This window comes from Bubalus bubalis, chromosome 3 (genome assembly GCF_019923935.1).
Source record: "Bubalus bubalis isolate 160015118507 breed Murrah chromosome 3, NDDB_SH_1, whole genome shotgun sequence".
Taxonomy (NCBI): domain Eukaryota; kingdom Metazoa; phylum Chordata; class Mammalia; order Artiodactyla; family Bovidae; genus Bubalus; species Bubalus bubalis.
Genome location: NC_059159.1, coordinates 165,867,001 through 166,155,358, shown reverse-complemented (window position 1 = coordinate 166,155,358; position 288,358 = coordinate 165,867,001). Strand labels below are relative to the sequence as shown.

The 288,358-nt window shown below is 44.5% G+C and overlaps 2 protein-coding genes and 3 long non-coding RNA genes across 17 annotated transcripts; 2 read left to right on the top strand and 3 right to left on the bottom strand.

The window, feature by feature from the left end:
• Positions 1 to 21,349: 21,349 nt before the first annotated feature.
• On the bottom strand, positions 21,350 to 43,647 carry LOC123332963. Its single transcript, XR_006550179.2, has 3 exons — positions 43,350 to 43,647; positions 25,059 to 25,462; positions 21,350 to 24,136 (listed from the first exon to the last, which is right to left on the bottom strand). It is a non-coding gene; the product is annotated as an uncharacterized LOC123332963 (long non-coding RNA).
• Positions 43,648 to 59,888: 16,241 nt separating this feature from the next.
• Positions 59,889 to 161,890, top strand: TNC (tenascin C). 13 transcript variants are annotated; one of them, XM_044940512.2, is made up of 31 exons: positions 59,889 to 60,134; positions 83,433 to 83,546; positions 89,674 to 90,267; positions 93,683 to 95,092; positions 96,308 to 96,571; positions 97,672 to 97,787; positions 98,858 to 99,014; positions 102,741 to 103,010; positions 103,754 to 103,939; positions 104,183 to 104,272; positions 105,823 to 106,086; positions 114,333 to 114,605; positions 115,168 to 115,440; positions 116,029 to 116,301; positions 119,169 to 119,441; positions 121,714 to 121,986; positions 123,260 to 123,532; positions 126,152 to 126,427; positions 129,908 to 130,180; positions 131,699 to 131,971; positions 137,742 to 137,864; positions 138,974 to 139,117; positions 141,243 to 141,362; positions 143,339 to 143,482; positions 144,488 to 144,618; positions 149,085 to 149,217; positions 150,817 to 150,968; positions 151,938 to 152,034; positions 152,892 to 153,053; positions 156,799 to 156,962; positions 161,168 to 161,890. In XM_044940512.2, exons 3-31 carry the CDS (start codon positions 89,811 to 89,813, stop codon positions 161,276 to 161,278), a joined length of 7,155 nt encoding a protein of 2,384 aa, XP_044796447.2. In that variant the 5' UTR covers positions 59,889 to 60,134; positions 83,433 to 83,546; positions 89,674 to 89,810; the 3' UTR covers positions 161,279 to 161,890. The 13 variants fall into 13 exon arrangements, with proteins under 13 accessions (XP_044796447.2, XP_044796448.2, XP_044796446.2 ...); XM_044940513.2 differs by lacking the exon at positions 83,433 to 83,546 and having other exon boundaries at positions 59,889 to 60,075; XM_044940511.2 differs by lacking the exon at positions 83,433 to 83,546.
• Positions 153,441 to 189,010, bottom strand: LOC123465613. The gene is made up of 3 exons (XR_006640891.1): positions 188,383 to 189,010; positions 167,172 to 167,302; positions 153,441 to 153,547 (listed from the first exon to the last, which is right to left on the bottom strand). It is a non-coding gene; the product is annotated as an uncharacterized LOC123465613 (long non-coding RNA).
• Positions 189,011 to 196,441: 7,431 nt separating this feature from the next.
• Positions 196,442 to 198,339, bottom strand: LOC102414993. The gene is made up of 3 exons (XR_003107588.3): positions 198,220 to 198,339; positions 197,109 to 197,208; positions 196,442 to 196,729 (listed from the first exon to the last, which is right to left on the bottom strand). It is a non-coding gene; the product is annotated as an uncharacterized LOC102414993 (long non-coding RNA).
• A 55,591-nt stretch (positions 198,340 to 253,930) lies between these two features.
• Positions 253,931 to 287,319, top strand: TNFSF8 (TNF superfamily member 8). Its single transcript, XM_006074175.4, has 5 exons — positions 253,931 to 254,069; positions 256,126 to 256,564; positions 269,597 to 269,639; positions 281,860 to 281,931; positions 283,408 to 287,319. The coding sequence occupies exons 2-5, from the start codon at positions 256,370 to 256,372 to the stop codon at positions 283,800 to 283,802; spliced, it is 705 nt and encodes a 234-aa protein (XP_006074237.2). The 5' UTR covers positions 253,931 to 254,069; positions 256,126 to 256,369; the 3' UTR covers positions 283,803 to 287,319.
• Positions 287,320 to 288,358: the final 1,039 nt, after the last annotated feature.

Here is a 288,358-nt window from a genome sequence, read left to right as displayed (position 1 = left end):
GTCAACAGTGTGGCCTACAAGCCCTGCCAAAGACTGAGCTCTGAAACCAGAGGGAGGAGAGATCTTTTGAGCAAATTGCCAAATTTGGTGCCTGTTCCCGAAGCTGCACTGCTTCTTCCGGGCATCTCGCAGTTTTCCATAAATAGGTCTTTTGCTCTAGACATCATTCCCCTCCCCATATTCTATCATGCAGCCAGACTGATTAGAAACAAATCATGACACCTCCCCTCTCACCTTTGCTCATCTTTCTCTGCCCACCCACCAACCTCCTCCTCCCATCAGAATGTGTCTCTCTTCCTCCAGTTAAGAACTGAAGCACCATCCATAGATAACAGCTGATACAAAGAGGTCACGGATAAAAGCTGATACAAAGAGGTGCTTGGTAGGAAAGGGTATCACTGATTCCACTTGCCAGAAACATATGAATCCCAGGCCTGGCCTCTGCAAAACACCCTGTTGAGTAAGGATAGGTGTGTTCCCCTCACAGGACCCTCTGAATGCCATATGTACTGGTAAAAATGAGTGTGAATAGTCAGGTTTCAGGATTTTCCCTGAGGGTCTGCTCTGCATGAAAAAGGATACTGTTCACTTCAGATGTCCCCCATGGCCATTTCCTACAGTGTTCTGATTTCTCTTTTTTTTAATTAATTTTTATTGGAGTACAGTTGCTTTACAATGTTACATGAGCTTCTACTGTACAGCCAAGTGGATCAGCTGTACATATACATACATATGCATATATGTATAAAAATCCTTTTCTCTTTTTTTGGATTTTCTTCTCATTTAGGTCACCACAGAGTGCTCTGATTTCTGATTATACAGGAACCAGGTGGCCCAGCATGAACAGTCTTTTAAATTTTTATTATATTAATTATTTATTTATTTGCCCACTCTGGGTCTTAGCTGTGGCATGTGGGATCTAGTTCCCTGACCAGGGATAGAACCCTGAGCCCCCTGCACTGAGAGCACAGAGTCTTAGCCACTGGACCAGCAGGGAAGTCCTGAACAGAGTCTTTGGTAGCTGATCCTGGGGCAGGAAGCAGCGTGTTTAGACACTGTGTTTGAGAATCGGTCTTCCTTTCCCACTGGCCAAGTCCGTTAAGTGAAACGATACTCGCAGTAGCAACATCGGAACCTCTCTGTGTTGGGGTAAACATCATTTTCAGAACTTGGTATTTCTGCAAACTCAGGTACTAAGGCACTGGAAGGGTCTCAGAAAATCACACCTTCTTCCTCATCCAAGCTCCAAACAAGTTGAGAAATGGGACAGAGGACTAAAGAGAAGGAAACATCTCCTTATTCATCACCTTTGTTATGATATCGGAGAATGTGGCTTCTACCAATGATAAACGGGACTTCAGGATTAGACAGAACCTACCAAGTCACAGGAACCCTGGACTAGAATGTCTCTCCCTCCACCCCTAAAAGGGCTAAGTAGAAACACAATCCCTATGGGCAACCCATGCTGGATTAGAAAGGATGGGCCAGATGCAGAACTCTGTGGGCCCAGTTCCAGGCTCCAAATACACCAAGTGGATGAGTGCCTCCCCTATCCCACCAGGGTCAGAGTGAGTGTGGGAGCACAGAGAGCCAGAGCATTACGCCAGTAACTCTGGGGTACTACCCCACTTTGAAGCATTGCCCCACTGGAGCTGGTTGTGTTTTCAAAGTACCCACCGCCCCTCTCTACTGGGCCCAACCCTCTGAGAGTATTCTCTTTCCTAGAACCCTAAAACTTGCTTCAGTCAACAAGATGTGAGTTGAAATGATCTGAGCCATTTCTCCCCAGAGCCACTGCATGCCTCTGCCATCTGTCCTTTTCTTTTGCCATAGACCGTCATGTCTCTGACCGACATCAGCCTTGGCCCCAGAATGAAGACAGAACAGAGCAGAATTGTTACTGCTCACAACGGACACAAGTCTGAATAAGAAACAAATATGTGTTGTTTGGCGTCAATAAGATTTGAGAGGCAATTGTTATTTCAGCCTAACTTATCTTAGAGATACACGCAAGACGCTCCTTCCACACACCCTCACAGTAGCCAGCAATTTCCCCTTCTCTCTGGATCTCTGTCCTTTCATCTATTCATCCACTTCCTGAGTGCTAACTGAGCACCAAGCCCTGGGAGAGGCATCGGAGCTGCAATAATGAATAAGACGTGCCTAGTGGGGAAGCCAGTCGTGTCAAGAAATAACTCAAATGGAAAGTGGTGAGTGCTATGCTAGAGGGATGTGCAAAGTGCCAAGAGGGCCAGAGGAGGACGGATGATTCAGACCAGCTGAGGGGACCAGGACAAGCCCCAAGCAAGCTTTGCAGGAGTCTGCACTCCAGGGGCCTCCCCTAAAGAATGGCTGATGCAACAGGCGTATCACCTAATTCTCTCTATTCTCTGAAACACAGACCCAGCTGAAAATGCAATTAAGACCTTGGGTGAATTACCTAATAACTTCAAGATGAAGGTTAAATTCCAAGAAACACTATAGAATTCAGAGACAAGAGGGAGTCGTTCCATCCTGCCCAGGAGATCTTTGGGGAGGAGGCTGAGCTTCACAGGAGCAGCGAAAGGTGGGTTGAAATCTTCCCAGGGAGAGCTGAGGGCAGATCACTTCAGCCAAAGGAAGAGAGTGTGTGAAGAACCAAAGGCCGGAGAATAAACTCTATTCCAGAGATGGTTCATGGAGCAGGCAGGCAGGGCTCAGGAAGGGAGCAGAGGAAGAGCAGAATAGAGGGGCCATGGAGCCAATGACTGAGAGACCAAGGCCTACAGGTAACAGGAGCCACTGAAGCTTTCTACCTATGGAAGTGGCACCCTAGAAAAGTCATTTGAGAATAATGGGAAAATGACCCTGGCATGGTGGAGGATAGAATGGAAGGGCCAGCTAGACATGGGACTACTAATTAGGAGGCTGCTTAAATGTTCCAGGCAAGAAGTGAGGAGTCCTGAGCTGGGGTGGAGGGAGTCAGATGGAGAGGATGGAATTAAAGTGATAGGATCATGAAGGAAGGACCCATGATGATGCTGCAGGGGTGCTGAGAAGTCATGGAAGATGGCCCCCAAGGAGAAACTAGAGTGATTTCTTGAGTAATGAACAAAACTCAGATAAGCAGAAGGGAGAGAAGAAGGCAATATAAGGAAGTACAGCACTTCAGGGTGACCAGGCACGTTTAATTAAGTAGAGGTTTTCCGTGGAGGTACCACTGAAGATGAGACCAGCAAGCTGAAAACAGTAGCTCGTATATACGAACCCTCGGCCATTCTTCTTTTAATCCTTTTAAGAGTTTTATCAAGAGCACCCATTTTACAGATGAAAAAAGTGGAGACTCGACGACATTGTATGCAGACTGGCTACATAATTTGTGGGGCCTGGTGCAAAATTAAAGCAAGGGGCTTCTTCAAAAAGTATTAATAAGTCAAGACAGTGGCGCAGAGCAGTGAGCCTAGCACAAGACCCCATGACTGCACAGGTCACACGCCTGGAAAACCAGGCCTGGGGCCGCGACTGTCCCAGGCTCATGGCTGGGAAGTCAGATTGCTCTCCAAGCCATTAGAGGAGAGATTAACACAGAGACTCCAGCCACCTGGGTCCCTGAGTTACTACAGTGCATAGAGCCCCTAATGTCAATGACAGACAAGTATCTTATTGTTTTGAGACCTCTAAGACTCCACGGTCTTTCCTCCACATGTATATTTTCCAACTGGAGGCCATGACCTGTTAGGAAGTCCTGGAACCAACTCACAAGCTGAGTTTTATAGATGAAGTAAATGAACAAATAAAATATAACAGAAACTATTCTCGGGTATTATGCATTGCAGCGGCATTTTCCATGAAAACTTTTTCAGTACATTTGTATGTTCAGAGTCACAATATAAAATGTACTTCTCTTTATGGATCATTGTCAAAAAATTTTAAAAGCTACTGCTCCACATCATGCTTTTCAGCACAGGAAAGGAAAATAAGTCTACTCACGTCACCCCAATGACTTGGAGACTCATCATTCCTTTCAAAATTAGCTAAATGGGAGGAAACTTGGGTTCTTTTATGGCCAACAGGGTTAATGCTTTGGACTTTACAGTTTCCCAGATAAGAAGCATTCTAGATTTTATCTAACATGAAACTCAAACATTGCAATGTGCCCCTTTGACTCCACAAATCCCCCACCTCCCCCATCCTAACTGTTATTCTCCCTTAAACGAACCATGAAGTCATCGTTTCAGATGCAGGCAACAAAACTTCATTGTCTTTTGACACAAGTCGACAAATTCCGGGCACAGATGTGCCCACTGGGGCAATTCTAAAAGGCAGGCAAGAAGCCAGGATGTCGCCAGCACTGGGCCTGGCTCCAGCCCTCTTCCTTTCTTCAGACCCTGATGGGGCTGAGGCCCTCAGAAGTGAGTCATCAAGAAGTGCCAGCATCTGTCCTCAGAGAAAGACCCATTTACCCAGGGAAAAGAGCCTGCCTGCGGTACTTCTACTGGGCTGCGCCAGAAGCTGTCAATCTAGTTTCTCACCGCTGCAACTGTGGGACCAAACTACCCACTTAGGACCTAAACAGCATAAGGAAAGACCCGAAAATAGTTTCTTTTCACTTGCTTGCTGAAAACTTCCCCAGATGAGAGCTACAATGGCTGTGTGGGGTGCACATCTGGGTTTTGAGTGTGGAAAGAATCTGCCTGCAATGCAGGAGACCTGCGTTCGATCCTTGGGTCAGGAAGATCCCCTGGAGAAGGAAATGGCAACCCACTCCAGTATTCCTGCCTAGAGAATCCCGTGGACAGAGAAGCCTGGCAGGCTACAGTCCATGGGGTTGCAAATGAGTCAGACACGACTGAGTGAGTAACACACACATTCTCCCTAGATGGCTCCTGCTGGGCAAACTGAGGTAAGAAAGACACTGTTAATCGTTGACTAATCGTCACAGGGACAAGGACAGTATTTGTTCATCCTCTGTGTCCATGTCTTAGCACAGTGCCTGGTACACAGTAACTAGTAAGTAAGTATTTGTTAAATAAATGCTAAAGCCCCTTGAAAAGAATTTTCTGATGCCTAAAGGCTTACAAATGATTCCTTTGGCTCAGAAACTATTGCTTTCCTAAGTACAAAGGATTAAATATGATTTTCTTTTTTATCTTGGCTGCTAAGAAGTCAAAGCCCTTGGTGAGGCTCAAATAGTCGAATCTTGGGGATACATGGAGTTTGCATATGTGCATCTTCTCTTCCCTTGGTCTTGATTTCCTACATTTTTAACCATTTTTTAAAACTGAAGTATAGTTGATTTACAGTATTATGTTAGTTTCAGGAGCACAGAAAAGCGATTCAGTTATACCTATATGTGTGTATATGTATATATGTTTTTTTTTTTAATTATTTTCTATTATAGATTATTATAAGATATTGAATATATTAATAGTTCCTTGTACTCTACAGTGACAGAGAAGGCAATGGCACCCCACTCCAGTACTCCTGCCTGGAAAATCCCATGGAAGGATGAGCCTGGTAGGCTCCAGTCCATGGGGTTGCTAAGAGTCGGACACGACTGAGCGACTTCCCTTTCACTTTTCACTTTCATGCATTGGAGAAGGAAATGGCAACCCACTCCAGTGTTCTTGCCTGGAGAATCCCAGGGATAGGGGAGCCTGGTGGGCTGCCATCTATGGGGTCGCACAGAGTCGGACACGACTGAAGTGACTTAGCAACAGCAGCAGTACTCTACAGTAGGTTTTTGTGGTTTATCTATTCTATATATTGTAATGGGTATCTGTTTATCTAAAACTCCTAGTTTGTCTCTCCTCTCACCCTCCACTATCCTCTTAGGTAACCATAAATTTGTCTGTGAGTCTATTTCATAAATAAGTTCATTTGTATTTTATTTTAGATGTCATATATAAGTGATACCATATATTTGTCTTTCTCTGTCTGACTTCACTTAGCATGATAATGTGTAGGTCCATCCATGTTGCTGCAAATGACATTATTTAGTTCTTTTTTATGACTGAGTAGTATTCCATTGTATATATGAACCACATCTTCTTTATCCATTCATCTGTTGATGGACAGTTAGGCTTTCTCCACGTCTTAGCTATTGCAGATAGTGTTATTATGAAAATAGGGGTGTCTGCACCCTTTCTAATAAGAATTTTCTCCAGATATGTGCTCAGGAATGGGATTGAATATGGTCATTTCAGTGGAACTGAATAATACGGTAACTCTGGTTTAGTTTTTTTAAAGAACCTCCATATTGTTCTCCATAGTGGTTGAACCAATTTACATTCCCATCAACAGTGTAGAAGGATTTCCTTTCCTCCACACCCCTCTCCAGTATTTATAGAGAGACTTTATTCTAGACTTTTATTTATTCTTTTATTTATTTATTTTATGTAAATTTATTGTAGACTTTTAAAGTTAACAATGGTCATTCTGACTGGTCTGAGTGGCCAGTACTCACTGTAGTTTTGATTTGCATTTCTCTAATAATTATTAATATTGAGCATCCTTTCATGTGCCTGATGACCATCTGTATGACTTCTTTGAAAAATGTGTATCCGGGTCTTCTCAGTTTTGATTCACTTGTTTTTCTTGTTTTGTCTTTTTTTGTGTTAGACTGTAAGAGCTGTTTGTATATTTTGGAAATTAATCCTTTGTCAATAGCATCACTTGCAAAGTATTTCCCCCAGTCCATAGGTTGTCTCTCCATTTGTTTATTAATATCTTGCATTTACTCATTCTTTGTCAGGATGGGTTTTTGCCATCTTCTTCCACAGTCAAGAATACCATATGATACTACTATGGAATATCATTGTAAACTGTCTTGCTAACATTCAATACAATAAGGTGCATTGAATTCTTTGACAAACAAGATGAAGGCAAATACCTACCTCTTAGGTGTCTAAAGACCTTTCAACTTCAAGGCATGAAAATGGAATAGACTAGCTGCCATGGGGGTTAGAAGTCCAGCAGTGTATGTCCACGCTGCAGGGCTTGGGCAGGTCACTCCTTAAACCCTAGACTCCTCCTCACTAACAAATGAGAGGAACTCTACTGTGCTTAATACACAAGGCTGCTGAAACACTGTGTGACAGCCCTTTGCTGTCTGAGAAGCACACACACATGCATTCACACACACACATGCATTAATATATGACTATGATCAAGGGGGAAAGCTTTGATGAGATCATATTTGACTTCAGGACTGGCTCATGGACGAATTTTCAAGTGAGTCAAGTTTTCCATTGTTATATTCCTTCTTTCCAGCCTCTCCTCGTGGGACTCACTCAGAAAGTTGCTCAATGCTATGAGGCTCCGAGACCCCCACTGAGGCCCATATTGCTTTTGCTTCCAATTCCCCTTCATCAAAAACTATCAGTTCTGTGAAAAATTTATCTTAAGTCTCCAAAGTTCTGCAGATGATAAACTCACTTAATAAACTAATCAAAGCTAAAGATAACTGACACTGTGGAAAAGTAATTCAATAATTAATCTGTCGCGTGGCCAAGATGAGAAAGACCCTAAGAGGTGGTACCTAAGGGTACAAAGGCTTCCAATGGAAGATTTAAGCTGAGCTCAAAAGGGCAGTAGGAGTTACTGAAGTGAAAGAGAAGAAGGAAAACATATCTGTGAGCAAAAGAAAACACTATATCTTGAAAGCTGAAGGATGGAAGCTAACTCTGGCTTATATGTACCCAGCTGGTCCTGATCCACCCTAAAGTGGGTATTTCTGAGAGCCCCAGACATACTGCTGGATGAGACTATCGCAAGGAGCTGTCTGGTTGCACAGGGAAACTTCGCATAGGAAGCATGACAAGGAGGGGGCAATGCTCATGGCACATACCATGACCCATGGCTGCAGGAAAGGCAGAACTTACCACCACAAAAAGCTGGAGGGAAAGCTCAGGACTCGGGCAGTGCCTCTTTCCTCTGAAATCCAGCACTTGCTAACCCTCTGCCAGAAAGCCGACAGGGAAACAGCTCCCCACATCATCAGCCTACATCAGGGCAATCCAGCCAGCAAGGCAGATGCTCATTCCTCCCTACGAGTCTGTGAGAATGAGACTTGCATTTATTATGTACCAAGGGGTGTGCTGTGGATGTGTGTGCATGCTCACTCTGTCGTGTCTGACTCTTTGTGACCCTATGGATGTAGCCCGCCAGGCTCCTCTGTCCACGGGATTCTCCAGGCAAGCATATTGGAGTGGGTTGCTGTTTCCTCCTCCAGGGGATCTTACCTGGGCATCAGGGAAGACCTCTTAGAGAAGGACTAACTGAGCTGTCTCCTGAGTGCTTATAGAAACTCCACACCACCAAGGATTGGGTGACCTTCCTTCCTCCCACGGCAGCTCCCATGACTCTGCCAGAATCTACAAGTTCTTCAACCCTTCTTGGAAGATATCTTGACCACATGACCCAGGAATCACTGTCTGCTGTGTTTGTGTTCCCCTCAAAATTCATAAGGCTTCCCAGTTGGCACCATGGTAAAGAATCTGCCTGTCAATGCAGGAGATGTGGGTTCTATCCCTGGGTCAGAAAGGTCCTCTGGAGAAGGAAATGACAACCCACCCTGATATTCTTGCCTGGGGAAATCCCATAAACAGAGGAGCTTGGAGGGCTATATAGTCCATAGCATCACAAATAGTCAAACACAGCTGAGCACACACCACACACACACAATTCATAGGTTGAAATCTTAACCTCCAATGTGATGGTCTTGGGAGGTGAGGGCCCTCGGAAGTGGAGCCCTCATGAATCAGATGTGTGTCCTTATCAAAGAAATCCCAAAGTGTTCTCCTGTCCCTTCCACAGTATAAGGACACAGAGAGAAGATAGCCATGTACGAACAGGGAAGCGGGTTCCCAGCAGACACGAAATCTGCCAGCTCTCCCGTCCTGGGCTGCTGAGACTCCAGAGCCACGGGAAATAAAAGTTTGCTGTTTAAGCCATCCAGTCTCTGGTATTCTGGTTATAGATATTAAGACACTGTCTGTGATCCTGGCATCCTCGGGGCTCCAGAGCAGTCCCATCAATCTTCCTGTCTTACAACCTCAAATAAACAATAAGCTGTGGCCAAGGATCAGGACGTCCACTTTTCTTCATCTCTCACACCACTAGGCACGTACAAAGTGCTCTAAGCATGTTTGTTTGTCTGAAAAGAATTGGTTCCCTCTGATTAGTCATTCCCTGTCTGTGTTTGTCAGGAAAAGTGAAGTGTCAAAGGTCAACGTCTGTCTCTCAGTGGAAAGATCCTCATAGGTGTTGGCATCAAAGTGGCCCCAGGTTAAATTCCAGCCCTGCCCCTTGCCCTCGGGTGGCTCTGGGTGAGTTACCTGAAGTCTCTAAGTTTCTCTTTTCTTGTGTTCAGTGTTATGAAAATGGCCCGTTTGCAGTGCTGTTCTAAGGACTGAATGTGGTAATAACCACTCAGAGGTTACTGAACATGGTAGGTTCTCAATGAGTATCTAATAATAATGGAAGCAGAAGCGGACAGATTTCTTGGTACCAGGCAGTTGACTAAAGCATTTACATAAAATGATCTCACTTAATCCTCCCTAGAAAGCCCAGCGTGCCCATTTAATAGGAGGGAAAACTGAGGAGATCTCTTGCCACCAGTGGCACACGCTGGTCTGTGGGGAGCTGTCCCGCGTCAGAACCTGAGCTCTAATCATGGGCTTGAGCCTCACATACGGCCTCCACTTCTCCTAGATCGGTGACTATCCGGGTCATGCAGTTATAGATTTATGCCAGGTCACACTGCAGAACACTGGTCACCGTGCCGTGTTGAGAAATGCATTCTGGTAAAAGGGCATTCTGAACACCGTGGTTGGGAAACAGGGCCCAGTACCTCTGCTTTTTTTTTTTTTTTTTTTGGTAACTGGAAATGATGTGTAGTTGGAATTCATGGAAAGTCTCAACAATGCTGACACCACTCTTTTTCTGTTGCCGGTGACAGAGCTTTTCCATTAAGACCCACGAGAGAGGGAGAAAAACAAAATCCCCACATGTCCCAGCACCCGGCCCAGAAAGTCCATCCCCAGGAAGGTTCAGAGGTGTCAGAAAACACATCTGGGCCCTGCGGTTGGCTTGAGAATAAAGCGACGTGTGGTCTGGTTCTTGTCTCACCACATTCCTTCAGAGTATAGAATCTGTGGGTCACGCTCTGGAGGGGATCTGGACTCTGTCACTGCCCCCAGGATCTATGCCAGTCTGGACCAGCAGTCAGAGTTAAAGAATCTCAGAATTAAAGCGCAGCTTAGCCATCCAAACCGATGGAATGAAGAGGGACAATACAATATTATTGTCAGCAAAATTGATGAAGGCTTCCCTCTGTGACAGAGCCTTGGGGAAGGACCTTGCTTTCATTCTCTCATTGAGTAATCGTGACATCCTCCTAGAAAGCAGAATATCTCAATTTTAGATGTGAGAATAATGAGGCGTAATGATTTGCCCAACAATTCTAGGAGTGATGTGACACTTCTCCTTAGCCACTGCTTCTAACTCCCCACCTTCTCAGTAGATAATGTCCATTAACTGGTATGTTTTAATCCCCCTCTGTCTCTTTAGTGTCTTCCTCTGGCAGCATGCGTTTTGGGTGAAAGACACAGGCAGACACATTTTGGGAGAATCCATTCCTTACCAAGCCCTGGGTCAATTACTTATAAACATGAGCCGTTAGTCAGAGTCATGTCTGACTCTTTGTGACTCTTTAGATGATAGCCTGCCAGGTTCCTCAGTCTATGGGATTTTCCAGGCAAGAATACTGGAACGGGTTGCCATTTCCTTCTCCAGGGCATCTTCCCGACCCAGGGATCGAACCCATTTCTCCTGAGTCTCCTGCATTGCAGGTGGATTCTTTACCCACTGAGACTTAGGGGAAGCCCATCTTCCAAATTATTCCTCACAGGACCACATATGAGCATTTTCTTTTTATAAATATGGACACTGAGGCTCATTAAGGGTAAATGACTGGTCCAGAGGACACATGTGTAAGCAGGAGCACCTGAACCCCTTGCACTCCACGCCTGTGCCTTTCCTATTAGACAGGAGAGCAAGCTCACAAGACCATAAAGCAAAATAATAAGCTAGATCAAGGGCCTGGGTGATTCACTAATTAGATGATATATCCTAGAAAAGTGTGGCAGTCTATTTTTGTCTGTCAGAAGCGAAAACCAGAAAATGAATAACAATGTGGGAAAAAGCAAAGGTCAGAAAACCTGCTGATCTTCCTGAACGTTCGCATAGCTTTAGATGGGAGAAAGGGCTGAGCCTGTTTGAACTGAACCTTTGATTAATCTGTGGCTTCATTCCATCACTCATCTTTATTGCTGGCTTGCTTTATGTCTGGCACCATATTAGACCTAAAGATGTAAGAATCTTCAGAACACAGTGTCTGGCCCAAAGTAGGAACTCATGCACTACTTAAGGAAGGAAAGAAGTGAAGGAAAGAGAAAATTAATGAGATTTCATCCCTGTCTTCAAAGAACTCAGAGTCTAATAACACTGTGTTTCTGGAAAAGAAACACAGCCATAACAGTGACTCCAATCAGTAGATGTCAGTTGCGATGCAGGCTGTGAAGGCAGAAGAAAAAGACAGATGTCATGCAGGGCTCCCAGGAGTGACTTTCAAGCTGAGCTCTGGAAGACACATTTTAGTTGAACCTAAGTCATAATTTACAAGCATAAAGACGGTCTAGACAGAAGTATGCAAAGGCTCAAGGCACTGGGACCTCTTCAAGGGTTTGAGGATCCCAGAGAAAATACATACACAATTGTGAGTCTATATGTGGAAGGGTCAGGACAGCCTTGTTGGAGTCAGGAAGAGATGTGTCAAGAGATGATGCTGGAGAGATGGACAGAGTCTAGGTTTTTAAAAATATGGAAAATATAAACAATGTGAAGTTCTTGGAAGAGCTGAAAGTCATGAAAATATTCTCAGCAGGAGCAAAATGTCTTTAGATTCACCTGTTGCTTATACAAAGGATTGGAGCAGTTGGGAGCAGAGAGACAAGAGTCTACCATCATAAGCCAAGTGGGAAATGCTGACAACCTAAGTTAAGCAATTTCTGTGTCAGAAGCTTCATGTTCTCAATTGGACAACTGGAGATTGTTTAGAATATTCTGAAGCCTTAAGTATAGATTCTGATGCCAGAATTAATCATTTACTTGCCATAATTGTTCCTTTGTGGAAGAAACTATAATTTTCTCAAATATAATTTAAAAAAAAAAACAAAAATTTCTTGCATACATGCATTCTCAGTTGCTAAATTGTGTCCAACTCTTTGTGACCCTATGGACTGTAGCCAGCCAGGCTCTTCTGTCCATAGGATTTCCCAGGCAAGAATAACTGGAGCAGGTTGCCACTTCCTACTCCAAGGGATCTTCCTGACCCAGGGATCGAACCTACATCTCCTACATTACACTTACATAAATATTTTAAGTGGTAATGTGTCCCCACTTATGTCCAGATAAGTCTTCTATTCAGTAGGTGTTTAATAAATAAAGGCTTTCACTAGATTTCCCAAATAGTTCTTTGAGATAAGCAGGAGAGTTGTAATCTGCATCTTCCTTTTACAAATGGGAAAACTGAGGCTTGGAGAAGTTAATGAGAATCTGAGGGCCCAAGAAAATTCCAGAGCTAGGAATGAAATTAAACTTCATGTGGTTTTAGCTAGGTGTTCTATGTACCTCCATGCTGGAGTCCAAGGGGATAATTTTGGCACCCACAGACAGGACCCTGAGTTTGTGAGTACCTTAGTCAGTCTTAAAACTGGCTGTGTAGAGAGGATTTTAAAGGAGGATTTGAATCCCAGGTGAGAAGCAGGAGAAAGGCAAGGGAGTTTAAGACACCTTAAGAAGGCGAAAAACCTAAGATGGTCTCTCCTCCAAAGCTCAATCTTAATCTGGCTCTTCGTGTGCTAAATCCATATTTGTGCATGTTTACTTCCACTGACAACAATAAAATGTCTGGCTTGTCCCTGTGCCTGGCTAACTTCCCCTGGCCTCCGAAGACTCCAAGCCCCATGCATGCCACCAGGTCCATCCTCACAACTGGCACTTGCTGAGCTGGTGCTGGCAGCCAAAAAAAAAAAAAAAATATCTCAGGAGTCTGGGCCACCAGCTTCTATATGCTGGGAGAAGAGCAATAGGAAAGACACAGATGGTGAAATCTCTCTTTCTACCTCCTGAAAAGCCACATCCTGCCGGGATCTTCTTAGCTCTGGATATAGTCTTCTCTCAGTCTCCCTTTCTGGACCAGGTAGTGATGAAGTCAGTGTCCTGGCTCCTTCAGCTCATCTCTGGCCACTCAGCCCATCCCACGGCTCTCCCACACCAAGAGAATTTGACAACTGGCTTCTAGGGAAAGGAGAAGTTGGGAGGGGTAGACCAGAAGCCCAGAGAGCATGGCTAGACCCTGCCCTTAGACAACATTACACTATATCCCCTTTGTGCTTCTCAGTGGAGGATCATACACCCTTACAGTGTTAATTTTGTTAGAAAAATGTGACTTAGTTTGGCATGAGCAAACAGACATGTGCCACTTCTAAGAAGAAGCTTCTAAGGGCCAGTGTGTGGTCGCCTCATTCTGTCTGCTGTCCATTCTCCAGAGAGACGCTGCTCATTTGGCTTGAGTCCCAGGCTGTGGTTGAAGTGGACCAAAACCACAGCTGAGGACAATGTCCACCTACCATCATGGAGAAATAAACTCTGTGGTTTCCCACTGAGATTTAGGGGCCATTTGTTACCTAACACAACCTACACTATCCTGTCTCTGACTCCCTTGTTGCCTTTTTTCTCCAGCTCACTAAAGTGGGCCATGTGCTTCCTCTCTGGATTCCCTGAAAGAGTCCCATATGTGCCCCTATTTCCTAACCTGCACCATAGCATATGTTGACTATCCATCCACCAGCCCCCAGAGACTCAGTCTCGAACTGTACTTAAACAGTTACTAACATATGGACCCCATTTAATAAATGCTTATTGGAATAAACTGAATTTTTTTACCTGAATTTATTTTGCAACTAATGTTTTCTGCTATCCCTTCTTTGGTCATAGCATTGTGCTCTATATTTGGGAGAAACAAAGCAATAATATAAATACCAATGGTGCCTTCATAAGGCTTCCAGGAGAGCAGGGGTGGTGTGAGCTGTCAAACACTGTCAGTGAGTTAACATACACCCACTCCTGCTGGCATTCTTCCTGACTCATCTCCTCTGTGAAAGCTGGAAAATCTCCCAAGAATGGTCACGTAACTTGGTTCCAGACAATGAAAAATACGTGGAAATTTTCTGACTATTCCAGGAAAACTGTCTTTCTCCTGATAAAAGGATTGAGTGTCGATAATGTCACTCACCCCTCTTCTTCCTGATCTGAAGGTGAGTAAGATGCCTAGAGCTCTGAAGACTACTTAACATGGTTATGGGGTGAGGGAAAACAAAGCAAAAAACAACAACAAAAAAAGCAGAAACCTGCCTTGACATTGTTAAGGCTGGACTTCCTGATAGGTGAAAAATAAATAAATTCAGAGTTGTTTTTTCCCATTTTTAGGTTTCTGTCACCAGCAACCAATTACATCCTAAACAATACAGGAAATAATTTGGTTATTTTTGGACCACCAACCTTTGTCATATGCCTTCATCGTCTAGCTTCTACTGACTGTTTTAGACCCAGCTTGATTATTTAATCCTCCTAAGGTCTATTTGGAGAAGACTCCTGAGAGTCCCTTGGACTGCAAGGAGATCCAACCAGTTCATTCTAAAGGAGATCAGTCCTGGGTGTTCTTTGGAAGGAATGATGCTAAAGCTGAAACTCCAGTACTTTGGCCACCTCATGCAAAGAGTTGACTCATTGGAAAAGACTCTGATGCTGGGAGGGATTGGGGGCAGGAGGAGAAGAGGACGACAGAGGATGAGATGGCTGGATGGCATCACTGACTCGATGGATGTGAGCCTGGGTGAACTCCGGGAGTTGGTGATGGACAGGAAGGCCTGGTGTGCTGCGATTCATGGAGTCGCAAAGAGTCAGACACAACTGAATGACTGAACTAAACTGAACTGAACTGAAGGTCTATTTACAAAACCCTAGATCTGGCTTGCCTGGATCAGGCAAACAAGCTCATTTATAAGTGAATATGCCAAGTGAAGTTCCTATGAAAAAGTAGTTGCTTTATCCCTACACTTCTTCCTAATGATAAATGCTGCTCAGATCTTTGAGGTCTGCTAGGTGTCCCTGGAGAAGGCGATGGCACCCCACTCCAGTACTCTTGCCTGGAAAATCCCATGGACAGAGAAGCCTGGTAGGCTGCAGTCCATGGGGTCACTAAGAGTCAGACACGACTGAGCGCCTTCACCTTCACTTTTCACTTTTATGCATTGGAGAAGGAAATGGCAACCCACTCCAGTGTTCTTGCCTGGAGAATCCGAGGGATGGGGGAGCCTGGTGGGCTGCCATCTATGAGGTCGTACAGAGTCGGACACGACTGAAGCAACTTAGCAGCAGCAGCAGCAGCAGGTGTCCCTAACTAATTCATTCTTCTTGGATTGCAAATTTTAACCTTCCTCTCCCCATATTTTTTTTCAGATTGAAAGACAGAAGTTTATTTTTAATTAGCAAAACACGAAGAATTTGAAAACACAAAAGAGTTTGTTCCCTTGATTGCTTTTTCCCTTAACTGAAACTTGGATACATAAAATTGAATTTATCACCATCTTCAGTTCATGACATCATCATCGTGGATATACTTACAATTTTTCTTAAAGGTCAATTTTATGCAATTGCACTCATAAACTTCATAATATATTAAATCATCATACATACCGTCGCTGCTGCTGCTAAGTCGCTTCAGTCGTGTCCGACTCTGTGCGACCCCATAGACGGCAGCCCACGAGGCTCCCCCGTCCCTGGGATTCTCCAGGCAAGAACACTGGAGTGGGGTGCCATTTCCTTCTCCAAGGCATGGAAGTGAAAATTATCCAACCTCAAAACTAGTTACACTCTCTGCTGTGTGCATGTGCTTAATCATGTCTGACTCTTTGCGACCCCATGGGCTGTAGCCTGCCAGGCTCTGTCCATGGAATTTTCCAAGCAAGAGTACTGTATGAGGATTTTCAGAGGATTTTTTGGACCCAGGGATCGAACCCGCATCTCTGGTGTCTCCTGCATTGGCAGGCATATTCTTGACCACTTGCACCACCTGGGAATGGAAAGCCTTACATTCTTTATTGGGCTTCCCTGGTGGCTCAGACGGTAAAGCATAGTTAATTCTATAAGCCTTTCCTGATTCATTCCTAAGTCTTCCCTTCAGATGTAGCTACTATTACTGTTACTTCTTCATTGTTTTCACATATATAATTAATGCATAAACAATTTATGGTTAATTTTTATTTGTTTTCAGTCTATATAAAAAATATATGGCACATATTGTCTATTAGAAATTTCTCCTCCAACACAAACTTCATGCTTTTCTGTTTGTTTGTTTTATTGTTGTAAGTTTCTTTGTTTGTTTGTTTTAGGGACTTGAGGGTCCCTTCTGTAAAATCCCAGGGGCTGGCTGTCACCTGGGGACAACATGGGACAGCAGGCCAGCAGCAAGATCTCCAGGATCTATTATACACTCAGGTTCCTGGGTATTTTCAGACCCAAAAACGTCCATGAGGATGGGCCTTGGTCATTGTACACCACTGACAAATTCCTGAATATTTCCCTAAGAATGTCACTTTCAAGTTCTTCTTGGCACAGGATTTGAATTAAATGTGCCCCCTCTTTGGCTTTTTCAAAGGCTGTCAATTACACTGCTCTTTAACTCAGCAAATCCTCCCCCTACCCTGCCCAGTTGGGTCATTCCCAGAAAATCATCACATCTCATGGTGTAGAACTGTCTGGGAAGCTCAAGCCCTAGATTCAAACCTCTATCACAGCAGAACAAAGAAAAGAGTAGCATCTCAAAAAGGGGATTTGCAGTGTAAAGAATATCTTCCAGACCCTTGTGTATAGAGATCATGGTATAACCAGGGCTAAAGCGCAGCTTATGGATTTGGATAACCAGACTCAAATGTTGGGTCTACCACTTAATGGCTGTGTGACCTTGAAAAAGTTAAATAATGTCACAGTGAAGTGGTTTCTCATCTAAAAAGTGGGGATTATAACACTACCTACCTCACAGATTACAGTGAGAGTAAACTAAGCTAACATACGTAAAATGTTTACCACATTGTCTGGCACATAATAATTGCTCAATAAATTTTAGCTAGTACACTAGCAAGCTAGGAAGATAAAGGTAAATTGGTTTGTCTCTATCACCAAAGCTGGGCGCTTCTGTGAACCTTTTGAACATGAAAATTGCATGAGAGTAGATGACCAAGGAAAGGAATCAGAAAAGCATAAGGCCAATAAAAATTTGATTGGCCAAAACACATTTCTGAAAGCCAGATTTGGTAATTCATAGGAAATGTCTCTGGCAGTGGATGAAGTAACCCAATATGGAGAAATAATTCAACTGCAGACTGGAAACAACAATGACTAAAAGGAATAGAGGGTAGCGGAGTGTCATAGCTGAGAGCACTTCCTCCTTGCACTATGTTTTCCTGGGAATGAGCTCAGTTCAGGATTAAAAATTTGGTCTCCATGGAGATGCTGAACAGCTGCAATTCATTTTCAATTCCTGTCAAGACAGTTGGTTGCGAGAAGCAAGAGCAAGAATGCAAGGACGTGACATCCAGAGAGGCCATATTCACCAGGGGGGCCACAGAAATGAGGTAGATACAGAGGCATCCGTAATTCCCAGGCTGAAATGTAAATTAGGAAATCCTCAACGTGGTGAGATCAGTTTCTCTGAATATGAATTTCTTCTGTTTGAACTTGGAACTGGTTAAGGTACATGGTGGTTATGTTAACTAGACATGTATGGCTGGGAGCTTCTTACTCAAGCTCACTTGCTACATTTTCTGGGTTTCAGTTATCTTAAGTGTGAAGTGAGTGGACCGCTCCAAATCGCCTTCAGTTTTAGATGGACATGACATGTGACCATAAAGAAACATAAATAACTGACTCGTCATTTTAAGGGGCCAATCAGTTCAGCTCACTCAGTTGTGTCTGACTCTTTGTGACCCTTTGGACTTGCAGCACACCAGGCTTCCCTGTCCACCACAAACTCCCGGAGCTTGCTCAGATTCATGTCCATCGAGTCAGTGATGCCATACAAATGTCTCATCCTCTGTCCTCCCCTTCTCCTCCTGCCCTCAATCTTTCCCAGTATCAAGGTCTTTTCCAATGAGTCAGTTCTTTGCATCAGGTGGCTGAGACATTGGAGCTTCAGCTTCAACATCAGCCCTTCCAATGAAAATTCAGAACTGATTTCCTCTAGGATTGACTGGTTTGATCTCCTTGCTGTCAAAGGGACTCTCAAGAGTCTTCTCCAACACCACAGTTCAAAAACATCAATCCTTCAGCCCAATAAATGACCATAAAGAAGGCTGAGGCACCAAAGAATTGATGCTTCAAACTGTGGTGCTGGAGAAGACTCTTGAGAGTCCCTTTGACAGCAAGGAGATCAAACCAGTCAATCCTAAATGAAATAAATCCTGAATATTCATTGGAAGGCCTGATGCTGAAGCTGCAATACTTTGGTCACTTGATACAAAGAACTGACTCATTTGAACAGACCCTGATGCTGGGGAAGATTGAAGGCAGGAGGAAAAGGGGGTGACAGAGGAAGAGATGGTTGGATGGCATCAACTCAATGGACATGTGTTTAAGCAAACTCTGGAAGATAGTGAAGAACAGGGAAGGCTGGTATGCTACAGTTCAAGAGGCTGCAAAGAGTTGGACACAATTTAGCAGCTAAAGAACAACAACAAATAAACAGCACCCCATTCCTCTCCCCAAATTCAGAACCAACTGCACAACTGAATTAGAGTCATATTTAAACAAGAGAATCCAAATGTCAGATTCATCAGATAAAAGTTTGCTTTGAGCATGTAGGTCTGTGAAATCATGGGCTTCCTAACACTTCACCTGAAACTAGCATCTGAAAGTCCCCAGTCAGGGGCAGTTCCACATAACTGTGTACCCTTCTCAGCCCCATGAGGCCAGATGGTTTTCTTAACCACATGGCAGAAAACAGACCGGAACATTGCCCCTCTGCAGCCAGGCAGATCCAAAGAGAAAAAGGAGAAATTGCCTAACCAGTGGCTCTCAAACTTGAGTGGGCATGACAACTACCCAGTGGCCTTCACACACAGATGCGTGGGCCCATCCTAAGGAGCTTCTGATTCAACAGGCTGGACTGTGGCCTGATAATTTGCATATCTAACATCTTTCCTAATGATATTGATGCTGCAGGTCTTGGGACCTCTAATCTAAGCTGTACTGTGCTGAGTCACTTAGCCGTGTCCAACCTTTGTGACCCCATGGACTGTAGCCCACCAGGCTCCTCTGTCCATAGGGCTTCTCCAGGGCAAGAATGCTGGAGAAGGTTGCCATACCCTCCTTCAGAGGATCTTCTCAACCCAGGGATCAAACCCAGTTCTCCCACATTGCAGGCAGATTATTAAGCATCTGAGCCACCAGGGAAGTCCAAGAATGCTGGAGTGGGCAGCTTATCCATTCTCCAGAGGAACTTTCTGACCCAGGACTCAAACCAGGGACTCCCGCATTGCAGGCGATTTCTTTACCAGCTGTACTACCCAGGAAGCCTCTAATCTGAGTATTTTCAGTTGAGAGCTGCTGATCTAAGCTAGGTATCCCAACAATTTCTCTTAAACTCAGCAACCTGATCAAGTCGCTGCTCCCCTGCTGAGGGGCAGCAGGGAGGAGAAAGGAAATACAGAGTCTCCAGAGACCCAGGCAGATAGCTTTCTGCATGGAGTGAGGTATGGGTGCCCCCCACAACCCCAGCCTGTTGCATCTTTTGTGATTCTTGTTCATGGAGTACTTATTGATTTACTGACAAAAATAAAAGCAATGCTATTATAATTGTACTTTATTGTATTAACTACAAGATCCTTTGTTACAATACCAGTATAATTCCTAAGAATAGTTATATTACTCTTCTAGTTAAAAATAAAGTTTCATAATTTTCAATGTGTTGACCTAAAATGAAACAGCATAACAGATGGGATAAGGGGAGAATTCTTATAATTCTTCTCCTTGAAGTTATAAGTAATGTTGAATTAGAAGTTGCTCTAGACTTTACACTTGTAGTACTGATTTAAACAGTTGGCAACCTTCATTAAAGGAAACATTGAGGGGATTAGTATCTTCTGCTACACTGTGTGCTGGCAAAAGTCATACTAGGAGCTTACGGGATCAGGATTGTTGTACACCTTGGCAGTTTTTTAAGTTCATTGACCTTGGGGATGTCACATCCTCTTTCTGACCCACTTTCCTTATCTGTAAAACACAACAGAAAGGTCTTTACCCTCTTATCTTCCTCTGTTCAGCCTTGAGTACTTTCTTTTTCTGCAGGATACAAGTTCATCTGGTTCTTGCTGATTGAGAGCCCTTGAAATCAAGTAACTCATCTAATTCAGTAAAGCAGAAAAACAAACAACAACAAAAAAAGTGGCTACTAGGGAGGTATAAGGCTGGTGAAATGCTGACTGTCAACTTGGCCTTCTTTTCAGCCTGAACTGATTTGATTAAAGGAGAAGATAAGAGTGACTCCCACCCCTGGGTCTAGAGAAGAGATCTTTATGCTAAACAAGCAGCCAGAAGGAGTTTAAACATTCCTCCAGCCTTAGAATATCTCCCAAGCTTGACAAAGCTAAATCAAATCAAAATGAGTCATCATCAAGCATTCGAGAGGAATAATTTTCATCATGCTAGGAGAGTATGGCTTCTCTGCCTACTTGGGGAAATATCTGCTAGGAGGATTTGGAGACAGGTAAAATCACTGCAGATGGTGATTGCAGCCATGAAATTAAAAGACGCTTACTCCTTGAAAGGAAAGTTATGACCAACCTAAATAGCATATTCAAAAGCAGAGATATTACTTTGCTAACAAAGGTCCATCTAGTCAAGGCTATGGTTTTTCCAGTGGTCATGTATGGATGTGAAAGTTGGACTGTGAAGAAAGCTGAGCGCCGAAGAATTGATGCTTTTGAACTGTGGTGTTGGAGAAGACTCTTGAGAGTCCCTTGGACTTCAAGGAGATCCTACCAGTCCATTCTAAAGGAGATCAGTCCTGGGTGTTCTTTGGAAGGACTGATGCTAAAGCTGAAACTCCAATACTTTGGCCACCTCATGCGAAGAGTTGAATCACTGGAAAAGACTCTGATGCTGGGAGGGATTGGAGGCAGGAGGAAAAGGGGACAACAGAGGATGAGATGGCTGGATGGCATCACCGACTCAATGGACATGAGTTTGACTGAACTCTGGGAGTTGGTGATGGACAGGAAGGCCCGGCATGCTGCAATTCATGTGGTCGCAAAAAGTCGGACATGACTGAGCAACTGAACTGAACTGAAAGAGGACCCAGTAGATGGGTCTCCTTGTATCTGATGAAGCTGACATTTGAATTCTCTTGTTTAAATATGGCTTTAATTTCTGTTATGCTGTTGGTCCTGAATTTGGGGAGAAGGGTGGAGTATCATTTATTGGGTCCCTTATAACCACAACAGTTATTTCTGTTTCCTTATGGCCAGATGCCATGCCCATGTAGAGCTGAAGGAGATTTGAAGGGGTTCAGCTCACTCATTCTACACTTAAGGCCACTGAAGCCTAGAGAGGGGAAGGCACTTACTCAAGTTCATTCAGGAAACTAGCTGGAGCTGGAAGAGTCCCAGCCCTGGAACAGAACAAGGCAGATTCATCGGGGTCACGTTACAGCCCGTTTACCAGCTGCGAGTGTTAGTCGGCTAGGCTCAGCATTCCAAGCCCACAGATGGTAACCAGCTCTCAAGTCTGGGCAGGGGTGCATAGAGGGTTGGAAGCCCTTAGAGCTGAAGCCATGGTTGAGAGCCTGGTGGCAAAGATGGATGGAGCGAGAGAAAGAAGTCTGCCAAAGACACAACCACCAGGAGCCAAAAATTTGAGAGGCAGAGAAGGACCAGTCAGAGGGGTCCAAGCAAAAGAGTGGCACAAACAGACACAAAAAGAGATGTGAGCCTCAGCAAGGACCAGTTAACACTATGTTCATCACCATGTAAGTGATGAGTTCTAGCAAAATAAGAACAAGAAAGAAGGCCGCTGGGTTTAGTAACATGGAGACTGAACTGACCTCAGTGGGAACAGACAGGGAAGTGGGGGCAGAGGGAGAAGCCTGAACAAAATGAACTGACAAGTGACTCTGAGAAGAGGGGAGGGGCTGAATAAGATAAGATGGTTGGATGGCATCACCGACTCAATGGACATGGGTTTGGGTGGACTCCGGGAGTTGGTGACGGACAGGGAGGCCTGGTGTGCTGCGGTTCATGGGGTTGCAGGGTCGGACACAACTGAGTGACTGAATTGAACTGAATATAGACTCTGCAACGATACGTTTAACAGAGCCCAACACACACTATGTGATCAGAAACATGGGAGTAGAGAAGAAAGTGATAAAGGTAAACCAGAGGAATGTATATTCCAGGATGAGAAGAAACTGCTATGCAGTACACAGCAGAAGGATGAGAAGCTAAGGTTTCTGTGGAACTCTTCATGGTAAATTGATGCTTATGTATTATTCAAAGACACGTATCCATGGATTAAATTACAAGACTGAAGAGACAACAAAGAGAAAGGTCTCTTCTCCCTCCAGACAGATTCTTTGCATCTCTGGCACATCTTCTATTCAGTCTAAATATTTATGGAGAGAGCTTTACTTGGAGTTGGACCATCTCCTTCAAGGAATCTTAGCCACATGACAAAGAACAAGAGCGAGATGATGAATGCAGGATGCATGGTGAGGTGGGTGGGAATGCCCGGGGCAGGGGTTTCTGAGCGCTGCATTTTCCAGAGAGATGTTTGGATGGAATTTGACCTTATGGGCAGGGACACATTAATCCCTGTAGGAACATCTCAAGATGGGCCATCAGAATGATTTATTTGCTGTTAGCTCTGTCTTTCTGTGTGTTAATGTTGAGATATTGTCAGTGATGACCCCTGGGAAGGAAAAGATGGAAAAGCCCTTCTCCATCTGACTGCCATTCACTTAGCTCTGACCCACACAGCCCCTGACCTGGTTCTGGCCTACATCTCCATCTCCTTCACTTTCAACAGTAACCCTCACTAACCCAGCTCTACCCACACTGGCTTTCACTATTGTTTAAATAAGTCAAACTGGACCGGGCTCAAAACATCAGTCTTGTTTTTCCTCTGTCTAGAAGGTATTTTCAAGACTTTTCTCCATCTCTTCTTTGATAGAAAGATATGCTCCTGAAAAGGCCTTCTCTGACTACTCTTTTTAAAATAAACCCTACTGGGAACCTACTGGATAGCACAGGGAGCTCAGCTCAATGCTCTGTGATGACCTAGATGAGTGGGATGAAGGGGTGGGAGGGAGGTCTAAGAGGGAGGGGATGTCTGTATACATATAATTCACATATGCATGCATAAAATTCAGAACATAATTCACATTGTCGTACAGCAGAAACTAACTCAACGTTGTAAAGTAACTCTACTCCAATAAAAGGCATATATACATAAAAAAATCAATCCTCACCCCATATCATTCTTTAGACCTTTGCCTTGTTATATTCTTTACAGTACTGCTACTTGAATAACTATTTATGTGTTTCATCTCTCCCACTAGATAGAGAAGTATTTTGCCTTAGTACTGTATCCGCTAATATGAGTACCTGGCACAGAAGAGGTGCCCAATAAATATTTGGTGAATGGGTGAAATTGTGAATTGATTTAATCCATTAATCCTCCAGGAAGGCACTTCTGTTCTCCCAGGCTTGGGTAGGTGCCTCTCATCTCTGCTTCCACACCTTCCAGGTGTCTATGTCTCGTGATTATATGATGTATTAGAATAAAATGTTCTCATGTCTGGCTCTCCCAGGTGTTGGTAAGTTCCTGAAGCTCAGGAATCATGGACGATTTATCTTTGTCTCTCTGGCATCTCACATGGTGTCATTGTTCACTGGACTGAAGGGGAAAGGTTTTACACACTAAATACCAATAATCAAGCAGTGGACAAAAGGTGGACTTGTGGGATTTAGCAATGATTCACCTAGAAGAAGGAGAAATGGTGCTGCCATAAGTGACATTTAAATCAATCAACGAAATATATTAAATAACTATTCAGAGTGATATCCTTGGTCAGAAAGCAGCATTTTGAATTGAGGGACAGTCAGTCTCTATTCTAGCCATGGCCTTTATGTCATGGGCCATTCCCATCCAAACAGTGAGGAGATTAAGCCGTGCGATGTCTAAAAGTGCCCATGTTCTTTCAGGATTCGATATACCTAGGACAGTGAGCACTGAAATGGAGTAAAAAAAATATATATATAGAATCCATACATCCTGCCCTCAGAAAAGGCAACCATGCAAGGATTTAAAGCCAAAGCCAACTGGATTTGAACCCAAATGCTGGAATTTACAAACTCTGTGAATTTAGGAAAATGCATTAATTAGTCTAGGGGCTTCCCTGTGTGGCACAGTGGTAGAGAATTCATCTGCTAATGCAGGAGGCACTAGTTCAGTCCCTGGGTCAGGAAGATCCCCTGGAGAAGGAAATGGCAACCCGCTTCAGTCTTCTTGCCTGGAAAATTTCATGGATGAGCACCATGGTGGGCTATAGTCCATGGTGTCACAGAGTCAGACTCGACTGAGCGACTAAGCAGAGCACAGCTCAATAAAGGGTACCATGTTTTGCCCTTCCTCATATATCCCATGATGAGCCTTTAAGGTCAAGTTGCCTTAAGAACTAGAAAATTCTTCTATAAACACCACTCAGCAGTATGAAGATCTCAAATGCTGCTTCTGAGTCAGCCGACCCCAAAACAGGAATAGACAGCCCCCCTCACAAGACTAAAGTTTTCCAGATCTCCCCCTTGGGGCCCCTGAGCAGACTCCATCTGTGTTACCCGGGAAGTTTCTGGAGCCGTTTCTTTGCTAGAATTCCACAGTAAACATTCTTACAGATGACTTACCGCCTGTCACAACAGTCCGCAGCTCCCTTTCCAGAAAGGATTCCTACAGAATGAGGTCAGTCGCTTACCATCCGAGACTCCCATTTTTTTCACCCCTTTTGGTCTTGCTGTTAAGATGCTGAGCAACTGTCTCTGGCTACATCAAGGGGTTGTTTCCAACAGCTGTGGCAGCAAAACGTTCCAGCAGCCTAAGACAGAGCCGAGGGGATCCAGGGAGATAACGCACAGGCTCCAAATCCATTAGGGGAAATTCCAAGTCAGCAGATGGCATAGCCTTGAAGTACAGTTAATGAGAAGTTCTGGGAGGGACGTTCAGGAGGGAAGAGACATATGTATACCTATGACTGATTCATGTTGATATATGGCAGAAACTGACACAGTATCGTAAAGCAAGTATCTTCCAACTAAAAAAAAAAAAATTTAATAAAAAAATGAGAAGATCCTAGATACACTTCTAGAGGATTTGGAAATGGGTCAAATGTGAAAGTATTAACACCTGTCCTCTCATAGACACTTTCATTCATCAGCAGCCCCCTGACGCCACGAATGATGTTCCTTCTCACTAGACTTCCCAAATGTTGGGGACCCTTAAAAGGACTACAGCTAAGCACACTGCAGAGTGCATATAACTCCTTCCTTGACAGCCTGCCAGCAGTCCCCTCCACACAGGCATGAGGGCTTTCGTGTAAATCTCCCCCTCTTCTTTCTTCAAGGGGACCACAAACTCTCAGGGAATGTCAGGCATGCACATGTTCTCATATTGCTGAATCAAGAATAAATTTGATAAATCACTTCATCCTCCATTTCACATAGCTAGCTAATGCTTGATTCATGATGAATGCAGAGGTGAGTGTGGAATAGATTATTAAAGACTCTTGGCCAACCTGACTTAGGAAATGGCTATTTCTTTCTCTTTCGATGCATGTGCTCAGTTGCTTCAGTCCTGTCTGACACTTTGTGACTATAACCTGCCAGGCTCCTGTGTCCATAGGATTTCCCAGGCAAGAATACTAGAGTGGGTTGCCACTCCTTACTCCAGGGGATCCTCCTGGAGCTTCTTGGACCCTGAAGCTGAACTTCAGCCCCAGCCTTCTGAGCAAGTTTCCTAATGTCTCTGAACCTAGAGAGACTTTTCTCTTAGAAAAGTCATAAAATGGCAATAATGAAAGAATCTGTCTCCTAGGCTTATTGGGGGAGTAAGGGTCAACACGTGGAAAGTACTGCTGGACATCGAGTAGGCTCTCAATAGATGTTAGCCGCTATTTCTGAGACTAGCGGTAGCAGTATAGAAATAGAGGCTCTGCAACAGGAATGATAGTACTCGTAGTTATAATAGTACAGTGATGTGCTGCGCTCAGTCACTTCAGTCGTGTGTGATTCTTTGTGACCTATGGACTGAAGCCCGCCAGGTTCCTCTGTCCATGGGATTCTCCAGGCAAAATACTGGAGTGGCTTGCCATGTCCTTCTCCAGGAGATCTTCCTGACCCGGGAATCAAAGTCTTATCTCCGGTGTCTCCTGCATTGCAGGCAGGTTCTTTTACCACTGAATTACCTGGGAAGCCCAGTGCAGTAACAGAGGAGCCTAACAGCACTAGTAGTATAATATTCATAGTAGCATGACATAATAGCAGTAGGAGTCACGTCATAGTAATGGTGTAGTAGTATATTAATATATATATACACTACACCATTACAATGGCACCCCACTCCAGTACTCTTGACTGGAAAATCCCACGGATGGCGGAGCCTGGAAGGCTGCAGTCCATGGGGTCACTAAGAGTCGGACACGACTGAGCGACTTCCCTTTCACTTTTCACTTTCATGCATCAGAGAAGGAAATGGCAACCCACTCCAGTACTCTTGCCTGGAGAATCCCAGGGACGGGGCAGCCTGGTGGGCTTTCATCTATGGGGTCGCACAGAGTCGGACACGACTGAAACGACTTAGCAGTAGTATATTAATAGCACTATACTAGAGTGGTGTCGTTTTCATAGTAGTAGGAAAGGTAGGTATAGTTATATAGCAGTAGTGGTAGCAGTATCAAGCTAGTAAAACATTAGAAATGCAATTTTAAAGTAGTACTAGCAGAAGTAATAGTATTGAAGCATGGCAGTATTAGTAGTAGTAATTGACAGGCACCAGACATGCGCCTTTGAACTCAAGGAGCTCCTACCCACCCCACCCCACCCAGATTCTCTGAACGTCCAAGATGAAAGGGGGCTTTGGGGATCATCTAGTGCATGGCCCACATTATAGCTGTGAGAATACTAAGGTCAAGAAAGCAAAGTGGCCCACGTGAGGTCTCCTGAAGTCAATGTCACAGTGTGGGCTCAAACTCTAGTCCCCTCATTCTCTCTCCAGTACTTTAGCCACTGAAACACAGTCAGCCATTTACTAATCTCCTCTTACCATCTACCTACTCACACCTACCCAAATCCACTTTCCTCCCACCAAAAAAGCTACATCTCCCCAAGCAAGTCAGGCTCCCTGCTACCTCTGTGGTTTTACATATGCCATTTCTTCTACCTTAGAGACCCTACCTCTCTGCCCATCTCAGTAAGGCCTACTCATCCTTTGACATTCATCTCCTTATTTTTTAATTAATCAATTTATTTTAATTGGAGACTAATTACAATATTGTAGTAGTATTTTGAGACTTTTATAACATTAAAATGCATGTAGACAATGACAGGGAACATAGTAGGTGCCACGTAAATGTAAAGAAAATTCCTTTAGGACTTGAGTTCAGTCAGATAACACACATAAAAATATTTATAAATAGTTCCAAGTTGATCATTTTGGTGAAAATAAATTCTAGTGTCTTCTTATGGAGAAGGCAATGGCAACCCACACCAGCACTCTTGCCTGGAAAATCCCATGGCCGGAGGAGACTGGTAGGCTTCAGTCCATGGGGTCACGAAGACTCAGACATGACTGAGCAACTTCACTTTCACTTTTCACTTTCATGCATTGGAGAAGGAAATGGCAACCCACTCCAGTGTTCTTGCCTGGAGAATCCCAGGGATGGCGGAGCCTGGTGGGCTGCCGTCTATGGGGTCGCACAGAGTCAGAAACGACTGAAGCGACTTAGCAGCAGCAGTGGTTTTTACCATACACTGACATGAATCAGCCATGGGTGGACATGTGTTCCCCATCCTGAATCCCCCTCCCCCCTCCCTCCCCATCCCATCCCTCAGGGTCATCCCCTCATCTCCTTTTTAAATTGTTTCTTAAGTCTTCTCTCCATCCTGATTCATGGGCTGCATTAGAGCAGCTTTTTTTGTTTTGTTTTTTTTGTTTCTTCTAACATGGTTTATCCTAGCATTTATTGTACAGAGTTGAAATTCCATTTTGTAAGAACAGGCATTATTGAAGTTTACACATATTAATTCATTTAATCCTCATAAGAATCCCTATGAAGTTCTTTACATGTATTTTCTTTATCTGTTTTCTAGGCCACTTGTTTGTTCAGAAACAGTTGTGGAGCACCTACTTATGGCCATGCGTTAGGCCCATTTCTGTCATTTCTGTGAACAAGAAATGCTCCCAGTGTTGAGCTCAGTGTTGCCGCTGTCCTCAAGAGGCGTACAATCTAACGGGAGAGACAGGCAAGGAAGCAGCTGATTTCAATACAATAGACCAAGTTTCATAATAGGAGAGGCCCTGAGAGCCAATGGAAGGGGCACAAACCCAACCTGGGAGGGGGCGAAGAGAAGCCTTCTTGGGGGATGTGGCATCTAGGTTTGGACTTGAAGAATGGGTTATTTGGATGGAGAAAAGTTGTAAAAATCTTCTAGAGTGGAGAGAAGTGCGTGATCAAAAGACAGAATGAGAATGTAGGCCGGAAAAGTTGGGGAATGAGATGAGGAGGACAGTAGAGTCGGGAAGGAAGGGCTGCCAAAGAGGGACAGTCAGGAGGGAGGGCTCCACTGGCCTCATCACTCAGGTGACTCAGGACTCCTGAGAAAGGGATGCTGTCGTCTCATTTACTTCCATTCCTCATCACCCAGCACAACATCTAGCACAGACTAAGTACCTAATGTGTGTGCGTGTGTGTGTGTGAGTCACTCAGTCATGTCTGACTCTTTGAGACCCCATAGTCTGTCCATGGAATTCTCCAGGCAAGAATACTGGAGTGGGTTGTCATTCCTTTCTCCAGGGGATCTTCCCATCTTAGGGATCGAACTGGGGTCTCCTGTATCGCAGGCAGGTTCTTTATCATCTCAGCTACTAGAAAAGCCCCATGAGTATTCTTCAAATGATTACTTGAATGAACAAGCTATGGATACAGAGCAGAATGCTCTTAGGACTTTGTAGAAACTCCTCTTGTTTATTTTTAAGGATTTCTAATATTTGAGAGGAACAATTCTATCCCCAAACTCTCCAGGTACAGACTATCCAGGGCTCACTGTGTCCAGAACACAATTGATAAGACTTTTTCTAAAGAAATCCCCAAAGATTTCCAGTTTCAGGGAGCCAGAATGGGGACATGTGTTTGTCATTTTACAAATGGGAGAAAAAAAGGGAAGATTCTGAGTAAGCATCACTCTGAGCCCAAGTGATAAGAGAGTTGAGTAGAGAAGGAACAACATTAAAAGAAACTTTTTGAAAATACGCAGAAGTACATAAATCATCCAGAATCATGTTGTCCTGATTAGAATCCCAAAATAGAAAAAAGTGATTTTCTTTTGTGCTATTATTTCATCACAGCTGGCAGTTGAGATGGCCTGGAGCTTGTAGATCATTAAGTTGGGAGCTGGAAGGACTGACCTCAGAGCACTACCTTGCAGCCAGTTCTCAGAAAAAAACCACAGTGCTGAGTGTGGGCTTCTGGTATCCTATGGAGACCGCTCATTCCAGACCAGGGTTTCAAGGAGATAAGGCTCCCTTTGGGGGTTGGCTGGCAGAAGAAAGAAACAGTTAAAGGATAGAGTCATACCAGGCATGGTGCCAAACACCAAGTAGCCCTAAGGGTCACTGGCTAAGAATCAGGCCAACAGGGGTCTGCCAATCAATTATTTACACAGCACCCTCTGTGTCTATGACTGTACCAAGACAACAGTCCTTGCCCAACACTCATGGCATAGTGGGTAGAAAGAGAAGAGTCCTTATAGACAATAAGATGTACCTTCAATTCCTAGTCCTACCATTATTCATTGCTTACCCAAGCTAAATCTTCCAAATTTCGTCTGGAAATTAAAAAAAAAGAAAGAAAGTTATAAAGGAGAGAATGAAGGAGAGAAGGAAGGAAGAGAAAGAAAAGAACATCAAACAGAACTATGGGGCTGTGAGAATGAAATGAAATCACATATTGAAAGCGGAATTCCTTGCCCACAACATGGCCAGTGTCCTTCCTTACATTTGCTCACTGTTAACAGAAGGACCTTTTAAAGTCCCCTTGTAACTCAGACTCATTGGAAAAGACCCTGATACTGATACTGGGAAAGATTGAAAGCAGGAGGAGAAGGGGAAGAGAGAGGATGAAATGGTTGGATGGCATCACTGACTCAACGGACATGAGTTTAAACAAGCTCCAAGAGTTGGTGATGGACAGGGAAGCCTGGCATGCTGCAGTCCATGGGGTAACAAAGAGTTGGACATGACTGAGCAACTGAACTGAACTGTTTCTCAGTTCAGATGTTCCAAAATTTGAGCAAATGAACATAAATGAGCTCTACTATTGTCCTCAAGGGAACAAGGATTTAATAAGCACAGCCTTCAGGAATAGCCCATGTTCTTGAAGGCAAGGAGGAACATCTGCTCATGGTGAATGCATCATGCCCACCCGGAAGTGTCTTGACGGCTGTACCCCACACTGCTTACAAAATCATTAATACTTTGTAGTTTAAAATTTGAAAATTCAGAATTAAGTCTAGATGACAGTTTTGGGGTCAGTCATGCCTAGGACAAAAATCTCAGTTCTACCAATTACCCGTGTGTAGTTCTGAAAGTGTTAATCTCTGAAACCCCATGTCCTTTGCCATAAATGAAAATAATATCTATACCTCCTAAAGTTTAAACATTGAAGTTATCAAATATATGAAATTGCCCAGGAGGTGCTCATCAACTTCAATCTTTCATTCGCTCATTCAACTTCCTTCCACCATTCACTCATTCATGCGGCAAATGGGCATCAAGCACTTCCAGAGTGACCAGAGTTTACCCTAGGGACCTGTGATGCAGTCGTGAGCCAAGCCCTGCCTTTGTCCTCAGGAACCGTAGAGAAGACAGGCAATTAAAAGATAAACAAATTGATTTCTCCCAGCCGTAAAAAAGGAACAGAAGCAGGATGTACAGTGGTAAGAGCAATGGTGCCAAAGATAAACACGAGATTTTTTTCCCCTTTGTTCACACATTTCTTCTCCTTTAGAATTCCAAACTCTCCCACCCTCTGTTCTCAGCCTCCAAGAAGCATGAGTAAAAAGTTATCGTCTGCTAAACTGAGTCATCTGACATCTTTGAAATAAAGTGGTAGACACCAATAGACAAGTCCATGGTCAACAGGCTGGACAGCCCGGGTGTCTCTTTGGAGACCCTTGGAGACTTGCAGCTATGCTGTCTCCGGACTTGTCATAGCTGACATGACAGAGACAACTCTTGGGGCATGAGACTTCCCCACAAAGAAGGCAGTCCTCAATAATGCCATCTTTGTTGCTGGAGAACATCAGCGACCTTGTTCTGAGCTGGGTCTGAGTCGAAGGGAAAGAAGGGAACGGCCAGCTGTGAAAAGTTCAATTTGTTTCCAATCCACTTTTTCTTACCGTCAGAGAGACTGGCTCCCCGACACTGGCTGGCTCTGTCAGGGACAGACGCCAAGTAGGGCACAGACTGAAGAAACACCCCCTGTTCCCACTGAAGCAGGAGCATTCAGCCTTCTGAGCAGAGTCTGTGGCATCAGCCACCAGCCAGCTGTATTGGTGAGACACAGGTTGGAATAGCCAAGAGGGATGTCTCCTTTCTGATTCAAAACCGTAACTATTCAAATCCTCCTCCTCTTCTCATGAGAAAATACGTGTTAGCTGGATGTGGGAGAGCTAGTGCTCCCATATACTATGATTAGGAGTAACCTCTAAACTGATGCAGCCTCTTCAGAGACCCATGTGACAGTATTCATGGAAACTGAAAGTCTGTTACAGCAGTCTGTTTCTAGGAATTTATCCTTCAGATAAATTCTCAGAAGTGCACCAAGATAAATGCAGGGGAGATCTTTATTGCAGCATCATTTGAACTAGCCAACATCTGGAATCAACTGAATATTATGTTGTAGATAAAAAAAAAAAAAATGAGGTACTTGTAGATTTGGGATTCCCAGATAGTGCTAGTGGTAAAGAACTCACCTGCCAATGCAAGAAGACCTCAAAGACATAGGTTCAATCCCTGGGTTGGGGAGATCTCCTGGGGGAGGGTATGGCAACCCACTCCAGTATTCTTGCCTGGAGAAGCCTATGGACAGAGGAGCCTGGCGGGCTACAGACCACAGGGTCACAAAGAGTCGGACACGACTGAAGTGACCTAGCACACACACACACATATAGATTTAAGTGGAAGGAGATCCAAAAGAAAAAGGAGTCAAGCACAATGTAACTTTCTATGTATGGGAAAGTCAATCTGTTATAAAGTTAACTCCTCTATCAGTGTAGACATCCTGCCATACTTTTGTTTATAGTTCTATCTAGATCCCAAGATGTGATCATCTCAAATGGCAAAAGGACCCATGTAGGGTCCTGTTGCTGCTGCTGCTGCTAAGTCGCTTCAGTCGTGTCCAACTCTGTGCGACCCCATAGATTGCAGCCCACCAGGCTCCCCCATCCCAGGGATTCTCCAGGCATGAACACTGGAGTGGGGTGCCATTGCCTTCTTCGACGTAGGGTCCCACAGGGGTGCAAAATGCTAGGGATTAACACGTATCATAGGTATATGGCAGAATAAAAGGTCCTGCAAGCCTCTGTTCAGCCCGCTCTGCATATAGACCTGTTTTTTTGCACCAGGATGATTAAGACTCAGCAGCCAGATAGGTGGTAATTTGCTTAGACAGTTGATGACTTTTTCTGAGCTTCATTTGAATGGATGACTAAAACTCAACTCTCAGTATTTTCAGATTTTCAGTCTCTTCATAATGGATGACCTATTTCCTTCTTTCAACAAACAGCACAGAGAACAAACATAAAGGAGCCTAATAACTCCCTAAATGAAAACACCAGTTCCCACTGGCAAAATCAGAATTTTCTCCCTTTGAGCCCTAAAACATTCAGATTTTTTCTAGTCACCAATGTTATCAAGTTCATGGTGAGCACCAAATATTAAAGAAAAAATATGTAATTCTGTTCATCCTGCCACTAGATCAGTTCAGTCCAGTCACTCAGTCATGTAAGACTCTTTGTGACCCCATGGACTGGAGCACGCCAGGCATCTCTGTCCATCACCAACTGCTGGAGTTTACTCAAACTCATGTCCATTGAGTCGATGATGCCATCCAACCATCTCATCCTCTGTCATCCCCTTCTCCTCCTGCCTTCAATCTTTCCCAGCATCAGGGTCTTTTCAAATGAGTCAGTTCTTCGCATCAGGTGGCCAAAGTGTTGGAGTTTCAGCTTCAGCATCAGTCCTTCCAATGAATATTCAGGACTGATCTCCTTTAGGATGGACTGGTTGGATTTCCTTGGTATCCAAGGGACTCTCAAGAGTCTTCTCCAAGACCACAGTTCAAAAGCATCAATTCTTCAACACTCAGCTCTCTTTATAGTCCAACTCCCACATCCATACATGACTACTAGAAAAACCATAGCTTTGACTAGACAGACCTTTGTTGGTAAGGAAATGTCTCTGCTTTTTAACATGCTGTCTAGGTTGGTCATAGCTTTTCTTCCAAGGGGCAAGTGTCTTTTAATTTCATGGCTTCAGTCACCATCTGCCGTGATTTTGGAGCCCCCAAAAATAAGTCCGTCACTGTTTCCAATGTTTCCCCATCTATTTCCCATGAAGTGATGGGACCAGATGCCATGATCTTACTTTTCTGAATGTTAAGCTTTAAGCCAACTTTTTCACTCTTCTCTTTAACTTTCATCAAGAGGCTCTTTAGTTCTTTTCTTTTGCCGTAAGTGTGGTGTCATCTGCATATCTGATGTTACTGATATTTCTCCCAGAAACCATGATTCCAGCTTGTGCTTCATCCAGCCCAGCATTTCTCATGATGTACTCTGCATAGAAGTTAAATAAGCAGGGTGACAATATACAGCCTTGACGTACTTCTTTCCCAATTTGGAGCCAGTCTGTTATTCCATGTCCAGTTCTAACTGTTGCTTCCTGACCTGCATACAGATTTCTCAGGAGGCAGGTAAGGTGGTCTGGTATTCCCACCTCTTGAAGAATTTTCCACAGTTTGTTGTGATCCACACAATCAAAGGCTTTGGCATAGTCAATAAAGCAGAAGTAGATGTTTTTCTGGAACTCTATTACTTTTTTGATGATCCAACAGATGTTGGCAATTTGATCTCTGGTTCCTCTGTCTTTTCTAAATCCATCTTGAACATCTGGAAGCTCACAGTTCACATACTGTTGAAGCCTGGCTTGGAGAATTTTGAGCGTTACTTTGCTAGCATGTGAGATGAGTGCAATTGTGTGGTAGTTTGAGCATTCTTTGGCATTGCCTTTCTTAGGGATTAGAATGAAAACTGAGCTTTTCCAGCCCTGTGGCCACTGCTGAGTTTTCCAAATTTGCTGGCATGTTGAGTGCAGCACTTTCACAGCATCATTTTTTAGGATTTGAAAGAGCTCAACTGGAATTCCATCACCTCCACTAGCTTTATTTGTAGTGATGCTTCTTAAGGCCCACTCGTCTTTGCACTCCAGGATGTCTGGCTCTAGGTTAGTGATTACATCATCGTAATGATCTGGGTCATGAAGATTTTTCTGCCACTAGTTAGCTATAGAATTTTGATCAACCTTCCTGCTCTTACTCGGCTTCAGCTTTCCCTGAGGTCTATATGATAGGGACCATGTGTACTCAGATCAGCTCAAGGATGGCAGATACCGAGCATCAGTACATTTCTCTTCTTGCTTCCTCCAACAGATACAACCAATCACTCATGCCATTCTTTCCTACAGATGCTCTGAATCCTTCCTGATACAGAAGGGTTATATGATCAGTTCACTCACAATTAATACAAGTTGATATAAAAGGCAAGGCTTAATCACCTTCTCCAGACTAGACGATCTCTGAAGTTTATTCCAGATTTGATATTCTGTTTCCATAATTCACAGATTTATTTGAATCCTAGCTCATTCGTGACATCAACCTAGATTGTTAAAACTCAGTTTAGTTTTCCCCACTTCTGAGTTAAAGAAACTAGTTCATATTAGTCAATGTGAACTTGACCTCTGGCTGCTCTGCACTCCTGTCTTATTGTTGACATCTCTACAACCATGCTGCTTCTCTGGGGAGACTGAATATAATTATAGAAAACATATCTTACATAGAAATTTTCAAACTGCTATGCACTATACTGTCAGAGGTACCCAAGGATTTTCCAAGGGCTCTAGTTGGGTTTAAGGACATTTTCAGATTATCAACTTCCATTTTCACTCCCTGTCAAGAATCTGAGGATAAGGATTTTCCTTCTCATAAATGCCTTTTTCCCACTATACAAAAGGAAGTCATAAGTTTCACTCATCTTGAGTTGTCTTGGGGTTTCAAAAACCCAGGGGACCAAACAAAGGTACAATTCAAAATCCTGTTGTAACTATTGAAAGTGAATGACTCATGATCCAGTAATATTTTGCAAATCAGATGACTTCCAATGCTTTCGTTAAAATGAAACTGAATGAAAATCTAATTAAAATATCAGTTGAGAAATCATTTAAAAATGCTTTTTTGATGATTATCCTTATTCAGTTTGGGCACATAACCTGCTTGGTGGTTATAACTCTGCTCTAACAAAAATCCTCCTTTCTCTTTTATTTATTTTGGTGAATAGGTTTCTTAGTGGTTACCACCAAAAAATGAAAACTAGGAGTAGAATTTGTATAATACCATCTCGTGCTAGCAAAAGTATTTAACAGATAAATGATCTAATTGAAAAAATTTATCTCTTGGAAAAGCATATCCAATAAAATTTTGTTTCATGTCTAAGCATTTATCAAAATTTCGATAAATATAGCAAATTGATCAACTAAGTACTACTAATAATTGTTAAGACAATTCAATCCAAGAGAAATAATTTTTTGCTAGGACCTTTTATAGAACATTAAATAAATTTTAATATTGATCTATATGCATTTTATTTCATAGAAATATAATAAAATGGTCAGCAAAAGACTTTCAAGTATAAAAATATACTACATTAGGATCAATTCCTGTGGAGGAAATGGAATTGAAATACATATTTATGGAGAAAAAGGAAATACATAAATGTTTAATTGTTAAAGAAGATCTTACTCATATATTTTTAACGGGTAAATGATAGCATCAAATCACCATGGAATTTAGATTTCATTAAGTCTATTTAAAACAGTGATATGACAGTTTTATTTTTAAATGACCATATTTTTAATATATTTGAAGCTCTATCCTTTGCAACTATTTAAATGTACAATAAAAACATCTGTCAACTTTAAAAGGTACATAGTTTTCACAAACTCCTAAAGACCATTGTATTTTACCAGAGTGAATTCTCTTCATTAATTATAATAGGGTCAAATCAAATGTTAGGTGTTCAAGGGGATATGATTTGCTAGTGAACTAGCCTGTGTAAAGAGGGTGAGGATGTCACATTTTCTAAGTATAATTGTTATTTGTCAAGTTGGGCTGAGATTGGACTCAGTCTGAGCCTATTTGTCCATCCCAGTGCAGTGCTCCTAACTCTGGACGTACGTCACCCTTTGTAACTGGGTGCACTGGAAAAGGTCAGTTTTCATTCCAACCCCAAAGAAGGGCAATGCCAAAGAATGTTCAAACTACTGCAAAATTGCATTCATTTTACATGCTAGCAAACTAACGCTCAAAATTCTCCAAGCCAGGACTCAACAGTACATGAACTGAGAAATTCCAGATGTTCAAGATGAATTTAGAAACGGCAGACAAATCAGTGATCAAATTGCCAACATCCACTGGATAATAGAAAAAGCAAGAGAATTCCAGAAACACATCTACTTCTGCTTCATTGACTAAGTGAAAGCCTTTGACTGTGTGGATCAAAACAAACTGGAAAATTCTTCAAGAGATGGGAATACCAGACCACCTTACCTGCTTCCTGAGAAACCTATATGCAGGTCAAGAAGCAACAATTAGAACTGGACATGGAACAATGGACTGGTTCCAAATTGGGAAAGGAGTATGTCAAGGCCTTATACTGTCACCCTGCTTATTTAACTTATACTCAGAGTATATCATGCAAAATGCCAGGCTGGATGAAGCACAAGCTGGAATCAAGATTGCTGGGAGAAATATCAATTACCTCAGATACACAGATGACACCACCCTTATGGCAGAAAGCTAAGAAAAACTAAAGAGCCTCTTGATGAAAGTGAAAGAGGAGCGTGAAAAAGCTGGCTTAAAACTCAACATTCAGAAAACTAAGATCATGGCATCTGGTCCCATCACTTCATGGCAAATAGATGGGGAAACAATGGAAACAGTGAGAGACTATTTTCTTGGGCTCCAAAATCACTGTAGTTAGTGATTGCAGCCCTGAAATTAAAAGATGATTGCTCCTTGGAAGAAAAGCTATAACAAACTCAGACAGTGTATTAAAAAGCAGAGACATTACTTTGCCAACAAAGGTCTGTATAGTCAAAACTATGGTTTTCCCAGCAGTCATGTATGAATGTGAGAGTTGAACCATTAAGAAGGCTGAACACAGAAGAATTGATGCTTTTGAACTGTGGTGTTGGAGAAGACTCTTGAGAGTCCCTTGGACTGCAAGGAGATCCAACCAGTCCATTCTAAAGAAAATCAGTCCTGAATATTCATTAGAATGACTGATGCTGAAGCTGAAGCTCCAAAGCCAAAAACTTTGGCCACCTGATGCGAAGAACTGACTAGTTAGAAAAGATGCTGATGCTGGGAAATATTGAAGGCGGGAGGAGAAGGGGACGACAGAGGACGAGATGGCTGGATGGCATCACCGACTCAATGGACAAGAGGCTCCAGGAGTTGATAATGGACAGGGAAGCCCGGCGTGCTGCAGTCCATGGGGTCGCAGAGTCATACATGACTGAGCGACTGAATAACAACAACAAGTCGCATTAGAAAAATTAGGATTTTTAAGCCCTGGGTCTTTGTTGAGAGGTTAAAAAGTATCTCTTCAGTTACAGTAAATAATGTCAGTGTCTTAGATTCAATGCCTTATCTGGAAACACAAGTAAAGCAGTAAATATCTGTACTATATCTTAGGATCTCCTTTCCTTCTTAGGTCAATTCCAGATACTCTCCTTTTCTTGGCAGATTGTAGAGCTGGGGTAAAGGCAAAGTAAGTTGCTTCTATTTTAAAATGGGGTTTATTTATCCTTTGCTCATATTCAGTAAGCTTACCCCGACAGTCACTTTGTACCGAGTTTTAGGTTAGGATATGGGACTTCAAGGCCAAGCAGACTTAGGTTCTGCCCTTGAAGTGCTAATGTTTACTTAGGGGAAGACAAACCCGTGAACAAATTAAGATATTCTGTATGTGCATGCTTAGTTGCTAAGTCATGTCTGACTCTTTGCGACCCGGTGGACTGTAGCCCGCCAGGCTCCTCTCTCCATGCGATTGTCCAGGCAAGAATACTGGAGTGGGTTGCCATACCCTCCTCCAAGGGGATCTTCATGACCTAGGAATTGCAGCCAGGTCTCCTTCATTGCAGGCAGGTTCTTTACCATCTGAGCAACCAGGGAAGCCCCAAGATATTCTTAGTAAACATTATATTAGAAGAATCATCAAAATGCTGGGGGTCAGAGGAGATGGGTGATTAATTCAACAAGAGGTGGTTGATATCTGAGCAGGATCGTAATTAAGAAGTGAGAAGTAAGGGCGGTCCTGGCATACAGCGCGGAACACATTTTGACATGAAAGCCTGTAGGGTCGTGACATTTGAAGAATGGAGATTATATCATGGCTAAAGTAGACAGTAGAATACACATGTAGGAGGCAAGAACAGGAGATGAAGAACGAGAATCACACTGACAATAGGTCACCAATAGCGTTGAAAGCCCTGCTAAGGCATCTGGAGTTTGGATTTGATCTTTCGAGCCCGGGCAGGAAGCATGACTAGCTCAGAATTTCTGTGTGATAATTCTAGGTGACCATGGGTTGGAAGATGTGAACAATGGCCTAACCCAGCACTGCATACAAGCAGATTCTCCGGAAAAAAAAAAAAAAAAAAAAAAACCTTAGTTGACCTCTCAATTCCTTTCCTTCTCTTAAAAAAAAGCAGAACTCTGAATACATGAAATGCCATGCATCCAGTATAAAATAAAATATTCATGTTTTATACTGAGAAGAAGAGAAAATAAGCCAAGAATAGTTTAGAACTATTTATCTGTTTCATCAATGTTTATCAGGTACCTACTCCCTTATATGTGCTTCTAAATATTTTTTTTTCCTCTACAATTAATCTGCCAAGTAGAAACTAGATCCCCACATTAATGATGTGGACCCTGAGTTACAGATGGGTTGAGTAACTTGCCTGAGGTCACATAGCAATAAGAACTAGATAAGAATTAGACTGTTTACAAACCCAAGCAGTCTGGCTTACATGCACTTAACCACCGAAGTGTCTCTCTGTGACTATCAGGATGCCTGTTACACACTGTGAGAAGAAAAACACACCAAACTAGGGGGGAGAGTGAGTGTCTCTAGAGATCAATGTGGTTTATCGTTGGCTCCAGGTCAAGTGAAGCAGTCCTATGCGTCTGTTCTCACAGGCCTCTTCTGGAGAAGAATGGAGCGTGGGCACGTGTCTGGCTCACTGAGAAGCCCTTTGCCACCACTGACCTGAAATGACCAGACCCACACAGAGGTCATCCTTGCTCTTCCCCTGATCCCATCTTGGTGAATGGCATCACCATCCGCTGGGACCCCAATCCAGGATGCTGCTTCTCTCTACTCCATCCCCCATCCGTTCAGTCACCAAGTCCTGATAAGCATGTCTTTAGCATAAATAATAGCTGACTTGGTAAAGAATCTGCCTGCAGTGCAGGAGACCCGGGTTCAATCCCTGGGTCAGGAGGATCCCCTGGAGAAGGGAACGGCTACCTACTCCAGCATTCTGGCCTGGAGAATTCCATAGACTGTATAGTCCACGGAGCCGCAAAGAGATGGATATGATTGAGTGAATTACACTTTCACTTTCAACTCATTAGGGCCACCCCAGCCTCCCTCTCCCAGGGATGGTAAAAGCAGCTTCATCTCCTCTATGGGAACACATTCCCTTAGCAGGGGAACTAGCTCATCTAATTGAAAACAGGGGCTAACAAACACTCCCTCTGCAGTTTTAAAGGTCTGAACAGGCCTTCTGACTGTGAATGAGAACATGATGGATTTTTCACACCCGCTTTTCCAAATCCCGATAGGAATCTACTCCAAACTCCGCAAAAGAAGAGTTCTTGCAATCTTTTTTTGTTTTTTTTTTTTTTTTTTGGCGGTAGGGTTAAGTTTTCCAATACATTGGACCCCATACTACTGAGTGGAAATCATTTCCTCACTCTTCCCTCCCTTTCCCGAAAATACACATACGCATGCAGACACTCACGCACTTAGAAGCAGATGTTTGAGGATTTTCCGAAATTGGGAGGCCTTGTGTTTCATGAGCCATTTCATCAAGAGAAAGACACACTGGGCTCGCTAAAGGTCAGGAAAGATGAAAAGGGGCAGAGCACAAGGTGGTCCAGATGTCCAGGCCCTTCCTACACTGTGACACACAGCTGTTTGGAAGAAGTTTTGCAAATCTGATTCTAAAATACATCATGATGTCACTGAAGGTTCTTTCTATCATGATGAAGCACAGAACAATGCACCTCCTGTGGGAAAGGCCCTGGCAGAGGTCCAAGATGCTGAGTGTTCTGACTCCTTGATTACCCCACTATTGAGCTTCCCTAGTACCATTTTCTAAATATAAAATGAGCCTTGATGGATGTTGTAAGACTAGGGAGTAAAGAAAGGAAGAACTCCAAGGATTTCAGGAAAACATATTTTGTTCCTACCATTTTGAGGACCTAAGTTATGCCATACTGATAGAGTATGCAGATCTAGATGAAGACATACTTTTTTAAGTCTTCGTGGAGTTTAACACCTAGGAACTTCCATTTACTTATTTTTAATATGGATCTAGTAACATCTGTGGTGGTGGGTTAGTCTCTAAGTCGTGTCTGACTCTTGCAACCCCATGGACTGTAGACCACCAGGCTCCTCTGTCCATGGGATTTCCATGGGCAAAAATACTGGAGTGGGTTGCCATTTCCTTCTCCAGGGGATCTTCCCCAACCAGGGATCGAACCCAAGTCTCCTGTGTTACAGGCAGATTCTTTACCACGGAGCCACCATGGAAGCTTCTACTGTTTATCCACAATCAATTTGAGAAGATTCCATGAAACAGAATGTGTAGAACAATTATCTCAATGCCTGACACCTGTGGGCTCATAATAAATGTTATCTTATTTTATAATCTCATGAGAGACACACATCTGGAAATAATCACTGAGGATCCAGGTGTATTCTTGGGCTTCTCTGGTGGCTCAGACAGTAAAGAATCTGCCTGCAATGCAGGAGAGCTGGGTTCAATCCCTGGATTGGAAAGATCCCCTGGAGGAGGGCATGGCAACTTACTCCAGTGTTCTTGCTTGAAGAAACCTCATCAAGGAATAGAGACAAGTTAAATAGGGAGAGATGTTCTGAACTGAATACTGAGGAATAATTTACAGAGCAGGTGGCCTTTGCCCTGAGCATCAGAAGATGAAATGACGTTTTAGATACGGTGAGTAAGCCGTTTTCCCTGAAGTCTGTGTAACCGAAGCACATCACTTGAGCATGGAAAGAAACACTTGCTGGCTCATCTAGTTGCTATTGTGTCATTTGTTAACATTATCAAATCTTTTCCATGTGGCTCTGCTTCCTGTCCAAAAATAGACTACAAACGAGAACCTGAGATTCTAGTTCCCAACACATTTTCATATTCAGTCTCTTCCGTGAATGCTGAAAGCTAGAGGGAGGTAAGTCAGGAAGGGCCGCTATGGGGACTCAGTCTCCTTCTGTGAAGAGTGGAAACAGCCCATCGATAGGTTCTCCTCGGATGGAGGGAGGCAAGAAGGACATCCTTGTATCAGAGAGCCTGTGGGAAACAGAGAGTGGTCCTCACGAGGCTAGAGCTCAGAGCCCTCTGTGGCTCCCATTTTTCTGTGAGAACAGGTGGCAGAGATCATATGCAGACTGCAGCCAGGAGGGCACGTGACTAGGGGAAGTGCCTAGTGACACGCACACAGGGGTGCCGGTGGCGCTCCAGTCACCATGGACAAACAGCGTGTTCTCACCAAGGCCAGTCATGGGTGGTGCCATGACGTGCCATGAAACTCCCAGCTCCCAAGTGGACAATGCCATTTTTGGAAGGTCAGAAGCTCTGAATAAATGCAGGCTCCATAGTTGAGCACACAGTTGTCACTGTTGTGTAGTTGCTGGGTCTTGTCCGACTCTTTGGAGGCCCCATTGACTGTAGCCCGCCAGGCTCCTCTATCCAGGGTCAGGCTCTTCTGTCCATGGGGTTTTTCAGGCAAGGATACTGGAGCAGGTTGCCATTTCCTTCTTTAGGGGATCTCCCCAACCCAGGGATCGAGCCCACGTCTCATGCTTCTCCTGCATTAGTAGGCAGGTTCCTTACCACTGGTGCCACTTGGGAAGCCCCTGGATTAGCCATGTGTTTTCTTCCAGAGATCAGCTCTCCCCTCATTAAACAGCAGCATCTAGCTAAGTGGTTAAGACCCAGGCCTCGAAGGAAGTGAGATTGGAATCCAGGCTTTGCCTCTTGGTAGCTCCTGGATTTCTGCCTATTTTATCAGCTCTCAAGTGCAGATGCTAATCTACACAGCACTGTATTAGAATTACAGGAGATGGTATTTTTTAAACACATAACACAGCTCTTGGAATATTATAAATGCTCATAACTAGTACCCATTCATACTCTTTCCTACGAAATACAAATATCTTCAAGATTTCTATCTTTTATATACTTCTTTTTTAAATGTTACTGAATACTTCTCTGTCATGACAAACACAAAAAAATACACAGACAGAAATATCCTGCCCTTCAAAAGAGTATAACGATACCTTTTGACTTGCTTCTATTTCTCAGCTTTCTTCCTTTCAATAGATGGAGTTGCAAAGGAACTCATCTCCTAGCCTGTCTTGGGATGAGTTCGGACCTTGGAAGGTGAAAGGCCAGCCTGGAGAGCATCAGGCAACTGTGGGTGTCTGAGCCAGAGCTGCTGTTGATGTAATTGGATCTGGCCACAGAGAATGTGACTAAGCGAAACCCCATCTGCTGTGAGGTTTCCCTCTGGTCCCACACGGGAACAGAGCAGGATATGAGGCGGCGGCGATGGCGAGCTGAAGGGTCTGCACGGAAATGGTGAGGATCCCCATGTGCACTGTGTCTCACCACAGGCTCGCGTGGGTCTCCCCAGCATGACATCATCCTGGAGCTCCCAAGCAGGGACGTGGGTGTGTGTAAGCGTGCATATGGTGGGGCATGTGTATGTGTGTGTATGCTGCTGGAGAGCATAAACCAGGATTTCTTAGTCTCGCCAGTACTGACATATTTGCATTGGATAATTTGTGTTGGGTAATCCTTTGCTGGAGAAGGCAATGGCAACCTACTCCAGTGCTCTTGCCTGGAAAATCCCATGGACGGAGGAGCCTGGTAGGCTGCAGTCCATGGGGTCTGTCCTGTACCTTGCAAGATATTCACTAACAGCTCCAGTTTCTGCCCATTGTTTCCAGTAGCACTTTCCCCCCAAGGTGTGACAGCGAAATGTGTCTCCTGTCATTTCCAAATGCCCCCGGGTGCAAGATCACCCCCCTACAGAAAACCACTGGCATAAGCTGAAGAATGAAACAAATCGGACCTCTTCTTATTAAAGGCAGGGGTAAGAATTCAGGGAAAAAATGAAATACAGTAAGTCTCCAACTCTTTATCTAGTTTTAGAAGTGAAGTAAAAAGCTGGGAGTTAGCTTTGTTTGTCCGTTCAGATGATACTTGTTCAATAAATAGGCAAATACAAGCGTAATGATCATTGCCAACTCTTCAGCAGTTCTATATCCTAACGTGTCCAAGCAGTGCACCTCATGTACTCCTAATGACAGACCTGAGCATGGGTGTTCTTATCTCTGCTTTACACATGAAGACGCTGGGACCTGGGGAGGTGAAAAGTCTTTCCCAGGAGCATACAGCTTACAAGTAACTGAGCTGGGATTTGAACCCAGGTCTGCATGATTTAAAGTCCAAACTCAGAGCCATTGTGTTATCTCAGTCCATTATGGTAGAGTCTGTAATGCAACCTTATAAAAACTCCAAAGCCTGTGATTTAAACTGATGAGTATTTAATGAGACTGTCTACATTCAACATCAGCCTAGACAGAAGGTGGGTGGATTTGAGTGAAAGAATCAGAGTTTCCATGCTCTTACTTAAACAAGTCCCACTTATAAATCAACATGAGAAAAGTACATAATTAACCCCTTAATTGGTGGCACATGTTAAAGGCATATAACAGCATGCTGAAGAAAAAGAATACACTTTAATGACTCTGTTTCCAATTATCTGTCCCCGAGTGAGGTGGCCCATATACCATGAGGCTCCTCAGTGAAGACTTGGAGTTAAAAGCATGTACTTGACATTGGACAGTCGTGGGTTCTAATCCCTGCTCTGACACTTGCCAGTTGTGTGGTTTGGGGCAAGGCAATTTACAGCTGGGATCCTCAGCTAACTCCTCAGCAGGACAGAGGTTAAGACACTCACCTCTCAACAGTGAGCTGAGACCAGGTAATGGGAACCAACTTAGAGTGTCCTCCAGCCATCTGACTTTTCTTTCATCACAATCACAACTGCTGGAAGTTTGTGCTTATTTGTATATTTACGTGTTTAATGGAGCTCTTACCCACGATTTTGAAAGCCCTGTAAGAGTGGGAGCTGTATCTCTCTTATTCACCGCCTCGCCAGCACTTGACATAGTACTTGGCACATAGTAGTACGTGTGTGCTAAGTCACTTCAGTCATGCCCCGCTCTTAGTGACCCCATGGACTGTAGTCCACCATGCTCCTCTGTCCAGGGGATTCTCCAGGCAAGAATACTGATGCGGTTGCCATGCCCTCCTCCAGGGATCTTCCTGACCCAAGGATTGCACCCATGTCTCTTACACCTCTTGTACTGGCAAGCCGCCTCTTTACCACTAGCACTACCTGGGAAGCCCAGCACACAGTAGACACTCATTGTAAAAATGTTGAGTGAATCATAGACATCAATGCATTCTTTCTACTTTCTTCTAAGATAATGAGTTTCCTGACACTGGAGATATTCAGGCAATGGAACGATTAGATTCTCTATTCTGTGTCCCTATTATCGTCTCTTAGGGGGCCTTTCACCCTAACCATACATCACAATGTTTTGCAGCTACCCATTTCTGTACCTGTCTTCCCTGTGAGTCTATAAACTATTTCAGAGCTGAATGGATCACCTTTTAATCCCCATGAATGGTCCCAAAGTGGGATACATGCCCAAGTCTGATAAATAAAATGTGTAAAATAAAGATATCGAGGCCCTAGAGGGCATCCATTGGCCAAATTAGAACTCAGACAAAGTCGCCACTCAGTTATCTTCCATGTCACAAGTTCTAAGCCTCAGAAACCCTAGTGGTTGCCAACTCTGCTCACAACATCCAACCATCAGAAACAGAAGATTCAAGTTGTTACTTCTGCTGTTTCAGACAAATGCAGGCAATCAATAACTGTATTAAATTAAATTGGCCGCATTTACAAAGAAAAATTGTGAGCCAGATTTTCCATTTCTAACTTTGCACTTCAAAGATAATTAAATCCAACCTTTCATAAAATAAATATCTATGGAGTTCCAGCCACTGTTCAAGTTCAGTTCAGTTCAGTCCCTCAATCGTGTCCAACTCCTTGTGACCCCATGGACTACAGCATGCTAAGCCTCTCTGTCCATCACCAGCTTCCAGAGTTTACTCAAACTCATGTCCATTGAGTCGGTGATGCCATCCAACCATCTCATCCTCTGTCATCCCCTTCTCCTCCTGCCCTCAATCTTTCCCAACATCAGGGTCTTTTCAGATGAGTCAGCTCTTCACATCAGATGGCCAAAGTATTGGAGTCTGAGCTTCAACATCAGTCCTTCCAGTAAATATTCAGGACCAATTTCCTTTCTGGTTAAACACGATGGTTAAATCCTGTTGGGTCATTTAAGACTGAGAGAATGATTTTGACACTGGGCATTCTTCTCAGTTTCCCAAAGGAAGCCAGATGTTCCTATTGGATTCTTTGGGTTAGAGAGACAAAAAAGAGGGGCTCAGAAATCTTGGAGATAAACTCTTCATCCTCTGGTCTCAGCACCTGTGAAGAAGGGAACTGGTGCTTAAAGGAAATAGTTAATTAAGCAACAAATACTTGCTAGCCAAAGAGAAAGATCCTTCAAAGCAGAATTTTCAGGCATTGGAAAGGATGGCATACCTGTAGGTTTTCTCTCTCTAATTATCATGCGACCTCCCTGAAAACTGGAAGAGTCTATTACATCATCTGTGATTATTCTCCATGGGAAGAAACTAGAAAACTAGCATTTCTGTGGCTGGCTATAAGTTGATAGGTTTACGTATATAACCCAGTAGCAGGTGTGATATAGTACTGGAGCATGATAAACTTTTCTCTATTTGTCTTCACGTCTCTCAAGCATGCCTTTCTGTGCTAAGTTCTCACCAAAGTAACTGACAAAATATAAAACCCAAATAACTGGCAAAACTTAATTTCAGCTGTGTTGGACATCGCTTCTCTTACCTCCTGGCTTATTCAAGAGTTAAGGGGCTCTTACATGGCCCAGAACATCTGGGAACCAGTTACATGCCTCGTTCCTCTCTGGCCATGACAGGTATCCTTACTGTGCAAGCCCACAGCCCTAGAAGTGAGTGGCTCTGCTCTTTCCATACCCCATCATGGTGCAGAGATCTTAGCAAGGTCTGAGCTCATTAGTTGAACGAATATGTAAGGGCCATTTTTGTAGGTAAAACGTCATCAAATACCAGTAATTTTATATGAATCACCTACTGATGAAGTGTGCAGACAAGATTGCAACTTGCCAGAGAGCCAAAGCACTTCTACTTCTTTGGAAAACAATCGTGTACTACTAATTTCTGCTCACTACACCAGGCTCCCAGAAGAATCTGCACTGGCAGTACTATACTACATTAGAGGAGCTACTGGCAGAACAGACTTCAGGGTAAGCACCCCTCAGCTGGTCTGCTACAATGCAGCTGTCTCACTGATTCATCCCAGCCCCCGTTCCCTCCTGTCCATGGGGATTATCAAGTCTTCACAGTAATTTCCTTATAAAGTATTTTCATGGAGGAAATCGTCTATCATCTGCCTCAAGCTATGAGTCATGTATCTATACTCTCAGAAGAACACTCCTGTATACCACTCATCTGCAAGCCAAGTCAATCCTAGCCTGGGCAGGTGTTCCAAGTCCTTTAGAAAGCCTTTGAACTTCCCCTACAGAGGCCACTCTTTGAGGCAGTGTTGGGAAGACTCGCTTGACATCTCACTACAGGGAGCCTCTGGTCCCAACACACCAAAACTCCCTTGGATGAGATCACTGAGCCAAATGAAAACCAGAGGGAAACAGGACAGAGAGAGATACAGAACTTGTAGATCATGTGTCTGCTTGCCCCTCCCAAGCACCTTTCTGAGTCTTTCCTAAGGAGAAAACTCTCGATCTATGTGAAGAATTTTTTAAGCTATAAACTTCTTTGATGTTTGTGGGTCTTACAGAAATCTCAACAAGTTGCTACCACTATGAGACACAGTACAGAATGAGCAGACCTGGAATTTAGCCTCAGCTAACCACAATTCATAGTGTGTGGGCAGAGAAGGCAGCACTCTGGGCCTCCGTTTCTTATCTCTGATTTGAGCAGGATGATCTCTTAGCTCTTGTCAACTTGACAAAGTGTGCTGTGGATGAATCCTGAGTTATAGACGAGCAGTTACTCAGATAAGCTTGACATTTATTAGAGTCAGGCTGACTGTGGAATGATAAGGATGCAGTGTTTTAAGTCCAGTTTCACTCTTCTCCCTGGGCTAAATCACTCAACACTGCAGAGCTTCCATATCAAGAGGCCACTTCAAAACTGTCAGGCTGATGGTGGAGGTTGCAGCTCCCTCTGACTTCCCTTTCCCTGCCTATCTTCCAGCGAACACCTAAAAGTCGTATTAAAGGAGATAAAACCAGAAGGCATTTTTGATATCTTTGTCTGGCTTTGGTATCAGGTGATGGTGGCCTCATGGAATGTGACTGGGAGTGTTCCTTCCTCTGCAGTTTTTTGGAATAGTTTCAGAAGGATAGGTGTTAACTCCTCTCTAAATGTTTGATAGGATTCACCTATGAAACCATCAGGTCCTGGACTTTTAGTTTATTAATAACAGTTTCAATTTCATTACTTAAGTGATTGGTCTGTTGATATTTTCTATTTCTTTTTGTTCAGTCTTAGAAGACGGTACTTTTCTAAGAACTAATCCATTTCTTCTAGGTTCTCCATTTTATAAGCAAAGAATTGCTTGTAATAATTTCTTATGACTCTTTGTATTTCTGTGGTATCTCTTGTAACTTCCCCTTTTCGTTTCTGATTTTATTGATTTGGGCCCTCTCCATTTTTTTTCTGGTGTATCTGGCTAAAGGTTTATCAAGAGTCTTCTCCAACACCACAGTTCGAAAGCATCAATTCTTCAGCACTCAGCTTTGTTTATATTCCAACTCTCATATCTATACATGACTACTGGAAAAACCATTGCTTTGACTAGATGGACATTTGTTGGCAAAGTAATGCCTCTGCTTTTTAATATGCTGTCTAGTTTGGTCACAACTTTCTTCCAAGGAGCAAGCATCTTTTAATTTCATGGCTGAAGTCAACATCTGCAATGATTTGGGAGCCCCAAAAAATAAAGTCTCTCACTGTTTCCAGTGTTTCCCCATCTATTTGCCATAAAGTGATGGGACCAGATGCCACGATCTTCGTTTCTGAATGTTGAGTTTTAAGCCAACTTTTTTACTCTCCTCTTTCACTTTCATGAAGAGGTTCTTCAGTTCCTCTTCACTTTCTGCCATAAGGGTGGTGTCATCTGCATATTTGAGGTCATTTATATTTCTCCCAGCAATCTTGATTCCAGCTTGTGTTTCATCCAGTCCAGCATTTCACATGATGTACTCTGCATATAAGTTAAATAAGCAGGGTGACAATATACAGCCTTTATGTACTCCTTTCCCACTTTGGAGCCAGTCTGTTATTCCATGTCCAGTTCTAACTGTTGCTTCCTGACCTGCATACAGACTTCTCAGGAGGCAGGTAAGGTGGTCTGGTATTCCCACCTCTTGAAGAATTTTCCACAGTTTGTTGTGATCCACACAGTCAAAGGCTTTGGCATAGTCAATAAAGCAGAAGTAGATGTTTTTCTGGAACTCTCTTACTTTTTTGATGATCCAACAGATGTTGGCAATTTGATCTCTGGTTCCTCTGCCTTTTCTAAAACCAGCTTGAACATCTGGAAGTTCATGGTTCACATGTTGCTGAAGCCTGGCTTGGAGAATTTTGAGCATTACTTTGCTAGCGTGTGAGATGAGTGCAATTGTGCGGTAGTATGAGCATTCTTTGGCATTGCCTTTCTTTGGGATTGGATTGAAAACTGACTTTTTCCAGTCCTGTGGCCACCGCTGAGTTTTCCAAATTTGCTGGCATAATGAGTGCAGCACTTTCACAGCATTATCTTTTAAGATTTGAAATAGCTCAACTGGAATTCCATCACCTCTACTAGCTTTGTTCATAGTGATGCTTCCTAAGGCCCACTTGACTTCTCATTCCAGGATGTCTGGCTCTAGATGAGTGAACACACCATGGTGGTTATCAGGCCATGAAGATCTTTTCTGTATAGTTCTTCTGTGTATTCTTACCACCTCTTCTTAATATCTGCTTTTGTTAAGTCCATACCATTTCTGTCCTTTATTGAGCCCATCTTTGCATGAAATGTTCCCTTGGTATCTCCAGTTTTCTTGAAGAGATCGCTAGTCTTTCCCATTCTGTTCTTTTCTTCTATTTCTTTGCACTGATCACTAATATGTTTCCTCTTAGCACTGCTTTTACTGCATCCCATAAGTTTTGGATCGTTGTACTTTCATTTCCATTTGTTGCTAGGATTTTTTAAATTTCCTCTTTGATTTTTTTGGTGGTCCATTGGTTGTTTAGTGGCATATTGTTTAGCCTCCAAGAGTTTTGTGTTTTTTATAGCTTTTTTGTTTCTTCTACTTATAAGAAATTACAGATCAACAGCTCTGATTAACATGGGTGCAAAAATCCTCAACAAAATGCTAGCTAACTGAATCCAACAATGCATTTTAAATCATCATACACCACAATCAAGTGGGATTTATCACAGGGATGCAAATTTTTTAATATCTGCAAATTAAACATTATGATGCACCATATTAACAAACTAAAAACCATATGATAATCTCAATAGATGCTGAAAAAGTTTTTGAAAAAATTCAACACCCATTTATGATAAAAAAAACTTTTCAGAAAGTGGGCATAGAGGGAAGCTACCTCAACATAAAATAGACCATAGGTGACAAACCGGTAGCTAACATGCTCAATGGTGAGATGCTGAAAGCATTTCCTCTAAGATCAGGAACAAGACAAGGATGTCTACTCTCACCACTTTTATTCAACACAGTTTTGGAAGTCTAACCATGGCATTCAGAGAAGAAAAAGAAATAAAAGGAATCCAAATAGGAAAACAAGTAAAACAGTGACTGTTTGCAGATAACATGATACTATACATAGAATTTCTTAAAGATGCTACCAAAAGCTACTGCTGCTGCTGCTGCTAAGTCGCTTCAGTCATGTTTGACTCTGCGCGACCCCATGGATGGCAGCCCACCAGGCTCCCCCATCCCTGGGGTTCTCCAGGCAAGAACACTGGAGTGGGTTGCCATTTCCTTCTCCAATGCATGAAAGTGAAAAGTCAAAGTGAAGTCGCTCAGTCATGTCTGACTCTTAGCGACCCCGTGGACTGCAGCCCACCAGGCTCCTCTGTCCATGGGATTTTCCAGGCAAGAGTACTGGAGTGGGGTGCCATTGCCTTCTCCGACCAAAAGCTACTAGAGCTTTTCAATGAATTTGGTAAAGTTTCACAATACAACATTAATATACAGAAATCTCTTGCATTTCTATACACTAACAACACAAGATCAGAAAGAGAAATTAAGGAAATAATACCATTTATCATTGCATCAAAAAGAATGAAATACCTAAGAATAAACCTACTGAAGGAGGCAAAAGACCTGTGCTCTGAAAACTATAAGATGCTGATGAAAAGCACCAAAGATGACAGAGACAGATGGAAAGATATGCCGTGCTCTTGGACTAGAAGTATCAGTATTGTCAAAATGACTGTGCTACTCAAAGCAATCTATAGGTTTAGTGTGTACGTGCTCAGTCGTGTCTGGCTCTTTGTGACCCCAGTCACTCTATGGAATTTTTCCAGGCAAGAATACTGGAGTGGGTTACCATTTCCTACTTCAAGGGATCTTCCAGACCCAGGGATCAAACCCACATATCCTGCGCCTCCCAAGTCTCCTGCATTGGCAGGCGGATTCTTCACCACTGAATCCCTCAGTTTCAATGCAATCCCTATTAAGTTACCAATGGCATTTTTCAGGAACTGTAACAAAAAAGTTTTTTTTTTTTTATTTATAGAGAAATACAACAGACTCTGAATAGTCAAAGCTATTCTGAGAAAGAAAAACAGAGCTGGATGTATCAGGCTGCTTGACTTCAAAGGACACTACAAAGCTACAGTAAGCAAGACTATATCATACTGGCACTGGCACACAAATGGAAATATAGGTCAATGGAACAGGATACAAAATCCAGAGGTAAACCCATGCACCTATGTTCAATTAATCTGTGACAAAGGAGGCAAGAATATACAATGGAGAAAAGACAGTCTTGTCAATAATTGGTGCCTGGAAAACTGCAGCTGCTGTGTGGGGTAGGAAAGGAGTAGAGGTGAGACTGCTTCTCAGGACCAAGGCCAGCCCAGGGGAACTCCCCAGGGAGGAAAGTGATTCCCACACCTCTATGATAGCTGCACACCAGCCTCCAGGCCCTGCTGGGAAAGCCTGTAGCTGTGAGGCAAGCAATACCATCCATCTGATTCTGAATGGTGAGAATTTTCCAGCATCACCCGAAGACATAGAATGCATGGTGACTGGGAAAACAACAGAAGAACAGGACCCAGAAAGCCTGCTATTGATTCCAGGTGCACAGCAAGATGGAGGCAAATCAATGAAAGATATTTGATTAAACAGAGTAACAAGTACCCTCAGTTTGGTCAGCCTAGAATCCCAAGGCCTGTAACAAAAGGTGCTAGTATTTTTTATATGCTTACATATTTTTTTCCTTAACCGTTTTCATTTTAGTGAGCACATTTCTGGAACATAGCTTGAGGGTAACTTTTCCATCATTTAAAAAATGAGAAAATAAAGGCCTAGAATAGCCAATAGCCATCATTTTGAGATTACTTAAGAGTGAGGCAAGCATAAACAATTGATTAAGTGTATCTTATTTAATGTTGAGAATAACTTTCAGAAGTACTGGTTATTAATGTACCCATCTTACAAACGAGGGACCAATAACAAAGAAGTTAAATAATTTGTCTAAGACTCTAAGCCTTTTCCTAACCAGTTAGTGGTTAACTACAATGGAACCAGATCCATGCCAGAAACTTCCACAATTCCTGCATTAGCACTGAAAATGCAGACTTCTCACTGTTTCCTGCGGCCACAGGGCCTGAAGAAATACAAGCAAAGCTCTTCTTGCCTCATCAGACTGTTATGCACAAACTCTGTAATCATTCAGGGTGGTCCAACTGAGTCCAAGAATGACATCTTTGCCTTTAGGTAACTGTTAAATACGTAAGGAAGCACCCCCAATCACAGGAGGTTGGGGATCGAGTCCACTGCTTGGATTTAGATCTTCCTGCTGCCATTTATTCCCCATGTGCCTTGGACAATTTACTTAAGCTCTCTATTCCTCACCCCTCCCTCCATCTGTAAAACAGGAATAATGATAATATCTACTCAGTGCACTCACTGTAAAGGTCACTGTACTTCTTACGTGCCTAGTGGGAACCACTCAGTCAACATAAGCCTTTGCTATCCATCGTTGTCCACAAAAGAAATCTAAGAGAAGCCAAGAACAGAAAAAGGAAAGGGACAAATTAAACGTCCTTGCTAGTATCTAACTCAGTTGTGACAAATCAGTCAAAAAAAAAAATCAATCTTCGTTGACTCAGAGCTGTGCATTCCCTCTGAAATTTGCATTAAGTCTTGAGATGGTCTGACTCACTTGTATTCATCACAGTTGCCTGCACACACACCAGTAAACATGACCCAAACCAGTCCCCCAGCCCTTCCAAAACGCCAGACCCTCCAACTTAGCACTGGCCAATGCTGGTCTTTAACTCCTCCCCTCTCCCCTCTTCTTCAGTTCCAGCCAAGAGGTCATCCTCAGAAAGTAGTAACAGTTATACTAAGTGAAGCAGGTCAGACAGAGAAAGACAAATATTACATGATATGGCTTATATGTAGCATCTTACAAAAGACTACAAGTGAACTTACCTGTGAGAAACAGAGTTACAGATGTAGAACACAAGCTTATGGTTCCCAAGGGGTAAGGCAGAGTGGGGGGATAAAATGGAAGATTTGGATTGACACGTACATACAACCATGTACAAAACAGATAACTAATAAAGACCTACTGTATAGCACAAGGAAAGTGAAGTGAAAGTGAAAGTAAAGTCGCTCAGTCCTGTCCGACTCTTTGGACCCCATGGACTGTAGCCTATCAGGCTCCTCCGTCCATGGGATTTTCTAGGCAAGAGAGCTGGAGTGGATTGCCATTTCCTTCTCCAGGAGATCTTCCCAACCCAGGAATCGAACCCGGGTCTCCGGCATTACAGGCAGACGCTTTACCGTCTGAGCCACCAGGGAAGCCCTAGCCCAATACTCTGCAATAGCCGATACAGGGAAAGAATCTGAAACAGAGTGGCTGTATGCATATGTACAGCTGATTCACTTTGTTGGACACTTGAAACTAACACAGTGTTGTAAATCAACTATTGGAGGAAGTCAACTCCAATAAAATGTTTTAAAATAAACAAATAAAAGAAAATTCAGTTTAAAAAAAAATACACGAAAAAAGGAAGGAAGGGAGAATTGGCAGACAAGACAGCACTTGGTCTCACTAATGAGGATTCTGAGTTTCAGGGAAGAGACATGATTTTCTCAAGATAATTCACCTTGAAAATGGTTAAGATGGCTGGAATCCAAAACTGCTGTGCCAGTCCTATGCCTTTTCCACCTTTTCCATCGTTCAACTCATCATTCAGTCTTTTCACAGGAACATTAATTGACTTCTCAGTGCTTCAAGATGGAAGGCACAATTCTTGACCACGGGGAACACTCAGTGCCTTTGAGGAAATGGACGAGTAAGTCAGTGATAACAATAAAGGCAAAGGCTCTCATCACCTAGGAAATCATTTCAAGAAAGCTTTATGGTTTACCTAAAAATTCTGCCACAGATCAGAAGCCATTCTGAAAACCATGATATGCAGGAGCAATATTCAAAATAATTAACTAGTGGTATGGCATAGGTCGGATGGCACCCCACTCCAGTACTCTTGTCTAGAAAATCCCATGGACGGAGGAGCCTGGGGGGCTGCAGTCCATGGGGTCACGAAGAGTCGGACACGACTGAGCAACTTCACTTTCACTTTTCACTTTCCTACACTGGAGAAGGAAATGGCAACCCACTCCAGTGTTCTTGCCTGGAGAATCCCAGGGATGGCGGAGCCTGGTGGGCTGCGGTCTATGTGGTCGCACAGAGTCGGACACGACTGAAGTGACTTAGCAGCATGGCATAGGTGCCAACAATAAACAGATGCTGGCTACAGACAGATCTGTTACTAAGCATGTGAAAAGGTATGGTGCCTACCCTCAAAGTGTTTATGACCTAATGAGCTAAAAAAGGCCAGTATACAATGTGCTAAAAATAAAAAAATATAAGCCTAGATGAGCATGGATGAGGCATCCTTCTCTCTGAAGGTAAGGTCATGGAAACTGTCTTACAAGTAAATCTTGAAAAATAATATAGGAACTTGCCATGAAGCTAAAGTCCAGGGCAGGTTATTTAAGGGACTGGGAATGTACAAAGGCTTAGAGGCCTCTAAATTATTTTTTGAATTTTTTACTTAACATTTTTAAGTTGCTAATATCCTCAGGGATCTCTCATTTGGTAACCCATACCCTGAGAGCTATAAAAGAGAGGAGATTTGCTCAGAGTCACACATTAAGGTCTGCAGCTTCAGGACTCAAACTTACTCTACACCAAAGCTCTTTCCACTTTGCTCTGCTGACCAGACAACCTACTTTTGGTTGATTCACCATATTCCAGCAGGCAGGGAAGCTCTCCTCTGTCCGTGTGCTCACTCACTGATCAATGATGTCTTTGAGCTCTTCTTCTTTAGTTGTCTAAGAAGTGAGAAGAGATGCGGAGGAAGAACACTGAACAAAACCTCGCAGACAGCAAGTCAGGGAACCCTGACCCTGAACAGGCGCATCTAACTGAATGACTAGCCCACTGTGCGGGACCCGAGCTCCTTCACTGCTTCGGGAGAGATTTCTGGCAGATACAGAGTCATGTGGGACTTTTGGAAGGAGTTAACGCATTAGATGAATCCCCAGAAGGAGGAGGAGGAGGTTGGGAGCAGTAGAGGAGTCAAGGGGTCCTATGGGAAGTGAATGCTAGACTTCTCAAAGAAATGGACACTCAGCTTCCTCAGACAGTACTGGTCCTGGCCTATATTCCACTCACTGGATGTTTTATCTCGGGGGGAAAAAATGTATTGCATCTAACAGACCTTCAAATAAGTGAGAATGATTTCACCTGAGGTGAACCCCTACAACCCTCAGCCTCCAAACCACATCCTCCACTGGTAACCTGTGAAAGAACGCAGCAGACAAACAACAACAAAACCAGGCTTGGGCTGAGGACTCCGTGCAGAGGTGATGTGTACACACATTCACCCTACCCTCTCACGTGGGAAAAAGCGCTTAGTGTAGGGAGAAGAATGCAGCTATAAGAGGTGGGATGCCAAGAGGTGCTGCCTCTGCCAAACAGGAGGCTGAATGGTTATGAATTCCATTAACATCTTCTGCTGTAAGGTCTAACACAGTTTGGTTGCTCAATTCTGACCTTGATGACCATCTACATGGAACGCAGCCCAGATGGGTAAGTCATTTAGCCTCCCTAGGTCCCCTCTCCTCATCTGTGAAATGGACGTGTTGGGCAATCTAGTTTCCCTCTTCTGTTCTAAAAGTGAAACAAGAAGAATTCAATTATAAGACACAGCGTGTCAAACGTTCACTTGTTCCTCCATTGCTTCTTTCATTCAATAAACATTTACCGAGCTTCCACAATCCCCAAGGTTCTCTGCTAGGCAAGGAAGAGCAGGTGTCAATACTGTCCTCTGGAAGCCTAGTGAGTAGGAGAAGAAACTAGATGTATACACATATAGTTATACCATGTACAGGCAATGAATGCCCTAACAGAGTTGTAACAGGCAATGGTGCATGGAAGCATTTCTTGTGGAAGACATCTAGAAAGCTGGTGAAGTTGGGCTTCTCCATTGGCTCAGATGGTAAAGAATCTGCCTGGAATGTGGAAGACCTGGGTTTCATCCCTGGGTCAGGAAGATCCCCTGGAGAAGGAAATGGCAACCCACTCCAGTATTCTTGCCTGGAGAATTCCATGGACAGAGGAGCCTGGAGGGCTAGAGTCCAAGGGGTCACAAAGTCAAACATGACCTAGCAATAAACACTTTCTTACACTTTCATGGTGAAGTTAGATCCAAACTGGATGCCAAGTGGATGTGCGAAGGTAGAGGTGAAGACTCCAGGCAGAGACCATTAGCAACGGTACCAGTAGTATACCATCTCCAGGTATCGGAGAGCATATGGTGTATGCAGACCCATTTCCCTGGAAGGGAGGCTGCAAAAGCCCCAGAGAAAGATGAAAACAAGTGTCTTATCTGGGTTTCTCTTACTTAAAAGCCAAGGTATGGCTTAAGATACCACAAAGGTTTTGGAGAAAACTCCTTTTATAAGTAGCCTCTTCTAAAAATACACAAATAAAGCTAAACATCTCATTTTTATGTTACGGAATATACTTCTATGACAGCTAACTATTATATTATTTTATAAAGCTATGCTTTATAATGTTCTTATTTGTTTTTCCACCGGCCTGTTTCCTGCCTTGAGGACCAGCCTGATTACATTTGGCTTTGTTTTTTTTTTCTCCCTGCAATTGCAGGAGCCACTTGTAATGCATGCCAAGTCGCTTCAGTTGAGTCAGACTCTTTGCGACCCCATGGAGCCTGCCAGGCTCCATGGAATTCTCCAGGCAAGAATACTGAAGCGGGTTGCCACTTCCTTCTCCAGGGGATCTTCCCAACCCAGGGATCAAATGCACATCTCCTGTATTGGCAGGTGGGATTCTTTACTGCTGAGCCACCGGGAAAGTGATTACAAGGATGGGGGCCAGGCTTGGGAGTTTCCCAGAAGAAGCCATAGGTATCACCCAGCTTTACAGCACACACTCTTATCCCATTTAAATATACACACGGTGACAAATATGTATTGATTATGTATTACATGTAAATACAGTCTTTATGCCATATAACGTGTATAATATTCTATTCTAATATTGTATTCCTTACCCCAGGAGATAAAGTGAGCAGACATTGGAAAGCTAAGAGAAACGGAAGCACTCACTAATGGTAAGAAGACATGGCCTCATGCTACAACAATATGCTTTGGCTAAAACGCAGAATTAAAAACTTCCAAAAAAACCAACATTTGAATCAGCCAAAATGGTTCAAAAGTTCAAATGAACTGTTTAATGGCATGACTATTTATGGGCTTTCTTGCCGTCTGGGAAGGTCACTAAAGCAAAAAATCCTAGAATACCAGGGCCAGAGAGACCATAGGAATGACCTTAATCTTGTCCCACTTTGTTCAGATGGGGAAACTGAGGCCCACAGCAATAATGATAGGTGTAGGGTGATATCTTCAGTACTGAAAACAGCTGAATTATTGAAATCTGTTATTAGTGCTTAATTCTAAAAAAATTAAGGATCTCTGTATTAGCCCTGCGCAACAAAGACACATAGCTTCCATATACAAATACAGCATGATTTTTACACAAGCAGTGTTACGATCTAACAGGGCATAAAGCATTGTCTACATGTCGTCTGAACAATGTTCTGGGCTGTGACGTGCACTAGAACTGTGGATCCCAGGGCTGTCATTTAAATGCTCCCAGGGTGTATTCCAGTACTTCTCTGAACCTCAGTTTCTTTGTCTGTAAAAAGGGGACAGCAGTTATGCCTATTACACTTTCTGGTTAGAGGATGTAATGAAACAATGTCCATAAAGCACTTTGCGTGACACCTAATAGGGACTTCATAAAGGAGGGTCTGGCAGTAGCTGCAGGTTAAGTGATGCTTCATTTCCCTCAAGGATCCCCCAAAGTACTAAGAGCTGTGACAAGCTCAAGCCTAGGTGCCCTGGCCCGCTTCCCCGCTCCCTCCCATGCCTGTGTGTGCCCTGAGCATTCCCACTGCATGCTAACCACCAAACTCACCGATGACTCAGAGCTTGGAAAGAATCCACAGCAGGCTGGAGAGCAAAGGCACAGCTTATGTTTCAAAGATTAACTAGCTTTTTTTTTTTTTTTTTTCCTTATGATGGATACCTTTCAGCAATTGAGAAGAAACCTCAGGGAACTCTCTTAGAAGACGCAGCTTAGAAGACAGGATCACTGCACAGGGCATGAATGGTGTCAAGCTACTCCCCTGTGGGATACCAGGGCTGGGACAATACTGCCTGTAAGCCGCTGGGCAAGGCTGCCTCCCCCCACAAAAGACACTGGGAACTGATCCGTGCGCCCAGCGCTGTTCCCACCTGCTGACAACTAATCCCTTATCTCTCTGCTGGCCCCAGAAACCCCGAACACCCCAGGCTTTTGAAAGGCTTTATTTATCTCCTCTTTCCAGGAATTCGGCTCAGGCCTTCCGCTCTCTCCAAGGTGCCACTGAGCAGCTGCTGCCCAGTGAGCACCCGGGGCTGGCTAGCCCGGGTCTCGGGTCTCGTTTCCAGCCTGCCTAGGGAGAGAGCCAGAGTTCCCCTCGCTCCCTGCGCTGCTGTCTCACAATTAGAAAATCCTTTTGGGGAGCAAAGCAAAAGTCACACTTTACTAACAGCTGCTCCCGGTCGGGGGCAGGAGAAGAGGGAAGAGGGAATTCCTACTTTTGCAATAAATTGTATGCAAATAGGTTCTTTCCCTGGCAGAGAGCAGGGAGCGAGCGTGTCTTTCATGAGCTAACGCTGTTCCGCTGGGAGGGCTGTTCCTTTAATTCACCAACTGAAAAAGTGGGAAAGGATGTCTGGAGGCGAGGCGTCCCATTTCAGAGGAAGGAGCTCGCTATATAAGCCAGCCAAAGCTGGCTGCACCGGCCACAGTCTGCCTACTGTCACAAGCTCTCCCGCGCGCAGGCACACACTCCGCGCCGCCGGTCCGCGCCGCCGGTCCTCTGCACAAAGACAGCGGGCTCTCGGTGACACTGGGGGGCCGCGCACAGGGAGCCCCGCTGCTCACATCCAGGTACTTGTTCCATGGAACTGGTTCACTCAAGAATCTAGGGCTTTCCCAACTCCAGAAAGGTAAGTCTGTTTCACCCCATTACCAAAGATCACTATGATAGACTGCTTGCATTTCCGATACAAAGTGGGTTGTGGTTTCCTAAATGATAAAACTTTGGCTTTATTTTGGTTGCTGGCAGAAGTATTTGCTATGATCGGATGCACCTTGACTTGTTTTCTACTTGCCCCCTTCCAGTCTTGGAGATTTCTGTCTGCTTGTTTTAGTTCTATGAAGAGTTCCACGTGCAGGAAACTTTTTAGGAAGTTGTTATCGCTGCCATTCTTCAGAGGGAGAGTGAGAATTCACTCTTAACTTACCACCTGGCTGACTCACCTGTGAATATTTCTGTTTAAGGGTTAAGGTAGCAGAGTTTTACAGTGGAGTTTCCTCGTGGCCTTTCCATGGAGTAGGTTAGGAGGAGATTCGTAGAAGATGGTAGAAGAACAATAAGATTTTACATCTCAGCAACCCTTACTTTACAGTTTACAAAGAGTTGTGTACTATCCGCTTGTCCCTATGACATCCACCCTGTGGTCAGACTTGGCAAGGGATGCGGGCTGGGTGAACAGAGAAGGTAATTCCTAGGGTCAGGTGGACAAGTACAGACTACAGGATGGGAGTGGTAGACACGGGCTTCTGTTCTGAAGGGCGGTGGGGCAGGGGGTACTCCCCAAGGATGCCTCCTGATTCATTGATCCTTGGGCTGGGCACCTGGGTATATTTGAGGTGCTCAGAGTCAGCAGCATCCCATATCTTTCTAAAATCACCTCTCCCTTCTCACCTCTCATTGCAGAAAGCCCTGAGAAACAACTGCCCCTGGGGATGAGAAGCACAGCTGCACTGGCAGACTGCAAAGAACATAGGGGGATTTCTTGGTCCCAGTAGCATTGTAAGGGGATTAGGAACTTGGGTTTTGAAGCCAAGGATCCCTTTAGTATCCCCATAACCACCACACCACACACAGGACCCTGGTAAAAATATGTAACCTCTCCAAGCCTCAGTTTTCACTTCTTTAAAATGGGAACAATACCTTCTGTTGTCATTATGAGGAAATGAAATATAAAGAGATTGGAGGAGCAAGGGCTCCAGAACTGGAAGTCTGGGTAATCACTGTCATTGCCCCCAACTGCTACCACCTTGCGGGTAGAGAGAGGCACTAAGTCAATCTTGGAGTTTTCTTGTGCATTCCTCACCGCACCCTGACTTCTACTCCCTGACTTTCTGTCCCACCAGGTCTGAAGGCACCTCTCTAGCTGGCAGGTCAGACTCTTGGCTGTATTTTACAAGCTGGAGGTTATGTTGGCACAGCTTGGGAGAAAAGGGAGCAGCCTAGGTTGGATGTAAAATGTCGAGCACTGATGCCAGAAGGCACAGGTTTTGAGCTTGGGCCTTTGTGGATTCTGAAGCTGTCGGTTATGAAGTACCATGCTGCCGCCAAGGGAGTCCTTGGAATGTGTTCCGTCCAGAGGGAGAGCAGGACAGGGAGCCTCCCTTGAAGAATGAATGCCTCTTTTTCATGTTTTTGTGAACTTCCCCCCTTTTGATGGTGTTTTCCCATCTGTGCTTTAGAAATAAAACCTGCTGCCTCCCCCGGCTGGCTTCCTGCCTTGCCCTGAGATGTAGTGAGGCTAACTTAGGAGTGGGGGAAAGCTTTGCTGGGTGCTGTTGAAACCTGTGGGAAGTCTTTTGGCATTGTGGGCATCCAGCCCTTTGCAGCAGACACAAGTGAGTGCGCGTTGAAACTGTGTCTCTGGGAGGTGATGGCGTTTGGGGGAAGAAAACGAATATGCCTATTCTCTGATTTGCACAAGCAGTGTGAACTGGATAAGGATTGAGAAGGGTGTTGCCAAGCTCTTCAGGTGTTAACATTTTTTTTTCTATGCTTTGAAAAACCTAGCTCCCCTTCTCCTTTCACCAACTCCCTCCCTCACCCAAAGGAACCAGCCTTGCAAACACTGGCTTTATCATCCATAGAGAGAAGGACCATCTGTATCGCACAGGGCTCTTGTGACCCTAGGTGAGATCATATATATCAAACTTGGCACAGAACCTGACATGTAGTAAGAGCTCAATAAATGGAGGTTTTCCTTGGTTTTCCTGTTTATGAGTTTGCAAGGACTTGGCCAAGATTAGTGTTCTGAGACAGTAGTTATCAAAAGGCAGTGGAAATATTCATCAAGTGAAACGGAAATGAACCAGGCAAAATCCTGCTATATGGCAGGTAAATGTGGGCCAATTTGATTGCAGTAGGGTTGGAGGTTCCAAAACTCACCCCAGGGCCCTCGGCCTCTGGGACATATCCACAAAATCATGAACATGCAGAATATAGTTGAAAATTAGGAAGCTGGGTAGTGTGTGTTGAGGCTGCAGTTTTGCACTTTGACAAGGGTGTGTGCCCCTAACCCTAACCCCTAACCCTAACCCTAACCCTAATCCAGTGGAATTCCAGGAAGTTTCCCAGGTAACACAGTAGGTAGACATACATGCCGGGCAGGGCTGGGGTGGGGGCAGGGGGAGCGTGTTAAATGTTTAGTAAAGTACGAGTGTTTAATTAACAGTCATGACAGCAACAGCCAAAACACAAGGAAAGCCCACTCTCTAAATCTTTGTATACCTCATCTCACTGAAGAGCCGCATGTGTCAGAAAGGGACCATCCCTACTGGACAAAGCTCGAAAAGCAGAGAGAATGAGTAACAGAGCTCAGAGGGATGGAGCCTTGTTTCAGACCCAGGTCCCCACGATCCTCAAATCAGGACCCGTTCTGCCACATTCCTGCGGAATGCTGCTGCTTCTTGAACTGCCTTTAGAAGGAAAAAAAAAAAATTCTTTCTGACTAAATCTGCCCCTCCAGCCAGACTGTGGCCACCCATAAATACAGCGGTAGCCTGATCATATAACCAGAATGGAATTTGGAAAGGGAATTCAAGCTGACAGAATGAAAAACATATCCCCCTTAATCCTACCCTTTCTAATGCTCACAATGGACTGCGAACACCTATTCTCACCTCCCCCTGGATTTCTACAAACAGCCGTGCTTTCTTAGAGGAAAAAGTATCCAGCTGGCTTAATACACAAGTCACGCTGAAGTCACGGTGGTTTGGAATGCAGAGTAGGAAACAGACGTTTAAGTTAACTCCATATACAAGCCCTCTGTGATGATAACATACACACACACACACACACTCAAAAGAGTTAATGCAGAACTACATATTACATATGTGATAGGATGGTTTGCCTCTGGTGTTCCTCATCAATATTTCACTCCAACACTGCACGTTGTGAATTACTGGCCCCATTTCATGGCCAGAGAAATTGAGACCTAAGGAAGTTGAAATGATGCATCTGAGGGTTTCCATAAGTGAGGGCAGAGCTGGCTTTGAACCCAAACTTTTGGACCAACACCCTACTATTCTTTCCACTAGGCTGTATCACCTCCAGCAGTCAGGCTGGGCAGACTTCCATGAAACCCTGAAGGATGTCTCTTAGTGGTTGGCCAAGGTGGCAGAGAAGCCCTCAGCTGGCTTTGGTGTCTATTGATTTTGCAGAATAGCCCTAGGTATATCATTTTTCATGGTGCTCAGAAAAGGTCAGCTCCTGGTGTTGAAATGCTCTGCCTAGAGACAGAAACGTTCAAATTTCATGCCTGGGAGAGAGAAGGATGACCCTAGAGGCAGCGGTCAGGTCATTATTGCTGAGTTTCATTCTAGAAAAGTAGGCACGCCCTTTGCCTTGTTGGACAGGTGGGAGCTCTGACGGGGAAAGCAGGGCTGTACCTGTGCCTGGATCCTCTCCGAGAGCCAGGTATTTGAGAGCATGTTTTTAAAAGGGCTGATTGGAAAATGAAGTGAAGTCAGTGTGGCCAGCCTTGGGGCAGTGAATCCCGGGAGATCAGGAGATAGTTGTAAGCTCTAAGCCACACATTCCCCTGGGTTATGGTTCAGCTCAGACTCCCTGCTGTCTCACGTGGAGCAGCTGCTCCAAGCCTTCATCCAGAAGACCAGTGTGTGTGATGATGTCCTGGACCATAACCCCTCAGGTGTGCTCCTGCCCGACCTCTCTTCCCCGGGCATTTCCATCACTACCTATGTTGGTCTATGTCCTCAGGATCTCCTCAGCTGCACCAAGCCTTCTCTGTTTCTTCCTGACTTTTAGAACCCCTCTAAAAGCCCTCCAGGCTTCCCTGGTTGCTCAGTGGTAAGGGATCCACCTGCAATGCAGGACACGCAGGTTTGATCCCCAGGTTGGGAAGATCCCCTGGAAAAGGAAATGGCAACCCACTTCAGTTTTCTTGTCTAAGAAATCCCATGGACAGAGGAGCCTGGCAGGCTATAGTCCATGGGGTCAAAAAAGAATAGAATGCAATTTAGGGACTAAAAAACAGCATGGTTCAATCACATCTCACTTTGAGAAGATCACAGGGAATCCCCTTGAATCTAATCCCAGGCTAGTATACACACCTTTGACATGTGGAAAACATTAGATGAAGGTTCGTTTCCAAGAAGGAAAGCCCCTCTAAACTCCCATAAATTCTAGGCAACAATTCCATCCAAAACAAAGAGCGATGGCCTTACTATCAAAAGGGACTATACATGCCTACCTGATTCTCACCCTGGTGACCAGACTGCTTATTTTAGTTATGCCCTGAAGCCTAGAAATCCTTTTTGTGTTCCCTCCTCTGTTGTCTCATTTTTCTGGTATCTCCTTAACTTTAGCAGCCACATAAGTTCAACACCTCATCACTCCCTTTGACCCTCCATCACGGAAAAAAAGTCAGATGCCCACACTGAAAGCAGATTGGGAATGGAAAATCCCTTTCATGTGTATTTTTAGTCTATTTGTGAGTGAAAATGAAAAAAAATATATCATTTCATGCCAAGTTGTTTCAGATTTTTTAAATATCCTGAAATTCACAGGCCCTTAATTATGCAGCCATGGTAACTCGAATAGCTTTGGATGGTCCTTTAACCTCCCCTCTGTCAAGAGCCAGAAATATTTCATAAGCTCTGAAAGTAGACGGCTTGTTTCAGAATTAACCATTGATCAACTGTTACCCTGGAGAAGGTGAGTTGGCAGCTATGAATTTCTACATGAACGTGTCCAAAAAGTTCTTCTAGGAGGGACTGACAATGGCAATAACTAATATTTACTGAGGACGCTACAGGCACTGTGCCATTTAATCTGCAACAATTGCTTCCAGCAAGTAGAAATGCCTCTCAGTTCAAACATAGGGGACCCGAGGCTGGAAAAGTTTAAGTGGCTTCCCCAAGGCCACGCAGATAGTGATTGCCGAAGTCAGAACTCGAAGGCAGTTCCAAGTCCTGAGCACGTGGTTATAACCGTCACACTCCACACTGAAATTCTATTCATCTCTGACAACAGACGGGGCTGGACAGGGAGCAGGGCCCAGAAAGAGTCAGAGATGTGTCTTTCAGACCTTAGTGTTCTCTTCAGCAGGTGGCTGCGGCTGCTCTCTCCAGCTTATTCCTTCAGGGCCCACTCCCTGCAGAAACTGTAATGAAATAAGTAGTGTGTGATTTCTAACATAATATGTAAACCCTAGGGGCTTCCCAGGTGGCGCTAGTGGTAAAGAACCAGCCTGCCAATGCAGGAAACAAGAGACTTGGGTTTGATCCCTGGGTCAGGAAGATCCCCTGGAGAGGGAAATGGCAACCCACTCCAGTATTCTTGCCTGGAGAATTCCATGGACAGGGGAGCCTGGTGGGCTACAGTGCATGGGGTCACAGGAGTCAGATACGATGGAACAACTACACCACCACCACCTTCCTTGTAATCTACAGTCATTTCTTAGGGCCTATTACTAGTGGCTTGGGGCTTTCCCGGTGGCTCAGTGGTAAAGAATACACCTGCCAATGCAGGAGCCTCAGGAGACACGGGTTTGATCCATGGATTGGAAAGATTCCCTGGAGGAGGGCATGGCAACCCACCCCAGTATTTCTGGCCTGGAGAATCCCATGGATAGAGGAGCCTGGCGGGCTACAGTCCACCAGGTCTCAAAGAGTCGGACACAACTGGAGTGACTTGGTAAGCATGCACACGCATGTTTCCCCTACCAGGCTGGAAACTGCAGGAGGTGAAGCCTGACCCAGGCCTCGCCCCTGATGCCAGTCTGAGACATGACACAGGGTCACGCACAGGTAAGCAAATGCTCACCCTGCTGGCGGGCTCACACACCACTCTGACAGTTCCCGCAGAGCTCTGCACTTTCCCCACACACCTCTGTGCATCATAACTGCCCTGATGATCTCCTCCCCCCACCACCTGACTGCACAGCATTGAGTACAAAATCATCAGAGGCGGGAACCCTGTCTGCTGGAAGCTCATTCTCCCCAGAGCTTAGCCACATGCTGGCAGGTGGCAGGCCCTCAGTAAAGTATTGCTGAAGAAACTCTGCTGTCCTAATGGAAATGAACAAAAAGCACAACAGCGCTTGGCTTCCAAACTGGGTCCTACGGTGACAGAAGCATTTTCACATGCCAGACACAGTTTCAATAAAACAGAATTCTCAAACGTTTACAAAGGTATAAAATAAGTTTTCTCTGTGTCACTCTCAGATTTTCCCAGCAACCAAATATTATTTCATAGTTAGGTAAACTGAGGCCACAAAAGGTTATCACCTGCACAGAGTAGAAAGTGGTGGCATTGGGATTCTCCTCCAGGAACTCCCAAAACTGCGCTTCTCTCACTGTGTTGTTGGACATTCAGGTATTATTTCCATTTTCCAGATGAGAAAAGAGGCTAGAGGTAACAGGATACTTGCTAGAGAAACAGTCACATTTTACAAGAGTATTCAATAGAGAGAGTAATGCTTAATACAAATACAAGAATTTCCAATGGTAGGCTTTAGATAAAGAGATATATCAGACAACTTAAATTTAATCTCCCAGGGGTGTGTTCAGGATAAAACCGCACTTGGAGGTAGGCAGGAAAAAATGAGGCTTCTCATGCTGGCCAATGCAGGAGATGTGGGATTGATCCCTGGATCGGGAAGATCCCCTGGAGGAGGAAATGGCAACCCCTCCAGTATTCTTGCCTAGGAAATCCCATGGATGGAGAAACATTCAGTCCCCCAAGGCTGAAGCAGGCTACAGTCCATGGGGTTGCAAAGAGTCGGTCACGACTGAGCATGCCACACACACAAGGAAAAAAAGAGATGGAACATTGAATATTGAGTGCAAGTCAGTATATTCTGGTTCAAAGCAGATTGAATATTGAGTGCAAGTCAGTATATTTTGGATCTAGCTCTATGCCTATGGATGCCACGTACGGAAAGCCTGGCTAATAGCAGTGCCCTGGGGAATTCTGCTAAGCCTGCCATGCAATAAGCATATGCATAACCTTGCTGCAGAAAGCGACACACAACAGCCAGCACAAGAGACCTTAGAGCAACACTGGACTCCCTGCCAGCCAGAGACCCTCAGCAGAGACCCTCAGGAAGAGGACCAGAAGCCCTCAGGAATATTGCATCCAGGGTAGGCTGGCACCAAGAAAACAACCAACCAACAACAACAACAATAGCAATAAAGCTTGTGAGGACTTCTAGCCAAGGACGCCATGACTGTCCACCAGGGGAAGAGACAGCTGCAGGGAGCACATACATAATGAGCTCTGATGGAACAGGAGAAATGCACCTGCGGGGGAGGTGGCTCGCAGTAGGCAGAGATACCTGCAATGCCGCCCCCAAGGAAGTGGTCTACTCTCTGAGGTCCTTATGTCCTGGGTCCTATGGTGGATGCACAGAGGTAGCTCTATGCAGAGATGTCACAGAAGGATGTTCCAATTGATAGGTGGGGGCGGGGGCTGGGGGTAAAAAGAATTTCCCTTGAGCCCATAGAATGTTGAAACTCAAAGGGCTTGTTGGTAGCCTCCAAGCCAGGGTCCTGGACAATAGACTTGAGAGGCTCCTCCGAGGTGTTCTGGGGGCTGCTGGGTAGAGGTGGAAAGGCCAAGCACTCAGCCTTGTTTCAACCAAAGCCTTTCCACTCTTTTTTTAAAAAAATTATTTTATATTAGAGTGTAGCTGATTAACAGTGTTGTGATAGGTTCAGGTGAACAGCAAAGGGATTCAGCCATACATACACATGTATCCATTCTCCTCTAAACACCCCTCCCATCCAGGCTGGCACATAACGTTGAATAGAGTGCCCTGTGCTATACAGTAGGTCTTTGTTGGTTATCCATTTTAAATAAGCAGTGTGTACATGTCCCTCCCAAACTCCCTATCTCTTTCCCCAATTCGTCTCCCTGGCAACCATAAGTTTTTCTCTAAGTCTGTGAGTCTGTTTCTGTCTTGTAAATAAGTTCATTTGTAACATTTCCTTTTATATTCCGCATATAAGGATATCACATGATATTTCTCATTCTCTGTCTGACTTACCTTCCCTCAGTAAGACAATCTCTAGGTTCATCCATGTTGCTGCAAATGGCATTATTTCATTCTAAAACCCTTCCACTTATCTCTTTGGGGCACTAGCTTCCTCATGAAATGTCATTTGATGAAATAGTTCCATGGCCAAGGAAAAGCAAAAGGTTTTGGAAATTGCTGGCATAATTTATCTTCCCTCATTTTAAAGATGCTGAAACGGAGACATGGAAAAGGAAAAAGTCCTTCTAAGACCTCATGCCAGTTGGCAACAGGGTCAGCACTGAATCTGAGGTCTTCTAACTCATGCTCTTGGAAGACGGGGGCAATATAAAAAGTGTCAGAGCTAATACATTCTTTAGAAAGGAAAAATCAGCAGGGTTTTATTTCCTGAACAGCTTTAGCGCACATGGGCTGAGCCAAGGAGTCCTCTGTATTAGAGATCTATCGTTACATAACAAATTCCCACAAAATTTGATCATTTAGAACAACACACATTAATTATCCTGCAAGTTGTTGTAGGTCAGGATTTCAAGAACAGCTTAGATGGACGTCCTGCATCATGGTCTCTCATGAGGCTGCAATCACAGGGTTGGCCAGGATCGGGGTCTCCTCTGAAGGGTCAACTGGGGAATGATTAAAGCTCACTTTTGTGGTTGTTGGCTAGATTCAGTTCCTTTCTAGCTGTTGGTCTGAGGCCACCCTGACTTTATTGCCACGTGGGCCTCTCCAGCATAGCCTCCAGCATAGCCTCCAGCATAGCTGCTTCATCAAAGCCAGCAAGAGAGAGAGAGAACTTGCAAACAAGATAAATATCACAATCTTGAGTAGCCTAATGGTGGATGTGATATCACTTTATCTTAGCCATGTTCTATTGGTTCAAAGGAAGCCTCTAGCCACCCCACACGCAGCAAGGAATTACACAAGAATGTAAACAGCAGGAGGTAGAAACTGGAGCCAATCCTTTACCTGCTATTCACCTGCTACTGCCTCCATCACGCCAATGTCACCAATGTCTAACGACTTCTAATCAGTAAGTTCATCCAACCCACTTGCTGTCATATGGATGAGCAGTCAGTAGTGTGGACTTTGTCTTATTTAAACTTCTTATCCATTCAGTACCAGATAGAGCCTGGTATGTTGCATCAGATGTCATAGGAGAGCCATGAGTCCTCTTGAATATAACCCCAGGGTAGGATCTTCCAAGGAATGACTTCAAAATGCGTTTTACTAAAGGGCAAGACAATTCAAAGTGACCCAAATTGAAACTCACCCCTCGTCGCCCTTCCCTGACTTGTTTCTCTCTTAGCAGATATTATAATGAAAACTTAACTCTAGGATTAACTCCTTCTCTTTTCCACATTTTTGTTACTATCCCATCATACACCAATTCTGTGAACTCTACTGCCTTGACCTGTAAATCAGTTCACTGCCTCCCACCCTCCCTATCATCATGCTAGCTCAGACTGTGATGTCTCACAGATGGATGACTGCAGCGTTTCCCTATTACTTCCCAGCCTTCCCTTCAATCTGTCCCTCAGTATTGGATTATAGAAATCAAGATTCCCAGGCATAAGGCTTTTGCCAAATGATTCTCTTTTGGCCACAAAAGAATCCCTAGGAAGGCATCAGTTTTCCCCATGATCTGGCCCAGGTCTCCAAATGAACCTTGTAACTTCAACTGTGATCTGTGCTTTCCACACCAACCATTTTGTGCTTTTTATGTTTTTCCAAAAGCCATTCCTTCTTTCCCAGGATGTCCTTCCCTCTGTTTGTCACCTACTCATATTCTTTTGTCAAAATTCAGTTCAGGACCCACCTCCTCTAGGCAGAGTGAATGTCTCTTTGCTGTCATCCCATTCCATGGCATCTTTCTATCATCACTTTATCATTATGGAATTCTCGTCTGCTCATAGGTCAGCTCTTCCTTTAAAGTTTTAAAAATAAGGATCTGTCTATCTAGTTTTTCTAAAATCAAATACAACTGGAATAAAATCCATTGTGTTCCAGATTTGGATTTTCCTTCCTCACCAGAGCGTGTTCAGAAAGCCTACAACCTGAACTTGTTTTCATGGTTAGCCCTCTAGGCTCTCAACTGTGCAAAGTGATGTCATAATACAGGACAGGGGGAAGTCAGCCCAGCCCTGAGACAGGAAACCATCTCAGGATGCAGACTTTAGGGAATGTCCTTGCTTTCAGAGGTGGCCCTCAGGATCAAAGTTTGCATTGCCTGGGATTTTGAAAAACCAGTACCAAGGACAGAGGAGGCCCGTCTAGGGATCTGAGGCTGAGTCACTAGAGACAGCAGAAAATCTGGCAGCTATAGCAAGGACCTGTCCACAGCTAGTGGGAGGAAGGAGAGGGCAGAGAATGAAGATAAGGAGTTTCTCTGTCTTAGGGCATGGAGCAATTCACAGCCCAGGGAAAGGGCTGGGTTAGGGTGAAGAGTAAGGTTCTGACATCAGAAAGCTCCAGGTCTGAGAGTTTGCTATTTGCTCTAAGCCTCATTTTTTTTCATCTGTATTAAAGGCAAAACATTAGTAACACCTACTCCATAAAGTTATTGTGATGATTAAATGATATAGTACAACTGCATTGCTTAGCCCAGAAATGCTCTCAGTATCAACACCCTATTGTTATTGCTGCTCTTGTTATCTATCACTGAAGTAGTTCTTGGCAATAAAACTGCACTAGAGGAGCAGTTCCCCAAAGTGCATCCTGTGGGACAGTCTCCCCATGAGGTGCACCTCAAAAAAGTGTTCCATACAGACTCAGGCTGAAAGAATGAACTTATGCCAGGGGGAAGGCAGGGGCGGGAAAGGGGTAGTTAGGGAGTTTGGGGTGGACGTGTATACACTGCTACATTTAAGATGGATAACCAGCAAGGACCTACTCACAGGGAACTCAGCTCAATATTATGCGGTAGCCTGGATGGAAGGGGAATCTGGGGGAGAAAGGATACATGTATAGTCCCTTTGCTCTCCAACTGAAACTATCACAACACTGTTAATAGTCTATACTCCAGGATTTAAAAAAAAAAAAAGTTAAAAAAATAAGTTTAAAAAGTGTCTGTGGCCAAGAGTGGAGAACACTTGACACTGTCCTGTTCTTGGAAATTCATAGCTCATGTATTCATTCAATACGTAATTCCAAGGGCTAGAAATACAACAGAAGACAAGACACAGAGGTGCTTTTTATTCGTGGAACTTATGGTGAAAGAGGTAGGCGAAAAAAAGGAAATCAAACTTACAGGATGGTCTCCAGAAGATACTTGCTGCTGCTGCTAAGTCGCTTCAGTCGTGTCCGACTCTGTGCGACCCCATAGACGGCAGCCCACCAGGCTCCCCCATCCCTGGGATTCTCCAGGCAAGAACACTGGAGTGGGTTGCCATTTCCTTCTCCAGTGCATGAAAGTGAAAAGTGAAAGTGAAGACAGTAGTGTCTGACTCTTAGCGACCCCATGGACTGCAGCCTACCAGGCTCCTCCATCCATGGGATTTTCCAGGCAAGAGCACTGGAGTGGGGTGCCATTGCCTTCTCTGAGATACTTGCTAAGAAGTCTAAAACAGTGCAAGGGATCAGACAACAGCTGGTGGTGAGGGGCTTGTTCTTTTAACTAGGATGAGACATGGAGGTAATCTTTGAGCAGAGATCTGAATGCACTGAGGAAATGAGCTCTGTAGGCAGTGGTGACGAGTTAGGATTTTCTTCATTGTGACAGGAAGCCAGTGGGAGATTAGAGGTAGAAGAGTGCATGAGGTGAGACATTTTGTAGCAGTTATTGTTCAGCTTCATTTAACCCAGTACCTTCAGACATATATGAACACAAACACCCTTTCCCACTCTCAGACCTGGAACTTTCTGATGCCAAAGCCATACTCTTAACCCTTACCGAGCCCTTAAACCTTAGCCCAGCTACCTAAAAATGTCTTGGAACATAGTCTGGTAAACACTGCATTGGCGTACCAGGCTTCATAGGTTTTAAAAGGACTGTAAATTTAGATCTATAGTAAAAAGCCAAACAAACTCAGGCTGAAACAGGCAAGCTCAGAGTGGGAAAACCTAGCTCCAGAGGTAGAGAGAGACAAGCAGAGCGTCACTCTAATTAGCAGCTCTTCTTGGCTAAGATGGTCAGTGAGCACAGCCAGGCTTCAGCAGACTCTGGAACTCCATCTCAGGCCAAATAAAACTTGCCAACATCTGTCTAGCATCTAATAAGCATTTGCAAACAATACACCTTGGCTTAAGCATTCTCCAAGGCGGGTGGGGAGGGGGGTTATGAAACTTGAGGTCCAGCCAGACGCTCTGAAAGACAGGTCAAATATTTCTGCGCTTACACATGGACAGCCACCAGCTTGCTGTTGAAGCTCTGGGAAATGGAAGCTGACGGTGTCTGCTCCCCTTATCAAGAAGTGCTAATTTCAGTTTTCACCTTATATGAACTGCAGGACGTTTCTTAGTGCGTCACCCCAGTGTAGTGGTTGGAAACACGTATTTCAGACTTGCAAACCAGGGTCCAAAAGTGCCTTTGCCTCTTTTGTCAGTCGCTGAGCCTCCCTGAGTCTATTTAATTTCTAAATAGGTCTATTAATACCTGTCTCACCAGGTTGTCATGACAAATGACAAGATAAATGATTACATGTTTTTTAAAAGCAGCTGGGATAAGGCTTGGAACAAAATAGGTATATAGTTGGCTTCCCCAGTGGCTCAGTGGTAAAGAATCTGCCAAGGAAATGGCAACCCACTCAGGTATTCTTGCCTGGAGAGTCCCATGGACGGAGGAGCCTGGAGGGAAGCAGTCCATGGGGTCGCACAGAGTCGGACACGACTGAAGTGGCTAAGCAGCAGCAGCAGCAGGCTTCCCCAATGGCTCAGCGGTAAAGAATCCGCCTGCTAATGCAGGAGATGCAGGTTTGATCCCTAGGTCGGGAAGACCCCCTGGAGGTGAGCATGGCAACCACTCCAGTATTCTTGCTGGGAAAATCCCATGGACAGAGGAGCCTGGCAGGTTAGGTTACAGTCCATCGTGTCGCAAAGAGTTGGACACAGCTGAAGCTATTGAACATGCACGCATGCAAGCTTTCAACAAAATGTTAGTTTCCTTCCTGCCCATTCCAATCTGTATTTGCTTTTATAATAAGGTCATCACTTATTAACTAATTACTATATTCCAGCAAGCATCAGGAAAGTATGGGGTGACAGCCTATTTTGTAAATAAAGTTTTACTCGAACACATCCATGCTCACTCATTTATGTCATGATTAGGGCTACTTTACTCCTGTAGAGTTGAATAATTGTAACAGACCATCTGCCTGCAAAGCCAAACATATTTACTGTCTACTCAAACATATTTACTTAAGAAAAAGTTTATTGACTAGTCAGTGTGTTAAATTTATACATGGAATTTCCAATCACTACAATGCTGAAAATTGGATATATTATATTTATATGAATGAAGAAATTGAAGCACAAATAAAGGTTCATCTAGTAAGTCTTCCTCCAAGAACATGAACCCAAATTCTATACCTAAAGGACACTTAGAAAAATGATAGAAAAGTTATTCATTTGTATGATCCAGCCTTGATTTTCTCCTGACTACCTCTGACTTTTATGTCTCTCAGGCTAAATTTCTTGACCTTTTGGCTACTGTTGTTGCTCAGCTGCTAAGTCGTCTCCGACTCTTTGGAACCCCATGGACTGCAGCACGCCAGGCTTCCCTGTCCTTCACTGTTGCCTGGAGTTTGTTCAAACTCATGTTCATTGAGTTGGTGATGCCATCCCACCATCTCATCCTCTGTCGCCCCCTTCTCCTTCTGCCCTCAATGTCTCTAGCATCAGGGTCTTTTTCCAATGAGCTGGCTCTTCACATCAAGTGGCCAAAGTATATGCTGACCTAAATGATCCTGTATGGAAAGGTCCCCACCCCATCTGTTTCCTTATTTATCTATCGGTCCGTTTGTTCATATAAGTCCATTCTTTCAAAAATGAAAGCTGCAATTTCTAGACCCTCTAAAATGCTCTCGTGTCTTAACTAATATCTTAGAAGTCATACTTTTTTTTTTTTTTTTTGGAAAGCGCATAGCATGAGGCCCAAGCTTCCATCCAGGAGAGATTTTTAAGCTCCCCTGTCTGCTACTTCTCACTTTATCTCCCTCTCACTTACTCACTTTCTCTCCAGGCCAGACACATGGAGAATAGGCTGTTTCCAGGGACTTTAGAGATTTGCCTGAGATATAGATACTACAGCGCATTTGGCTTTGTGCCTCCCCTTCAAGTTCAAAACTGTGTAAGGGTTATGTGCGCCCCACAGCCCCAGTATCACCTTCCCAAGTGGTCCCATTTTAGAATTTCAGTAACTCTGTATCAACGATGGTGGATATCCTGCTGATATTTATTGCAAGAATACTAAATCATTAAACTGAACAATGAATCTTGTTGTGAAAGATAACACAGTATGGCAGAAAAAGCCTAGGCTTTGGAATTATAAGATTCAGCTCTTTATTCCGAGTCAACTGATTACTGACCGGGCAACTTATTTAACCTTCTCAAATATTCAGTTCTCTCTCTTGTTTTTTAAAGTTGATTTAATATTTATTCATGGCTTCAGTGTCGCATGTGGGCTTCTCTCTAGGTGTGGTGCTCAGGCTCCAGAGTGTGTGGGCTCATTATGTGGTGCACGGGCTTAGATGCTCTACAGCATGTGGGATCTTAGTTCTCTGACCAGGAATCAAACATGTATACCCTGCATTGGAAAGCCAGTTCTTAACCACTGGATCACTAGGGAAGTCCTTAAACCTTCAATTCTCTTCACAGTAAAATACAAACAGTGCTTCCTAAGTCATAAGGTTGGTGTCAAAGTTAAATGGCCTCACTAATGTTCCTGGCACAGGACAAATGTTCAGTTGCTAGAGAGGCTCCATCCTGGAGCTACACACTTATCCTGGACAAGCCATTATTGGGTATGTCACTACTCTCATCTAACATGCAAGGAAATGAAAGAGGAGAAGGTTTAGGATTGCTTCCAAATCTGCACTTTCCCCACTCTGTGCCATCAAACTTACGACACACTTCAAACAGAATAATCAAGTAAGTTTGGGCAACATATGGATGTTCCCTTTCTTGGAGATTTCAGATAAACACGAACATATGAAAGACCCTAGAAGATCCTGAAGTAAAGAAGCCGGGGGTAATTTGTTTGGTTTAAAATAACATTTTCCAAGTAGGTTGAATTAGGAATCTCTTCTCTTTGCGTTAATAACTGTCAACATGTTGTAAACAGCACTCTAGAAAAGGCTGCTTAAAGTTGCCCGGCTAGACTGAACTCAAGGCAAGGGTTGGAAATAATCTCTATTTTTCGGGCTATGTGAAGCCTCTCCTATTCTCTGTGTAAGTCATAAAGCTCTTTCATTGCCAGTAATTATTCTGGACCTTTTATCACTGAGTCCTTTTGCAATTCGTCCTTTTAACTCAGTCATGCAAACCACTCCTGGACATCATTAAAGGAAGGCTGCAGAGCCAAGGGTTAGGAATGGAGCCTCGGACTCATGAGTCAGTCTACCCAAATTAAACTCCTGTTTCCTTTTTTTTGCTTTGTGACCTTGAGCTGTGCAAGCCTATGTTTCCTCATCTATAAACTGAGGAAAATAAAGTCAGTCACCTCAAAGGTCTTGGATTCAATAAGATTCAATAAGATTCAATAAGATAATCCACATAAGACACCTTATGCAGTTCCTGGCTCAAATGTGTTCAATCAATCTTAGTTATTATTGCAGCATTTAAATCACCCCTTTTTTGAGAAAGAAAAAGTAGACAATGAAGGTATGTCTGCCTTGCCTGGGATCATACTCATTAATTACTACAGTAGTTTGAGTTTTTTTCTGAGAATCTAGTTTCCTGCTTCTAGTCTTAGAGGCATATTTCCATTTTAGGAGTCAACTTTCATCAAAATGTATCAAACATTATTGAAGTTGATTCATACAGGCTTTTATAATCGTCAGTGACTCCATCTGGCTCCTTCTGACACAGGCATCAGTCAAGCTGCATTCCATCCATTTAAATATCAGCACATAGAGTCAGAAAAGATTGCCAAAGCTAGGTAGTCTAGCTATGCCAAATATTTGCACACATACTAACACCATGGAAGTATTTGCACACATACTAACACCATGGAAGTATTTGCACACATACTCCCACCATGGAAGACATTGCTAATCCATCACAATACCTTTTTCCCTTGAGTTCAAACATGGCCATAGAATCTTTCTCAAAGTGGCTCCAGGCAGCCATCATCAGCTGATTGAAATTGACACATAAACTGAAACTTGTCACCTCAAACCGGATTCAGCCTCTTAACCAATACTTGAGTGACCTCTACAATATTATTATTTATTTAAAAATATATATATGTTCAGTGTTGTAGAGCTTCCTAATAGGGGAGGACAAGAAGGAAAAGGAGAGACAAGGAGAATAAATACTAACATCTAGGTAGCACTTATTATTAATACACCAGGCATTTATAACTCCTTATCACACTCTGTCTCCAAAAACCCTGGGAAAATCTTTATGTTACACTGAATAAGCCACAATTCAGAAAAGTTATAGGACTTTGTCAAGGGCTCCCAGCAGGTAAACAATTTGATTTCAGATCTTCCTAACTGAGAAGACAATTTCCTTCTCTCTCCCAACATAATTCCCCTTAAGAGTTTCCATATCCCCTCCCAAGACTCCATCTCTGGCCTTGGGTGGCTGATAATGAGTTGACAAAGGCCACCGTGTTATGCAGCTCTTTTTAGAAAAGTCTCTTTTTTTTAGGGTTGAGTTATGAGTCCATCTATAACCTGCCCTTCCTAAATAAATCTCTTTATTTTTGTACCTTGCTCAAGAGTTCAGGAACCCACTTTCCAATACTTGTGCAAGAGTCAACAAGATTTCTTAAAATTCTGGATGAGAGCTGAAACAGAGGAGGTCATTGTTCCACTGGGAAATGAATTCAAATCTATTTTTGAAACAGTTTTCCAGAATTTTATAGGAACCTATATTGTTGCCACGTGGTCAGACCCACTTTTTTTTTTTTATTTTCTTTTCTGTCTAGGTAAAGAAATAAGACAGAGAAAGCAAGTGCTCTGCAGAATTTTTATTTCAAAAATTGAAACCAGACCATACCAGGGCAGTTTGTGGTCTGAATGTATCAATGGATCTAGTCATATTTCATCTGAGCTTTTCTTAGGTACACTAAACCACAAGTATGAATCTCATTATTGTGTCTGGGTGGAACTACTTTATGGATTAAGATTTGTGGGCTTAACTTGGTTGGTAATGAAACGTATGTTCAAGGGATAGGAGGGAGGAAGCCACGAAGCACTTCCAGTGCTTAGGCCAAACTCTAAAAAAAGAAACACTCAGGATTGGGCAGGGATAGGGGGTGGGAGGTATTCTTAATATTGGCCATGTGACTTGGGTCTAAAAAAATGAAATCCAAAATTAGGTTCAGCAGAAATATTGCCGAATCAGCAGCGGACCACACATCACTAGAACAAAAGAGACTCTAGAATTGAAACCATACACGACTCCTTATTTCCCAGGAGAGTCTGCAGCCCCAAGAGTGGCTGTGACTTGCCTACAGTGATTGGCAGAAGCGTGGCTCTCAGCTCATTGTGTAGCTTTTCAGTCTATGGCATGTGCTACTATGTGGCCCCATGAGAGCCTCCGATCTCCAGGAGCTTAAAAATAAATAATGAAAATTCAAAATACAAAAGGAGAGAGAGTGTGACCTAAATTTAACAAATAACACTACAATGAAACTGGAAGGATTCCTAGTAACCCAGGATGCTGCCTTTGCATTGAAATCCGAGTTTTACGCTATCTTACGTGCCTGGTGAAGTCCACCTCCTGCTCAAAGGTCCAGCTGAGTATACTTCAGTCAGACAGAAAGCAGGCAGTACTGGGGCCTCCAGAACTCGAGGTATTGATTAGAATCTCATAGGAAGGAGTTAGGTCTGTCTTGGATATGTTTTGTAACACTTGTGCTTATGGCCTCTGGCCCATAGAACGGATACAAACTCAGTGAATAGCCAAATGAGCAAAATGAACTAATTCAAGGAGTGGAACTATGATGAATTCCTTGATACGTCATGCCTTAAAAGAGATCACAGGAGAGCCAATTACATTAAGGCCATTATGAAACAAAGATTATTTGTTCATCAATTCCACGAAAATAAGCATCAGCTAACTGTAGGTAAGCTCAAATCAAGAAATATATTTAGCTACATTTTATTCAAATATACTGTGTGCATTTATGATATTCAGAACACAATACTTGGTGTTGGGTATTAAGAGATGAATGACACAGATGTGGTTCCTGCCCTCGTGGGGCTTGCAGTATACATACAGTCTAGCTGTATGGAGATGAACTGCTTGGTTGAATGTAAGTACAAGACAGAATTTGCTTATTGCTCTAAGAGAGGAAGATATACATATATATGATAAAGCTACCCAAATCATTTTTAGAATGACATGTGACGAAAATAATATCAGATCAATACTCAGAGAATTCAGAAGAGGAAAAAAAGTTACCTGAGAAAGCTTCTAATAATAGATGATTTTTTTTGGAGCTGGATGTTGAAGGATAGAGAAATGTGCCTGCTCAGATGGGAACAGGACTACTAAGGAGACTTCAAGGCATCTGAATTCCTTCCTCGGTGACAACTGAGCTCAACAGCGTCTCCAACGTGTCTGTCAGCATGCTTAGTTTCTACAGAACTGGCAGGTCATGTGGCATCTTAAGGCCCCAATCCCAGGATACTGAGAGTATTCCCCCCTTGAGCCAGGCGTTTGGCAGTTATATAGACAGAGATTGGGTTTGGTGTTGAATCATAACTCCTTTCCTTGGCCCAGCACAAAAGACTTGATAAGACGGTGGCTCAGAGCACTTACTTTGGACTTGGATGGACCCATGTTCAAGTCCTAACTCTACTACTTAATGAATATCTGAACTGGCAGAGCCACTTACTTGTCCTCTGACTCAGTTTCCTCACCTGCAAAGTGAGGACAAAGATACCACCTCATATCACTTTGTAAGAGTTTAAACTGGAGATTTAAAATGCTTGGCACAAGCTCTGGCAATTAAGCACTCAGTGAATGATAGTTTATTACATTTTATTATCATTGTAATCATTTCAATTTTGTCTTGATCATACAAGGCCTCTTCAATTGGTATTTGGGGATCCTAAGCACTTCCTCCTCCAGGAAGTCCTCTGTGAACTTCCAAGCTCAGAGTGACACCTTTTCTCTCAATGCCTGCATCCACACTATCGCTGCTCCTGGACCTTGTGTGTGTTCTAACTTCTGAGATTTCTGGAAACAGAGAAGAGGTCCTTACACTGCTTAGTTTTCCCAGCACCCAACATCAGGAGGCACATTATAAGTAAACTGCAGGTAGCTCCTGAAAGAGGCTTAACATTTCTACTCCTGCTCCTGGCTTAGAGGGTGCTGGAACACTTAAGAATATCACATATATTCAATCCACAGTACAAGAATTTAAAGTCAATTCTTCCAATGAAATGTGACTATCGATAAATAATCATTGTAAATGCATAAAAAATAAAGTTGATTCTATTTCATGACCTTTCCAGAGGAAACTATAAGCTCTTTGATAATAGAGACTATGCTTATCTTCTGCACTTTTATATCCCTCATGCTTAACTCAGGGCTTGGCGTATGGTAGGCACTTAAAAAAGGCATACTAAAAAGATATATAATTGGATGGATGAATGGATGGATGGCAATTAAAGAAATCCTATAGGACCAAGAAATCTAAACATCTCAACACAGATGCTCTCTAAGATCCCATTGCAGATCTTTCTTTCTGGGACCATTATAGTGACCTCAGACTAAGAATTACTAGAAGTCTTTGTTGATGCCCTCCCAAGGGTCTCAGGAAATAGGTAAACCTTAATCAAATTCATTGAAAAAATAGGTAGGATATCCATGATTTAATGTTTGCCTTATACTAATAGCCAGTGAAATTCCCAATACTTTGGCCACCTCATGCGAAGAGCTGACTCATTGGAAAAGACTCTGATGCTGGGAGGGATTGTGGGCAGGAGTAGAAGGGGACGACAGAGGATGAGATGGCTGGATGGCATCACCGACTCTATGGACATGAGTTTGGGTGAACTCCGGGAGTTGGTGATGGACAGGGAGGCCTGGCATGCTGCAATTTATGGGGTCAAAAAGAGTTGGACAGGACTGAGTGACTGAACTGAACTGAACTGAACTGAAGAGCCAGTGATCCTCTTTGGGTGTTTAGGTCCAGGCATTCTCTTTCATGGCATGTGTTACTTTTACTCAATTCCTTCTGGCTGCCTGAAGTGTCTAGTCCCCTAACTGTGAAGTGGAGCCCCAAGGAATTGTGCAGGCACCGATTAGCAATGTCTGCCACGTACACGCTAAGGATGCATGTGGGTGCCTCAGATTTGCCACCAAGGACGCGGTGATCTTCTCAGTTGCCTCTAAGCCTTCTGAAGTCTGATTTAGATTCTCTAATCCAATGTCTGTTTGTGTCTATGGAAAGTACTGAAAATCTGAGCCAAACGTTTCCCGTCAGAAGCAGTGTCTTGAAAAACTAAACCACAGGCAGTCTGTTGGGGAGAAAGCCCTGGCTGAGCAGCATGGACAGCCATCCCAGTAGCAGCACCGCCTCTTGGCCAAGACCTGCCAGAAAAGAGCCCCACCCTGGGGTCATGGGCTTGCTTTTCTTGCTACTGAATGAGAATACGTAGGTGAGGAGGAAAACCAGAACTATAGACCCAGCCTCCTCTTCTCCTAAGGATTTCAGCGTGTCTCTATCACTTGACAACTGAAATATTACAAATTATGCATCTCCATGGAAAAAGCAAACAGTGGGCATGAGGTGGATCCCCAAAATTCTCTCAGGAATCCCTCATCCTTCAGAAACTAGCCTTCCACAAACTGCCTTCTCCAAACAAAAGACGCAAGTCACCACACAATAACAATACACCAGCTACTAAGACCTTCTTCCTGTCACCCACTGTCCTAAATATTTCCAAGTGTGATCCCATTTGATCTCACTTTTTTCTCACTTTCAGTTGAAAGAACTTTATTGTGGGGTTCTTATGAGTATTGCCATCTTACAGGAAAGAAAGTTGAGGCTCGTGTGTGTGTGTGTGTGTGTGTGTGTGTGTTCAGTCATGTCCAACTCTTTGCCATCCCATGGACTGGCATCCCACCAGGTGCCTCTGTCTATGGAATTCTCCAGGCAAGAATACTGGAGTGGTTTGCTGTTTCCTACTTCAGGGGATCTTCCTGACCCAGGGATCGAACCTGTGTCTCTTGCCTCTCCTCCATTGGCATTCTCTACCACTGCGCCACTTGGGAAGCCCCAAGTTGAGGCTCACAGAGGCAGTGCTACACATCTAAGGTCAAAGCCACTAGATGGAGTCATATGCGGTTGCCTCTATCCAACCATATTTGACCTTGAAACTGACAGTTCCATTAGATTCAAATTAATAGCCAGTGGCAGGACCAGAATCCATAGTACTTGGCTGATTCTAGAGCAGATACTCTGGAAAGCTGCACAGGCTCTCCTTGGAGATTTGTCAGTTTTAGCATCTATCATTCTTCCCTGTGAGTATCTGTTTTCCTGCCTGTTTACTTTCCTGAGCTGTGAGCTCTCTGAGAACAGGAACTATCCATCACTAGCCTCTGAAACACCTGACTACCTCTTGAGCTGTCCCACAGCCTGGTCTTAATCATCATTCAACTCCTCTCTGTTGAATGCAAGAATGAATGATTTTAAGAGCAATTTAATTCCCAGGGCTGTGAAATGACGGCTAGCTCCACAAGCCTCCTAACTGGGTACCAGCTACGTGCCACTGTACTACCCAAATGGATAAGTGCTTCTCAGTGCTGGAACTCCTACACCTAGGGCTTGGAGGGCTTTTGGTTTTGGCAGGCAGTGTCTGCTCAATTCCTTTAAGACACAGGTTGTACTGGACTCCCTCAAGTGGAAGGATCAGATGTCCTAGGAAAAAATCCACACTTCAGGCTGTTTCTTGGCTCTTCTCTCTTCCTGACACAGTCCAATAAGGAATTTATGGATGTTGGGAAGGACAAGGGGTGAGGAATTTCTAGAACCTTTAAGAACACCCATGTAAGCAGCTCCATGCTTTACTGGCTGTGCACAATAAAATTCTCTTTCCTGTAAGCAGGAAGAAAAATGTGATCTGCCTCAGGTGTTGCCAAAATGATGTGGAAAGAAATTCATCTGGATTTTTAAACCATCAGGAATCTTCCTGGTTCCCCCAAGCCCAGACTATTTGACGTAAATGCCTAAGTCAACAAGATAAATATATTCTGTGAGTTACTAAGAGTGAAGTCATAAGTATTCTGAAATATGATTCTAGCCAGTTGGAAGTTTTATCTTTATCTAGAAATGAAACTGTTTATTCTCCAGCTGTGACCCGGAAAAAATTCAGAGATTGTTGACTCCTTCATCTAAGCAGTGGTCTTTGTCCTGTGGTGAAGTGCCTAAAAATAACCATTAGTTTATTTCATGCTGCTTCCAAAAGGTTAGCTATCAAACAGCTCTGCTGAGGCACCTCAGAATATACGATTATAAACCAAAAAGCTCTTGGGACGTGGCTGCCATGACCACACCGTGGTTTCCGCATCTACTGGATGAAGTGGTACCTCAGAGTAATGCTCCAGATAAAAACCTATAATGCCAAAACTTGGAAATATCATCCTATACTGGCAACATCTAATAATGAAGAGACTGAAACAAGAACTAATTTTTATCTTCCATCAATGATAAAATCCTGACATATTAACACTCATCCCCTCAAAAAAAAAGAAAAAAAAAAAAAAGAGCCTTCAAGACCATTGTTTTCATCTTTTTTTTCTTTTTTTCTTTAATAGCAGGCACCATATGTGTGCCAGGAATTTGCAGACCAAGGGACCAAATACAGAAGCCTATGTTTTGCCTAATCCACATAGATGACACTGAGCAGTTAGGCACCTGGCCTTAAAAAGGTACGGCAGTGCTCATCCAGCTCAGTACCAGCCCTTCACATTGACCATTACTGCTCTCCGTACTGGTTCTGTCAACTCCACGTGCCCTCGCCTTTCCACTCCTGGGCACATCTTACACACGCCCATGGAACCAGAATGTCGGGATTCCGTACGTGAGATCGCACGTAGGCCCACATCAGGGAGTCACGGAGGGAAGCTGCTGCTACCGCTGCCATCTCCCCTGGTCTCCTCCTCACCCACGCGTTCCTTGCCTTCTCTCATGCTTCTCCCGCTTTCTAGACACCTAAGCAAGAAAGGTAGCTGGGTGAGGAGCAAATTCAATCCACCTACTCCATTGCATCCAACCACGTTTTAGAATCCCACCCAACCTTCAGGCTCATCTCAGGTGCTACCCCTTTTAAGGTGTCTTTTTTCAGCCCCTCAAAAAAATGTAGTCACCCTCCACTTTGAAATTTAACAGACTTAGGTTAGCAATCTCCTTTATTACCATTATATCGCAATCATAGCCATGCTGTAACTCCCTGATTCCCCCCCGCCTTCTGAATCCAAGCTTTCTAATCTACTATCTACTTGACCAGTGTCATTATTGTTGTTTCTGTTACCATTAGGTACCATATTAAGTACCTACTATGTGCCAGGCACATGCTAGTAGCTTTAAGTACACCTTCTCATCTTACCCCATCTTCTCATAACTCTATGAAATAGGCACATATATGGGGGCTTCCCTGGTGGCTCAGAGGGGAAAGCATCTGCCTGCAATGCAGGAGACCCAGGTTCGATTCCTGTGTCAGGAAGATCCCCTGGAGAAGGAAATGGCAACCCACTCCAGTACCCTTGCCTGGAAAATCCATGGCCTTGTAGAAGATGAGGCAAGTGATACTTAGAGGGGGAAGTGAATGGCCACAGGTATCAGCTACTAAGTGGAAGACTTGGATTCTAACATAGGCCTATTTCTCTGCAAAGACCAAACTCTTTCTCCCATACTAGCTGCTTCATTGATAGAACTCTCCAGACGGCTGAAGGAAATGGACTGAGTCCCCTCAAAAAGTCTGGAGCAAAGCATTGCAGAGTCAACAGAAGCAGGAGAGCCATGAGTTGATCTTGACCAGCTCTACCAGCTCCCAAGAGAAGGGTGAGGCTGGGCAGGACAAGATGTTAGACATAGTCAGAGTGGTTCCTGGGCAAGTTATCTTTGGTTTGATTTTAGAAGAATCTCATGGAGCACTTGGGGCTGTAATGTATGCAGAAAGAAAAAGAAAAAAACAGCTTGTATTGCAAGTGTAGGAGGGGGATAGGATGATAACCTGGGGCAAGGTCTATGTCCTTTCAGATTTAAGGAGGACAATAGCCATAAAGACCACATATGTATCCAGGTACATATACTTGTACCTGGATATGTTTGAATATAGAAGGTATGAAATTAGTGCACATACGTACTTGTTTATGTTACTGAAAAGGAGTCATCTTCTCTAGTCTCCTGGCACCTGCATGCGAGGTACACACAACTGTATTATAATAATATAGGAGACTTAACAGCTCTCCTAACTTTCTTTTTAGACTTTCTTTGACCTCTCTAAGCTCCAGTTTCCTCATTTGTACTATGGGCTTGATATTACCAAGCAGACTTCTAAACTAGTACTGGTGAATAGAACTTCCTACAATGATGGAATTGTTCCTTAGCCACATTGTCTGATATCATGGCCACTCATCACATTGCTATTAAGCACTTGAAATGTGAGTAGAACCACTGAGGATGGAATCTTCAGTTGTATTTGATTTTAATAACCCTTGTGGCTAGTGACCTCCATACTGCACAGTGCAGCTCTAGACCAATGAATTCAAAGAGTCTTCTTCCTCGTAACCCTTTTCTCTCATGAGGAAATCTTTAGGGTACTTTTGTTGTTGTTGTCATTATTCTCCAGATGAATCATGCTTCAGAAGTTAACAGGAAAGAAGGCATCTAAAGAATCACCAGCACAATCACAAGAGTTAATCTGGCTCTAACATTTTCTTTTGATAAAAATAGAAAGCAGAGTATGATCCACGTGTGTGTTTTTCTGCATTTAGCATATATGCCAAGACAGGTTACAGAGCATGGCAACCTGCATGGCTTGGATAGAGCACTTTGTCCTGGATGTGTGACCCCAAGAATCTATGTATTGAGCCAATACAAAGGCTGTGTGTCTTCCTGCAGCCCTCCTTGGCAAACATTGACAAACAGCTCCTTTAGTCTTTAGGCCATAGAAGACAGAACATAGATGACTTGGTAGATGGGAGATAGATAAGAGTTTTAGGTATAGGCATAGAGATATAGACTTAGGTATAGGTGTAGGTGTGGGTATAGATGTAGACATAAAGATGAAGATGTAGATGTATGGATATAAAGGTAGAGAGACAATCTCCCAGGACATATTCGCCTGGGAGTTCTGAGAAAGAGAGAGCTTCACTTCACTGCAGAACCCATCCTTGCTTAAAAAACAAAAACAACACAAAGACAGACTTACATATGCCAAGATAGGATTTTCAAGAGTTGGAAAAAGAAAATCCTGGAAAAAAATGCTCACTGAAGTCCATATTGTTCACTACAAAAGCTCTCACTGCTGCCAAAGACTGTCCTGTTCCTTCTACACACAGCATCTCACGCAGACTTCACAGCAGTCCTACAAGAACACTCATAGCATGTTTTATTGATGACATGACTCTGACTTGCATTATAGCTAATAGTTTGTCCAAGGAAGTGGTTGAAGAATGACTCAATCTCAAGACAGTTTGTCTATATATCTGTGCTCTTCAACACTCTTCATTTTATATACCAGTGACTTGGAGTTTGCTATATTATCCAAAGCCCTTCTATTGGGTAATTCCAATTAGAAATGTATCTCTCAAGTCCTTTCTCTACATCTGCATCTCTATTCCTGCTGGACTTGTGGACACAGTGGGAGAAGGAAAGGATGGGATGAACTGAGAAAGTAGCATTGATGTATATACACTATCATGTATAAAACAGAGAGCTAATGGGAAGCTGCTATATAACACAGGGAGCCCAGCCTGGTGCTCTACGACGACCTAGAGTGGTGGGAGTCAGGCTCAAGAGGGAGTGGACACACACACACACACATATAGTTATGATTATTACTGATTTGTGTTGTGTATGCAGAAACCAATGCAACATTGTATATAGTTATGATTATTACTGATTTGTGTTGCTGTTTGCAGAAACCAGCGCAACATTGTAAAACAGTTATCCTCCAATTTTAAAAATTTAGCAAAAGAAATGTATTTCTCCTATTGTGCTGAAGTTTGCCTTCTTATAACCAATCCTCCTCTCCTCCTGCAACGCACACACATACTGGCTTGTTCTGTCCTTTGAGACCACAGGAGACAAGCCAGCTCCTGGTTCCCCAGGGTTTATACAGAGTGATCCTGTTCCTCTCCACCTTGGCTTTCTCAACTACCGAATAAATATGCACAGGTCTGCATTCTTTCCTCCTGCGAGATCTTTTCCAGACCTTCCATCACCTGATCCCTTCCTAGGAAGATAAGAAGGGCTTCTGCTTGCGCTTTCTAAAGACTCATGCTCTGATTTTAAAAGCCGTACTATCAGAACATGATCCTTCATGTCTATATGTAACAAACTGCAACCTAAAATAATTTTCCCCAGATCTGTCCTCAGAGGAGACAGGAATCAGTCAGCTATCTGTATGAGAATATTTTACATTTTTAAAGGTTGTTATTTGCTTTGTATGTTTGCTTCTCTGGTGTAAATATTTCCAGTTCTAGTAAATTTATCTTCATAAGGTTTACCCCCTTACACATCAGTGATTTTGCAGCTCCTCTTTGATCTAGATCCAAGTTGCTGCTGGGCTTAGGACTGGATTCAATGAGGAGGTTAAACTGAAGCAAAAATAGGCTATTAGCTTGGACTCGTGCTACGTTTTGTTCCTCACAGTACAAAAAAATAGCAGCTATTTTTTAATGTGTGCCTACTATGGCCTCGATACCATCTTGGGTGTTTTCTGTGCAGATCTTTAATTCATAATTCCCTCTGGAAGGATTTTGATCCCTCATTGTACAAGTGAGGTCATGGTTTAGAGAGGATTAATAGCTTGCCCGGGTTTCCCAGGTGGCGCTAGTGGTAAAGAACCCGCCTACCAGTGCAGGAGACCTGAGAGATGCAGGTTCAATCCCTGAGTTGGGAAGATCCCCTGGAGAAGGAAATGGCAACCCACTACAGTATTCCTGCCTGGAGAACTCCATGGACAGAGGAGCCTGGTGGGCTATGATCCACAGGGTCTCAAAGAGTAGGACACAACTGAAGTGACTTAGGATGGACAGACAAGTAGTTTGCCCAAGTCATAGAGTTAGTGACTGGCATTTGTACTCTGGTATGTCTAGTTCCAAAGTCTAGACATTTTCCTCCATGTTGAAGGTATAATGAGTCTTTCCTGAAGTGCAAAAATATCCCCCTGCCCTCAGACCACCAGGAGCCAATATGGGAAATACACAACCCTCAAGAATCACATTTCCTTCCTCCAAACAACAGAGCATTTGGCTGTGCCAGTGCACGTCTCTTACATACAGAGTGAGAAATCCTCACTCAACCCATACTCTGGTCAGTATTTCCCTAGACTTGTTGCCTTTAAGTCTCAACCAATGATTCTAACAGCCTTTTAGATGGAAATTTAAGTCATTTAGCAACACACACAAAAGTCTTGGGTAAAAGTCCAAAAGCATTTCAAACTTGGCCCGTGGCCCTTCCTCCTAAAAAAAAAAAAAAAAAAAGGCAAAGAATTGATGGAAAGAGGGTGAGAAAGAAGGACTCTGTGGAAGGCTAAGAGAGTTCAAACAATTGCAATAGAATACCCAATCAATAAATATTTGTCCAGTAAACAACTAAGATGGGCTATGGTAGCTTGAAAGAAGACAACTTGCCAAGTTCTCCTCTTCATAATAATTTTCATCCAGTGGGCTTGCCTACATCAAAGATCCACAAATTCTTCTTAGGAACCTAATTAGAATAATAAAGCATACTGACAGCCACCTTCTCTCCGTGTCCTCATATGGCCTTTCCTCTGTGCACAAGACAGAAAAGCCAAGTCAGAGAGAAATATGGAGTCTCTTCCTCTTCTAAAGGACATCCTAATCTTCATCAGATTAGGATGCAGCCCTCATGACCTTCAGTTAACCTTGATTACCTCCCTAAGAGTCTTATCTCCAAATATAGTCACACTGAGGGTTAAGGCTTCAATTATGAGTTTGAGGGGAGGGGAAGAAAAAACACTCAGTAAGAATAGTTTAAGTACTTGTTGATTGCAGAAGACAGCAAGGGCTCATGGATACCATTTCTGAGTCATCTCTTGCCCTTGGTCATAGCTTGGATAACTGGTCCTGGAACACTCTGTCAAGTTCTTCTAAAACCCTGATATTTTAAAGTTTTAGAAATAAAAAGGAAGAGAAACTAAAGTTCAAAGATATAGAATATTGTTTCAACCGTCATATTACAAGATGTTAAGCTGGAATAAAAACTCAGTTTGCCTTCTAAAGTCTTGGATTTTAACCTTTGCTTCCCACAGGAGAGGCAAACCATCAGATGGAGTTAATTTCAGATTGGAGAGTCAATAATGAAGGGAGAAATTCCTCAACATCTATGGGACTGTGACCCTCATATCACTCAGTGTGCTCACTCAGCAAATATTGAAGGGATTCGGGAATATATGAGTGATTTCCTCAATGTTTTCACTTACATCATTACTTTGACTCTGATATTATGATCTTCACTGTACAGAAGTAAAATATGACAAATGAAAGTTATATAACTCACCCAAAGGCCCAGAGTTAGGGCTTAGATCCAAACCACATCTGATCTGTCTTATTCCAAAGTTTTGTCCTTTCTCCTTTCTCCTTATATTTCCAAATACTGAATTGTGAGTAAAATCATTCCTTCATGATTGCAAAATTCTTTTAGAGACCATTTTATGACCACACTTCAGCACATACTGAAGGAATAAAAGGAGATCTTCAAACACAGGAAACAGAACATCAAAATTAACTAAGAACTGCAGATATTCAACAGACTCAATTAGCAACAGATACTAACAAGCTTTGGCTTTCCTTTGTTTACTCTTAGGAAAGGACTCCTTCAAGAAGATCAGGAGCAACTGATTTGGATTCTGCTCTCTGCTTCTGAATCCCGGATTCTACCTAAGAGTAAGATACCCTAGGACCACAAACACCCTGAGACATTCAGCCAAACTCACCTCCACCATGGGGGTCATGACTCGGCTATGGGCAGGCCTCTTCCTAGCTCTGCTTGCCCTTCCAGCCGAAGGTGGCGTCCTCAAGAAAGTCATCCGGCACAAGCGGCAGAGCGGGATGAATGTCACCCTGCCAGAGGAAAACCAGCCGGTGGTGTTTAATCACGTCTACAATATCAAGCTGCCCGTGGGGTCCCAGTGTTCGGTAGATCTGGAATCTGCCAGCGGGGAGAAAGACTTGGCCCCACCGTCAGAGCCCCGGGAAAGCTTCCAGGAGCACACGGTGGACGGGGAAAACCAGATCGTCTTCACTCACCGCATCAACATCCCCCGCCGGGCCTGTGGTTGTGCAGCTGCTCCTGATGTCAAGGAGCTTCTGAGCAGACTGGAGGAGCTGGAGAACCTGGTGTCTTCCCTGCGGGAACAGTGCACCTCGGGAGCGGGATGCTGCCTGCAGTCTGCCGAAGGTAGGAGCTGGTGACGGGTCCAGCCCCTCACTGTATGGATGGGAGGAACGGTGAGCCGGGCAGGATCCGTCAGTTGTTTCCAGAGTGGGTTCCCTGGGGAACCAGCCTCAGAAGGTGTTCATTCAAAAGAGATTTAATGGACAAACGACTGTGGAGAATGTAACCATATCTAATAGGCTCTGGGAGAGTCATGGTGACAAATGTTTCAGAGGAATTTTCAGGCCTCTGAGAAATCTTGCTTTGAAAAACCCTTGCTTACTTTTAAGTACTAGTTTCTAAAACTAGGGCTTCCCTGGTGGCTCAGCTGGTAAAGAATCCGCCTGCAAGGCCAGAGACCTGGGTTTGATCCTGGGTTGGGAAGATCCACTGGAGAAGGGAAAGGCTATCCACTCCTGTATTCTGGCCTGGAGAATTCCATGGACTGTATAGTCCATGGGGTCACAAAGAGTCAGACACGACTGAGCGACTTTCACTTCACTTCTAAAACTTCTTTGACAATGACATCTGCTCATTCCATACCCTGAAACCCTAATAGTGTATTTTGAAATCCCTCACCCAAAGATCATTCTCTGGAAAGTAGTAATGTACCCCCATCACCCTGTTGTATAAATAAGGAAACTGAGGTCAAAAAGGAAGTTGGGATTCCCCAAGGTCCTGACCTAAGTGGCCAAGTTAGGACTTAAATGACAGTATTCCATACCCTGGTGTTCTCACAAAGTTACAGCCTACAGTGATGTAAAATTTGGGGGAAATAGGAAAAAACATTCCAGTTTAAAGGCAACAATGATGATGATCACATGTGAACTAAGTCCTTTATATATTGGGTTGGCTTGTAGCCTACAGAAAACTCAAATGAACTTTTTGGCCAATTCAATACCAGGCACTAGAATTCACTGTCTCATTTAATCCTCCCAACAACCCTTTGAGATAAAGTTTAATACCCCCATTCTATAGATCTAAGAAATGAGACTCAAAAAAAGTTTAGCAACTGGCACAAGAAGACACAAAGAGTGATAAGAAACAGGAGCTTTGGCGGTGCCTGTGTTTCCCAGAACTCTGCCTGTCTCCAGGTGCATCTTTTTTTTAAGGAATTTTGCCACTTTGGAATTCTGTCTCCATTTCCATTCCCTAAAGTTGATAAAAATACATGGGTTTCAACAATGCCAAATCAGAGGTGAAAATATCTATTTCTGCCACTCATAAAACAAACAAACAAAATACTAGAAAGTATTTTGACAGATTATTCCAAGAGCAGCTCCAATCAAGAGCAACCCGAATCATCATAAATTGAGGCTCCACTGTAACTGCGTGGACACCAGGCCCTTCTGCAGCGGCCAGGGCAACTTCAGCACTGAAGGCTGTGGCTGCGTGTGGGGACCCCGCTGGAAAGGCTAATCATCATAATAATAAGCCCTAATCATCATAAATTGAGAGTACTGTAGGACATCCTTTAGGTTTCCAAGGCAAAAAAAAAAGTTTATGTACAAATTAGTTCATCTTCCACTTCTTTCAACCCCTAGTAAAATGCAGAGGGGATTTATAGAATAGGACTAATAGAACCCAAAGGAATGGCTTAAAAAACTCATTAATGCAGTGCTATCCATTAGAACTATGAGCCACTTATGTAATTAATCATAACTTTTCCAGTAGTCATACTAATTAAATGAAAAAGGAACAGGTAAAATGATTTTAATCATTCATCCAATATAAGTAAATAATCTTTCAGCTTGGAAACTATACAAAAATTATTAACGGATATTTTACATTCTTTTCTTGTATGCTTTCTTTGAAATCCAGAGTGTTTGTAGTTCACATTTAGAGCATATCAAAATTCAGGCTCAGTTCAGTTCAGTTCACTCGCTCAGTTGTGTCTGACTCTTTGCAACCCCATGAATTGCAGCACGCCAGGCCTCCCTGTCCATCACCAACTCCCGGAGTTCACCCAGACTCACGTCCATCAAGTCAGTGATGCCATCCAGCCATCTCATCCTCTGTCATCCCCTTCTCCTCCTGCCCCCAACCCCTCCCAGCATCAGTCTTTTCCAATGAGGTGGCCAAAGTACTGGAGTTTCAGCTCAGGCTAGCCACAGTTTAATGGTTTAGAGGCCAAATGTATCTAACAGCTACCATACAAGATGACATAGTTTTAGATTCTCACTTTTCAAGACAAATTTTTTCTTAAAATTGACTTCCTTCCTGCTGTCAGGAAGGAGATACAATGTATTAATGCAACTGTATATAGATGCAGATAAAATGGAGCAAGTTTTGTTTGTTTCTTTCCCTTGATTGCATGGAGGCCATACCTGCCACTGCTGCAACTTCAGCCAAGACATTGTGGAAAAAGATGGATGCACATGAGCTCTGTGGGGGCTGAGTCTAACAGAAAGCTGTCCTAGCTGAATCAGAAAGCCACTCCTTAGCTGCCTCATTTCAGTTACTGAAAATTTAGAAAACTTTGGTCACCTAAGCACATATACCGACTTAAGTCAACCAAGACCCTCTGCAAGAGGAAATCAGAATCAGCACAACGGTGGGTCCTTAATGTCCTCATTTAACCCAATCGACCCCAGGTGAGTGGGCCATGGGTCCCACCTGACCGATGGAGAATCTGAGCTCCAGAGTGTCTAAGTCATTTTGCAAATGCAGCACAGTTATTGAGTCAAGGCATCAGAAGTGAGTTCAGTTCAACAATTATTTCTTGGTGAAACACTTATTTTCTTACATGGCTAACCTTGGCTAACTATGGGAGAAGTAAAAACACAGCCCAGCAAGATGCATTCCACAGGCAGTGGTTTAACCCTTGGAGTCACAGGAATACCTGAAAATCTGATGAAAATGAGTCTTCTCCCCAGGGATGGAAACACACACACACACACACACACACACACACACACACACGTACACACACAATTTCAGAGAGTATAGCTTAAGAATGCCTGCCTAGTGTCATTGGTTGTGAAAGTGTTAGTCACTCAGTCATGTCCAACTCTTTGCAACTCTATGGACTGTAGCCTACCAGGCTCCTCTGTCCATGGAATTCTCCAGGCCAGAATACTGGAGTGGCTTGCCATTCCCTTTCTCCAGGGGATCTTCCTGACCCAGGTACCGAACCCAGGTCTCCTGCATTGCAGGCAGATCCTTTACTATCTGAGCCACCAGGGAAACCCAAAATAGAAGACCAGCTCAATGTGGGGCTCCAACCCATGACCCTGAGATTAAGAGTCTCATGCTCTTAACAGACTGAGCTAGCCAGGCAGCCTCATCTGATTCCACACAATAACCAATTGATTTTCAAGCCAGACGGGGCCTGAGAGGCCACCTTGCTCTAATGGAATTTGAATCTGGGTTTTGTGGGTAGAAGCCAAGAAAGCAAGCTGCCCCTGCTCAGAGAGAGACTCTGTTCTCTTCCCTGCAGGCCGCGTGGACACCAGGCCCTTCTGCAGCGGCCGGGGCAACTTCAGCACAGAAGGCTGCGGTTGCGTGTGTGAACCCGGCTGGAAAGGCCCCAACTGCTCTGAGCCCGAGTGCCCAGGCAACTGTCACCTGCACGGCCAGTGTCTGGATGGCCAGTGCGTGTGCGACGAGGGCTTCACCGGCGAGGACTGCAGCCAGCTGGCCTGTCCCAGCGACTGCAACGACCAGGGCAAGTGTGTGGATGGGGCCTGCGTCTGCTTTGAAGGCTACTCGGGGCTCGACTGCAGCCAGGAGACATGCCCGGTGCCCTGCAGCAAGGAGCATGGCCGCTGCGTGAACGGCCGCTGCGTGTGCCAGGAGGGCTTTGCGGGAGAGGACTGCAGGGAGCCCCTGTGTCTGCACAACTGCCACGGCCGCGGGCGCTGTGTGGAGAATGAGTGTGTGTGCGACGAGGGCTTCACGGGCGATGACTGCGGGGAACTCGTCTGCCCCAACGACTGCTTTGACCGCGGCCGCTGCCTCAACGGCACCTGCTCCTGCGACGAGGGCTTCACCGGCGAGGACTGCGGCCAGCTTGCCTGTCCCCACGCCTGCCATGGCCACGGCCGCTGTGATGAAGGCCAGTGCGTGTGCGACGAGGGCTTTGCGGGCCCAGACTGCAGCAAGCGGCGCTGCCCCTCCGACTGCCATGAGCGTGGCCGCTGCGTGGACGGGCGTTGCGAGTGCAACGATGGCTTCACCGGCGCAGACTGCGGAGAGCTGCAGTGTCCCCGCGACTGCAGCGGCCATGGACGCTGCATGAACGGGCAGTGCGTGTGCGATGAGGGCTACACCGGCGAGGACTGCGGGCAGCGGCGGTGCCCCTCCGACTGCCACGGCCGTGGGCGCTGCGTGGACGGGCGCTGTGAGTGCCAGCCCGGCTTCCAGGGTGATGACTGCGGCGAGATGAGCTGCCCGCACGACTGCCACCAGCACGGGCGCTGCGTGAACGGCATGTGTGTGTGTGACGACGCCTACACGGGCGAGGACTGCCGCGAGCTCCGCTGCCCCGGGGACTGCAGCCAGCGCGGCCGCTGCGTGGACGGGCGCTGCGTGTGCGAGGACGGCTTCGCCGGCCCCGACTGCGCGGACCTCGCCTGTCCTGGCAACTGCCACGGCCGCGGGCGCTGCGTGGACGGCCAGTGCGTGTGCCTCGAGGGCTTCACCGGGCCCGACTGCGCGCAGCGCAGGTGTCCCGGCGACTGTCACGGCCAGGGCCGCTGCGTGGACGGCCAGTGCGTGTGCCACGAGGGCTTCACCGGACCCGACTGTGCACAGCGCTCCTGTCCCAACGACTGCAGCAACTGGGGGCAGTGCGTCTCTGGCCGCTGCATTTGCAATGAGGGATACACCGGGGAAGACTGCTCCCAGGGTGAGTAGCAGCCTCCAGCGAACTGGCGTCAGGTGCTGGCATGTGCTGGAGATCTCTGTGTTACCCTAAACACACACACGCACACACAGAAGCACACGCTCTTTGAAGGAGCCCTGGTCTCTCACCTGTTTCAGAGCTTCCATTTGGGGGTCAGAGGCTCAGAGAGGTTCTGGAATTGTCCCAAGGACACACAGCTTATAGCTCACACAGCTGGTACCTGAATCTGGGTAACTCCTCTATGCTGAGTTTCACAACCGGTGCCCAAGATAAGGTAGATGAAATGATTACCTCCCTTTTGCTAAACATCAACCTTCTTTCCTACTCTACACACTGACATGTAAAACTGATATGACATAAACTAAATCCCTCTATTTGGATGGAGTTAAAATTCAACTCAATTGAATGGACAGTGAGATTACATAAAACAAACTATTTTAAATGCATGCTCAGCTAAAGACCAATGTTGATCACCTATGAAGCAGACTTGTCTCTTAAATCATCTTTTTGTTGCTGTCCTTGATCCCAAGGACTCTGAGTGCCTTAGAGGAGCATTAGCCCAGCAGTTAGCACAGGGCATGTATTCAAATCAAGAGAAACACACAAAGACCAATAATGTTCGTGTTTAATGAGAGTCTTTGTACTTCCCTTATCCACCATATATACTTGTAATGGAGAATATCAGCTTGATTAAAGCCATCAGCACATAAGAATAAACATGTGGCTCTGTGTGTGACATGGCCAAGCCACGGAGGCCTGTATGGAAGGAACACCAGTCTGGCAGGGAGAAGTAAGTTCCCAATCTGATGAGTCAGTGAAGTAGAGCAAGTCCCACTCACCTCTAAGCAAAGCAAAGAGTTGGACTAGATGAGCCTAAAACACCCTTCAAGGGCTAAGGATATAGACTTGAAGTTCAGAGCAGAAAGCCAAGCTCAGGCTGCACTTTCTCCTGCAGATGGCCTGAATCTAAACTAAGGTCCAAGGAATAGAAACAAGTTGAAAGCCACACTGCAGACCTGGAACTTGACCCTAAAGGCAAGGGGTGGCCCCCAAAAGTTTTGAAGATGAGCACAGTAGACTGGACCTGTCTCTTCCCCTGCCAATCACAGAGGCCCCAAATCTCCTAAAATGCAGACTCATCAAGTACGCCCCTGCTGTGACCCATAGAGTGTGTTACTGACACCATCTACCCAAGCTGTCCTTCCTTTTTCCTGCCAGTGTCCCCTCCCAAAGACCTCATCGTGACAGAAGTGACAGAAGAGACCGTAAACCTGGCCTGGGACAATGAGATGCGGGTCACAGAGTACCTCATCGTGTACACGCCCACCCATGAGGATGGCCTGGAAATGCAGTTCCGGGTCCCTGGAGACCAGACATCCGCCACCATCCGGGAGCTGGAGCCTGGCGTGGAGTACTTTATCCGTGTGTTCGCCATCCTGGAGAACAAGAAGAGCATTCCAGTCAGCGCCAGGGTGGCCACATGTGAGTGCACAGAACCCTTCTTGGCAGTCTCAACTGCCCCCTGCCTGCCCAGTGCATAACCCACCCCCACTGGCATGTGTTACTGCCTCACCTTTGCCCCACAGGCCAGTGGCTGACTTCATACAGTTACACCAGCTAAAACTCTGGAATCCAGTGACGTCCACTGAATTAAAAAAAAAAAAAAGTTGAAATATAGTTGATTTACAATGTTAATTTCTGCCATATGGCAAAGTGATTCAGCTATACACACATACACACATATATATATACATTTTTCTACAGCTTACTGAATATCTTTAAAGACACTCATCACATGCTAACTCATATAACTCACAACAACCCTGTGAGACAGGAGCTATTGTTAACCCATTTTACAGATGAGGAAACTGAGACCCCCAAATGGCTAAGCCTCTTGTTCCAAACCAAACAGTTAATAAGTGGCCGAGATGGAATTTGAACCCTGGCAGTCTTAAATACTCTGTGGAACTCACTGTACAAATATTTAAAATATACAAAAGTGGAAACATTAAGTTTCAAGTTATTCTTCCTTTAAGAGTTCAACATCAGAAAAATTACCTCCACCCTTAAAAAGCAAGTTGTGGTTAGAAATTGGCCTTTTTTGCTTCCTAAGAATAACCTTGGCAGCTTTTTATTAAACTTGTGCTTCAGGCCAGGAACCATGGCCAGCAGTCATTGTGGAATACATCATTTAGTCTCAAAACAGTCCCCAGGGGCAGGCATACTTACCCTCCTTCTCTTGGGTGAAGAAACTAAGGTTCAGGGCATTGTGTTCCACTCAACCAAGCACACAAAAGTTGTAATGATCGAGCTTATGATCATGACATATGATCAGCCCATATGTCTGATTCTAACGTCTATGCTCATATTAAGTTTAAGCATATGAAATTACAAATATTCAATCATATGGATGGCCCTTATATTAATTTTCATGATGCCTCAAAGTCAACAGCATCCCAGAAGAACCCTTAAAAAGACTCCAGCTCTGACGATCAGCCCCGTGGGGTTTGGTGGAATGATGTCTGTCCCTCACCATTACACATGGACTCATTCTTACCTCCTCTCTGTGCTCTTCCTGACAGACCTGCCTACACCTGAAGGTCTAAAATTCAAGTCCATCAAGGAGACATCTGTGGAAGTGGAGTGGGATCCTCTGGACATCGCTTTTGAAACATGGGAGGTCATCTTCCGGAATATGGTGAGGAGCACAGAAGAGGAGCGGGCATGTTTGTCCATGAGAACCAGAAAGATGCTAATGGGGTTTTGCAAACTTTTCCGTCAAGTCCGCTTCCCTGGCTTTGGGTGGGGGACAAGGCTAACTAAAAGGGCTTCCCTGGTGGCACAGTGGTAAAGAATCTTCCTGCGAATGCAAGAGACACAAGAGATGTGGGTTCTATCCCTGGGCCTGGAAGGTTCCCTGGAGAAGGAAATGGCAACCCATTCCAGTCTTCTTGCCTGGGATATACCATAGACAGAGGAGCCAGGTGGGCTACAGTCCACGGGGTTGCAAAGAGTTAGACATGACCAAGCACACACGCACTCAAGGCTCTAATTAGACCCTGCATATCTGCATATATGTCACTTGATTTTAAGAAATCAAAAAGCATGGCATTTAGGACTGAGTGCCTAGACAAACAGATGGCAAGTCCTCTCTAGGTTCTGATTGCCTGTTACAGTCTTGCAAATCTCCACTCAGAGGCAATAATGTGTATATAATAATGGTATATGTAGTAACTGATTCTATACAGCAGAAACTAACGCAACATCATAAATCAACTATACTCCAATAATGTTTTAGACAAAGAAAATTAAATGGTCTCTGTCTCAAATGCCTCCAGGCACATCTGAGATTGACTATCCTTTCTCTCTGTGCCTAAAAGCACACATGAGACAGGAAAGTGGGTCCCTGAGTTCAAAGCCAGGCTCTGCCACTTACAACTATGTGACGATGGGACAATCACCCGACTTTTAGGATGCCAGTTTCTTCATCTGTGAAAGGAAGGACTGATTTTGTGGCTCCAGAGTGCCTGTGCTTCTCACACCTCTCAGTTTTCTTGGGTGTCAAAGGGGTGAGTAGAGAGGTCTATGGGAGGGCGTCTTTATCGTCTCTCTATCCTCAGCACCCACCATACTGATCAGATGCTTAGTAAGTGCCTAGTGAACAGATGGAAGAGTGAAAGAGGAAAGAAGGAACACAAAATGATTGAATCACATAAACGAAGGGTCTGGCATTGCCTTAGGTCTTACAAAGAGGCCTCTATGTTTCAGAATAAAGACGATGAGGAAGAGATCACCAAGAGCCTGCGGAGGCCAGAGACCACGTACCGGCAAACTGGCCTGGCTCCCGGGCAGGAGTATGAGATATCCTTGCACATCGTGAAAAACAATACCCGGGGCCCTGGCCTGAAGAGAGTGACAACTACCCGTGAGTATTACCTTTAATACCACTGTAAAGCTTGTTGACTGCAAAGCACCTCTAGTTGATAGCATGCTCTCTTACAGAGCTGCTGCTAAGTCACTTCAGTCGTGTCCGACTCTGTGCGACCCCACAGACAGCAGCCCACCAGGCTCCCCCGTCCCTGGGATTCTCCAGGCAAGAACACTGGAGTGGGTTGCCATTTCCTGCTCCAGTGCATGAAAGTGAAAAGTGAAAGTGAAGTCGCTCAGTCGTGTCCGACTCTTAGCGACCCCATGGACTGCAGCCCACCAAGGCTTCTCCATCCATGCGATTTTCCAGGCAAGAGTACTGGAGTGGGGTGCCATCGCCTTCTCCGCTCTTACAGAGCAGCAGTGTCAATTCACTTTTGCTACCTAAAAAACAAACTCCAAACTTAGTAGCTTAAAATGATTGCACGTTTGTGATCAGGGGTTGGACAATCTTCCTCTTCTCCACTGGACTCACTTAAAGCATCTGTGTGGTCTGGTTGACCTGGGATGGCCTCAGCCAGGATGGTGTCCTTCTGCCCCACACAGTCCCCCAGCCTCCCACAGGCTAGCCTGGACCTGGCCTCACAGCAGCTGAGCAAGTTCACAACCAGCACTGGGTCACTTCTACCAAAGCAAATCTCAGGGCCAGTCCAGATGGAAAGGGTGGGGAAACAGACCCATCTCTTTATGAGAGACGTTTCAGTGTGACATTTCAAAGGGGGCGCTGATACAGGAAAATACCTGAGATTCTAGCAAATGAGCCACCACACCATCCGATTCAATATTAGTAACCAGTCTTAATGAAAGAGGTAGGGCAAATATTAATGCTGTTCTTTTTCAAGAGTAGAAACTGAGGCTTAGAGAAGCGGAATCAGTTTAACTAACACCATGTGGTTAATCCTATCAGGGCAAGAATTTTTAAGCCTGGGTTTAGTTTTATGACTTTAACCCCATTAACAATAACATTGACTAGGCTCTGGGTTATGTAGTGTTAATTCTGCAACAGGAACCTAAATAAAATGTAGCTCAGTACTAAAGATGTCAGAACTTCTTGGGGGTCGACGTGGCACTGTTATATCATTTGGTGGGCGGACTAAAAATCCTGAATTTGGAATTGTTCTACAGAGAAGCAAATTTTTATAAATAAATAAATAAAATTATTCTGTGCTGACATTTGGGAAAATCTCTTTATCTTCTTCAAGATAACACGTATGCCAACTGCTTAAGGAATTGACTCTTCTTGGCAGGGAGTGATTGGAAAATTTACATCTGTTGACTAATGACAAGAAAGAACATCTTGCATTTAAATATTTGCACATTTTGCTTAACTCAGATCCAACAATTCAATTCATAAGACTGTCTTTTTTTATAAGCAAGTGTTTTCCATCATCTTGACAACATCCCACTGTGGTAGGTAGAAGACGGGTACCAACAAGAAAAAAAATCATTAGATCACCAGAAAGGCACAGAAAAGATCAAACACAGAGACAGTACACTGAAAACACAAAAGGCGTTTCTTTCATCTGCCCTTTTCTTTTTAATCTGAATTTGGGGACTGGTTGCTTTACTTTCTTCTTTTTGCAGGACAAACACCCCAACATCTGAAGTTTCATAATCACATTAATACTAACACTGAAAGGCAGATTCTTACCTGTTTATTTTGCTGATACCTGGTCTTTTTCCAAATTTAAAGAAAGGATCTTAATGTTTTCATTTTCAGCTCCTTCCCTCTCGGCTCTATACAGAGATTGTATAACAACCATTTCTGATGCATAATTGTTTTTGAGAGGCACTGACATTTAAGGAGAAGGAACATGGGTTTTGGATCCAAACAGTCCTGAGTTTGAATTCTAGCTTCACCACTCACCACCACTTTAGGCAGATTCACTTCTTTAAGCCTCAGACTCACCATCTGGAAACTGGGCTCACAGTATCTTCCTATGGCATAGTCATGAGAGTTAAGACTTAAAGTGACAAAGCACTGTGATTGGCACACAGTAACTCAAGACCGTGTTAATCTCCTGGATGGAAGGGATCGCAAGCTAGGAGAAGATCAGTGTCCTTAATTCAATCTCTATTTCTTTAATGAAAGGGCTGTTAAGAAAGACAGTAGGTATGGCTTGGGTGTTTCCCAGCACCTCAAAGAACACAGAACATGCGCTTCACTGTTGAATTGCGGCATCGGTTTCACTATGCACTTTATACTTTCGTGTCTGTGAGCTGAGACTTATGCATCAACGCCTAGGGTTCAAAAAATAGACATTGCAGGTTTCTCACAATCGACTCTGAATTATTCCTTCTCATTCCTTTTATAAAACCGAGTCCCCCTTCATTCAATATTGTTTTCTCATGAATGCTGAAAACACAAACCTAACTATGTTTAAAAAAATGAAGAAAGAAACATTGACTGGATGCCTTAATGTCTTAATTTTATGCTTGGTATGTTTTAATGCATTAAAATTTTTACATAATTAGAAAAAAGTTAAAACATAGATGACAAAGCCTGATGGTATGCTGTGGATTCAGAAAGGTCAAAGACCCACTCTCTAAATGAATGAATGACTATATAGATAAGTTTAAATAAACTTATCTATATAGTCAGTTTGAATAAACCGTAGAGAAATCTGTTTTGGAATAGTTAGAAAAGTACAATATTCAAAAGCTCTTCTTTTTTATTTTGGTAAGAACACTTATCCTGAGCTCTATCCTCTTAATCCTGATGCTGGGAAAAATTGAGGGCAAGAGTAGAAGGGGATGACAGAGGATGAGATGGTCAGATGGCATCACCGACTCAATGGAAACACACTTTCAAGAGAGTAATACAGTATTGTCGACTAGAGGTACAATGGTGTACAACACATCTCTAGAGCTCAGTCATCCTGCAGACTGAAACTTTTACCCATAGGGGAGGAAGTGTGTGTTTATCTGTTTGCAACAGGGTCAGAGAAGGGTTTTGTTAGAAAGTGACTGATAAGAGGGATTTTGAAGGATGAAGAGGAGATTTCTAGGGAGAGGAGCACTCTCAGGAAGAAGAAACAGGGGAACTGAAGGTTCAGAGGCATCAGCTCACTCTTGGAGGAGAGGTGCGCTGTCGGGGCAGGAAGCACAAGGCCTTTGGGGCAGGAGGAAGACCGAGATGAGGACTTGGAAACTGACAAGGCTTGAGATAGCCATGACCTTCTTGCTTGAGCTATTTCCATCAAAGCTAACTTCCCATACATTATCAAGATAGTCATTGCCTCAGTTTTCTGCTCCATTATTCTGATGGAGAAGTCACCAATTAGGGAGTTTTGTCTCACTGGAAAACCAGAGAGACTGAGTTGATGTTTTTCAAGTGAAACACCCACTGTGTGTTTCTTAAACTTATGATAATGATGATAGTCATAATAATAATAATAATCATGACTATTTATCGTATAACTACTATGTAGCAGGCTCTGTGCTAGATGCTTGGCATGCATTATTTCCATTAACATTTGAAAAACCAAACAAAAAAAACCCTACAAGTTAGCAGTCATCCTCTGTACTTAGCACCACCGAGACTCCAATGATACTTATAGCTTATCAGATGGGAAACTGAGATTCCAAAAGACAAAATAAGTCAACTGGACAGTATACAGCTAAATGTACACTCATGCACTTGTAAGACTGCAAGCCCCCTCTCTGCTCAGCCCTTGGCACTGGCCCTGGTCTCTAAAACTGCTGTCTCCTCTGCCTGTCACAGGCTTGGACGCCCCCAGCCAGATTGAAGTGAAAGATGTCACAGACACCACCGCTCTGATCACTTGGTCCAAGCCCCTGGCCGAGATCGATAGCATCGAGCTCACGTACGGGATCAAAGACGTGCCAGGAGATCGCACCAGCATCGATCTCACACACGAGGAGAACCAGTACTCCATTGGGAACTTGAAGCCGGACACCGAGTACGAGGTGGCCCTCATCTCCCGCAGGGCCGACATGTCCAGCAACCCCGCCAAAGAGACCTTCACAACAGGTAATACGCCCACTCCCGGCTGCTAACCGCCCCAGAAAAGGAAGGATCGCCAGACTCCTCCCCATTCCATGGCAGTGTGTATCCCAGGCGCCTTTTACAATAGAAAAAAAAATGGAAAGAGGATTTTTATTTTAGAATATTGTAGCAAATGATTGATTTTTCAAAGAAAAAACTTACCCCCAATAACCTTCTAAGGATAAAGAAAGTTTTCTGCCTGCACAGAAGATGCTGGTCTGAGATTCTCAGACATTTTGGTTAAAATAAAATTCAAATACATATTATAAGAGTAAAATGTAGTATACGGAAAGCATGAATGGCAAAGATGCCTTCTAACCTCTTAGACTAGGGCGCTATTTTCAAGGTACCAGAGTGTCAATCATTCATTCACTAAATATTTTTTCAGAGCTCAGTAAGCTCTCTGTAAATCATTAAAAATCCAGTGATGAAGACAGCACACCCATTCTTCCAGTCACAGAGCCAATTTTCAAGCTTTCATATAGTTTTTATTAAGTACAAAATCATTGGCAAACATGAACGATTGAGGTATCACGGTGATTTAATAATGAAGTGTCCAGTGCATAGTATTTGTCCAGATGTGTGCTTCAGCTATTGAGCCAGAGGGGTGAGTGGATCTTTTCTCTCCAATGGCAGACACCTTTCGCATCTCACCATGAACTATCAAGGACTCCCAGTCTCCTGTGCCTGGCGCTCTCAGTACCAGTGCCCTTTCCTCTCCCAAACAGGCCTGGATGCGCCCAGGAATCTCCGCCGCATCTCCCAGACAGACAACAGCATCACCTTGGAGTGGAGGAACGTCAAGGCGGCCGCCGACAGTTACAGAATTAAGTATGCACCCATCTCTGGAGGCGACCATGCGGAGGTAGAAGTCCCCAGGAGCCAACACACCACAACCAGAACCACGCTCACAGGTGAGCTCCACACCCCTACCCGACCGGACCCGGGGGCACATCCCCACCTTGCAGCCCTCCAGAGAGAGAAAAATAGCCCGTTCCCCATTGTCCCTCTCCCTCGGGCGTCAGTGAGTCAGGCCGTGGAACAGGCCAGCCGTTGAGAAATTGTAGCCTTCAGGGCCTAGCTCAGGGGCCTTTTTATGGTCCTCTGAAAGTTTGTCCAGTTTTGGATTGAATCTCAACCTGTTCATTCTCTCCTAGGGCTGAGGCCAGGAACTGAATATGGAATTGGGGTGTCTGCTGTGAAGGGGGACAAGGAGAGTGACCCAGCCACCATCAATGCGGCCACAGGTGAGACGGCCTGGCTTCCCACCACCATGGGACAGGCACTAACAGACACGATGGGGCCAGGAGGCAGGAAACCTGCCTAGAAAGAAGTGTAGATGCCCAGAGAAAAACAAGGCTTCAAGGATCACCCAGCCCAGATGTTCACATTCAAAAGGAGCATAAGGACCCAGGATCCAATGCAGACCACTTACACATATCCTTTTTTTATCTTTTTATTTGGAGGTAATTGTAGATTCACATGCACTCTAAGAAAGAATACAGAGAGATCTGTGCCCTTTGACTAGTTCCTCCCAGTGTAACATTTGTGTATCTTAAGAACACTATCACAACCATGAAAATGACACTGATATAATCTATCAAGTTTATTCAGATTTCACTCCACTGTGTGTGTGTTTGTATGTGTATATTTAGTTCTATGAACTTGGAGCATGAACTTGGGTGAATTCCGGGAGATGGTAAGGGACAGGGAGGCTTGGCGTGCTGCAGTCCATGGGGTCTCAAAGGGCCGGATATGACTTAGTGACTGAACGACATTTAGTTCGATGTGATTTATCACCTGTAGATTTGGAATCCACCACTTCAGTCAAGAATGAGTAGTGGCATCACACTGAGTCCTCCGTGCTACACTTTCCCATCCCCATGGTCACCACCCTCCTTCCACTTCACCCTAACCCTTGGCAGTCAAGGGTTGATCTGGTCTTTGTCCCGTCTCAAGAATGCTACATAAAAGGAATCATGCAGCACACGAACTTTAGAGACTGGCTTGTTCACTCAGAATAATTCTCTTTAGCCACCAGGGAAGCCCCATGATTCTCAGCATGAGTGTGAGAGAGTATGAAGGTCCCTCAGTTGTGTCTGACTCTTTGTGATCCCATGAACTGTAACTGGCTAGCCTCCTCTGTCCATGGAATTCTCCAGGCAAGAATACTGGGGTGGGTTTCCATTTCCTTCTCTAGGGGATCTTTCCGACCCAGTGATTGAACCTGGATCTCCTGCATTAGAGGCAGATTCTTTACCATCTGAGCAACCAGGGAAAGAGAGGAAAGGAAAGTGAAGTCACTCAGTCATGTCTGACTCTTTGCAACCCCATGGACTGTAGCCTACCAGGCTCATTGGTCCTTGGGATTTTCCAGGCAAGAGTACTGGAATGGGTTTCCATTTCCTTCTCCAGGAGATCTTCCCAACCCAGGAATTGAGCCTGGGTCTCCCGCATTGTAGGCAGATGCTTTATCATCTGAGCCACCAGGGAAGCCCCACTAACTCTCTTGAGATCCATCCAAATCGTGCCTTGTATCAGTAATCAGCTCCTTCTAAATGCTTTTGCGTATCATCTCAGTATGGATATATCACTATAATATTTTTAATCTTCCCAAACACAATGAGGTACTGTACAATGGCATTTCACACAGGTGAAAACTGAGACTCAGGTGAGATGCCTGAAGCCACACATCTCTACAGCAGACCTCAGACTGTGGCCCACAGCCACCCTTCAGTCCTAGAATCAGCCCTGCCCTGAAGCCTGAAGGGTGTTCAACTCTCTGTTTTCCTCCCAGAGCTGGACACACCCAAGGACCTTCGGGTTTCTGACCCTACGGAGACCAGCCTGACCCTCATCTGGCGGACGCCGGTGGCCAAGTTTGACCGTTACCGCCTCAACTACAGTCTTCCTTCGGGCCAGCCAAAGGAGGTGCAGCTCACCAGAGACACCACCTCCTACGTCCTGAAAGGCCTGGAACCTGGGCAGGAATACAGCATCCTGCTCACAGCAGAGAAAGGCAGACACAAGAGCAAGCCGGCACGGGTGCAGGCGACCACAGGTGAGGTAGATGCGCTCTGAGCTCTCTCCAGACCCTCTGATGACCCTGAGGCCGGCAGACCCATCAGCCAGGTTGTCTTCAAATGAGAAGAACAGATGGGAAGACAGGGACTTTCTCTACTCATGAATCCTCTAAATGCCATTTGAGTCACTTACAGATCTTTTCCTCTTGTCCACTGACATGTCCCTCGCTGTTCCTCGAAGTTCCCTCGCTGGGCAATCAATAATGGCTTTTAAATATTTCTTCCTAGGAGAACTTAAAGCATGAGAGTTTGTGCTTGTCTTTGGTTCTTTTTGTTTTAATTTCATGTTTTCATAGAAATGAATGTTATATTTTTTTTTCTTGTTTTCCCCCTCTTTAGCACAGTCCATTAACTTTTCATTTTATTTCTTTTCAAGATGACCAAGAGGTTCAGAGTAATTCTTTGGTTATGACCTATTAAATATTTTTATTCCAGGTCTTTTGCCCTCCTCTCAGGTTACCTGAAATGCTGCACACAGTCCTGTGAGCCTGTCATAGAGCCCTTCTCCTTTTTCTCTTACTCATTAAGTGATGAATTTTGTTTATCCATGACAGCTTAATCCTGACCTCCAGTATCCCTTCTAGCCCAAGTATCCTGTTCTTTGTACCTGCCCCCATGTTTCTTCAATGGCTAAATTGGAAAAAAAAAAAAAAACATCGGTTCTTCTTTTATGAATATGCATATTTAATTTTGGCTCCCAAATAGTCAAGAGGTATAGGTGGAAAATGTTAATTCTTCAGAAAGTGATAAAAGCTTAGTTTCAGTTTAATTAGTATTTATTGAGAACCCATTGAATACATGGTATCATGCTGATATTTGAAGACAAATTGATCGTGTACTTACTTAGCACTGTTATTTTGGCTCATGTGCTCCTGCTCTTAGTCTGTGGGGAAGACCAGATAGTCTGAGTGTTAGATGAAACTCACCCAAAGAAAGGAAGTAACTGGGGTAATCAGGATAAGCCAGAGAAAGTGTCTTGACAGAGACACTATTCCGGCTGAATCTCCATAAGCAGAAAAGGGGTTACCGTGATGGGCATATTTGAAAATGCCTTGAAAAGTCTTAGTCATTTATAAATACTTTCACCTACACATAACGGAAATCTCAAGTTACAGAACTCTAGCAAGACACAGGGTGGTTTCCTCTCTGATAAAGTAGGTCGGAGGTTAGGTGGTTCGGTGCTGGCCCAGCAAGTCCAGATTATCAGGGATTTGGGCTCCTTCTATCCTTCTCTTCCACTAGTCTTAGTCCTTGGCCTGCATTCTCAAAGCCACCTCCATGTCACAATAGGGCTGCTTCAGTGCAGCCTTCGCATCTGTGTTATAGGCGGCATGAAGGAGGAAGAAACAGGAACAAAAGACAGTGCCTCCCAGACGAGTCTGTCTGGAATCCTCCCCAATGACTTCTTACATTTTACTGGCCACTTCTAGCTATCAGTCAGTCTAGGAAAGGTAGTCTGAGCTGTGTGCATTGCTGCCCACATAGTTTGTAAGGAAGAGGGGGTGGGTATTTGGTAGACAAAGAATAGCCTCTTCAGAAAGGACTTCAGCCTGCCAGGCTCCTCTGCTCACGAATTTCCCAGGCAAGAATATTGGAGTGGGTTGTCGTTTCTTCCTCCAGCAGATCTCCCTGACCCAGGGACTGAACCTGTGTCTTCAGTGTCTGCTGCACTGGCAGGAGAGTTGTTTTTGTTTGTTTGTTTGTTTTTGTTTCTGCTTTTTACCAGCTGAGCTACAGATCCATTTGCTAAAGTGAACTTAGGTGGTCACTTCTATTGACTCTATGCATGGACTGCTTCCAGCCAGCTATGAGATGAGCATCAAGGATCCTTGGATGGGGCAGGGGTAGCTTAATCATAGATGAGGTGGGGAGAATAAATTGGAAAGAAATAAATCAATGGTAGAGATTTGAATGGTTCAGCTTGTAAAACATGAGCTTGTTGTAAGATGTGAAGGGGCCACAAATGAATCAGAGAAACAAGAGAATAATTTCTTCTTCTTTCCCTCCTCCTCTTCTTCTCCCTCCTCTTCTTCCTATTCTTCCTCTTCCTCCTTCCTTCCTCCCTCTCTGTCTCCCTCTCTCTTTCCTTTTCCCTCAGTTTCACAAATGCTAAGTTATAGAGGATTTCCTGGCTCCTCTCAGTCATCTCACCCTCTGGCCATGACCACTTTATCTCTTATCTCCAGCAGGGAATCCCCAGGCTTCAGCAGCTCAGGGAGATGAAAGCTTTCAAGTGAATCACAGGCTGGAATTACTTTGCCTCTGACTAAGAGCCCAGTTTGGCATCCCAGAGGCTCAGTGGTTTCATTTTCCCAGCCGTGCCTTTTTAACACCATTTAAAGAAATCACGTTGTATATTTAAAGGCATTCCTCACTCATTACAGGAAAAAATGTGCAAAGTTCCTTGTGTGGGTTCTTCCTCCACTGTCTCTGGAATATTTCTCTCTATGGCTTTCTCTATGACTTTCTCCATAGAACTATTTTATTTCATTAAGAGTGAGGTGGACGTTTCTGTCTGTCTCCTGAAGTCTATCTTCCCAATAAGCATCTCGTACAATATCTTCCCAGTAAATATCTCCTACATTTACTCAGTCGGTAATGCACTACAGCCATGTTCCATGCTAAGTTCTGGGGATACTCGGGCAATGAAGACAGGTCTGTGTTTCCAGGGAGCTCACTAGTAAACAGACACTTTCATTGCTGTAACTGGGGGTGTGGGGGTGCAAAGGATACCTTCTAAGTATCAAGACAGGCTTAATACGGGACAAAGCCTTTGGATAGACACAGAGGAGGCAGGCAGGACTGTGTTGTGGAATACATAAGGAAGTAGAAGTCCAGGTACCTGGCCTTGCTAAATACAGGGAGAAAAATGAAACAGGAAAAGTGGAAGCCCTCAGGGGAATGTACCATGTGGCTATGAGCCTTGAAATGTCAAAGGGCTGTAGGTTCAAACTCAGAAGAAAGGGCTTCCCAGCTCTGCATCTAGATTCTTAATAGCAGAAGTCCGAAAAACACTGCTCACTATCTGTGAGCTTACAGAGAAATCGGCTCCCCAAAGCATCTTCCCCAGAGAATTCCAGGACTCGAGTCATAGCACTGAGCCAAAGCACAAGCCTTTTCCTGGATGCAGCATCAAGTTAAAAGTATGCATTACCTGACTGCCCATCATACCTGAAATATAATGCAGGGACCCTACCACAGGCTACACAGCCCTAAATAATTTGGTCCCTCCCATCGCCCTGACTTGGCTCGCTCCCACCACTTGTCCACTTGCTCATTTCACTGTGGGCACCCTGGCCCTTTTGCTGTTCCTTACATATGCCAAGCTGGCTCCTACCTGAGGGCCTTTGCACATGCTTCTGCTGCTGCCTATATACCCCTCCTCTCCCAGGTCTTCACCCAGCACCTCCCTCATTTCATTCAGCTCAAGTGTCATCTCAAAAGACATCTCTGTCTGCCAGTCTAAAAGGGTGCCCTGTCCTCATTCACCCCTTCAGACTGCTCCAGAGTTCCTCAGGACACTTGCCTGGCCTGACAGCACTCGCTATGTGGTTTACTTTTCTGTGGCCTGCCTCCTGTGTGCACGTGTGCTAAGCCGCTTCAGTCATCTCCGGCTCTTTGAGACCCTATGGTGGACTGTAGCCCGCCAGGCTCCTCTGTCCACGGGATTCTCCAGGCAAGAATCCTGGAGTGGGTTGCCACGCTTGCTGCATGGCCTGCCTCCTCTTCCGACCAGAATGTAAGGACTCTATGTCTTAGTCAGCGCTGCAACCCCGGCGCCTTGAATACGTGGCACAGGCTTCAGGAGCCTTTGGGGACCCCAGCTCCTCCAGAGGCAGTATTTCCACTGAATCTTCTGGTCTTTTGCTTTCACCCCTGCAGCAACAGCCCAAATTCTCTCCCTTAAGAGTTAAGGGAAGGCAAGCCATTCTCCTGGAGTCTTTAATTAAGCTTGTGCTCAGTCGTGTCCAACTCTTCGCAACCCCATGAACTGCAGCCCACCAGGCTCCTCTGTTTACAGGATATTCCAGGCAAGAATACTGGAATGGGCTACCATTTCCCGCTCCATAATTAATCTTACTCTGGATAAAACTGGGAGGAAAGAAAGAAGGAAAGATAGGAGGGAGGGAGAAAGAAAGAGGGAATAAAGGAAGGAAAGAAAAAAGGCACTAGTGGTAAAGAACCTGCCTGCCAACGAAGGAGACCTAAGAGATGCAGATCCAATCCCTGGGTTGGGAGGATCCCCTGGAGAAGGGCATGGCAACCCACTCCAGGATTCTTGCCTGGAGAATCCCGTGGAAAGAGGAACCTGGCAGGCTACAGTCCATAGCGTCGCAAAGAGTCAGACGCGACTGAAGCATCTCAGCATGCACACATCCCTGTTAGCACAAATTAGTGTGTGCCAAGTGTCCGTCCCACACCCAGCATCTGTAGTCTAGTAAACTTAGCAAAACCCTGCTTGAAGTGGAGGCCATGATTTGCTGTGAGCAGTAAGGGACATAAAGCCGGGAGAATATGCAGATACACGAGGCCAATAAAGCATCTTTCCACACCATGTAAGACTCAACAGCGATACCCCCATAATTCTCAAGGGTCTGGGGAAGCAGAGAGGTGGAATTTTCTTTTTAGCAACATCTGCAAGTAACAGAGAACACTCTGCTCTAATTGGCCTCTTTGATTTTTCTCATGGAGCAAACTGAAATTTAGTCAAATATTTATCCATCCAACAAATATTTATGTCTTACCTGCCATGGGTCAGGCAGCACTGGCATAAAGAACAGAAGGACACAACCCCTCCCCTCAGGAAATGATGCATACTGCAATGAGAATGAGAGAATGGAAACCAAAATTAAAAGACTGTGACTAGTTTGTTTAGAGGCAAATGTGGGAAGCTACAGGAGCACAGAGACAAATACCCATCCAAGACTTGAGCAAAGTGAAGGCAGGGTATCAGAGAAGGCTTCTTGGGAGAGCTGGTACTTTACCGAGTCCTCAAAAAGAAACAAGAATTGGGCAAGTGGAGTGCTGACATTTCTAGCTAGAGGAATAGCATGTGGCAAGTTCAAACACATGAGAAACTTTGTTAGTGCAACACCAGCCATACAGTCTGCTGTATGATGGAGCTGGAAAACAGGGTTCAAGGTCACAGACATCATCAGTATCTTCTACAAAGGGCAGTGAAGATCATGCTAAGGGGCTTGGGTTTCATTTTTGACAGTGTTAAGTCCCCCAAAACTGTTAGAGCAGGCAAAGCTTTGAATTTCCATTAACTTTACAAGAGGACATCAAAACAATTTAATCTCCCCTTGGGTGGTCCTCAGGCTTGAATTTGGCCATTCTGCTGCTGTAGGAGAATCACTGTTTCCCATGAGTGAGCATTAAAAGTGGAAGCCTCATCAGTCAGCACTTGGTAATGACCATCTACATGATGGTGGAAATCTAAAGATTTAAAGTTGGCACAGCCAGAAATTCCTCCAGGCCAGCTGGTCAACTCACCGTGAGCCCAGAAATGGGATTTTGAAATTCTGATTTCCCAGGCCCACTGACATTGTTCAGAGGGTAGATGCCAGTGCACAGCTGTAAGGAAAAAGACAACAGCCTTTTCATAAAGAAAGGCCAAGAAATTCGGTGTGGAATATACAACGGAAACACTGGGCTTCTGGGACAGTAAGCCCACAAGTGTGTCATTTGCTGTTGAAATGCAGAGTCCGCATTTACATGAAGCCTCTTGGTCTCCATCTTGAGTGTTGCTTGCTGTATTTTTATTCATAGCATTCCCTCTCTTTTCATAATTCTTTCCCACCTCCCTTTATTTTAACTACTGATATTATTCATTGGAATTACACTTTTACTTATGTGTCAGGCACTTGTTTAGTGAAGTGTTTTGGGTAGGGTACCAATAGCCAAAAATTTTGGTGGACTATTATAATAGTAAATGACTATTATCATTTGCTGAGCAACATGACATTATATGAAAATTACTCTATCAGCTGTACCAAGCGATGAAGCAGAGTATGAGGGACATTGTATGATAGTATCTGAGGCATGTACAAAAGCTGATGCAAAGAGAAAAGATGGTTCTCATGAGAAAGAGACATTTTCTAAGGTGGATCTCCTCTTTCCAATCATCTTTACTGCAACAGCTTAATAGACAATCTGTAACCCTCCCTTCCCCGATTAGGTAGTTCTCCCCACATCTCTTGCAACCTGGTATCTGAAAGTTCTTCCATGGGGAAAAAAATATATATTTTATGTCATAATTTAGAGAGAGAGCTTAAAAAGCAGTTACCTGAGAGGAAACACAGTTGAAGGGGACCAACTGTCAATGTCAGCTAAGTCCCTGACAAGCAGTTTTGACAGCAGCAGAGGAAAAAAAAGAAGAAAGTGGGATAAAAAAGGAGAGTTTATGAGCCACAGAATTGATTCCCTTAACTTTGCAGTCTGACTTAGATTGGTTTTTGTCCCATGTCTCTTTATGGATGAAGGCTCTTGGCATATTTGAAAAGGTCACACTCCTGAGTCTAGTTGTGCTGAAAGTCCAAGTTCAAGGGAATAATTACTGCTCCTGGAGCACTGCACCCAGCTGCGCAGAGGCCACGGGCTAAAAGATGGCTGACCATTTTTCCTTTCTTTCCCCAGAAGTATGGATAGATACATCCCTTTGAGCTTGGAGCCCTCTCTTCCTCACCTGGACCACATTTGTGTGGTTAAGAACTGCTATGTGGTCTCGGACAAAGGCTCCAGGACACAGATTTGGGTTAAAGGAAGTGTCCGTAAGAATGACAGTCAAGGTCAGGTACGGCATATACTTTCTGCAAGGACAGTCAGTATTTTAGGCTTTTCAGGCCATAGGGTCTCAGCTCCTCTGTTGTACCACACTGCAGCACATAAGCAGCCATCAGCAGAACGTGGATGCAGAGGCATGGCTGAGTCCCAGTGACATTTTACTTATGACATCAAAATTTGAATCTCATACATTTCATCTTCATGAAGTGTTCTTCTTTAGATTTTTCTAACCATTTGAAAAATTTAAAAGTGTTGTTAGCTCACTGATTACCAAATTGGCAGCAGGCTGGATCTGACCCTCAGATCCTAGCTAGCAGTCCCCTGTTGTAGATCAAACAGGATTTGAAGTAGTGTCAGGTTTTGCCAAACTAGAACAATCAGGAAGAACATTCCCCAGAAAGTAGAAAAGTCTGAATCAAATAGATTCTGCAGGAGAAACGTTTTCCCTTCTGAACTGATATCTTCAATCTAACAGCAGGCTAAGATTTTCAAATGAGAAGTCAGCTTTAATGGACACAGGAGGCTGATTTGAAATAAGCAGCAATATAAAGTATATATGGAGAGAAACAATGTATTCACTTATATAAGCTCAAGTCAGTTCTTACTCTGTTGTTTAGAGGATGTTTCCAGATAAAAATCCTCTCTTCCCAGGTGATGCAAAGACCACTTAGGCTCAGTCCTGGGAAAAGTATCACCTTGAAGTGAGACATGTGAGTGTTCTGTGCTGTGCTCATTCCAGAGATGAATAAAGACAGCAAATTCAGCTTTAATTGAGCTTAATAACTGTTCTCCCAGGGCATTTCTTTCTGTCCAATGAGGGAGAGCTTTGCAGAGACTCAGCTCTTTGTTCAGGACAGCCTTACTTGTCCCATGTTAATTTATCTCTGATCTGTCCACAGTGGTTTATGTAAACTGATTTGAGCCCCACAAACTGACAAAAATCCCAGCATAAAGAGACTGTGAAACATGCCTTCCCAGGGAGATGGAGGAAGCACAGAAAGGAAGGGAATCTAAGAGGAGCCAATTTTCTCAAAATACAGCAGGCTGGCCAGCTCAGACTAAGGATCCCAAGAGGAGCAGCTGAAGGCTCTTCTTTATGATCTCATCCCTAGGATGAGAGACGCTTCTTAAAATGGAAACTGCAGCCTAGAGCAGTGCTAACACAGACGTGTAACACTTTCTAAATCCACAGGACGCTGATCAATGGAAAAATATTTTCAAAAGACAAACCCCAATACGCAACAAGGCAAAATAAGTATTATATTGACTTTCCTGCTAGTGTTTTGATGGCAACAGCATGGCTCAGGGGTGCAGTGAGTAAAACACGAGACTGGGCCCCACGGCCCCTCCGCACCCAAAGTGGGTTTGCATTTCTAAGTTCCCAAATGGAAAGCGTTTTAGGCACGGTTTAACGGACCCCATCTCTGTCATTATTCAGACTATGCCCCTGAACTGGGAAACCTCACCGTGACCGAGGCTGGCTGGGATGGCCTCAGACTCAACTGGACCGCCGCTGACCAGGCCTTTGAGCACTTTGTCATTCAGGTGCAGGAGGCCAACGGGGTGGAGGCGGCTCAGAACCTCACGGTGCCTGGGAACCTGCGGACTGTGGACGTCCCGGGCCTGAAGGCCGCCACCCCTTACAGAGTCACCATCCACGGGGTGATGCGGGACTATAGGACCCCAGTGCTCTCTGCTGAGGCCTCCACAGGTACCTCTTACCTTTCTGTCTCTAGCTTCTGTTTTTCCCAACAGGAAACTGCCCAAGGATAATCAGATGCAGCTCGTTTTTGAACAGACTTGAATACCCCAAGATATAGCACTGTGGTGCTTGATAATGGGAAGAAATAAGGCTGCACAGCTCCTGGGGCACCTTTCACAGTGCCCGTCATGTGAACCACAGCCTTTCGGGCTCTGCAATGCCCAGCCTGGGGACTATGCGCTGAGCCCCTATGGCAGGGCCCTTTGGCTTCACAGGCTTCCTCCTGGGTAGGGAGGCTAAGGCATTATATCTAAAAGGAAAAATAATCATAAGAATCTTCTTGTCTTCTGGAGGAGAGGGCAATTCCTTAATAAAATAAGATCACGAATGTTTTCCTACACCTCACCCCGACGGCTCTATTTCTCAAATTTAGGAATCTGCGTGATGCATGGCTCTCTAAAGAAAGTCACATTCCTTTAAAAAAATAATGTCAGGCCTGCTCTTCCATTACAGAGTCCCTGGATCGGTGTGTGTGATTTGATCATTAAACGAGTTCTTTGTCCTTCTCCAGGAGACACTCCCCACTTGGGAGAGGTCACGGTGTCCAAGGTGGGCTGGGAGGCCCTCAAACTCAACTGGACGGCTCCAGAAGGGGTCTACGAGCAGTTTCTCATTCAGGTGCAGGAGCCTGGCATGGAGGAGGCAGCCCAGAACCTCACTGTCCCGGGAGGGCTGAGGTCCGTGGACCTGCCTGGGCTCAAGGCAGCCACTCACTATAGCATCACCATCCGTGGGGTCACTCGGGACTTCAGCACAGCCCCTCACTCTGTTGAAGTCTTAACAGGTACTCTAGGCTGCTTCACTAACTTGCTTCCTCCCACTTAAGAGGGATCCATGCTCTTCCCTCATCTAAACTGGGCTCTGCTCCTACCCCAGCGGGGAGTGCCATGATTCACCCAGAGGTCCTGTCCCTTGCTTGGCCAGGTCCTAGTCCTAGCATGGGAGCCAATTCCGTGGAAAGCTCCATGTTCTCTTCTCTTGCATAAATTAAGAGGTGACTTTTCTTTCAAAGCAAGTTTCAGCCATATTATCTAAGAAGTTGGAAAGCACACTTGGCGAGTGGGGAAAAAAAAAAATGATCTTAGCTCATTTTAAGAACGCACCAAAGGACTCCCTGAAGCCCCATCTGTATGTCAAGAATGGAAGTTGTGAACAATTCTGAGAACTGTCTATGAAAGACAAAGGCTGACTAGAAAAGCCCTGGCTTCAGTGCCAATAGCTAGAGTGTGCTCGACACCTGCTGTAAATCACACATCTGTGATCAACACCAACCAGACAACTCTCCCGACCTCAGCCACAATGCCCTCTCACCTGAATCCCAGAATGCCATTGCCTTTTTTTAGTAACTTGGCAACTCTGTCTCCTTATGCAGAGGAGGTTCCAGGTCTGGGGAACCTCACAGTGACCAAGGTTAGCTGGGATGCCCTCAGACTGCACTGGACCAGCCCCGATGGGATCTATGAACAGTTTGTCATTAAGATCCGGGAGACTGACCAGCCCCAAGAAGTTCACAGTCTCACGGTTCCTGGCAGCCAGCACTCCGTGGAGATTCCAGGCCTCAAGGCTGGTACCTCTTACACAATCACCCTGCGTGGCGAGGTCAGGGACCACAGCACTCAACCCCTTGCTGTGGAGGTCATCACAGGTATACAACCCTCTTCCCCATGCCAGGGACCCCAGCCTGTCATTGGAATAGAGAAAATTCCCCAGGAGTCAGGGACTGCTCTCAAAGCTGTTGGCAGTCAGCATGAACACAAGCTCTAACTCCAGAGGGTCTGAGTTGGAATTCCACCTTACTGGCTGAATAATCTTGGGTATCTCATTTTATACCTCTGAGCCTTCATTTCTCACCTTTGAATCAGAGATAATACTCTGACCTCAGAAGACTGTCATGAGCAGTAAATGAAGTAATGGATGAGAGTTCTTAGCAAGGCACCCATTCTGTAGTAAATTTTGAATGGCAAATAGCTAAATTTATCCAATAGCAACACATCATAGTATAATTAACATACACAGCAGGGTTGTGACACAGAATACAGTCAGAAGTTTCTAGAGAAATCTTAGCATTAGTGGCCTCAGAGTCACTGATGGCCATCCATCTGGTAGTCAGACAACTGCAGAATAAACTCTGAAATGATCTATCACCATCTGCAGAAGTTAGCCAAGTCTGTCTCTCTCTCCTTAGCAGATCCTTGAAGCAGGGCTATTTCCAAGAAAGGACAGTCATGTTGGACTTCAGTGTTTTAGATTCAGTTTGGAGAGGAAAAACAATTCATCTCAATTTGTCCCCTGAAAATATGCAACTCCATCTGTTACAGAAAACTGTGCTGGTCATGAGGTTGCTAGAAACAGCTTTAAAAGGATCATGGAGAAATGGGTCTGATTTGGGGGATTAGGGTTTTTATGGGCTTCCCTTGTGGCTCAGCTGGTAAAGAATCTGCCTGCAATGAGGGATACCTGGGTTTGATCCCTGGGTTGGGAAGATCCCCTGGAGAAGGGAAAGGCTACCAACTCCAGTATTCTGGCCTGGAGTGTTTTTATGCTGGGCTCTAAGCCCATGCCCTTCTCTACACACCCTGTGTTTTAATCCCACCCAAATAACCTAATCAAATGAATTGTCTTTCTTGCTGAGATATACTGAACAAACCTGGTCCTTGCTAGAAGCTGTATAAGAAAAGTTATGTGGCAGTACACCTGACCTGACCAGATTATCAATGGCCTGTATTTCCTGAAATATTATCAAACCAAACAGGAGCAAAAGGGGCCTTTGGGACACATGAGATCTCAGAGCAAAGTATAGAGATCTACATCTGTAGTTTATAAACTTTGTGTTTTTAGCAGAATTCCTTTTGCGTGGGCAGTCTTACAAGGAGACCCACCAAGAACAGCCCTTCCTGGTGAGCTGGGAAGGAGGAGACGGCCTTCCACACCCATGTTTCCAACCCAGTTCTTCCATAAAAGGACCAGTTCTACAGTCTAAATGCAGCCCCTCCAAAAGGTCCAGTTTGCCCAGATGCCCCATCAGCACTGAATCCTGGAATACCTGAGAACCGGTACCTCATACTTTTTCTGATGGAAATCTTGCAGATATTGTCTTTTCTGACTTTGAATCCATGGTCACTTCAGCCTCAAAAAAAAAAAAAAAAGGCTGGGAGATTACATTTAATCCTGAGCAGCAGTGAGTTTTTCCTTATCTGGAACGCAAACTTTCTATATCAGTAATGACTACATTAAATTTCCTTCCCACATTGTTCAGTTCAGTCGCTCAGTCGTGTCTGACTCTTTGCGACCCCATGAACCGCAGCACGCCAGGCCTCCTGTCCTACACTGTAGAAAAATGAATGGTGGGCGCTGCTCTGCACCATCTGCAGAGTAAAACATAATCACTTTTAATTAAGAGTGGACACTCATTTCACACACAGGGCCTTGCTTTGTGAAGCAAGCGTTCTTCATTCAGACACAAAGTGCTGTCAGGAGAAGCCAGGAGGGAACGTGCCAAGCCAAGAACTCAGTATGGAAACTTTGATCCCTGACAGATGAGGAAAGTCTGGAGGTAAAACATCAGACTTGTCCAAACCTGATTCAGCACATGGTTTGTGCACCCAGTCAGCTCGCCTGTGGCCAGCGAAGAGCGGGCCTCTCCAGAGCTCAGTAATGAGATGAAGCAGGGAATTCTCTCCCACGTGACCAAGAAGTTCCAAGGAGGAACATCAAAACATCTGTGTATCCGTGGGTTCCACATTCTCAAATTCAACTAACCAATATCAAAAATATTAGGGGAAAGAATTCTGGGGAGCTTCAAAAAGCCAAACTTGAATTTGCCATGTGCTGGTAACTACATACATGGCATTTACATTGCATTAGGTATTGTAAGTAATCTAGAGATGATTTTTAAAGTATACAGGAGGATGCACGTGCTGCTGCCCCTGCTAAGTCGCGTCAGTCGTGTCCGACTCTGTGCAACCCCATAGACAGCAGCCCACCAGGCTCCCCCGTCCCTGGGATTCTCCAGGCAAGAATACCAGAGTGGGTTGCCATTTCCTCCTCCAGGGGATCTTTCTGACCCAGAGATGGAGCCCAGGTCTCCTGCATTGCAAGCGGATTCTTTACCATCTGAGCCATTAGGGAAATCCCTATACTTTTAACCAATTCTTACTTCTCTTACCCTGACCCACAATGCCACCTTTTCCATGGCCTTTTAGGTGCTATTCATGCATGATCCTCAGAGACCTCCCTGTGGGTTGTCAATGGTTGAAAATATTTGGGAAAATATTGTCATCACCAGGTCAAGGATAAGCAACACAGATGATCCCCTTTGTGACTGCCTTCATCTCCCTAAGAAAGCTGTGGCCAGTTACTGCAGTTCAAAATGAAATTTCCTGAGATCAGGAATGAGCACACACACAAGAAAACCTTTTGCACCTTTTTGTCTTCCCTAGAGCTGGGCTGTGGGACGTTCCTTCCTCATGTTTGGTTGGCAGAACTGACCAATTCCTCTCTGTCCTTCTTCAGCGGAGCTCCCCCAGCTGGGAGACTTAGTCGTGACCGAGGCTGGCTGGGATGGCCTCAGACTCAACTGGACCGCCGCTGACCAGGCCTTTGAGCACTTTGTCATTCAGGTGCAGGAGGCCAACGGGGTGGAGGCGGCTCAGAACCTCACGGTGCCCGGGAACATGCAGGCTGTGGACATCCCGGGCCTGAAGGCTGTCACCCCTTACAGAGTCACCATCCACGGGGTGATGCGGGGCTATAGGACCCCAGTGCTCTCTGCTGAGGCCTCCACAGGTACCTTGTTCTCCCTGTCCAGGGTGATTTCTCTCCAAGAGATCGTGTGAGGAGTCAGCTTGCATCCATACCTAAATCCTTCCCATGTGCCCATTAGCTGCTGAACTTGCATGCTCAGAGACCTGCCCGTGGGCTGTGCCTTGGTCCAGATGCCTTTGACATCTCAGGAATGTACGTGCAGATGTGGCCTTTTCTGACCTCTAACCTCTCCCAGACCTTACCTGTCTAGTCCTGTAACTGCACCTGTTTTGAATGACAGCTTTCCATTTCATGAGCCAGCTTGATGGTCTCCATTCTCTTCCCTCGTGGTTGGATGAAACCAGAAGCCAACCTTCCCACATGTGAGTTCTGATGGAGCACATGTTATTTACTTTAGAGTCTTTTTGTTGGAAGTTGAAAATGGTGCTTTACTATTCCTAATCCCTCAAGGATATGGGCACCGTGGTTCTTGCATTTAAAAAGAAATGTTTTAATTTAAATGTTTCTCTAAAATGAACTGAGTATAATAAGAGAACTGAATTACCCTCCTCCAAGCAGTTCTCTCAGATACTGAGTCATTGTTAGAACATCAAATTAGCAAATAGCTAGACCAGAAAAGAAAAAAAAAAAATCACATAATTATGACTGGAGACTGTACCAAAGAAAAAGCCATTCATTAGCAGAAGTACACACAGCAGCATTTGAAGTGATGAATGTCCCAGGCTATGAATGTCAAAGATCCGATGCCCTTTTTGTTCTTTTAATGAAGAGTTGCTCCCTGGATTATTGGCCTTTGGATGGCGCACTCTCAGCCCAGACCCAGGAGGGTGCATTTTGGTGTACTCATCAGTCTGTGCCAACGACAGAGCATTCAGTGTTTCCCTGGACCTTGCTCAAGAGCACAGCCCTCCCTGGCCCTGGTTTGTGCCTCCATTGGTCTGAAGTTGAGCAGAGGCTGGTTGGTTTGATTTTGAATATGCCTTTCCCATTTTCCGATAATTATTGCAACTTAAATTTTGTGTGAACTTTTATGTCCTAGTTGATTCTACTAAAAACATGGCTCTCCTTTTCAGCCCGCACCATTTCAGTAACTCTTGCTGATACAAACATACAGCACAGACAACTGATGCAAGAACGGTGACCCTGAAATGCCTAAGAATTGGGGCTGAGGCTGCCCTGGATGGATCCGGGGCCCTTTTATCTAACATGCATAAACCATTCCCTCTCAGAAGGCAGAGACATCACCCACCACTTTTCATCTTTCCTGTAGATCTTGTGGTTTGGGTGTTCTTAGTATTTTTGTGTTTTGTTTTTTGTTTTTTTATTTCTTTATAATGATACCAACATGCTTGCTTCTGATGAGTCGGTCTGTGGGGAGGAAGAGCCATAATTCCATCTGGTCTGCATTTCATCAGATCTCTTGGGAAGGGAGAGCTTTCTCCTGCCCTGCTAGAGAGACAATACTAGCTTTGCAAACCCTGCTCCTGCCTGCCCTCTGCATGTTTTATTCCTGTTGCTCAGAAAAGCATTGAGACAAAATGTTACTTCTTGGCCAGACAGGGCTGCCTGATGGCCTCATCCTGGCTCAGCTCTCTCCGTTGGCAAGGCGATACTAGCCTTCTTGGCCCCCGGAGAAGCAGTTAAGAAAGGACAAGCTATTTTAACAGAATCTGAGAACAGCTGGCCCTTGTCAGAAGTACGAAGAATCACACTGACAAATTGCCAATTCCCTTTAAGTCACAAAATCAGAAGCCTCAAGGTACCACCGTGGGAGGGGAATGGCATCAGAATTATTTAGTCATCATCTGAATAGATGGGAACTCCCTCAAAGCAGAGGATATCTGCCTGCTGGCGGGAAGCAAGTGCACGTCGTCTCCTGAGTGCAAGTTAAGAGACTGAAAGCTGCCAGCACTCGTATCTTTTGACCGATGGCCAGCATCCCTGAGGTATGGCTCCCAGAAGCACCGGGGCCTCGGCAGAGCAGTTCCTGCTGCCGACACTGAGCCTGTCTCCTCACTTAGGCCAGATCTCAGGCAGGCCCTGATCAGGGGTGGCAGCTCAGAGCAGGCAAATCTACTTGCTATACCTTCCTTTTTACATTTTTCCTTTTAACAAATCCCCCTTCCCTCTCCTATTGGCACTGACTGGTAACATTGCTCCATTGCTTCGTTTTGCCCTGACCCTGCACTGGCAGATCTTTCTACTCAGCTATTAACAACTGCAGTCTTAAAACCCAAGCCCCGTGACTGATTCAGATTTATTTGTTTCTTCTCTCCTACCCCTCCTTTTTCAGCCGGAGAACCTGAACTTGGAAACTTAAGTGTTTCCGACATCACTTCTGAGAGTTTCAATCTCTCCTGGACCGCTACTGATGGTGCCTTCGAGACCTTTACCGTTGAAATTATTGATTCCAATAGGTTCCTGGAGACCATGGAATATAACATCTCTGGTGCTGAACGAACAGCCCACATCTCAGGGCTTCGCCCTGGTAATGACTTTATTATCTACCTCTCTGGACTCGCTCCCAGCATGAAGACCAAAACCATCAGTACCACGGCCACCACAGGTACACACACACTCGCCCATTCCTAACGCCCTCTCTCCAGAGTCTTTTTTGCAGGATGAAGCCACTCCTTGACTCCCACGGAAGCCCAGGTCACAGGGCAGCAACTGTTCCCTGACACTAGCCTGGAGCACTATTGACCATGCCTCTCTTCCAGCAGCAGCCCACATGGTGACTTTCCTACTTTATCACTGACCAAGCCATTTCCAGCATAATATATAGTGTGGCCCAGATTGCCAAGCTGAATCTGGAAAAAAGAATTCTCTTCCTCAGTAACTAAAAACCTCTGATGAGAGCTGTTCTTGACTTGGGAAGATGTCTATATTGGTCAAAGAGGTCTTAAAAAGTATATTGTGTGTTATATGATGGCTTTTGTCTTCCTGGTGCCTTTGAGTTCCCCAAACCCCAATATTCCAATGATTGAATGAGGACTTGGGAATTGAATTGGGAAAGTGAGGACAGTCAGCAAAGGTTATTCATCACAGGAGTGTAGGAGGAAGTCACGCTATTCAGACCACCCCAATTCCAAGGCCACCTCTAGAAGAAAAGACCAGAACATGCTGGCTTGCTCCCAGAACAGTGAATGGCAGATGGCAGAAACAGAGTAGGCGTGTTTATATATGGAACTTGGTTAACTGAAGAGTGACCTGCCCTCAGCAAGTCTGTGTTATCTGTGACATGCACATTATCAGAGACGCTCTCTGGCATGCAGCAAAAGACAATTTTACGTGAATTCAACAAGGAGAGCCTTGTCCATTTCAAAATAGCATACTTAGCACATTTTTGGACAATGCCTTCTCCTGAGAGACAAAATTAGACATCACAGACTGAAATTAAAAGTCATTTGTGGAGTAAACAGGAGATTCTCTTCTTCTCACAAAAATGTTCCCATATTCTAGGAGAATTCAAGAAAAGGATTAACATTGCAGTATCCAAACTCCCTCATTTTAAGTTGCCCAAGGCTGAGGGAGGGTCTGTCCTCATTCTGCATGAGACTACAAATTGTTATCAGCATGGACCAAAGGAAAAACAGTGAGCTAGCCAGCAGTACCTCATTCTCATCCCAACCAGATGAAAGTTCACCAAAACCCACAGAAATCAAACACATGTATTTCTTTCTCATGGCTCAAGTTGGTTTTCAAAAGAGGACAAGTTCCTTCATCAGAGGGTAAAGGTTAAAACTTGATGGATTTAGTCTTACATGTTTTGATTTTGACCTAATAGAGTTTTACATTGACATGCTGTTTGTATTTTCTTTTTTTTCTTCTCACTTCAGTAGCTGAGCCTCTCCTTAGCCACCTCACTGTCTCACATGTGACTTCGGGCAGTGTGGCCATCTCATGGAAAGCTCAGGAGTCTGCCTTTGATAGCTTCCTTGTAGAAGTTAGGAACTCTGACCCCGTCCAGGAGACGGTGGTCCACTCTCTGCCTGCGGCGTCTCGCAGCTTTGCCATCACCAACCTCAAAGCTGCCTCTGATTATACCGCCCACCTCCACGGGCTGATTGGCAGGCAGCATGCTCAGACCCTGATGGTCCAAGCAACCACAGGTATTTCCCATGATGGGCTCTTCACTGTCCGGTGAACTTCCTCTGAAGAGGATTCCCCCCGAAATCACCTTCGACCCACTTTTCACCCTTCTATTCCTCCAAATCCTTCTCAAATTTGAGAGAACCACCCCAACTAGGGCTTTAAAAGAAAATCTCTCACCCCAATTTAAGGAACTTCGGTGTCAACCTCTTTTTCCTAAATATATGCTCACATCTGGCATTGTCTGTAGAGAGTTAACCTGACGTGCCTTGGTTGAATTTCTAAACCATCCTCTGATCTGCTCTTGAACATGATTGTCTGCTTGTGGTCTTTCTAATCAGTTTTCCCATGTCTTGTTTAAAGGAGTGTGTGCATGCCCTTGTTGATTCCTTGGTCACAGAGATCCACATTCTCTTTCTCTCCACCAAGCTTTTAAAAGTGGTGTTACTAGCATGCGGAGAAAAACACCCCAAAGCACACCCCGAGACTCACATGAGAGGACCCAGTGGTCTCATCTTCTTCTTGAGAACTTTTATTTGCTTGTGTTCCCTAGAGACTGCTCTTTTTTGACACTGACTCTGTCAAGCATGCTTTGTCATCCACTGATACCTATAACAGAGTGGCAGAGTCTTCCTTTCATCTGTCATCTTATCCAAATCTTGGTGCATGCGGTAAACATTCGGAGTATGAGGTTTTTGGAAATGTTTGTTTTTCCCAGAAGGGGACAGCATGCCAAGAAGTTGTTTCAAAGGGTTAGACGTGGTAACAGAAAAACATCCCTAGCTTGCATGGAACGCTGACTGGACCCTCACTACCATTCTCTGAGTTTCTTCTTGCATCTCACTTTTCAGCTTGGTTGCATCCTTTGGGAGACAGTTAGAGGTTCAGCTGACCTTGAAAACCCAAGTCTTATTCTGCATGATTGTTAATGTGTTGGCATTGCCAGTTTCCGTCTGGTAGCATAGGAAGAGTCCTAACATTCATCCTTAATTTGGGAGATTCCTTCCACAGCAACATATAAGGAAAAAGCAGACAGAGATTCATCGGAGGATTTCACTTTTTCTGTGGTTGAGGTAATTTGCCAATGCTGTAGCTGAAAGCTATAGCATCGTTAACTTCTCAATGTAATTGCTAAGTAGGAAATCCCATGACATCACTTCTGGCTACACTCTGCCTCTGAGCCAGATCCATTTGTCCTTCGAGACTTCATGGCTTCGAGTTACGCTCTGCAGTTGTCCACTTAAAGTTTATCCAAATGAGCCCCTTCTTTCCTCCAAATCCTGGAGCTGCAGCAAAACAATATCTGAGTCCTTGGAAGAAAGAGTTTGCTTCTTCCCAACACTAAATGCTAATCCTAGTATCACAATTATCCTGGACTGTCGCTTCTCTCTAAAATACGTCTGGGTTGACCTTATTTTAACGTTAGTGTTATTTAATAAATGTGCACTTAGGTGGCCAGACCACATGCGTCTCGGCTGAAACTAGTACTGTAGACCCCTCCATTAAAGACAAGCTGCTCTCATCACAGATCATCTAGATTTTAAGCAACAAGAGAAACTTAACCTCAGTGGAACCATCCATCTTTCCAAATTAACCAATAAGTCAATTTCATATCAGAAAACACAAACTCCAACTTCAAGTTTTCCTTTAACTTTTACATATACCAGGGATTTTTGAGTGGAAGACAGCTTCACCTTTATAGTATTCAGAGGGAGATGTAGATTTTCTACATGGTGCATACATTTGGGTTTCTGAATACTACAAAGGATTTCTCTTGTGTGGATACTAACCTTTAATTTCTACAATCCAAACAGATCAAAGACTAAATCAGGAAATTCCAAAATAGCGTTTTCTAAGGCATGCTCATTGGCACACCAGCAACTTGAGATGTTCAGAGACTATTCCTCAGATAGGGTATCCATTCATCAGTAAGTTCATGAAGTGCTATGCTTAGTCACTCAGTCGTGTCTGACTCTTTGCGACCCCATGGACTGTAGCCCGCCAGGCTCTGTCCATGAGGATTCTCCAGGCAAGAATACTGGAGTGGACTGCCATGCCCTCCTCCAGGGGATCTTCCCCACCCAGGGATCAAACTCAGGTCTCTCGCATTTCAGGTGGATTCTTTACCATCTGAGCCACCAGGGTAGCGCTATGAAATGCTGGGCTAAATGAAATTAAGTAGGTTTCTTTACAGAACCGGCATTCCTTTAAAATGCTAGTAGACTTCAAGAATCTCTAGGGTGAGATATATTATTCAATATAATGTGAAGCTATCTTGTCGTGGAACATCTCACAGAGCTAGTGCCCCATCACAAACCTTAGAAAATGTACTCTTAATACATCTTTACAATAATTCTATCTACTGCTATAATGGCTTCTTCACTTTTCTTTATACATGACCAGCAAATGGTCACGTCTCTACTTAAAAAAAACAAAGCAAATCCACACCTGTAGAGAAAGTGGTATATTTCCTAGCTTTATGACCGATGCGGGTGTGGACAAAGCTTGATACACTACCTTTCAGCAAATATTTGGAGCGATTGATACTTTCATGTTCCATGGCTACATGCTGGAGAAATCGTCTGCTCCCTCTAATAATGTGTCTCTCTTTCTCTCTGCCCCTATTCCTTTCCGCCTAGAGCCCGAGCCACAGTTGGGCACGCTAGTCCTTAGCAATATCACTCCTGACAGCTTCAACATGTCATGGACCACTCAAGCTGGGCCTTTTGCAAAGATTGTTATCAATGTCAGCGATTCTCACTCGCTGCACGAGCCCCAGCAGCTCACAGTCTCAGGAGACACACAGCACGCCCACGTCACGGGCTTGGTGGCGAACACTGGCTATGACGTTAGTGTGGCAGGGACCACCTGGGCTGGGGGCTCCACCAGGCCCCTCACTGCCTTTGTCGTGACAGGTACTCTTTCAAAGGCTCTGGTTTTGTTCAGAATTCTAAACTGGGGAAGGGAGGAAAGGGGATAGGCGTTCTAAAGGGAAATTCAAGCCCCAGTATAGTCTTGATTCCATATGTGAACTTCTACGTGAAAAGAGAGCAAGTGCTATTTCCAAGAGAGACCCTTCACAGCCACTCTTAGGAAATGAAGACGGTAGACTCAACAGTCGTATAAAGCTTCCAAGGAATTCTGTGCCCAGTTTTATAGGCTGTCTGATTCACAGTTTGGAGATTCTGGCTGGAGAGTGAGTTTTAAGTTGGTAATGGCCCAAGGCAGGAATTTTGCCCATAAATCATGCTAGGTAAAGCAGCCCATAAACTACCTGCCCCAGAAATAAAATGATTTACTTTTTCTTCCACAAAGGGGTTACTTTTTAAAATTGACATCTACAACAGATTAAGGAAGTTTCAACCTTAGAGCAGACGAATCCCAATTTTAATTAAACCCAATCTATTTATTGAACTCGACTTCTTCTCTTTGAATTACATAAAGAAATGGTTTTCTGTTCCCTTTCCTGAAATTATCCTAAATCAATGGCAAAGGCTGAAAGTGGTATCAGTTTACCAAATCTCTAACCTGCAAAGCCTCAGAAAATATTTAGAAGTCTCTTGCTTTCCACTAATGATCATTTTTAGGAGACCAACTTTGCTGGCTGATTTTTACATGAAACCAGGCATCTCTTGAGGTCCAGATTGCTATAAATTGCTGTTTATTGACATAAATAAGATATATCAATACGATCAACTAAGTATTTAATTGGAGGCAGCATAGGTTTCCTAAAAGAGTGAGAATCTTGAGATCAGGCCTATGTGGTTTCTAATTCTCTCCCACATCTTTTTAACTACATGACCTTGACCAGCTCTTAACTTCTCTGAAACCCCACTCTCACATGTATGAAAACAGAATACTAACAGGCACCTCTGACAGTTTCAGGATTTAATGGATATGGTGAAATGTAACTGCCTGGCATCCAGGAGGCATTTTACAGATGCTGAGTCCTTTCCTCTGTCTCCCAACAGTATGAGAAAAGTAGGGTTCTTAAAGATAAGCAGCAACAACAATACAATAAATAAATAAAAGCAACAGCCTAGATAGAAACAATAGATCTGGTAGTCATGACTTTTCCTATTATTTTTAAGAGAACACTACATTTTTTTTTACTGTAAGATCAAAGAGACGTAATGTTTTCTGTACAGTTGTCTAATGTGAATTCAACTGTCCTGTCTTAAAATGCAGAACATGGTCATTCCTTAGTGGGGCAGGGCAAGGAACAGACAGACAGATGACTGAGAACTTCACTGCCCAGGAGGGAAAGTATGCCCGGATGCAGATCCTCAGGCCCTTACTTGTAGCTTCTTGCAGGGTCTCCCACAGAACAGAGAGAAGAAAAGGGGGCTGGGAGAGCTGGTTTAGGGAATCCTGGATCCAGCTACAGTATTGTCTCAGCTAATCCTGGATGTGAAAAGACTCTGCAGTTTAAAAGAAGCATATTTTTAAAAGAGATAAAAAAAAAAAAACCTGAACACAAGGGACTATAAATAGCAAGCCCTTGATGGACTAATTAGCCTGAATGCCCTCCTGTTCATTGGAATTCTCTGCTTTGATGGCCTGGAAGTTCGCGGAGGCCAGTTATCAGAGAAAGGCGCCACATATCCAAACAAAGTTCTGCAGCAGAATTTGAGACCCTTGTCTTGCAGACAAAGGAGCCTGTCAGCACAGTATATGTGATTTCATCTTTGCCTTTGATAGAGTTATGATTTAGAGTAGATCTTCATTTGTTTTTTTTTTTTTAAAGCCTCAAGACAAACACCACGCAGTTCAAAATAAGTACAGGAAATCCAAGCTGTGACAAAATTTAATCTTTGCTTAAGGGGTGAGGGCATTCATTCACTTGTTCATTCAGTCACGAAACATGTCATTTTAAACGTTTTCCTTTACATTCCATGTATTAAACTCTGGGCATTAGTATAAGGTCATTTATCTCTTTGAATGTTTCCATTTAGCTTCAGTGAAATAGCAGGCTCTAAACTAGATGTGGCTAAAGCAGCCTTGGCCATGGAATTCCCACCCCCCATACCCGCTCTGATAAAAATAAACACATGCGCTCTTGCTGTGTTTTGTTTTACTAGAGGGAAGGCCCTGGACCTTCTCCAGTGCCCGTGCTTATGCCTCAGGTCTTGCCAGCACCAATGGAGTTGACTAATTAGACTTTGGCTTAGGGTATGGAAAAAACACTGAACCTGGAGTCAGATGACCTAGGCTGGATCTCAGCTTAGCCACCTAGTGGATATGTCACTCACTGAGTCGTCTAGTCGTGTCCAACTCTTTGTGACCCTATGAACCGTACCCTTCCAGGCTTCTCTGTCCATGGGATTCTCCAGGCAAGAGTACTGGAGTGTGTTGCCAGGCCCTACTCCAGGGGATCTTCCTGACCCAGGGATTGAATTCATGACTTTTACGTCTCCTGCATCGGCAGGCGGGTTCTTTACCACTGCACCACCTGGGAAGTCCCTTTACTACTGCGTCATGGAGAAATCCCTGACCTCTCTGCTTACTTTGTTGTCATAGGTACGAAGAGAGGATAGTAATATCTACTTACAGTGTCATTATGAGGGTTCAATAGGATAATGGATGTGAAGCCTTGTCAGTTGAGAATAATTAACAGAAGTCCAGTTGATACAAGCTCACTCCTGTGGGGAATTCCAATGTGGAAAAAGACCCTTTGGTACCTATGGAATAAGAGGACCTGAGACACATGTTTGGTGACTGAATGAACAAATAATAACAGAATTTACTGAAGATCCTACCTTTATCCAGGAAAACAAAATTAGCAAATCTTAGTATACGCCATAATCATAATTGGTTAAATTTGGACACACAAGAAAATCTTACCTCATCCCTTTATCTCAGCTGGTGAGGATATACATCACTAACTGGCCTGGTCAACTTAATGCTAAATAAGATCTAGAAGTGGAATAGAAACATATAAAATACACTGAAAAGGGAGTATGTTTTAAAAATAAATAAGCTGATTTTCTTCAAGACCATAAGTTAGTGGGAAATAGACAAAGGAGTCCAAACCCATTACAAGATATTCAGTTTTCTTGGGAAAAATCCATGGCCTTTGGAGTCAGACCCGGCTAGAGCCTTGCGCTGTCACATACTAGCCCTGCGACTTTGGCCAAGTCAGTCAACTTCTTCTGAAGCTCGGCTTTCTTCCCTGTATCGTGGGAATGACGTCCATCTCAGAGACTTGTTAAGAGATCTACACAAGGCAACGGCACCTGGCAACTGATAAGCTCTTACCAAAAATGCATTTTCTGAGCACATTAACATGTTTGATGATTGATTGTGCATCTCATTCAGTTTTTGTGGAGACTTGTGCTGTCCCGGCAGAGTCAGCGCCGCTAACCTGAGTTCTTTTCACCCCTCCCTTCTTTCAGAGGCCCTGCCCCTTCTGGAAAACCTAACCATTTCCGACATTAATCCCTACGGGTTCACAGTTTCCTGGATGGCATCGGAGAATGCCTTTGACAGCTTCCTAGTCACGGTGGTGGATTCTGGGAAGCTGCTGGACCCCCAGGAATTCACCCTTTCAGGAACCCAGAGGAAGCTGGAGCTCAGAGGCCTTATAACTGGCATTGGCTATGAGGTCATGGTCTCTGGCTTCACCCAAGGGCACCAAACCAAGCCCTTGAGGGCTGAGATTATTACAGGTATTTTGGCTCAAGTGAGCCATTTTCTCCTCTTCCCAGTTCCCTCCATGTACTCCATCTATGAGACCGCCATGGTTTTAACACTCTTGTCCATGTTTCCTACTTAATCCATAGATGTGGCCTAGGCTTTGTGTCCCCACCCCCACCCCCAGCACTGTCTCTCGTCTCACGTCTCTAACGAGTGCTCCTTTCCTCCCACTCCAGAAACGAGAAGGTCGAAATGTCTCCACTAGGTGTCCCGAATCCTTTGACCGCATCTTGTCTGTAGCTCTTGTGTGTTACCCTCCTCTGTGTTCATCCGGCTGGTCCCCAGCTACATTTCAGCCTTCTCAAAAGAAATATACCAAGGAGTATATTTCAAAAACTTATTTACTGCATTTGTCATCTCAAAGCCTCAACTGTGGTCTTGCCAAACTTGCCAGGTGGGCTTGTCATTGGAAAACCAACTGTGAACTTATACTGTTAAACACTAATATCATTGAGATTCTTCAACACAGACTAAATCCATAATTTTCTGCACACTCATAATTCCTAGAGAAATATAGCATGAACAACTTTAACAGTCAAAAATCTGTGTTTCCCAAAGTCTTTCTAGAGGGGACTAACTCCATATTCAGAGGTCCTACTTAATAAAGAAGTTCCATGTTCAAAAAATTTCTGAAACACTGAGTTAAAGATCCTTGACCACAAGGCTCTAGAGAACATTGTAAAGTGCATGCTTCTCTCCAAGAGCGGCTTACCCAGGAAATATTTCCCACATTTATTTGACAATGAATGATGATCAAACAGGCATAGTTTGCTCTGAGTGTACTTTGGGAAACTCAGGTCTAAATCTACCTTGACATTGAGTTTTGTCTAGTTAAGGCAATCCAAGATCTCAACTTTGGGTCTAAAGTATGTAGTACAAGAGGTTCCAAGTCTTGGTTCTACCATCTGAACACTTACTGAATGGTTAACAAAAAGCAAGCCAGTCAAGAGTAGGAGCCTCCTTTAGTATAGCAGCTCCAAGAAAAAGAGCATAACATTTATAACGTTTTAAAAGCCAAATGCTCAAGATCAAGGGAAATATAATCAGCCATATCATCATGGGCAGCTCTACAGATCGTTAATGCTGGTTTATTTGTCTTTGCAAAAAGAAAAGAAGAAGGTCTCGCAGACATGGGCGTTCAGCCACTGGCAGAGAGCAAATGTAAACAAGTTACTGGCTTTGAACTTGTTTAATAATTCAGGGAAGGGGTCTTTGCTGAGTCCAGATGTGGATTTATAGAATTGCTTTTAGACAAAACTCACACATGTAAGCACCCACTTGACTTGTACTGAATGTATCAACTCTCTTTCTCCTCTCCTCGACCTACTGGACATGTCCATGTTGAATCATTTTATTTTCGGTATCTCAGGACACTTCTCACTCTGAGAGCCGGGACATGACTGCATATCAATACCCCCACCAGAGAGACTATGGCACGGGCTGCTGAGTGATCTTCTCTCTCCTCCTTCCACCATTCTCTTCCCTTCTAGAAGCCGAGCCGGAAGTTGACAACCTTCTGGTTTCAGATGCCACCCCAGATGGGTTCCGTCTGTCCTGGACAGCTGATGAAGGAGTCTTCGACAGTTTTGTTCTCAAAATCAGAGATACCAAAAAGCAGTCCGAGCCACTGGAGATAACCCTCCTTGCCCCCGAACGAACCAGGGACATTACAGGTCTCAGAGAGGCCACTGAATATGAAATTGAACTCTATGGAATAAGCAGTGGAAGGCGATCCCAGCCAGTCACTGCCATAGCAACAACAGGTACCATATATAAATGGGAGAGACTAGAGAAAAGTTCTCTGTTCCTCTTCTCACAGGGCTGGGAAATTATTAGAGATTTGCATGCAGACAAGCTTGGGTTTGAATCATGAATCTTGATTATAGACTGGATGATTGTGATTGTGATCATGGCTAAGTGTTTATGCAAAAAGAGCATGATGCCACTTACCTAATAGTGTTGTGAGGATTGAATGAGATGATTCATGGAAAGCCCATAGGGAGGGCCTGGCACATAGCAAGGGCTGAGCTAATGAGAGCGAGTAACATTTTCGTCATTTTCACTAAGATAATCATTACAATCATTGCTTTTTCTTCAAATTCCAAAGATACTTCTTTCTGCCTGTTATGTTTTATCTAGAGATATACTTCTGTGTTCTTTGGTCAAATGTTCAAGCTATGCAGGGTATAATGGAGAAGTGGTACCTCTACTCTAAAGATTAATACTTCTAAAATTCTACATGTGAATAGTCAGTACCTTGATCAAGAAGGAAAAAAGAAGAGGTTAGCAGGTTTGGCAGCTCACACATTTTATTTTATACTCACAGCAACTCTAAAAAGCACTAGAGGCAGAAATGAAAATTCTATTCAATATGAGTTCTTTCCAGAAGAATAAAGAAAGATGGCCATTACCAGATGGTTTAAAATGATAATATTAAGATTAACATGATTCTTTAAAGACAAAAGGACAGACCTTCAATGGTAAGGTAGGATGAATTCCTTCAGGAAACCAAGGGAGGTACAGAAATGGAGCATTTGCTAGAGACAGCTGCTTCAGAGGAACCAGAGGAAACAATCATAAAACCACAAGCAGAAATACAAGGGGCCTGAGGAATGATGTATCCCAGACCCTTCTGTTTGTGCATGAGGAATCTATAACCCAGAAGGGTGAAGTGATTGGCCTAAGGTCACACAGCCAGATTTGGAGTAGAACCTAAATACCAAGCTATTTTACTACTATTAAATAGAGGCAGGCTAGATAACATAACCAATTACTATACACACTTGCCACCTCTGACATGCAAAGAGCACAACACTAGGCAACACCTTCCCTTTGTCCAGAGTATCTTACGATGCCAACTTTCAGGACCAAATGAGCTCTGAGAAGCCACCTGTAGAAATAAAAACTGGTATTTGTAGACGTGGAGGAAATGCTGAGATCCAGGCAGTAATTCAGCCAGAGGAAATACCCTGTTTCTTTTTAACACAGAGGCCCCATCTCCCGGGACATGAGTCCCTGTCTCCTCCTCCCTGTGGCTTCCCACAAAACAACTCTAGATCAGAGGCAGAGGCTGGTTTTGACCCTGGTTTATAAACACTGCTTTTCAAAGTTTACTTCTGATCGGTGATTTTGTTTTGCTGATCTTTTTTTTTTTTCCCAAAGGCTCTGCAGTTTTAAAGCAAAAAAGAGAACGAATAATCATGAGTTCTTTTTTTAAGAACAAAGGAAAAGGCTCTGTAAGATAGACCTTTCTTTGACTTCTTTCTCTGGGGCATTGTATTTCACAGCTGAAGAGACGTGTCTGTGTGTGTGTGTGCGTGTACACACATGTGCTCTGGTACTTAGAATGACGGGAGAGGGGACTCTGGAGCACAGTAGACATCTCAGTCACCTCATCAGCTTCAGAAAGTTTCCCTTTTGTCTTTTCACTCTTTCTCCTTGTAAACCCTTCTTTCTGTTCCTCTTTTTCTTTATAAAAGCTGCTGCAGCATCTCCTCTCACTCCCTGAGCACAGGCTGGCAGCCCCGAGTGCCCCGCACAGAGACAGTGGCTAGAGGCAGTGTAGCCAAGTGGTTAAGCCTGCAGCCTCTGGGCAGATCTCTTGGCGTCTGACCCCTGCTCCTGAGCAAGTCTCCTTTCCCCTCTGAGTGTCTGTCCCCTCACTTGGCCAATAGGCCCTAACTCAAAGGTCAGCTATGAGGTTCCCCTCAGATCAGGAATGTTGAGTATTCTTCCTTGCCCATTGTAACAATTTTAGCTGATACTATGTTTGGGTGATTTAATGTACATTTTTTAATGGTCCACTTGGTTGAAAATATAAAGGTTAAAAAAAAGAATATACAATGAGGTCTCTATTCTGCTAAGTTCCTCTATCTAGAAGCAGTCAGCATGACTACTTTCTTCTGAATCTCTGCAGCAATACTCTTACAAACAGACAAGATTAGACCGAAGTCTGTGTTCTCTCTTTTTTCCAGGTTTTTTTTGGCACAGTGATTAACACACCCACTCTTCCACACATTGGTGTGTGTGTGTGTGTGTGTGTGTGTGTTCCTTGCTTATTAATAGATCTCAGATATATTCCCACATATCTTGTTTATTTAACTATTCCCCTACTGCCAGAACTTAGGTTATGGGTTGTTCTCTCCTCTGCCAATCTCTGCATCTACAGTGGCTGCTCTTCCTCTTCATGGATTGAGCCACTTCTTCACAATGGCCTTGGTCCCCCTTTGGGAAACCCAGAGGAGCTTCTCTTGTCTCTGGGAAGTTAAATGCCAACACGCTTCTAGATACCATCTGGATGGTCCCTAGAATAGAAAAGAAAATACTTCAAAATCCGAAACCAGAGTAAGATGACTCTGTCATTCTCTTCTGGAGGTTCCTATTGCCTACCTTGGGGATAGTGAGGACCTTCAAATGTTTCTTAACCTGCCCCATCACCACCCTAATCGTACACTCCTTCCGCACCCTGAAGCCAAGGGGGCAACCCCTCTCCAAGCCCCATAATGTACCCCCTCTCACCCCATCTCACTTTTCCCAGCCAGGCAGCCTCCCAGCCCCTCCAGTTAGTTCCAATTTGGATGCACTTGAAACCACAAACCACAGAGCTGCAGCGGCATCGTGTCTGGGGACCCGGGTCAGCAGGTCTAGAAACACGTGCTCAGCAGTCCTTCCTCTACAGGAGCCAGCTCTCTGTGCCTGGTGCCTTTGGTTCTGACTCTCATTAAGTGTAAAGATGATAACTACCTATTATAGAGCTTGCACTTCATGCCACCCATAGCAGTGCAACTGACACACTTATCCTCACTGATTCACGTGACACAGACAGTCCAGCTGAGCACCACATTCAGCCCCGTTTCACAGAGGCCTAAGGGGCTAAGGTGCTGTTATCTAGTAAAGCCAGAACAGGATTCAAAACCAGGTCAGTGTACCCCCAAGTCCTTGCTCTTAAACCATACTGGCTACCATCTCCTTAGCTTCTCACAGGAGTCACATATATTAAGTATTTATAAAAATATGTTGAAGGTAAAAGGTTTTTAAATGATTGTGAATGGAGACATTATTAAATACATTTGCTCCAGATTTGGGGAGGCAACATTTTACGCAGAGAACAAACAGAAGTCCTCTTCAACCTCCTTGAGAATTGCTAGCAATTTCCAATGTTTCCCTAATGGAACTTTTATTGAAAACCAAGAGTCTACTCAGAAAGAGAGTCAGAGGCATTGCCTTTCCTGGGTCCCCCTAGCTTTTCAATAGGCAAAATTTAGTTATTCTATGAGGCTCCGCCTTCAGGTTCCCGTTGGCCACCTCTTCCACTTCAGTGCTGGAGACTCGTGGGCCCTGTTTACGGCAGCAGGACGCATGCTAAAATAACAAAGTGTCTTCCGCACCTAGGAAGGTCTGTGTTCTAAAAATACCACTGAGCCTGGAATTTCACCACCACTGCGCCGTTCTTCAGACGACACGCGGCTTTCCAGTGCATCCCTCAGGAGTGCGTGACAGATGAGGTTACTAATTCTCATGGGTTTTTGTTTTGTTTTGTTTTAAAGACAGGGCAGATAATATCGCCATGTGCAGTTGAGAAAACTGGGACCTAGATCGGGGAGCTGTGGCCAGATGCACCTTCTAAAGTGTGCCAGGACCTGGCCCGATGAGTTTCACAGAGTGGAGGTCCGAGTGGACCAGGCTTGCCGCAAGAGAGCCCCTGTGCCTGAGTTTACACACCTCACTGTTTTTTTGTTTTTTGTTTTTTTTTCTCATTCTGCCTCATCTAGATCTTTCCTGGGTGACTACTTCAAAATTCAGGTTGCCCATGGTGGGGGGGAAAAAAAAGTCACATGGGAAAGAAAAAAAAAACAACAAGCATGTTACTGAATTCTCACTGTGTGCCAAGTTCTGTGCTAGGATTTTACATCAATCATCTCTGCTAATCCTCAAAACATTCCTGAAAGTGGGCACCACTTTTCCCACTGAGATGGAGCAAGGGAGGCTCCTATAAGTCACAGGAACTGCCCCTAGTTGCCCAGCCTCTCCAGGGTATTTGGACAATCAAGATCATCCCACTCCAGAGCCATGTGGCTTCCAAAGCCCTCCAAGGAGAAGACAAAACCCCAGGCAGCCACAGAATCTGGGGGTGGCTAGCAGATCATAGGAGAACGCCGTCGGAGGAGGGAGAAAGAGCAGAAATGGAGAGGGGGAAAAAAAACTCCCCAAAGTGGGCTGTGGGTTTCAGAACTTAATGGTCAACGTGGGCTGCAGAGGGAAAAAGATGAGGAAATGAGCTCCCTGGAGACCCGAAAATTGTTTCCTGGACTGTATGGTTAAGCATGGTCAGCTGAAGAGGGCAAAAAGCTAAGCCAAAAAATACACAGAGAAAAGCCAAAGGAAACTGGGTTTGTGGGGGAGGTATTTACGTAGCAAAAACTGTCCCCCAGGGCATGGCTTTCCCCGCAGGTAGACCCAGTATCCAAGGGGGGCTTGCCTTGGGGATGGTTCTGAGCTCCCTCCTCTGGCTCTGAATCTCCATCCAATCTGAGAATGAGTTTGTCGAGGTCAGTTTCCACGTAAACATTATTTCCAGAATCCCAGGGCTATGCCCAGCTCTGCCGCCCAGTCCTGGGACTTAGATCACATCGCAAGAATATTCATTGGAGAACTGAGCCTCAGTTTGCTGCTGCTGCTGCTAAGTCACTTCAGTCATGTCTGACTCTGTGCGACCCCACCAGGCTCCCGTCCCTGGGATTCTCTAGGCAAGAATATTGTAGTGGGTTGCCATTTCCTTCTCCAATGCATGAAAGTGAAAAGTGAAAGTGGAGCCTCAGTTTGGTCTCCTGTAAATTGGCTACAACCACACCTTCTTCTCAGTGGTTTCTGAGTGAGGGTTAATCCTTATAAAGTGAAAGAACTGAGTGCTTACCAAGTCTTGAAAGTGAAAATGTTTGTCGCTCAGTCATGTCCAACTCTTTGTAATGCCATGGACTGTAGCCCACCAGGCTCCTCTGACCATGGAATTCTCCAGGCAAGAATACTGGAGTGGGTAGTATTCTCTCCTTCGGAGGATATTCCAGACCCAGGGATCAAACCCGGGTCTCTCACATTGCAGGCAGATTGTCTACCATCTGAGCCACCAGGGAAGACCCATTAAGACTTGGTATCATTTAATATCAAATTTTCTTTAATCATAAAAGGAATTAAAAGGCAAAGATTTGAAAACAAATGATAAACATCAAAAATGAAAGGAGGGTTATTTCAAACTATGAAACTACCCACTTATCCTCACTTGTTAGATGTCAGCTATGCTAACATTCTTTTTGGATGAAACCAAATGGCAGCTCTGCAGCTCTGGGCCCTGTACCTGAATGAAAGAGCAATTGTTTCCATCAAGTCATAACTTGACCACAGAGCACCACATCCTCCATCCTAAAGACTTGGCTCAGATGTAAACTGAGCTTTCATGGATAAGGAATTCAGGAAGAATCACTGATGAGCCAGAGAGTTAACTGTTTCTGGGTTTCTCCTGTGCTTTCTCCTCAACAGCCATGGGCTCCCCGAAGGAAATCATTTTCTCAGACATCACTGAAGACGCAGCCAGTGTCAGCTGGATGGCACCCACTACCCAGGTGGAGAGCTTCCGGGTCACCTATGTGCCCATTGCAGGAGGTAGGGTGCTTGGTGGGGAGACGGAAGGGATCTGGAGTGTTTGGGTGGAATTGTGACTCAGATAATTCCATCCTCCTTCTTCATATTTGAGACCATCTGAATAGACTTCATTTGTAAAGTGCTATGAGATCCTTGAAAGAAACTATACCATGAGGAATCATGTTAAAAAGATCATTTCCAGTCTCATAATTCTAAAATTCTATGAGCAATAGATCCCCAATAATGTTTTCACACAAGGACAGAAGACTCTAAACCCATTGACCTTTTTTGTTTGGCAAAACTGATCTTTGCCTCTTGGTCCCCAAATCTGTCTGTCTCAGCAAAGGATGGGAAGCTGTGACTTCGCAGAGTCGAAAGTTCTAGTTCAGTCACGTGGGCCATAATAGAGACCACAAGACCACGGAGCGGGGGTGGGGGGAGGAAACATACTCAAATCTATCTAAAGACATTCTGGGAGGTAGTGAGCTCCCTGTTAGTGGAAGTATATACAAAGATGACAGTTGATAAGTATATACAAAGTGTATACAAAGATGATTGTCTCTTCGGAGACACGCTGCAGCATCTCTGTAGGGAGTTTGGTCAACTGATACACAAGCTCCTCACCAGCCCCCAGATTCTAAAAAACAAAAATTTTGGACTTTTTAATAGATATAAGAGTACAAATTAGACCATGATCATCTTCTTCAATCGTAGAATATCTGCTAGGAAGAGATAAGTCTATATAGAGTTAAGTGAATACAATGGATTAAATATATCAGATACATATTACACAGTGAGCTTCCCGTATCCTTTGTGGGAAGAAATAGATAAATAAAATTTATACAGCATGCCAGCTCTCTACTGAATGGAAACTTGCCATTTTTAGCACATTGTGACCTCATAATTTTTCCTCCCCTGGCTTAGTTTTTGGCCTCTGCATGGATGGAAAAAAACATTATACAAAGAGTAAAACTTCTCTTATGCCAGAGGGTAGGAGCCAATGAGAAGAAGTGAAGAAAATGCTGGATAAATGCAGTGTCACTGCCAAACCGATTACGCCCATTCTTGGGACAGGTGTGTTTAAGTTCCAGTGAGGTTCACCGTTCCCTCCTGCTTTTCCTGTGTTCCAGGTGCGCCCTCAGCGGTGACTGTGGATGGGACCAAGACCCAGACCAGGCTGCTGAGACTCTTACCTGGAGCAGATTACCTGGTCAGCGTCATCGCCCTGAAGGGCTTTGAGGAAAGCGAGCCTGTCTCAGGGACGCTCACCACAGGTGTTTTTCCCACCTTCAGCATCATTGCTCATGATTCAGCAGTTAGAAGAAAAATGTTTTTGTTTAGGAAAGTCTAGTGGAAAGTGGGCTGGCTCGGGAGCACCAGAGGCCTCCTTTGTGACGCAGTTATAGCCTCTTCTGAGCTTCATCCTCAGCCCCCCTGGGCCGCCATGTCCCAGGGAATTGTGAGGAAAAGGGCACAAGCTGGGGAGTCATACTGACCTGGTGTGAATCCCAGGTTCTGCCCCTTCTAGACACAGAGCTGTCAGTCAATGTCCTGAGGATCTAGTTTCCTTCTCTGGAAAATGGGTGCAGTTCTTCTTGCTCTGCAGGATGCTATAAGGACCTTAGGAAACTGTGTATGTAAAGCATCTGTAAATATAGATCATTGCACGCATTAATCCACCTCCTTCCCTTCCAAGCAGATGCTTCACACAGACACGTGAATCGTTATAGCTATAAAGTAACAACTCTCGATTTGGCAGCTACAGTATTTCAGGGCTGTTACTCAACCATTCCCATGTAAACTAACATAGCTAACATCCTTCTCATAGCTAATATCCTTCCCATTTTACAGAGGGAAAAACAAGTCAGGACAATTACACACCTTGGTCAAGTCCACACAACTAGTAAATGCTGGAAGCAAACCTGAACTCAGGTCAGGCTGCCTCCAAACTGTGCGTCCCTCTTAGATAAAGGAGGATTTTCCTATTATAGCCTGATTTGTACAGCACATTGTAAGGAGGGAAAAAATAATGAATTGCATTGAAGGAGAATCAAGTGGAAAATTTCTCTTCAGGCTCCCATGTCTCTAAACAATTTATCCTTTGATATATGAGCAATTATCCAGCCTAATCCATTAAGGGATCTGAAGAATGGGCCTCACAGGAAATTTAAAAAATATCCTAATAGTCTAAAAGGGTTGCTAATATGCAATTAAAACCTCCCGTCTGAACCCAGAGTCCTGACCACCCTGCCACACAGATCCTCATCGCCCGCCTAGAAATCTTTCATTTGTGGCTTCTCCATGGCAACTGATTGCAAAGCCTGGATCTTTTTCCTCTGGAGGCCCCATTGTCCTCATTGTTAAAGAGATTCTGTCCATGTAAGATGAGACAGGAAGGACCTCCGGGTGGACGGGGTGGGTGCCCCCAAATTACCCCACCCCTTCCTGGGACCCTCAGGCCAGTCGTCTCATCTCCGGGGCTCAGGCACCTCAGCTGTGAAGTCAGCTGACGATGGCTGCCTGCCCGCCATCTTCCCAGGGCTGTGGTCCCGGAGTAACTGAGTCATAAATGTGAACGAAATCGGAAACCAGTCACATGTAGGTTGGTTTCTAAGAAGGGGGTGTTGGGTTGTAGCAGTGGTCAGTTCAAAGGGCCAAGAACTGTGACTCTCCATCCCTTCTCAGCACAAGTCACTTAGGAATCATTCTGAAAACTCCAAATAACTTTAACAGTCATGTTAAGACCAACTGCAATTATTGAGTGCTGCCCCGAGCACATTTCACACACATCGTCTAGCTCATCCTTACAGCAGCCTTCTGTGACAACTGAGGAGAGTGAGGTGTGGAGAAGGCAAATGACCCAAAGACACACAGACCCACAACAGGGAATCCAAGGTAGAGCCTGGGACCATCAGCCCCTGGAGCCCGCCTCTGTGTTCTCCATAGCCCACCGAACCAGGGCTATTACTCAAAACCAAAGACGTCACAGGCAGCCCTCACTCTGTACCTGTCCTGGTTTTGTAAGGCCTTTCCCTGGAGAAAGTAACGTGAACTATAAATATAAATCCTTGTCATGTGTTCAGCTCTTTGCAGTTCACAGAGCACCTTTCCACCTATATCATGTGGAAACCAAAGTATAATTGAAGACAAAGCCAAGCAGAGCTTCTATACCCATTTTACAGATGAGAAACAGAGACCCAAGATGACCCAGACAGCAAGGGAAGGAGTCATGTCTCAAACTCAGGTCATCCTGGCTCCAAGGTCAGAACTCTTCCATGCTTCTGACACTGTGTCCCACACCAGGAGTCCAGGAGCAGGGTAGACAGCAGAGTAGCTGTGGTCTGATGCACTGCCCCATGGCTGACTATCTCTCCAACACATCACTATCTTTCCTTGCAGCTCTGGATGGCCCATCTAGCTTGGTGACAGCCAACATCACTGACTCAGAAGCCTTGGCCATGTGGCAGCCAGCCATCGCCCCTGTGGATAATTATGTCATCTCCTACACAGGGGAGAGAGGTAAGGTCATGTCCAAGACCCTCCTCTCTCTGAGGAGCGTCTGTCCAGCTCTAAATTTCCTGTTCTTTCTTTGTGCCACTTTTGGTTGCTTTTGTTGTTTAGTCACTCAGTCATGGCTGACTCTTTGCGACCCCATGGACTGCACACACCAGGCTTCCCTTCCTTCATCATCTCCCAGAGTTTGCTCAAACTCATGACCATTGAGTCAGTGATGCCAACTAACCATCTCATCCTCTGTCATCCCCTTCTCCTCCAGCCTTCAATCTTTCCTAGCCTCAGGGTCTTTTCCAGGGAGTCATCTCTTTGCATCAGGTGGCCAAAGTACGGGAGCTTCAGCATCAGTTCTTTGAATGAATATTCAGTGTTGATTTCCTTTAGGATTGATGTACAAAGATGTGAGGGTAGGTTGGTGAGTCCAGCAATGTCCTTATGGTTCTCAGTTGCCACCTGAGAACAGACTCGTGGGCTGGGACAGGGGCTGGCGAATGGATGGGTGTGAAGGGGCCCGTGCAAGTGGTGGCGAGAGCAGCCCAACCTGTATCTTCCTGCTGTGGTCAAATGGAAGAGCATCATTACCACAATTCTATCAAGGAGGCCAACAGGCCATTTAAAGAAAAGCAGATGGTGCATGTGCAGCCTGTTCCTCCTCTCCTGCTGGTCTCTGCTGTCACCATGAGCTCTACAGACACAGCTCTCACCTCTTACAAAGGAGTCCACAATCTGAAATCTTAAATAGACTACTTCAGGCAGCTTTGGGGAGACTGCACTTCCTGCATGCTGCAGACGGGGCCAGTTAGAGCTGATCTGACTAAGAAATCAGAAATGATCTCTCCTTGCCTTTTCAACCATCTGTGCTCATTTACTCAGCCCGCAGATTCAATACTGATAACTTGTTTGGGGCACCAGTGAGTTACGACCACTTGCACGTAAAATTAAATACAAATAAGAGAGAAAAGAAAGATTCCTTTTCAATGAACACGTCCCTATTTTTCAGGAACTAGATTAGGAAAAAATATGTTATTTTAATGTCACAGTATATGTGAGTTTCATATCTGATGGTTGTTTTACTTTCAGTAACAACGTGAGAGCACACCATCAGCTGTGCAGGGGGTCTCTGAAAATCTTAACTCAGCCCTGGCGACCTCTTGTAAGAGAGAGTTCCTTGTGAGGATTGGAGGATCAGGGGGGTGGGGCTAGAGGAATTCTTGGGTTTCTTTTTTCCTACTTTTTTTATTTTTAAATATTCCCCGTGAGCAAGCCCTTGCAAGTCAGGGAAGATGATGTTGTCTCACCTAAAATAAACCAGAGTATAGTTCATGGGAATCGTGGAAACTATGGCTGCAGGCATAGACATGTCCTCATCCAGAAGCGTGTGTGTGTGTGTGTGTGTATGTGTGGAGGGGGATCATGGATGACAAGGAGGGTGAGCATCTCAGCCCAGTTTGCCCCGAACTTTCCCAGTTTTAGCCTTTTGAATCCCATACCCTGAGAAACCTCTCAGGCCTTGGCCAGCCAGGCCAGCTGGTCACCTGTGACAAGGAAGGTGACACCTGGATGCCATGGCTTGGGGTCCGCCCTTGGTCCTGACCCAATGGGATTGAGAGCCAGTAATCAGGTTTTGGTCTGTCTATGCCACCTGATTTTTCTGCTTCCCCAGCCTAAAGATATGACACTTAGCAAGTTATAAAAGGATGTGAGAGTAAGTGGGAAAAAATGGGAGAGCAAGCAATGGGACAAATTAAATCTGGGTAGCCTGAGGCATGGGGATGTTACCTGCAACTCTCCTCTAGCTGGATCCTGTGCAACACTGTGCTCAAGAGAGAGAAAGGAGTGTAAGTCATCTCAGAAATCAAACCTGCTTTTCTGTAGGACCGCTGAAAGCTTCTGTGTTAGGAGGTGCATGCACTGTTGGCCAAGCCCACTGATGGCCTAGACAGGGAGAGGTAACTGCCGTGGTGTGTATATTTCCTGTATAGTGCCAGAAATTACCCGCATGGTGTCCGGGAACACGGTGGAGTACGCACTGACCAATCTCGAGCCTGCCACAGAATACACGCTGAGGATCTTTGCAGAGAAAGGGCCCCAGAAGAGCTCAACCATCACCACCAAGTTCACCACAGGTACAAAGACACTAAAGAGCTGGAAAAAGCCCACCCACTGCCTCTATCTTTAACAGTATCCCTCTCCATCTCTTATTTCTCAAGTCAGCTCCCTGCAATGTGATGACATCAGCAGCAACTCAATCCACCAGTGCCCCCTCAGTCAAGACCTTAAGAAACACACCATTTCCTTTTGAACTGAAATGACCTTGCTCTCCCCACAGACTAGGAAATGATTTTAAGAGGAGGGCTTTTTAAGTGGAAAACCAGTCCCCACTGGCCCTAAACCCAGTAGTTAATGATCCATGTTCTAGGCAGGGAAATATTTTTAAGAGAAAGATTTTAAAGGCAGATTTTCCTAGATGTCCGCTGGATTTTTTATATACATTGAGATCTTTTTTTCAGATTGCAATGGGGAAAGGAATGGAAGCGGTGTCCACTGAGTAGGGGGGAGGGCCCATACCAGCATTCATCTGTCCTCTTTAGAAACAAAGGGAGGCATTCTAATTACGTTCATGGCTGTGTCTTTCTCCCCTAATTCAACCAAAGCCAGTTGCGATCCTATTGGGCTCAGGAAAACATGGCCCTTAGGATGAGCTGAAACACAGAGAACTTGTGTCTTTAGAGGTCACGTGGCTCAACCTCTTCATTTACAGATGGGGAAGGTTTCACCCAAGGTCATATAGGTCAATGCTAGGGAAAGAACTTGAACTCAGGCCTCCTGGTACCCAGCCAGGGATTTTATCCTACACCTGATAACCTGTGCTGTGCTGTGCTCAGTCACTCAGTCGTGTCCAATTCTTTGTGACCCCATGATGGACTATAGCCTGCCAGGCTCCTTTGTCCATGCGAATTCTCCAGGCAAGAATACTGGAGTGGGTTGCCATGCTCTCCTCCAGGGAATCTTCCCAACCCAGGGATCAAACCCAGGTCTCCCACATTGCAGGCGGATTCTTTACTGTCTGAGCCACCAGGGAAGCCCATACCTGCTGACTTATTTGATATTAAATGTCTTCTCTTCTCCAGACCTCGATTCTCCAAGAGACTTCACTGCTACGGAGGTTCAGTCGGAAACTGCCCTCCTCACCTGGAGACCTCCCCGGGCATCTGTCACTGGTTACCTATTGGTGTATGAATCCGTGGATGGTACAATCAAGGTATCTTGATGTATATAAACAAATCCCCACGGCTGAATGAAACAGTTACATGAGTCTCAAAGTCAGGAAGAATTATCTGAAGTCTGTTTCTCCTACGCTAGTGTGACTGGGGAGCTGGAAAGAAATTAGTAGGAACTGGACACCATGCCAGACTTTCTGAATCATAAGTTGTAGCCTCCGGTCTCATTTTAACCAGACTCCAGTTTTGATAACCAGCCAAGGTCAAGAACTACTGCTCACAAGACTTGAGGACATTTTAGGAGCTGGACTCTGTCCTTTAGTGTTGTATTGAGCAAAGTCCAAAAGCTTCTTCTGCATCTTTGCCATATATCTCCCAGATGGCATCATTCTGTTATATAATGATATATATATCACCATGTGCCTATGACATCAACTGTTTACAGCAGTTTTTATTTCTATTCTCTACCCATGAATTTTTTTCCTTCTACTTTTTAACTTGAAATAACTTTAGAAAGTGAAAGAAGTTTTCTAACCTTTACCTTCTAAACATGTTATTGATGTCTTAATGTTGGTCACCATCCTTTAAATTTCCAAGATCTTTTCCTTATTTTCTGCATGTTGACCTTTTTCTGGCATATTGTTTCTATATCCTGTATCTTCTTCTCTTTACGTCTAAGAATATATGTTCTTGGGATTTTCTTCCTCCGCCTGCAGAGTGTTTCCTCCAAGGTCTCTTTTCTGGTTTGCTGCTGTTTGGTTTGATTTGGGTCACCATGTTTCATGTTGGAGACTTGCCCCTGATGTCAGTTGACCTTTTTGTACTGGAGCCAAGAATGAAATAGCTGATTGGGAGGTCTAAGAGCACAGAAAGGGCTTGTCAACTTTGGAGCTCGCTATAGAGCAATTGGGCACAGTCAGTTCAGTTCAGTCGTTCAGTCGTGTCTGACTCTTTGTGACCCCTTGGACTGAAGCACGCCAGGCCTCCCTGTCCATCACCAACTCCTGGAGCCTACTCAAACTCATGTCCATTGCATAGGTGATGCCATTCAACCATCTCATCCTCTGCCATCCCCTTCTCCTCCTGCCCTCAATCTGTCCTAGCATCAGGGTCTTTTCAAATGAGTCGGCTCTTCGCATCAGGTAGCCAAAGTATTGGAGTTTCAGCTTCAGCATCAGTCCTTCCAACAAACATTCAGGACTGATTTCCTTTAGGATTGACTGGTTGGATCTCCTTGCAGTCCAAGGGACTCTCAAGAGTCTCCTCCAATACCACAGGGCAAAAACATCAATTCTTTGGCACATACACAGCAATTTTCTTAGGAGGATTCCCAAGCATCAGGACTGTAAGCTCTATTTCTCAAGCTCATCACTCTCCTTGGAGGATCCTCCACAAAACTCCTTCACACCAGGCTGCCAGAAGCCTCGCTGGAGAAGAGGCCTGGGCTCCCACTGTGTACACACCTTCAGTTCTCTAGCCAGTGCAGCACCTGAGGCTCCCCTGCAGCTGGGCATGACAGATTTGAATCCAGAGTCTCCTCTCTAGATCAGCCTGCCCAGAGAGGAAACCTCAGCCTTTCACCTGGGCTGGGAAGGACAGTCATCCAGACTGCTGGGGGATGGAGAGAACTGGGAATCTGTTTATTGTACAAAGTTTTAAACAAATCTTTGTTCAACCACACCCCACACTGGCCTTCAAAGGCATCTTTGCTTTTGCGTGCATTCCATTTCTGAGCTTGCTGGGCTCTGCAGCATTCATCAACCAGCCTCCGAGAGACTCCATCCACTGAGGCTTCCACTGTTCTGTCACCTCCGCTGTCATTCCACCACCCCACACTTCTCACCGATCAAGATTCTGGTGACATCGCATGCCTGTTGCTGTCTCCTCTGCCACTCCCCTCTTCCTGTGGGTTTATACTTTATATCTCTCCCTCTCATTTCAGTGGGTATCAGAAGCAAGTAGAAATAAACTGGCATGTTCAATATGCTATGGTTAGCCAGAAGTGGACGCACATCTCTAGTTATCGTCATGGCCCTTCTAGGCATCAGCGTAACGGTAAACTAGCTCAGTGTGTGAGCAGAGACAATTCCCTTGCCTTCTCTGGCTCTCAGTGTTCACATCTGTAAAACGAGCGCATTGGACGCCCCAGCCTGTGAGGGCCCTTCCTGGTCAGGCATCCTGTTTGCCTGAAGCCATGAGTCTCATTTTGATCTACCCTAATTGCTTAGAAACAGACTTTGTGCAGCAGTTTAGAAAGCTGATAGGTAATTGCATCTCCAGGTAACTTAAGGAAGGCAGCTTGGTACCTTATCCTTCCGCAGGGACCAGACCTGGAGCTACACAAAAGTTACTGGGTCACTGGCATCATACGGGCTCTCACCTGGGTCTATCTCCCTGCATGTCCAATCCCCAACTTTATCTGTTTCACTCAAGAAAATCAGCCTGGTAGAGGAGGAAAGAGTCCTGGACAGGGAGTTAGGAGACAGATGCAAGACCACCCCGTCACTGACAAATTATGGAGTGCAGGTCTCTTAGCTTCTCTGAAACTACTCACCCCTCCAAACCCATCCACCCACTCCCATATTGGAAAAAATCAGAATAATGTCGTATTACTGGTGGTGAGGATGCCAGTGAACCTTCCAGGGGCCTCCGCACTGACTCCTTACTGCCTAAATCCAAGCAGCTATGTTTGCAGGTTGTAGAGAGCATTGTTGTATTTGGTTTGCTAGGAATTCAGGTGGAATTCCAATCCCTAACACCAGGGTCGTCTCCTAAAAGGTGATTTCACAGGCACTAGACGTTTTGAAAGAGGATCTGAAAAGAACAGGATCTCCTGCAAAACTGAAAGCGATCCCCTCCTCTGGACATCCGCACAGTGATGTGTCACAAACTGCAAGTGGAGTTAGAATGGACCTACAGCAGCTGTGCACCTCTGCCCCTCCTGGATACGTCCACTCTAGACAAGAGACCTGCTGGGGCAGCTCACGCCATCATCACGCCCCAATCAGGCTCTGACGATTCGGTCACTCTAGGACGGGGCGCAGGCACTGTTTTATTTTAAAGCTTCCCAGAGGGCTGTGAAAAAGAGCCATGTTAGGGACGACTGACTTCAGTTCAGTTCAGTTCAGTCGCTCACTCGTGTCCGACTCTTTGCAACCCCATGAATCGCAGCACGCCAGGCCTCCCTGTCCATCACCAATTCCCGGAGTTCACTCAGACTCACAGCCATCGACTCAGTGATGCCATCTAGCCATCTCATCCTCTGTCGTCCCCTTCTTCTCCTGTTCCCCAATCCCTCCCAGCATCAGAGTCTATTCCAATGAGTCAACTCTTCGCATGATGTGGCCAAAGTACTGGAGTTTCAGCTTTAGCATCATTCCTTCCAAAGAAATCCCAGGGCTGATCTCCTTCAGAATGGACTGGTTGGATCTCCTTGCAGTCCAAGGGACTCTCAAGAGTCTTCTCCAACACCACAGTTCAAAAGCATCAATTCTTCGGCACTCAGCTTTCTTCGCAGTCCAACTCTCGCATCCATACATGACCACTGGAAAAACCAAAGCCTTGACTAAACCTATCTTTGTTGGCAAAGTAATGTCTCTGCTTTTGAATATGCTATCTAGGTTGGTCATAACTTTCCTCCCAAGGAGTAAGCATCTTTTAATTTCATGGCTGCAGTCACCATCTGCAGTGATTTTGGACCCCAAAAAGATAAAGTCTGACACTGTTTCCACTGTTTCCCCATCTATTTCCCATGAAGTGATGGGACCAGATGCCATGATCTTCGTTTTCTGAATGTTGAGCTTTAAGCCAACTTTTTCACTCTCCACTTTCACTTTCATCAAGAGGCTTTTGAGTTCCTCTTCACTTTCTGCCATAAGGGTGGTGTCATCTGCATATCTGAGGTTATTGATACTTCTTCTGGCAATCTTGATTCCAGGTTGTGCTTCTTCCAGCCCAGCGTTTCTCATGATGTACTCTGCATATAAGTTAAATAAGCAGGGTGACAATATACAGCCTTGACGTACTCCTTTTCCTATTTGGAACCAGTCTGTTGTTCCATGTCTAAACCTTTGCCCTTTGTGTGATTCATCTTCCTACCAGATTAAGCTGAGATCATGGCATTCACTTTTTCAAAGAACTTTCTAGGAACCTCCATTCCTTATCATGATAAAATTCAAAGTCCATAGGTTGACACTGAAGGTCTTTTATAATCTGGTGTCTGCCCACCTCTTCTGCTGCTCCCCTCAGTGAAGTATGGTTGAGGCAGCTCATTGCCTCCTCCTATGACTTGAATTTGCTCTGCCCCTTCTGGGCCCAGGAGCTTTGCTCACAGGGTACTCTCCTCATGTCTAAGTCCCTGACATGAGCATGGAGCCTGGCACAGAGTGGGGCTCAGTGGATTCTTGCTGAATGTAGAAATGAATGGATGGGTGAATAAAGGAATACATCATCTATACCTTAAGGATTTATGTGGCCAAAGGCTATTTTATCTTTCTTCTGCCCTTAGGAAGTCGTTCTGGATCCAGACACCACCTCTTACAGCCTGACGGATCTGAGCCCATCCACCTACTACACAGCCAGGATTCAGGCACTGAACGGGACCCTAAGGAGCAAGACAGTCAAGACCATCTTCACCACGAGTAAGGGGCTCTGGGTGGGGGCGGGGGGCTGGCGGGGGCCAGCCAGGCCTTGAGATCACACTCTGTGAGACTGAACCAACCCTCCACTTCTCTTCTGACTGCTACTTTAAATGCTTCTATCACATTTTGATAAAAATCAATTACCTGCAATTACCTGAAAAGCTGGAGGAATGTAGATGTAGCAGGTTACAGGACTCCTGGTGGGAGGGAAGGAGGCCCAGCAGTGGGAACAGCTGGATTCACTCCCCATCTCCACCTGCTCTGTGTGATGGAGGAAAGTTACTGCCATTCTGCAAGTCTCAGTTTCTTTATCCATATGATGGGATTAATAATGAGCCCTTCTTCATAAGGATCTTGGGAGAATCTCTGTACTGAACTCCTAGCCCAGTGGGTAGCCATTGTTGGGGCTCCTTATAAGCTTAGTGTTCTCCTTCAGCATGTGGGCATTTATAAAGCCTGCTTATCCTCTAAAATCACAAACAGGCCTCCCATGTAGGCCAGGATTATCCTGCCCAGTTTTCTGGTGGGAAGCAGAGGCCCCCAGAAACTAAATGACCCGCTCAGGGTTATACCATGAGTTAGAGTCTGGTCTGGGCTCCGGTGTTGCAGGAGCAGGGAACCACACCCAAACCCAGCCAATGGAGAAGAGGAAGGGAGGAGGGGGGCTTTGGAGAGCCTTGAACTGGGTATACGGACTGTATCCCAGCACTGCGTCCTGCCCTTCACACTTCACTCTGGTCACTCCGCACACACCTGCTGAAGGAGGGGCGGATGCTAAAGCACCTGTCTTCCAGATCTAATGCCAGGTGCGAATGTGCCCTAAAGATGCTCTCAGACCAGGTTGTGAAACAGACAAGAAAATACCTAATGAGACAACCTCAGGGGAAGGTAACATACATTGAGGAGGTCAGAACAACAACAAAAAAGAGCTGCTATGACCATCACTTCTCAAGTCTACCTGCTAATAAGCATAGTCCCAAGATCATCCGTTTCTATCCAGTGTTGAATTTTTTGCACCACGTTACCACAAATAGAAATTCCCCAGACATTCCTTTGTTAGCCTTCTAAGATTCCCAGGCTCAGAGCAGTTATATGACTTCTCCAGTGTCCGAAGGCAAGGAAGCAGCAAGTTCAGGACTAGAACCCTTCCTTGTCTTTGGCTTCAGAATCCTTTGAAGAGTCTGAGATGCATGCAGCCTGCCAGAGTGTCCTGACCCACAGTGAGCTATGCCCTGGGTGCTAGAGACCCAGTCATCCTGGCCAACACCTGGGTGTCCATCAGGTGTTCATGGGGCGCTGCCTGCATGCTCCTGATTGATCACAGTCAACCTGACACAGGCCTCAAGCAGATCAGCGCTCCTCCCACTGATATCATGGTGGCTCCCATCAGTACAAAAGGCTGAAATGGGTCCCTTTTATCCATAACCTATGCATCTCACTGTACTCCCACAAAATAGTTTTAATCCTCCCCCTTGCACACAAGAGAAAAGAGTCTCAGAGAGGTGAAGCTGCTTGTCCTTAGGCACCTAGCCAACAAGCACTTAGCCTGTGACTTCAAAGCTCCTGCTCCAAGAATCACTCCTCCTTCTCATCCTGCAGTTGGAGTCCTGTACCGATTCCCTAGGGACTGCTCCCAGGCAATGCTGAATGGAGACATGACCTCTGGCGTCTACACCATTTATCTGAACAACGACAAGACCCAGAAGCAGGAAGTCTTCTGTGACATGACCTCTGACGGGGGTGGATGGATCGTGAGTATCATGTCCAGGCCTCTCAGACAGGAGGGGTGGGGGAGAGGAGAGGCAGGGATGTCCCCTCCATGCCTTCTGACCCTAATGTGCCTGAGGGTTTGCAAGACAGGGCCTGTCACATGGAAACACTCAGGAATTCTCTCTTAAAGCAATGGGAAAGAAGCTGAGGATAAAGAGCAGTTCCTCATTTTCTCATCATTTATCTTATTTGATCCTCAAACAGCTCTGTGATGTATACATGGCAGTGGTCCTCGAGCCCATTAAGTTTACTGATTAACACTGGCCATCTACCAGGCACTAGCGTGCTAAGAGTTTTCCATGAATGATTTCAGTGCCATTACCATATGAGCTAAGTAGTAATTTTTAAAATTATTACTGTTATTCGGTCGCTCTCTTCGCGACCCCATGGACCATAGCATGCCAGGCTTCCCTGTCCTTCACCATCTTCCAGAGTTTGCATAAACTCATGTCCACTGAGTCAGTGATGCCATCCAACCATTTCATCCTCTGTTGCCCATTTCCCCTCCTGCCTTTAGTCTTTCCCAGCAGCAGGCTCTTTTCCAATGAGTCGGCTCTTCACATCATGTGCCCAAAGTATTGGAGCTTCAGCTTCAGCATCAGTCCTTCCAATGAATATTTAATTATTAAATTTTATTTTTTAGAGCAGTTTTAGATTGGCAGCAGAATTGAGCAGGAGGTTCACTGAGTCCCCACATGTATGGCCTACCCGGACACATCACAATCACCCAAAGCTGGGTGGTGGTCTTACTCATCCCTGTTTCTCAGGGGAGAACGCTGAGACTCTGAGAGGGGAGGTGGCGTGTGTGCACTGACCTGCATGCCAGATTAGTGAGGACAGAGGTGGGGTCTGGTGCCTTTCCCTCAGTGAGCATTTCCTCCTCTCAGAAAGACGCCTTCTCGTTCCTTCAATGGCTTAAGCTCACCCAGATTCATTGCTTGTGTTTATAGGTGTTCCTGAGACGCAAAAATGGACGTGAGGACTTCTATCGAAACTGGAAGGCCTATGCTGCTGGATTTGGGGACTTAAAAGAAGAGTTCTGGCTTGGTAATACAACCTGCGCGTTCATGCCCCAAATGCCCATTCAGCAACCCTGTCGTCTGTCCTAACCCACAGCGAAAAGTGGGAGAGAAACGGATTAGGAGGAAACGATAGCTCTGGTGGTCGACACAGAATATCAGATTCTCAATGGAAAAAACTTGAGATTCTCTGGGTCATTAAAAATAAAAATCTGATTGGAGGAGAGCCAATAGCCCGACCCTAAGAATAAGCCTAGCCTTCAGTCAACCCCTGGGCCACTTGGAGCATTATCCTCACTGATGTCCTTCACCTATGCTGACCGGGTCCCTCAGAGCCACACCCTCCAAGCCTCCCAGCAGCCCCACAGTGTACAAAGCTCTCATCTTGCACCTGGGAAAATAGCCCCAAAGAGGTTAAACTGCTGACCATAGGGATCTAGCCAATAAAGACGTGAGTGGCACTCGAATTCTCTCAGCCAGCACTACAGTGGCATCGCCCATCCCCCACTGTGACTCACACTTCGCCATAACCTGCCCCTGGCACAGGGCACCGTCATACATTCCAGCATCTGAGCCTGGGAATATCTGCCCCATTGCCTTTCACAGGTAACGAGCTTAGAGTGGAAAAGGTACACTCTCCACCTTATTTCCTTTGATATTCACAACACACTAGGAGATGGGCAGGGCAAAGAGGTCAACCCAATCTTAGCTGAGGCTCGGACACTGCATATGTGCCACCTGGTGTTGCAACAGCAAGGAGCCGAGCAGGTGCATCACGCAAAGCTCTTTAGTACACATGGAGCCGCTGCTCTCACGCGGTGAGGAGGAATGAACGAACGCCTCGGTCACTGTGCTTCTTCGGTAACCCTCGCCTGTCGTCCACAGGGCTGGACACTTTGAGCAAAATCACAGCCCAGGGGCAGTACGAGCTCCGGGTGGACCTGCGGGACCACGGGCAGTCGGCCTACGCCGTTTACGACAAGTTCAGCGTGGGAGACGCCCGGACGCGCTACCGGCTGAAGGTGGAGGGGTACAGCGGCACGGCAGGTGGGTACAGCGGCATGGCAGGTACGCACAGCCACTCGCGGAGCCCACAGGACCTCGTACACGCCTCGGGCTTTCAGCTAGTTCCCCCACTCAGCAGTCCTTCCTGCATCGGCCCATCCACTTATCCACAAACATTTGATAGGTGCTAATCTGGCAGAACTACAATTTAACAAGGCTAGGTAGATACTTGGGAGAAGGAAATGGCACCCCACTCCAGTACTCTTGCCTGGAAACTCCCATGGACGGAGGAGCCTGGTAGGCGACAGTCCACGGGGTCAGGAAGAGTCGGATATGACTAAGCGACTTCACTTTCACTTTTCACTCTCATGCATTGGAGAAGGAAATGGCAACCCACTCCAGTGTTCTTACCTGGAGATTCCCAGGGACGAGGGGGGGCCTGGTGGGCTGCCATCTATGGGGTCGCACTGGGTCAGACACAACTGAAGCGACTTAACAGCAGCAACAGCAGCAGGTAGATACTTGGTCACCAAAACCTAGGGTAGGTTGGGAAATAGGACATTTAAGATGTATTTGTAGCTACCTGAAAGTGAAAGTGAAGTCGCTCAGTCGTCTCCGACTCTTTGCTACCCCGTGGACTGTAGCCCACCAGGCTCCTCCATCCATGGGATTCTCCAGGCAAGAATACTGGAGTGGGTTGCCATTTCCTTCTCCAGGGGATCTTCCCGACCCAGGGATCAAACCCAGGTCTCCCGCATTGCAGTGAGACGCTTTAACCTCTGAGCCACCAGGGAAGCCCTACTCCGTGTTTAGATACCCGTTTTAGACACAGAGGCAAGCAGTGTCTTGGGAGCCTTAATATTCATGCACTCCCGTGCCTCTCTGTTTATTACACACATATGACCCCTGGGGGATCCTGTTGGTGAGCTGACACAGTGTGTCTGGAGTGAAACGGAGACACGCCATTGCTGACAAGGGCCCTCATGATACCCGTGTTGGGGGCACTGCTGGTCCGCGGCCTGCACTTTGAGTAGCAGACAGTCCACTCCATTACCCACCCGGATGAATCTTTTCTAAGGCCTTCCTGCCACATGGCCCTCCAGCCTCAGCTGGCACATCCCCATGACCAGAGAAGCTCCCTACCTCTCTGGCAGTCCATCACTCTTTGACCAGTACAGAACCTAGCTCAGGTTTCGAAGATGTCTTTGACTTGAAATGACCTTTGTGTGGTTTTCTGGCGCCACGTTACAAGAGAAACAAACAAGGAAACCATATGCATTCAGGCAAATGAGGTGGCAGCCTCTTTTTGCTGATGTTTCATATGCATTGTGAAAGTGAAAGTGTTCATCGCTCAGTCGTGTCCAACCCTTTGTGACACCATGGACTGTAGCCTGCCAGGCTCCTCTGTCCATGGAATTCTCCAGGCAAGAACACTGGAATGGGGTGCTATTTCCTTCTCAGGGGATCTTCCCAACCCAGGGATGAAACCTGGGTCTCCTGCATTGCAGGCAGATTCTTTACCATTTGAGCCACTAGGGAAACCTCATTTCATTTGCATTATACGTTATATAATAAATGATACATATATGTTACAGATCATATATATATATATATATCCAGGGAGATATTGCTATTCTACAGGTGAGGAAACTGAGGCTCAGAGAAGTTTGGCGATTTGCCCAAGATGTAACAGCTTGAGGAAGGTGGTCCCGGGGGACAAGCCTGGCTGCTCACAGGTGGTTTGGTAACAAGGGAGATCAGGTATAGAGCGTGACCACCCCATGCCAAGCCCTGCCTGCTTTGGGGTGGCTCCCCATTACATTTATGAGAACAGAGGAGACAGATGCTATAGCACGTTCCCAACCTCTGGGCCCTGAAAGAACACACCCATAATGGGAAAAGTCTCCAGACATGATTTGCCAGAAGCAGGTCTGAACCTAAGGAGAGTCGGAGCTCTTTAGAGATCAGACTGGTGGTAATGAAGAGAGCGACCCGGAGCAAACATTGTTTTCATTCTTGCATCGTCAAGGAATTCTCACATTTTCTTACCTAGCAACAAATACCTCTTTTGTTGAGATGACTTCAGGCAAGGAAGGTCTTGTTACAGGGCAAGCAAAGGCACTTTGGACAAGAAGGCAGCAGGAATGTGGCCTCCACCCATCGCTCTCTGTATTTCCAACAGAAAAGGAGCCATAATCTACCCCTTCATTTCAGAAGCTCACCTTGGAACTGCCTCCTCCTGTGTGTTCTGAGGGCAGCCAGCCCCTCCCCAGGAGAGCATCTTGTTTCATCATATCTAGCTTCATATACTTCATCATATCTAGCTTTCATCATATTCTAGCTCTTGGGAGCTTCATCAGTTAACAAGGCACTCAAGTCCCGATGGATAAAGAATCTGCCTGCAATGCAGGAGACCCGGGTCCAATCCCTAGGTTGGGAACATCCCCTATCAAGTCCCTATGATAACTTGCTCCCATATATCAGGATAGAATGCCTCAATGTCTTGCAACTTTTCTGCCCAGCATTGGCCAGGGTTGGAAGTGAGGGAACACAGAAATGGCGCGTAAATACTCCTAAAATTCAATATATTAAATTACAAGCTAGATTCCCATGTAGCACTACATGTAAACAGGCTTTTTGTCTAAGAATCAGGGGAAATTGGTCCCATCAACACTGAAAAATAAATGTACAATATACTAGCTATTTGGTGACATCTAAAACCTGAAAGGTTTGATTGTAAGTATAGCTCTGTAGGCTGAGACCTAAGGCAGACTGGCTCAGGATAGCTCTGGAAAAGCAGCATGGCAGAGTGGTAAACTAAACTCATTAGAACTTGCTAAATATTAGATGTGTAAATGAATGAGCAAGTGAGTGTGAGTTAATGAATAAGTGTGTGTGTGCTAAGTCACTTCAGTCGTGTCCAACTGTAGCCCACCAGCCTCCTCTGTCCATGGGATTCTCCACATGGCTTGCCATTTCCTCCTTCAGCAGATCTTCCCGACCCAGGGACTGAACCTGTATCTCCGATGTCTCCTGCATTGGCAGTCCAGTCCTTTACCACTAGCGCTACCTAGGAATAAATGGGTAATAAATAAATACATCCCTGGAGGAGGACATGGCAACCCACTCCAGTATTCTTGCCTGGAGAATCCCATGGACAGAGGAGCCTGGTGGGCTGCAGTCCATAGGGTCTCCAAGAGTCGGACACGACTGAGCAACTAAGCATAAATAAATACATGAAAAAAAAAACTGAAGTCTAAATACTTGCAGTTGGGGGAAAAGCACATCATTATTAAATACAGATTTCCCACCTTACTCTCTGAGTTCCTTTGCATCAAGTGAATGTAGAAACAGTCATGAAAGTAACAACCATCATAGCTGATTTCGCACCATACCGCCTGTTCAGCATACACTTCCCATATCAGTTGTTCCAACAGCCCCGAGGTGAATCAAATCAATGTGGTATGCCAGTTCCATTCCACAGATGGGAAAACTGAGGTTCCACAAGCGTCTTGATTTGTGCAAGGACACAACCAGGGTATGAAAAAGATGGGATTGGAGCGAGACCCTCCAAACATACCTGCAGCCCTCTTTCTACCACCTTGTGCTGCTTCTATCAGAAATGAGGCTCCCGGCAGCACTCATGTTCTATCCAGGCCCATGTTGGATCCTACCTCTGGGCCTATCGTTCGAGACCGGCCCATCCCAAGGCCCTTGGGTTGTCGCCCTGGTGCTTCCACAGCCCACCAGGAGCTCCAGCCCTGAGTCGGTACGTTCTCTCTCCCAGGTGACTCCATGGCCTACCACAATGGCAGATCCTTCTCCACCTTCGACAAGGACACAGACTCGGCCATCACCAACTGTGCCCTGTCCTACAAGGGGGCTTTCTGGTACAAGAACTGCCACCGTGTCAACCTGATGGGGAGATACGGGGACAACAGCCACAGTCAGGTGAGTGCCTGCAAGGGCCCGAGCAGGGCTGAGACGGGGAGGCAGGGACCTCAGGGGCAGGACCTCAGGTGTCTTCACATCAGGGAGAAGTCCATGGCACCCCAGGCCAGGTAAACCACAGAGACAGCGTGTATTAGCCCATGAAGATCCCGAGGAGAACCACTGGTCAAAGGGATGCCAGGCATACAAAGCTTTCCCCGGATTATCTGTGTCTGAACCCCACAAGGAAACAGACGGCGGTGGAGGCTGTTTGGGTAGAGCAGGGGTGATGCAGGCCCTGGCCTGGAGGCACCTCCAGAGCCCCAAGAACATCTTAGAATGAAGAGCCCAGATGTTAAGTTCCTTCCTCTTATGAATCATAAGACCGAGGTCCAGAAAAAGGTGACTTTCCTGAGGTCATGGACCAAAGCTGGGGACAGACAGAAATCCTCCAGGCCACACCCTGCCCCCAAATTTCCCTGCACCATACAGGATGCTGTGACACTATTTCTGCAATCATAGAAACAGATTTATTTTTTACAGTTTCTGTGGAAATGGGTAAACAAAACCAAATTCAACTATTTTCTCACACTGAGCCCTGCCTACATGAGCAGGTGCCTGAAAAGCAGATGAAGTCAAGTGGGCCCAGCTACTTAACCATGATGGCCACTTCTCAGCAGCCATCTGCACCACACAGGAGAGAACAATATTCGCACAGAGCCATCCAGACTGATCCCTGGGCTGGGTCTCAGGGAGCCTTACCCAGCCTGCAACCCGGGTCGTGGTGGTTGTTCAGTCACTAAGTCATGTCCGACTCTTTGACTCCCTGGACTGCAGCATGCCAGGGTCCTCTGTCCTCCACTCTCTCCTGGAGTTTGCTCAAGTTCATGTCCACTGAACTGCTGATGCTAACTAACCATCTCATCCCCTGCTGTGCCCTTCTTTCATCTTCAATCTTTCCCAGCATTAGGGTCTTTTCCAATGAGTCAGCTCTTTGCACCAGGTGGCCAAAGTACAGGAGTTTCAACTGTAGCAATAATCCTTCCAATGTAGATGCAGGGTTGATTGCCTTTAGGATTGACTGGTTTGATCTCCTTGCAGTCCAAGGGACTCTCAAGAGTCTTCTCCAGTACCACAGTTTGAAAGTATCAATCTTCAGCACTCAGCCTTCTTATGGTCCAGCTCTCACATGGTCCTGACTACTGGAAAAACCATAGCTTTGACCTTTGTTGGCAAAGTGATGTCTCTGCTTTTTAATCCACTGTCTAGATTTGTTATATCTTTCCTTCCAAGGAACAAGTGTCTTAATTTCATGGCTGCAGTCACCGTCAGCAGTGATTTTAGAGACCCAGAAGATAAAATCTGCCATTGTTTCCACTATTCCCCCTTCTATTTGCCATGAAGTGATGGGACCTGATGCTATGATCTTAGCTTTTAATGTTGTTTTAAGCCAGTTTTTTCACTCTCCTCTTTCACTCTCATCAAGAGACTCTTTAGTTCCTCTTCACTTTCTGCCAGTAGAGTCGAATCATCTGCATATCTGAGGTTGTTGATATTTCTCCCAGCAATCTGGGATCCCTTTGTAAGAAGGCAAAGGTCGAATCACACGAAATGGCCCCAGGGATTCTGATCGGGGGTCCTAGGCAAGATGTAGCATCTCATCATCTTGCTTACTTATACTTTTGTTCTTGGGCTTTTTTTTGGCAGCTTTTGGGTTGTTGGGTTTGGGGGGTTTTTTGTTTTGTTTTTACCAGCTGCATGGACAAAGGAGCCCGGCGGGCTACAGTCCATGGGGTTGCAAAAGAGTCGGACATGACTTAATGACTAAACAAGAACAACAGCTCTGTTATTAACAGTTTTGATAGATGTGTTTATGTTGAGTTAACTACCTGGAAATGATTTCTGTGACCTTAAATGTACACCTTATCTTGACAATTTCTGACACTTTTCAAAGCATTATCATCTTCTCTCTCCCGTGTGCATCACCTTTGCTCTGTGAGGGGACCAGGACATGGCTTTTTGTGTCTATTTTACAGAGGAGGAAAGACTTGAAGGACACATGTGAACACCAGTCTTGTATTTTCTCCACCCTATATGTGGCCTCAATAATACACCCACTCTGAGAACTACTGCACTCCTTTATCTCCTGGTTCCCTAACATCAGTATAACACAAGGTCCTTTGGGAGGGGGAAAAAAAAACTACATGCCAGAAGGAAACTTCTTCTTCCATCCTTCCATCCAACTCTGGAAGAAGGCGCTGACATAGAAGGCCACAGAGTTCACGGGAACTCAGTCCCAGCGCTGGCCCTGCCCTGGCTGTTGTGTGGCCTCCGTGAAGCCACTTTCCCTCCCTGGCTTCAGTCTCCACCGCAGCATTAGGAGGACTCACTTCCAGCTCTGAACCTCAGTCGGAGGAGAGGGCAGAGAGGAAGGGAGCACAGGACCAAGCTGAGTTCATTGCAAACACATCTGCCCCTAAATTGAGTCGGAGATTCTCAGATCCCATCCGCCTGTCAGGTTCAAAGGCTGTCCAATATCAATCAATGCCAAAAATTAACATTAAACAAAGCATCCGTATTTTCCTCCATTTCACCAGCCACTGTCTTCTCTGTGGACATGTTGCATCCCAGCCCTACGAAACCTGAAAAGAAGAGGGCTCAGTGCATGGAGCGGGGTGGGAGGGGGGTAGGGGAGACCCCATAGGAGGACTCTCTGAAGCTGACCCCCACCCTAAGAGGACAAGGGGTCTGTGGGACTCAGAAGGCAGAGTCGACCACCTGTCAACTTTGCTGAAGAGCCAAACCCAGAACCAGGAGGCCCTGAGACAAGTACAGTCTTTTCTTGAGAAACATCTTTGGCCAGAGTTCTGAGGCTATGCCTCCATACTTGAGATGGGGGGGTAATATTTACTGAGCGCCTATGATGGGCCCAGCACGGTGGCAGGTCCTTTACAGACTCATTTAATCTTCACAGTATTCTTCCAAGGTTAGCATTATTAACCCTAAAGAAGAAAAATAGTAAAACTGAGGCCCAGAACCTTTTGATAACTTGTTCAAGACGTTTATCTCTCAAGTAAGAACACAAAGATTCAACTTTATGTGTCAGGTTGCAAAACTTGTGTCCACCCATTTTCTTTGTAAAACATGTCATAGGAATCCTGTGAAGTATAGACCCCCTCCCCCGCCCACCGCATATAGCCACTCGATTCCGTAAGCTCTGATCATGACCCACATGCCTGCAGCATGTAACCCTAATGAGGGCCAGTTTCATCAGCCACCACTTTATCTCAAGGTGGCAGATCAAAGTCCAATGCAAACTCAGGTGACTTCTGACTAAAGTTAAAAACAAAAACAACTGATTCAGCCAGGTCTCTTGAAAGTTTTGATTATACAAATCAATAAACAGATCAGCAGGATACAGCTGTGAGCTTCCAAGTGGTCAAACTGAAACAGAGCTCTTCTTCCTTTAAATTGATTTTTATTGGAGTATAGTTGTTTTAGAATGTTGTGTTAGTTTCTACTGTACAACAAAGTGAATCAGCTACATGTGCACAGACACACACATGCACACACACACACATACACACACATATGTTGCTGTTGTTATTTAGTTGATAAGTCATATCTGACTCTTTGCCACCCCACAAACTGTAGCCAGCCAGCCTCCTCTGTCCATGGGATTTCCCAGGCAAGAATTCTGGAGTGGGTTGCCATATCTTTCTCCAGGGGATCTTTCTGACCCAGGGATCAAACCCACATCTCCTGCATTGGCAGGTGGATTCTTCACTGTTGAGCCACCAGGGAAGCCCCACATATATATATATATACATGTGTATATATATATATATATATATATATATATATATATATATACATACATATATATATACACACATATATACATATACATATATACATATATCTCCACTCATTTTTGGATTTCCTCCCCATTGACATCATCACAGGACACTGAGAGGAGTTCCCTGTTCTCTACAGTAGGTTCTAGTTAATAGCACCTACTATTAACTAGATAAATAGTTACCTATATATACATAGTTGTCAATAGTGTATATATGACAATCCCAGTCTCCCAATTCATCCTCTCCTTCCCCCTTGGGATCCATATGTTTGAAATAGGGCTCATTTTGTCCCCCTAACTAAATAGCAATGGTCAGTGAATACTTTATCTGATGGAAACCAATCTGAAGGGCTTCTCTCCTTCACAGGGTGTTAACTGGTTCCACTGGAAGGGCCACGAGCATTCAATCCAGTTTGCTGAGATGAAGCTGAGACCCAGCAACTTCCGAAACCTCGAAGGCAGGCGTAAAAGGGCATAAGTTTCCGGGGACAACTGGGGGAGAGGAGAAGGGCCCAGAGATCGAAGATAATTTTACCAAAGCATCAATGCGAGCAGTCCAACTATTAAGCCACACCTGGGCGTCTGGCAGGAGCTAAAGTTGATCATGGATCGTCGGGGCCTGCGGCAGCTGGCCTCAGCCACTCCGCGATGACTTCCTTCACACCAAAGACCACAGTATCCAGCAGGTTTCCATTCTGTTGTTTGATTCGGCAAAAGTCTTTCAGCGACAGCATCACGATGGTTTTCCTTCTCTTGGGTGGCTCTGGGGGTGGGAGCGGGGTGGCCTGTACAGTGGTAGTTTGTCTTAGAACCAGCTGGATTTTACACAAAGCTGTATAATTAATTATCATTATTTTTGTTAGCAGTGATTCAATGTGTGTCTTGAAGCCGTCCCTTTTTTTACGTTCAGAAAAGCAATGCTGTTTCAATTTTAAGGATACGATTAATATTATTAATATAATAATGATGATGATGATGGTGATGTAAACTAAGGATTTTTAAAGAGAGCTTCCTCTCCAAAACACATCTGGACAGTGCCTGATTGTATTTTTTTTTTTTTTAATAAAAGCACAAGTACTTTTAAATTTGACTGTTGGTTTTCCTTTCATTGATTGTCAAGCCTGAATTCTACCAAAGACAATCTATCTGAACAAAGTGGGAGAGGAGGGAAGGGAGAGGTAAGGAGGGGTGGTGGCCAAGAGGGAGTGGAAGAAGGAAAGGGAGACTGAGGGCTGGGAGAGAGGAAAATATTTTTTAATTTGAACAAGTTTGGAAAATGCTTGTAACTTAAGATTCGGGGACTTCCCTGGTGGTCCAGTGCAGGGAACCTGGGTTCAGTTTCTGCACAGGGAACCAGAACCCCCATGCCTCAATTAAAAACCCCATGAGCTGAAACTAAGACCTGGAGCAGCCAAATAAATTAATATCTAAAAAAAAAAAAAGATTCAGCTTCATGCTCAACACTTCCAAGACTAGCAGTTTATTATTTTAAAAGACACCTTTATACCCATTTTCTAAAGTAATCTCCTAAATGCCACAGACGAGGTAAGAACTGTGATCGAGCGAGGGTGAAAGTCCCCAGAGGCCTAAGCTCTGACCTTGCCTCCACCATTCCTTAGTTCCTTAACCTCTCCAGGCCTCAGTTTTCTGATCATTAAAGTGGGGATACACGGACTTGTTAATTTCATAGCATTTCTGTGGAAAATAAAAGACATCATCCCATGAGGCCCTTTGCAAGGTGCCCAGCATAAGTATGGGTGATGGCTACTATCACTCAGTACATGGTGGACTGGGCGGGGGGTCATAGGATGGAATGACCTGTGCGTGGCGACTCTGTTGTTACTGTTCAGCTCTCAATTGTGTCAGACTCTTTGTGACCCCACGGACGGCAGCACGCCAGGCTTCCCTATCCCTCACCATCTCCCAGAGTTTGCTCAAACTCATGTCCATTGAGTCAGTGATGCCATCCAACCATCTCACCCTCTGTCGTCCCCTTCTCCTCCTGCCTTCAGTCTTTTCCAGCATCATGATCTTTTGCACATCAGGGTCTTTTCCAATGAGTCTTTGGGTCAGGTGAGCTCTTTGCATCAGGTGGCTAAAGTATTGGAGCTTCAGCTTCAGCATCAATCCTTCCTGTGAAGATTCAGGGTTGATTTCAGTGGCTACCGTCCCAGTAATAGCAGAACTAGGATTCAAACTCAGGTTTTCTGGTCCCCATGTCCTTGCTCTCCCCCAAGTCCCTGATGACACTCCGTCCTTCCCTGGGATACATGTGCCGCGGTGCAGAATGAGGGGTGTTGGGAAGTCACCAGGATCCGTCATTAGGCTCATGTGACCTGACGTCTTAGGGACAATGTCTCCTAGGAATGTCCCCTTCTCCCCCGCTCGACGCCCCCTAAAAGGAAGAGAGCCCTGCTTGGTCTGAATACCTCTAGTGATGGAGGGGACTCGCTGCCCAGAACAGCAGACCTGTTTGTACTCAGACAGTGTGAGTCAGAACCACACATTACACATTTGTCTTTTCAAACAGGGATTGGGGGTGGAGGGAGGGGGCGACTCTCAGTTCATTCTCTTAGGGATTTTCAACAAATCGACTTTATTTAATGGAAATGTTTGGGCTGATAGGCCTCACTCAAATGGAATGTGATGGCTCAGAAAGGAGAATCAGAGGAATTTATGGCTCCAGCCAGATCCTTTGCTGCTGAGTTTATCTTGCTTTAATAAATGCCGTCATGTTATATACACAGTTTGCTCTTCCAGATCATAAGACTTGTTGCCTGCAAGCCAGCCATAGCAACACTAGCCTTGCTGTGTAAACCCAAATAAACCGGCTCCCTGGAACAACCAGGCCTTACGTGGGGGGCTTAGCCCTCTACTGACTGCCGACTCAGGAGCCCCTGAGCCTCAGCCTACCCCTCCCAAGAAAGACAGATACAGTGAGCTGGTAAGGTGTTCCCCAGAAGCTACACAAGAGTCAAAGTCTCTTGGTGAAAAGGCCACATCAAACAAAAGTCCTTATTCAAAAGGCCTTCAGAAGATTGCAGTTGTGTCCACACGGGGACTAGCTGGGCAGAAGGCCTGAGACCATGGCATTCAAAACCTCCACAGTGGGTCTCTGCATTCCACAAGTACTGGTCCGAAATGTGAGTTCAGTATTTTTTAAACACATCTTTCAGTGACTGGCTTGGTGGCTTTGTTCAAGCACCCACCTCCATCTTGAAAGGTCTTGTGAAATCCTATTCCCCTCCCAAGGTGCAAGCCCGCTTCCACTCCCATGATGCACTCTGTAGCTCTCCATCAAAAACACATTTCCAGGGTGTTTGCAAAGGTCTTCTCTTTGCCCTTCTCCATCTTCTCTGCTCCCTGCTTCCTGCTCTGTATCCTAAAGACCACCCTTCAAGAATGAGACCAATGGACTCCCATGCCCCCAGGCTTCCGGCAGGCAGCACAGGAACATGGAAGGAAGGAGACTGGTGGAGATGGGGTGGGGGATGAGTGAGGGAATTCCTTTTCCAGAGCCATCTCAGCAAGGAATGCAGGCCAAAGAGCCTCTGAGGTGCCTCCCCACAACCACCTTTAGCATCCGCCCACAGAGCCCCATCCTTCCGGACCACGATCCAGCCCACCTTCTCCCCTTCTCGGCGTGCCCCGCCCCCGCCACTCTCCTTCCCAGCACACCTGGCCGGCCCCAGAGTATCCAGGGGGCTCCGTGGGGGCTCCGCTGATGGCTCTCGTCTCCCAAGATTCTCGTTTCCCTTTTCATTTAAAAGACCCTGCTGAGTAACCCACACGTGCCCGGCGCTAAGTGAACAAACCAACACACGTCCCGCCCTCACGCAGCCTTCATGCAACCTTCCTGCCAGGAAGAGGCTGGCGTTATGGGTTATACATTCACATCAGACAAGCAAATGGATTACTGCAGACTGAAGGCACGCCTTGGAAGCAAATACAAGAGACTAGCAGAACATCTAGCCGGGACCAGACTAGGATGGCTTCCCTGAGGAAGGGCACAGTGAATCACAATCTACATGTTGAACAGGAGTTGACCAGTGAGAGAGGGAGCGGAGGCAGAGGGCAATGTATTCCTAGAGGCCCCGAGGCTGCCAGGCTGCTCAGAAAGAAAGCCAGAGGCCCAGGAGCAAGGGAGACTGCGGCAGCAACAAGAACCCAAGTCCACAGATTCTTTGGGTCCAGAATAAGGATTTTGCTCTTTTTCCCAAATACAACAGGAAGCTACCAAGGAATTTTAAGCAGAGGAGTATAATGTTCATGCCTGTTTTGTTTTGTTTTTTTAAAACATCTTTTTGAGAATGAAATAATGCCATGTGCAGCAACCTAGATGGACTTAGAGATTATCATACTGCATGAAGTAAATTAGACAAAGACAAATGTCACATTATATCACTTATATGTGGAATCAAAAAAAAAAAAGAAAGAACTTTTTTTTTGCAAAACAGAAAAAGACTCACAGACATAGAAAACAAAAGTATGGTTATGAAAGGGGAACAGGAGTGGAGGGAGGGATAAATTAAGAGGTTGGGATTAACACATACACACTACTCTGTATAAAACAGATAAGCAGCAGGGCTACTATAGAGCACAGGGAACTCTGTTCAATATTCTGTGATGACCTATAAGGGAAAAGAATATGAAAAAGACACGTATGTGTAAATGAATGAGTAAATGTGGGAATCGCCATGCTGTACACCTAGAATTAACACAATACTGCAAATCAATTATTCTTCAATTAAAGAAAAAAATCTTTTTGCTGCAGTTTGTATTTGGGGCTGGAAGTACAGATGGGAGAGAGCTGTACGAAGGTCACTGCAGGAGGCCAGGTTAAAGGTGATGGAGTTTGCGTAAGTGTGTTCCTATTAATAGACATGAAGCATATGGTTCTGAGAGATGTTTAGAAGGGAAAATCCATAGGGCTTGAAGTCTCAGCAAGTTTATCCATGTCTGTTGCTGCTGCTGTTTAGTCACTAAGTCCTGTCTGACTTTTTGCAGCCCCCATGGACTGTAGCCTGCCAGGCTCCTCTGTAAATAGAATTTCCCAGACAAGAATACTAGAGTGGGTTGCCATTTCCTTCTCCAGGGGAATCTTCCCAACCCAGGCAACTTGTGTCTCCTGCTTGGTAGGTAGATTCTTTACCACTGAGCCGCCAGAGAAACTCTGCTTCATTGAGATAACAGGGAAAATCCCATGTAGGAATTGAGGGCTGCTCAAAAACAGGCCTGTTACTCATGTCTACACCCCTGTTTTTGAGGTGCCTTCAATTCCTACAGGGGATTTTCCCTGCGGTCTCAGTGAAGCCAGACTAATTAAGGATGTGGCGAGCTGGAGTCAAGGTTCCATTAGCTCTCGGAACAGGGAGGGCTGCAGGGCCTGGGAGTGCTAGGGCATTGCTCTTCAGCATTTGGGTAGGAGAATCGGGGAGGCCCCTCGAGGTTGCTGTGGCTAGCATGGGGACCGTGGTGATGCCAGGGCAAGCTGAGGCTGGACACCATGGGTGAAGGCGTGCAGGGCCTCACCTTGAAGGCTTTGCATCTTCTGGGCAGAGCTGAGAGTGCCAGAGGTGTTTAGGCCAAGAGATACATAACCACCATCATCCTTGGGACAGCTCGCTCCTGCACTAGAAAGGCATCTGTCTGTCCACTTTTGTCCACTGGGGCCCCGGACTCCTGCTGCCTGCAGCTTGCCAGGATTTGGGTGCTGTGGTATATCAGGAGCCAGCAGAGGGCTCACTCCCTCGTCCTCCTCCCTGCCCAGAAAGTGCTAGTCGCTCAGTTATGTCCAACTCTTTTCAACCCCAGAGTAGCCCGCCAGGCTCCTCTGCCCATCAAATTCTCCAGGCAAGATTACTGGAGTGGGTAGCCATTCCCTTCTCCAGGGGATCTTCCCAACCCAGGGATCAAACCTGGGTCTCCTGAATTGTAGGCAGATTCTTTACCGTCTGAGCAGAAGAATGTAGATAGAGCTGGGAAGGGGAACAGGGAGAAGCTGTCCTCTTGAGAATTGCTCCAGCCTCACCAAGACTGGAAAAAAAACTGCAAGATGTTACAGAAAGAAAACAGACAGAGAGACACACATACACACAGTCAAAACAAGTAGCTCCCACAATTAGCCCAGCACGTTCGCAGATACAGATAAAGCTGTGTGTCAGAGCTCTGAGATGACCTCTCCAAGGTCACCAGACCTGAAAGGCCAGAGCTGGGACTGAAACCTGAGTCCGTGGGCCCCTGGGATGAAGCACCTTGGGGCGCATCCATCCATCTGTCCATCCATCCATCCACAGATCTATCCTGTCTCCACTTTTCTGCTCAACACACCCAGAACACCTGCCATTTGCCAGTCCCCTCACAACACTCACAGTTTGCAGAGCTGATGTGAACATAACAACTTCTTCAAGTAGTCATGTTTGTAGTCAGGGCTGAGCTTGAATTCCAAGTTTTCCAGTTTCTGAATGACCTGGATCTGGGTACTTAATTTTTTTGATCATCCCTAAAAACGAGAATAAAGAGGACATATGCTGATGAGAATTGGTGATGATTTAAAGGGCTTCCCTGATGGCTCAGATGATAAAGAATCTGCCTGCAATGTTTTATGGGCAGCGCCTGACCTGGAGAAAATGCCCACGCAGATGATTCTCTAACATTGAAAGATTTTTGTCCAAAGCTGAGCACCTGGGTGAAATACTGCAGTCAACCAGCAGATGGCAGCCTCCCCCGGCTTTAGGAGCGCACTTCCTTGTAGATGCGTTGATGGGGCTAGGGGCTCCCAGACTCACAGGACACTCTCAGGAAAACTCCTTCTCTTCTATTACTCTAGTCCCTCTTTCCAGGAGGGGTTCACACCCAGTTCAAGGCAGCAAGGCACGGCAGGCACCCCTTCTGCCCTCACCTCCCTCTCTGCTACACAGAGCCTCCCATCAACAACCACAAACCCTCTTGCTCATCACCTCTTGCAAAAGTACACTGTGTGGGGAGATGGGCAGAACAGGGTGGGGACAGGGAGGGAAGGTTATGGCCCATGTGTCCAGTCCCCACTCAGATTCTGCCAGGACCCCTGGCGAGGACCCCACTTCCCTGGCATGCATCCATATGTATGGATATCCCATCACTAATTAACTTTTGTGTGTTAATCCCCGATTGCTGCTTGTGAAGGCCAAGCTCGTGTTTTCTACTTCCCTATGCCTTTGGTTTGTCCCAGGCCTTGCAGCTACAAGACTTCCGTCCTCCTTCCTGACCGCTCCTCCCTGCAGACAGAGGGAGGCTCATCTGGACTGCAGACTAACGCCTGCTGTCCTTAGGTGCTATTGTTTCACTTTCTCTTCATCTCTAAAGCCTGGTTTAGCAGCAGTCACTCCAGATTATCCTGAGCATCTTGAGCAGCGTTGAAAAGGAAGCCAAGGAACCTCTGTCCCAAGGCCTGGCCCCCCAGTGCCACCTTCCTGAAATGTTGAGTTGCGTTCCTCTGCTTAAAAGCCTCCAGAGCTCACCTTCTGGCTTGGAGCAGAGCCAAGGTGTCACAGTGCCCTTCGAAGCCCTGAGTGATCTGTGTCCTGATGCTTCCTTGGCCTCAACTCTTTTATCCTGATCACAAGATGTTCTGACACACTGGCCTCCTGCTGCTCTGTGAATCCAACAATCAGCGATCACTGTCCCACTGCAGAGCCTTGGCCTGGAGTGTTCCCCACCCCCCCAGGCATGGCGCACTGGCACATGTCCTTCACGTGTCCTCCCAATGTCATCTCGATGAGCCTTTCCCTCATCTCCTACATAAACACACATGTGCTCTCCCATCCCCAGGACTCTATTTTTCTCCATAGCGTATATTTCCACTTAACATGCTACTGGTCTACTTACTTTTGTATATATTTTCCAGAAATCAAGTTTTATGACAACAGGGACTTCAAATGCATTTCCCCTGTGCTGTATTTCAGCACCTAGAATGGAGCCTGTTCCGTTGTTTCTCAATCATTACATGTTAATGGAATACATTTGATCAGACCTAGGAGGAGAGGTCTTTAAGCCTCATCTTATTTTGCTATTCAGTTCACTGACTTTGTTCCCAGATTATCACTGTAAGTGGAAACAAACAAACTCAGAAAAGAAGTAATTTCTCCCAAGTGGCCAGACAGTCAATATGGATTCGAACTCAGTCCCATTCACCCACCTCTTTATGGTGGGATTTTAAGAAACAGGAAAGGAACTGCTCTACTAAGAGCCCCAGACAGCAGCCTCTCCTGTGACTATGGGCTGAGACTGTCCCACAGCCAAGGAGGGAGAAATCCAGCAGGACATTCAGAGGAAAAAACCACCATAAATATCAGTCATTTCAAAGACACAGCACTATACATGCCCCGTGAAAATGACTTCTCCAGGGACTTTCCACACATGTGGCCTCTTGGAGAGCATCCTCCAATTTTGGTCAGAGGCCCCACCACCCCACCACACTGAGAACCCTCCTTTCTCAAGGGCTGATGGGAAGTGAGCAAAAGCAGCTGACCTCTCAAGTTTTTTTATTTACAAGCATTAACTTTGAAGGGTTACTAAAATAGAAAGAAAGGAAGGGAATTTTCCAGGTATGGCTGGAACATCACTGAATTGAATTGACCTAGGTGTGGGTACAAAAGCTTATCCAAAAGTGCCTCTGCTTTCCAGAGCAAAATGAGGCCCGGATTACCCCCAATTACCTCAGTGCCCCCGGGGCACTGAGCGTCTCTGTAGCTGTACTTTCCCACAATCAAGGACTTCTAAGCAATTGGCAGAAGGCAGAGTGGGACAGGTCCCAGGTGTGGAAACAGAATTTGAGAGACAAGGACACAGCAGACCCAGCTCAGCGGAGCCAAAAGACTACACTCCACCTGGACACCCTTTAGGTGAGCATTAGAATCAGCTTTAAAAGGCATCCATCTCCACCCCAAATCCCAGTTCAAGGCAGCAAAGGGCTTCCAACTCAGTTAGCTCCCAGGGTTAGCTTCAGAGCAAGCTGAGAATTCCATGAGGGCATGGACTGTTCTTCTGTGTTCACATCTGTAGGACACAGAGCTTCAACACAGCAGCTGCACAATTAAGGTTTGTTAATTAAGGAATCAATTTATAATAAGGGCTTCCCCAGTGGTTCAGGGGTAAAGAATCTGCCTGCAATGCAGGAGACTCGCAGGAGATGCGGGTTCGATCCCTGTGTTGGGAAGATTCCTTGGAGAAGGAAATGGCAACCCACTCCAGTACTCTTGCCTGGAAACCTCCATGGACAGAGGAGCCCGGTGGGCTACAGTCCATGGGGTTGCAAAGAGTCAGACACAACTGAGTGACTAAAGAACAACAGCAAATTTATAACAGCTGCCTGGAAGTTATTGGGAAGAGTTGTGAGGTCACAAACAGGCCCATTTGAAAAGGTTGCACTCAATTAATAGATGTTCTGTTAATATATTTGTCTTTTTTTTTTCTTAATTTACTTTTGGCTAGTCTGGGTCTTCACTGATGCTCAGGCTACTCTCTATTTGCAGTGACCAGGCTTCTCACTGCATCTTGTGGAGCACAGGTTCCAGGGTGTGGGCTCAGCAGTCGTGGTGCCTGGGCTTTATTGCCCCTTGGCCTGCGGGATCTTCCAGGACCAGGGATCGGAACGCATGTTCCCTGTATTGCAAGGTGGATTGCGAACCACTGAACCACCAGGGAAGTCCCAATCAATCTTTCAGTTTTTGAATGCTGCATATTGAGACAATCGGGATCGTGAGAATTTAAGAATCCCCAGCTCTTTAGACATAGAAAAATGGAATAGCCCCTGCTCACTGCAACAAGGGAGAGACCCTCTGTTTCCAACTCTCTAAAGGTCTGTCATGGAAAGGACAGAGCAGACTTACTCTGTTAGGTGACAGAAGAAGAATGAGTCCAACAGTGAAATCTACATGGGGACAAATGGCCCTCACATCAGAAAAGAAATTCTAGTGACCAAAGCCACCCAGAGAACAGGCAGTCACGGAAGCAGTGAGCCCCGGACAGTGGAGGCATCCCAGGTCTTGGTAGTGGCCAGAGATTAAACAGAGCAGTGTAAGGTCCTTTCAGCCCCCCAATGGACTTTGCACCTCTGGTTCAGCTACAAGGCATCTAGAATATTTCTACTTCAGGCTTTCAGGCTCCATTCTGAGGCTCTAATACAACAAAAGGAAGGGCTATCAAGAAAGAGTGAAGATACCATGAAACACAGATGTTGGTCTTATGAAGAAGGTGGCCCCTTGGGGAGACAGAGGCGTAAAAGAAAAGAAAAACAGTGTTGACTGGCCCTTCCTCTCGGGAAAACCATGGTCAGGGAGCTAAATTTGCAAGCTGGCAACGCTACGAACCTCCTAAGAATTCTGGGTTTAATTGGTTTCTCCGAAGCCAGCTCGTTATAGGAAGAGAAACCTGCAGCCTCAACTCCGACTTGTTGCCAGAGAACCTCACTGCCTCCCCTGCCAGGACTCTGCTACAAGGGATTGCTCCAGGCCAGATTTCACTTTCTAAACTTCTCTTGGGAAATTACTGGAGGCTTGCTCAGAGACACTGTCTCCATAAAGGAGATCTTCAGTGTAAAAAGTATTTAACATTATCATTCATCTCCCTTTCTCAGTTACACTTCATTCTTTCTTCCCCACTTAACCTAAATGCCAAGAGCATTCAAATGGAATGTAAAAGACTTCATGGACAGAATATAATACATGTTTTTAATACTAAGTCTTCAGATTGATTATAACAAGGCCACTAGGCAAGGAATTCGAAAACTGCCTCCCCAGCTAGACTGCAGATGTGGTGAAGGCAGGAATCACTTCTTGGCAGAATCAGGCACGGAAGACAGAGATGTGCTAAATCGATGAACAAACCGATTGATTGATGGTTTCAAGTTCTAGTTCTGCTACAGAACCAGCTATGCGATCTTTGTTAAGCTACATAACTTCTCTAAGCCTCGAATGCTTTTATCCATAAATCGGAAATAATAATAGCTACCTCAAATGACGACGACAAATGCAACAATATGTATAAAGTGTCCCAGAAAGTGTCTGGCATAGACTCGGTGCTGAGTGAATGGTCTCCTCCTTCTGCTCCCTAGGACCACACTGTACATACACGGTGACTGGCTGCTGAGCATCTGCCTGGCCGGTTTACAGATGGGACTGATGCGGATTCTTGAAGTTAATTCAGGAATAGCAGACAGGCGCATTCATGTGCCCTAGGTTCAGGGAGCTGCTCCATGGAAGAGTTTGGGGCAGAGGGAGGGAAGGAAATTTAAAATTTAAGTATACGTCTGCTAGGTGAGAGGCAGCTAACACTCATAATGTGTTTTTCATTTACACTATGACTTTTAATTTAGTATTTCAGCTCCAAAAAGCAAAGTCTCTGGATCTTCCAGAGGAGTCACGTAAGATTCACACATTTGACAGCTTTTCATTAGTAAAACTGGATACACAGCGATAGTAAACTCCACTCAGAGTCATTTATACACAAAGGAACCACATAATAGATTCCTATTGTGTCTGACCCCCACCTCCATGCCCCCAGTGAGTTCATTTCTGCAAATGGATGTGTACCTGAGGTTGTGATCAGGAAGAGAAACATATGTCATCTGGCATGTTTCCTCACTGTCTTAACTGCCAGTAAATTAAAGACAAGTTCATTGGCCACTATTCAAATCGTCCCGGCTTAGGTCTGAAGCATAATCTACTCCTTCTAGATCCTTCCTGTTTCCTTTTGCAACCCAGTGACTCAGTTTTGCTTCTGTTTAACCCATAGGTAGGTAGGCTTAGTTGCTAAGTTGTGTCTGACTCTTGCGACCCCGTGGACTGTAACCTGTCAGGCTCCCCCGTCCGTGGGATTTCCCAGGCAAGAATACAGGAGTGGGTTGCCATTTCCCTCTCAAAGGGATCTTCCCAACCTAGGGATTGAATCTAAGGGTCCTGCACAGCAGGCAGATTCTTTACTGATGGAGCCGCGGGGGAAGTGTAAACCATCACAAAGCTCTTTGCAGAAAAGTAAGATAGAAGATAAGGAAAATGAAAAAGTGCACACCGGCTCCCAACATGGGCTCCTCTAGTTTGAAAATAATACCTGATGTCTCTCCCTCAAATTCACCGTCTTTAAATGAGTGATGATGCCAAAAATAATATCATCAAACCCTTGAAACAGTTCTAGATATATGCCAAGTACTATTGTAAGTGCTTCTCAGGTAGAAACACATGTAACTTTCACGCATACACACACGTGTGCGCACAAATCCTAGGAGATAAATAATGCCAGTATGTCCATTATCCAGAGGAGGAAACTGAGACACAGAAAGATTAGATAACTTCAAAACTACACTCTTGAGGCGGTGGTTTACTTAAAGCAATTAGGATTAAAATGAAACACTTTAACTTAGAACCTCATCCAGGAATCATGACACCGGCTGTGGACACAGTCATTCTGCCCTCTGTATCTGCAGTTCCACGTTCCCAGATTCAGCCAACCACGGATCCAGCAGTACATATTTACTGAAAAAATAATCCCTGTATACAGGAGGTGAACATTTCAAACTCCTGTTGTTCAAAGGTCAACTGGACATGATACACTGCAAAGGCTGGCCATGGAGCCAGCCCACTCTGTAGACCCTGGTTTTAAGGGTAAAGGAGTATGTCTTTCCTCTGCGACTCAAGCTTCACTCTCAGGAACTGCAGAACCCAACTGTACAAACACTGAAAGAGGCTGTTGGTTGTAACTGAGTCAGAAGAGAAGAAGATCCGTACACGTAAGAGCCTGATCTACTGCTTTCTCTGTCTTCCAGGCCGACACATTATTCTGCAGGCTCTTCCTGACTTGAGGCCTGCCTCCCAGCGTGGGGAATTGAGACAGGGATCTCCAGGTCCTTGAGAAAGGAACACCTGAGCTGGCCTACGGAGCAGTGACCGCTCTCATCTGGGGCTTGGAAAGCTATGGTCACTAGAAGGCAGGGCCCTGCTCTTCTGCATTCCAGAATTCTAGGGGCCACTTCAGGCCACTTCCCCTTTGGACCAAGACTCAAAAAGAGACTCCTTCCTGGTCTTAAAATCCCATTACCTTCAGGGTTTCAAAATGACCTACAGGATAGAAACGTGTCTTCACTGGGGTGTGTACGCAAGTCGTCACTTCTCCCAATCGTGAATGACATCACTGGTGTGGTCACACCGAGGGAGACAACCAGAGATGGGAAAGTGCCCTTCAAATGACAAAGCAGAACTAGAAGGCATATCTTGTCCTTCCCCAAGAGACTCCTGCCCGCCTGGCACTGTCTGTGGAAATAACACCGGACCTTCAGTCTCCTCCTGAATTCCCACTTCCTACTGCTTGGTTAGTTTTTGCTAGGTGCTTACCTCGCCTGCGTTCCTGACTCTGACATTTCCTACCCCAATATCTGACAATCAATCAAAGCTTTAGCACTCCTTTGGCATCTTCTCCCTGGACCAGCACTGACATTCGACCCCTAGTTTTCTGTAAAGATGAAGAAGGAAATGGCAACCCACTCCAGTATCCCATGGACAGAGGAGCCTGGTGGGCTACAGTCCATAAGGTCGCAAAGAGTCGAATGCGACTGAAGCAACTTAGCACACACACACACTTCTCTAAGAGGGCTTCCCATGTAGTCCTGCTAGTAGTAAAGAACCCATCTGCAAATGCAGGAGACATAAGAGACATGCGGTCAATCCCTGCATTGGGAAGATCCCCTGGAAGAGGGCACAGCAACCCACTCCAGTAGTCTTGCCAGGAAAACCCCATGAACGGAGGAGCCTGGTGGGTTACAGTTCATAGGGTCGCAAAGAGTCAGACACGACTGAAGTGACTTAGCACGCATGCACTTTTGTAACGACCCCAACCAAAGCCTGGTGCAGGTCTTGTGTGAACTTGTCCCAACACCCAGACAACCTATCTAGGCTAGTAGGTTTTCAGCTCCACTGGCCAGTCTGCCGGAGAAGGGTCTGGAAGGGAAAATGGGGAGTGGAGTAATCACAGCTGGGCACCTTCAGATAGGATGCTAGGAAAGCCCCTTTCAAGAAGGTGACTTCTGAACCTAGACCATAGAGTGAGCAGGGCATGGGCGGAGTGGAAGGCCCGAGTGAGAAGCAGCTTGCTGAGCTGCTCCTGCGGACTCTGCCTGTATCCGACATCCTCCGGCTATCAGGGTGGCTGCAGGGGGCGACTGTCCCTCAAGCACGTGCCTCTAAGCCTCCCCACCCTCTGCCTCAGGGCTTTCTTCAGAGTCTGGGAAGCCTCCTGGGGTCTAACTCAGGGATGTTTCCGAAGTGGGAGGTGGGACTGCCCTGAGAAGCTCTGACATCCCAAGTGGGATGAAGACAGCGCTACAACCTCTCCTTCCCTGGTACAATTTCGAGGCGCGACCAGCAAGGCTTCTCACAGGAGCCCTGGTGGGATGGAACCACAGCTGCCCAGGGCAAGAACCGCAGACCAGAGCCCGCATTGGTCCTCCCTGCCACATCCTGCCCACGCCCTCACGCCTGCATCCCGGGACCAGCTGCAGGGCTCTCCTCTCAGGCTCGGCCTCAGGCCTGCCAGACTGAGGCAGTGAAGCTCAGGGTGGCTGTAATGAGGAGCAGGAGGGCCATCTCAGACCTGGTCCGTGACCTTGACACAAGCCAGACCGTGAACGGGCCGTGGGGAGGCTCTAGATTTCAGGCTGAGCCGCCCGACGCAGTCAACACGGAGGAGCCCTGCCTAGGAACCAGCCCACCAGCCATGGTGGCTGGGGAGGGGGTCCCGCCTTGACTGGATCCTCTGAGAAGCCTGCTGAGATGCAGGGAAGGAATTGGGACAGACAGGAAGGGGACACTGAGGCAAAAGTCCGCTTATTGAAATGGGGCCACCCGGGAAGCCACAAGGTAACGTTCTGACTCATCCATTATACAAGTGCCCAGAACTCATGTCTCTAGCATGTTGGACATGGCATAAAAAGAACCGCAGCTTTCCTGACTGCCGCCTCTTTTCACTCTGCTCAGCAGTTTTCATAATGAGACTCTTTCGTTCTCATAACGGCTGTGTAAGGCATTCTCCCTGTGGTGTAGATGAGGAAAGTGAGCCCACTGAGCGCTACAACCTGAGACTCTGGATTCCCAATTCCATGCAATAGGCCAACCAACTACCCTTCCAGTCTCCAAGGGCATGGCAGCCCGGCTTCAAGGTCAACCACTGACCCTCTGGCTGTAAGCTTGATGGCTCCAGGTGGCAGGGGCGGGGAGAGGTGGGAACTGATTGCCTGCGTCCACATGCACACACACAGCACATGGACACACAGCATCTGGGGAGAGATGACCCCCTGTGCCTCAGATGCAGCGGTGGTGGCCATGCTCGAGGCGGTCACACTGCAGCTCTCTTTCCATCCATGAGTGAGGTTTCTCAGATCTCCTTTCAGGGTCTGAAGTAAAGAGGTTCCAGGTCAGGGTGGACAGGCTGCTGAGTTCTCTGTCACAGCCAGGCTTCCATCTGCAGGCATACACCCGTTTATAAAACATATTCCAGGGCTTGAAATCTCAGGGCTGCGGGTGGGAAGAACAGGCTGCATGGTTCCCATTCTTGAGAGGAGTGAACAGGATCAAGGACACTGAGAGGCAGGACAGTGTGGTTGAAATACTAGCCCTGGGCCATGGGGCCAGGAATGCCTCCTCCAGCCCTGCTATGCCCCTGACTGGCCCGGACTCATGGCTCCCTGTACTCACCTTGGACACTGATGTTGCAGGCTGGGGGTGGGAGACGGAAGAGTCTGCAGATGAAGGAGCCTGACTCCCCCAACAACCCCAGACAGTGGAGACCAAGCCCACCCAGCAGGAGCATCGGACTGTGATATGATCAAGCCATAAATCAGTACAGCATTTTGCCACATGGTGTCATGGTGTCTGCTGTGGCAGTGAGCCAACCCTGGCCACTGTACAGTCTCATGCCATCAAGACAGCTTTCTCCTCTGACCTGAGTCCAGAGAACTCAGCGTGTGCTTCTGGCACTTACAAGTTGGACTTTGCTGCAGGCGTGTTCCCCGGCTTCTGTGGTATTCGCTCCTGCCCCCAAGCCTTTCCCTGTGCCCTTCTGCTTCGGCCCTAAGATCAGTGAGACTGTAAAGCCATTCACCACCCGCTCTCCCCACTGTCAGAGAAGAGCCAAAAGTCAGATCAAAGGGCTCCAGACCTGCACCCAGGAGGCTGGTATTGACTTTAGCCTGGCTTCTAATTCACCACGTCACTTGCAGCCTGCTTCCTTGGCTCCTTGGTCTAGCTTTCCCATTATTATGGAAATTACAGGGTTAACTTCACTGATACCGAAGCATCTTGCTCACATTTTAAATCCTAATATGTACACCCAAGGCCCAAGACAGAAAGATGTAGGTTAATTAGTCAAAGCTGTGGGATAATTAATGAAGGTGATTTCCCCAGGCTCTGAGGGAAAAAAAAAAAATTGAGTTGAGGTGGAGAGTGTCAGCTGATGTCATGCTGATGAAGGCAAAGGATCAGACCTGCTTCATATTAGCAAGTCCCAGTGTTGGAGAGGAAGAGGAAGAGTGCCAGGGCCACAGGCTGCGGGGTTCCAACCTGGGTTCAAACCCTGCCTTCACTCCCAGCGACTGTGATGGCAGGAATTCTCGTCACGTCTCTAAGCCTCTGTTTTATCACCTGTAAAATGCTATATCTCAGAAAGCTGTGGTAATTAATTAAAAGAGCTCATTTGAGTAATACATGTTGCAAGTCATGGTAGGGACTTCCTTTGACTCTCGTCATGCTGGGGTGAGGGAAGCAGCTAGCTTGGGAAAGCAGGCAGTGCATTTCCTTCATTCATGTATCTGTTCATTTATCTCAACATTCTGTGCCAGGAGCGGGCAGTACAGGGGTGCCAGCCCTCAGCCTCAAGGAATTCAGCGTCTGAGGAAAAGACGGACACAGGCACAGGTTCTTGAGGCCGTTGTGTGAGAACAGCCTCATAAAAGAAAGCCAGCAGTCCACGTCTCGAAGCACAACATAGGGAGAGGCATCTGTGTTCATGGAAGTGCATACCGCGCCCCACTTATTTTCAGCGGATATGTTCCAAGACCCCCAGCGCATGCCTGAAATCACAGGTCATACGGAACTCTTGACACACGGTGCCTTGTCAGAGTCGCTACTCTTGCACTTTGGGCCCATAAGCGTGACTTGAACAGAAGCACTGAGACACCACAGGAGTGGACTGACAACCAATACGTCTACAAAGTGACTAATAGGTGAGAAGCCCTGGACAAAGGAACGACTCACATCCTGGCTGGGACAGAGCAGGACAGCCAGAGGTTTCATCATAATGGCGAGCCAATGAAAACTTATATAAATTGCTCATTTCTGGAATTTTCCATCTAGTAGTTTTTGGACCCTCATGGACCACAGGTAAAGTGAAACTGCAGGAAGTGAAACCACAGGTCAAGGCAGACTACCTGTGCAGAGATGTCCACTGAAACCTGGCTACACATCTTAAAGTAAGGAAGAAAACAAAATGCCTATCAACAGGAAAGTAAATGAAATGTAGCAGCTGAATAAGTAGAACCATTAGAATGTAGTCTCATTAAGAATGAACGAAAAATGCAGTGATTGAATTATAAATACAGGTGGGTACCATCTGGTTGTATTTTAAAACACATACACAATATTTTGTATTTTTCCTGGATGTGTGCATTTGTATAGGTAAAGGTATTTTCCAGTGGACAAGAACACACATCGAACTCGTGAACCTGGTTGCTTCTGAGGAAGACAGGAGGAAAGCGGGTCTAGGGATAAGGGTAAAGGGGGACTGTATTTCATCTGTAGTGTCTCACGTGTGTCTAGAAAACTAGAAACAAATATGACAAGGCCTTAGCATTTGTTACTCTGGGTAGTGGTAATGCATGTGATATTATTCTTTTTACCTTTCAATATTTTTCTTTTATTTCTCAAAATAAAAGTCATGGAAGTGTAGCAACATTGTAGAAGAATGATGGGCATGTCCCTCCTTCAATTTGCCTATACTGACCTTGGAGTGAACACCAGCTTTGAAATGTGTTGCTTTCCCTAAAGAACCCAGAAATCTAATCTTCAAGCCAGTGAGCCAGATAAAAATGTGGACTTTAAGTTTTATATAATTTACACTTAATTTGCACCAGTAATTGAAATACTAATAAACACTTTAGAAACTTCTCAGTTTCTCTACAAGAGAAAGGTCCAATCTCTAAAGTGATGGTTTGACCCTGCCATCCCCAATTCTTCTTCAGGATGACGCCTAGGTGCGGCTTATGGAACCTTAGGATGGAAGGGAAACGCTGGAGCCCCAAGGCACAAAGCCTGCTGGAGGCCGGTATCAGAAGAAACACCATTGATCTCCCTGGTTCCAGACTGACCTTCTAGCATTTACAAACAAGTATGAAACACATGCAGTTGGAGGTCTGTGTGTTTCTCTCTCTCTTTCTCGGCTTGGGCAAAGTCTGGTAACTCAGCCCTACCACCTCGACACCTTTCTGAGGTCTGGCTGTGAGTCCTCTGGACCTCAGCTCCAGTGGTTTGTTATCTCTGCAGTTCTCCACAGAACGATCCTGGTCCTGCTATGATGGATCTGCTAACCAGTCCCCGGCGCCAGCGCCTAGCTACTGGGGACTAGCGAACAGCACACAGGACCCACGGGAACCGAAGGCAGCTCGAGAGGACTCAGCCTCGTGGCCTCCCAGACGCTGCCCTGCATGTTCACTGGTAGATACCTGCCCTTACGTTTGTCTGATACCCTATGAGGCAGTTCTGTCGGCAGCTCCCCAGCCAGAGAGTGGGAAACAACAAAAACAGCATTCTGTTCTAGATGTTTCTTTCATTTATCTAAAGTTCTTCTGTTTTGTTGGTCAAATACCCACACAGATGATTCAGTCCCCTCTCCTTCCCTCCTAGTCTCCTTTCCATAAAAGCCTTGGCTGATGTGATGGTTAATTCTGTGTGTCAATTTAGCTAGGCTATGATACCCAGATATTTGATCAAGCATGTCTGGATGTTGCTGTGGAGATATTTTTTTAGATGAGGTCAGCATAGGATGAGATGGGTGGATAGCATCATTGACTCAATGGACATGAGTTTGAACTAACTCCGGGAGATAGTGAAGGACAGGGAAGCCTGGCATGCTGCAGTCCATGGGGTCGCAAAGAGTCAGACAAAACTGAGGGACTGAACAAGAATAAACATTTAAATCAGTCAACTTTGAGGGAAGAATATGGCTCTAGAGCCTTAATGTAGGTGGGCCTCAACCAATCATTTGAAAGCCTCAAGGAAAAAACTGACCTCCCTCAAAGAAAAGGGAGTTCTGCAGGCAGATGGGCTTCAGACTCAAGCTTCAACACCAGCTCTACCTTGGGTCTCCAAGGGCCAGCTGATCACCTTTTTTTGCCTCTGGTTTGCAAGGCCATGGTCTTACTAAGGAAGACAGGACCTGGGGTGAAGGGCTTGAAAGAGTTAGGAGACTTTAAGGAAACCATGGTTAAGAGAGAGACATTTAAATGTGTTGTTACAAATTCTCATCGCTCATCGCTAAGTGGCCTTTTCACATCTCTGAGCTTCTTTTAGTCTCACAAAGTTCCTCCGCTAATCAAGATATGATCAGGATATTATCATCCTTTGTGGTAGTACTTGTTTTTGGAGATTCTACCATGTCACAGGGCAAAGTTTTCCTGGGATCTTGGGATGGTGACTGTTTGAGGAGTTTGAGGTTTTGCAGAGGTGGGGATCAGATGATGAAGTCAGTGGTTGGGGACCACAGTGAGGGTGGCAGAGACCAAAAGTGCACAAGGGAAGTGTTAGGTGGCCCAGTCATGGCTGGATTCTAAGATCCAGATGGAGGGTCAAGCTGAGGCTAGCACGTGGTCAGCTGTGATAGGACCCGCGCTGTGGAGGCAGTGGGATCACAGTGGAGACACAGAGAGTAACCGCAGCTATTTCTTCCCTCATCTCTTGTCCTGGAAGATGGGATCCCAGTAAGCTTGTCTTTGATCCCCCCTCAAAACCTCTGTGCTAAAGCCAGCTTCACCTTCTGCCCTGCCAGGTAAGGAGCGAATGTTCTAGCAACTACACGCCTGGAGTCTGCGGATGGGGAATTCCCCTGGAAGCCCAGAACGAGCCCAGGCCAAACTCTGGGCTTTTTTCTGAGCAAACATTTTGAGAGAAACCAAACATGATGATGTGGAAGAGCGACCGGGGCTGTCCCCTCTCACAGAAGCAGGGCTGATGAAAACACAGGGATTAGTACAGATGAATCATTGCCACTCCTCTCCCTGAGAGCATTTGCTAGTGGCAGCCCAATAAAGACCGGATCTCCGAAAGCGCTGACAAGTCACCCACTGAGCCTGGGAGTTAGAGATCGCTTCCGAAATTGGTGGGAGGAGAAAGCGGGAGTGGAGACATGGGGGCGTATCCCCCTTCCAGAATTCATGTTCCTCCTTTTGGTAAGATAATTTCCTACTCTTTCAGAAGTGTGGGTGATTCTAGAATCTAGATGAATTGTGCCTGCAATCCCAACCTTCTGTCTCTCCAGTGTGGGTGGGAATTCATGCTCCATTATGACCTCTGCCCTTTGACAACAAGAACGGGTATGCCTGGGGAAAAAGGATGGGGGGTATCTGCTCTGCTTTGGGTTATTAACAGTGAGGGCAAGTGAGAGGTCTTTGGAGCACTTCCTTAGACAGAAACTAAAGTGAACAGAGCTTTAAAAGAGGCAGTATTTCATTTGGTGTCTTGACTATGATGGTGTCTTGACTGTGACATTATCACAAATATCACAAACTAGTATTTGTGATCAAAATATATAGAACAATACACACAGGCACAGAGACAGAGAGAATAAGAGACAAACAGAGAAGTACAGGCAAATTTGGGGAAATCTAAATAACAGAGGAGTTTGTACCAGTCTCAACATCCTGGGGTCAATAGTCTCTCATACCATAGTTTTGCAAGCTAATTCCATTGGGAGAAATTGGGTAAAGGGTACACAGAATATCCCCTTATTATTTCTTAAAAAAAAAAAGTTTATAGAGATATGCATCATATAACATAGAATTCGCTCATGTAACTTGTACAATTCAATAGCTTTAGTGTATTCACAGAATTGCATGTCCATCATCACAGTTTTAGAACATTTTAATTATCCGCCAAAAGAAACCCTGCATCTTTTATCTATCATTCTTCCATACCCCCTACCCCAAAGCGCTAGGAAACTGCTAATCTACTTTCTGTCTCTGTAGATTGGTCTGTTTTGGGTATTTCATAGAATTGAAATTATACAATAGGTGGTCCTTTGTGACTGGCTTTTTCACACATTTGTTGTAGCATGTATCAATATTTCATTTCTTTTTCTTTTTTTTTTTTTTCATTTCTTTTTCTTGATGAACAATATCCCATCGTATGGCTATACTCCCTTTTATTATCTATTCATCAGTTGATGGACGTTGGGTTGTTTGCATTTCTGGCTGTTATGAATACTGCTACTATAAATATTTATGTATGAGTTTTTGGCTGAACATATGCTTTCGGATCTCTTAAACATACACCTGGGAATGGAATTGCTGTGTTTGAGCTTAATCTTTTGACAGACTGCCAGACTGTTTTAAAACAGCTCCACCATTTTACATTTCCATCAGCGGTGTGGGAAGTTTCCAGTTTCTCCATGTCTTTGCCAACACTTGTCATTTTCTTGCTCCCTTTTTTTTTATTACAACCATTCTAGTGGATGTGAAATGGAATCTCACCGTGGTTTTGATCTGTATTCCCCTGGTACCTCGTGAGGCTGCCTGTCTTTTCATGTGCTTATTGGTCATTTGTATATTTTCTCTGGATCAATGTCTTTTCAAATCTTTTGTCTGCTTTTTAAGTTGTTCATATTATTGATCTCTGGATTATTTAAACACTGCCATAGTGTTATGAATCTATAATTATCTCAATACAAAATTTAATTTTTTTAAAGAAAGAATATTGGGGAAAATGGAAGGATACTTGGGTGAAAAAAGCAGCCAAGTTTCAACAAAGAGGATATACAGATGGCAATCAAGCACATAACAGATGTTTGACATTATTAGCCATTAGGGAGAAGGCCATGGCACCCCACTCCAGTACTCGTGCCTGGAGAATCCCATGGAAGGAGGGGCCTGGTGGGCTGCAGTCCATGGGGTCGCGAAGAGTCGGATACGACTGAGCAACTTCCCTTTCCCTTTTCACTTTCATGCATTGGAGAAGGAAACGGCAACCCACTCCAGTGTTCTTGCCTGGAGAATCCCAGGGACGGGGGAGCCTGGTGGGCTGCCGTCTATGGGGTCGCACAGAGTCGGACATGACCGAAGCGACTTAGCAGCAGCAGCAGCAGGGAAAAGTAAATGAAAACTACAGTGGGATATAACTACATACCTGTCAAATTGGCCAAAATAAAAATTAATGACAAAACCAAATGTGAGTAAAGATGAAGGGAAACTGGGTCACATACTTTGCTGGTGAGAGACACAAACAACATAACCGTTCTGGAAAACAGTTTGGCAGTTTCTTGTGAAAAACATGCAACTGCCCCAAAAACCAGTGATCACATTCTTAGGCATTTATTCCAGAGAAACGAACCTTTACGTTCATGCAAAAACCTGTGTGAGGTTATTCACAGAAGCCTTATTTGTAATAGCTGAAAACTGGAAACAACCTATTAAAAAGCTGGGTGGACAAACCACAGAACAGCTAGTCAGGGTAAGAGGAACAAGCTATCGACACGCCAAGCAACCTGGGTGAATCTTCAGAGGGTGAAGCTGGGCGGAAAAACAGCCTCTAAAGGTTACACACTGTGTAACAACATTTATGTAGCGTTGGAAATGACAAAATTGCAGAAACGGAGAACAGATTAGTGATTGCCAGGTGTCAGGAATGGGATACAGTGCCCGAGAGGAAAGCGGAGGTGAATATAAAAGGGCAAAACCCCTGGACAGACCCTGTGTCTTAATTGTACCGATGTCCTGCGCCCTGGTCTGATATGCTGTAACTATTTTTCAAAATGCTACCAGTGAGGGGAAAAGATAAATCCAGTAGCACACCAGATCTCCTGGACTTGTCTACATTATTTCTAATAGTAGTGAATCTATAGCTAACTCAGAAGGGAATTTAATTTAAAAAGAGAGAGAAAAAGGCAGTTCCTTCATAGATCTACTTACATTTCTACCAGTTATTAATTGTGTGATTTTGGGCAAATTAACACTGTCAGTTTTTCCACTTGTAAAATAGGGATAATATCTACTCATGATGGTGGTAAGGATCAAATTTTTTAAAAAGTGAAAAAAACTTGTAACTCACAAAGCATTACAACTGCTGCTGCTGCTTCTACTGCTCTTGCCTCACCCATTACTAGAATGTTCTCTGTCCTCAACATATATCCCTTAGTGGGTGCTTCAATATCAGAAATGTTCACTCATCATCATTTGACTTCTCTGTTGATAATGTAGCCATTGTAAGAAAGATACCAGAACACGCTACTTCATATCTGGGGTGGAGTGATGGTGATTGCTAACCTATAAGCATTCAAGTGTTTTGAAGGGTTCAAGATTGGGAGGAAACAACCAAGATCCAGGCACTCTTCAAAGCCTCTCCAAAAGGAGGGGCAAGGAGAGGCCACCCCAAATGAAGTCACAAGTGATGGATTCTTAGTACCTGGAGGTGAGGTCTTTTGACCTACTTGCCTGAATATAAATTTACTCTAAACCTCTTTGTCTGCTAAGCAGGAATAACTATGCCTTCCTCACAAAGGTGGTCTGAGGATCACCTACATGAGATAATTCAGTGTTTCCCAAACTCCAGTCATTCCTGCATCAGCATCTTCATTTTTACCAAATTCACTTAATTCAAGAATTGTCATTTATTTACTTTTTGTTTCCATTAAATCAACTGTCTTCTTTATATAACTACCCTTGTTTGTCAAAGGAAACAAAAACAGATATATGTTTGTTCACATTTTAACATCTTTGAAGGCAGCATGTTCATACTCAATGGTGTGTGACAGTCAATCAGTATAATTTTTTTTCTTTCTTAATGGAATATACGATAATGATGTGTACATAATCAGCAACATTTAAATTCTCTTACATATGGAAAGTCACTTCTTTAAGTGGAAATACAGGTTGTTTATTTAAAATAGATGGAAACATTTAAATAGATAGGTTTTTATTGTTACCTTTTAATTGAATTGCCAACATAATTAAATTTCAGCCAGAGTGTGCTGCCTGCAAACCTGTTAGCCTGAGGCCTGCTCCCGATCTATTTAAAAGGAAAAAGTAGAGAGCAAAGAGGGTTAGTAATGACTTACTATCACTAAACTGATAGGATCTACATGGTGTAATACAGTATATAATTCCACGTTGCTAATAGTTCCACTGTGCAGCACCTAAAACTATCTCCATTAGCAGCAAGCGTCTGCCTTGAATCAATTGTAGGGATGTGGATGAACCTAGAGGCTGTCATTCAGAGTGAAGTAAGTCAGAAAGAGAAAAGCAAATATTGTATGTTAGTGCGTGTATATGGAATCTAGAAAAACGGTACTGTTGAAACTATTTGCAGGGCGGGAATAGAGGCGCAGACGTGGAAAACGGACATGTGGACGTAAGGCGGGGAAAGGGAGGGTGGGAAGACCTAAGAGCGTGGCGCGGGCACGCCTACACAAGCACGTGCGACGGACAGCGCGAGGGGCGCTTCTGTGTGCACAGGGAGCTCAGCTCGGCGCTCGGGGCTCTGTGAGGACCGAGCGGGGTGGGATGGGGGAAGGGTGGGAGCGAGGTTCAAGACGGAGGGGATAGATGTATACGTACAGCTGATTCACTTTGTTGTATAACAGAAACTAATGCAACATTGTAAAGCATCTGTATTCCAATTTTTAAAGGTTAAAAAAAAAAGCAGTGAGTAACCCAGCAGATAAAACCTGACTCATTGCTTCTGGGAATTAGAGATGATACACTTGCCACCCCTAGCAGAATAGAAGAGTGCAGTGTAGTGGGTCCATAGAGATACCGTGTAGCAGGTAGAAAAGTCAACTAGAAGGTGGATAGGGTCTCAAAATAAAATATTGAGTGAAGGAAGAGGAAACTGAATAAGATATGTATCATGGCATCATACATATAAATTAAGAGCTTATAGATTCACCATAAACACTACACATTTTTCAAAATATATACATGTCTTTATGATGGAGTGTGAAGAGACTAGGAGAGGGAACCAAGGGTGCAAGGAAGAAAATAATATAAATAAAATAAAAACAAAATGAAAGGCTGTTTGGACCAATGATGATCCTTAGATCTGAGAAAGAATATAGGAATAACTCAACTATCCTTATAAAAATATAACTCTAAATGTAAAACTCCTATCAGTATCATGGAGTATACAGTAGGTACTCAGTGAATGCTAACTGCTTGACTTCAGGATAATCTACAGTGACAGTCTGGAGTGTCTTCAAGAATTCCAAGTGGTCCTGAATTCCCAGTAGCTGTTTCTAGGTTGATGCCACACATCCTCTGAGCAGCCCCTTGTGCACGCACACACACACACACATACACACACACGCACACACGCGCACACACACACATCCTGGACTCCTCTAGTTCAGGATGACCCACCACCAACAATCACTCCTCCCCAACACCATGGGGTATCTGAAGCCAAGCTGACTTCTCCAAAACAGTCTTCCAGACTGAAGAGTTGATCCAGGCAGACACTGCTTAGGGACTGAGCCCCAGTACCAGATATTATGGATGGGAAACTGAGGCCAGAAAGACAGAGACATGATGGAATCACACAGTAAGAGGCAGTTCCGTGACTGGAGCCAGCTCTTCTTCCTTGCATGCACACCTCCTCTTCTCCACACACAGTCCACAGTGCCCCTTATCCGACCTGCCCACGTAAACCAGTGGCAAGGCTGTTGAGATAGAATTTCCATCCTTGATGTGGCAGCTATTCCTGTCTAGGGTGCCACTCACCAGCCACTGGGGGACTAAGACATAAGGGGTCCATGAATATCCTAGCAGACTAGACAGAAGGAAGCGATGACTGCCAAGGGTGTCATTTCTTCCTGTCTATAATCACCGAAGACGATCACCAAAAATGATGGAGAAGCAGGCCCATCGGCTGCCGGCATCTTTGACTCAGAGAAAGGGTGGGTGGCAGATGCAATAAAAGGGGTGGTCGGGAGAGGGGGCGGGGGCATAAGTCATTATGTGAGCACTGTTTCATATTCCCAAAGTGTATACTTTTATCTCCTTCTTACGGAAACTAAGAGACTTCGAAAGGCTAAGCAACTTGCTGAAATTGAAGTGGGGCAGGTGGGGACCCAGGAGGAGTTCACGTGTCTCCACCACTTGACAGAGGTCTTAAATGACGACTATGACTGGTGCAGGCGGACTGGGGAGGGCATTTCAGCTGGAGAGAACACAGGGCTGGAAAAGCACAGTGCATGCTTGGTGCGCCAAGCCGTGGTAGTGCTAGAACCTGGGGGCAAGGGGTGGAGCAGGGGCAGGTCGGTGGGAGTCAGGGACGGCTCCCGAGGTGGAGGGAAGCACTGGCGGCAGGACGAGGGGTCTATGAGCATCACAGCGGGTGCTGCAGGGCTCAGAGGAGGGATTTTAAGGTGGAGAATGGCTTGAGCAATTCCCTGTCCTCTGCCAGAGACCCCTGTGACTGAGAGAGGGAAGGGTCAAGAACACAGGTTTGGGGTCAAGCTGACTTCCGTTTGAGTCCTAACCTTGCTATGAAATTAGCTATAATCTTGGGCAAGAAGCTTATCCTCTTAGATATTACCTATAACAGGCCTGGCACGTAGTATTAAAAAGTACACAAAAAGAGCTAACAGTGATGAGGATAACGATGACGATGAAGAAAAGGGTGGTGATGACAGCAAGGAAGAGGGAGGAAGGAGAGGAGGAAGACGGAGCAGTGAAAAATGTGACGCAGAGGAGAGGGTGGCTGCAGGAGCCAGGGCTCACTGAAGGACGAGGACTCTCTTCATCTGTCCAGCTGGCAGGAGTCTGAGAAATGGTCTGAAGATGTGTTAGAAATCTCTCTGCTCTGCCTTCTGCTTTGTCTGTTCTGTAATAATTTTGCAATAGTTCCCAGTACCTTGCTGGACCTATAAACAACAGCAACAATAACCGTGCGTTGAGAAACCCCACACGCTGTACACAGCACTCGGGGTTGGAAGTCAAATCCTAAAGTGAACTAGATCTTATCCCTGCCTTCAAGGAGTGTGCAGTCTAGAGGGTGGGGTTGGGGAGAGGCACAGACACACAGCCAGCCACCTGGAGCAAGAGAGTTGAACACCAGACTACTAGGTTGAGCTTCAAGTGAAGAGCCGGGTGCTGGGGGGAAGGGAGGAGGAGAGGAGAGGGGACAGGTCCAAGGGAGAAGCAGGCACCAAATAAAAGGCATCAGGAAGAAAGAACAGAGGCTCCAGGAGTTCAGCTTACTGAATCTGAGAGAAGACTAGAAAACCAAGTGTGAAAACAGCAGAAAGTGGGCAATTCCAGGGTTCTAGGCGGCAGGAAATAACCAACAGTTTTGACCATACCTTGGAATGAATGTACTCCAACTATTTTTCCATCTTTGTCTCTTTTGTTCAGGATGCAAAGTCCTGAAGGACCATCCTTTGGTTTCAGGAAGGCAGGAAAAGAGGAATGCTCATCATGGAAGCAGGTTCATTTCCAGAAAGAAAACCTGGTCACTGTGTTGCCTAAAGTGAGGAAAAGACATAGATGGCCAAAGGAAAATAAACACTGGCTATAGTTCGGGCAGACACAGCTAGTTTACCACCCAGTCTCCTCTGATTTGGTTCAAAGAGGCAAAGTGCCCAGTTCAACACACACCACCCCTCCCTTCCTCCCAGACACTCTTGCAACTAGGAGTAGCTACGAGATCCATTTCTGGCCAATGAGACGTGGGCAGAATCCAATGGCTGGGGCTTGTGGGTAACCTCTTTGAAAGAAAATGCCCCCTCTGGCATCTGGTCCTTCCTTTCTTGGCACCTGAAGGCAGTCATAACGCCTACAGGAGCAGCAGGCATCCTGTCAGCCGAAACTGAAAGCAGCATTCTAGAGCTGCAGATGGGAGGGGAGAAGGAGGGAGCCTGGCTCCCTCGATGACTGTGTAAAACGACTGACTTTATCATCGTGGAGACAGATGGAAACTCAAGCAGACTCCAGAATCCACACTGCAATTCATTTGACCAGTGTGTGTGGTGGGGAGGCTGGGGGATGATGGTCTCCTTTCACTGGAGCTCAGTTCTCAAATGACTCTATGCAGGAAGCTTTGCCTGAGCCCAGAAAAAAAAAATCAAGAGTCCCCCACTTAGAAGGTTTGTGGCTCACCACTCTTTTCACCCTGGGCAGTTACCACAGTTATCAGTGCCACTGTTGATATAAATGCCTGTGTCCATTTCTGGATTCTGAGCTTTGCAAGGGTCCAGTCATTATCTCTGTCTCTCTTTATATCCACATCCACAGCCATATCTATAGCCATATCGATATCTACATATCTACCATCTATCTGCCTAAAACCATTGTGTTCCTGGTGACAGCATAGTGCTATGTGCCTCAGTCTTCAAATCTTTGCTAAGTAAATGAATAAATGAGTGAAAGCCATCAGTAGAAACCATATCTTCAGGATCCTCTATCATCTTCATTTTTACTAAGAAGATGTGTATAAACCAACTGGAGATTCCTAAGTTCTTTATATGAGCACAGACATCTCTGAATATTCAGGGACTGACTACTCAATCTGTTGTCTCTCCAGGGGCTTCCTTTGAATATCGCCTAGCTTCTCAGGATGCACACAGATTCAAAGGGCACGTCTCTTTCCCTTTTTAGGAGAGCTTTGGCAGAAAAAAAAAAACGTTGGCTCCACCTGAAGTTTGGGGAGCAGGTGGGTGTGATCACTGAGGTTCATGTTCTCTGCCATTTCCCTGACTGACCCCCACCACTGTTTGATCCCTGGGGCTGGTGGTGGCAAGCAGCAAGCTTTTCTGCAGCTCTGAATCAGGGCTGCTTGTGTATCATGCCCTGTCAAAGCCACATCAAAGGCTTGAGGTGGGTTACCGGGTCTACACTGAAAGTCCTCAGGAGCCACAGCTCAGGGAGGCTCCGGGTTCCTGAGGCAGCCGCTGGCTACCTGGGGGGACCAGGTACTTTCCTGAAGAGAACACATCATTCGGCTTTTCCTGTGCTTTTACTGTAAACTCTTGGTTTATTACACACCTAAGAGGAAGGACAAGGGGAAAGAGAGACAGACAGACAGGCGAGGTCAGATCTGAAAGAAGCACAGCAGATAGCAACGGATTCTTACACATTCTGAGCAGTGAGCCCTGAGCCCCCTTTCTGAGAAGCAGAGCCTTGTGCCCAGAGAGGGACGATGACAGCCCAAGGACCAGGAGGCTGGAAGCTCAGGAAGGAAAATCCAGGCTTCAGGATGCCTTGCCCAGTGCTCTTGCCACACATCCTGATACCACTCTTCCTGAGACCCCCGAGGGAGGAGGAGAGGCAGCTTCGTGCATTGGGGGCTGAGCAGTTCATGGCGAAGCGCACTTAGACGTCCTCCACTCTGCCGGGTGCCCGTCACTGCGCCGGGCCTCACAGTGAACACGAAAATGAAAAAGCCAAAGCTGTGCCCTCCCAAAGCTCCCAGTCCATGGAGCCAGCTACATGCACAGCTCGAGCCAAGGTCAGGCCCACCCAGAGAGGGTTAGAGCCCCACAGAGGAAGGACAGTGAGAATGGGAGAGATGTGGTGGCCTGGCAATCAGCGAAGACTTCCTGGCCCACAGAGTGAAGAAAGGTCACTGCAAACAGAGGGACACACACAGCAAAGGCCCCAAGGTGGGGAAGTACGCAGGACATCCTGGTGAGTCACCGCTGTGATGACGCTTAGCTCGTTTGCAGGAGACAGTGGCAAAGAACCAACTAGGAAGGTAATTCCAGCCAGCCCTGAAACCCCCACAGCCGGAAACCTGGCCTTGTTTATGGCCAAGTACCCCGTACAGGGCTGAGCATAGAAGAACCAGGCACCGAATGAACAGCTTTGGGGCCTGACTGTGAAACCCTGGGGCCTTAATGATACGTGAAAATGTGTTAACAATGTCATCTGCTACTACCCTGGAGTCTGTGCAGAAATCCACCCCCACCCCCAACCAAAGACCACTTATAAGTCAGAGCCTCTTAAATACCCCATATTCTCAAGCACACACATTCTAGATCAAGATTTGAGGAGAGGTGGCCAAGCTGACTCCATCACTCACCTTCAGGCTTTATGAAAAGGCTTGCAACATATTCTTCCAAAGGATAAAGAGATCAAAGAACTGGGGCTTTTTTAGAGAAGGAATTAGCAGGTGTTCAGCTTTCCTTCACCCCATCCCATCAAAGGGGACGAAGGGGAGTGCAACCCCCTCCCTACCCAAACTCAGTCCAAACAAAGGGTCTTTCCAGAAGCTACTCAGGGGGCTCCACATGAGGTCACTGAACTCTGGTAGGTAAAAGTGAAGTTGCTCAGTCGTGTCTGACTCTTCGAGACCCCATGGACTGCAGCCTACCAGGCTCCTCCATCCATGGGATTTTCCAGGCAAGAGTGCTGGAGTGGGTTGCCAGTGCCTTCTCTGACTCTCTGTAGACACTCTCTGAAGCTAAGCACAGATGTCCCCAGGTGCCAGATTTCATCCTTGTGGGGACATCTCTGCCTGGACCAGCACCACGCAAGCCGGAGAGGGTAACGGCTGTCACCAGCAGAGGCCCCAAAAATCAGGTGGAGAATCTGGTTTCTCCCACCTGCAGGCAGCCGGGGGCGGGGGTCCCTCGGCGCTCATTGCCGCCCACTCAGCGGGCCCACGCTCCAGGCCCTGCGCCAGCCTCCTAGGGCCCGGGTTAGGGTTAGAACTCTGGTAGGGAAGAGAAAACTATCTACTGGATCCTTCAAATCTCAACTTATTTTACTCTTTGCATGTCTGAAGTTGAACATAAATAGAATATATGTACAGCATGCTTTTCTCTCTCCTTTGAGGGATTTGGAGGTTTATCTTTGCTCCTGTATACATAGATCTAGTTTGTTCAGTTTTAAGTGCTGTGTGGTATACCACTGGGCTTTCTTGGTGGCTCAAGTGTAAAGAATCTGCCTGCAATGCCGGAGACTCAGGAGACTTGGGTTAGATCCCTAAATCGGGAAGATCCCCTAAAAGAGGGCACAGCAACCCACTCCGGTATTCTTGCCTGGAGAATTCCATGGACAGAGGAACCCATTGGGCTATAGTCCAGTGGGTTGCAAAGAGTCAGAAGCAACCGAGCATGCATGCATGCATGCCATCATGTTTCATCTATGCATTCCTGGTTTTATTTTTCTCTAAAATACAAAATGAATGCATGATCAATACAGAAAAGTTGGAATATACAAGAGGGGATTTTTTTTAAAGGCCTATTACACAGAGGAGTGATTTCAATGAATCAGTCTGGAATCAGTCTGCATCGTGGAGGTTGAGGGCAGAGGCAGGAGGTAAGAGAAAGAATCCTAGTTTGAGACAGCAATAAACTGGTCACACAAGTGATGACTGGGAGCCAGGCTTCAAAGCCCAGTTTCTCTCAGACTGCAACCTCAACCTTTTTTGCAATATGTCATATAATATATCAGCTATAAGGCACCTGTTAAGACATCAAACAGGGTATATGTTGAAGGGGTGGATTTTAAAGTTATGCTAAACCATTCTTCTGTTTAGATATGAAAAAAAACAAATTACTTAGGAAAAAACACCTTCTGGGATCCCTGAATTATGTAAATGTAGGTGATACTCGGGAGCAAGGAGAATCAGGAACAGAATCTCGTATTATTGCACCAGAGCCGTTACTTCTGGAGACCAATGGTATACAAAGTCACTCACTAAGAAATAGGGGTGAAGTTATATAAGAGGTACAGGGTGGGTCTTCTGGGAGAGAAGTAACAAGAGGACTCCACCGCTGCTCAGTGAGATTCTATCAGAGGTCCAGGGAAAGGTAACAGATACCAGAGATAAAATTGCCTTTAAGGAAAGGAAGCACAAGCTAGCGTGCATATGCATACACACGCTAGCTTGTCCAGGTAGAGTGAAGTGAGGTGGGTAGAAATGCCTGGGCTTGTGGACACGATTTAAAAAGAACCGTCACTTTGGAGACAAAGTGATATTTTCAGCCGGGACAAGAATCTGGACCAGTAAGCACTTTACTGCAGACAGGAAAACCCACCACAAGGCTCTGCAGGGCCGATCCACAACAGCGCCACTGTGTAGCTGGGAGAAGCCGATGCTCAGAACCCAGCCTTCTTTCTGGGCTGGACGTCTAGAAAAGTACTGACTCACCTTGATCTGGGTAAGCATCTAATGTTCCTAGAAAATCTGGAGAAGTAGCAAGAGTCCGAAAATAAAAAGGAAATACTACATTTCCTTCTAGTGGGCAGGTAGGCTGGCAAGCAACGATGAGTGTGAGCTTCCCTATTCATATCTTAAGCACGTTGGAGGTGTTTTAGAAAAACCTTTCCTGCAAGCTATCAAATTCTGTTTTCACCTACTTTCTCCAGTTCATATTTCAAAAGTCAAAAAAAGTGGGAAGCTGTTGCCTTAAAGCCATTCTCACCCACCACTCAAAACTAGCCTTAAGAGAGAAAGAAAAAGAAAACAATACTTAGCTATTTTTGTGAATTCAATGCATGTCTCATTAACACTGGATTACAATATTCTTGGATTACTTGATTCTTGGACTCAAAATAAAGAGTGTGGCAGAGGAAAAGAAAATTGAAGGCATTAAGGTCTAGGATCTGCCTGATATTAACATAACTGACTTCTAGTACGGATGCTGTCCTACCCCACCGCGCTAATCTACAAATCCCCGAAATCTTGCTCAGATGGAGTAAAGCAGAATGGAATTTATGCAGCTGGATGTGAATTTTTGCTCTGCTGTGATGAACTCTGTGACCTGGGGCAAATTACTTAAGCTCTGGAAACTTGTCATGGGCACAGTCACACAGACTATATACGTGTACGGACTCCGGGTGTTATATGAGGTAACACTTCCTAGAAGCTGGTGAGGACACAGTAGTGGGTGCAGGAGACACTTATTTATCTGCTCCTCGCTCATTCCTCCCATTCCCCTGACTCCGCCCTGAAAGTGAAAGTGCTGCTTGCTCAGTCACGTCCGACTCTCTGCAACCCTATGCGCTGTAGCCCACCAGGCTCATCTGTCCATGGAACTCTCCAGGCAAGAATACTGGAATGGGTTGCCATTACCTTCTCTAGGGCATCTTCCTGACCCATGGATAGAACCTGGGTCTCCCACATTGCAGGCAGGTTCTTTACCGGCTGAGCCACTAGAAAAACCCATAGGCTCCACGCTAGAAAATCCAATTTGTGGATTACAGGCTAGGCTGAAGGATGGTGATGCAAGCAATCCTCTGCATTCCACCTAGGGATTCTCTCAGTGGGTGCACCCAGCGCCTGCATACACTAGGAGAACTAGGCTGCAAGCTGGGGTCTCCAGCCAGGCTCCTGGTACAGTGCCAGGCCACAGTACTCTAAGATAAGACGGAGATCCCCAAATGCCTGTGTCTGCCTGGAGCAATCCCATTGAACTGAATAGCTCTAGAACTCACACCAGGTGTGGGAGTTTATGTTGCTGGTGGTGGCGGTGGTGTTTAGTCGCTGCATCGTGTCCAATTCTTCGTGACCCCATGCACTGCAAGCCCACCGGGCTCGTCTGTCCATGGGACTTCCCAGGCAAGAGTACTGGAATGGGTCGACATTTCCTTCTCCAGGGAGTCTATGTTAACCAATGGTTATATCATCTTGAAAAATTAAGAGGTATTCTCATAATAAAATGAGTTTGAACTGGTTCCTAAACATGTTTTTCTGCAGTATCTCTTTTGGTTTTTACAACAAATTCATGAGGCTCATTGGGCAGGTATAGACATCTCACCTTAGCAGGTGAATAAACTATAGCTAAAAAGTGAAGCGTTTTGCTCATGGTTTCACAGCTAGGAAGTAGTAGAGGAAAAGCCAGGAAGATCCCCTGGAGAAGGAAATGGCCACCCACTGCCATTATTACCCGGGAAGCCCCATGGACAGAGAAGCATGGACGGCTACAGTCCATGGGGTTGCAAAGACTTGACTCAGTGGCCAAACTCATATGACTCAGCAACTAAAACAACTAGAGACGAAGCCAAACCTAGAATTTCATCTTTATAGTGACCTACTGGGTCAAGGATCTCCTGTTTTTATATCCTTCCGTCTCTCTGAGTATCAGCAGTGTGGCTTATTTTACTGCTGGGTATTGTATCCTGACATATGCCCCAGAGGTCACCCACTCCATCTCACTAATAAGTGCATTTTCTAGTAAACTTGAGGTGGTTAAAGAAATGCAAAGGGGAAAAAGGAGACGTAATCACAATTCTTTCCATTCACACTTCATATTAATTAACGCTTGCTACAGATGATATACTCCCAACTCTGCAGTAGTTTTTGAAGCCAAGATCCTGAATATCCCAGTGTATGCTAGGAGAGAATTATATTCACATATAATTCCATCTAAAATTATAGCAGCAAGTATTCTGATGAACAATAAAACATCTTCATTAAGAAACACATGTTAAATATGGCAAAGTAATAAAAGTGAAATATTCCATCATTCCAAAGTGTGTGTGTATGTGTACGTGTGTTCCTATGCTTTTCATATTTTCTCTGCTTATGAAACTCACGACCCTGACTCTACTCTGCTTAAACTCACCCTTTGTGGGCAGGAGAATCCTAAATCCACTTGTTGCTTCCTTTCTGCTTTATAGAGTGCAATGTGGGGACACCATAACTAGGAATCTCTCTGGGCAAAGATGCAGACGAGCTGCTGTTTCAAAATTTCTTCCTGGTCTTTTGATAAGCATCACTGGATCCATGCTTTATGATGGCAACCCCTCCTTTAAAAGTAGACAGGCTCTAGGGGACTGCCAGTTCCCCAAAGAGGACTTCATTTAGCAGACGGAGTTGAGTTTTTACTGTCACATCAGGGAGAACACCACCCGGAGAGGTTTTCTGTGTCTCAGAAAGGGGAGGGCAAGGGTGACATTACTAGAGAGTCCTGTGGTCTGAACTTAAGTGTTTCAGGAAGGTCTTTGTTCTAATCGTTTAGGAGTAGAAAGGCTGGAGTCCTGAAGGGTGTGTTCATGAGTAAACAGTTGTTTGATGAACAAGACGGTTTGCCTGGTTGAGCAATTTGTTGTCCTGCGAAAGGTGATGTTTGCCCAGGTGAGCATCAGTCATACTGAGAAGGACAAAAAAAAAAAAAATGTTTTTTAATGAGCTGCCTGAGGTTCAGAACAAAGTTACTTACTGGTTTGTCTTTCTGGGCAAAAATTTTCTGGAACAAATTGTAAAGTCATGTTGGGCCTCAGCTTCAAGTATTGATCACGGAGTTATAGCAGTACAGATGTCTCCACCCACCCTGGGAATCAGAGGATGAACCCAGAGAGGAAAGGCTGCACTCCATCCTCACCAAGTCCTGCCCCCATGATGGGAGCGCTCCCACAGTGGGAAATACCTACCGTGCCACTGACTGAGCTGCCTTAGAGAAATAATATCTGTGTTAATATGAGAGGATGAAGATGAGCATCAATGATGTGTGTGTATGCATGTGTGTGTGTGTGTGTGTGTGTGTGTGAGAGACAGAGAGAGACAGAGTGAGGGAAGGGGGATGGAAACCAGGAAGAATCCTCAATTTCCACCTCTCACTGGCAAGAATAATTTAATCGTCATCAAACTTGGATATTCACCAAACTGGAGGGGAGGGTGTATTGTTTGGCTCCCGGAGGGATATTGGCATGTGTCTGGAGACATTTCCATCTATCTCAGCCGGGAGAATAGCGCACTGGCATCTGGTGAGAAGAAAACAAGGATGGATCTGCTCAGTATCTTACAAAGCACAGGACACCCCAGCCCCTGCCTGCAACAAACGACCACTGAACCCATGCCCTCAGGAGTGTAGAGGTAAAAGAACCCTGAACTAGATGAAAATAAGGGTTCCCTCAGGACATATGAAAAAGGAGGGGAGAAGCAGGGACTAAAAGACAGCAAAGCAAAGACAGGCAACATGAGGCCCCTCTGGGAAGGAGTCAACTGAAAAAGAGGATTAGGACACTATCATACATATTGTTAGAAATCTTTTAGGCTTCCACGTTGTAGTGAAGCACCATTTATGCTCAACACTTCAGGGTCGTGGAACAATTACGTATCAGAGAGCTTGGGGGTACTCACACAGTGACGTAACACGTGAGCTGGGTCTTGAACTCAGGACAAGTAACTGCTTGCGCTTCCATGCCTTGTGTTGCATTCAGCTAGTTCATCCAATTATTGTCTATAAAAATACATTTCAGAAGGTCTAGTGCATGAATGAACTGTCTTCTATCAGATCCTGGAAATACGAATCTCCATTTGCTCATATAAGAGGTGTTTTAAACAGCTTCCTTAAAACTCCCATGACTTGTGTAAACTACTCATGATACAATAGCAGCTTACTTGAGAAAGAGACAGACAGTCATAAAATAAATGTAGCAATGGCATCTTGCTGGAGGCACTGAAGCTATAAATATAATTCCAATGTCATTTGCTTCCTTCCGCCCTTGAAAATCCAGATAAACTGGCTCAAATCATTAACTTCATGCTCAATGGAAAAGCAAAGGCTTTGAGGTTTCTGTGGATTTCCAGCAACAGACTGCATTCCGATGTCTCCACATCTGATCCCTGATTCTTCAAGTGCTGTTTATACCATGTGACTACAAACCAGGCAAGAAATCCACCCCTTCCTCAATTCTACACACACATTCGCACATGTGTGGCATCTTGCACAAGAGCTGATAAGTATAGCAAATTTACTTGAAGATTTACATAGAGATAGGAAAGGGATTACCTACCAACAGCTTCAAATCCAACGTTGAAGATCTCTCTTGTGAAACTCTGTTGGCCACCCTGCCACCAGGGAATTCCCACAGGATGTTTTTCCCAGGGTCACCTCGAAGCCATAGAGGCACTCCATCCACTTGTTCACAGACCAAGGGACTTGGAGAGGGAAGCAGTGGTTTCGTTGCAGCCCTAACCTGGCCCCTCAGCCAGCCAACTTGAGCCCCTGCAACCTGCAGAATCTATACACAGTGGCTCTGGCCTTACTCCATGCGGTCCTCGGTCTCAGCCCATCTCTCTAATCCCTCCTCCCCTACTCCCTTATAAGCCCCTCACTTCTCTTCCTCACTGATACAGAGACACAGACAGACCTGTGAACGCCTCATGTTCCCAAGTTGGACAGCTTAGCTAGATTTTGGTTTGTTTGTTTGTTTTGCTTGCATTCTTACCAACCCCCTTGGAGTCTTACCTGGCACTCAGAGTAACCTGACAGGTGAGCTTTCCAAGTAAGAGTGATCACTTTGTAGATGAATTCTGGTACCCAGCTATTAAGACAATAAAAAGTTTACTGAATTACAAAGCAAAAACAAATGATACCTTTGTGAAAGATATGTGAAAGACATATCTTTCACAGAGGGAGACACGTAAATACACCTCCCTGAAAAGCTGAGGCTGGGGTCACTCTTTGGGGTGGATGGGATCATAAAGTCCTGTCCAGCGCCCCATCCAGTAGTTGTCACTCTTTGATTCATGTCCAAAAAGGGGCTGACCAGCGTCTGCCTGATGGAGAGTCCTTCTTTCCCACGGCAATTCTGACCTGCCATCACTGGACCTGGGTGCACAGGCAGGTGAGGGAGAGGTGATATTTCCGTGGCTCCCACAGCACAACTTTGAATGTCTCAGCACAGAACTTGAGGTTCTTCACTCTTGGGAAGCCACCTAAACCTCTTTCCTCTACATAATCCACTTATCATGCCTCTGGCCATGGTATCCATTGTTTTTCCTGTCTGGAATTCATATTTCTAAACCTGGAAAAGTTCTGTCCATCCTTAAAATCCATTACAACCTCCCCAGGTCGAGTAGCTCAACTGTTCCTTTGTTCTCCTTTCCACCCTGACATATTTTTACTGTGTAGGATACAGCAGACCATATTGGAATGTTCGTTAAACCCTCTGCCTTTCCCTATTACATAAGAGAAACTTCATCAGCGATTTCTCCTGCTTTTAACACAAAGCCTAGGCCACTGTGCATAATATACATTAGTCTAATTACTGTACAAAAACTGCATCTCCTCTTCCCTGTGATAGTCTTCAAATGCATGAAGACAATGACCTTGATCGTTCTTAGTCATCTCCTCTCCTGGTTAGACTCCTAGAATCTTTCACTAATCTTTCCTTCACATGGACCCTGGCTCCCTTTCCATCTTTGTCTCTCTCCCTTGTATATGTTTCCATTCCCCAAGGTCTGACACTTGGGACTCAATGTCATACTTTCAGGAGATCCCTGCAGGTTCTCAAGAAATGGCACCTGGAGGAAGAAGTGATTGTGATCATGCAAATATTCAGGAGCACACTCCCTGCAAGAGCAGGGACAGGGCCCCTCGGATCAGGCAGTGCCAGGCCCTTAGAGTGTGTGCTCAGCTGCTCAGTCATGTCTGACTATTTTGTGACCCCAGGGACTGTGGCCTGCCAGACTCCTCTGTTCACAGGGTTTTCCAGGCAAGAATACTGGATTGGGTTGCCTGCCATGTCCTCCTGTAGGGGAGCTTCCTGACCTAGGGATCTAACCTGGGTCTCCTGCATTGCAGGCAAACTCTTTACTACTCAACCACCAGGGAAGCCCAGGCCCCTAGATCTATCTCAACAGAAGATGGGGCCCCTGGGTACACTTGCCACACACTTGGCTTCCTCCAGAGTCCTCGGAACTGTGAGCTCTATCTTGTGTACTCTAATTGCATGACAGCCAACTTTCAGATTTTTTCTGCATAGCTGGAAGGATATTTACACTTTTCTTATAAAATTTTGTCATCTCACACATGCTATTTTGTAAACTGGTTTTTTCATGCAAAACATATGCTGTGTACAAACTCCTTTGTAGGTTATTAAAAATACATCTAACATAGGGATTCTTAAGATAGTGTCACATAGAAATTGGGAAGATTTCTAAAATTTAAAGTTGAAGTGTATGTGTATGTGCATATATGGCTTTTTATGGGGAGAAGATCTATGGTTCCTGGAGACTGAAAGGGTCTATGAGCCAAAAATTAAGAACAACCCATCATCATTTCTAATGGACACACAATATTCCACAATTGTGTCATGCTTTATTCTGACACTTGCCTACTGTTGACTATTTAGGCTGTTCCCATCACATCAATGCTATAAGCAATTCTACCCTGGCTGTTTTTGTGGATACCGCTGCTCATACCCATTAAGCTCACCTTCAGATGAATCCCAAGAAGAGAATTGTTTGCCTAAAGAACATGGACCCTTTTAAGGCACTTCTCTGGTTCTTATTTGAAGGTTCTAACCTTTGGTTTTTTCAAGTTCAACTCTGGGCTATCTCAAGCTCTGCTGTGAAGCTTCCCCAAGGGCAGCGTCATCTCACGTTTGCCTTCATCCAACCACACTTCACTCCAGTCAAGTGACTTCACAGAGAGCCCCTCTGCTTCTCTCAGCTATAGATAGCCTCCTTGAAGGAATCTGAGGGGAGCACTGAACTTTGTCTCGAGAGACTTCTGCTCAAGCTACATCTCTGTCACACGCTGTGTAATCTTGGTCAGTTCACTCAGCTCCTCTGTATGACTGTCAATGGTAATTTTTGCCCTGAGACAAAGTGTCGCATCTTACAAGTGAAAAACATTTGGCCCTGACTTGATGTGACTTATTCAAATAATGACCTTCCTTGCACTCAGGACCCTAGAAGAACAGGTGAGGAGTCAGAAATAGAGGCCTCCCTGGAATTTCTTGCCATGTCCCCTGTTTCTAGCAGAGGGATAATGAAGAGCTTTACATATCTGAAGAGGCATTTAATGATGTGAAATTATGTGAGTGAGTCACACACTTGCAAAGCAATTCAATTCTGTATTAACTGATTGAGAGATTATTTCAGACGTTCTCAAAAAGGAGAAAAAACAAAGAATGATGGTTTTTGAACTGAAACCTGAAAGCTTTAGGGAAACATCTCCGTGTGCTCTTTTCCATCTTCTTCTCCACCATGAGTTATATCTGCCAAAGCACTAAGCAAAAACGATGGGCAAGCCCTGAGCCACAGGAATGCATCTGCTGAGATGTGTAACTGGGGAGACAGAGAAGAAGTTCTGACTCTCAGGGCAGAGTTTCACTTATAATGGTAAAGTGCTGGCCTCACAATGTGATCTCCTATGAACAACCCTAGGTGTCCCAACACGACAGTGGTATTACCTGCTTTATGGCTGCACTAGATGGATAGGCTGTAGGTTTGGCTGATGTAATATAGACTCAAATTAGCAATGGTACGAGCAAGGTTATGTGTTAGTTCTCTCGCCAGGGCTAGGATGTTGCCCCCATAATCACCAGGGCAGCATATTACAGCAACCACTAGAGTCCACTGCCTGTGCTGCTTGGACTCACTTCATATTAGTTCTGGAAACATGCCTTCAGGATTCTGAAAGTTTTATGGAGAAACTATACCCCCAACCATACTGAAATTTGCCTTGGGGCTTTAAGTCACAGTCATTCCCTGTGCCACCATGCATGCTAGATTTCCCCTCATTCTCAGCTGGAACATAGCGGCAGGACCCATTCACTGGGGAGAAGTCTGACGCCATGGTCACCTGCCCACCTTAGACTGTGCCTGATGCTGTTATCCATTTACTATCAACAGGGGGAGAGGAACATCAAAAGAAGGCCACAGTGGATCCCCCGGAGACCAAACATTCCTTCTTGTCGTTACTAAGCACTTTCTCCTCCTTACAGTCAGAAATAATTACCTTTTTCAGGAATGGTGACTCCACCTCTTGAATGATGTTCTCTTGGGACAAGGAGCCCAAAGCACCCTGAAAACAGTAATAAACTGTATTTCCATGGTCTCTCTCCAAGTTCCCTTGAAAGTACTCCCTTTTGTTAACCAAAACCTCTGAACACTCAGAATTCAGATTTTCCATAAGGGATTCATAAATTCCCCAAGTAAGGATACTCTCACTGTCATCCCCCTTGGTTACCAGTCCATATATTCTACATTTTGAGGGCACTGCTGCTAAGTCACTTCAGTTGTGTCCGACTCTGTGTGACCCCATAGACGGCAGCCCACCAGGCTTCCCCATCCCTGGGATTCTCCAGGCAAGAACACTGGAGAGGGTTGCCATTTCCTTCTCCAGTGCGTGAAAGTGAAGTCGCTCAGTCGTGTCCGACCCTCAGCGACCCCATGGACTGCAGCCCACCAGGCTCCTCCTTCCATGGGATTTTCCAGGCAAGAGTACTGGAGTGGGGTGCCATTGCCTTCTCCGTTTGAGGGCACAGTGACATACAAAGGTCATCAGTCTAGAGTACACACTGCGTCCTGGAAGATGACACCTTGTTCTCACACTAATGCCTAAGCTGTGTCTTCAGCAACCCACTCTATCACTCTATTAGGTTGTCAGCATCTGGACAGAGTGGAACATGATATGATAAGTGAGTCTCCAATGCCTCCTTCACTATAAAGTGGGTCCTTGGGACTTCCTTGGTGGTCCAGTGGTTGAGAATCCACCTTGCAATGCTGGGGATATGGGTTTGATCCCTGGTTAGTGAACCATGACCCCACAGGCCACGGTGCAACTATGCCCTAGTACCGCAACTACTGAGCCCACAAGCCACACCTCGAGCGCCTCTGCACCGCAGCAGAACAACCTGCGTGACACAGGCAAGGCACTAATTAATCAATTAAAAGTGAAACAGGTCCCCTTGTCTGACACAATGGCATGTGGGATCCTCTGGCGGTGAACAGTAAAGTCTTTTAAGCTCCCAGACAGTGATGACATTAGGTAGGGCTCTGCAGGCAAGAAGGCAAGGCCACACCTGACTTATGTGTCTACTCCTGTCCAAAGGAATCACTGCTCATTCAAAGTGAATCTTCATAGGGTTTATCTCTTACCCCCTAGAAAGAGTGCATATGTCTTATCAACATGTCTAATGTACCTAACTGTCCTTCCATATATGCTCCATTAATCACAACATCATGAATATAAGTGTGATATTCCTCCTAATGTTCAGACAGTTCACGTTTCCTCAGAATATATTATGACAGAGGGAAAGAAAGTTAATATAACCCTGGGGCATGACTAATGTAGGTTGTCACATGCTCTAAGTAAATACAAACTGTATATTACTCCCTTTTCTGTTAGAGATGGGGAGAACATATTTTTCATACAAGTGGCCACAGGTCACGTATTTAAGACTCTATTCACTACCCTATTAAAGATCGCATGTCTTGCATGACAGCTGCAACTGGACTTCCACCTGGGTTGCGTCTGCAGCAGATTCGATTGCCCTCCAGGAACCATGTGACTTTTGTAGGGGTCACACTAATGAATTAAAGGAGGTAAAGACAACCAACCTTTGTGGTTTAGGTCTTGAAGGCGGCCTGGTCTCTGTCGCTTCCCACAGCATGCAATGTTGTTCTAACAACATAAGGGAAGCTAGAAAACAGTTTTCATGGAGTGACAATGAACACAACTTATGATAATTTGTGAGAAATAATTGACACAGTGCTTAGGGGTAAAATCTCAGATCATTAATTTTTAATCTTTTTAATGTTCTAATGTAAGTATTTAAAGGTAGAACTTCCCTCTACTTTCCAGCTCAACTGCTGTTCTTAAGTTCACTTGGTATTATCTTTTTGGAACTATGGATTATTTAGAAGTATATTGTTTAATTCCCAAATATTCAGGAATTACATTTTGTTACTGATTTCTAATTTATTTCTTCTATCATCAATTAATATACCCTACACAACTTCAGTCCTTTCAGTTTTATTGAGAACTGTTTCATGGTTCAGCATACAGACAAGACTATCTTGGTAAATGCACCGTAAGTTCTTGAAAAGAATGTAAACTCTGCTGTCGTGGGTAGAGTGCTCTATAAGTGTCATTTACAGAACGTCGTAAATCTATAAATGTTATTTATAGGTCAGTTTTGTTGATGCTGTTCAGTTCTTCTTTATCTTTAGCAACTTTCTGTCTAAATTTCTATCAGTCATAGGAAAAGCAAAGCTTCAGTTCAGCTCAGTCACTCAGTCGTGTCCGACTCTTTGCAACCCCATGGACTGCAGCACACCAGCTTTCCATGTTCATCACCAACTCCCAGAGCTTGCTCAAACTCATATCCATCGAGCTGGTGATGCCATCCAAACATCTCATCCTGTTAGCCCCTTCTCCTCGCACTTTCAATCTTTTCCAGCTTCAGGGTCTTTTCCAATAAGTCAGTTCTTCACATAAGGTGGCCAAAGTAATGGAGTTTCAGCTTCAGCATCAGTCCTTCCAATGAATATTCAGGGCTGATTTCCTTTAGGATTGATTGGTTTGATCTCCTTGCAGTTCAAGGGACTCTCAAGAGTCTTCTCCAACATCACAGTTCAAAAGCATCAATTCTTTGGCATTCAACTGTCTTTATAGTCCAAATCTCACATCCATACATGACTACTGGAAAAACCATAGCTTTGACTAGATGGACCTTTGTCAGCAAAGTAATGTCTGCTTTTTAATGTGCTCTCTAGGTTAGTCATAACTTTTCTTCCAAGAAGCAAGCATCTTTTAATTTCATGGCTGCAGTCAGCATCTGCAGTGATCTTGGAGCCCCAAAAAATAAAGTCTGTCACTGTTTCCCACTCTATTTGCCATGAAGTGATGGGACCAGATGCCATGATCTTAGTTTTCTGACTGTTGAGTTTTAAGCCTACTTTTTTCACTCTCCTCTTGCACTTTCACCAAGAGGCTCTTCAGTTCTTCTTCCCTTTCTGCCAAAAGGGTGGTGTCATCTGCCTATCTGAGGTTATTGATATTTCTCCAAGAAATCTTGATTCCAGCTTGTGCTTCATCCAGCCCAGCATTTCGCATAATGTACTCTGCATATAAGTTTAATAAGCAGGGTGACAATATACAGCTTTGATACGCTCCTTTCCCGATTTGAAACCAGTTGGTTGTTCCATGTCTGGTTCTAACTGTTGCTTCCTGACCTGGATACAGATTTCTCAGGAGGCAGGTCAGGTGGTCTAGTATTCCCATCCCTTGTCTCAACATTCAGAAAACTAAAATCATGGGATCCGGTCCCATCACTTCATGGCAAATAGATGGGGAATCAGTGGAAACAGTGTCAGACTTAATTTTTGGGGGCTCCAAAATCACTGCAGATGGTGACTGCAGCCATGAAATTAAAAGACGCTTACTCCTTGGAAGGAAAGTTATGACCAACCTAGACAGCATATTCAAAAGCAGAGACATTACTTTGCCAACAAAGGTCCGTCTAGTCAAGGCTATAGTTTTTCCAGTGGTCATGTATGGATGTGAGAGTTGGACTACAAAAAAAGCTGAGCACCGAAGAATTGATGCTTTTGAACTGTGGTGTTGGAGAAGACTCTTGAGAATCCCTGGACTGCAAGGAGATCCAACCAGTCCATCCTAAAGGAGATCAGTCCTGGTGTTCATTGGAAGGACTGATGTTGAAGTTGAAACTCCAATACTTTGGCCACCTGATGCAAAAAGCTGACTCATTGGAAAAGACCCTGATGCTGGGAAAGATTGAGGGCAGGAGGAGAAAGGGATGACAGAGGATGAGATGGTTGGATGGCATCATTGACTCGATGGACTTGAGTTTGGGTGGACTCCAGGAGTTAGTGATGGACAGGGAGGCCTGGCATGGTGCGGTTCATGGGGTTGCAAAGAGTCAGACACGACTGAGTGACTGAACTGAACTGAACTGAAGAATTTTCCATAGTTTGTTGTGATCCACACAATCAAAGGCTTTGGCATAGTCAATAAAGCAGAAGTAGATGTTTTTCTGAAACTCTCTTGCTTTTTTGATGATCCAACGGATGTTGGGAATTTGATCTCTGACTCCTCTGCCTCTTCTAAATCCAGCTTGAACATCTAGAAGTTCATGGTTCACGTGCTGCTGAAGCCTGGCTTGGAGAATTTTGAGCATTACTTTTCTAGCTTGTGAGATGAGTGGAGTTGTGTGGTAGTTTGAGCATTCTTTGGCATTGCCTTTCTTAGGGATTTGATGAAAACTCACCATTTCTAGTCGTGTGGCCATTGCTGAGTTTTCCAAATTTGCTGGCATATTGAGGGCAGCACAATGGTAAAGTCTCCAAATATAATTGTGGCTTTATCTAATTCTTCTTTCAGAAATTTCCCTGGCAGCCCAGAGGTTATGATGCCTCTCTTCCAATGCAGGGGGCATGGGTTCGATCCCTGGTCAGAGATCTAAGACCCCACATGCCACACAGATATTGCTACTACTCCCCTTTTAAATAATTTTTCTTTCAATTTTGTCCATTATATTTTAAGCCTATGCTAATCTGGTACTGTTTAGGATTATGTCTTCTTGATGAATTACCTTCATATTCCTATAAAACATCCCTTGTTAGTCCTGATAATATTTCTTATTTTGAACTTTATTTTGTCTGATATTAACATAGCCATTTTTCTTTCTTATAATTAGTATGTGTACATCTTTTAAAATGTTATGTCTTTTTTCGATACTTTGAATTTTAACTTATCCGTGCCTTTATGGTTAAAGTGATTTCCTTATAGGCAGTACACAGTGGGTCCTGCATTTTCATCCAGTCTGACTAACTTCTACCTTTTCATGGGAATGTTTACCATTTATATTCAATATAATTAATAATATGTTTAAACTTACCTTCGTGTTTGTTTTGAATTTGTCACAAATGTTCTTTGCTCCCTCTTTTCTCTTTCCCTGGCTTCTTTTGGTTATATTTTAATATGTTTTATCATTTTGTTTTAATTCCACTATCGGCTTACAAGCAACACTTCTTCGTTTAACAATACTTTGCTGTTTGTTCACTAAGTTCGCAGTATGCACCTCTAACTCATTGCAATCTATCTTCAACATATATTCTAACTCATATACAGATTAAAACCTTGTAATAGTATTCTTCCACTCACCTCTTCATGTACTTAGTGCTATTTTATGGTAAAACGTATTTGTACATAGATTAAAATCCACAATATATTGGTTTGATTTTGCTTTCATTAATCAATAGTTTTAGAAATTTAATATACTTATATAAAAATTATTTTATATATACCATTTCTTCAGCTTTTCATTTCTCTCTGTAGATTCAAATTTTCATCATATTCCTTTCATGTGAAGAACTTTATTTTTAATACTTCTTATAATCCAGATTTGTTAGTCAAAAATTTAGTGTTTTTTTTCCTGAAAAAGTCTTTATTTTCCTTTCAATATTGAATAATATTTTCTCAGATATGTAAATCTAGTTTTACAGTTTCTTTTTTTCTTTCAACACCTAAAAAATTTTTTTCTCTTCTTCTGACATGCATAGTCTTTCATGAGAAATTGTATTAATATATTTATCCATTTATTCAAACTTTTTTGGATGTTTTTAAGATTTTTCTCTGTATCTTTTGTTTTCAGAAATTTAATTAATATGCTCCTTTGTGTAGTTTTCTCTGTGTTTTTCCACCTTGAGATTTGATGAACATATTGGATCTGTGGATATTTATTTTTAAATCATATTTGTGAAGTTTCTTGCCATTATTCTTCTAATGTTTCTGGATAGATATGAATTTAATATATGACAAATGTGTTTGTTAAATCAGTGGCAAACACTGTTGGTGTTCAGTTGCTAAGTCACGTCCAACTCTCTGAGACCCCCTTGGACTGCAGCACATCAGGTTCCCCTGTCTTTCACTATCTCCCACAGCTTGCTCAGATTCACGTCCATTGAATCGGTAACGCTATCTAACCATCTCATCCTCTGCTGCTCTCTTCTCCTTTTGCCTTCATTCTTTCCTTGCATCAGGATCTTTTCCAATGAGTCTGCTCTTTGCATCAGATAGCCAAAGTATCGGAGTTTCAGCTTCAGCATCAGTCCCTCCAATGAATATTCGGGATTAATTTCATTTAGGATTGACTGGTTTGATTTCCTTGCAGTCCAAGGGACTCTCAAGAGTCTTCTCCAGCACCACAGTTTGAAAGCATCAGGTCTTTGGGACTCAGTCTTCTTTATGGTCCCACTTTTACATCCATACATGGTTCCTGGAAAAACCATAGCTTTGACTATACAGACCTTTGTTAGTAAAGTGACACCTCTGCTTCTTAATATGCTGCCTAGGTTTTTCGTAGCTTTCCTTCCAAGGAGCAAGTGTCTTTTAATTTCATGGCTGAAGTCACTGTCAGCAGTGACTTTGTAGGCCAAGAAAATAAAATCTGCCGCTAAGTTTCCATTTTTCCCCCTTCTGTTTGCCATGAAGTGATGGGACTGGATGCCATGGCCTTTTTTTTCTTCAATGTTGAGTCTCAAGCTAGTTTTTTCACTCTCCTCTTTCACCCTCATCAAGAGGCTCTTCAGTTCCTCTTCGCTTTCTGCCATTAGAGTGTTATCATCTGCATCTCTGAGGTTGTTGATATTTCTCCTGGCAATCATATATCCTATGAGATAAATGCTTTGGAACTGAAACAGGAGGAGAAGGGGCAGGGCACAACCTTTAAAAATGACATCGCCCAAGGAAGTGACATAAACTGATCAGAACCAAATAGGTCCAAGATGGTGGATGAGTCATTTTCCTCTAGACCTTGAGCCTCAGCACACACTCACTGTAACATATCAGTAAGCTAAATGACATACCCACAGACTCCATGACAGTCAGGAGGAGAAAATCATGCACCTGCCTTTAAAAATATTTCCTGAAAAAATGCCCACACTAATTCCATTTATACCCCGTCAGTCAGAATTTAATAACACGGTCACATTAACTACAAGGAAGTCTGGGAAATGAGGTTTTCGTCCCCGGTTACTGCTTCCAAGTGACTTTGAGACCCTCCATTATTGACAATGGTGGGGGACAGATATTAGGGGACAAACAGCCTTTGTTTCTTCCTGGCTCATTCTTTCCTTCAACAAAACTGTCCAGCCACCAGTATAAAAGGCAGTAGTGACAGACTATAAAAATGAACACACAGTTCCTCCCATGAACTAAGAGCACAGATCTTTATTTAACAAACTTTTTCTATGATATTAGAGTATTGCAGATGAATAATGTTGAGAACTCATACCTTTTATTCCCTGCCTACAGTCTATTTTTAGCTAGTTTGTGTGATTAGATTTTGTTGGTTGAGTTCCTACTAATCACCATTACTAAGCTCCACATAGAACTCAGTACTACATCATGCACTAAGAGAGATCCTTGAGTGTTAGAATGAAAGAAAACCTCAGAGATCATTTAATCCTTTGTGGTTAAGAAAACTGAGGTCCAGAGACAAGGGACTTACCCAAGATCCCTGCTTCAGTCTCTTTGTTGGCAGGAACTCAGATCTCTATCTGCAATCACTACAGAGTTTGTTGGGACTCTGAAATTCAAGAAGTAAAAGCTGAGCTTCCCTCAGGATTCCCCTGCTGTATGAGTCATAGAGAAAAACCCCTGGGGACAGTCAGCAAATAATAAAGCTGCTGCTGTAAGAAGTAGCTTGCTAGGTGCTTGAACTTCTCATAATTAAATGGAAATTGATCCCACCTAGACTGCTTAAGTACCTATCATACCAGCATTTGTACATGGAAAGAAACCAGTTGAACGAACGTGCTGGATTTAATTCCCTGATCCCACACTAGCTGCCTGTCCTTGAGTACATGGCTTAGTTCAGTCCCTCAGTTGTGACCAGACTTTGCGACCCCACGGACGCAGCAGGCCAGGCCTCTATGTCCATCACCAACTCCAGGAGTTTACTCAAACTCATGTTCATTGAGTCAGTGATGCCATCCAACCATCTCATCCTCTGTCGTCCCCTTCTCCTCCTGCCCTCAATCTTTCCCAGAATCAGGGTTTTTCAATGAGTCAGTTCTTTGCATCAGGTGGCCAAAGTATTGGAGTTTCAGATTCAGCATCGGTTCTTCCAATGAATATTCAGGACTGATTTCCTTTAGGATGGACTGGTTGGATGTCCTTGCTGTCCAAAGAACATCAAGAGTCTTCTCCAACACCACAGTTCAAAAGCATCAGTTCTTCAGTTATTAGCTTTCTTTATAGTGCACCTCTCACACTCATACATGACTACAGGAAAAGCCATAGCTTTGACTAGACAGACCTTTGTTGGTAAAATAATGTCTCTACTTTTTAATATGCTGTCTAGGTTGGTCATAACTTTTCTTTCAAGGAGCAAGCATCTTTTAATTTCATGGCTGCAGTCACCATCTGCAGTGATTTTGGAGCCCCAAAAAATAAAGTCTGTCATTGTTTCACTGTTTTCCCATCTATTTGTCATGAAGTGATGGGACCAGATGCCATGATCTTAGTTTGCTGAATGTTTAGTTTTAAGCAAGCTTTTTATTCTCCTCTTTCACTTTCATCAAGAGTCTCTTTAGTTCTTCTTCACTTTCTGCCATAAGGGTGGTGTCATCAGCATATCTGAGATTATTGATATTTCTCCCAGCAATCTTGATTCCAGCTTGTGTTTCTTCCAGCCCAGGGTTTCTCATGATGTACTCTGCATAGAAGTTAAATAAGCAGGGTGACAGTAAACAGCCTTGACGAACTCCTTTTCCTATTTGGAACAAGTCTGTTGTTCCATGTCCAGTTCTAACTGTTTCTTCCTGACCTGCATACGGATTTCTCAAGAGGCGGGTCAGGTGGTCTGGTATTCCCATCTCTTGAAGAATTTTCCACAGTTTTTTGTGATCCACACAGTCAAAGGCTTTGGCATAGTCAATAACGCAGAAATATATGTTTTTCTGGAATTGTCTTGATTTTTCAATGACTCAGTGGATGTTGGGAATTTGATCTCTGGTTCCTCTGTCTTTTCTAAATCCAGCTTGAATATCTGGAAGTTCACAATTCATGTACTGTTGAAGCCTTGGTTGGAGAATTTTGAGCATTACTTTACTAGCATGTAAGATGAGTGTAATTGTGTGGTAGTTTGAGTATTCTTTAGCATTGCCATTTCTTTAGGAATACATGGCTTAACTCCACTGAATTTCAAATTTCTTACCTCTCACTTGAGGGTGATCAACCCTATACTATAGCACTAAAAGAATCTAGTGAAATACCACAGATAATACCCTGAGCACAGTACCTGGCCCTTGATAAATGTAACTTTTATTCACTTAACTTCACGTATCATTGCTTCCAGGAAAAACTTTCTTTACCAGAACTATATTGGATGATTCACCACCTCAACTCTGTTAATGGCTCCCAATTAATTACAAAAGAAAGTCCAAGACCTCAGCATGCTTTTCAAGGTCTTTCTTAATTTTTTAAGAAGTTTTGGCAAATTCAAGATGGAATTCAAACATAAGTCAGCTCACTCCTGTTCTAATAATCCCTGAACAAACAACTATACTAAAACGCACAAAGTTCTACAAGAGAGATTAATATAGAGCCCTGGGGTGGAAGGGGGAGGCTCATTTGTCATGATGGTGTACATCTTCTCAGCCATTCCATTTCAGGGACTGGAACACATTCTAAAAGATTAACTGCAGTCATTTCTAGGTGGCAGAGTTGTGCATGGGTTTTAATAATTTCATTATTAGTTAGAGCATTTTAAAATTTTTCAGCAGGGAAACATTTTTCATTAGTGTAATAAAAGTAATATAATAATGATAACAGTATGTCATGTCTCTAACTGAAGGAACTAATGATTGGGGACGTCTGATTTTTGGAAATTTAATGACAAGATAATCCCAGTGGTCCTTGAGGACATAAGAAAGTATATGTCACCCAAAGGGATCGCTGCCAGTTTATTCTGTCTCAAGACCTAAGGTTGTTTTTTTCTGAGACTCTGGCTACATCTTGAGGCTGGACTTGCAATTGAAGGGAACTCCTCAGCTCTAAGATAAGCAGCCAACAAGAGATTCAGAGGTAAAATATATCACAAAATCATGCAAATCAACAAGAAACAGAAAGCTGCCCCAAGAGAAATAAGGTAACAGGATACAAAGAGTCAATTTACAGACGAGGAAGCCTCAAAAGCTAACAAGCTTCTAAAGAGAGGTTCAAAATCATCAATTAAAGAACTACAAATGACATTTTTGAACCTAAGAAAAATTATAGACATTTTGCACTAACAAAAATGATTTTTAAAAAACTTGTTAAAAACTTTGTTGGTGAGGATGTGCAGAAACTGGAACTCTACATTGTTGCTTGGAATGCAAAATGGTGCAGCCAGTATGGAAAACAAGATGGAGGTCCCTCAAAAAATTAAAAATATAAACTAGCATATGGTCCAGGAGTCCTGCTTCTGGGTTTATATCAAAAAGAATTGAAATCAGGATCTGGTAGAATTACCTGCACTCCTATGTTCAAGGCAATATTATTCACAAAACTAAGACATGGGAACAACCTAAACATCCATTGACACGTGAACAGGTAAGGAAAACATGGCATAAACATACAATAAAGCATTATTCAGCATTAACAAAAGAAGGAAATCCTGCCACATATGGTAACATGGACGAACCTGGAATACATCATGCTAAATGAAATAAGCCAATCACAGAAGAACAAATGCTATAGGATCCTGCTTATATGAGGTATTTAAAATAGTCAAACTTGGAGAATCCCCTGGCAGTCCAGTGCTTAGGACTCCTTGCTTTCACTGTCAAGGGTGTGAGTTCAGTCCCTGGTTGGGGAACTAAGATTGCATAAGCTGCATGGTGTGGCCAAAAACAAGGTCAGACTCAGAAGCAGATACTAGAATGATGGTTGCCAGAGGTTGGGGAGAGGGGAAAGCAAAGAGCTATCCAATGGGGATAAAGTTTCAGTTGTGCAGGATGAACAAGTTCTAGAGCTCTGCGGTACAGCACAGTCAACAGTTCTGCTGTTCTTGTTTTTGTTGTTCAGTCAACTAAGTCATGTCTGACTCTTGGCGACCCCATGGACTGCTGCATGCCAGGCTTCCCTGTCCTTTACTAACTCCTGGAGTTTGCTCACACTCACATCCATTGACTCAGTGAAGCACCCCAACTATCTTATCCTCTGTTACCCTCTTCTTCTGCCCTCAATCTTTCCCAGCATCAGGGTTATATACTTAAAGATTTGTTAGGAAGGTAGATCCCATATAGTAAGTGTTCTCACAATAATAATAATAATAATCCAAAGAGGCACAGGAAACTTTTGTTGATGAAAGAAAAACAAAAAAATAAAACTGAATTAGCAGCAGGACTTCCCTGGTGATTCAGTGGCTAAGACTCCATGCTCCCAATGCAAGGCTCCCAGGTTGGATCCCTGGTCAGGAAACTAGTTCCCACATGTCACAGCTAAGAGTTCACATGCTGCAACTAAAAATCCTGCGTGCTGCAACTGAGACCCAGCACAGTCAAGTAAATTAAAACAAAGCAAAACAAAAAAAGTGAACTAGCAACAATGTAGGAATGTAATGGCATCATGTCCCAATGGTGGGTCAGCCTGGGAGGCAGACTAACAATACTTAATCCCAGTAAATCTACACATACCCAGCAATCTCCCTCCAGGGCATAAAGCACAAGAAATTCTCACTAAGGTTCATCAGAGGATATGCCTGGGGATGTTTATTGTTGCATTTCTTTTTTGGAGCAAGTGGGAATATGGGATGGAAAATAATTGTGATGCTCACTCCTGAGAGACTTAATAGACAAAAGTAAGTAGAGACACAGCATGAAATACCATGAAATATCAGATAGGAGTTCATAGGAATGGCTTGTGTGATTGTTAGAGCACACTGATGGATCTTAAAAACATTGCCCTTGATGGAAAAAAAAGGGAAAACCAGAATAGATACATTTATAAAAATCCAAAATGCATGCATATAGAAGAATATGCATTTTGAGAGAATTCACACAAATGAAGAGAGTGACATAAACCCAATAGCATCTCTTGGGCCTCTCCTCCTCCCACACTCCTTGTGTGTCTACACTTTCCATGACAACAATACTGAATCTCTTGTAGTTCCACAAACTCAGCATGCTGTTTCACTATCGTCTGCCTCCGTACATGCTCCTCCTTTCCCCAACCCTGTCATCTGCTTCACTGAGGGATGGACACACTGAACCTTACTCTCTACTGAATCATCAGAACTTGCAGCTTGCTATTTGGTGCTGCGTAGCTGCTCAGTACATACTGTTGACTTAAACTCAGCTTAGACACCCTCAGTAGAGCTCCTTGCATGTCCTCCTTTCCCAATCTTTCTGTGTTAACAGCTACCGGTTGTTGAGTGCCTTCTAAATCCCGACACCATACTGCTATGTAGAAGGCACTCACTTGAAGGTTCAGATCCTTGGAGTTCAGTATGGAAAGAAGACTGAAGTATAAAGGTTCCATGTGTTGATCCCCACTGAACTCCCCCCACCATGCATTTTCTAGATAATCTTGCTTCCCACTTACCTGGCACCCACGAGACCATACATCATGTTAAAAGTCCAGACACTGTCATTTCATTGGTGTTGTAGGAGAGAACAGGGATAAATGAGTGTGTTCAGTTTATTATTTTTAAGCAAAAGCCACCCATTCTCACACAATTTAAATAGTTGAAAATGTCTTAGTTTGAGGAAAACAAGCAGCCTGATAAGATCCATCTCCTATTCTTGTTTTGACACAGCAAATCTTCAGTTATTCAGAGAACACCTTCACATCTCCTTTACACTTTGATTCCTCTTTTCAGGATAAAGACAAACTCCCCTACAGCACTCATTAAAAGTACTGGATTGATCAAAAAGTACATTTGGGTTTTCTATAAGGTGCTATGGAAAAACCCAAATGAACTTTTTGGCCAACCCAATTTTCTATTTGTGTGTGATAGAAACAACAGCCAGCAAACACACAAAAAAAGGTTGAGAGGAGACCAGTGCATTGGAAGGAAGAACACTAAGATAGCTTACAGTTGCCTACTCCATAGGTCTAGTTTTCAACACATGCTCCCCGAGCAGCAACAGCAGCATACTTGAGAACTTGCTGAATTGCAAATTCTTAAGCCCCACCCTAGACCTACTGGACCAGAAAGTCTGGGGTTTGGGACCCAGCAATCCCATTAACAGGAAGGTTCTGAGGGACACTCAAGTCTGGAAACGACTGCCTTAGGGTTGGTTATGGCCATGGGCACAGGAGATCAAAACCAATCTGGCCACGGTGTTGCAGGCCACTGTGTTCCCAGAGAAAGACGGATTATAAAGTGCAGAGTCAATCTCCAAGTTGATGTGCAAGTTGATATCCACCACCAGTTGGTGGAAGCAAGGTGGTTGCAAGGTGACTCCAACCACCAGTCATAAACAGTAGTTCCATGGAAGTAACTTCTAGTTGGTCTGTGTTGAAAATGACTTCCATCCATTCACATTTGACTCTTGTGTTTTCACTTGCTCTCTCTACATCCTGTGTCTATGCTAAGAGAGCTGACCCAGGTCTACAACATTCTCACCACTGGGTATCCATGGTGCTATTAATCAGATCAGATCAGTCGATCAGTCGTGTCCAACTCTTTGCGACCCCATGAATCACAGCACACCAGGCCTCCCTGTCCATCACCAACTCCCGGAGTTCACCCAGACTCATGTCCATCGAGTCAGTGATGCCATCCAGCCATCTCATCCTCTGTCGTCCCCTTCTCCTCTTGCCCCCAATCCCTCCCAGCATCAGAGTCTTTTCCAATGAGTCAACTCTTCCATGAGGTGGCCAAAGTACTGGAGTTTCAGCTTTAGCATCATTCCTTCCAAAGAAATCCCAGGGCTGATCTCCTTCAGAATGGATTGGTTGGATCGCCTTGCAGTCCAAGGGACTCTCAAGAGTCTTCTCCAACACCACAGTTCAAAAGCATCAATTCTTTGGCGCTCAGCCTTCTTCACAGTCCAACTCTCAAATCCATACATGACCACAGGAAAAACCATAGCTTTGACTAGACGAACCTTTGTTGGCAAAGTAATGTCTCTGCTTTTGAATATGCTATCTAGGTTGGTCATAACTTTCCTTCCAAGGAGTAAGCATCTTTTAATTTCATGGCTGCAGTCACCATCTGCAGTGATTTTGGAGCCCCCCGAAATAAAGTCTGACACTGTTTCCACTGTTTCCCCATCTATTTCCCATGAAGTGGTGGGACCCAATGCCATGATCTTCGTTTTCTGAATGTTGAGCTTTAAGCCAACTTTTTCACTCTCCACTTTCACTTTCATCAAGAGGCTTTTGAGTTCCTCTTCACTTTCTGCCATAAGGGTGGTGTCATCTGCATATCTGAGGTGATTGATATTTCTCCCAGCAATCTTGATTCCAGCCTGTGTTTCTTCCAGTCCAGCGTTTCTCATGATGTACTCTGCATAGAAGTTAAACAAGCAGGGTGACAATATACAGCCTTGACGTACTCCTTTTCCTATTTGGAACCAGTCTGTTGTTCCATGTCCAGTTCTAACTGTTGCTTCCTGGCCTGCATACAGATTTCTCAAGAGGCAGATCAGGTGGTCTGGTATTCCCATCTCTTTCAGAATTTTCCACAGTTTATTGTGATCCACACAGTCAAAGGCTTTGGCATAGTCAATAAATCAGAAATAGATGTTTTTCTGGAACTCTCTTGCTTTTTTGATGATCCAAAGGATGTTGGCAATTTGGTCTCTGGTTCCTCTGCCTTTTCTAAAACCAGCTTGAACATCTGGAAGTTCACGGTTCACGTACTGCTAAAGCCTGGCTTGGAGAATTTTGAGCATTACTTTACTAGCGTGTGAGATGAGTGCAATTGTGCGGTAGTTTGAGCATTCTTTGGCATTGCCTTTCTTTGGGATTGGAATGAAAACTGACCTTTTCCAGTCCTGTGGCCACTGCTGAGTTTTCCAAATTTGCTGGCATATTGAGTGCAGCACTTTCACAGCATCATCTTTCAGGATTTGGAATAGCTCAACTGGAATTCCATCACCTCCACTAGCTTTGTTCATTGTGATGCTTTCAAAGGCCCACTTGACTTCACATTCCAGGATGTCTGGCTCTAGGTCAGTGATCACACCATCGTGATTATCTGGGTCATGAAAATCTTGTTTGTACAGTTCTTCTGTGTATTCTTGCCATCTCTTCTTGATATCTTCTGCTTCTGTTAGGTCCATACCATTTCTGTCCTTTATCGAGCCCATCTTTGCATGAAATGTTCCTTTGGTATCTCTGATTGTCCTGAAGAGATCTCTAGTCTTTCCCATTCTGTTGTTTTCCTTTATTTCTTTGCATTGATCATTGAAGAAGGCTTTTTTATCTCTTCTTGCTATTCTTTGGAACTCTGCATTCAGATGTTTATATCTTTCCTTTTCTCCTTTGCTTTTCGCTTCTCTTCTTTTCACAGCTATTTGTAAGGCCTCCCCAGACAGCCATTTTGCTTTTTTGCATTTCTTTTCCATGGGGATGGTCTTGATCCTTGTCTCCTGTACAATGTCACAAACCTCATTCCATAGTTCATTAGGCACACTATCTATCAGATCTAGGCCCTTAAATCTATTTCTCACTTCCACTGTATAATCATAAGGGATTTGATTTAGGTCATAACTGAATGGTCTAGTGGTTTTCCCTACTTTCTTCAATTTAAGTCTGAATTTGGCAATAAGGAGTTCATGGTCTGAGCCACAGTCAGCTCCTGGTCTTGTTTTTGCTGAGTGTATAGAGCTTCTCCATCTTTGGCTGAAAAGAATATAATCAATCTGATTTCAGTGTTGACCATCTGGTGATGTCCATGTGTAGAGTCTTCTCTTGTGTTGTTGAAAGAGGGTGTTTGTTATGACCAGTGCATTTTCTTGGCAAAACTCTATTAGTCTTTGCCCTGCTTCATTCCGATTCCAAGGCCAAATTTGCCTGTTACTCCAGGTGTTTCTTGACTTCCTACTTTTGCATTTCAGTCACCTATAATGAAAAGGACATCTTTTTTGGGTGTTAGTTCTAAAAGGTCTTGTAGGTCTTCATAGAACCATTCAACTTCAGCTTCTTCAGCGTTACTGGTTGGGGCATAGACTTGGATTACTGTGATATTGAATGGTTTGCCTTGGAAACGAACAGAGATCATTCTGTCGTTTTTGAGACTGCATCCAAGTACTGCATTTCGGACTCTTTTGTTGACCATGATGGCTACTCCATTTCTTCTATTAATAATACAGGCTTAAAAAGCCTGTATACAGCAGCTTTGCACTGAAGGTATGGCTGATAGCCTTCCAAAGAGTTTTTCTCTCAGAAGCTAGCATTTAACATTTTTTTTCAGTAAGAGATAATCTATAGCAAAGGTTTCCCTGGTGGCTCAGTGGTAGAGAATCTGCCTGCCAATGCAGGAAACTCAGGTTCAGTCCCTGGGTTGGCAAGATCCCCTGGTGAAAGAAATGGCAACTCACTCCATTCTTAGCTGGGAAATCCCATGGACAAAGGAGCCTGGCAGAGTCCAGAGTCCATAGGGTGGCAGAGTCAGACACGGCTTAGTGACTAAACAACAACAATCTACAACAAAGACAGTGAATCTCTTATCTTTGGTTTGATGTAGTGTGGAGATTCCTTAAAAAACTGGAAATAGAACTGCCATATGACCCAGCAATCCCACTGCTGGGCATACACACCGAGGAAACCAGAATTGAAAGAGACATGTGTACCCCAATGTTCATCGCAGAGCTGTTTATAATAGCCAGGACATGGAAGCAACCTAGATGTCCATCAGCAAACGAATGGATAAGAAAGCTGTGGTACATATACACAATGGAGTATTACTCAGCAATTAAAAAGGATACATTTGAATAAGTTCTAATGAGGTGGATGAAACTGGAGTGGATTATACAGAATGAAGTAAGCCAGAAAGAAAAACACCAATATAGTATACTAACGCATATATATGGAATTTAGAAAGATGGTAACGATAACCCTGTATGTGAGACAGCAAAAGAGACACAGATGTATAGAACAGTCTTTTGGACTCTGTGGGAGAGGGCAAGGGTGGGATGATTTGGGAGAATGGCATTGAAACATGTATATTATCAAATGTGAAATGAATCAATCGCCAGTCCAGGTTCAAGGCATGATACAGGATGCTCAGGGCTGGTGCACTGTATGACCCAGAGGGATGGGATGGGGAGAGAGGTGGGAGGGGGGTTCAGGATAGAGAACACATGTACACCCATGGCAGATTCATGTCAATGTATGGCAAAACCAATACAATATTGTAATTAGCCTCCAATTAAAATAAATAAATTTATATTAAAATAATTAATAAATAAATGGTGTTGTCTGTGATGTTATCTTTAATTTCTCCTGAATTTTTGAATGCATTAACAACCATGTAGTTTGAAAGGCTGTTATATTTTCCCCACAGTCTGAAAATCATTAATTAAAACTTTTAAACTAATATCAAGAAGACTTAAATGTCACACATTATATTCTTACTGTATTACCTATTTTATTCTCTAAAATAAAGTGCATTTAAACTGTAAAAAAAAAAAAAAGAAAAGAAAAGAAAAGAAAATATAGAGGGAGAGGCAACCCAAAGAAAAAATTTTAATTTCGATTGATACCTGAGTTATTATGATTCAGAAAAGTTTCTAAGAAGTTCCAAGAGGACAGTTTAAAAGTCATATATAAAAAAAATCTTTTTATCACAAGGGCATTACTTCTCATCCCCACCCCAACTTGCTCAGAGAGCCACTAAGATTCTAATATTTTGAATCTTAGATTCAAGATCTAAGATTTTGAAAAGATCCAATATTTTGAAATGAAAATCATGTTTTCAGTTTGAGGGTCTACAGTGTGCCCAACAATGTGCAAAGCTTTTACGTGCATTATGTCAATTCACTTAAAGTTTAATACATTCATCGGTTTTATCCTCCTTTCAAATATGAGGAAGCTAGGTTTCAGAAAGGATGAACAGCTTGACCAAAGCTAGTAGATCAAGTAAATCGAGGTTACACAGCTAGTAAATCAAGATTAAACCCATGTCTATCTGCTTGAATCATTCCTGACCTTAACCACCTGCCACACTGGCCCCATGAACACACAGAGCTATGTTTCAGAGAAACCAGTTCCCAGTTCAGACAGAACTGGGTTACTCTACAAGCTATCCAGAGCTTTACTCTGCCCAGAATATACCTTAATCTCTGCCCACCCACCAAACAATCTTATCTGCCTAACAAATTATTGCATTTTCTTCAAGACACAGTAATGTATCACCTCCTTTATGAAGCTTTCCCATCACTCCAAATCTGAGTCAGTCACTTAGTTTATTTGTTTACCTGTACATCTCTCCCACAAGACTGTGAGCTCTTAGAAGATAAAGTTGGCTTGATCTCCTGCATCTCTATCACCTAGTGCAGGGCTAAACACATAGGCTGTATTTAGTAGCTGTCTGTTGACGGATGGATAGATGAATGGGAAACCCACTGAAATGCATGATTTTAGTATAGCTAGCTCAAGTGTTAATCAGGGAAAAACCAAAGCTATTTATCTAAAAACACTGGTGCTCAAGCCCAGTAAATCTTGCTGTAGCTATTTCTTTTATATCTCTGCCAATTTTGCATGTCTCCTACCACCCCCATTTCTCCTTTCCTTTATTGTCTTCTCTTCCTTTTCTCTCTCCCTCCCTTCCTCTCTGTGTCTCTCTCTTTCTTTTAAATGCATATAATATAGAGCTGAAATCATTCATGTAATATTTTCATTTGTTATAATATATGATTCAGATATAAATAATGTTCCCCATTCTTAATTTCAAAATAAAGTGGATGGAACATATTTGTAATGTCTAAAAATAAGATCCAAAACAAAAACACCCACAACTCTCTCCCTTGAATTAAATAATTTTTTTTCATTTTTTGGTGAGTCAGTGACTATCAATAGGGAAAAAATGATCCAACCCTGTTCGATGGTAGGAATTAACATGATTTCAGCACATAGTAAGTACCAGGAATGCATGATTCATAAATATACAATGATCAATGATATATAATATATTAATCATTAATTGTATACTAATAATTAGGCTTCCCTGGTGGCTCAGACAGTAAAGAATTGGTCTGCAATGGTTTGGATCCCTGGGTCAGGAAGCTCCTCTGGAGAAGGCTACCTATGTCCACCCATTCCAGTATTCTTGCCTAGAGAACTCCATAGACAGAGAGACCTGGCGGGCTACATTTCATGGGGTCACAAAGAGTCAGACACAACTGAGCAACTAGCAGAATAATTAATTATATATTAATAATTAATCAAACGTGAAAGTGTGAAAGTGTTAGTCGCTCAGTCATTAATTAATCAAATATCCTCCTCTTATTATCTGCAATTAGAGGAAGACCACTGAGGCTCAGAGAAGTTAAGTGACTGTCCCAGTACTACTCAGTAAGGAAAAGAAGGTGAGATTCAAATTCAAGGCACTTACTTTCTCAACTCGATTAAACACTTTCTCACGTGAAATCAAAGAAGCCATAGTGGTAGGAGAAAGGAAGAGGAAATTCCCCTAGCTAAAAAACAGACAGGATTAAAAAACACTTTTCAAGGAGAATGAAAAAGGTTACTCGGCCACGGTTTTGTAATCACGGGTGTAGAGCTTGCCTGCTGACACTTCTATGATTCAGCTCTGCCGTCTTACTAGGCTCTTTACAAAATTAAACCACATTTTAGAAAAGGAAACAATATCAGACTGATAATAATTTCTGTTTAAAATCTGATAATTTAAAACAAAGGTGAAAACCAGTGGAATGACATAGATTTTTATCTCACCTTCTAGTCACAGAAATGTTGACTGTGAAAAAAGTTTGAATTCGAAATTCCAGAAACAAAACTTTCTTTGCTAGCTCTGGAGGTTTCTCGTATTGTTTCACAACCTACACTCCCCACGCCCCCACTCCCATGAGTCTGCTTCCTCTTCCTCCATGCCATGAACCCAAAGGCATGCTACAGGGAGGGGCCAGCCGGGAGGTGCCCGGGAGTCCTTTCCTGCATGTGGCACTTCTGAGACTCTCTAAATACCACCTCTCTATGATTCTCTCAAGTAGCTCTGGTCTAAGCAAGAAGACAAGGAAACCAGGCAGGATGTTAGCCCCACTTGGGTTCTGAGAATTGCTACTTGGCCATAGTTTTCTCTGGCGTGAACCATAACAGCAGGCAAGGTGGAAAGTTTTATGTCAGGGCAACTGATGTCCTTGGGGAAGTCAAGCCAAGTGGGGTCTGCAGGCGACCTCAGCTCTAGCAAAGGCCAAGCCCAAGGTGGCCAGCTAAGCGAGTCTGTCAGGCCTGCCCCCATCCAGTTTTGGGGGTGGGGGTGGGGGGGGTTGTAGCATCAGTGTTCTTCTCTCACACCTCATTAGCTTCCTACTGCATTTTACCTTCATTCTTAAAAAGTCACATGTCCCATTAAATGTTTGTCTTTTCCAAGAGCAATCCTAAACCTCTACTCTTCTGGGCGGCATCTTGGTAAGTTAGTATACTATTGTGGTTGAACATGGCTGGGGATTTAAGCAGATCTGACTTCAAATTCTAGGTCTGTCTATTGACACCTATGTGCTTTTTAGCAACTAGCGATCTTTCTTCATGTCAATCTCTCCTTTGACTTCTCTGTGAGAATTCCCTAATCTATGTTTTTAATCCCTACCTTTAATATAATCAACTGCCTTCTAAACAGTTCTACTTAGATATTCCTTTATTGCCTTAAATATGATGAACTAAAAGCATTTCTTATACTTCCCCATCTCCCCAAAGCCTTTGTACTGTTCTTTCTTTCTGCTAATGGAACCACCAGTCCTTGAAATCCATTTTTAACTTTCCATATTGAATTAGAACATAAATCTTTCTGAGTCTTGCTCCATATAGTTTTCTTCAGTCCAACTCTTCCTTCCTCGCAGGTTTGGGTCAGTTTATGACATGTTACTCCCCTATATGTGTACTCCTTTTGAAATAGGAGGGGAAGGGGCAGGGCACAACCTTCAAAAGAATGACGTAGCCATAGGACAGGACAAGAAACTGTTTAGAACCAACTAGGTTCAAGATGGCAAAACATTTGACTTCCAGGGGATCTTGAGCCTCATTATATGCTCACTGTAAAACATTACCATCTAAATAGCACCCCTCCTAGTACCATGACAGTTCTAAGGCTAACAATAAAAGGCCAAAAAGTGGACCATGGTCCAATTCTTGGAAATTCCTGCCCCTTCTCTGAAATAGTTGGAACAATCCTCCCACTCATTGGCCTATGAAATTACACAGTCTATGAAAACTAACCAAGCTACACTTTGGGGTCTCTCGCCTTCAGAGACAGCCTACACTCTGTCTTTGGAGTGTGTTTCTCACTAAAAAAATTCATTTCTTACCTATGACTTTGTCTCTCACTGAATTCTTTCTGCAACAAGACATCAAGAGTCTGAGTTTCTTTAAGTCGTGAGACCAGGTGTATGATCTCAAGTAAATGGCCATAAGTTCAAGTCCCAACCTGGGTTTTGGCCAGGTTTGAGTCCTGGCACATGGGTTCAAGTCTCAATCTAAGTTACACAGTTTCACTTTCAGACCAGCCTTTATTTCACAACCAGAAAAATTCTTTCTGAAATCACCTTGACAAAACTACCCTTCCATCACCACCTTCACCACCATTGAAGAGCCATCAACAAAATTCCAACTGGAAAAGTATATACTCCTAAGCCTGCTACTCAAGGCTCTCCATATCTGGACTCAATTTTTTCCAGCATCATCTCCCAGGGCTCCCCACCTAAGGCCTCTTCTCCCATCAAACATTTCACTCATCACATACACATTCCATTCACTAAATGTTAGTGGAATGCCCACATGGAGCCAAGTATTAGGGATCAATTCAGTTGATTTTCTCAGTCGTGTCTGACTCTTTGCGACCCCATGGACGGCAGCATGCCAGGCTTCCCTGTCCATCACCAACTCCAGGAGCTTGCTCAAACTCATGTCCACCGAGCCAGTGATACCATCCAACCATCTCATCCTCTGTCAAGCCCTTCTCTTACTGCCTTCTATCTTTCCCAGCATCAGGGTCTTTTCAAATGAGTCAGTTCTTCGCATCAGGTGGCCAAAGTAATGGAGTTTCAGCTTCAGCATCAGTCCTTCCAATGAATATTCAGGACTGATTTCCTTTAAGATTGATGGTTTGATCTCCTTACAGTCCAAGGGACTCTCAAGAGTCTTCTCCAAAACCACAGTTCAAAAACATCAATTCTTTGGCACTCAGCTTTCTTTATAGTCCAAATCTCACATCCATACATGACTACTGGAAAAGCCATAGCTTTGACTAGATGGACCTTTGTTGGCAAAGTAATGTCTCTGCTTCTTAATATGCTGTCTAGGTTGGTCAGAGCTTTTCTTTCAAGGAGCAAGCGTCTTTTAAGGCTGTAGTCATCATCTTCAGTGATTTTAGAGATCCCCAAAATAAAATCTGTCACTGTTTCCATTGTTTCCCCATCAATTTGCCATGAAGTGATGGGACCAGGTGCCATGATCTTAGCTTTTTGAATGCTGAGTTTTAAGTCAGCTTTTTCACTCTCCTTTTTCACTTTCATGAGGAGGCTCTTTAGTTCTTCTTCATTTTCTGCCATAAGGGTGGTGTCATCTCCTTATCTGAGGTTATTGATATTTCTCCCAGAAATCTTGATTCCAGCTTGTGCTTCTTCCAGCCAAGCAGTTCTCATGATGTACTCTGCATATAAGTTAAATAAGCAGGGTAACAATATACAGCCTTGGCGTATTCCCTTCCCGATTTGGAACCAGTCTGCTGTTCCATGTCCGGTTCTAACTGTTGCTTCTTGACCTGCATATAGATTTCGCAGGAGGCAGGTCAGGTGGTCTGGTATTCCCATTTCTTTAAGAATTTGTCACAGTTTGTTATGATCCACACAGTCAAAGGCTTTGGCATAGTCAATAAAGCAGAAATAGATGTTTTTTCTGGAACTCTCTTGCTTTTTCGATGATCCAAAGGATGTTGGTAATTTGATCTCTGGTTCCTCTGCCTTTTCTAAATCCAGCTTGAACATCTGGAAGTCCATGGTTCACGTACTGTTAAAGCCTGGCTTGGAGAATTTTGAGCATTACTTTGCTGGCATGTGAGATGAGTGCAATTGTGTGATTGTTTGAGCATTCTTTGGTATTGCCTTTCTTTGAGATTGGAATGCAAATTGACCTTTTCCAGTCCTGTGGCCGCTGCTGAGTTTTCTAAATTTGCTGGCATATTCACAGCATCATCTTTTAGAATTTGAAAGAGTTCAACTGGAATTCCATCACCTCCACTAGCTTTGTTCATAGTGTTGCCTCCTGAGGCCCATTTGACTTCACAGTCCAGGATGGCTGGCCCTAGGTGAGTGATCACACCATCGTGGTTATCTGGGTCATGATGATACAAGGAATAAACAGACAGACACAGTCTCTCTGTAGTAGAACAATCCTTATACATGTAAATACATGCATAATGACAAATTGTGAACTCTTGGTTAAGCAGGACAAATTGACCACAGCATTTATATATTTTTCTTCCTCCAATGAAATAAATAACAACAAGAATAACAGAAATCTGTTTAAAATATAAGGTATAACAACACATCATAATGAAACTTCGGAAGACAGGTTATAGATAGATGAGCAATGATTGTCAACAGAGTGGGAAAAAAAAAATTGTAGCCTTCACAACCTGGAGAGGCATATTCTGAATGTGATCAGTCATGGACTCTCTAGAATCATTGGCAAGTTGAGGCTCTCACAGACCTATCTTCTGCAGAGGCATAAAGCTGCACATGTGGACACAGAGAGGACTAAACACTTATGTTCCCCCTTTGCCCTGCAGAGCCTGACAGCCACCCTCTAGGCAGAAGACAGAAGAGTGAGTGTCTGGAGAAATTTCTTGAAGACCATCCAGTCTCATGAACATTAGGCACGGGGCAGAACAGGGATGTGTGGGTCTGAAGATGACCGTGCCAGGGCCCAGTGCTGCAACATTCCATAAGTCCATGGATAACAAGACGATCCTAAAAGCTCCAGGTGGGGGTGGTAGGGAGAGAGAAGATGATCGTATACAAACAAGCAGGAATCACACATGCAATGAGGCTTCTACCAGAAATGCTAGAAGGTGGAAAAGAATGGGAGAAAGCCTTCAGGTTTATAAGGAAATTCTTCATCTAGAATCCATCACTTAGCTACCTTATCAACAAACATCAGGGGATGCATATATACATTTTCAGGCATATGAAGGCTCAGAAATCTTTTCTCCCATACACACTCTCTGTTTTGGGAAGTTACTTGAGAACATCCTCCTGCTCAGCAAAGGAATAACCCAAAAAAGAGGAAGATGTAGAGACCCAAGAAATAAGGGGTCCAAAACAGGAAAGCAAGGAAGGGAAGTTCCAGGACACCAGCAGAGCGAGACATAAAGAAAACAAGCTACAGTCAGCACAGGGTGGAGGGCTTCAGGACAAGGGCTGCAAGAAAATTGAAAATGGCATACACTAATATCCAATATATATTTACCAATTAGACGAGGGCGTTGCAAACTCCAGACCAGGGACCAAATTTTGCCTGCCACTTACTTTTGTAAATAAAGTTGCATTGACACACAGCCCCACCCATTCATTTACATATTGCCCATGACCTCTTCCTCTGTAACAGCTGAGTTGAGCCATTGCGACAGAGATTGTCTAGACTGAAAAGTGTAAAATTTTTACTATATAATCCTTTACTAAGAAAATGTTTGCCAATCCCGGATTTAAAAAGGAAAAAAAATCAATAGATAACAATATAAGTATATTTGCTAGAAATGTTAGAAGTATCTGTCCTAAGAAACAACTACAAGAGTTATAAAGTGATTTGTCTGGTGAGCAGAACAACATAAGGAAGGGATTAGTAAACAGGCATTGCTATTTTCATTGTAAACCTTTCAACATTGTTTTCTGCTTTTAATTGTGTATTGTTTTTGTTGTTCAGTCGCTCAGTTGTGTCTGACTCTTTGTGACCCCGTGGACTGCAGCACGCCAGGCTTCGCTATCCTTCACTATCTCCGGAAGTTTGCTCAAACTCCTATCCATTGAGACAATGATGCCATCCAAACGTCTCAACCTCTGTCGCCTCCTTCTCCTCCTGCCATCAACCTTTCCCAGCAGCCTGGTCTTTTCCAATGAGTCAGCTCTTTGCATGAGGTGGCCAAAGTATTGGAGCTTCAGCTTCAGCAACAGTCCTTCCAATGAATGTTCAGGATTGATTTCCTTTAGTAAATTTCCTTTAGGGTTGATGTCCTGATTGACTGTTTTGATCTCCTTGCCTGTCCAAGGGACTCTCAGGAGTGTTCCAGCACCACAGTTCGAAAGCATCAATTCTTTGGCATTCAGCCTTCCTTGTGGTCCAGCTCTCACATCTTCTGGAAAGACCATAGCTTTGACTAGACTGACCTTTGTCGGCAAATTGATGTCTCTGCTTTTTAATACTCTGTCTAGGTTTGTCATAGTTTTTCTTCCAAGGAACAAGTGTCTTTTAGTTTTATGGCTGCAATCATCAGCCACAGAGATTTTGGAGTCCAAGAAAATAAAGTCTGTCACTGTTTCCATTTCCCCCATCTATTTGCCATGAAGTGATGGGGCCATATGCCATGATCTTAGTTTTTGAATGTTGAGTTTTAGGCCAGCTTTTTCACTCTCCTCTTTCACCTTCATTAAAAGAGTCTTTAGTTCCTCTTCTCTTTCTGCCATTAGGATGGTGTCATCTGCATATCTGAGGTTATATTATTTAATAAAATGACAGTTAACTTTCAAAAACACACAATCTCAAAAATTATACAAGATAATAGGTATTATAAAGCCCCAAAATAAGATGTCATGATAAAGAATAATGAAAGAGGATAAACTATACATTTACATTCATCTTCAGAGAAGTGGGTTCTAAGAAGCTGCACTTTACACTGAGAACTTGCAAGCTAGCCAGTCAGCAAATTTAGGCAAAGGGGACTCCCAGGCAACGGACCAGCATAAGCAAAGGCCCAGGGTAACATCAAGCAGGATGATTTAAAAGACTTGAAGTGGACATGATTGGTTGAGGGTCAAAAATGTTCAGGAACAGCTAACAAAGACAGCAAGAAGGAGATCATGAAGCCACCATGAAGTTTGGCAAAGAGATTGTTGACTCACTGATTGATGACACCATCAATTCATTCATAAGAATGTGTTGCAAGACCATGATGAACATTTGGAGCACATTTCTTCTTTTCATTATTTTTGTATAAAAAAACAGACTCAAATCCACAACCTGATAGAAGAAGCTACTGGGCAGTCAGAACGTTGAGCCAGATTGTATCTGTTTCCTTCAAGATGATGTGTTAGATGTGTTAGACTTACCCACAAGGAGTAAGGTGACTTTCCTACATCCCTGTGGGCTTTGCAAGTGACCTGCCTTTCTCCACTAAACTCCTGCTCCTATATCTTCCTATTTGATTCCCTCAATCCCTCCAGGAATTTTGGATGCAAGAGTTCCTCTGATCTCTTCTCTGGTTCCTACTTACCTCTCTTTAATCAAATTCCAAGGTCTTGAGGTTTGCCATCACTTGATTGACTTCTTAAGTGCCCTATTCTCCACCCTCTCAACATTCTGTCCCAAATGTCACGAAACAGATTTGGATTTCCAAGGAAGGACCTGAGAGATGCTTTCTCCATATTGTCATAAGGAAAATGGACCCTGGATACATCTTCCCAACCTCAGGCAACAAGCTGATGACAGAAAACCAGGACACAATGCAGACTGCACCCTGTTAGGTTGGTGAGGCCCTTCCTTCAAGACCTTATAGGAATAATTTAAAAGAAACCCAAAACACAGCTACTACACATTTATGGGCAGGAACCTGAACTATGAAATTCTAAGAGGAGAAATTTCCTTTTCGTACCCTCTATTAATAGAGGATTTTATTAAAGAAATTATGATTAATAATAAGGAAACGTTCTAATTACATTCTGCAATTCATGCCCTTCTGTTAACATATACCCAGATTTAAATGTTCTTGTTTAATAGCAACTATACTCCATGCATTAACTCGCCTTCTAAGAAGCATCAGGAAGCCTCTACATTATTGCTGCTCACATTTTCTTGAAGTCATTACTAAAGATTAATTACAAATGATTTTTATTGTACAGCACTGAATTAATAATATGTCCTAAACATTAAGTTGGTCTAGTGGTTTTCCCTACTTTCTTCAATTTAAGTCTGAATTTGGCAATAAGGAGCTCATGATCTGAGCCACAGTCAGCTCTCGGTATTCTTTTTGCTGACTGTATAGAGCTTCTCCATCTTTGGCTGAAAAGAATATAATCAATCTGATTTCGGTGTTGACCATCTGGTGATGTCCATGTGTAGAGTCTTCTCTTGTGTTGTTGGAAGAGGGTGTTTACTATGACCAGTGCGTTCTCCTGGCAAAACTCGATTAGCTTTTGCCCTGTTTCATTCCATATTCCAAGGCCAAATTTGCCTGTTACCCCAGGTGTTTCTTGACTTCCTACTTTTGCATTCCAGTCCCCTATAATGAAAAGGACATCTTTTTTGGGTGTTAGTTCTAAAAGGTCTTGTAGGTCTTCAGAGAACCATTCAACTTTAGCTTCTTCAGCATTACCGGTTGGGGCATAGACTTGGATTACTATGATATTGAATGGTTTGCCTTGGAAACGAACAGAGATCATTCTGTCGTTTTTGAGACTGCATCCAAGTACTGCATTTCGGACTCTTTTGTTGACCATGATGGCTACTCCATTTCTTCTAAGGAATTCCTGCCCACAGTAGTAGATATAATGGTCATCAGAGTTAAATTCACCCATTCCAGTCCATTTTAGTTCGCTGATTCCTAAAATGTCAACGTTCACTCTTGCCATCTCCTGTTTGACCACTTCCAATTTGCCTTGATTCATGGACCTGACATTCCAGCTTCCTATGCAATATTGCTCTTTACAGCATCAGACCTTGCTTCTATCACCAGTCACATCCACAACTGGGTATTTTTGCTTTGGCTCCATCCCTTCATTCTTTCTGGAGTTATTTCTACACTGATTTCCAGTAGCATATTGGGCACCTACTGACCTGGGAAGTTCCTCTTTCAGTATCCTATCATTTTGCCTTTTCATACTGTTCATGGGGTTCTCAAGGCAAGAATACCAAAGTGGTTTGCCATTCCCTGCTCCAGTGGACCGCATTCTGTCAGAACTCTCCACTATGACCTGCCTATCTTGGGTGGCCCCACATGGCATGGCTTAGTTTCATTGAGTTAGACTAGGCTGTGGTTTGTGTGATTAGATTGACTAGTTTTCTATGATTATGGTTTCAGTGTGTCTGCCCTCAGATGCCCTCTTGCAACACCTACTGTCTTACTTGGGTTTCTCTTACCTTGGACATGGGGTATCTCTTCACGGCTGCTCCACCAAAACGCAGCCACTGCTCCTTACCTTGGATGAGCGGTATCTCCTCATGGCCACCCCTCATGACCTTGAATGTGGAGTAGCACCTCTCAGCCCTCCTGCACCCGCACAGCCACAGCTCCTTGGATGTGGGGTTGCTTCTCTCGGTTGCCACCCCTGACCTCGGGCGTGGGGTAGCTTCTCCCAGCCACCGTCCCTGGCCTTGGGCAAGGGGTAGCTCCTCTCGGCCAGGCTTCTGCACGATCCATCACAGCCAGGAAAGTAGGGAAAACCACTAGACCATTCTTCTTCTGCTGCTGCTAAGTTGCTTCAGTCGTGTCCGACTCTGTGCGACCCCATAGACGGCAGCCCAACAGGCTCCCCCGTCCCTGGGATTCTCCAGGCAAGAACACTGGAGTGGGTTGCCATTTCCTTCTCCAGTGCATGAAAGTGAAAAGTGAAAGGGGAAGTCACTCAGTCGTGTCCGACTCTTTGCCACCCCATGGACTGCAGCCTACCAGGCTTCTCCATCCATGGGATTTTCCAGGCAAGAGTACTAGAGTGGGGTGCCATCGCTTGACCTAAATCAAATCCCCTATGATTATACAGTGGAAGTGAGAAATAGATTTAAGGGCCTAGATCTGATAGAGTGCCTGATGAACTATGGACGGAGGTTTGTGACATTGTACAGGAGACAAGGATCAAGACCATCCCCATGGAAAAGAAAAGCCAAAGACAAAATGGCTGTCTAAGGAGGCCTTACAAATAGCTGTGAAAAGAAGAGAAGCGAAAAGCAAAGGAGAAAAGGAAAGATATAAGCATTTGAATGCAGAGTTCCAAAGAATAGCAAGAAGAGATAAGAAAGCCTTCCTCAGCGATCAATGCAAAGAAATAGAGGAAAACAACAGAATGGGAAAGACTAGAGATCTCTTCAAGAAAATTAGAGATAATAAGGAAACATTTTATGCAAAGATGCGATCAACAAAGGACAGAAATGGTATGGATCTAACAGAAGCAGAAGATATTAAGAAGAGGTGGCAGGAATACACAGAAGAACTGTACAAAAAAGAGCTTCACAATTCAGATAATCACAATGGTGTGATCACTGACCTAGAGCCAGACATCCTGGAATGTGAAGTCAAGTGGGCCTTTAGAAAGCATCACTACAAACAAGGCTAGTGGAGGTGATGGAATTCCAGTTGAGCTATTCCAAATCCTAAAAGATGATGCTGTGAAAGTGCTGCACCCAATATGCCAGCAAATTTGGAAAACTCAGCAGTGGCCACAGGGCTGGAAAAGGTCACTTTTCATTCCAATCCCAAAGAAAGGCAATGCCAAAGAATGCTCAAACTACCATACAATTGCACTCATCTCACAAGCTAGTAAAGTGATGCTGAAAATTCTCCAAGGCAGACTTCAGCAATATGTGAACCGTGAACTTCCAGATGTTCAAGCTGGTTTTAGAAAAGGCAGAGGAACCAGAGATCAAATTGCCAACATCTGCTAGATCATGCAAAAAGCAAGAGAGTTCCAGAAAAACATCTATTTCTGCTTTATTGACTATGCCAAAGCCTTTGACTGTGTGGATCACAATAAACTGTGGAAAATTCTGAAAGGTCAGACCACCTGACCTGCCTCTTGAGAAACCTATATGCAGGTCAGGAAGGAACAGTTAGAACTGGATATGGAACAACAGACTGGTTCCAAATCGGAAAAGGAGTACATCAAGGCTGTATATTGTCACCCTGCTTATTTAACTTATATGCAGAGTACATCATGAGAAACACTGGGCTGGAAGAAGCACAAGCTGGAATCAAGATTGCAAGGAGAAATGTCAATAATCTCAGATATGCAGATGACACCACCCTTATGCCAGAAAGTGAAGAGGAGCTAAAGAGACTCTTGATGAAAGTGAAAGAGGAGAGTGAAAAAGTTGGCTTAAAGCTCAACATTCAGAAAACAAAGATCATGGCATCTGGTCCCATCACTTCATGGGAAGTAGATGGAGAAACAGTGGAAACAGTGTCAGACTTTATTTGTTTGGGCTCCAAAATCACTGCAGATGGTGATTTAAGCCATGAAATTAAAAGACGCTTACTCCTTGGAAGGAAAGTTATAACCAACCTAGATAGCATATTAAAAGGCAGAGACATTACTTTGCCAATGAAGGTCCATCTAGTCAAGGCTATGGTTTTCCCGTGGTCATGTATGGATGTGAGAGTTGGACTGTGAAGAAGGCTGAGTGCCGAAGAATTGATGCTTTTGAACTGTGGTGTTGGAGAAGACTCTTGCGAGTCCCTTGGACTGCAAGGAGATCCAACCAGTCCATTCTGAAGGAGATCAGCCCTGGGATTTCTTTGGAAGGAATGATGCTAAAGCTGAAACTCCAGTACTTTGGCCACCTCATGCGAAGAGTTGACTCATTGGAAAAGACTCTGATGCTGGGAGGGATTGGGGGCAGGAGGAGAAGGGGACGACAGAGGATGAGATGGCTGGATAACATCACCAACTCGATGGACATGAGTCTGGGTGAACTCTGGGAGTTGGTGATGGACAGGGAGGCCTAGCGTGCTGCAATTCATGGGGTCGCAAAGAGTTGCACACGACTGAGGGACTGAACTGAACTGAAACATTAATTTAATTTGTGGTTCTCAGTCACTTTTTCTCAAAACTCCTCAGGTTTTCAAAAACCAAACACCCCAAAGTGTGTGTTTGTATGCCTTTATTTATAAATATTCTTAGAAGTAAAACCTGAGGAACTTTAAGAATCTTATTAATTCCTTTTAAAATGCCAACAGTAAATCCCACTCCATACAAATATAAATGATATCTTTTATTTTTAAAAAACTCTATGTAAAAAAAAGTACTGAGAAGAGTCACATTGGTTTTACATTTTTGCAAATCTCTCTTGTGTCTGGATTAATAGGTGTCAGTTGGATTCTCACATCTGTTTCTTCATTGGGATGTGGATAAAACGCATCATGTGGTCTCTGGAACTCTCCACTTACACTGATGAGAATAAGAGCTGGGAAAAGGCCAAAGTCATCTTGATATTGTCATGAAAGTAGCTCTGACTTCACAGGCACCTTACTGACCTCAGTAGTCCTAGACCACATTTTGAGAACTGCTAGCTTAATTAAAATTTAAAAAGCAAAATATATTTATTCTAATATTAGTGTTCTCACGTGAGAGGTTTCTCTTAATATTACCAATCAAGCAAGCAGAACATATGTTTATATCCTATTCCACATAAGAAAGTGTTTGTTAGTAAGTAAGGACATTGGCAAATTTCTTTTAAAGCTTTTAGATGCATAAGCCATATCTCAGGGTCTGTGGGACTCACTGGGACACCCAATGGCCAAAGTGATGACCTGCAAAGGAAGGTGCTAGACTTAAGAAGTAGTTCATCCTATTCTCACAAACTCTGCTCAATGCTATGTGGCAGCCTAGACGGGAGGAGAGTTTGGGGGAAGAAAGGATACATGTATGTGTATGGCCGAGTCTCTACACTGTTCACCTGAAACTGTCACAACTTTGTTAATTATCTACACCCCAATACAAAACAAAAAGTTAAAAAAAAGGAAGTCGTTCTCCCTGTTCTTGAATAGTCATTTGTGAGCAATTCATTTGGATCCATCATTCATTCAATAGCTTATCTCAATTCTATTTCATTGTCTAGAATATAGATTCCTATTTAAGGAAGAAGGGTGTCTTATTTGGGTGCCACTTTTGGGGAGAGCACTGACCTAAAACTGGCATCTGCTGAGCAAAATGATAATCAGAGCAATAATCAGCTGAATAAACATGGATTTACACTTTGCTGAGATCTGGAGTCAAGGAGGAATACAGGACCATGGCAATAAGCAATGCGTATAAAGTCTGAGGTTGTACATTAAGAGTCGGATACGACTGAGCGACTTCACATATATACATACATAAAGTCTGAGGTTGTACATTAAGTTGGAATTGGTTCCTTTCTGCCACTTACATCCTGGGCAAGTGAGTGAATCTCAGTATCTTCACTGGCAAAATGGGGATGACAATGGCAGTCTCCATGGGTTTGAGGGAAGTTCATATAGGATGATATATGGAAAGTACTACCACTGAGCCTGATATACTGAGAGCTCCAAAAATGGCAGCCGTGATGAGGTGGACCATAGTAATGATGATGTTGGTAGCCAGTTGATTCCAGGACCCACAGAGGGGCCTCCAGGCTGAAGCTATAGCCTTCCTCCTCTCCCTGTATTCCAGCCACAAGAGCCATCTTTCAGATCCTCAATTATGCCAGGTTTATCCCAGCCTCAGCGCTTTCCTAAATGCTACTGCCTCTGCTCAGAAACACTCTGAATCACTCCAAACTCACAGGTACCCAGTCTGTCATGTATTTTCCACAGCTAAACTCTTCAGGTTTTACAGAGAATTTGTAAACAACTGGAATGGGTTTTTGGTGGTTTTTTTTTTTTTTGTCACCCCCTACCCAGTCTTCTCAAGGATACAGCTCACACTGACTATCTGCTTGATGCCAGCCAGTCAGTTTACCCAGAAAATGCACCCCTGAGTTCACTTTTCCTAGACTGCCTGCAGTTTTGTTTCTTTGTTTCTGTTCCCCTCCCCCTCTCTTCTTTCTCTTCTATAAATCCTATTTTGGACCTTTGTTAATTAAAATGACTGATCCCTTTAATCTACAAATAAACACAGTGCTGTTAATCCACCAAGTTTCTCTGCATAATTCTCTGACATTGCTTAGGAAGCGATGGGTTCCAGTAAAATTCTGTAAAGTGCCAAAGTTCACACAGGTTACAGAATAGAGTACTATACCTTCCTTCCCGCCACCAAATTAACAAGCTAAAAATTAGCGACTACAATTCTCTTTTGCCATCAAGAATCTTGTTTTATTTCATTGAAGATATCTCACTGTGTTCCAGAATATCAAAAATTAGCATGGAAAAATGGACTGAGAAAATAACACCACATTTTAGGCCACAGCCATCATTTCAAGGATAGAAACAACTGTTGATAAATGAATAAAACTTGATAAATTAATTCAGCAAGGTAGCAGGATACAAGATTAGCATACAGAAATCAGTTGCATTTTTTACACTAACAATAATATGTTAGAAAGGGAATGTTAATAAAAAATAAAAATAAAAACTTAAAAAAAATTACTTAGGAATAAACCTGACCAAAGAGGTGAAAGACATATGTGCTGAGAACTATAAAACATTAATGGAAGAAACTGAGATGATTTAGACATGGAAAGATATCCCATGATCTTGGATAGGAAGAAATAATATTGTTAAAATGGCCATAATACCAAAGCAATCTACAGATTTAACATGATCCCTATTAAATTACTCATGACATTTTTCACAGAACTAGAAGAGATAATCCTAAAATTTATATGCAACCATAAAAAACACAAAATTGTCAAGGCAATCCTGAGGAAAAGAATAAGGCAGGAGGCATAACCTTTCCAGACCTCAGATAATACTACAAAGCTATAGTAATCAAAGGGACTTCCCGAATGGTTCATCAGTAAAGACTCCACCTGCCAATGCAGGAAACTCAAGTTTGATCCCTGGGCCAGGAAGATCCCCTGGAGAGGGGGATCTAAAGTATCCTTCCCTGTGAAATTCCATGGACAGAGGAGTCTGGTGGGCTATAGTCCATGGGGTCACAAAAGAGTTGGACATAACTTAGTGAGAAACTGTGCTGCATAAAATACGAGATGAATAAATTACTTTAACGTCATTCAAAAAAATAAACAACAGTAATCAAAACCTCATAGTATTGGCACAAAAATAGACATATGGATCAGTGGAATACAGCAGAGAGCCCAGAAATACACCCACACACCTGTGGGCAATTAATCTCAGAGGAAGAAAGAATATAAAATGGGAACAAGGTGGTTTCCTCAGCAAGTGGTGCTGGGAAAGTCAGCCAGCTGCATGTAAATCAATGAAATTAGAACACATCCTCACACTGTATACAAAAATAAACTCATATTACATGTTAAAACTCTTAGAAGAGATGATAGGCAAAACCTTCTCTGACATAAGTTGTACCAATGTTTTCTTAGGTCTGTCTCCAAAGGCAATAGAAATAACAGAAAAAATTAACAAGTGGGACATAATCAAACTTACAAACTTTTGTACAGAAAAGGAAGCCATAAACAAAGAAAAGACCTACAGAATGAGAGAAATCACTTGCAAATGATGCGACCAACAAAGGCTTAACTTCCAAAATATACAGACAGTTCATAGAACTCAACAACTACCATAAAAACCAAACAACTCAATCAAAAAATGGGCAGAATACCTAAATAGACATTTCTCCAAAGAAGATATACATATGCCCAAGAGGTACATGAAAAGATGGTCAACATCAATAATCATCCAGTTCAGTTCAGTTGCTCAGTCGTGCCCAACTCTTTGCGACCCCATGAATTGCAGCACACCAGGCCTCCCTGTCCATCACCAACTCCCGGAGTTCACCCAGACTCACATCCATCGAGTCAGTGATGCCATCCAGCCATCTCATCCTCTGTCATCCCCTTCTCCTCCTGCCCCCAATCCATCCCAGCATCAGAGTCTTTTCCAGTGAGTCAACTCTTCACATGAGGTGGCCAAAGTACTGGAGTTTCAGCTTTAGCATCATTCCTTCCAAAGAAATCCCAGGGCTGATCTCCTTCAGAATGGACTGGTTGGATCTCCTTGCAGTCCAAGGGACTCGAAAGAGTCTTCTCCAACACCACAGTTCAAAAGCATCAATTCTTTGGCGCTCAGCCTTCTTCACAGTCCAACTCTCACATCCATACATGACCACAGGGAAAATCATAGCCTTGACTAGACGGACATTTGTTGGCAAAGTAATGTCTCTGCTTTTGAATATGCTATCTAGGTTGGTCATAACTTTCCTTCCAAGGAGTAAGCATCTTTTAATTTCATGGCTGAAGTCACCATCTGCAGTGATTTTGGAGCCCCCCGAAATAAAGTCTGACACTGTTTCCACTGTTTCCCCATCTATTTCCCATGAAGTGATGGGACCAGATGCCATGATCTTCGTTTTCTGAATGTTGAGCTTTAAGCCAACTTTTTCACTCTCCTCTTTCACTTTCATCAAGAGGCTTTTGAGTTCCTCTTCACTTTCTGCCATAAGGGTGGTGTCATCTGCATATCTGAGGTTATTGATGTTTCTCCCAGCAATCTTGATTCCAGCTTGTGTTTCTTCCAGTCCAACATTTCTCATGATGTACTCTGCATAGAAGTTAATAAGCAGGGTGACAATATACAGCCTTGATGTGCTCCTTTTCCTATTTGGAACCAGTCTGTTGTTCCATGTCCATTTCTAACTGTTGCTTCCTGACCTGCATACAAATTTCTCAAGAGGCAGATCAGGTGGTCTGGTATTCCCATCTCTTTCAGAATTTTCCACAGTTTATTGTGATCCACACAGTCAAAATAAATATAAATCAAAACTACAGTTAGGTATCACCTCACACCAGTCAGAATGGCCATCATTAAAATGTCTATCAATAACACACGCTGGAGAGGATGTGGAGAAAAGGGAACCCTCTGACACTATTGGTAAGTATTTAATTAGGTCTCACCACTGTGTAAAATAGTGTGGAGGTTTCTCAGAAGACAAAAAATAGAATTACCATGTGATCCAGCAATCCCACTTCTAGGCATATACCCAGACGAAACTATAATTTGAAAAGATACGTTCATACTTATGTTTCTGGCAGCACTATTCACAGTAGCCAAGACATGGAGACAACCTAAAGTCCATCGACAGGTGAGTGGATAAAGAAGAGGTGGTGCATATGTGTATAATGGAATACTGCTCAGCCACAAAAAAGAGCTGAATAATGCCACCTGCAGCAACATGCATGCAACTAGAGATTATCACACTAAGTCAGATAAAGACAAATACCATATGAAATCACTTATATATGGAACCTAAAATATGACACAAATGAACATGTCTACAAAGGAGAAACAGATTAACAGACGTGGTTGTCAACAGGGAGGCGGTTGGGAGAGGAGTAGACTGGGAGTTTGGGGTTAGCAAACGCAAACTCTTATGCACAAAAGAACGGATGGAAAAGCAAGGTGCTACTGTTCAGCACAGGGAACTACATCCAACATCCTGGCATAAACCATAATGGAAAAGAACATAGAAAAGAATGTATTTATAGGAATCAATTGGCTGTGATTTCTGAAATCAACAGAATCAATTTGCTGTACAGCAGAAATTAACACAGAATTTTGCAAATCAACTATAAAAAAATTAATAAGACCACATAAGAGAGAACTGGATCTCTAATCACTGTCTCACACTTCTCCCCTTGGAGCTATCCTGCCTTGTTCTGCTTCACTACGTTTCTAAACACAGCTCTAAACTTGCCATTCTTCTCAAAAATGTCCAGTGTCCATCCCATCACAGCCCACAGCCTAAAATCCCAGCTCTTTACCCTGCTGTTTGCATCTTTCTGTGATCTGGCTACAGCCCACTTTATCAAACTCCTTTACTTCTGAATGCCAGATGTGTTGTTGCTGTTCAGTCACTAAGTCGTGTCTGACTCTTTGTGACCCCATGGACTGTAGTACACCAGGCTATTCTGTCCTCCACTATCTCTCAGTTTGCTTAAATTCATGTCCATTGAGTCTGTGATGCTATCTAATGACTCTTCACATCAGGCAGCCAAAGTATTGGAGCTTTAGCTTCAGCATCAGTCCTTCCAATGCATATTCAGGGTTGATTTTCTTTAGGATTGACTACTTTGATCTCCTTGCTGTCCAAGGGACTCTCAAGAGTCTTCTCCAGCACCACAATTCAAAAACATCAGTTCTTCAGTGTTTGGTCTTCTTTATGGTCCAACTCTCATATCCGTACATGACAAATGGAAAAATCATAGCTTTGACTATATGGACTTTTTCAGCAAAGTGATGTCTCTGCTTTTTAATACACTGTCTAGCTTTGTCATAGCTTGTCCTTCTAAGGAGCATTTTTTAATTCATGGCTGCAGTCACCATCTGCAGAGATTTTGGAGCCCAGTGAAATAAAATCTGTCACAGCTTCCACTTTTTCACCTTCTATTTTCCATGAAGTGATGGGATTGGATGACATGATCTTTGTTTTTTGATGTTGAATTTCAAGCCAGCATTTTCCTCGCCTCTTTTACCCTCATCAAGAGGCTCTTCAGTTCCTTTTTACTTTCACCCATTAGAGTGGTATCGTGTACATATCTGAGGTTATTGATATTTCTCCTGGCAATCTTGATTCCAACTTGTGATTCATCCAGTCCATTGCAAAACTCTCTTTATGAAAGAAGCAAAGGATTGGTTTACATTCAGACAGACGTTTCTTCTGTCACTGGTACACATACTAGCTACTTTGAACAGTATTGCCAATACAATTCTCTTTCCCTGGAATGCCTCCCCATCATCAATATCTAAGATCTATCTATTATTTAAAGCCCCATTCAAACGCTACCATCCCCAGGAAGTCTTCTCTATTCTTCTCCACTGTCACTGGTGTGCCCTCTTACGCTACTTAAATCATGTCTTCTTATTAGCATTCTGTATGTACATATTCTGGGTTTCCTTGGTGGCCCAGTGGTAAAGAGTCCGTCGGCAAGGCAAGAGCCACAGGAGACACAGGTTCTATTCCTGGGTTGAGAAGAATCCCATGGAAGAGGAAACAGCAACCCACTCCAATACTCTTGCCTGGAGAATCCCCTGGACAGAGGAGGCTGGCTGGCTACTGTCCACGGGGTTGCAAAGAGTCAGACACAACTGAAGCAACTCAGCATACACTCACGAACATGTACATATTCTAACTCTCCCAGTGTTCCCAGTCCTCTTCCTACCTGATGGAAGGGCTGTGCCTTTACGCCTCCACACCTGCCTCCCTCACCCCCACCCTCTGCACAGGTCCTGGCATACAGTTAGTGTCAACTAATGGCCTTAAGCAAACTAACAGACAAGTATATCATATCTGATCCTGACATATCTGATCCCTGACTAAACTCCATCAATGACTTCCACTGCACTCAGATTAAACCCAAACTCCCTAAGAGCAGCTATAAAGCCACGAGTGATTGTCCCTGTTCACTTCTCCAGCCTCATCTGGTGCTACCTTCCCTTTGCTTTACATGTGTGTCTCTCTCTGATAAGTCCCTTGAGCATGTAAAACTCTGTTAGGCTCACAGCTTTCACACACACTCTTCCCTCTTCTAAAACCCACTTCCTCCCATTAATTTCCTAGTCCACAATTTTTGGCACTTCAGGTTTCAACTTAAAAGCCACATCCTCAGAAAAACCCTCTTGGATACCTATCAGTCTGGACCCTGGCAGAAAGCAGGTGTCACATGTTAAGGCAGCTAAAAAGGTGTTAGAGGGGCTCTATACAGAGTCCCTTGGCCTACAAGGAGATCAAACCAGTCAATCCTAAAGAAAATCAATCCTGAATATTCATTAGAACGACTGATGGTGAAGCTGAAGCTCCAATACTTTGGCTACCTGATGCAAAGAGTCAACTTATTGGAAAAGATCCTGCTGCTGGGAAAGATTGAAGGCAGGAGGAGAAGGGGACAACAGAGGATGAGATGGTTGAATGGCATCACTGACTCCGTGAACATGAGTTTGAGCAAGCTCCAGGAGATGGTGAAAGACAGGGAAGCCTGGCGTGCTGCAGTCCATGGGGTCGCAAAGAGTCAAACACAACTGAGCGACTGAACAACAACAATCCAGAGGCCTGGACAGGCTTTAGGGACACCAACAGGAGCAGTCCATTACCTCTCTCAGGCCTGACTCAGGAAGGGAGGATGTACCAGAACCTGGAGAGTGTAGTGTAAGAGAAGGTTACCTTAAAGTTTTGGTGGCCCTCTGTAGAGGGCCACAACTAAGCAGGGGGATCGGTAGAGAAAGCAACTAAGGAAGTAAACACCCCAGCTTCATTCTTCTCCCACCATCCAAATAGCCAGTCTCCCACTGGGAGCAAAGGAGCATTTTAAGGCAATCCCTGAAGGCCAGCCTCCCCAGAAGGATGAAGAAAGGTGGGAAAGAGGATGGCAGGGATGAGCAGAAACTAACCAGCACACCATCCATTCTCAGGTAGACCCTCCTATTTTATTCTGCCTCAGAGAAATCCATTCTCTTCCTTTTTAGTGTTTGATACAATTTTCACTTTCATATCTTTTTGCTGAATGTCTATAAGCACTTTCAGATGGGAAACTCCATGGCCACGGAAATCCCATATGCCCACTGCAGCAGTCTCAGAATCTAAGATATAGGAGGTACTGAATAAATACTTGCTAGTGAATGTGTGAACACATTCATCAGCCAGAGACACAGTAGCACATATAATTACGCACGTACACATTTCAATTTCAAAGGGAGAAACCTTCTTTACAGAATTAAGAAATGCCAGGAAATTTCACATCAAAGTCAATTCGATGAAAACAAAATGCTGCCTAGCATAGAAAAATCACTCTAACTTCAAAAAGAGCTGATCATTTTCTAAGAAGAGAAGAAAAAATGTCCTTCCTATTAACTTGCTGTGAAAACAAGCTGAGCCAGGCTAGATAAGCTATCGCTGTATTATACAAAATTGTTATCGCCCCCAATCCACATTGCAGATTGAAATAAGGTCAAGTGGAAGAATTCCTCCCTGCAACCCCTTCTTCTCGATAAAACTCAGTAGCTCCCATTTCCAGCTTAATAGCTTCAAAAGAAGGTAAGTGGTAGCAAACCCTAAATTCCCTCCTCCTGGCCTAAGGGTTTTCTGCATCTTCCAAAAGCCTCGATTTCTCTGAGCTCTTGCAGTCCCATTCTGAAGAACACAGATAAAACTTTTAAATGGAGTTCTACATATTACCTGGTAAGTGTATTTTATTGATAGTTGAATCTGATAACAAAACACAAATGTTCACATTTGCTTCTCTCTCCTATCCCCCAACACACTCACACTTTGATGAGAAGAGGGGAGGTCTTTTTCCTGATAGCATTTTACACAATATGATTCCAAACACTTCATCTTTCTCTCAGCTCCTCAAATGACTCATGTGCCTATTCTCTGCAACCACAAGACTCTTGTGTTTGGGGCCCCTTTTACTGGAAGATGCACCCCTCTTTTCTCCAACTAGTTCTGTAAAAAAACAGGCTAAAGTTAACACCTGAATCTTAAATTGGTTGGAGGAAGAATCAAGGCAGTAAGATAACTGATATCATACATGTAAGGCACGTACAATAGCTCCTAACACACAGTAAAAGCTCAAGAAGTGTTATCATCATCATTAATGATTACTTCCAAATTATCCTTCAGATCTCTAATCATATATCACTTGCTCCAGGAAGATTTTATGTCCCCTAAACAAGATCAAATGACCCAAGCACGCCCATTCATGTAACTGGGTAACTTTCTCTCACAGCACTAACTACAATCCATATGATCCGGATATTGTTAACCCTTGAACAACGCGGGGGGTTAGAGGCGCCAATCCTCTGTGCAGTTGAAAATCCGAGTTCAGCTTGTGGTGCACCCTCTAGGATCCAGTTCCTCCATATCTGCTGTTCTGCATCCTCAGAGTCAACCAACCACAAACCATGCAGCACTGTAGCTTTTAAAAATCTGCATGTAAGTGCACCATGCAGTTCAAAGCTGAGTTTTTCAAGGGCCAACTGTCATCACAAAACAATGCGTGTGCCCTAAATAGGCAAAAAATTCCTGAGGATTTGAGCAGCAAGTGAATTTGTTGTTAATCACCATTGTATTCCTAGTTTCTAGGCAAACTGTTTCCCACTTGTGGTCAAAATACATGTTAAAGGAAAAGATGAACAGACAACCTCACCTCCTCTGTGGCACAGGAATCACCACTCCTTTCCTTACACTTTTTCACATTCATTATTTCAAGAGCTCTAAAGGTTAAGTATTTGAGGAAATTGATGCATTGAGAAGCCACATGACCCAGAGATCCCAGTTCCCAGAGTCACAAGTGGGCCAGAACCCAAGTATCTCTTTTTCCAACCACATAGAGTCCTGGGTCTTGGCAGAAAGTCTCTGTTATGGACTGAATGTTTGTTGTGTTGCTGTTTAGTGATTAAGTCTGTGTCCAGCTCTTTTGCTGCCCCATGAACCTTAGCCTGCCAGGCTCCTCTGTCCATGGGATTTCCCAGGCAATAATACTGGAGTGGATTGCCATTTCCTTCTCCAGGGGATCTTCCTGGACTAGGGATTGAACCTGTGTCTCCTGCATTGACAGGTGGATTCTTTACCACTGAGCCACCTGGGAAGCCCTGGACTGAATGTTTATGTCTTCCCAAATTTCATATGTTGAAGTCCTAACCATAAGTGTGATACTATTAGGAGATGGGAACTTTGGAGGTAATTAGATTGAGGTGAGATTATGTGGGCAGGTTCCTTATGACGGGATTAGTGATCTTTTAAGACGAGAACAGAGGGTTTTCTCTCTTTCTTTCTGCCGTGTGAGGCACAGCAAAAAAGCAGCCATCTGCAGTACAGGAAGGGTGCTCTCATCAGACCCAACCTTGGTGGCACCCTGATTTTGGACTTCCCAGTCTCCAGAGATGTAAGAAATAGATGCCTGGTGTTTAAGCCTCGTAGTCTGTGGTGTTTTGTTTTAGCAGCTGGAGCAGACTAATACCGTCTTCTATGGTGGGCAGGAGTGGAAATGGGGGATTCTGTGCTACACTCATGGGGCCTTCGGTCTCATTTATATAGTTTCCTGTGCAACTGTTAACTCCAACTGTTAAAGCATAGTTCTGAGAGAGCGTGTGGAGAAAAGGCTTTTTGTTCGCCACTCTACTTCCTGTACACACAGAAAGGCTACACTTCTCAGCCTCCCCTGTATTTAGATCGTGGTCCTATGACTGAGTTCTGACCAACAGAATTGCAGGCAGCAGTGGCCACTCCCTGGCCTGACCCATCGATATCCCATGTGCAATCTTCCAGCGCTTGGAGGCCATGAGGGCCGTCTGTCACTCATAAGACTTCACATAAGCAAGAAATTTTGATTTTATTAAGTTCCTGACAGTTTGGGGTTAACTTGTTACTGCTGCATATCCTAGTAGTATCCTGCTAATACAGAGAGGCAGAGTAGAACAATAGGAAAAGAAATGAAGGCAACTAGAGTTTGAGGCCCAACTCCACCATTACCTTATGAGATGGCACAGGAAATTCACCTGTTTAGCTCTGCATTTTCTCAAACACGAACAGATTACCATGGATTGTCCTTGATTTTGCATATTACCTGGAAGCTGAACTCAGCATTTCATTATATTCCTCTCTCCCGCACATACACACAGCTCCAAAAGCAATGGTAAACCATACTGCTTGACTGACAAATCTGTTGGCTAATCACAAAATGGATTATATCTAGAGAGACCATATGTACTGGGGTTTAGCGAGGACAGTGCTCCTTTAGGCCTATTGTCCCAGTGTATTTCAATGAAATTAATATTAGAAGAACCCCCTTTTCCTCTTAGGCATCCTGGTTTAAACAATGCATTGCAGGCTAAGCTGGTTATATCTCACACAACATAAAGCAACACTTACCAAACATCTCTCTGTTCAAACTTTTATTCTCCTTTCACCTTGAGTCTCTACCATCTTCCACCCCACCCCCAACATCTTCCCTGGGGCCCTTTGCTGGATCCTCTGTCCCTAGCCCAGTAGCTAAGAAGGAGCTCAGAGAAATATGCCAACTCATACCTCCTCATCATATTTCATTGCTTCCACATGGCTCCATTCTCTCTGTCATGATGATCTTCAGAAACAAAAACAATTTGGGGAGCATAAGCAAACGTTTAACAAAATGCCTTTGTTTTCTCCACAGGAAAGTGACTACACATTAACTTCAAAGCACTATTCCCCGACAAAAGTGGAACGACACTGTGAACAGGAAAAATGATCTTTAAATGGTAAACTGCCTCTAGACTGAGCAACTGTGAACGAACTATGAATACCGGGTGGAAAGCCATAGATTTAGGCTTCTCACCATGTGGGACCTGGAAGCTGTGCGTATAGACACTGGTTCCAGTGGAGCTTGGGCTTTTAAACCAGAGTGGCCCCTGTGCCCAACTGGGCAGTCATTACAGAGCCAACACTGGTGTTGCTGGGGAGCGACCGCCATGAAGACACACTCGGTGCTGCCTCTCAGACTGCTGTATTTCCTCTGCTGTATTCTAGGTGAGGCATGTCTCTGTGGTTGTGCAGATCCGGTGATTTATCCTTGCTATTCAAAGCATGGCCCTTGGAGAGATAGCATCAACATTACCCAGAACTCATTAAGAGTCAGCCCCAGTCCAGATTGCCTGAATTAGAATCAGCATTTTAACAAAATCCTCCGGCAATTCCTATGAATAATTAAAGTCTGAGAAGCAGTAGTACAGATGAGCCCAGGACTAGAACCAGTGGTCACATAGCATGCTCATAACTAATTCCTGCCACTCCTAAGAAGCTATTATACACTCCCAGATCAAATCAATATCCGTGCATATTTTCCCCTTGTTGTTTCTACTTTTTATTTGTAATTCTTTAATCACAACATTATGATGTTTTCCACATAACCCTATAAGAACGATGAGGTCCTTTTATTTTAACCTAATTAATCAAGTAAGTCTTTGCCCAATGCAACAGGGACTACAGCTTCCACAATGTTTTAAATGTATCCAATTTGGAGCTTTATTTTCTCCCCCCAAAAGTGGTTATCAAGTTCCATCACTTCAAAGAAGAAAAAGGGGAAAGAAAGGCAAAGCCATATGGCCTCCGGGGTACAGGTCTCTCTGGTCCCATGAAAGTCCAGGAGACCTGGGCCGATTTTGCTCAGTCTGGATGCTCCAAGGGGCATTCACAGGGAAATCAAAGGCAGAACCTCATGGGAGGAGCTTGCCATTAAGAACACCTTGCCAAGCCACACCTGGGTATCAGTCCTTTAAGGGTAGGGCATCTTCTAAGATTTTGCCAAACTGGCAGATGAGTCCCTTGTACCAATGTGTGTGTGTGTGCTAAGTCACTTTCGTCATGTCTGATTCTTTGTGACCCTATGGTCTGTAGCTTGCCAGGCTTCTCTGTCCATGGAATTCTCCAGGCAGGAATACTGGAGTAGGTTGCCATGCCCTCCTCCAAGGGATTTTTCTGACCCAGGGATTGAACCAGAGTCCCTTATGTCTCCTGCATTGGCAGGCAGATTCTTTACCACTAGCGCCACCTGGGAAGCCCCCCTTATACTGATGCACTGTGCTTTCTCAGTTCCTATAGAAGATTTTCAGCTTGTCCAGCTATTTGTCAGTTACTGCCTACACTTCTCAACCCGAAGGACAGGATGGGATATCCCAGAGAGCAACTTTACATGTCAGGAAGAAAAGGGCACACAGCACATGCTAACCACCTTGTAGGCTGGTTTCAGAGGGAGAAACTTAATTTTATTTTTTATATATTCCACATTCCCTGGAAAGAGGTAGTGAAAGATAGTATGATATTCAGACAAGAAAATAACATATTTCCTATGACCTATGGGAAACTACACACATTTAAAAAGCAAACAACAGTATAAGGTATATTTAATACCATCCCAATCTCCCTATGGATATGGATTATAGGTTGTTTCCAGTATCTTCTTTACAAAAAGCAATATATATTTGTTATAAACAATTAGGGACCAACAAAAAGACACGTAACAAGAAAATAAAAGAGATAAATATACTTGGTTAAATTGCAGCTGGGAAGTTAAACCAAGAAGGGCAGAAGGACAGATGAGAAAAGAAAGGGAAAGAATTTGGGAGGAGAGAAAGAGGAAGAAAGGAAAGAGAACAGACATCTTTGGACGGGGGATGATGGAGGAAGAGTTCTGTTGCCTGAAAATGCACCCAGTGGTGTATTTCACTAAATTAGCATCTAACACTTCAAGAAGAAAAGTTCAGACCTTTCCAACAAATGTAAACCAAGTACCCGCTGTGTACCAGGAGGTGTTCTACGGTGTTTTTAAACACAAGATCTATCTTCTAACTACCCTAAAAGTGACAATGATTGTTGTCATATTACCAACAAAAACAGCTGAGACTTGGGGTGACTAAGTAGGCTCCCTCTCAAAAATCACAAGCATCTTACTGCAACTGCTCAACAGATGTTCATTTTTGAGTAGAAGGAAGGGGAAGGGATTTGAAGTCGGGTCTGTGTTTTCAGGACACTTCTCTAAGCCCTCTCCAAACATCTGTACTCCTCAGTAGCTTCACTGTCAATGCCTTTCCCGGAGAGTGCTCCACTACCCGCTTTTCTATTTTTTCACACCCTATCGCCCCACTTCCTGGATTATGCCCTGTGCAAGCACTCACATTTTGGCATTTTTTATCTGCCAATACCCTCTTTCTTTGCACAACTGAAAAGTTGGTGTTAAGAAGTTAGATTAGGTTGGGACTTCTTTGCTCTCCTTTCCAGTAAAAATAACAGCCACAAAAAATGGATTGGTGCATTCTGCTGTGGTTCACATCTTTTCTCCTTGGCTTGGCCCTTTACAACTAAAAATATGCAGCACTGCACCAGTTAAAAGCGCCTATTTAATTTGAATTGTTTATTCCAGGGATAAATCGATTTTTACTGCAAAACAAAGACCAATTGAGCTGCAGATTTCGTAGAAATTGAAAAAAAAAGAGTTAGCTCACTTTAAAGAGAAAAGAAAAGGTCATTTCCTGGTTTTGTTAACATCAGGAAACAACACTTTGGGACATCTTTCAGTGTCAATCTCCACCCTCAGTGAAGTCCGAAAATCTAACACAATCAGAGAATAGGGGCTGGACTTTACATGAAAAAAGTTTGAATATCTCAGAAACAAGCCATTCTTCTCTTCAAAAGAACAGATCCTGACCTTCTGAAAAGTTTCCAGACTTCTGCCGCTCCCTCTCCACACTTTATCTTTCTCCTTTCCTCCAAATAACATCTGTTCATCTGATTCTTCGTTCACCGAGTACATTCCAAGAACACCCTAATGTCCTTTGACATCTCTATGTCAGAGTTTCTCTCTGCTTCCATTTCTAGACATAGGTGAACACATATGCTTAGAAGCAAGGACTGGGGTAGGGAGAGAGACAGGAATTTGGAAGACGGAAGGCAACAAGAATTGGGGAGGGGACCAGGCCTGGGATCTCTTCTCTGGGACAGGCTCATGTTTAGACCTCATTTACGAAAAACTTTTTAAATGGTGTTTTTCACCAATATTATATATTTTAAGTGGGTTTGATAGGTAGACTATAGATTAAACATTTATCGGGTGCCTGCTAGTTGCGGACACATGTAAGTCATTTCCTGCAGGGACATGCTGTGTTCTCAAGGTGATTATAGTCCATCTAGGGGTACAAAGCCCTTCGGTAGCTGCCTAGAGTGCTCAGATGCTCAGTCAGTGTCCAACTCCTTGTGACCATTTTGGACTGTAGCCTACTATGTAGTCTACTAGTATGTCTACTATGTAGACTACTATGTAGTCTACTATGTCCACAGAATTTTTCAGGCAAGATTACTGGAGCTGGTTGCCATTTCCTCCTCCGGGGATCTTCCCGACCCAGGGATCTAACTCTCATCTCCTTGTGTCTACTGCACTGCAGGCAGATTATTTACCCGCTGAGCCATCAGGGAAGCCTCTGAGCCATCAGGAAGCCTAGCTTCCTAGAGTACAGGCAATATAATCACACAGTGCTTACAGCAACTTGCTCTGCCATCAGGCAGGCCTATGTCAGAATGCCAGCTCCAAGTCTAAGTGTCCTTATCTGCCAAATGGGAATAACAGCATTTATGGGCTAGTTGTAAAAACTAATATATGACATTATCAATGTAATGTGTGTGGCACACAATATGAACTCATTAAATGTAAGTGGTGGTTGTAATCATAAAATAATTACTCTCATCATTGTTGCTTGGAGGTATAGGTGTGCTATGAAGTCCTACAGAGAAAAGAGGGATATATTATTTCTTACTAGAAACTGGGTGTGGAAGTTCAGAGAAGAGAAAACATTTGAACAGTAACTTAAAAAAAAAAAAAAAAAACTGTTGAATTGTTGGAGCAAGAGATATAAGATAGGGAATTTGATGTTGGAGTGAGGATGCTGCCTGCAGAGAAATGGATTCAGGGGAGAGATTAGCAGGTGAGGGGATCAGCATAAACTGCTCCTGGAGTGGTGGGAAGGTTTATGTGGGATCAGAGGTTGAAAAGGAAACTTAGGGGAAGGCCCGGGAAGCCTTGCAAAGGAAACACAACCAGGGTTCCACAGGCCAGGAGGGATGCTAAAAGATTTTAAACTGGAAAAGAAAGGCAATAAGACAACCTAAAAGAGTTTGGGTGGATTTTTGCTCATTAAACTAATGTAGACATCAAAGAGGTCACCTCAAGGAAGTCCCCTAGAGAGGGACAGGTGAGTTCGCGTATTTCCACTATGCACCTGTAACGCCCTGAATCATCTGTTATTAATATCAGCCATGTTATATTTTAATCACTTATTTAATTGCCATCTCACCCAATTATAAGCTTCCTGAGGGCAGCATAGGAAGCTCCCATACACCCAATGGATGATGTGTACCACATCACTCTTTATCTTCTCATGTCTTTTTTATTGATATGGAAAGACCTTTCCTCAGCTTTGCAAAAAAGTACAGACCCACCTCTCTTCTTTGCATGACAACTGAGTCCTTATTGTGTTGTTCAGTTGCCCAGTCCTATCTGACTCTTTTCGACCCCTTGGACTGCAGCACATCAGCCCATAATTGAGTCCTTAAGCACCATGTAAATTAAAGAGCTTTCTAGTCCTTCAACTCTACTGGAAGACCCTAGAGGTTAGGAAAGTAAAAGTGAAAGTGTTAGTCACTCCGTTGTGTCCGATTCTTTGCAACCCCATGGACTGTAGCCAGCAAGGCTCCTCTGTCCAGAGAATTCTCTAGGCAAGAATACTGGAGTGGGTTGCCATTTACTTCTCCTTCTTTTTTCCCTTGAATCTCTTGCTTCCCTAGTATTTACCTATCATTAGTTTTGTGTCACTGAAAATCATAAAACAACATGTCTTTTCAAATATTTCAGTATTTTCAACTTGTCAAAACGGCTTTTATCCTAAGTCATTGCCATGTCATACTTTCAATTCATAGGTTACAATCATTTGCTGAACTAGAGTAGAATTATGCTCTGATAAACCTATCGTAAATTGAAAGTAATTTTTATAATTTGAAAATTGAAAATGTATTTAATACACCTAACCTGCCAAGAATCATAGCTTAGACAAGCCTACCTTAAACGTGCTCGAACTCTTACATTAGCCTATAGTTGGACAAAATCACCTGCCACAGAGCCTATTTTATAATAAGTGCTGAGTATCTCATGTAATTTATTGAAAACTACCCTGAAAGTGCAGAACAGAATCGTCATTTCCCCTGGTGATCTTGGGACCGACTGGGAGCTGCAGCCACCACTGCCCAGTATCAGGACAAAGTATCATACCTGTGTTGCTAGCCCGAGAAAAGATCAAAATCCCAAACTCAAAGGGAGGTTTCTACTAAATTCATATCACTTTCACACCATCGTCAAGTCAAAAAATTGTCAGTTGAATTATCCTAAGTCAGAGAGTGTATATTTCAAAGCACCTATACAAGCAGCAAAGGGTCCATGTCTCCATTTGAACTCATCTGCTTTTTACAGTCAAAGAGTTCTGCAACCCAATGTGCTTTCTTTCTTCTTTGCCCTGGTTATCAGGAAGCTCAGGCGTATGTGTGTTGTGCTCAATGACAATGTCATCAGCCAGGATTCCTTAATCCATTCACTTTACACTCTACCTTCATATCTTGGCTCCTACTGTTTGCCTTGTTGTAATGGCTTCAGTTCTTACATATTTGTGCATTTATTTCAAGTTGCCTCAAACCCTTTTTAAAGTAGGCAGAAGTAACATGTGCGTATTCTTGTATACATATATATTATCTAGTGTTTATAAACACGCACATTCGGATATATCCAATACTGAAAGTATATCTATGTATTTCCTAGATGTTTTCTGCCACACCTCACTCTCAGTTCTTATGCAAGCATGACTTAATAATGTAAACAGAAGTGAAGATTTTACAGAGGAGTCTTAGGAAACACATTTCTATCCCTTTCTCCAGATCTTTTCTTTGGTTATTCTGCCCTGAGCTTAATACACTAAACCAGGGATCACTAAACTCTTCCAGTGAAGCGCTAGATAGCAATAATTTAGACTTTATGGGCCCTGAGATCTCTGTTACAACTACTTAATTCTGCCATTACAATGCAAACAGAGCCACAGACGGTGCATAAACAAACACGCACGACTGTTTTAATAAAACTGCATTTGTTAAGATAGGTGGTGGGTTGAAACTGGCCAGTGACCAGTTTGCTGACCCTGCCCTAAACCTGCCCTGACTAGATCTTTCATCACTGGATCCTCTTAGGGAACAATCAGTCTGGCCAACACCAATGTCTGATGTATTTAAGTTAGTTCCCTTCAGCAAGATAAAGGCCACTCTGGTTAGCAGGCAGTTTTATTGCTTTAAAATACCCGTGGGGTATTTTTACACAAGGAGTTTTGGGTGTTTTTTTTAAGATTTGTTTCTACTACATACAGTGATCATAGCAAGAGAAGTTTAAATAAGTACTACAAATATATCTCTATCTGCATAAGCAATAGTATTTCTGCAGCGTATAGCCATATTTGAGGTTAGAAAGAAGGTTCAATCAAGGGATTTAACAAATGAGTCTTCATGGAAACACTCTTCTTCTCTTAATGAGCTTCAGTTTTCTCATCTACAAAATAGGGGTAGGATTTCACCTGCCTAAGGGCCAGAGTCTGGACAGGATGATCCCTTCTAGGTTCTTTCTAGAAGCTGGAGAAGTTATTTCCCTAAACCAATGATTTCCAAATGGTTTCAGAAGTCAGAATTCCCTTGGGTGCTTGTTAAAACACAGATTACCATACCCCAGCCTGAGTTTCTAACTCAGTAGGTGTAGAGTGGAGCCCCAGAATTTGCAGTGCCAGCCACTACGTTCTGCTATTACTGGTTCAGGGACCACGCTTTGGGAACAACTAGGTGTCTACATGATAGCAGTATCAGTCTCTCTTATGGGGAAACAATGGAGGGTAGGGGATCCTAAAGCTGGCTCGTATTTGTGTTTTTAAATGGGATTCCATCTTGAAGGGATGAGAGATTAAGTCTGTTTGCTCACTGCATCTCAGATGCTGCAGCCACTCCTCAGCAACTACAGGCTGAAAGGAGGCTGGCGGTGACCTTCATGCAGCTGTGATGGAACGTAAGAGCCAATGGGTGGGTCATCTGGAGCAGGACAGGGAAAGGCGGGACCACTGAGAAGTCAGGGACACCTATGCCATCACACAGTTCTTTTGCATAAGCCAAACTTCTAGAACTTTCTCTTTCTATAAACATAAAATCAACTCATTCATTGAGTGCAGATTGACCATAGGTAGCCTCTGCATCAAGTAATACAGGGTGGGATGCGAGGACTCAGAAGACTAGAAAGGTGCAGACTGCCCCCAGGAACTCTCAATCTTAAGGGGGAGGCAAAATTCACACATGTTCACACACTTGACAGATGTCAAGACAAGCAGATAATGAGATGCAGTGTTATGTGGCATGAAGACAGTGGGCTCTGGAGTGAAGATGCTGGACCCTAGAGGTCTGGATAGGCTTTCCCAGAGGATGGATCCAGGCTGGCAGGGGCCTCCAGGGACAGGAAGGATATGAAGCTGTGAAAGGGCGAGGAGAATGTGACAAGAAGCCCGAGTGTGCCTGGAACATCAGTAGGAAGCGGATGAGACTGAGCACAGAGACTTCTAAGTTATCTGCCCCTCCCCAGGGGAACTCCCCCACCCCACTCCATCTTGGTCACTTCCATTCCTTTAGCTCAGTTTCCTGGTTTGAGGATTGAGGGGTTTGAGCTAAATCACAAGTTTCCCAATGTTGTTCCACCTTGGAGAGACCTCTGGCTATTAAATGATGAATGAGCAGTCTGCAATCAGCCCTTCTTCTCCTGACTCTGCTCTAGCCGGAGAACTCCACTTTCATGACTTTTTACACTCACTGTCCTGCTGGTGCTTCCAGAAAGGATTTGAAAATCACTCAACAAGAAGCTCTGTAAAAACTCTTTCCATTTGTGCACTGGGTGGCTGAATAGAGAGCAGAAAAAAGCCAGCTAACCCAAGAGATGGGACCACCAGGTGGGCCGGGCTAGCTTCAGGCACAGCTTGACAGCAGAGGAGCGTTTAGACCAACGGGGCTGAGAAACGGAACCATGGGTGGTTCAACAGTAGAGGAGTGCCACACGGAGAGGAGCGAAACTGGGTCTGCAGTCCAACAGGGAACCGAACTGATGTGAAAATCTCAACTGCTCAGAAGGTTTTGAATTAAAACAAAGGGTTTTGAATAAAAACAAAATAAAAATCTTTGAATAAAAAACAAAGATTTTTTCCCCCTTGTCAGCCTTCCCTCCCAGGACATTACACTGTATGCAAAACTTGTGACTGTAAGACAAACATTTTTTTCCACTGCCCTTCTGAGCCCCACAGGCCTTCAGGAAGACCTGCACTTCAAGCAAAGTCTTTTTATTTTTCAACACCCACAGCTTCCATTCAACAATCAGAAGTTTTCCACTTTCATCAAAGAGACTGCAGAGAAAGGCCAAGGGAGCAGCCGGTTCTCAGCGGCTCTGGGCGGACGACAGAGCCCTCTGCTTCCCACTCACTGCCCCGAGCCCACCACGGGACACAGTCTTCTCCCTGAATCAGCCAGGTGCGTACCCCCGAAGACGCTGGCTTGCTTTATTCCCACCTCAGTGACAGATCCAATGGATGTGTACACCCGCTTCTTCCCAAACCAAGTCCTACTTGGGATCTAGGGGACCTCATCTTCCTTGTTTATAGTACACTTGAAGGCGGGGGGAAAAGGGGATGACAGAAGATGAAGTGGTTGTATGGCATCACCAACTCGATGGACATGAGTTTGAATAAGCTCCAGGAGTTGGTGATGGAAAGGGAAGCCTGGCATGCTGCAGTCCACGGGGTCACAAAGATTTGGACACAACGGAGCGACTGACCTGAACTGATGGTACATTTTATACCACTCTATGTAGCCCCCCAAATTTACCTCTTTTTGGCTCTTCCATTTCCAGGATCCCTATGATTTTATGGATTCACTGGGAAGGAATATCCAGACCAGTTCTTAAGAGTGACCCAAGTCAGGTGATGCTCAGTAGTGGGGTCTCTGCAAAGGCCAAAGTCGCAGTAATCCAAGCTCGGCTCTGGACACAGAACAGTTCCTTGGGGGGATCTGGGATTTCTGTGGGATCGCAGATACCCAGCAGCTGAAAAGCGCACAGAAAGGGGAGAGGTGCTGCAAAGGACTGGGTACTTCCAAATGAACTTTTCAAAGAGCTACATCCGGAGGCACCGGTTATGCAGTAATTCACTTTTTAAATGGTCTTTTGAAATGGAGATGATTAGCAGTAACAGATGTGGCCAGCTCTGCCTGCCTTGAGAATCTATCCACTGTGTCTAAATTCCAGACTATTTGGAACATTCAACCAGAATGGTCCAATACCCTCTGCCAAGTCTATTCCCATTCAAGAAGTATCATGCTCTCATTTGATCTTTATGGTGGCTGTCAGTGCAGACAGGGGAAAAAAAGAGAGGGGCATAAGGGTTTGTACAAGGACCCAAGACCATAAGGGAGAGGCAGAAGGCTGAGAGAGGACCTCGGGTTTTCAACCTCACGTACAATGGCAGTAGCAGGGATTCCGGGGCCAGCAGGGTTTAACTGTTTAACCAAGTGATTCCATTGATCAACATTTGCAACTTTGATTGAGACAGTGTCTATCCTCTCTGATTCTCAATTTTCCCATATCTGTAAAAAAAAAAAAAAAAAGTTGCCTCGGAGGGCAGAGGTGAGGGTGAGGTGAGGCAGTGTGTCAATCTGAGACAGAAGAGGCTCGACTGTAGTAGTCACGCGCGCGCACACACACACAGCACCTACAATATACGACTCGCACCACACAGCATGCAGATACTCCGCACATGCACAGCACACACATACCATACACCCACCACCCACATGCACACACCACCCAGGACACACACACCCCTACACTCTTCACCATACCACTTCCCTACCCCCACCCTCGCTGCCAGCTGCTTCCCCTTTTTCTGAGTTTTACCGCAGGCCCAACTTTACATACAAATTTAACAGATCCCAATATACTCTGGAGGATTTTTTTGTTCAAAAGATCGGTGTTGCCAGTTTGCTGCTCTCAGACAGCATCTTTGAACCTGTCCCCCAATTTCATCCTGCCATTACGCTTTTCTCCCTGTGGAGAAACTTCCACATTTGTGGGCTCTTCCTTGCCAGACATCTGGTAGCATTTCCAGTTCTTAAGAGGAGCCAACATCATCAACCCCTCTGAGTCATTCTACCACGGTCCAGGGGATCCAGCCTCCCTGCGTGTGCTAAGTCGCTTCAGTCGTGTCTGACTCTGTGTGACCCCACGGACGGTAGTCCGCCAGGCTCCTCTGTCCATGGGATTCTCCAGGCAAGAATACTGGAGTAGGGGTTGCCATGCCCTCCAGGCCCAGCAGAGAGATATTTTCTGATGAGGACTTCTGAGCCACAGGCCGCGCTGAGGAGAATGTGCAGCTTCTCAAGCCGGAAGGCGTTTTGTGGCTGAGTCTGACTGAAATAGCAGCTGCTTTGTGTGTACGCGCGCGCGCGCACACACACACACACACACACACAGCCGTGTAGGGAAACCGTCATTTTCCTACTCGCCCTCTGACATCAGCCACCTTCTCTATAGCTACAGTTTCTCTTCACTCAAACTGATCCCTGGCGATGAAAAATGAGCCTGTCCCCCACCCGTCCTGCTGCCTTTCGCCTCACGCCCCCAGAGAAGAGTTTCTTCGTGAGGCAGCCGGTGAAGGTTTTTTTCCAAGTCACATGATCCAGGATGCAGGGGGAGAATCCTTCTTGGAACAGAGATGGGCCCAGAACCGAATCAGATGAGGAGAGATAAGGTGTGATGTGGGGAAGCCTATATAAGAATGGACCCAGGGCTGCAGCGAGCACTCAACCCACTGGCCCCGTCCCAAGACACAGCCATGCATGTGCCCGCAGGCTCCGTCACCAGCCCCTGGGGAACCACGGGCCGCGGGTACGTCTGCTTCACCACGGCCTCCCTGGCTCTGTGTCTCGTCTTTGCTGTGGCGACCATTATGGTGCTGGTAGTTCAGAAGACGGTAAGTGGACTTCTCTTCTTTGCCTTTCCTTTCTGATTTATGTTAAGTTTTCTCCACAGAGACTTGGGGATAAACGAAGCAAAGAACCAACATCAACAGAGAGAGGGAGCAAAGAAACGGGAAACTCACTCCTCTCAAATAATTTGGCTTTTTGAGGGAAAATTTTCTTGAGCCATCACCTCCAAACTTTCTATATACACCTGAGCCAAAGAAGGGAGAGGAGCTTTTAGCCTTAAGAAATTTTCCTAGAGGAAGAGGATATATATATACATGTATAGCTGATTCATTTCGTTGTACAGCAGAAATGAACTCAACACTGTAAAGAAATTATACTGCAATTAAAAAAAATAATAACTGTTGCTGATCTAAAGACTTCTGTTAAAGATGGAAGAGACAAGGAAACTTAATAACACATTTGTACAACCAGTGTCATGTCTTTGATGACTTCAGAGCAGATTCCAGGATTCTGTATTCTCAGTCCAGACGTTCCTGAGATTTCAGAGGCCTCGGCAAATGTTAAGCACGTTTTTTAGCCAGGAGTTAAGTTTCAGAGGCCAAAACAAGAAAAGGGAGCAAGGAAAGGAGGCCAGAGAGAAGACCAGGGCTCTTTAGAGCTTGGGCATGTCAGTGTTAAAGCTCACAAGGCAAGTTCAAAGCTTCCTCCTGAGCCACTGCTTTGAAGGGCTTAGTGTGTCACAAAAACACAGCTCATCGAGGCAGAAGGTAGAAATGTTTTTCACACCTGTTCCCTCTGAGACTGCTCAGAACCCCGAAACTACAAGCAATTGTGGGTACACACTGTGAAGTTAAGCAGTCTCAGGAAATTTACCTTTTTTTTTTTTAAGTAAATGGTAAGAATTACTATGAAAACAGAGGAGGTGAAGGAGGAAGCTTATTCATATTTTAGGAAATAGGTGTTTACAGCAAATCCACCAGGATGTATTTTAGAGAAAATACTGTACTGATAGTATATATTGCTCATGAATTTTTTAATGAAGTAATTTTGATAGTTTAAGAACTGTACCCCCAATACTACCACCCCTTCAAAGTACGTACATTTCTATTTATTCCTTCAAAGCTCTCATTTTTCATAGTATTGCAATCCTGCAGAATTTGTTCTGGTTTCCTTCAGTTGTCTTAGGTTGAATGCTCTTTACCTTATTGATTGCTAAAAAGAACCAGGCTTTAAAAGGCTTGGGTATCTGCTTCTCAAGTGTCCTCAAGAACTGACATTTAAATGAAGCTTTGAAACTCATACCTCCATAAAAGTTAAAGATAACAGAATTGCTAGCATTTGAGACTTAGATTGTAAAGTTTATGAAACTCATCATTTATTGGGCCCATCTATACCTACTAGGAATAACACACTTGAGAATATTCTGCTGCTGCTGCTAAGTCGCTTCAGTCGTATCCGACTCTGTGCAACCCCATAGACGGCAGCCCACCAGGCTCCTCTGTCCCTGGGATTCTCCAGGCAAGAACACTGGAGTGGGCTGCCATTTCCTTCTCCAATGCATGAAAGTAAAAAGTGAAAGTGAAGTCGCTCAGTCGTGTCCGACTTTTAGTGACCCCATGGACTGCAGCCTACCAGGATCCTCCGTCCATGGGATTCTCCAGGCAAGAGTACTGGAGTGGGGTGCCATTGCCTTCTAGGACCCTTTTTATTCTGTACAGACTCTATAACTTCTGTAATTCTAATCTGAAGTAAATCAGAGGTGTATCATTTTACAGCAAGAGCCAAAGAAAAGAAATTAAAGTGGCCTTCGAAAATGTCTTCAGTTAGATTATAGCTAGAACTGGTATGAGAGAGAGAGAGAGAAAGAAAGAAGGAAAGAAGGATAGAGGGGAAAAGAGAGAGAGAAAGATATGATCGTGGTACATGGTGTGGTGCTGACATATAAAGCAAGGAGGAGCTCCAGAATGCTCCTAATTCAAGTCCCACATTTGGTTGAATTGATTCTTTCCATGAAGGAACTGGAGTGGATCTTTCTGCCTCATTTTTGTAAATGTGGAAAACGAGGAACAGAAAGGGGACAGGGCTTGACCTAAATTGTCCTGAGAAAGTGGGAGTCAAGACTGCTTGGCTGTTTAATGAGGCCACTGTTCCCTTTAAGGACACAGACAGCCACAGCAGCACTAAAAAAATCTCCCTTCCTCCTCTTCTCCTGGGAGTGTGACCTTCCTGGTGTCCAATTCCTTGACTTCCCCTCACTCTGGGAGATGAAAAGATTCACTTCACAATCTGACTCTAGGGTTTGATGTACTATGATTTCTTAGCCTGAGAAATATCAGTAACTTGCTTAAAAGTATTGTGATATACAAGTTAAGTGTTTTATACATACCATTTCCAATAATTCGTTCAGATATTAACTGTCAGAAAAACTAAGAAGAGAGAGTTATCTCCTTGAACTTGAGTTATCAGGTTCCTGTGGGAAGAGGCTTTAGTACAGGTACAACTTAGACAAATGAATAGACTCTTAACAGGACCCCCAATAAAAGAATCAATGGGAGATACCTAAGGACCTTAAACTCATAGCCCAGTTATTAAAAGTGAAATGGATTGACAGCCACCCAGCAGTCTTGTGAGAGTGGGTGGGGGCAAGGTGAGAACCATGAGCTGGTTCTACTGGCCTAAGAAGTCCCCACCATTACTGTGTGTGTGCTCGGTCGTGTCTAACTCTGCATCCCCATAGACAGTAGCCCCCCCCCCCAGGCTCCTCTGTCCATGAAATTTTCCAGGCAAGAATACTGGAGTGAGTTGCCATTTCCCCCTTCAGTGGAATCTTCCTGACCAGAGACTGAACCTGGGTCTCCTGAATCTCTTGCATTGACAGGTGGATTCTTAACCACAAAACCACCTGGGAAGCCCCCAGAAGTCACAGTTCTAAATAAAAAGACACATGTACAGGCAAAATTTAAACCAAAATTAACTTATAATACATAATAAGTGATGGGATGTAGGCACATAGGGCTACCATGAAACCACAAGTTACGGAGATGGAATGTTTTCCCAGGCAGATCTAAGAGAAACTTCACTGGAGACTGGAGTTTCAGTTTGGCTTGAGAAATGTGCACAATTTCAAACAGGTCTCCAGAGATCAGAGGAGAGAGTATTCCTGGCCAATGGATCAGCATGAGGAAAATGAGAAGTGTAGGGCATGTAGGAAAATCGACAAAGATCGCCTTGAGATTTGGTTTGAAAACCAAATAACTCCAAAGGCAAATTCCTTGGGAGAGGCAAAAAACTTAGGTTTCAACCTTAAAGATTTATTGAGCATCTACTGTGTTCAGGACAGTAATGTTCTAAGTAATGGACATAGACCTTGATCAAAGCCAAAAATATCTCTGTTTTCATGTTACTTATGGAACTTATTGCCTATTGTCTTAAGTCTCTGAAGTGGCTGTATTTTACTTACCTTTAAATCATTATATTCATTTAAAATATCATATCCACGTGGTTTAAGAAAATAAATAGTAAGCAAGGGCAAAGAAAAAAGTAGAAATTTCTCACACCCTCTCCACCCAACCACCAATCCCTCTTTCCTGAGATAAGGACAATTGACGGATTCTTTCATGTCCTTCCAAAAATCTATGCTCTATAAATATATAGTACACACATGTCATTGTAGCAAACCCGTAAATTTGCAGCTTGCTTTACTGACTTAATATATTGTGGAAATCCTTTCATGTCAATACATGGAAGTCTATCTCATTCTTTTGAAGAGTCACATAGCATTTTCATATTTCATCTGTGGCTAGTGAAGGACACAAGATTTTCTCTAGAAGCTTTGCTCACTATGCACATCTGCAAGTCTATCTGTGGGATAAATCCCTGGAGGTGGGAATGCAATGTGTATTTTTCAAGAGATTGTACTCAATACTCTTGAGGAAGTAGAAGTCCTACCAACAAAGAGACAGATCTTCATGGAAAAGAAAGAAAATTGATTTCTTATGAAGTAATTACAACAGAGTATATGCATTTGTGTCAGAATGAAATGTCACACAACTTATACAGCAAAACAAAGAGAAAAAAATTTCTCATATCTCCTCCAGAGACAAAGGGTTATAAATAGATCATATATAGGCTATAAGGTGGACAGGCTTCCCACGTGGTTCAGTGATAAAGAATCCACCTGCCAAGTGGGAGATGAGGGTTTGATCCTTGGATCAGGACGATCCCCCTGGAGAAGGAAATGGCAACCCACTCCAGTATTATTACCTGCAAAATCCCATGGACAGAGGAGCCTAGCAAGCTACAGTCTATGGGGTCATAAAAGAATTAGACAGAACTCAGCAACTAAACAACAGCAATAAGGTTGATGCTAGAGGTGTTCACAGTTCAACTGGCTTGGAGGCCTTCAATCTTAAGAAATGTTTCTGTTATAAACCAGAAGCCTGGTCTTGTCTAGCCCCTGGAGACATCTATTTACATTTCACAATGTTAGAGTAAGGAAGGGCTCATGTATTCTAGAAAGAAGAGAAAGCAACTGCCTTCTTTCCCTTTATAAACAGAGAAAACTCCTTTTATTAAAAAAAAAAAAATTACCCTTCCAATGCCACTCTACTTCCCCTCCGAGAGTTGAATTTAGGGGAAGTGATTGGAGGTGACGGTGGCAAGGTTTTAGATTTGTTTCCACTCCAGATAAACTACAGGGCTGAACTGAAATGCCCTGTGATACTTCTCTCTACCCAACTTACTCTCTCCAATGCAGTCAGTTATTTATCCGAAGAAGTCCACTGAGCAACTTCTCCAGGGAAAGCCCTAGGCTAAGCTGTAAGGGAAGAACCCAAGTGGACAAGGTAGGAGCCCTGTTTTCTGGGAATCTCTAAGTTGAGAGGTGAGGCCCAAACCCTCAAGTGCTTGAATTTGGGGCAGAATGGCACTAAACGTGGGCTTCCCAGGCAGCACTAACGGTAAAGAACCCACCTGCCAATGCAGCAGATGCAAGAGATGCAGGTTTGATCCCTGGGTGGGAAGATCCCCTGGAAGAGAGCATGGCAACCCACTCCAGTATTTTTGCCTGGAGAATCCCCAGGGACAGAGGAGCCTGGTGTGCTGCAGTCCATAAGGTCACAAAGAATCAGGCAGGACTGAAGTAACATAGCATGCATGTGCTGCGCTCACTGCCATAGACCAGAAGAGAGGAAGACAATTTCTGCTCGGGGTGAGGAAGGGGTTTGCAAAAGAGGTTAGAAGGGAAGCTGAACCTCCTCCAAGAATTAAAAGGATCGTGTCTGATTCCCGAAGTTTTATTTTGAAGAAATTTAAACCTACTGAAAAATAGAATACTAAATACCCATATAATCTTTCACCTAAATTCAGTAAGTGTTGGTATCTTGCCATATTTCTGCTCCTTTCTATAAATATGAAAGAAAGGTTCAGTCAGGGTGACCTTCACCCACACGCATTTCAGCGCCCATCTCCTGCTTACTGCGTGCCATTATCATGGCCATTATCTTGGCAACATCAGTTGATAATAACACATAGTCCATATTTTAATTTCCTCCACTTGTTCAAAAATGTCTTCTATAGCTGTTGTCCCTTTTGTTTCTCGATCCAGAATCTACTCTCAGGTCACATATAGAGTTGGTTTCATCTGTTTTAACTTGGAATGTTACTATTTAAAAGGTGGCTCTGGGAGCTTATTAGAAATGCAGACTCTCGGGCCCCACCTTAGACACAATGAATCAAACTCTGCATTTTAATAAGGGTATTGGAGAAGGAAATGGCAACCCACTCCAGTACTCTTGCCTGGAAAATCCCATGGATGGAGGAGCTGGGCAGGCCATAGTTCATGGGGTCACAAAGAGTCAGACACGATTGAGCAACTTCACTTTTTTTTGGTGATCTATATGCTCATTAAAGTTTGAGAAGCAATGATCTAACAGTCTCCTCTGCTCTCTGTTGTTTTTTCAGGACACTGACTTTTTCAAAGGATCCAGGACAGCTCTAGTGTCACGTTTTGGGCCTGTCAGTGTTTATTCACAATAATACTCAGATGAAACATTTTGGGCAAGGAAAGGACATAAGCAATGTTATATTCTTCTTTTTCGCAGCAGGGCTAGAAGCATATGTCAGGTTGCCCCATTATTGGCAATAACATTTAGTCAGTTGATTCAAGGCATGACCACTATCTGTCTTCATAGTGAAAGTGAAGTCGCTCAGTTGTGTCTGACTCTTTGCAACCCCATGGACTGTAGCCAGGCTCCTCCATCCATGGGAATTTCTAGGCAAGAGTACTAGAGTGGGTTGCCATTTCCTTCTCCAGGGGACCTTCCTGACCCAGTGATTGAACCCGGGTCTCCTGCTTTGTAGGCAGACGCTTTAATCTTTCTTATTAAGTAATCTACAGGGTAATACTTCAAAGGCATTCAAAGATCCTTCATTCCATGGATTTGTCATTCTTTGGTGATGACCCTCAACTGAATCAGCCAATGCACTGAGGGTTGAGGGATGATGATTGCTTAATTCTTTCACTTCTTCTGTATTTGCTAGCTGGCATGCGTCAGTGGAGAAGAGCTCTCCATTGAAAGGATGGGAGCAAAAGGAGATGGTGCCAGGCATTCTAGGTGGGGCTGGAGTAAGGCCAGGCACAGAACAGAGATCAGTCCAGACTGCACCAGGGAGCGGCAGGACTTAGAGCCAGGTGGCAAGAAGCACAGATAGAAGAAGATGACGGGAAGCCACCCCATCAACAGACTAGGAAGGTCTTCTGAACCCATCCATAAGCTCAGCTCCACACTCAGCCTCCAGTAGCCACTTCCCCAATTCCTGTGGACAGGCAGACCTCAGTGTTCTGACTGTGTGTTGAGTAATGTCTTTCAGTTCAGTTCAGTTCAGTTTAGTCACTCAGTCGTGTCCGACTCTTTGCAACCCCATGAACTGCAGCATGCCAGGCCTCCCTGTCCATCACCAACTCCCGGAATCCACTTGTCTTTAAGACCTTGTTATTCAGTGTGTCCCTGGCCCCAAAGCATTGGCATCATCTGGAAGATGATTTCATCATTTCATTAGAAATGTAAAACCTAAGGGCCCATCCCTGACCTACAGAATCATAATTAGCATTTTAACAAGACCCCTAGTGAGAGAAGCACTGCTTTAAGCCCCTGTATTCCAACGACCACTTTCACTAACATTAGCAAAACCAAGGCTACCGAGGAAAATTTTCTAGGACCTCAATCCACTTTATCATGGAGTCTCAGGAGAATTTCCTGCCCCAGCTGCATCCTGCCCTACCCTAGAGGGGCGACGTGGCTCGGGATTAAAGAGCATTGCCTTTGAAGTCAATATGCCCCAGTTTGAATCCTTTCCCTCCTATTCACCATTTAAGGGACCTTCTATAGCCACTAAGCTGTTTCTTTAAGTCTCAGTCAGTCACTAATTCTTACGGTAAAGATAAAATAAGTTAATGCATGTAAAGTATTTAGCCCCTGATGATTCAGTACCCTCAGTCAGTCAGTTCAGTTGCTCAGTCTTGTCTGACTCTTTGCAACCCCATGGACTGCAGCACGCCAGGCTTCCCTGTCCATGATCAACTCCTGGAGCTTGCTCAAACTCATATCCTTTGAGTCAGTGATGCCACTCAACAATCTCATCCTCTGTCATCCCCTCTGAAGTACCCACATTAAGTGCTTAATCACATTAGTTCAAAAATAAGAGAGGCATTCCTGGTAAAGGTCTCCATGGCTCACCTTACAAGATGTGAGGCCACCTGGCATAGTCCAAACATCAGTTGTCTTTGGCCATTTTCAATAAGAGAGGGCATCTTTTGTCAAAGTAGATTTAGGAGCTGATTTCCCTGCACAGGATTGCTCTGTGAAAAGAAATAAACCTTTCAAGGTATTGAGACAAATTACACACTTCATTAGAATTAAGAGGGTAACCAAAATAGCCACCATTTCCAACCACTTGCTAACACTTTATGCATAATATCTGACAATGTCCATAACTTTATGTATAATATCTTATTATGTCAATAATCCAGCGGAGAGAGGAATTATTAGCAATCACAGTGATTAAAGGAAATGGGAAAACAAAGAGTCCTAGGCAGAGAAGATGACTGGAACAGCTCATTTCACCTGGGAACAAAAAGGTTAAATGTAGGGAGGGTTCCTCCCTCCATACACAGAAACATTGTTGAGGATACTCATGAGATACTCAGAGTCTGAAAAAAAAGAGACAGAGAGAGAAGCATACTTAAGGAAGTGTAGCTGGTTGGTATACATGGAAACCAAGTTTCCTGAGCTACTCAAGTGAAAGTAAAAGTAGCTTAGTCGTGCCGACTCATTGCAATCCCATGGACTGTATAGTCCATGGAACTCTCCAGGCCAGAATACTGGAGTGGGTAGCCTTTCCCTTCTCCAGGGGATCTTCCCAACCCAGGGATCGAACCCAGGTCTCCTGCATTGCAGGTGGATTCTTTACCAGCTGAAACACAAGGGAAGCCCAAGAATACTGGAGTGGGTGGCCTGTGCCTTCTCCAGAAGATCTTCCCAACCCAGGAATGGAACCAGGGTCTCCTGCATTGCAGGCAAATTCTTTACCAACTGAGCTATGAGGAAGCTACTCAATGGAGCTGAGAATGAAAACCTGGGAGGGCCCATTTGCTTCTGTCTGTGTCTAGCCTGTTTACTATTTACCTCAAAGCCAAGTTGCTAAGCATGGTAGTTCACATTTCTCCAGCCAAGACCCAGATCCCCAGGCTAGGTTTAGGAAAGAATTCTTAGACTGGAAGATACCTTACTAAAGAGGAGTAGATAAATGGACAGCACTCAGCATACTGTCAAGGACATAGAGGGTCCTCAACAAAATTTAATTTGTCATCTCTTTATACCCTACTTCTCCACCTCCAAATGCAAAGACGGCCAACAGTAGGGCGCATGGGTGGAGGGGAAGGAGAATGAGCTGGTCTATCCTTGGCTTCTGAAGACAGCATCTCTCTTGGGGCATAGAAAGGGCACTGGAGAATTTCATTCTAGGACCTGCCACCAACTCACAAATATCTCAGTCTCCTTGTCTGTGAAAATTGGCTTGATGGACTAAAGGATGCCTTGGCTCCCCTCTGGCCCTGATCCTTTGATCCTGTCTACTGGGGGTAGCTAAGAGAAGCTATGGAGACCTGTTCTCATACCAGGAGCTCTTCAAGGCAGCAAAAGTCACACTTATGTCTTGGATGCCATGGGTCCTGGGCTAAGGTTTAAGCAACAGGATTCTTCCCTGTACTATGATGTGTTGTTTTTGACATCCTCTGTCTGAAGCTAGAAAACCAGAGAGCCTTCAAATGACCACACCCCCACTTCACCAACTCAGACTCCCCTAAATTAGATCTCTTCTCAGATAGTATTTCTTACAGCCTTGCTACTCAAATTGTGTTCTGTGGGCCAGGAGCTCTGCTGTCACTTGGGAGCTTAGCAGAAATAGACTCTCAGGCTCCACCCACATCTGCTGAATCAGAATTTTCATTTTAACAACTCCCCAAGTGATTCGTACACATGTTCAAGTGCTATCTGGAAACATGCTGCCTCTCTCCCTCGTAGCTCTTGCCACAACTTGCAATTCTAGTTCTATATTTATCTGTATGTTCTGAACGACTGCTTTAATGATTGAGCCATAAAATCCACAGGATGTCTTCCAATGACTTAGAGCTTGGCACACACGATGTGCCCATTTGACATGTGCTGAATGTACAATTCTCTGGTATTTCCCAATTGCCAGTAGCCACCGCGATGGCTCCTCAGGGGTTGTTGCTCTGGCATTCTCTCCTTGTCCCTGGATATGTTCCAGGGCAGCCAATGAAGTCCACCACCTCAGCACCACACTTAAATGTAGATGTTTTTCTTCACATGTGCACACATCGCACTAATCGATGGACATGCTTGGCAGTAAGCCAGATGTTTATTAACTTATGAAAGGCTGTTTGTTGTCTCAGGAGGCAACCAGGAGGGGGATCTATGACATCAGATTTTCCTTTGAACTGTGTGTGTACTTGAGAGACCACAGAGGTACCGCACTGTTTATTAGGTTAAGAGCTTTCAGCAAGGCAGTAAAATCATAGACTATGGGAGCAAATAGGAAAGGACCTTCCAAGCCAAGTTCATTTCTTTTCCCCTGATAAGCTGAAGCCCCCAAGTTTATACTGACTTCCTCCTCCAGATCAGTGCTCTGCAGGGCTGTGCCTCAGGAGACCTCCTCAACTCAGGACCATCCACTTGGGCTGGAGAGGAGAGTCACTGATCAGAAGAGCTGTCAGTGGAAGGAAAAGGACAGAGTCCCTAGAGCAGTGGCAGAATAAAAAGAGAACTCTAGATGGTCCTAGGTGTTCTGACACAAGACTAAGAAAATAAGATGCAGGCAGCAACTAATTTCTTGCTCAATTAGACGTTGGGAAGTTGTTTTAATCCATGAAAATGCTCACATTTCTTTAGGTCCTTATTAATATCTCAATCCAGTACACTACAGGAGGCCTCGATCCGGGTAGGTCAAAAGACACTTCACTCCTTATTGCCAGGACAGTGAGGGGTGTCTCCAAGGTTGAGGTGGGGGAAAGGCGGAGAGAGCTCAAGGTGGGAAAACTAGTCTCTGAAGAATTTTTTTAACTTCATTTATTTTTATTTTTTTAATTGGAGGATAACTGCTTTACAATGTTGTGATGGTCTCTGCAGTATATCAGTGAGAATCAGTCATAAACATATATATATATATATAGGCTTCCCAAGTGGCGTTAGTGGTGAAGAACCCAATTGCCAATGCAGGAGACATAAGAGATGCGGGTTTGATCCCTGGGCCAGGAAGATCCCCTGGAGAAGGGCATGGCAACCTACTCCAGTGTTCTTGCTTGGAGAATCCCATGGACAGAGGAGCCTGGTGTGCTACAGTCCATAGGGTCACAAAGAGTCAGACACAACTAAAGTAACTTAGCACGCATGTGTGTGTATATATATATATATATACACACACACCCCCTCCTTCTTGAGCCGCCTTCCCCTGCTCCCTATTATACCCTCTAGGTCAATCACAGTGTGCCAGGCTGGGCTCCCTCTATTACACAGAGCTCCCTGCTAGCTATCTGTTTTACACATGATAGTCTGTGTGTGTATATATATATATGTCAGTGCTATTTTCTCAATTTGCCCTACCCTGAATGTGCCTTCAGAAACTCAGCCTCGCTCCAGAGAGACACAAAGGCTTCAGGATATTTGATATAGAAGAGAAAAGCAGGAGTAACATTTGTTCCTATGTAGATTTGATGTTGGTACATAGTAGAAAACCTCAAGAGATAATTGATATTTGGTCTTGGTTGCAGAGTGCTCATTTAATATTCTGAATTATGTGCAAACTACATTTTACATAGAAATGTATCTCAAATAGTTCCCATTTGTGTTCTCTTCCATTAGAGGTCATTTCTATGTAAAACCATCAAAATTGCCTTTATAGGTCATGTCCATTTGACGGCCTCTAAACCCTTCAGTTCAGACGGTAAAGCATCTACCTGCAATGCAGGAGACCTGGGTTCGATCCCTGGGTCGGGAAGATCCCCTGGAGAAGGAAATGACAACCCACTCCAGTATTCTTGCCTGGAGAATCCCATGGACGGAGGAGCCTGGGGGGCTACAGTCCACGGGGTCGCAAAGAGTCGGACACGACTACGCGACTTCACTCACTCCTTCCCCAATTTGAGTCAGTTGCAGCGAAGGGGATGAATATAGGGCCTGTTATACAGAGGGAAGTAAGTCAGAAAAAGAAGAACAAATATCACATATTAAGGCATAAATATGGAATCTAGAAAAATAGCACTGATTAACCTATTTACAGGGAAGACATAGAGACACAGACATGGAGAACAGCTTCTGAAAAATTTATTGGGGTGAAAAACTGCCCATCTGCTTCTGTTGCTTACTTGCTCAGAACATGTGAGCAAGACCTCCTTTCCTCCCCTCCATTCCCCAACCCCGCAGGTCCTCCTTCAGGAGCCAATCTGCTCTTAGATTGTCTGCCAGCAACCTCTTACTTAACTGTGTGATTATTTATATATACAGTTATGCTTATTCTAGAATAAATAAAACATAGGTGAATGTTAACATAAATAATATACATTTATGCTTATTTACATTATATAACGGAGAAGGCAATGGCACCCCACTCCAGTACTCTTGCCTGGAAAATCCCATGGACAGAGGAGCCTGGTAGGCTGCAGTCCATGGGGTCACGAAGAGTCGGATACAACTGAGCGACTTCACTTTCACTTTTCAGTTTCATGCACTGGAGGAGGAAATGGCAACCCACTCCAGTGTTCTTGCCTGGAGAATCCCAGGGATGGGGGAGCCTGGTGGGTTGCCGTCTAGGGGGTCACACAGAGTTGGACATGACTGAAGCGACTTAGCAGCAGCAGCAGCAGCATGTTATATAAGTATTTAGATATTAGAGTCAAATGTAAATCTGCAATAAAGCCACAAGGACAGGGACCCAATTTAATAATTTATGGTATCTTCACAATGCTTGGCACAGAGTCATTCTATCAATTCAGAATTTCCAACCACAGGAGAAATAGTACCTTCCCAGCTATATTTACAACATACTTTCACTGTTTGCTGAATCAAACATAGAAGAAAAGAGCCCACATATATTTATACACTACAGTTGTTTGCTTTATGTTGACGAAAGTAAGAAAAAGTAGTACATGTGGTGGTGAAAAGAAAAAGCACTGGACTGAAAGTTAAGAGTTGCAGATTCTCGCCCCTGATGGCCATAAACTTTTTACCTCTCAGCTTCCAGTTCCTCATCTGTGAAACGTGGATAGTAATCCTCCAATATTATTTCTGATAAACAGGTTGTAAAGCTCATGTAAACTAAGTCAGTGAATTCGTTTTTTTTTTTGTTTTTTTTTTTAATCTTAAGAGTCAGATGGAACACAAATTCTAAATTATACAATACTTTGAGGGCAACCAAAGTGAAAAAGAAAAAGACTAGCTGTTTCAATCTGATGACATCCTCATCCATTTTTTTTTTTAACTTTTCTCTTTCTTCTCTTTCAGGACTCCATTCCCAACCCGCTGGGCCAATTCCCCCTTAAAGGAGGTAAGACTTTGGAATTAGGAGTAACTGTGCAGGGGATAGTCCATATCACATCACAGATGATTAACCACTAGAAACATCATGAGTGTCCAACAGAGTGGGTGGGGGAGGAGGTGGGCTGTCAGGGCCAAGCTGATGCATCTCCATTCCTCTGAGTGGCTTCTGAGCTGTACTCACGTCCCCATGTTCTCCCACCAGCCCTCAACTCTCCCACTAGTGAAAAGTCTGCCTCTGGACAGGCTGGCCCATGGACCCAGAGAGGAACACAAAGCACTATTGTGTTAAGAGCTTAAAATCTAGAGTCAGGTGGTGTGGATCTGAATCTTGGCTCTACATCCCACCTGAGAAACTCAGTTCCTTATCTATGAAATGAGAGTAATAATAACGACCTCACGAAGGTATTGGAGAAACTGTTAGATCTCTTCTGGAAACTGCTTTGCATGGTGACCAACATATAGTAATCATTAAATAACTGGTTACAGCCCAAATGCATAATGAAGTTGAGGGTTTGTCAAACAGACCTTCCCACACCCCATATTTTTCTATCACTAAAGTCACTAATCAATGGGTTGTCTCTACTAGCCTCAGATTGGTGAGATGCAGAGTTAGGTTAACATGGAAAAGTGAAAAACTTTGAGACCATCTGATGTATGTTTTCATTGCACAGAAAAGGAAAAGTAAGACCAAGTGAAGGGTCTTGTTCAGGGTATTATAGAGTCAAACTTAGAACCCAGATGTCCTCATTTCAGAACACTAACCTTCAGTCCTGTCACCTTTAGAACCTAGACAGCAAGCACAGTTGGGTGACCAGACAGCTCAGAGGAAAAAACTAAGACAAAGAGTGGGTCATCATAGGCACCTGGACAGACACACCAGGGCATGCTTGGGACCAGAGGACACACATGTGTGGATACAGTTCCTCACACCAAGAGCAATCACACCTGGAGTTCCTTCAGGACACCCTGAGCTCTGCTTCTCCTTCTGTGTGTCACCCAGAGACTTGGAAAGCAAGGGCAGAATTCCCTAAATGGAGCAGCACTCTGCGTATTTCAAAGCAGACTGATAATTACAGCTTTGTCAACAATAGCTGAACTTTGGCTGGAATTACTTAGCATGAGACCTCGATTCCCACCAAGCCTCTGTAGACCGTCACGTCAGAAGGGAGCCTGGCATAATGCAGAAGCTAGCTAGCTTCTTCTATAAACGACTAGACAGTAAACATTTTAGGCTTTGTAGATTGTCAACTACAGGGGGTCTCACAAGTGATCCCCTTTTCCTGCAGATAACTATACTTTCCTCTGAGAGCATGTCCTTTTCTATGTTGTTTTTGTGTGAAAATGTCCTTTCTTTTACAACACGAGGTTGATACAGATGGGAATCAGGTTGGTTTGCTTTTTACTCAGTTTTTTGTCTGTTTGTTTGAACAACAACAGGCAAAATAAGAAGCTGCCCATTCTGTACTGGTCACTGAAATTTACATTTTGGAGTCCTTAATTTTGGTTTTGAAGTAATTATTTTGGTCTATAGAAATTTAAAATTTTGGCAGCCATGGACTAGAACACTTCTCAGATCCCTTCTTATATGGGCCATCACTGTGGATATCAGAACACAAACTAATTTAAAACCAACCACAGTTCACAATTCAATGTCTTTGCAACCAGATTTAAAAATGCTAATAATTCTCCCTAGGGCTATGAAACTCTTGTTAAAGACCTTCCACTCTTACCCTAGATTTATCTTAGCCTCCATCCTATAAGCAAACAACTTGGGGATTAATAGTCCTGTTTGGCAGGTGGTGAGCTGAGGCCCAGGGAATCAAGGTGACTTTTGGAAGGTCATCTAGGGAACTGATGGCAGAGCAGGAGTCAGAATCCAGGGCTCCTCTCTAGCCTCACATGATTGTTGCCAAAACTCAGCCTCTGTTCACTGGTGCTGAATAGAACCACGGGGACAGAGTTTTAGGTGAAGTAGAAAAGAGAAAAGCTTTTACTGCTTTGCCGGGCAAAGTGGGCCACAGTGGGTCCATGCCCTGAAGACTATGTGACCCATCCTGGAGGCAGTAGTGAGGAGTTGTGTTCAAGGAGCAGGATGTGATCAGCTCGTTCTTGGATTGGTTGGCAACAAGGTGAAATTTCAAGCATCGTCAACCTTCTGGGTCAACCTTCTGGTTTCAGTCTAGGGTCTGTGTTCTTGTGGTCAGCAGTTTTCATCTGGAAAGGGGTCTGCTTCCTGTAAAAACAACATAGGAATGTGTGTCAGGCCTTTATCTGTATCTTTCAGGAAACTGGGAGTTTAGTGATTCTGTTACGTGGCTGAATTATAGTCTATAGATTGTTACCAGTTTCTTAGCCCAACAGCTCTTCCTTGCTTCTACATCTTCACATTTCCCAATCGTTGACTCTTGAGTCGGCATTTTAAGACAAGGACACAGGGGCTCGTAGACAGTTTCATGATGTGCTTCGGCCATAAAATGTCAGTGACCTACTGTGTGTGGTCCTTAATGAAAGTCTCCACCTGTCTTAACTTGACCACCTACAGACACGGTGGTCAGATGAGGTGGAAAGAATACCACCTTGGAGCAAGACCTGGGCTCCAGAGTCGACCTCCACACTAGCGGGCTGCGTTTCTCAGGGCAAGTCTGTAACGTACAAAGACGGTGCACTGAATGAACTGGAAGGGTCCTTCCAGCTGTGATGCTTTATGATATTCTAACCTTTCCTTCAATATGTAAATACAGAAAAAAAAGTCTAAAAAGATGATTCCTAATAATCTTGAGGAAGTCTGCAGGCTTCCTGCAGGAGGAACAGCCTCCTCCCCAACAAACCCCCTGTGAACAGGCAGAGGCAGTGAACTCCCTTTGGAAAAGCCATGGCAAGACACTCCGGGCAGAGGGGCGCTGTTTCCCAGAGGCTCCAGGGAGGAGGCTCTAGGGGGCAGCGTGTGGTTTGCCCCCCAGGTGGATGAGAGTGGAAGCTGGACTCTTCCCAGGGAGCCCTGTGCCACCAGCCGGTGGAAACTGTCCACCAGGAAGCCAGCAGCAGCCCAGAGCTTAGCAAACAGGGCCAGGCACACACACCAAAGTAACATTAACACAGGACGACACTTAGCTGCAGGGAAACCACGGAACGCCAAGCCTTTTCTGTAAGGAGAGAATGTCTGAGTCCCAGCACTCACCTCCCACTTCCGGCCAGGAGACTTGTCACCGGCAGACCACCACCTCACCCCCACGCTCTTGTGCTTAGGACCCGGTGGCCTGGCGGCGGCTCAGCTGAGACTGCGGACAGCCAGGCAGGGCCCCAGGAGGAGGACGTTCTCCCTTCCTCTAGCAAACAGTCACTAGGGGCTCCCTCACAAAGCTGCTCAGAGGGACCACAGATACAACTCTTGTCTGCCACGCGGCTGGGCACGAGGTCCGGGGGGCCCGGTAGAGGGGGGCTGTGCTGCTTCTCGGCATCCTCAGCTCCTGTCTCCTGCCTCCCCCACGTTCGGAATCCCACGCATTCCTATGTATGTGCTGTATTTGCGCCAACCCCATAACAAGCCCCCATGCCTGATCTCCCCAGAGTTCCAGAAGCACCCACATGTGTGTGCAGCAAAGCTGGCAGCAGGATTTAGGGATGTGGAGAGGCTGGTGGGGTGGTGCCTCCCAATATGGAAGCAGAATGGAGTTTCAGAGCCTACGTGATCGCGAAGCCTCTGCACTCTACCCACCAGGCGGGGCACTCTCAGGAGACAGCACTCTTCCCTTGGGTTCAGCCCTCTAGCACACATACCCCCCACCCCCACCTGCTTCCATGTCCTTCTTCCCAATTTCACCACCCATCACTTCCCCTCAGAAATTCAGCAGAAATTCAAACTCCTGACTTCATTGCAAAATAATTTTGATCACCTCAGCCCCAGGCATTTCCAACATCCCAACAACCAAATATCAGTTCTTACCTGCACTGGAGGAATTCCATAGATGACTTGTAAATCAGTTTTTCTTTTATTCCCCAGCTAGGCAGGTGCGAGGATGTGATGGGATGAAGATAGTAAACACTGATGGGGCCTTTGCTTTGGGCCAAGCACTGGGCCGAGGGCTTCGTGATTCACTCGTGCAGTCTCACAACAAACCCCAGGATAATTATTAGCCCCTTGATAATTGTTAAGTAGGGAAACAGAGAGATTTACCAACTTGCCTAAGATTGCACAGCTAGCAAGGAGTGGGGCCTGACCTCAAAATCCAAGCTGATGTGCCTGGGAGCTCTTTGGCTTATCCAGAATGTCATGGTCAAGATGCCGAGTGCAACATGACCGTGCTTCCTTAGTGTCCCCACCAGGGCTCCAAGGCCAGGAATCCCCCCAGGGCTCTCTGCACTTCCTCCACACCTGCTCCTGTAGCTGTTTGTCTTCCCGTCAGTGAAGCATGCTCTCTGGTGTTGAGCTCCGGGCCACTAAGGCACCTCCACACATGGCTCTGCACGAGAGCCAGGGCTGTGGGGAGCGTGAACAGCCCACGGCAGGGGATCTGGAGGCCAAATTCAGGCCCCAGCTTCACAGTGGAGGATCCTAAGAACTGGGAGGATCCTCCCCCCACCCTCACTGCGGCCAGTTAAGATAGTCTGCCTTTCCTGTGAGCATCACGTGCACACTAATATCCAGAGGTTCCTGGGGGCCCTGAGGAGGTGGAAATAGTGGATAGACCACCTGGAGGAGTCCTGAACCCCTCTTGTGTGTTCCCCATCTTGCAAACAAATATCTTAGGATTCTCTCACCACTTCAGTAATACCACTCCAACAATGTCCCATGTTTGCCTGGCTTGCAAGCTACTCTCCTCCCCCACTCCCTCTGCTGAAAAGAAAACGTGGGCATTTAAAAGAGATCAAATAAGGTTAGCTAATTGCAGCTAGTGAACCCACCCCCAAAGAAACAATACAAGCTGCCCATGGAAGGCAGTGAAACTAAACCAAGGAGCTGGTTGCTCAGCAATCGCCCGCTGTACCTGGTGTCATGTAGCTGGGATCCGGATGCAGGCTGCACAAGAGGCAGGTAGAGATGCAGCAGCATCCTCCTCTACAAGGGCTGAAAACAGCAACCAGAGACCTCACATCTGTCAGGTGGACAGAGCTGGATCTAACTGCCCGGTCCGCTGGTTGTCATAGTTTTTTCCCCTCCCACACACTAAGTGGGGATACAACTGCTCAGTGGTCACTGCTTTTCACGTAGTCACAGGCCTCAAAGAACTTATTTGTCTCTGTGTTTACTTAAACCTATTCACTCAAAGCTCACTCTGAAAGTGTCTTTTTCTTAAGGCAGTGATAACCGGGATCAGGACTCTCTCTAACAGAAATAAACTAGAAAATGGGCCACACAGAATAAGGTGGGACAGAGTCCTGGAGAGGCCATCAGAGTGCTAAAGCCATCTGTGTCTAATCCGTGCCTCTTGTCACCCAGAGGAGAGGAGAGGGAGGGGGAGATGCGGTGGGGGGGCGGGGGGTGGGGTAGACAGGAGGAGGGGAAGAAAAAGGAAAAGAATTCAGATCATCGAGGCGCATATTAACACTTATACTTGAAGTTTTCACATACACATGTCACAAGTCTTTAAATCTAGGAGAAAAATCCCCATCCTTCACTTTGGAGAAGAGGAGAAAAAGAGAAACAGAGGCGGGGGAAGGAGGGAAGGACAGAAGTTAGAAAGGAAGGAGGGAAAGAAAGCAAGGAGGGAAGGAAAGCAAGTTTGTTTCTCAAACTGGCTTCACTACATGTTTCATCCAAGCTCTCTGGACACCACACGTGTTGTCTTAAATTTCTGCAAGCCCTGCTGTGCAAGCCCTGGGCCAGGAAATGGGAGCCAGACATGAGCAGATCTCTCTTTGCCTTTTCAATTAGACTTTAAAGGTGCTTCTTAAATACCCTCCAAAAATATCAATTCAATCTGCACTTAGTGTAAGTGAATTTCCAGGAATTACACATCAAGTCAGATAGCTTTATCTTACGTACTGCAACAGGTCAGGATTGAAGAGGCCGCAAGGGAATCCCCTGGCAGCCCAGTGGATAGGCCTCTGTGCCATCAACTGCTGTGGGCCCTGTTCAATAGCTGGTCAGGAACTAAGGTCCCACAATGCGCCATGTGGCCAGAAACAAAACCCTCAAAATCCCAAGGAACCTTCAAGGGATTCAAATTAATTTTCACTTGATCTCAACTTGTATTTACTGGTGACTTTCGATGTTTAACCCTGAGCATGTCAGAACAGCTACTCCTCAAATGACCTCTGTAAACCCAAGGCTACCTAGCCCTTTGTTTAACGAATGGCCTATTCTGGAGTTTCTCCATGACGAGTTAACCAAGGAAACCGTCGCACTGAGGTCAGCTGAAATGACCCTTAGGTTAGGGATTCACTGTGATTCCGAATTCCACTGACAATGGCGAGGCTCTCCCCTAGATGTCGCTATTGCGACTCTCCTGGATATCGCGCCAAAAGAGCGGAACTCAGAAGCCAGGACAGGGTAGACGCAGAGTCATGAGGATAATGCTCTCCTTCTTGGAAGGATTAAAGTATTTTCAACAGATGACGAAGGGCTATTCACACTGTCCTGAGACCATCCGATGGCCTCAAACACTTAGGTACATAATTAAGAAACTTCAGTCCACCAGATAATGTCATGGGCTCTGGTTTAACGAGTGTCTCATTGGCCAGACGAGCCTGTTAAGAGTGCTGCTAAGCTGTGCTACTTAAGAACCAAGGGAAGAGTTGGGGAAGCGGGGTCTACCGCGTGCTGGGTTATCTCCTCCAAGCCATGTGCTGTACAGGCCATTTGACATCCATAACCTCATCGCATCTTCGCAACATGCACACATTGGGGTTGACTGTTACTGTCCCCACTTAACAGATGCAGCAATTGAGGGTCAGTAACGGGAAGTGACAGGTCTGACGTTAGAAGCCTTGACCAGAACCCAGGTGCTTTCTTTGAGATGCGCTGTGTCTGTTTTGCTCCAATATTAACCTGGAAGGTACTTGGCACTCAGACCACACACTTTCTGGCTGGAGTGGTAAGTGTGGCTTGTTTTGCCTATTGGGCATTGTTGCATCTTAATGGAAGCCTGACAGCCCCTGACTTATTACTTGGCAGGGTTCAGCCCATGAACCTGAAGTCACCTGCTGGCATTCCCCTGGGAAGAGGAAGTCCAGATGGCTCATTAGCGCTTGTTTTCCAGGCACCCATAGCTGTCTGGTCAGTTTTCAGGCCAGTGTGTATGGCGGCTGCAAATCCACTTATTCCTACATTTAAAGCCTCTCTGCTCCATGGGAAGACTAAAAACCAGGGCAGAGCCCAGGACTAGGAGTCAGGAACTCTGTGCTCTGAGCCCAGCTCTGCCACTTAGCCTACTGTGGGGTCTTGAGCCAGACCGTTAGTCCCTCTGGATTCAGCCTCTCCACTCACAGATCTAGGGTCACAGTTAGCTTGGCATCCGATGGTCCTTTCGGGTCTAATATTTTGAGATCTCAAGGAGGGTTCCCATCTTCATGTTGCATTGTTCTGACTTCTATCTAGAACATGACCCTTCCAACCACCTAAAGCAGCATCTCTCTCTCCCTATCTCTGTCTTCTATGCACCTGACCAGGAGGGTTTTGTTGGCAAATATTTCTCTCCAGGCTTCCTAACAAAGCCCAAGAAAATGTCATGATCCTTCTAGAGGAGACCAAAGCTTGAGAGGATGGCTTACAAATCTTGCCCACCTGAAGGCCTTGGTTCTCAGGTACTCACAAAGAACCTGAGGTGTCTGAAAGATGGAATGCCCGACAGAAGCAAGGGGTTCCAGACTGTGGCCTGGCCCCACCGCTGACTCATGGGGTGACCTCGGACACGTCTGCTGTGGGGGTAGCATTGGGGAGCACATGTGTTATGTAGTTACCAAGGCTGGGCCAAATGATTTCTCAGGGAAATTCCAGTTCTATGAACCATGAAAACCCTTTCAGAACCAGGTTGTTCATAACTTAGGTTATTCCCAGACCTAAAACACTGTTCTACTGCTGCAGGTGTCCGGAAATCTTAATGCGTGTAGACAAACTCCTAGATGGGGTAGAGCAACGTGCTCAAAAGATAGATAGCTGGAGCTGGGACTGACTTCGTGTCCCTGCAGCAGGCCTGGCAGTGTACAGCTGAGTCTACACAGCCATCTAAAATCAGCTAGAAGGGCCCTTCTGGATCATCTGATCCACCCTGCTCTTCATCTAGCATGAGACACAACCACCCAAAGAAAAGTCCTGGATTTTAACTCCCGGGCCATCTACTTGCCATGATGTGCAGACTGTTCTCCCCTCCCCTCCCTAGTCTTTAGTTCTTCAAATTAAACCCCTCAGTGCAGCTAATTTGGTTGGGAAATAAATGAAACAGAAGTGTGTTTTGCTCCCTGCTGCTAAGTCGCTTCAGTCGTGTTTGACTCTGTGCAACCCCATAGACGGCAGCCCACCAGGCTCCCCCATCCCTGGGATTCTCCAGGCAAGAACACTGGAGTGGGTTGCCATTTCCTTCTCCAATGCATGAAAGTGAAACGTGAAAGTGAAGTCGCTCAGTCGTGTCCGACTCTCAGCAACCCCATGGACTGCAGCCTTCCAGACTCCATCCATGGGATTTTCCAGGCAAGAGTACTGGAGTGGGGTGCCATTGCCTTCTCCGTGTTTTGCTTCCAATGCTCCCCAAATTCAAACTTCCAGGAATACTATAGGATTCCTGTCTCATAACCAAAAAAGATTACATCATGGGCTCACAGGGTGATAAGGAGACTCAAAGCCACATGGCTGATGACCCATGGAATATTCATCTAGGTCTTGACAAGAGCCACATGACTCTCACACCAGCCCAACACATCTCTGAACAGCACTAACTGGTCCAATATTTGAGCTGCCAGCACTGTGACTTGCAATGTGTGTTGTATGTCCTTAATGAAAGTCTTCCCACTGCCTCATCCAGGAAATGGGGACAAGAGCGGTATTCGCCATTAGCTGAGTGCATCAGCTTAAACTTCTTAGGAGCCTTAAACTTCTAGGAGCCGTGCTGTTTGGGCCCACAGAGCCAGCCCCCATCAGCCCTGGCCCTCCTAACAGCCTTTAAAGTCGCTAAGCACCAGCAGCGTGCCTTCCCCAGGCTCCTCTCCACGTTCAGCAGTTCCATTCCACCGAGAGCTCCTCTGGAGCCCTGCTTCCCCAGGCCCTTCCCTTAGCCAACTCAGTGATGTCATTCTTCAAGAGAGTTGCCTCTGTTTTCCCTTCTTTTCGAAACATCTAACAGATTCTTTAAGAAAAACTAAGATAAAAATAAAAGAAAAGAAAAACTAAGATACACCATGGCATTTGACTTCAGGAAATGCAAAAGCTTCAAAATAAGGTGTTTTTTTTTTTCCATCCTTGGGTTTCTCAGAATTACAGCTGAGGTCAACCCAACAAACATACAAAGACCAAAGGGGAAAGAAAAAAAAAAAAAAAAGAACCTGCATGTGTGAGAGGCGAGTCCAGGCTTGTACTTCTATATCCACCTGTTAAGAGAAGCTCACCTGACAGATGCCACGAGTGACAAGGTGTGAGGGGGTCCTTGGCCAAGGAGGAGAGCTGTTCACAGTGTGACGTGCTGGCCTGAGCCGAGGGCTTGAACCTTAACCTCCCATGTAATCTAACCTGACCTGCAGAACCAAGAACAGAATGAAGCCAGGTGTCATCCAGCCCGGAAGGGGAGGCCAGGCCAAGCATCCGCATTCTCTTCCTCAAGCCCTGAGAGCTGAGCTGAAATCCACAGAGGGAAGGAGCAGAGACAGACTACATGATTCAGCTCGACAAACATTTACAGAGTATCTTCTGGGCTGGCAGTGGGGATATGGAAACAGTAGTCTCTGCCCTGAGGATTCATGGTCCAATGGAGAAGGCAAATAAATGGAAGGAGAGGTCAGAGAAGGGTTCCCAGAGGAGGTGGCTACCAGGCAGTGCTTTAAACAAGGCACAACTTGCCAGTGAAGAGGGGGATTCCAGATGAAATGGAAAGCCAGCATGGTGTAACTGGGGGCATCCCAAGGGCCCAACCTCCAGTAGAATGGTCAAAATTCCACTCGGGCATTAGAGTCAGACAGCCTCAGCTTGAATTGCCCCTCTACCACTGACTAGCTGTGAAAATGTGACAAGCCACATAACTTTTTAAAGACTCAATTTCCTTATATACAAGAGAGAAGTTTCTAGAGTACCTTTCTTGTGGGGTGATGGTGAGAATGAAATAAAAGAATGCATGTAACAGGCTTAGCCGAGTAAAAAGGAAATAGGCATCAGTCACTATGTACTAGCTAGCATTATTATTCCCAGCACCGCTGCTGCTACTGGTGGAACAAGTTTAAGAGGCAACAGGGGGAAGAGGGAAGGCGAGGGGGGAGACTGCAGAGTTCATTAGGGATTAGAACCCAACGGAACACAAATACCATGGGGAGGAGCTTGGCCCTGATCCTGCAGTCACAGTGGGTCAGAAAGGGGTTCCGAGCAAAGAGACACAGCCAGACATGTCTCTCTGCAATTCCTTTGGACCTGACGTTCCACACCCCAAAAAGAGAAGGCTGGGCTTTCTACTCATAGCTACAGCACATTTAAGAATGAACAGCCCTCTGTTCCCTGGTGGCCTAGTGGTTAGAATTCGGGCTTTCATTGCCTTGGCCCAGGTTCAATCCCTGGCCAGGGAACTGAGATTCCACAAGCCCTGTGGGGCATGGCTCAAAAAAAAAAAAAAAGAAGGAGCAGTCCTCGTTGCCTCCTTGCTATGACTGTGCACACCCCAAGAGTGTGGGCTGTAGGCAGGATAAAGCTGGAGAATGAGTGAGGGATAAAATCAAAAGAACGAAAGAAGAAGGGCAGCTGGCCCTCCAGCCCTCCTCACCCAAGAGACCTGTGGACCAGAGCCTCTTCATGCCTCCAGGGGAGATAAGAATGAAGACAGACCCCTGCTTCTGCTGGGGGTGCCTCTAGCAGTGAGCTTGTTCAGACAGCAGGGGGAACTCTTCACTTAACTTTCTACCACTGCAAGCCCCCACTGTAAGGACGGCCAGGAGGGATTTTCCCAGGCCAGGACAGAGGGCAATGGGGAAGATTGTGAGTCCAACAGATGCTACTCTAAAATCCCCGTGAGCAAGCCCGCTAGGATGTGGTCGCCTCGACCGAATGGCTGCCTAGTCTCTGACAGATGGAATCATCGGTTGTCTCTGTCATCTCTGGCGACACCATCAAAAAGATGTCAATGTCACATCCTAGATCTGCCAGTTCTAGAGATTAGGGAAACCAAGACTCAATAAGAAGAAAAAAATGCCCAGAATAAGCTGAGTTCATGAGTCATTGCAGGAAATGTATGGCTTGGTTCTGTGCATACAAAATAGTTACTATACTAAGAAATGAAGCTGCCATCACCAGTGAATACATTTAAAATATTCTGATTTCTTAAATTCCACAATGACATAAACATTGTCTTTTCTCCCTGCCAAGGAAGCTCCATATAGCAGGCTGCCTGCTTAGGTCTCTATGATCTTATAGCCTTTTAAAATTGAACACCAGGATGTGTTTACCTCCTCTGTCTGGCAAAATGGTCTTGGGGAGAAAGCCTGGTCTCTGAAATCAGATAGACATGGGAGTGGATATCAGGGTTTCCTCCAACTTGCAATGACCTTGTATTGCTGACCATGTCTGGACATCAGGGTGAGCCTTGCAGAGCTATTCTGAGAATTCAATCAGCTGGAATACACAGAAGCACACTCTTAAAGGAAGGATGGCAATAATTACTACCAGCCTTAGTGTTCTAACCGCCACTGCCTGGCTGAGTGACATAGGACAATGCACTGAATTTGTCTAGTGCCCACGCTTTTTTCCATCTCTCAAAGGGACTTAGTCAGCCCTCTGTCACAGAGCTGTTGCAAAGATCCAGTGAGGTGGAGTATACGAAGTGACAAGAATGGCACCAGGTACATACAGGAACTCAGGCCCTGTTGGTTTCCTTCCTCCAGCTTCCACAGTCTTTTGTAAAAGTCCATGTGGAAGCAATCAAGTTTAAAGAGAAAAACTCCTAAGGTACTTGATGGCAAAATGAGAAATAAACAGGTTTTCCTTTTATCCCCCAAATGGAAACAGAATAGTAATTGTCTCCATCAAAGGGTCATGGGAAAAGATCTGGTATCTCCAGTTCCCAGAGCAGAGAGAGGCATTTAACATGTGGTCTTATTTTCAGGGAATTGCTCAGAGGACATCTCATGTATCCTGAAAAGGGCTCCATTCAAGAAATCATGGGCCTACCTCCAAGGTCAGTAACCAAAACCAGGAACCCCAACCATATGAGGGTCACTCCTGCGGCCTTTCTCAGGTTTCTGGGCCAGAGGTCACAAGCAGAGGCTCACGGCCAAATGTGACCTGCGTGTGCATTTTGTTTAACCTGTGTGATAATTTTTATAATTTGAATTTTAATGGCTTAGGGGGAGAGGGGAGAGCATTACTCTCAAAAGCTGCAAGATTCCTGCTTCCTAAACCTCATCCACTCCTTTAAGTTTGCCTCCCTGGCCTGTGAGGGAATCGGTGCTCCACCCCCACCCTTCTTCATTCATCTACGGGCTGCAGACCAAGGGTACTGTCCTTTCCTGCACACGTGGGAAGCAGGCTCTTAATTTCTGCCTCTATCAAGTCATTCACAAGAGAGTCACAAAACTTCCTGGTGTCCAGATTGATAGCTTAATGACCATGTTGGCACAGGCCCCACTTGCATATTGCAGCATGCTTCAGGTAAGAGGTCCCTTAGAGACGAAATAATAAGAGGCATTTATGCTAGGATAGATGAGGTACAGAGGAGATGGCCAAGATTCTCTGCAATAGCCATCCTGCTCATTTTCAAAATTCAATTTTGCAGTTAGATTAGTTCTCATTCTTCAGTTGAATTGCAATGAGGTTTAAAGGGAAGCAATTAAAATGAACATCCCAGCTTCCCAATTCTGAAAGATACCTGGACCCATCAGGGCTGATTTTAACTTGTCAGTGAAAAGACTCAGAGACTTGGCTTCTGACACCAACATGTCTGCTTAGAGGGCCTGCTAATTCTCTGCTCCTCTATAAATCCCAGCTGGGAGGAATCCCTTAATGTGAACTTAAGAGGTCTGCACAATGATGTCTGGCTGCCCTTTTAAAGAGAGGAAGACATTTAAAACTTCAGAAAATGAATAGTTAAGGGATGTATCTGAATGTGAAAGAACAGACTGAGGTTCTCCTAGACTTCTTGACCCCTGAATTGGTTACTAACTGAACCAAACTGAATGCTTTTTCTCTGATACTTAGTGCAATGCTTACCCAATAGCAGTCCCCTGTTGATCAAATGTTCATTGATTGATTGACTATATGTCCATGATAGCCCAAAACTTATAAGGAATATAGTCCAGGAACTTAGAGTCTGAAAAGGGAAAAGTAAAACTTATAATGATAATAATAGAATGATAAAATGATTAAGTGGAAAACAATTACCTCTGGAGGGGGTAAAGGTCTAGGACTGTGTGTTTTCTGACCCTTCAGCTTTATGCTTTAGAGAAAAAGCAGAGGGATGGTTTTGTACCTGTACCTTAAACACTCAGCAATGAATGGAGTAACATGGAAGGTATTCGAGAGAGCTGAACCAGCAGGCAAATTACAGAAAACATGGGGCTTGAATGGGAAACCTTGAATAAAAGTTTCAAATTTTCCAATCTGCATCCGAAATTTGCCTAATGACTCTGAGGTCCTTTTGTCTTTCTCCCTCCAGTGTCAAAGCATATAAACAAAACCCAGTTGTCTTGGAACAAAGATGGCATCATCCATGGAGTCAGATATCAGGATGAGAACCTGGTGATCCAGTTCCCAGGTTGGTACTTCATCATCTGCCAACTGCAGTTTCTCGTGAAATGCCCAGAGCATGCTGTCGACCTGAAGCTGGAGCTCCTCATCAACAAAGACGTTAAAAAGCAGACCCTGGTAACAGTGTGTGAGTCTGGAGCACAAACCAAGAACATATACCAGAACCTCTCCCAGTTCTTGCTGGAACACCTTCAGGTCAACACCACCATATCAGTCAAGGTGGATAAATTCCAGTATGTGGATACAAACACCTTTCCCCTTGAGAATGTGTTGTCCCTCTTCTTATACAGTAGTTCAGACTGAACCACCCCTCCTGGCCTTTGGGAAGAAAGCAACTCCCTACCACACAGCACTTATCCTTCCAGACACTTGGGGAAAAAAAGAAAACTTTAGGCCAAGACTGAAAAACACAAAGGGAATTAAATAGTACACTTCCATCCCCTGGGAAGATCCAACTCAGGGTTAAAAAGAGACTTTTGAGTGAAGGATCTTCCAGATAGAAAGTGGGGATGCAATGTGGCATGGTGGACAGAGCCACACATGGGAACCAGAAGGGATGGATTTAGGCCCAGCCCAATCACTAACTCACTGTGTGACCTGGAGCTAGTCCTTTCCCTTCCCTGGAACTTGGATTTCATGTCAGAAAAGCCGAGGGGCTGAGTTTTAACCTTTCCAAGTCTCCTCCGTCTCAGAAGAGCAGAAAAAAAAAAAAAAGGTCTCTCTCATCACAGACCTGAGAACTAAGATTCCAGGTGCTTTTCCCGAAGCCCCCAGCCAAAGGAAAGGCCCCCACATTGGCATAAAACTGATGATACTTAGGAGCCTTCTGGCTGTCATGTCACCTCGGGATTTGGGGATGAGTTTCAGGGCACCTTGCTTGACAAATGGAGTGAACAGTAGGATCTAAAGTGTGCAAAACTGACCATCCTGAATCTAATACCTTGTGGGTATTTGGAAAACCACCCGGCCAGGCTTGACTCTGCCGGAACTGAGACTTGACAATAAAACAACAACAGGCAGCTTTTGTTTCCCGTCAGGAAAGTGCCGTGAGCTCGGCAAGTACTCAGCGCGCAGCCGTCACGGTGATCAGCGGCTGCTGTCTCCCGCATGAACTCTTTCCCCACTTCAAACAGCTCTCAGGAAACCGTTCTGTGGAGGGTTTTTAAGGCCTCACTGTGTCGCTGACAGACGATGATGACTTGTGACTAACGGCCGCCTCCTCTCCTGATCTGGGTGATGAGGCCATTTCAACCGGCGTTTACGTGCGTCCGTCCGCGAGGGAGCGCCTTGTTTGTCCGAGAGAAGGACCACTGACTTGAAATGTAAGCTCGTGAAGTTATGCTTCAGAGGAAAAAGCAATGCCTTAACTGCTATGTAAAGGAAGGGAGTAAAATTTGCATTTTTCTCAATTAGGAGGAAAGAAGAGAAAGGTGTAGGAACTCGGGAAAGCTTGTCAGAGAAGGGCTAGAAACGATTTAAAAGAAGGGAAGTAAAAACAGCAGTGGCGGTGTGGATGAGAGGGACTGCGGAGAATAAAAACGGCTAAGGGCAAGATTCGAGTAATTTGCTGAGCCAGGTGTTACATTGACCGCTTCCTAGGTCTCCATTAAGAAATGTTCGGTGAGGTCTACATTTCTCTTCAACACTTTCTGAAGCAGATTCTTTGGGAGGAGTGGGTATTGGAAGAGATGTTGAATTCAGCAAATCAAGTGGTCTGTGATTAAAAAAAAAAAAAAAAAAAAACATAGGTTTTGAGGACCCGAAGCCACAGAATAAGGGGGCACATGGCATTTACACCCTAACTCTGTAGGACAAAAGAATCCCGCTTAAACCAACTCATGCATTCTTGAAAAAGTATCTGCAACCTAAGCATGTGGAAAATTTTCTACTGTCTCATATATTAACTTGAGAAAGTTTCCATTTTCATTTTTAACCAACACTCCAGAGCAGAAGTACCTGATATTTACCTCCTGAGGAGTTCCTAATCTCAGTCTCTGTCGAGCAATGGCCTGAAAGCCAGCATCTGAAGACACAGAATTTAAAGGAATCCAGTAGCAAGACAAACAATTAGAATAATAATCATTAATAATCATTAATAACCCAATGTAGGGATAATACAGAATCCCTGGTGGCTCAGATGGTACAGAATCTGCCTGTAATGCAGGAGACCTGGATTCAATCCTTGGGTTGGGAAGACCCCCGGAGAAGGGAATGGCAACCCATAGGGAGTGGATGGCCTAGAAAGTTTAAAATGGAATTCTGTCACTCCCTGAGTGTTACCAACCCCCTGGTAATGCTGTGAGCAAATGACACCATCTATGCAAGTAAAATAAGTCATTTTTCAAACTCGGAGTCCAGGCTGCCTGAACATATGCCTCTTTGGTAAAAACTCATCTGGTGCTCACTCATTCTACCCTTTCCCATCCCAAACACATAAATACACACACACACACACACACACACACAAACTATACTTGTAGAACTTGCAGAGGAGGGTGATGGACAAGTTGATGAATAATAACGAGTATAAATGTATATCTGCCCTTGGGAAAATCCACAGGACTGTCTTTCTCCACAGTTGGTGACTTCTTCCTCACCCCATTTCTCCATCACACATGGATGCCTCTGTAACTTCCTCATCCAATTCCTTCTCAGAATCCCCGCATCACACAATTCTTGGCTGGGAGAAGGGCCCTGTACGTCCGGGGGCAGTGGCGGGGCTGATAGGATCAGGCACTAAAGAAAGGGGTGCTGGAGAAACTGGGCAGGACTCACCGAACGGGGGAGGCTTCCAGAATCCCTGGAACACTGCTGACTGTCCTGGTACTGGGGCCAAAGCTGTTGAGAGCATAGAGGAGCACTGCCCTGCGGCAGGCCTCAATCCTCAGGGATTCCTCTGTTTCTCCCTGACTCTCTCAAAACAATCCAGGATCATCATTCTAATGTGAGACATGTGGTCTGTAGATTTTTGTACATGGTCAAATCATGAAAAAGTTTAGGGTCCCATGATGTAAATGTTTCATCTCTCAGAAAATGAAGAAATATATGATACAAACAATATTTTGCAGTAAAAAAATTAAAAGATTTTTGTTTTATTTGAGGTTACATAGATAGGTGAATGTATATATGTGTGTGTAAGAAGGTATGTGTATATGCATGTACATATATGTATACTCTATATATGCATATGTGTATGTGTGTGTGTATACACTTTCCCCTAATAATTGTTTTACAGGTCATCTGCTTAACCTGGGGTCAGGGGAAGAAGCCTGATTATTGCTCTGGGTACTGCAAAATTTATATATTCTTGTATTTATTTTTAATTATGAAAAGAACAGAAAGTAGTATTTCTCCCATGACTCACCAGTATTTAATAACTATTAATATTTTACTATATTTGCTTCTGCTTCTTTTAAACAATAAAAAATACAGGTAGAGCTGAAGCCTCCCTGCTCTGTTGACTTCCCTGTGCCCTCCCCAGAGCTAATACAGCCTGGGAGTTTGCATGTTCCCTTCACTTGGTGGCTCAGATGGTAAAGAATCCACCTGCTATTCTGCAGGAGACCCGGGTTCGATTCTTGGGTCAGGAAGATTCCCTGGAGAAGGGAATGGCTACCCACTCCAGTATTCTCGCCTGGAGAATTCCATGGACAGAGGCGCTTGGGTGGGGCTATAGTCCACAGGGTCATAAAGAGTTGGACATGACTGAACTGAGTGACTAACACTTTCACTTATATAGTTTTATATTTGTTTTCCCATAGGAATATATAGTACAAGTCTGTGTGTTTTTAAATTTTTCAATAAATGATATCCTACTTTATATGGCATTTTGTGACTTGAAATTTTCATATAACATTAAGGTTCTGAGATTTATCTAAGCTGACACACACAGATCTATTAATAGCTCATTCATTTAACTGCTATTATACTATTTCATTGTTTGAATACATCAGAGTATGCTCATTCTCCTACGGATAAGGATGTAGCTTGCCTTCTGATCTTGCTGCAATAAGGATCTTCCTGCATACTTCCCATCCCTTGTTGCCATTTTTCAATACAGCAAAGGGATTCTTTTTAAAAATTAGAAAGAGTACCCTAAAGCTACTAAGTTCACCTTGACCAGTAAGGGTTTACACTCCTCTGTGGTCACAACTCACAAGCTGGAGCCTTGGAATCTAAAGAGCCATTTCTGTATTTCCTAAGAACCTCTCTGCTCTGTGCTAGCATCCCACACAAAGTCCGGAGTGCCAGTGTGGTGCCAGGCCCCAGGCCAGGCGCCAGCCTGTGTGCCACGGCTCTGCCAGGCTACTGCAAAATCAGCTCTAGTTAGCGTGTGCTTGGAACGTCTTGCCAAATCACTCCAGGGCTCCCCTGGACCTGGTTCTCTTTCTGGAGAATGAATGAAAAATCCAGTCTGCAAGAGGGGTAAACGCAACACCAGAAGGAAATTTCTCCCGAGACTAAACGTCCATGTTCCTTGGCTCAGGTCCCTTTTCTCTTCAAACTCCACACTGTCTCTCTGGGTGACTGAACCAACCCCCTTGCCTTCAAATGACATTTTCTTGCCAATGACTGCATCATCTCTACATTCAGTTTGGGTCTTTTCCGAAAATCCAGTCCAGTCCAGTAGCTATTGTGCTGTTGTTCTGAGACCCTGCAGTGGGAGACTGAACTCAGTGACCAGTGCAGTGGCGCTCAAGCTCTGTTTCACTCTTTTACCTTGACCCGGGGTGGGGGGAAACACCTTACTTTGCAAACAACTGCATGTGTGTGTATACATACAAACAACACACACACCCCGAAGACAAACATTTCATTAAGTAGTACTTACCCTTATTTGTGACTACGGAAATAAACTT

Bases quoted from the DNA above. Each gene is read 5' to 3' on its own strand.
- TNC (XM_044940513.2), top strand. From the start codon at position 89,811: ATGGGGGTCATGACTCGGCTATGGGCAGGCCTCTTCCTAGCTCTGCTT. The intron at 116,302-119,168 runs GTATACAACCCT...GTCCTTCTTCAG, and splicing joins TGCTGTGGAGGTCATCACAG to CGGAGCTCCCCCAGCTGGGA. The intron at 141,363-143,338 runs GTAAGGTCATGT...TTTCCTGTATAG, and splicing joins CTCCTACACAGGGGAGAGAG to TGCCAGAAATTACCCGCATG.
- TNFSF8 (XM_006074175.4), top strand. From the start codon at position 256,370: ATGGACCCAGGGCTGCAGCGAGCACTCAACCCACTGGCCCCGTCCCAA. The intron at 256,565-269,596 runs GTAAGTGGACTT...CTTCTCTTTCAG, and splicing joins TGCTGGTAGTTCAGAAGACG to GACTCCATTCCCAACCCGCT. The intron at 269,640-281,859 runs GTAAGACTTTGG...TCTTATTTTCAG, and splicing joins CCAATTCCCCCTTAAAGGAG to GGAATTGCTCAGAGGACATC.